General features: G+C 42.2%; 1 protein-coding gene across 2 annotated transcripts; it reads right to left on the bottom strand.

Annotated features, from left to right (window-relative positions):
• Positions 1–3259: 3259 nt before the first annotated feature.
• On the bottom strand, positions 3260–193965 carry LOC140187241 (inward rectifier potassium channel 16-like). Of its 2 annotated transcripts, XM_072242357.1 has the most exons (3): positions 193787–193965; positions 44008–44078; positions 3260–7094 (listed from the first exon to the last, which is right to left on the bottom strand). In XM_072242357.1, the coding sequence occupies exon 3, from the start codon at positions 6965–6967 to the stop codon at positions 5750–5752; it is 1218 nt and encodes a 405-aa protein (XP_072098458.1). In that variant the 5' UTR covers positions 6968–7094; positions 44008–44078; positions 193787–193965; the 3' UTR covers positions 3260–5749. The 2 variants fall into 2 exon arrangements, with proteins under 2 accessions (XP_072098458.1, XP_072098460.1); XM_072242359.1 differs by lacking the exon at positions 44008–44078.
• Between the last annotated feature and the right edge of the window lie 94393 nt (positions 193966–288358).

Below are 288358 nucleotides of genomic sequence, written 5' to 3' on the forward strand. Positions count from 1 at the left end.
CTTGACAACCCTATCAGCCTGTGCAACAACATATTGGAATAGTTAAAACACTGAATATTTTGGAGCCAAGAACGTGTGCTTTGTGTATAGTGGCCTTAGTTGGCTGACTGTCACCTCACTCTCCAAGAAACTCTGCTCATATTGGAAAAGTAAGAGCTGCCCCAGCCGACAGAGCGAATAATGTAATTGTCATTTGCTATATTTGCATCTCAAGTACTTATATTTTTCTGAACTGAGGTAAGAAAAGCACAGAACAAGCTACAGGCTGGGACTTTGATGTTGAGTCAAATTTCTACAGATGTATGGTGGAGTGCATTTTGAATGGTTGCATTGCCAGCTGGTGTAGAGTTTTCAGAGGATTGTAGACACGGCCAGTTCTATCAACGGCACAAGTCCCACCATCAAGGATAACTTCAAATGGTAACATCTCAAGAAGGTGGCATCCATCATGAAGGATGCTCACCATCCAGGATATGCCCTCTTCTTATTACTGCCATCGGAGAGCAGATAAAGGAGCCTTAAGACCCACACTCTATACTTTAGGAACAGCTTCTTCCCCTCTACCATCACTGCCAAGAAGGCTCAGCAGCACCTTTACTTCCTGAGAAAACTAAAGAAATTTGGCCTGTCCCTTAAAACCCTCACTAATTTTTATAGATGCACCGTAGAAAGCATTCTTCTAGGGTGCATCACAACCTGGTATGGAAGTTGTCATGTCCAAGACCGGAAGAAGCTACAGAAGATCGTGAACATGGCGCAGCACATCACACAAACCAATCTTCCATCCGTGGACTCACTTTACACAGCACGCTGTCGGAGCAGTGCTGCCAAGATAATCAAGGACACGACCCACCCAGCCAACACACTTTTCGTCCCTCTTCCCTCCGGGAGAAGTTTCAGGAGCTTGAAGACTCATACGGCCAGATTTGGGAACAGCTTCTTTCCAACTGTGATAAGACTGCTGAACGGATCCTGACCCGGATCTGCCTCTCGGTTTTTTTGCACTACCTTACTTCCCATTTTTCTATTTTCTATTTATGATTTATAATTTAGGTTTATAATATTTACTAATTTTAACTATTTTTAATATTTAATATTTGTAATCCAGGGAGTGTGAAGCACAGAATCAAATATCACTGTGATGATTGTACGTTCTAGTACCAATTGTTTAGCGACAATAAAGTATAAAGTACAAATTATAAAGTATAAATTTCTGAATGGTCCAATAACTCTTGAATACTACTTGACTATTCCTCTTTTGCATTATTTGTTTACTTTCTATCGTACCTAATAGTGAGTTGTTATGCCTGCACAGTCCAGCTGCCACAAGGCAACACATTTCTCCACTTATGTCAGCAACAATAAATATGATTCTGATCTGAAAACAAGAGTTTTTACAGAGGCTGGAAATACAGAGGCAACAACCACAAAATGCTGGAGGATCTCAGCAGGCCAGGCATAATCCATGGAAAGGAGGCTGAGACCCTTCATCAAGCTCTGAGCCTTAGCATAATCAGAATCAGGATGTCAGAGGGCGGGAACGCATGATGTTAGATGCAAATCGATAACAGAGTCTGAGTTGCTGACCGAATTGTTTGCAATGCAGCGACAGCAGACAAGGTAGCACTGTTGCAGCCTGTGCCAAATTAAAAGTAGATTTGCTCCAACTCATTTCCTAAGTGCCACAAGCAATATTAAAACAAGCAATACACTGAAAGTACGTGGGGAGGGGATGGAACTGTAATATAATGAACATGGTCATAGAGAAAAAAATAATTCTGACTATTAGACTATGTCAGATGCTGTCACAAGGGGAAATGCATTTTTGGTCAGAAGTGCTGGGATTAGCAATGATGGGCAAAAAAGAAGCCTCCATCATAAGGTACCCCCAGCATCCAGACTATGCTCTCTTCTTGCTGCTACCATCGGGAAGGAGGTAGAGGAAACTTAACTCCCACATCATGTCCAGAAACAGTTATTACCTTTCAACCAGCAAGCTCCTTAACGAGCATTGATAACTTCACTGACCTCAACAGTGAACTGATCATTGAACTCAACCAATGGACTCACTTTCAAGGACTCTACAATTCACGTTCTCAGTAATATTTATTTGTTGTTCTTATTTGTTTATCTTTATATTTGCACCATTTGTCTTTTGTATATTGGAGCTTGTCAGTTTTTGTGTGTAGTTTTTCATTGATTCTATTCTATTTCTTTGTTCTGCTGTGGATGCCTGCAAGAAGAGTCGGGCAGGCATGGCAGTGTAGTGGTTGGCACACTCGGGTTCAATTCCCGCCACTGCCTGTAAGGAGTTTGTACGTTCTCTCCGTGGCCTCTGTGTGCTCTGGTTTCCTTCCAGTGTCCAAAGACACACCGGTTGGTAGGTTAATTAGTCATTGTAAATTGCCCCATGATAACGCGAGGATTAAATCCCAATGGCACGAAGGGCGGGAAGGGCCAACTCTGGGCTGTATCTCAATAAATAAATAAACAAAATGAATCCCAGGGATGTATATGATGATGTATATGTACTTCGATAATAAATTTACTTTGAACCTTGAACAAAAACGTCAGTGTAACCAGACACTGTACAACTGAAAGGCTCCATATGTAGGAGTACCAACTTCCCCTGGAACTAAACACTAAACATTTGAGTTGTTGGCCTCAATGAACCAGATGTCATGGTGCTGAATATAATGGGCAGTGCAGATACTTGCTGGCGTTGAGTGCTGTTGACCAAAGATTTCCTGCCCCACTATGTCACACAACTTGGTAATCCATCAATATATTCTTGCTATTAATATATCCGATTACAAGTAAATCAGAATTTACAAGGTCATGTTGAACTAATAAGCTGCCCCTCTAGTCCTTTAAAATTATAATTTATTCATTACTGGTAAAATGTGGATTTCAATTGTAAGGCTTCCTGTTACTTAAAACTGAACTATCTCAAACCAGTTTTAAGTCCAGTGTATCACTCCCTGCATAGCTGCAGAGATTCACTTGCACAAAGCAGTGAGTATGGAAGGAGGATCATAAGCAAGAATTTATCCTCCTCCCACCTTCTTATTCTGTCTTGGTGTGAGACTTCGTCTTGTCATAAGGTTCAGTGAAGGAGTCAATAGCTTGAAGCTCTCACACACACACTATCCCCTGCACACTGTATCTCAAAGAACAAAAATGATTAATTTGGTTCTGGAGTAAAGGAGTGAAGATTAAACAGTTTCCCACTCATTCAATGGTTCAAAGGTTCAAAATGTTCAAACGTTCATTTTATTCTGGAAGTAAGCACGCAGAATACAAAGCTGAGATTTATCTTCTCCAGATAGCCATAAAATACAAGAAAGCCATGAACATCATCGATTAGCTTCATTACAGGAGGGACCTATTTGGTGGTGAAGTGCACTATTGCAAAGGGGAGGCTTGAGAAACCACTTGGTGCAATGACGTAACCTTGCTTGACCCTACTAGTTTAGATTTGTGGTGGATTAACTGATGAGGATTATGGTTTGTGTGACACATCAAGGAAGATGGAGGATGGTAAGAAATGTCTTGAGCCATCCAAATTTAAGATGGATCCTCCATACTCTTTAAATCACAGCCATGCCCAGCAGCTCATGGGAACCGAGGGGAAGACATCCAGGATATCCTGTTTGGGGGTAGGGGATTGGTAAAAGCAATTTAGAGGTTTGGCCAGAAACATCCTATCCAGGGTGAAGAGACTGTCTGTGCAAAACTGGACTTGCTTAAGCCTTTTGTGAAGTCAGGGATGGTTGTGTACAAAAGTTCATGTGGGTCTTACACTTTGAGTTGATGTACAGTGAAGATCATGTCTATTTTGATTCTTAATTTGAAGGATCTACATTGCAACTCTAAGAGGAGATCTGCAGGAAAAGAGTGGACCTGGCAAAGAGAATTTCCTTGCCCCAGTCAACAAGTATTGTAATTATCCCAATCAGATTTGTCACTCTTCTTGAAGACAGTCATAATTAACACATCACTTAGGTCTTCACACTAGTCTCCCTTTCTCACATGAAGAAGATGTTGCCATGAATTCACGCTGGAAATATTTTACCTGCAGAGATTAAGTCTGTTCTGAAGACTTTGTTGTTTTCTAGCTGATGGTTGGCATGTTGGGATAGAGGCCCGGTAGAGGAACATAACTTGCCAAGGAGTGGAGCTAAGAACACCCATGTCAGGGACAAAGTTTAGTTTGAGATCTTCCTTGTGGTGAAACTTACTGCCTCATTGTTCTCGAGCTTTCCTTCTTTCTTGGGTTTTAGTATGTAAGTGTCCAAGATGTTTGGGCCATAAGTTGCCATAACCATGCAGAGGAATCAATATATCCTGTGGCTGCCTGATTCCCTGTGTTCATTCTGACCATTACGCTTCAGATTACCTTTCTTTTGGACCTTGACTTCCAGATGCTTGTAGACCAATATATGTGTGATAATGGTGTTTCTTGTCTAGAATATGGTATTTTCCTTGTTTCTTAGCTCCTGTATCTCCTGGTCATTTTCATCAAACCATTCCTGATATTGTCAGCTGAAGAATTCCCAATTACATTCACAGGTGATATTAAGAGCAGTCTTCTGGGTAGAGGCCAGGTATTGTGCAGATTCTGCAGGTATGCCTGTTTGAGAATTGTCAATTTTTAATTGCAGCTAATTGTTTATCAAATATAGCTTTCCATGTGGTGTCTTTACTCCTTGAAGTGATCTTCCCATTTCTGATGCTATTTATATTTTGGGGCTACACATTTTATGTATTAATACGCCCAATGTAAATTTATGTATTTACACAAGAACTGTTAACCTGATTTAAGATTATGGGGGAGTGAGGGGTTTGGAATGCATTGGGTAGTTTGGAGCACAGAGAGCCACCTTAAATGAGTAGACACAAAGGATTGCAGATGTCAGAATCTACAGCAAGAAACAATCTTCTGGAGAAGGAACTCAGTGGGTTGAGCAGCATCTGTGGGAGGAAAGAAATTGGCAAAGTTTCGAAAGCTTGCTTGAGGACCTGAACTCTGTATCACTGTGAGAGGCGTCATGTTGATGGAACTGTTAGGTGTCACACAAACCTGAATGATCTAGGCCTTACACATTTTGAAAAGTCTTCTTAAGATATTTGACACTCCCAAAATGCTGGAGGAATTCAGCAGGTCAGGCGGCATCGATGGAGAGGAATGAACAGTCGATGTTTTGGGACAAGACCCTTCACCAGTCCTGAAACATCAACTGTTTATTCCTCTTCATCGATGCTGTTTGGCCTGCTGAGTTCCTCCAGCATTTTGCATGTGTTACTCTGGATTTCCAGCACTTGCAGAATCTCTCGTTATTAAAAAAATTGATTATTGCTTATACCTGACCTAAGTGCAGCTATAGAATGCGTTGAATTGTGCCTTAACTAAACTTATTTTGTACTTTGTGCAAAGAATAGATGTTCCCTCTCCAAGCAGAGGATATCTCTTGTGTGATGGACTATCATGGTGTTATTCTACTGAAGAGGGCAAATTATTGGAACTGGCATAGCACTGAAGACAGCTATACAAGGGTTCCCTATTCTGGTCATTATTTCTGATGGTACAGGGTGAGAAAGCTGCCTCACGCCTCTCACAATGTTAATCATAAATCAGTTACAGAAATGTAAGGAGCCTAAACAGTCTGCATTGAGTCTATTTCCTAAGTAAACAATGTTCTCATTAGTCCTATCATATGCCGAAGTGAATACAGAATTAGGACGGGTGTTAAATTTCTGACTCCATGGAGAGGGACCTGAACACGAGTTCAGGCCTTTGGCACATGTATCGTATGGCGCTGTGTTCCTCATCATCATTGGGAATGACCGCACTCTCGCACCTTGCATCTCCACTGTCTAATCCAGCCACTGTGAGCACATTGACCTCTTGTTCTGCTGCCGAATAGAGTTCCTTGGCACTGCAGTCAGGTGTGGCCACCTCATGGGTTTTGTGAAACTGGGAGTAATTAACTTTATAATGGCTTGCCTTGTCTTTCAGAATGTCATTGAAGCGGTGACCCCATAAGATCTCCAGAGGTGTGTAGGAGCTTCGAGACTGGTGGGTATTTCCAGTTGAATCCTCAGAGTAGACGAAGGTAACTATGATTTCAAAGTCATCTTCAGCCAAGTCTTTCTGGCTAAGGTTGTAGAGTGGGCTGTCTTCGTTAATTTCATGTACTATGGTGACAGGACTAATGAGGATGACATTACCTGTACCTATGTCCAAGTCCTGATGTTCCATGGACAATTTCTGGTCATCATGCTCCTTAAACCGGAGCAGTTGAGCTCGGACAGTGCCTTCAATGATGTGACTCTCCCGAAGGTCTCCAATGCGCCACATCATGCAGAGTTTCCTGTTCTGCAGCGATATTACCGCATTGTTGCTGAACCCAATGGTCTGGGCCCGCTTCCTGGCCTTGGACATCTTGGCCACCACCGTGCCAATGATGAAGGTGTTTATCAAACAGCTCATCACCGATTGAAAAGTGACCATAGAGACGGCAAAGGGACACTCCTCAGTCACACAGCGGGATCCGTAGCCGATGGTGGTTTGCGTTTCAATGGAAAAGAGGAAAGCAGCGGTGAAGCTGTGAACTTCGTCCACACAGGGCGTGTGGTCTTCCTCCTCCGTCAACATGTCTCCATGGACCACAGCCGTGATCCAGAAGATAAGACCAAAGAACAACCACGACAGGATGTAGGACAGGGAAAAAATCAGAAACATCTGCCTCCACTTGAGATCTATCAGTGTGGTGAAGATATCTGAAAAGTAACTCTCCCATTCACCAAACGCACGCTTGAAGTGGATGTTGCAGTTCCCATCCTTGCGAAGGAATCGTTTCCTATACTTCCTCTTGTTCACCTGCATGTAACAGCCATTTTTAAAAAGCTTCTTGCGGTCTTCCTCAGAACTCACTGTTTGGTAATTCAGATTGATGAAATTCATCTTAAATCCTGCAGTTAAGGATGTCTGTTGATGCAATCCCAGCTGACTGCAGGGATAACTCTTAATTTTAAACTCTTTTAGATCCACTTTTTCTACACGTTAATTGTCTTCCAGAAATGAGAGTGCCCTAGAGGAACAAGAAAATAAATGTCAGTTCAAAGTCAAACTCAAGAGTAGTCAAATACCAAAATTCGTATGGTACTGGGCAAAAGTCTTAGGCACCCTAGATTTTTATATGGTTTCAGATGGTATGGCCTCCACAAAGCCCTGATCTGGAAGTTCCCACCTGCCTCAAAAGGGCAACAATTATACTTGTGCCTAAGAAGAGTAGTGTGAGCTGTCTTAATGACTATCGTATACCAGCACTCACATCTATGGTGATGAAATGCTTTGAGAGGTTGGTCATTGGCTCCTGCCTCAGCAAGAACCTGGACCCACTTCAATCTGCCTATTTTTCACAATGGGTCTACAGTAGATGTTATCTCAATGTCTCTTCACAGATCCTTAGATCACCTGGGCAATATAAACACCTATGTCAGGGTGCTGTTCGTTGACTATAGCTCAGCATTTAACAGCATCATTCCCACAATCCTGATCGATAAGCTACAGAACCTGGGTCTCTGTACCTCCCTCTGCAATTGGATCTTTGACTTCCTGATTGGAAGACCACAATCTGTGCAAATAGGTGATAATGTCTCTTCCTTGCTGACGATCAACACTGGCGCACCTCAGGGGTGTGTGCTTAGCCCACTGCTGTACTCTGTATATACCCATGACTGTGTGGCTAGGCATAGCTCAAATACTATCTCTAAATTTGCTGATGATACAACCGCTGTTGGTAGAATGTCAGATGGAGATGAGGGGGTGTACAGGATCGCGAGATATCAGCTAGTTGAGAGGTGTCGCAGCAACAACATTGCATTCAATATCAGTAAGACAAAAGAGCTGATTGTGGACTTCAGTAGGGGTAAGTCAAGGGAACACGAACCAATCCTCATGGAAGGCTCAGAAGAGGAGAGAGTGAGCAATTTCAAGTTGCTGGGTGTCAAGATCTCTGAGGATACAACCTGGTCCCAACATATTGATGCAGATATAAAGAAGGCAAGACAATGGCCATATTTCAACAGAAGTTTGAAGAGATTTGGGTTTTCACCTAAAACACTCAAAAACTTCTATAGATGTACTGTGGACAGCATTCTGATAGGCTGCGTCACTGTCTGGTATGGGGTGGGGAGGGGGGGGAGATAATACACAGGACCAAAAGCAGCTGCAGAAAGTCTTAAAATTAGTCAGCTCCATCTTGAATACTAGCCTCTATAGTACCCAAGACATCTTCAAGGAGCGATGCCTCAGGAAGACAAAATCCATTATTAGGGACCCCCACTACCCAGGACATGCCCTGTTCTCATTGTTACCACTAGGCAGGATGTACAGAAGCCTGAAGGCACACTCTCAGTGATTCAGGAACAGCTTCTTCCCCTCTGTCATATGATTCCTAAATGGATATTTAACCCATGAACAATGAATGGATATTTAACTACCTCACTTTTTAATATATATAATTTGCATTTTGCACTATATTTAATCTGTTCAATATACACATATGTACTTACTGTAAATTGATTTACTTTTTTTTCTTTCGGTATTATCATCTATTGCATTGAACTGCTGCTGCTAAATTAACAAATGTCATGACACATGTTGGTGATTATAAACCTGATTCTGATCATCGAGGCTGTCTGCGATTACCTCGAATGCAACATATCGATGCAGTTATTAAGAAGGCAAGACAGCGACTGTACTTTATTAAGAGTTTGAAGAGATTTGATATGTCAACAAATACACTCAGAAACTTCTGTAGATGTACCATGGAGAGCATTCTGACAGGCTGTATCACTGACTGGTATGGGGGGGTGCACAGGACCGAAAGAAGCTGCAGAAGGTCATAAATTTAGTCGGCTCCATCTTGGTTACTAACCTACAAAGTACCCAGGACATCTTTGAAAGGCAGTGTCCATTATTAAGGACCTCCAACACCCAGGGCATGTACTGTTACCATCAGGTAGGAGGTACAGAAGCCTGAAGACACACAATTAGCGATTCAGGAACAGCTTCATCCCCTCTGCCATCTGGTTCCTAAATGGACATTGAACCTGTGAACACTATCTCACTTTTTAAATATATATTATTTCTGTTTTTTTGCATGATTTTTAATCTATTCAGTATACGTATACTTATATTTTATCTAGTGAAATATGCTTATCTGAAGCTGAGTGTCTGTGATGCTACAAATACGTTTTTCATTGCACCAGTGCAAAGATATACTTGTGTATATGACTATAAACTTAACTTTGAATTTTGTCTTTGATTGGATTGACAATGAATGAGTATTCAACCTTAATTCTCAGAATTAGCCCCTTTGTCCCTTCTCTTTTCCACCATTTGATCAATGCTAATTTATTATCCCCCCCAACCCCATTCTTCTGCCTTCTCCCTGTGACCTTTGACACACTTACTAAACAAGATCCTATCAACCTCCACAGCCATCTGCAGCAATGAATCTCATCAATTCACCACCCTTTGCCTGAAGAAATGACTCCTTATCTCTGTTCTAAAGACATGACCTTGTATTCTGAGGTTGTGGCCTCTGGTCCCAGACTCTCCCACTATTGGAAACATGTCACATCCACTTTATCTAGATGGTTTAATATGTGATAGGTTTCAATGAGATCTTCTAAACTCCAGCATAAAGGAATGTTGGATATTCATTTTCCAATATCAGAAAGCAAATGAACAGAATTAGTAGGGTTACTCCAAAGTGATCTGAGTGTTTTCACTTGGATTCTGAATGAGGCACAGTTTTGTTTTAGTTTGCAGCTTGATTTGAACTTAGCTCAGTTTCTCAGAGAAGTGAAATCTGAAGCTGCTCACATATGGACTGAGGAGTCTCTGCTACTGTGCAACGATGGCGTGCACTGTTGCAAGTAGGAATCCATCGACATGCAGGAATGCTGGTTCCTTCTAAAGACACTCCGTAATGCATCTCCAGTGGAATGTTTTACAGAATTAATGTACCTTCTAATTTACCCCCAGGCAGATTCTTTGATAAACATCATTTATCTCAATGAGAAGTTCTTCACAGAGCCAACTTCAGGCTCCATCTGATCCCACCACAAGTATACAATACCTCCATTTAAATGTGGATCATACCTTCTGTATTGCACACAATAACTAAAATCCCAAAACAGAAACTTGGCCAGTTCCCAATTAGAACCATGAAAATGGGCTGGAGCAAATTATTTCTAAGAAAGTAAACCTAAATTGAGGAGGTAAAACTTGTGGTCCAATTGTGAGATACTCAATACCTCAACTATATTAGCATGGTAAAATAAATTAAAATAGAACATTAAAATGGTCTGAAGCAGAGGAGAAAGGTTCATTGATGTTCAAGACACTGATCTTGCAAGTAACTATCTGAAGGTTTGGGACAAGGGATAGCATCATTGAAAATGATCTTTATCAGCTGAGATGTCTGCTTCAGAATGCACTTAAGCATTACAAAGGCGTCAGCACTTAATTAATCATTTGCCATCGGCAGATGACAGAAGCACAGATGTTCCTAAGGACAGGTTTTGCAGCATTCTTTAGTTTTAGTCTGAGTAGCACGCTCAAAGATGTTTTGTTTTAGTCATGAAAGTGGCTTTTGAGCACCATTTTATTTCATAAAAAGACCTTCCAATGAACCCCTTTGATGGTTGTGTTACACTTTTACATATCTGCCTGAAATAATAGAAAAGATGGCATCGTTCCAGTGCCTTTCGAACAGCCAGTGGAGCTGAAGACATTTAAGCAGACCTGAACATTTCAATAACTGCATATTACTGGGTTCTGTTTCAAAAGTGCACAAGTTATGATCGTGATGGACTCATTGACACTATTTGTGTCAATGAAGTTGTATAAGGTATTGCTGAGGCTTAATTTGGAGTATTCTGTGGCATTTTGGTCACCTACCTACAGGAAAGATGTCAATAGGTTGAAAGAGTACCAAGAAGGTTTACAAGGATGTTGCCAGGACTGGAGGACTTGAGTTATAAAGAAAGATTGAATAGGTTAGAACTTTATTCCCTAGAGCATAGAAGATTGAGAGTAGATTTGATAGAAAAATACAAAATTATCAGCAGTGTATATAGGGTAAACGCAGGCAGGCTTTTTCCACTGAGGTTGAGGGGGACTACAACTAGAGTTCATGGTTTAAGGGTGAAAGGTGAAATGTTTAAAGGAGAACAAAAGGGGAAACTTATTCACTCAGAGGGCCGTGAGATTGTGAAATGAGCTGCCAGCACAAGTGTTGGATGCAACTTCAATTTCAATGCTCAAGAGAAGTTTGGATAGGTACATGGAGGGCTATGAACCAGGTGCAGATCAATGGGACTAGGCAGTTTAAATGGTTGGGCAAGGACTGGAAGGGCCTGTTTCTGTGCTTTAGTTTTCCAATGGCTCTGAGTCTCACCCTCTCTCTTTCTTGGCAGTTCCTCAGGAGATGCAGATGCTGGGGTAACACACAATCTGCTCGAAAAACTCAATGCGCTAAGGAGCATGTGTTCGGGGAAAAGGAATGGTCGAGGTTTGAGTTTGAATCCGGGCATGAGGACTAAGGGACTTAAGTTCAAAGACTGAGGTGCAGTAACCTTGGTTCTGGAGTGGAAGTGAAGGACATTGATCATAAGTACAAGAGATTCTGCAAATGCTGGAAATCTAGGGTAACATACATGAAGTGCTGGAGGAACCCAGCAGGTCAGGCTGCACCTAAGGACAGGAATAAACAGACAACATTTTGGGCTGAGACTTTTCATTAGGATTTGGCTGATTGTTGACTACTTCTCCCTCTCTTTAGACGCTGCCCAACCTGTGGTGTTCTTCTAGCATTTTGTGTGCGAAACAGGTTCAACCTTTAGGCAGGCTCCACTCCCACTGGAAGCTCATTGAAGGGGAGGTGAAAAATAGTGTGGTGAACAAGACTGAGGAAAACCACTCCACATTGGGATTTAGTCTTCAATTGACCTGTTAATATGAACCAGCCTTTCCATACCACATTGGCATAGAGTTTTGTCCAGCTCTATTCTGGCTCTAGCAGTGCCTTATTTTAAAATTCTAACACTTTCTTCTGCTTTCCCTCTATCTGTGTTATCTACAATATTTCTATTTTCCCCAGTTCTTCACTTTGCCCATTTCCATCTCTAATAGTACTATCATTGGTGCCCAGGCCTTAACCTCCATCATTACTCTGCCCTTCATTTTTACTACCCCTTCAAGTAGATAGTCAGCTCTCAGCACTTTGGATAAGCCTTAAACCACCTGTCCCAATTCCAATAAAATCATGTTAATTGATTATCTATTGTCTATAAACACGAGATTCTGCAGCTGCTTGAACTCCAAAGTAACACTCACAAATTACTGGAGGAACTCAGCAGGCCAGGCAACATCTATAGAGAGGAACAGGCAGTTCTGAGCTGTGATGAAGGATCTCGGCCTGAAATGTCGACTGTTAATTCCACTCCGTAGATGCTGCCTGACCTGCTGCATTCCTCTAGCGTTTTGTGTGTGTCGGTCTGAGGTCAAATGTCAAACAAGAGAAAAATCTGTAGATTCTGAATATCCAAGGGTTTTGACCTGAAACGTTCGACTGTACTCTTTGCCTAGCTGCTGCCTGGCTTGCTGAGTTCCTCCAGTATTTTGTGTGCGTCAATGTCAGCTTAGTTTGACCATGTTACTTTACAATAACTTGTCCTATAAAATATTCCACATACTTTAAGATTATCATTGAGCAATACCTGTTCATACTAAAAGTCTCAAATGATTTCCTGAGTTACGTTCTGTGGATTTCATGTGAAAGTGCTGTGGTTCCAGCAGAGAGGTCTTTGGCAGAATGGTCTATTACGAAAGGTTACAATGGCCCCAGGCTTCAGGGAAAAGGAGTTGGCAAATCTGGTTCAACATTGCATCAAATAAAATGATAACTGCTCTCTTTTCCTAAAGATATGCTGACATCACCTTCAGAACATTTAATGCTTGCACTGAAGTGAATGTGCCACGGGATGCCAAGGAATGCAAGAGGAGCTTTATTGATCCGAAAAGGACTTTATGATTTATGTGGTCCACACCAACTGTTCAGAATCTAAGGGCAGTGATGGAATGTGAGCACTGGCATGAAGGGGCCCTTATCTTTAACATTCCTTGGTAGAAACAATCTTGTCTGACTCCTGAGATGCTGGCATATTTATTTCAAGTGCACGCAACCTGTTAGTAACGATAACTTGTCACGCTGGGGGAAATAATGCTGAAACATAGCGGGACCAGATGGAAAAACATCTTGATCTCAGAACAGAGCCATGATTGTAAATGAAGTACAGTCCAAGACAAAGTGCTCTGCCAGGTATCCAATTTGGACGCTTTAAATTGCTTGGGCTTCATGACGTTGATTTCAACGAATCGCCTTGGCAATTGAGTGGTGGAATTGCGAGAAGACCACGCTGTCTCTCTTTTAGGTTGGATGCTTCTCTTCCTTCTCAGTGTGGAGAGGAGTCAAAATGTTTTAAGTAGGCATCCCATTCCAGTCTGACCTACAGGGATGAGAACCCATTAGTTTCTACCGGACTACCTAGACATCTGGGTTATAAGCACCTGCATGCAGTCAACGAGAAAGAGGTCCACATCATGATTTTCCATAACACATAGCTGTGTCATCTGCACATGTGTTCATGCAAGAGCGGATCGTATTCTTTATCTCAAAGTTCTGGCTAGTGATTTGTAAATTTTGTAAGAGTGAGGTTGCACTGCCCAAACGGCTGTAACGGTGGAGGTTGCCTGTTCAAATTGCAGTGTAACTGGCTCATGCTGCTGTTTGTACTCCTGGGATACTGCTCTCGACCTCTTTACCTAACCAGCAGCTCCTGAGTTTTCTTTCTCCTTTCAGTTTCCTCTCAGAAGCAACAAAGCCATTTTCATCAACAAAACTTTTGTGGCAGGGAATTTTACACTCTAACCACTCTGGAAATTTCTAAGCTTTAAAGGAAAAGTCAATCCATTTCTTTTTACACTCCTTTAGGCATTTAATGCCTTGGAAACATTGATTATAAATATATTTTTCATTGAATTCCAACTGTAAGTTCACAACATTCTGTTTAAAATCCTGTCAGCACTGAACCTCTATTCAATCAGCCCTTCATCCATCAATATAACAAGAGGTCCTTCAAGTACATTTATTGGGAAAATACATAATACTGCAGAAGGAGGCTATTCAGCAATTCAAGCTTTTGATGGACCCCAGTAGATCAAGGATCAAGTTGATTTGCCATATTCATGAAATTTATTGGGAATTTGGTTAGGGTGCAGCATGCAACATGCAATAATGCTCAACAATTTTAAGGAGTGCAGAATTGTATAAAATATAAAGTTAGATGTTAAAGTACAGATACGGAATAAAATCTGCATAAATACCAGCATGTACTTACAATATAAACAGCTTTATAAAAAAGTGGTTTACAGTGCTTACAAGAGAAAATCGGCAGGTGCTGGAAATCCGAGCAATGCACACAAAATGCTGGAGGAACTCAGCAGGCCAGGCAGCACCTAGGAAAAGAGTATGTCGACGTTTCGGGTCAAAACCCTTCAGCGGGACTGGAGTAAAAAGGCTGAGGAGCAGATTTAAGAAGTGGGGGAGGGGAGAGAGAAACACAAGGTGAAAGGTGAAACCTGAAAGGGGAGGGGATGAAGTAAAGAGCTGGGAAGTAAGTTGGTGAAGGAACAGAAGGCCATGGAAGAAATAAAAGGCAGGAGGAGCACCATAGGGAGGCGATGGGCAGGAAAGGAGATAAGGTGAAAGGGGAAATAGGGGATGGGAAATGATGAAGGTGGGGGGGGGGGGGGGAGGAGGGTGATGGGGGGTATTACCAGAAGTTCGAGACATCGGTGTTCATGCCATTATGTTGGAGGCTACCCCAACGGAGAGTAAGGGATTGTTCCTCCAACCTAAGCGTGGCCTCATCACAACAGTGGAGGAGGCCATAAGTGGACATATGGGAATGGGAAGTGGAATTAAAATGGGTGGCTTTTTCTGGTGGATGGAGTGTAGGTGCTTGGCGAAGCAGTCTCCCAATCTACATCAGGTCTCACTGATATACAGGATGCCACACCAGGAGAACCGGACACAATAAGTGACCCCAACAGACTCACAGGTGGAGTGTCGCCTCACCTGGAAGGATTGCTTCAGGCTCTGAACAGCAGTGAGGGAGGAGGTGTAGGGGCAGGTGTAGCACTTGTTCCACTTGCAAGGATAAATGCCAGGAGGGAGATCAGTGGGGAGGGACGAATGGACAAGAGAGTCACGTAGGGAGTGATCTCTGTGGAAAGCGGAATGTGGGGGGGGGGAGGGAAAGTTATGCTTGGTGGTGCTTTGAAGAGGCGTGATAGACAGGGTTGGATGGGGGTAACTGGAGTGGTTGATCAGATTAGCTACCTGGGGGAAGAAACTTTTAAGATGGCATGTAGTTTTTGTTTTAATAGCCCTACAGCGCTTTCCAGTAGGGATCTTTTGGATAAGGCAATTTGCAGGGTGGGTAGTTTCTCACTGTTACCATCAGGTAGGAGGTACAGAAGCCTGAAGGCACACACTCAGCGATTCAGGAACAGCTTCTTCCCCTCTGCCATCCGATTCCTAAGTGGATATTGAACCCATGGACACGACCTCACTTTTTAAAAAATATATAGTATATCTGTTTTTTGTGCGATTTTTAATCTATTCAATGTATGTATACTGTATAAAGTATATCGAATAGGATGTATTTATTTATTATTACTATCATTATTTTATGTTTTCTTCTATATTACGTATTGCATTGAACTGCTGTTACTAAGTTAACAAATTTCATGTCACACGACAGTGAAAATAAATTTGATTCCGATCTGCAATGATCTTTCCTGCACACTTCTTTCTCCTGTGATGGGAGACTGCAACCAATGTTCTTTTCTGCTGACCTGTAGTTTTAGTATATTGTGAGAGGGTGCTGCACCAAACCAGACAGTAATGACTGATATGAGGATGCTCTCTGTGAAGGCAGTGTAGAATTGTGCCAGTATGTTCTGGAGAAGCTGGGATTTTACCAACAGCTGCACAAAGTGCCAATCAGTGCCATTCTCCCTAGTCCTCTTCTCCTGTGTCCCTGCCATTTATTCTCTCCCTTTTTCCCACCAAAATTTCTTACCCATTCTTCTGCCACCTGCCAACACAAATGAGGCAGTTAACCTAATCTTCTGGTTGGGGAAGGAAACTGGAGCAGCCGGTGGAAAGCCACACAGACATGGAAGCAACTTGCAGACTGCTCTCAGACAACGCCGGAGGACAGGACTAAACACAGGTCTCCGGAGCCATGAAGGAGCAGTGCCTCGCACATTTTACCATGCTGCAATACGAGGGACAAAGACTTAATGAAGCGGTAAGATCGTCTATGTTGAATATATACATTGGCCTGAAGCCATTGGGTTCTCTCTCCAGTTCCTGCATATAAGTTTTCCCAACATAAAAATGTCTGCATGTCAAAGTTCAAAGTTCAAAGTAATTATCATTATTTGTATATATCACCATATACTACCTCGAGGTTTGTTTTCTTGCAGGCATTCATAATAGAATAAATAAATGCTTGTTTGCTTCGTGTGGAGCTGAGTTACTCAGTTGAACTACTGAGCTACCCTGATGGAATCTGACCGTGTGTATCGGGTCCAAATTAGGTTTGCCTCAGGTTCAGGTTAGCTTGAATTGAATGACTGGGGACCATGTTAGAAGAGTCCAAGGTAAAGACAGGCTGAGTTGGGATTCTTGGCAAGGATCGTCTCTAGTGGGGTAAATGGCAAAAGAAAGAGTTAATCCAGGGATTAGGCTCTATCAGCACATAGGCCACCAGTGGGCTGGGTTTGGGTGGGGCTTTAATTTTGCTGCCAAGCAACATCGAATGAGGAGGCACTTCATAAATGAAAGTCTGTAATGACTTTGATTTGCAGTCATAATACAAGAAGGGAGTATTGATAGTCAAATCAATATTCAACTTAAAACAATTGGATGTTTTTGTTTGTTATACTCTACAACAAGGATTCCTAACCTGACATCCATGGAGCCCTCAGTTAATGGTAGAAGTTCCTGGCATAAAAAAGGTTGGGAAAACCTTGTTCTACAAGATGTTTCCTAATTACAAATCAATGTTCTAATTCTTGACATAATCCTCATAATATTATAATGATGGTGCCTTGAAAGCCAAAAGCCTGTGAACAAGTAATGTTTCCATAAAATCCCCAGGAATTCCCAGAACAGGAGCAAGGTTGAAAAGGAAAAGCATAGTAATTTGAATATGATTAGATACATTAACAAAATGGTGCGATATGACACTTTGTTTATCATGTCCCCTGTTGTCAGACTGATTTTGTGATGAGACACTGCAGACTGATCATAACGAAGCATAGCTGAGATTTGAACATATTTCAAAGCAACAGCTGTTCATGACATGTGCCAATATTTTTCTATTTAATTAGCCTGCCTCCTTTTTATATTTAGCTTTCTTTTCCTATTTTGCTTCCTTTTGAGTTCCGTCTGCTGTACTGGCCAGGAGGGGACAGGATGACCTTTGTACTCCATGCACAACAGTTCGAGGCATTCCGTGAGGTGAACTAAATGTGGAGCATAAGGCTGCCAACTTTAATTACGTCCCGAGAGATGGTCCAATCCACGGCTATGGATTGTGTAATCGATCCAGGGCAGTCAATCTAATGCAGGGGTTCCCAACCTTTGTTATGCCATGGATCAATACCATTAAGCAAGGGATCAATGGACCCCAGGTTGGGAACCCCTGCTCTAATAAAACTTATCAGAAGTTATCATGTGCAGGCAGGCAGAACCACAATTAAATTTCATGTGTTATGAGTGAGAGCATTAGACTATCAGCCGACAATGCAACACATTTCAACTGTACAGCTGGAGCAATGCCAGATGTTCCAAGGAACATCAGAGGAGCAGGAACAGGCAAATACTGATGCCAAGGCACAAGGGAAATTGGGAGGCAATGGATAAAAAAATGGTAAGTTCTGAAGTAGGAGAGGTAGAACCTAGAACATGAGCAATACAGCACAGAAACAGGTCCTTTAGTCCTCAATATCTATGCCAAACACAACGCCAAGTTAAACTAAATCTCTTCTCCATCGAGAATGGCTTATTTCCACTCCGGTTTTGCCGGTTCTATGGCAACTAATGAGGTCAATGTGGAAACTGCAGATGCTTAACATGAGGAGGCAGATGGTAGCTGATGGAGTTGGAAGGGGGTGACTGGTGAGACAGTACACCCCTTCCCATCATTTACGTTGGTCACCTTTTGCAGCCCAGTGCGTGGCTTTGAAGTTCTTCATACCGTCCTGAATGCTGCTGCCCTGTTTTGAATGGTTTAGAGATTCCCAGGAGTCAGTGAGGATATAACATTTCTTCAACGAGGCTCAGAGTTCTTCCATTCTCTATTCATCTGGAGGTCACTTCTCATGACAGCTCAGAAATGTTAATACATAATACATCCAAATGTGCTGCATTAAAAAAAAAGCAGATGAGGCAGTTGGATGAGTTGTCTTGCTTGCTAAACAGTCAGATCTTGTAATCTCATTCTAACCTTCACTGTTGGCATAAGACATTCTGCAGATGCTGCAAATCCTGAGCAACACACACAAGATGCTAGAGAAACTCACCAGGTCAGGCAGCATCTATGGAGGGGAAGATCAGCTGTTTATTCCCCTCCTTAGTTGCTACCTGACTTGCTGAGTCTTTGTATGTTTTGAATTTGACATTCCCTCCACTCCAGTTGTGCAGGTTCTTAGGAGGCTAATGTGATCCAAGTGAGAAATGCAGGCTCTTAACCTGAGGAAGTGAATGGTGGCTGAAGGAGTTGGAGGTGTGTGATCGGTGAGACAGCATGCCCCTTCCCATCACTTAGGCAGGGCAACGCTTACGGTCCAGTGCATGGCCTTGTGCTTTTCTGTCCCATCTGGAATGCAGTTTCCTTGCTTTGAATGGCCATGTCTCAGAGATTCCCAGGAGTTAATGAGGATGTTCCACTTCACTGATGAAGCTCAGAGCGCATCTGTCCTCTAGTCACACAGTTGTCACAACTCATAAAAGTGTCAGTCTCTGGAAATTGGTGTTCAGCATGAGAATAGCATGGACTGCCTAGTGTTGCGAACAGAGAATAGACTCATAATGGTCGTTTTTGACCTGGGAAAGGACATAGGAGTCACTTATCCTTCTAGTGAATTTGAGGATTCCAATACAGTCAGCCAGCATAATCAAAGACCTCACCCATCCTGGGTACTCTAACTTTTTCCCTTCTCCATCAGGGTAAAGATTCAGAAGCCTGAAAGCATGTACCAGCAAGCTCAAGGCCAGCTTCTACCCCACTGTTGTAAAACTGTTGAGTGGTTCCTTAGAACGATAAGATGACTTTTGACCGCAAAATTTACCACATTATAATCTTGCACCTTATTGTCGGCCTGCATTGCATTTACACTTTATTCTGTATTTATGTTATTGTTTTTCCTTTTACTACCATAATAAACTGTATAATGAATTGATCTTCATGAACAGTACATAAGACAAACTTTTCACTGCAGCTCGGTAAATGTGACAATAATAAAATAATTCCAATTCCATTCCAATCTCAAAGTCTATTATATTGCTTTATAAAGCTGTTAGTGCAGATAGGCTGAACAGCAAAGTAGTTGGGTTTTTACAACACTTTAATAACTTCATTACTAACTATTGAAGATATAGACGAACTATGTAATGCCAGGTAATTTATTTCACTAACAGAGATTAAATTTCTCTACTGTGGAGAAATTCCAGAAACTCAGCCAAAACTATTAGATTAACAGCCCAGTGTCCCATCATATCTCTGTTTGGAAACTGCCCAAGGTCTTAGTCAAAGCAAATAGGTTTTGAGTTTATTAAACAAAAACAGAGAAGTGGACAAATGCAGAAAGTTGTTCAGTAGGCTTGGTAACGATAAAAGATAAAGATTAGCTTTATATGTCACAGGTACATCGAATGATACAGAGGAACATCTCATTTGCATCAACAACCAACACAGCCTGAGGATGTTCGGGGGGCAGCCCAAAGTTGTCTGCATGTTTCCAGCACCAGTGTAGGATGCCCACAACTCACTCACTCTAACCTGTACATATTTGGAATGTTGGAGGAAACCAGAGCACCTACAGGAAACCCACACAATCACGGGGAGAATGTACAAACTCCTTAAAGACAATGGTGGGATTGAACCGCAATCGCAGATCATTGGCATGGTAAATTGCTGCACTATTCGCTATGCTACCATGCCACTGGGATACGTGGGGGCTTATAATGTAGTGCAAGTAATGTCAATTTCCCTAAGGTCAATGAAAAAGCCTGTTATGAACTTTGATCGCAAGAATGCAATAGGCTTAATTAGTTCTAAATTTGCACCAAACTAAATTTCTCTATTCACATTACAGCAAGGAATTCAGATGTTTCATACTAGAGGACTTACAATTAAAGCTTGGGGATAAAAGCTCAAAGATGTATGGGCAAGTGTTTTACACAGGGAGTGGTGGGTGCTTGGAATGTGCTCAGGGGTGGTGGCGGAGACAGATAAGAGAAAGATACTTCAAAAGCTTTTAGATAGCCACGAGGATAAGTAGAGAATGGAGGGATATGCACCATGTGCAGCCAGAAGGGTTTATTTTAATTTGGCATCATTCATTTAATTAGTGCCGCAGAGCATCGTGGGCCAAAAAAAAACTGTTTCTATGCTGTACTGTTCTACGTTCAATTTTCAAACTGTGCTCCTTTCACCAATCACCTTCTGCTTGGTTTGGTTTCTGAGAAATGACTGGTTCCCTTCCCAAGAAGACCAATCATAACTAAGAATCAGAGAGATTGGAATCATTCATTGATAAAATCGTGTTTGACTTGGCATGTTTGACTTTCCACAGATTGGGATTAATGATTATTTATCCCTTTCCCTGCTGAATCTGACAGTCACATTGCCAGATACCACTTGAACTTTCACGAAACCTACTGCTCCTGGATTCTAGCTATTGTAGCTGTATGATAATTGACTGTAAGACTTTAGTGCATTCAGCCCATTGGATCATGGCTAAACTATTTTCCCTCTCAACCCCATATTTATTATTATTTCTTTTTCCTTCTTTATTTGTACAGTTTGATGTCATTTCAAAATTCAAAGTTCAAAGTAAATTTATTATTCATGCATATATGTCACCATATACAACCCAGAGATTCATTTTTTGCAGAGATACTCAAAAATCCATGATAGAATAATAATTATAATAGAATCAATGAAAGACTGCACCAACTTGGGCTTTGAACCAGTGTGTAAAAGACAACAAACTGTGCAAATACAAAAAAAATAATAAATAAGCAATAAATATTGAGAACATGAGATGAGGAGTCCTTGAGTGTGAATCCATGGGATATGGGAACTGTGATTACACTTCATGTAGATGTGCTGAATGATGGGGAGGGCTTTACCCATGATGGTCTGGGTTGTATCCATTACTCTTTGTTGGATTTTCCATTCAAGTGTATTGGTGTTTCCATACCAGGCTGTGATGCAGCCAATCAATATACTCTCCACCGCACATCTATAGAAGTATGTCAAAGTTATAGATGTCATGCCAAATCTTTGCAAATTGCTAAGGAAGTAGAAGCATTGCTGTTGTTTCTTTGTAATGGCACATAGGTGCTGGGCCCAAGGCAAGTCCTCTGAATTGATAATACCGGGGAATTTAAAGATGCTGACCCTTTCCAACTCTGATCCCTCGATGAGAGATGCCCTCTGGTCTTAGATTTAAATAAATGGATGTAAGATTTAAATAAATTCTAAATTTAAATAAAAATTCTGAATGGATGGTAGGCTTGCTTGGTAGAACGGGCGAACAATCGTAGTGGCTCATCTGATCAGGGGTTACAAATATGAAGGGTTGTGTCCCGCTGAAGAAGGCGTGTGGAGGAGGCAAAGAGAAAACCAATGTGACCGTTGTGAGTGCAGAAGTAGGATTGGAGCTTTAAGATTAGACACCCTGAGCAACCACTGGGAGGTGGACAAACCAAAGAAGAACTGGAACAAAGAGGTGCAAGGGTATTTAGAACATAAAACATAGCACAGGAAAACCCCTTCTGCCCTCAATGTTGTGTCAAACTAATTAAATTAGTAGTCAAATGTCCAACTAAACTGACCTCTTCTGCTGACACAGTCTCCATGTCCTTCCATTTCCCATGGAGCCACGCGTCTATCTAAGAGCCTTTTGAACACTTTCGTTCTTTTTGCCTTGCCCCCACCCCAGGCAGCACATTTGATGCACCCGCGACTCTCTGTGTAAAAAATCTTGCCCGCACATCTCCTTTGAACATATCCTCTCTCTCCTTAAATGCATGCATTTTAACCCTGGAATAAAGATACCAGCTATCTACTCAGTCTATACCTCTCACAATCTTACAAACATTTATCAGCTCTTCCCTCAATCCCCACTGCTCCAGAGAAAATAACCCAAGTTTGTCCAACCTCTCATTATAGCACATGCTCTCTAAACTAGGCAGCATCCTGGTAAACCTCTTCTGCACCATCTTCAAAGTCTCCGCATTCTTCCTTTAATGGGGCAACCAGAAATTAATGCAATGCTCCTGATATAGGCTAACTAAAGTTTTATAAAGCTGCGACATAACTTCCCGGCTCGAGCTTAATACCTTAACAAATAAAGATAATTATGCCATATGTCATTTTTAAAACCCTAACAACCTATGTGGTCACTTTCAGGATGCTATGGAATTTGACTCCAATATTCCTCTGCATATCAACACTGTTTAAGGTCTTGTCATTAACTGTGTACACTGTCTTTTTACATTTGATCTCCCAAAAAGCAACACTTCACATTTGGCCAGTCAAACTCCATCTGCTATTTCTCCACCTATATCCACCACCGCTCACAAAACTCCAGTCAGAATAAATCCCATTGACCACTACCCTCTGCCTTCTATGGTCAAGCCTACTTTAATCCAAATGACCAATTATCTGTGGACTCTATGCATCTTAACCTTCTGACTGAACGTTCCATGAGGGACATTATCAAACATTTTAAGAAAATCCATGTGAACAACATCCACAGCGCTATCTTAATCAACCACCTTTGTTACCTCCTTGAAAAACTCAAAACAAGTTCATGAAGTGCGACTTGTCCCACACAAAGCCATACTGACCATCCCTAGTATGGGCATGGTTTTCTGAATACTCATAAATCCTAGACCTAAAATCCCTTACCAACAACTTCCTTATGAGAGACTCAACAGTCCATAGTTCCCAGGATTATCCCTGCTTCCCTCCTTAATTAAAAATTTTAAAAGGATGTTTAACTTAAATTGCCAGATTTGTGGCAATGGAACACGAGAATGTAATTTGTACCAGAGCTTCTACACAAGTAGCAGGTGGAAATGGACAGTGAAGAAATGACATTAAAACATGTCTTGGACACAATCCGACAGTCCCGCTGCTGTCTGTAAGGAGTTTGTACATTCTCCATTGTATCTGCATAGGTTTCCTTCCTCCCACAGTCCAAAGACATACCAGTGGATAAGTTAATTGGTCATTGTAAATTGTCCCACGATTAGTCTAGGATTAAATCAGGGGTGGCTGGGCGGGGCAGCCCAAAAGGCCTATTCCATGCTGTACCTCAATAAATAAACAGCACACGGAAGCCACAGAAGCTAAGAATCTATCCACGCAGTAAATTAACACAATTGGGTTTAAGTCATCTTTGTGCTGCTACGCAAACAATTTCTAGGTCCTTGGCTTTTGATTCCATTCATCCATTCATTGAAATTCTCCTTTATGAAAGCCTGTGACTGATGGTACACCGGCAGTCAACTGCCTCTATTTAAGTTACAAGTCATTGTAGGAATTGGCGTCAGTGGATCTCAGAAAAAGCAAACTGTAGGGACTAAATGTTGAACACGTGGCCAAGTGGTTAAGGCACTGGACTAGCAATCTGAAGGTCATGAGTTCGAGCCCCAGCTGAGGGAACGTGTTGTGTCCTTGAGCAAGGCACTTAACCACACATTGCTCTGTGATGACACTGGTGCCAAGCTGTATCAGCCTTGCCCTTCCCTTGGACAACATCGGTGTCGTGGAGAGGGGAGACTCGCAGCATGGGCAACTGCGGGTCTTCCATACAACCTTGCCCAGGCCTGCGCCCTGGAGAGTGAAGACTTTCCAGGCGCAGATCCATGGTCTTGCAAGACTAGCGGATGCCTTTATTTATTAGAGATTAATCTCAGAGATCATGAATAAGAAGGAGCATGCACAAAATGCTGGAGGAACTCTGCAAATCAGACAACATCTAAGGAGGGAAATAGACAGTTGATGTTTGGGACAAGACAACTCCCCCCTTCTTGATGAAGGGTTGTTGTGAAGGAAATGAGACAGATTCTTTGGGTCTCAAAGTCAAGGATTCTGGACACACAGTTTTAACAATAAGGAGTTTATTTACAAGGGGAGAAGAGCTTGGGGACAACGCAAGCGGCTACAATATTTGCAGAAACGCACTTAGAATAGACGAGCGTGGGTAAAGTCAGGTCGGCAGTACAACACACGGGAAAACGGTGTGGGGACAGAGTACAGGGACATATACAAGCAAGGGCAAAGTAACTACGATACCTGCCACCTCTTGACTATGGCCAGGCACAGCTCCCTGCTACAGAGACAACAATAAATGCTCCCAAAACCCTATTCAATACACAACTCACCAACAGCAGGGTGGTCCCTCGAGGATGGCAAAAAAGAAAGCGAGCTAAGCACATGTAGCACCCTTTATAGGTCAGGGGGCTGGGGGGTCCAGCCCAGGTTATTCACCGGGGGGGCCAACGGCTTGGTGTTAGATGGGTTAATCCAATTAAGCTGGCCAATGGTTAAGTGTGCTTTGATTAGTTGGGAGGGGTGAAATGTTGACTGGCATGTGGTGTGCCTTCCGACCAGGTAGAGGGCAGTACTGAGCCGTGACAGGCATGGCTCTCTGGATACAAGGGTCTCCACTTGAAACAGCAACTGTTTATTTCCCTCCTTAGATGTTGCCTGACCTGATTTAAAGCATCTGCAGAATCTCTTGTGATAATGAGAAAGGAGCAGGTTGTTATCAGGAATGCAATGTAGAGAAAGAGGAAGAACCCATGGAAGATTGAGTTACACATGTCATTCAAAGAGGCTGAACAAAAAACCCTTTCGTCATTTTCTTGGCCAATGGCCATCCATATCCTTCAAGACCCCTGAGGTTGGTGACTTTTCCACCAAAGAATTTTTTTGTGTCTACAAGAGTAGTTCAGTTTTCAATTTTGTTTATGTTGATTTACAGATTCTAACGTGTTAATGCTATTCATCATGCAGTGACAAAATGGTGAGGAAGATGTTATGCAATTAAAAGAATTATTTCCTTTTGTATAGTTCATTCCGTGAAATGATCCAGAGTCAGAACCAGGTTTATTATCACTGATATATGTCAAGAACCACTCATAACTCTGACAGTGGAGGGCAAGAAGCTGATCCTAAAACATTGAGTGTGAATTTTCAGGCTCCTGTACTTCTTTCCTAATAGTGGTAATGAGAAGAGGGCATGTCTGGATGGTGAGGGCCCTTAACAATGGATGCCACCTTCTCAAGGTACTTCCTTTAGAAGATGCCAACGATGAAGCCCTACCATCGAAGGCATCTTCTAAAGGAAGTTCTAAAGGAAGGATGTGGTGGAAGTGGGACACAGGGCCTGCAGGACGAATGGCAGTGCCATTACACTGGTGCAGAGACTGCACTGTTGCTGCTGTCTAAGCTTCTCATGTTAACCCCCTCCCAGACAATGAGATTTGCTCAAAGTTCAGAAGGTAACTCTGGACATCATAGATGGTTTGCACCCAAATTGAATGTATCAGAACAGCATTGAGAGAGCTCTATGCCAAATCAATGTTTGTTTCACCACAACATTTGGATGTACGGGTGGGGGGAGGGGGAGTGATATATAAAGAGTGGTTCACTCTGCTATGAGGAGAAAGAGAACAGATTATAAAACCAACAAACAGGAACAAGACTAATACTGAGAGACAAGTGAAACACAGTTGATTAAGAACATGAAAAGTCTATTTTCTACATCTTTTTATTTTCTTTTTTTTACCATACCAGAAGGCATCCATTAGTCTTGTGAGACCATGGATCTATGCCTGGAAAGTCTTCACTCTCCAGGACGCAGGCCTGGGCAAGGTTGTATGGAAGACCAATAGTTGCCCATACTGCAAGTCTCCCCTCTCCACGACACCGACGTTGTCCAAGGGAAGGGCATTAGGACCCATACAGCTTGACACCAGTGTCGTCGCAGAGCAATGTGTGATTAAGGGCCTTGCTCAAGGACACAACACGTTCCTTCAGCTGGGGCTCGAACTCACAACCTTCAGGTAGCTAGTCCAATGCCTTAACCACTTGGCCACGTGTTCACATGCCAGAAGATACAGCCCTCTTCCACAGCATAGTACAAACCCTACAGAGATTCCACCAGATTACAAAGACCCAACATCTTTACAGCCCATAGATATGAATAAACGATGAACAGACTGGCAGTATCACTTGCTACAGGCATTTCTGCTGTGTGGGAATTCGACTCATGGCCACATTTTTTTGACCTGCAAACTGTCCAGGGTATGAATATGTTATTGGAGCACAATCCTATTGTAACCTGGGGTGGACCTGCACGACAGCAAGGCACAGGCCTTTAACACCAGAGCATGAGTGAGCTCTGAGAACAGAGCAGTGTATGGAGACCAATAGCAGAGCGACATACAATACCCCAAAGCAGAGCACAATAAGGATGATACACAGCCACACATCAGAGCACAATACAGGTCCTTACACCAGTGCAAGGCAGGAGCAGTGCGGCAGGGAAAAGTAAGACCTCAACAGACAGTTCAGGTCCCTAAACCAGAGCATAATACAAACTCCTAAACCAACAGGAGCTGGGAAAGGTTTGAGTAAATTGGTTTAGGACAGGGGGCAAAACCAAGGGTCCACAAACATAAAGGGGTCCATAGCATAAAAACAGTTGGGAAATACTGGTTTAGAGTCATAGAGGGGTCGAACCCTACAGCATAGAAACAGGCCCTTCTGCCCATCTAGTCTGTACCAAACTGCTTAGTCCCATTGAGCTGCACCAGGACGATAGTGCTCCATACCTCTTCATCCACGTACTTACATAGATTTCTCATAAATGTCAAAATCAAACCCTCATCCACCACATCCTCTGGCAGCTCATTCCACACTTGTACCACCCTCTGAGTGAAGATGTTCCTCCTCTTGTTCCCCTTAAACATTTCACTTTTAATCATTACCCTATAACCTCTAGTTCTAGTCTCACCCAACTTCAGTGGAAAAAGCCTGCTTGCATTTACCCTATCTCTACCCTTCATAATTTTTTATTCCCCTATCAAATCTCCTATCATTCTCCTAAGATACAGAGAAGAACGTCTTAACATGTTCAACTTTTCCCTATAATTCAGGTCCTCAAGACCCAGCAACATTGTTGCAAATTTTCTCTGCACTATGACAACTTTATTGATGCCTTTCCTGTGTGTAGGTGACCAGAACTGCCCACAATCATCAAAATTAGGCCTCACCAGTATCTTACACAACTTCAACGTAACATCCCAGCTCTTGCACTCAATACTTTGAATTATATATTTAGTTTTGTCTTGGATAAAACTTCATGTAATTTCTGCAAATTGGAAAATGGGACAGAGAAAAATATTTAATTTCTGGAACAAAATATTAATGAGAAACATTGCTCTTCAAGCACTTAGGTGAAAGTAATCAGCTTGGCAAAATGCCAACGGAGGGTAAGACTCCATTCCAGTCATTCGATCTTCCTCAGGGATGCTCAGTAGCTTAGTAGTGAGCACAATGCTTACTGTATCAGTGACCCAGGTTCAATTCCTGCTGCTGTCCGTAAGGAGCTTGTACGTTCACACCATCACCGGGTGGGTTTCCTCTCGCTGTTCAGCTTTCCCCCCACAGTCCAAAGATATACCGGGGTGTTAGTAGGTTATTTGGTCATTGTAAATTGTCCCATGATGTAGTCAAGGTTAAACTGGGGGCTGCTGGGTGGCATAGCTTGAAGAGACGTAAGGACCTATTCCGAGCTGTGTCTCAATAAATAAATAAATAGACAAACAAGTAAATAAATAAATAAATAAATAAAACTGCCCTAGGTTATCATTTAAGCCCAACCTGAAAGACAAATCAGCCCCCACTGTGTGATTGAGAATTCCCTAAGACATCCACTGGATTGGAGTATCTGAATGTGCTGCGAATTATAAACCACAGCTTGCATTAAGCAAAGGTCTAAGTGTTTGTCTTCAATTAGAGGAGATAATAATATAAATACCATAAGTAGCTGAAAATTAAAATGTGATCTGATTTCCCAGGGGCTTACATCTCTGCTGTAAATCTACCAGCTTTCAGATTCATCCTCTGAGAGCAGTGCTCTCAGATTTACTACAACACAGTTCAAGTGTAGTCAATATTTATATAACAACAAATCTATGAACAAAGGATAATGGAGCAGGACGTTATCACATGGTGCAGTGTTTTTAAAACACTAAGTGGTGGCTTTGGAACAGAATATAATTGCTAGATAATAATGACACTAATATGCAGATACAGTTTAGCAGGGTGATTATATCTTGATCTTCCATGATAACTGCCTATCACCTCACAATGGCTTCCCTCCTACTTCCCTTTCTCCTATGGTCCACTCTCCTCTCGTATCAGATCCCTTCCTCTCCAGCTCTTTACCTTTCCCACCCACCTGGCCTCACCTATCACCATCAAGCTTTCCTCCTTCCCTTCCTCCCACCCTTATATTCTGGTGTCTTCCCACTTCCTTTCTAGACCGAAACATCGCCAGTTTTTTCATTTCCATCGATGCTGCCTGACCTGCTGAGTTACCGCAGCATTTTGTGTGTGTTGCTTTGGATCTCCAGCCTCTGCAGAATCTCTTGTGTTTATGATTTGCTCCTCCAAATACATGATGCTTTTTATGAAGGCTATGACATCAGTCAATTAATAACTCGTAATTCATGCTCTGCTGTACTGCCACCTTCTGTGGAAATGGCACAGGTCACAAATCCAGGTATAGACCTTGATCAGGTGTAGCTTGATTCCAAGATTAGTTAAAGCTCTTTCCCTCTCTCGCTGATTGTCAGGATGTCTGCCAGTGCTGTTAGATCTGGAACACATTGACAGTGCCAGTGCCTCAACCTCGTGAGTATGGTCTTCAGAGGCAGCCTCGTCCTGGGTGCTGACCTCCCAGAGCCCACGTGGGCTGCCCACTCCTCGGACCTATCTACTGCTCTGAAGCGAAACCGCCTCAACTTGTTCCATTATTTGACATAGCAGTCTCCATTGAGTTTAGCCGTGCCAGGAGCTCCAGCCATGTCTGACGATTTGCATTTAATGCCCGTGTTTCCTGGGGACTCTGCAATAAACTGTAATTGTGGCAAAAGCCCGATGATCTGTGCTACTTCCGTGCCTAGTGCATTTAGCTCATACAGGTAAAAAGTCAGCTATCATATTACTGTGACAGAATTGCATGAGAGGGCAAATAGCTTCCTCTTGCTTCAATTACTTCTTCTATTTCAAATAACTCATCATGCCACCACATTGAACTGTCCCGTACGCCCCAGTGCCCGTTTCAAGCATAGAAGGTTTCCAGGCATACACCTTTCCTGAAGTATTTTACCAAATACCAGGACTTAAACGATCTCCCTCCACGCCTTCAGAAATCGGTGAAGGTCGAGTCGGAGAACAGCATCTTCACTGAACTCAGCATTTCCCTTTGCGGGCGATGAGGATGTGCAGGAAAGGAAGCAGCCAAATTGGCGCACAGCAGGACTGACTGGCTTAATGGTTTGATGCATGTTGACTGATAGATATGTACTGGCCAGAACACTGGAGGTAACTCGTTGGACGACCCAGGAGGTCAGGAAGGGCAGAGTTTGCTTACGTGCATGGTTTGGCAAAGTTAAGAAAAAAGCGCTTTTGGGTATTAAGGACATGTAGACAGGCACCACCTACGTTTGTACATCAGGTTGTAAGATACTGCAGAATTGGGAGTACTTTTGCCAAGCACTTTTAGTGGCTAAATGCATGTGTGTGCTACTGTGCAATGCCTACTCATGCAATAGTGTTTGTACTTTGTGTGTTTTGTATATGTATAAGTGTGCGTGGGCACACATGTGCACACACTGTTGTTAGTGTTCAGTTCCCCAGCTAGAGGACTCTGCATTGTCTGTGGAGAGTACTTTTATTTTCCAAAGCCCGTAGCAATGTTGTAAGTTGCAGCAACAATGATGGGACAAGGGAGTGCCTGAACCAGCTGCTCTTGTTTCAGCTAATCAAGACAAAATAATGCGAGTGTTGCTAAGGTGAAGCAGCACAAAAGATAAAGACTGAGACTGGTGGGAGACGGATCTATATGCAAAGTTTGGAGCTTTCATCAACAACATTGTTTTGTGACTTTCGACCTCTTTTGTGAAGCAAATTATAAACAGTTTTCCTGTATCCCATGATCAAAAGGAATGGATTCATTGGTAAGCATCTGTCCCAGAGTGTTCTGTTTTTCACCATTGGTGTTGTGTTGGCAGGCTTTCTAAATTAAACCACAATGCTGAAAGTCAAAGGCCAATTGCTCTCAAAACAGTCTATGACTCAACATCAGGCTTTCCCAGAATGCCGAGCAGAATCATCCCATGAAGATGATGCTTCCTTGCCGGAATATTTTACGTGTTGTCTAGTTGAGCTGCCTTTATCAGGAGATGGCATCAGGTGGGAAAATGGAGAATTACTTTGAAAGCTGAGATGCAAATCGATACCCAACAGGGAAGCCAAATGCAAATAAGTGTCTGAGTTAATGCATAAACTGAAAGGGGTTTGGCGTGTTCATTTGTCAGTGCCACCTGTTTCCTAGTCTTCTAGTCATTATGATATTGTAACATGTTTTTTTTCCATCCTCTGTGTCCTCTGGGAGTCTTTGCATCTGTTTGTAGTTCCTGTAGCTCCTCAATCTCTGTCGACGTTGTTGCATGTTTGAGCAGGAAGGTGTGTGAAATATAGCAGGCAGCTTCCCTCTGGAATCCAGACTTGTTCTTACCTTAGCCAACTCCACTCAGGTTTCCAAAATTAAAACTGTATCCAATTAGAGCCCCAACTAGGTTAATTTACATAGCCACTTCAGGTATTGAAAACAGAATCAAATCTATTATAGTCATTGAAAAGTACAGCACAGAAACAGGCCCTTTGGCCCATTTAGTTCATGCCAAACCATTTAAGTTGTCTACTACGACTGACCTGCACCAACACCATAGCCCTCCATTCTCCTACCGTCCATTCCCCTATCCGAACCTGGATGTTGAAATCAAGTGGCCTGCACCACTTAACAATGGCAGCTTCTTCTACACGCTCACGACCCTCTGAGTGAAAATGTTTCCCCTCATGTTCCCCTTAAACTTTCCCCTTTCACCCTTAACCCATACCTCTAGTTCTAGTCTCACCCAACTTCAGTGAAAAAAGCCTGCTTGCATTTACCCTATTAAAACTGCTTATAATTTTGCATACCTCTATCAAATCTCCCCTCAATCTTCTACGTTGCAAGGAATAAAGTCATAACCTATTCAACCTTTCCTTATAATTCAGGTCCTCCAGTCCCAGCAACATCCTTGTAAATTTTCTTTGTAATCTCCAACCTGACTTACATATTTCCTGTAGGTATATGGCCAAAACTGCACACAATACTCCACATTAGGCCTCACTAGCGTTTTTTACAACTTCAACATAATATCCCATCTCCTGCACACATTACTTTGATTTATGAAGGCCAATGTGCCAAAAGCTTCTTTACAACCCTGTCTACCTGTGACACCACTTTCAATGAATTATGGACCTGTATTCCCAGACCCATTTGTTCTACCACACTCTTTAGTGCCCGACCACTCACTGTGTGAGACCTGTCCTGGTGGGTACTGCCGAAGTACAACACTTCATAACCGTCTGCACTAAATCCTATCTTCTATTTCTCAGCCTATTTTCCCAGCTGGTCCAAATTCTTCTGCAAGCTCTGAAAGTCTTTCTCGCTAGAGGCGGGAGGAGAAGATGGCAGCGCGACGCAGCGCACGCAGCTCTCCGATGAAATGTTATCGTATTTGTAAGTAGGATGCCGTGCACGATTCTGATGTGATGAAGACAGATGTGAGAAGCAGAGGAACATCTGGAGAAATTTCTGAAAAGCCCGGTTCGCTGCCACTGCTACTGTGCGATCGAGGATCTCCCGAGGGAAGGCCCCAAGATCCCCGGCTTTGCCTGCTGCTGGTGACCGAGGCTGAGGTCGAAGCGTTCAGCAGAGATGGTGCTGGGTACTCGGTGTCGGAGGGCTGATCAGAGCTCGAAGTTTTCAGACGACTCAGAGTCGGACTGTGGTTGGGCATGGCAGGGAGAGTTTTCTTCCTTCTCCCATCTGTGTGAGATGTGGGACCTTTGAGAGACTATGATTTTTTTTACTGTGCCATGGCCTGTTCTTCATCAAGTTATGGCATTGGTGTACTGTTGTAACTATATGTTATAATTATGTGTTTTTTGTTAGTTTTTCAGTCTTGGTCTGTCCTGTGTTTCTGTGATATCACACCGGAGGAATATTGTATCATTTCTTAATGCATGCATTACTAAATGACAATAAACAAGGACTGCGTGTCCTCATAATCTAATCTAAAAAAAAATCTAATCTATCCACTGCACCCCAATCTCAGTGTCATCTGCAAATTTGCTGACCTAGTTAACAACATTATCATCCAGATCACTGATATGGATGACAAACAACAAAGGACCCAGCACCGATCCCTGCGACACTCCACAAGCCTTTAGTCAGAGGGGCAACCATCTACTCCCACATTGTCTTATCATTAACTTTTGAGGTGAAATTTGTTGCTTTGCAGAGTTACACAATTACTATAAATTACAAAAATAAATAAATACAGCTAGAAAAAAGGAATAACGAGGCAGAGCACACAAAATACTGGAGTTACTCAACAAGTCAGTCAGCATCTATGGAAGTGAATAAGTAGGCAACCTTTCAGGTTGAGATTTTCATCAGGATTCAGCCCAAAATGTCGACTATGTATTTCCTTCCATAGATGCTGCCCGACCTGCTGAGTCCCACCAGTATTTTATGTGTGTTGCTCAAGATTTCCAACATCTGCACGATCTCTTGAATTTATAATGAGGCAGTGTTCATCTGTTCATGAAACATTCAGAAATCTGATGATGAGAGGGGACAAAGCTGTTTCTTAATCATTACTGGGGGTCTTCAGGCTTCTACTTCAAATGTTTTTATTGTGAAACAACATCAGCCTAACCACAATAGATAATGCTTCTGTTGTGGTTAACCACAACAGACAATGAAGTACAATGCTTCTTTTTTCTTTTCTTTCTTATAACAACATAATGAAAATCAAATGAATGACAATAGACAATAGACAATAGACAATAGGTGCAGAAGTAGACCATTCGGCCTTTCGAACCTGCAACGCCATTCTGAGATCATATACCTAACTGTATGTATAGTAAACGTGCAAAAAGCAAAGGAAATCCTACCACCCCATCTCCTCTCCCCTTACCAGCCCTACCCTCCCATCGCCCCTCCCGTATGTGCTGTTTAGGTCCTACCGCCGCCCCCCCCAACACTTAGTTCAGCTGTCGGTCTCTTCTAAATACAACAGTAATGGTTGCCAGGTTTTTTCAAATTCTTTGAGTCTGTCCTTGATAACATATCTTATCCTCTCTAAATGCAGCCAGTCATTGTCTGAGTGATGGAGTTTCATCCTTCTTCTAGAACATCAGTATGAGTTTCTTTCCATTAACTATGCCATAGGTCAGGAGTTGCTGCTGGGTAGCCTGGAATTTATTTGATCTTGCAGAAGTTCCAAAAATTATTAAAATGAACCTTTAGCACCTTCGATAGGACCTCAAATATTTGCTTCCAATACTCTTGTATCCTGGGACATAAAGCATAACTATGTAACAGATTTGCCTCTGAGGACTTGCATTTCTCACACATTGGAGACCTCTGGGAATATTTTATGAATCCTTACTTTTGAGTAATGTAGTCTATGTGGGATTTTAAATTGTATTAAACAATGCCTGGCATTGATGAAACAGGAGTTAACATACTCCAAAGACTCATTCCATATAACCTCCTCTATCTTTGTGCCCAACAACTTTTCCCACTCTTTTTTAATATTATCCATTGTTGTATGGCAATTATTTTGTATGGCATCATACAGATAGGCGATGATGTGTTCTGTCCCTAAACATGATCTTAAATGATTATCTAATTTATCAGGTTCTGCTGTCTCAAAACCAGAAAGATGTGATCTTATGCAGTGTCTTAGCTGGAGATACCTGAAAACAATTACTCTTCTGCAATCCAAATTTGTCCTGGAGCTGCCAAAACGACGCAAAAATCCCTTGTATGTATAAGTCTCCAACGCTGCGTATCCTTAATTCTCACCATGCATCAAAAGCCCCATCTATACATGAGGGGATAAAAGAGGGGTTCGCTGATATAGGTATAAGAAAAGATAGTGTTCTGAGAGGCTTCTGTATCTCCTCCTCCATGATAGTAACTAGAAAAGGCCATGTCTCACATGGTGATGACCATCAGTGAAGGATGCAAATTTCTGAGGCATTCATGAAGATGTCCTTGATGCTGCAGCATTTCAGAGGGGGAAAGAAACTTAATAAGCAAATTCCCACAAATAATAATGAACCTGTTTCTGATTCTGTTTTAACTCTGTGTCCCAACATTATTTTGATGCTTTTTGCCTTAGCTCCTGACCTGTTCTGATAAAACTCATTGTGAGCACAGGGAAGAGTAGTTCATTTTACAATGAAGTGCGTACTGGATAAAGTTCAAAATTTCAGATAGTCAGAATTCGCACCACTTTCATTTAATTTTTACTTCCGGTTACAATGCAGATTCAAAAATCAAAAAAAGAAACTACGAGTGTTAGAATGTAAAAAAAGCAGAAACTGTGGGAAATGCTCGGGCAGCATCTGTGAGAACAGAAACAGAGTTAACGCTTAGAGACAAAGATCTTTTTCCAGAACTGAGCAGAAGATAAAGAGAGAAAGCCTACGTCGAAACATCAAACCATACAGTGAAATGCATTGTTTATGTCAATGACCAACACAGCCCAAAGATGCTGAGGGCAGTCTACAAGTGTTACCATGCTTCTGACGCCAGCATAGTACGCCCACAGCTTACCAACCCTAACCTGTGCATCTTTTGGACAGTGGGAGGAAACCAGAGAATCTGGAGGAAACCCACACAGTCATGGGGAGAATGTACAAACTCTGTACAGACAGCAGCAGGAATTGATCCCCAATTTTTCAAGTGCTGGCCTATAAAGCATTACACTAACCACTACACTACCATGTCACTCTTGGTTTAAAGTTTAAACTAAAAAAAAATCAGCTTTAAGTTGCAGAGAAGGTGAGAGAAGGGAACGATAAGAAAAGTAGAATATCGGACAAAGCCCCCTCATCAGACAACGAGCTTTCCAATTTACATGTTCATAAAGTTCATATTTTCTTCCCTGTGTTTGTTCTATAACCATGCCTATATTACCTTGCACTGCATTCTTTGGGAACCATCTTCCAAAATTATTGAAAGGATTTGCAATGAAGTGAGATGACACAAAATCAAGTCTACAGACTTCCATACAGCGAGCCGTTCATGTCAGTCGCGCCAATGATGGCAGCTGCCAACTGGTAACTGTTCCCCACAGGCAGGAAACCTAAGCCAGAACAGGCTAATAGTTTGATTGGGTAGTCATTCTTAAATGTGGCCCATATATTTATTGTTTTTGGATTGGCGATAATCCATCCTCCTTCCCAATACTTCCTTAATTTCTTTTGATGTGCAGCCAGATAAAAATTCCATCTTGAGTAGAATATTCAGGCCAGCTATAAATGAGACACAGGGCTACATGGAGCAGGAATTCAACCTTGAACTTCAGACAGATGGACTGGAATCACTGTAAGATTTTCAGAGCTCTAAGGCTATCAAGATCTTTAGTCTTTCTTGCATTACTGAGCATACTCCCAGGTAGTTCAATTGCATATTATCCCGATGCTCCATTACACACATTCAAGCAAAAGCACTGTGAAAAGTTCATTGAGTAATATTTTAGAACTTAAAACTGGTGATTGGCTGGAAGACTGCAAGGTGGATTACGTTCTGTATTAGCAGAGTGTGATGTGTGTGTTATCTTCATGCCACCACCAGAATCAGGGAGCCTAGGGTACTATTCCATTACATTTTAAATAAAGTCCTTTATCAGCTACATTCTACAGATATATGTGCCCATTGTTGAGGGATACGGGTGGCCATGTCTCCAGTCCATATTGCCAATAACCCAGGAGTCAGAGACAGAGCCTTGTGAACTTTATGCGCCAGGTTTAATAAGCAAGCGGGGCCTGTCGGGACTTGTCTGACGAGCAGGAGACTGCAGAGTGAGTTGGAAGCAGTTCCTCGTGGACTTTACACACCAGGTTTAATAAGTGTGCAGGGCCTGTTGGGACTTGTCTGTGGAGATGGAGATCGCAGAGTGTATTTGAGATGGGTCCTTGTCAGGTTTACACGCCAGGTTAAAAAGCAAACTGGGCCTGTCAGGACCTATCTGCGGAGTGGGAGATTACTTGGCTTATTAGTAACTTAGCAAGGACCAATAAAAAGAAGCGAGATGTAGTCGGAGTGGCCATTGTGTGAGTGGGCCAGTGTTAGAGTGGCCAGGCTTTGGCTCAACAGGCTTTTGTGAGAACAGGTGGAGGCTAAGTGTGCTGAGTCATTTGGAATCAGTTATTTGATTGTAGAACTTAAGCTTAAGAAGTCAGAAGCAAAGGTATAACAAGTGTAGATAGGATGATAGTTAAAGCAGTGGAATGCTCCTCCTGTAGGATGTGGGATTGCTCGGTAGCTAGCCATGTCCTTGATGACTACACATGTAGGAAGTGTACCTAACTGCAGCTCCTGACTGACAAGGTGGATGTACTCAGGGCCATCTGGGAGGCTGAAAGCCTCATAGATGAGATTTTTACTGAGGTGGTCACACCCAGAATACAGACTTCAGTTAATAGATGGATGACCACCGGGAGAAGTAAGAGAAGTAAGCAGTTAGTGCAGAGTTCCGCTTTGGCCATTCCCGTCAGCAACAAGTATACCCCTTTGGATACTGCTGGGGGGAAATGACACATCAAAGGGGATAACTTCACTCAACTTCTCTTGCCCCATCACTGAAATCTTTCCACAACCCATGGACTCACTTTCAAGGACTCTTCATCTCATGTTCTTGATACTTATTGCTTATTTATTTATTATTATTATTAATTTCTTTTGGTATTTGCAAAGCTTGTTCTTTTTTGCACACTGGTTAAACGCCTTGTTATTGTGGTCTTTCATTAACTCTATTATGGCTATTATTCTGTTAGAGTGGGTTTTTTTGGGGTGGATGATTTGTTTACACTTAAATGACTTTGGCCATCAGCCTTCTATTTTAACTGTTTGACAAAGGACTGTGGATTGACTCCACCACAATGGGCTTCCTAAAAGGTGTGAATACCAGATGCTTCTGGCACCATAGTTTTGACCATATGCTGTAGTTTCGAAGACAGTATTATCTATACATTATAAATATTAATTGTCTTCTATGTTAGCATGTAAAATGCCAAATAAATGTATTGTGGATTGAACTAAAGGCTGTGGATACCAACCCAGATATGTTGGCGTCGGAAGGAAAGGATGAAGTCAGAAGGTGTGATGTTTTGTATGTAGCTTCAAAAGGAAGCATTGTCTATGCATTGTCTGTAACTTTTTAAGTAGCGATTGCCTTTGGTTTTAGCATATAAATATCGAGCCCACACTTAGCTAGCAGACCTTTCTACGGAAAGCGTCTTGGTACGTAGATGCCTGCTGTACCTTGTTGTGTCGAATAAAGAAGCTGCTTTGTATCTACCAGTGACTCTGTCTCTCCGTGATTTCATCCACGCTACAACAATTCAATAATGGATTTACTGAGTATCATCATCATCTTGTGCCATGTCATATGATGTAGACGAACATGTTCTCATCACCATGTTTGTTCTTGGCAAATTTCTCTACAGAAGTGGTTTGCCATTGCCTTCTTCTGGACATGTCTTTACAAGACAGGTGACCCCATCCATTATCGATGCACTTCAGAGATTGTCTGCCTGGCATCAGTGGTCGCATAACCAGGACTTGTGATGTGCTTCAGCTGCTCAAGTGACCATCCATCACCTGCTCCTAAGGCTTCACGTGACCCTGATCTGAGGGCTAAGCTGGTGCTACAGTTTGCCTAAGCATGACCTGCAGGCGAGTGGAGGGAAGGAGAGCCTTACACCTCCTTTGGTAGAGATACACATATCTCTACCCTGCCAACCAATTATTGAGTAAACCTGCAAGAAAATAAATCTCTGGTTTGTACATGTTGACATATATGTACTTCGAAAATAAATTTATTTTGAACTTCCGAATCAGAGGTAGCAAATTAGTTTCTCCTTTCATATACGTCACGGGTAAAGCCCTCCGAGCCATTGAGCACATCTACATGAAATGTTGCCGTAGAAAAGCAGCATCCATTATTAAAGATCCTCACCAGCCAGGCCATCCTCTTTTCTCGCTGCTGCCATCAGGTAGAAGGTACAAGAGCCTCAGGACTTGCACCACCAGGTTCAAGGACAGTTATTACTCCTCAACTATCAGGCTCTTGAGAAAAAGGGGATAACTATACTCACTGTATTTCAGGAGTTCCCACAACCACTGGTCTCAATTTAAGGGCTCTTTACCTTATTATTTCATGCTCTCATTATTTACTTATATTGCATCTGCACAGTTTGTTGTTCATTGATCCTAAGGATCAAGTTTCCCGTTCTATAGATTTGCTAAATATGCCCAGAGGAAAAAGAATGTCAAGGCTGTATGTGGTGACGTGCACGTACTCTGACAACACATTTTATTTTGAACTTTAATTTTGCTTTGTACTGCACTTCTAGGAAATGGACTGATTATGAGGTTAAGCAAATTTTGCGTCACTTCTGTTGCATAGTGGAACAAATCATTTCCAGTTTTCCATTGAAAAGTCTCATTATTCTTCAGATATAATTGTACTGTAATTAAGCTTAAATTGTTGGTGTCTGTATCAAGTATACTGTATTAACATAAGACCGATGAGGACATTGTCTGGTTCCCCAAAAATGACAAACCACAATGTAGTGGGTTTGTCAGCCAAAAAAATCTATATTTTCCAAAGTAGTACTAATTTACAGAGATGCTGGAATGCAGCAAGATTTATTTCCACCCAGGAAAAGTGCTATTGAAATGAGTTATGTTTTTAATTTTTAAAAATACCGTAAAGACTATGATGTAATTTCCAGTCACCACACACTTGGATGATCAAGTGAAGCTGTGGCAGCTTAAGTGGGACAACAGTGGAGCAGGACACAATGTTGCAGCTTCAACTTTCTTCATCCAATCCATTTCATCAGAAAAATATACCAACAAATTAGAGTCATAGAGAAGTACAGCACAGAAACAGGTCCTTTGGCCTATCTAGTCCATGCTGAAACCATTTAAATTACCAATTCCCATTGACCTGCACCGGGACCATAGCCCTCCATACCCCTGCCATCCGTGTACCTAACCAAACTTCTCTTAAATGTTGAAATCGAGCTTGCATGCACCACTTGTGCTGGCAGCTTATTCCACACTCTTACAACCTTCTGAGTAAAGAAGCTTCCCCTCAAACTTTTCATCTTTCATCCTTACCCATGACCTCTAGTTGTAGTCCCACCCAACCTCAGTGGAAAAAGCCTGCTTGCATTTACCCTATCTATACCCCTCATAATTTTGTATACCTCTATCAAATTGAATCTATCAAGATTCACTCATCTTTTTCAGCACCTCCTTAATACAGCAAAAAGAGCCACTGTACATTTTAATATCTGCTGAGGTCTGCTCATCTCAGCTCTTCATTTTACCAATAGGCTAACAATTCCAGAAGCTTCTTTCACACACACACTCCACAAGTGTGTGGAAGCTTCTATTTTATTGTGCATCACACCGTTGCTGAATATTTCCTGCTTGCATTGACTTCTTCCTCTTGAAAACCAAGTTGCTTTTAATGAACTTCTTCCTCTGAGTTCTCTCTCTCTCTCTCTCTCTCTCTCTCTCTGTCAAATTAAGACAAATAATGCAGGAACTATTTATTTGCACAACAGAATGTATCAGGACATCTCACTTTGCACAGTTACAGCAATACTGATGGTTACTGAAAAATAAAAACACTTACTTTGGTGAGCACTTTGAGAACAAGAAAGGCAGGTCATCTGTCAGGGACAGATAACACTCCTTATACAGACTCTTGTGACTCTCAGAGTGAAGAAGTTGCCCCTCATGTTCCCTGCAAACCTTTCACCTTTCATCCTTAACCCATGACCTCTGGTTGTAGACCTAACCATCCTCAGTACAAAGTGGAGCCCAGTCTGATCTTCTGCTGCTGTAGCCCATCCGTTTCAAAGTTTGTACGTTCAGAGATGCTCTTCTGCACACCACAGTTGTAACGCATATTTTTTTTGATTTACTGTCACCTTCCTGTCAGCTTCTGACCATTCTCTTCTGAGCTCTGTCAGTAACAAGGCAATTTCACCCACAGAATGCCACTTTTTTGTTTTTTGCACCATTCCCTGTAAACTCTAGAGAGTGTTGTGCATGGATATTCTAGGAAATTACCAGCTTCTGAGATACGCAAACCACTCTGACTTGCACCAACAATCATTCCATAGTCAATGTCACTTAGATCACATTTCTTCCCCATTCTGATGTTGACCATGAACCTCTTGACCACGTCTGCATGCTTTTATGCATTGGGTTGCTGTCACATGATTGGCTGATTAGATACTTGCATAAACAAGCAGATGCTGTAAACAGCAGTACCTATTAAAGTGGCCATTGAGTGCTGATCCAGAACTGATTATTGTGTTTTGTTCAAATCTTTCATGTTCAATGACTTAATTTTGCTGCAGTGGCCAACTAATTCAGCGAGTCTTTTCAACTTCTGTAATATATCAGCCTCACCACCATATAAAACGCTGCAAATATTATGATCAGCATGAAACTTCTATTAGCATTGGTGCATTTGCACTGCAGACGTACATTGCTCATAAAATACGCAGCTATAGTTCAAGTTCAAGTTTAAGTTTATTTGTCATCTGGCTGTACATATACACAACCAAATGAAGCAATGTTCCTCTGGACATGGTGCACCCACAAAATGCATATCACATACTGCATACAGAACAAAATATTATCACATTATTTTAAAGTGATACGTTAAAGTGACATTCCTTCCTAATGTTTCTAGTTAATGTACGCATAAGCCTTTTCAAAACAGTTACTTCTAAGCACACAGTGTTGAATTGCTCATAAGAAAAAGGAAGGTTATAATAACTTTTCCTTGTGCTAATTTAGTAGAAGCTGGGCAGAACCTTTGTTTCACCATTTGGGGAGACTTGCAGGAGTTTCTGCTTTTGGCGTTTCTGTGCAAGAGCTCATAATGAACGGTGTTTTGCTCTTACTGATTCATTTCCTTGTAGGCATGCTCAATAATGTACATTCTAGTCACCCACCTTCAAGAAAGATATCAATAAGATTGAAAGAGTACAGTGAAAATTTACAAGGATGTCGCTGGGACTTTAGGATCTGATTTATAGGGAAAGCTTGTGTAAGTTATGACTTTTTTTTCCCTGGGGTGCAGAGGAATGAGGGGAGATTTGATATAAGATATACAAAATTATGAGGACAATAGTTAGGGTAAATGCTGGCAGGTTTTCTTCCAGTGAGGTTGGCTGAGACCAGAGCCATAGGTCATGGGTAAGGGTAAAAGTTGAAATATTTAAGGAGGACCTGAGGAGGAACCTCTTCATTCAGAGGGTGGTGTGAGTGTGGAACAAGCAGCTAGCAGAAGTAGGTTTGATTACAACATTTAAGAGAGGTTTGCATAAGTACATGGATGGGAAGGGCATAAGGGACTATGGTCCAGGTGGGAGTTAATGGACTAGGTAGAATTACAGTTTGGCATGGACTGGATGAATCATGTCTATTATTTTGCTGTAGAGCCCTGTGACTGTTCCCTAGAGAGGTGGTTTACCATATAGAGTCATAGAGTACAGCACAGAAACAGGCCTTTCGGCCCATCTAGTTCATGCTGAAACCCTTTAAAATGCCTACTCCCAACTACCTGCACTGGGACCATAGCCCTCCATATCCCTACTATCCAGGTGCCTATCCAAACTTCTCTTAAAAGTTGAAATCAAGCTCACGTGGAACACGTGCTGGCAGCTCGTTCCACACTCTCATGACGTGAGGACAGATTGAGGCATTGTATTCTTTAGCTCAGAAGAATATGCAGCAATCTCGATGAAGCTTTTTTTTTGATTAGACGCATAGAGGATGTTCCCTGTGGCTGAGTAATCTGGAACCAGGGTCACTGTCTCAGCGAATACATTCAAATCAAAGACTCGTGGATTTCTGGATCTTAAAGGATTAGGGATATTGGGACAATGCAGTAAAATTACATTGAGGAAGATCAGCCATATCTTTGATGGATCGAGAAACAGGTTCAAAGGTTTACATGACCTAATTCTTCACACCTCACAGAGCATCACGGAGCATCCTCGAGGCCTCCATAGTGAAATTGGGGGCTGGAGCACAGATGGGGTGAAAAGCCAGAGGGCAGTTTGAAAATGAGTGAAGGTCACTGTGCTAGGTTTCTACATAGTGGAAGTAACAGTAAACGTAACAAGACTGCCAAAGACAGAGAGGGTGTAAGGGGTGTGAGCAGGGGTTTTCTGGGAACGTAGCTGAAGCTCAGAGAGCTGGGTGTGGGGGGATGGAGTGGGAAAAACGAACGGGTTCAGGGATAACAAGGCCTAAGAATCTGGGAAGAGAGATGGGGGGGCAGTGAGTAAGAGCACGTGTGCGCATCTGTGTGTGTGTGTGTGTGTGTGTGATGTGTTTGTATGTCTGAGAGAGAGAGAAACTGAGTGCATGCCAATGCCAACGACTAGCGACCGATGTGTTAACTTAGTGGTTAATATGGCTCTCACCAATGCCCTTGAATGGAAAATACTACAATAATTTGTGGATGCATTTAGATTACATTAGATTAGATTATTTATTCATTTATTCATCATGGGTAAAGACCTCCCCCACCACTGAGCACATCTACATGAAGCATTATTGAAGGAAAGCAACATCCATCATCAGGGACCCCCAGCACCCAGGTCATGCTGTCTTCTCACTGCTGCCATCAGGAAGAAGGTACAGGAGCCTCAGGACTCACACCAGAAGGTTCAGGAACAGTTATTACCCTTCAACCACCAGAGTCTTGAACCAAAACTCAGCTTTACTTGCCCCGTCACTGAACTGTTCTCATAACCTATGGACTCACTTTCAAGGGCTCTTCATCACATGTTCTCGATATTTATTGCTTATTTATTTATTATTATTATTTCTTTCTTTTTGTATTTGCACAGTTTATTGCCTTTTGCATACTGGTTGAACACCTAAGATAGTGCTATCTTTCATTGATTTTATTATGGTTATTATTCTATTATGGATTTCTTGAGGATGCATGCAAGAAAATAAATTCCAGGGTTATATATGGTAACATATACATTATGGTGAAAGTAATAAGAAACTTAGTAAGACTTTGCCAATAATAATCAGGAGAACCTCCCCTATGTAATATTGTAACTACGTACCACTAATATTGTAGTACCTGGTCCAGGGTTATCTTTGTTTGTATGAGCATTTACAGATGGTGCACGTTGACCTAGATAAATACAACAAAAGAACTTATGAGTTGGGAACAGGTATGACTGAACAGACCCTTGAACCTATTTCCCTATTCCATAGACCATGAGCAATCTAGACTTTTGTCCACTTTACCTGCATGTTTTAAAATCCTTCATCTCACTCCTGAATGTATCCATTCAAGACTTGCAAAAACATTTCAAAGATTTACAGTTCTCATTATCGCATTGGGAATCAGAATGAAGTTTAATATCACCAGCATATGTCATGAAATTTGTTGTTATCTATAATAATAAAAACCTGTGAATTAAATTATGGTAAGTATATATATTTAAAGAGTTATATTAAATCGACAGTGAAAAAGGAAAAAAGTAGTGAGGTAGTGTTCATGGGTTCAATGTCCATTCAGAAATCTGATGGCAGTGGGGAAGAGCTGTTCTTGAATCACTGAGTGTGAGCCTCCAGGCTCTGGTACCTCCTCTCCGATGGTGACAATGAGAAGAGGGCATGTCCTGGGTGATGGGGGTCCTTAATGATGCAAGCCACCTTTTTTGAGACATCGCTCCTTCAAGATGCCCTGGGTGCTGGGGAGGCTGGTGCCCACAATGGGGCTGACAGAGTTCACAACTTTTGATCTTCTATCGTGCACCCCACCCCCACCGCATACCATACAGTGATGCAGCTAGTTAGAATGCTCTCACAGTACATCTGTAGAAATTCATCCTTTCTTTATTAATCTTTCTATTGATTTTTTTAAAAAAGCATAGATACAGTCAAGAAGAGAATTAGTTCAAATATATATATCAGTAACAATATAAACCAAGATTAAGACAAACACTGTCAAAATCATAGATATTGTTAAGCTAGTATAAAATATACAATAATAAAAAAATGAAAATAACAACTCTCCTCTTACCAGTTTATGAAGAGAAAGGGAAAAACATTGGGTTTTGAATGAAAAGAAAGGGGAAAAAAAACACTACACTATAATAAAACAAAAAAAAAGGGCAGTTCATTTTGAGGATACGACCAAAAAAAGAACAAAAGAAAGACTTTCTGATCAAATCTAAAACTTTGGGGAAAAAAGCTTGAAAGAGTAATAAATCAAATTAAATGAAAATATTGGATAAAATTTCCTCCTATGGAGGATTTTACCTACCCATATCCGTATTTGCTCAAATTTAAAGGATGTATCAAATGTCCGACTTCTTATTTTCTCTAAACTTAAACAGGACATAATAGAGTAGAGCCAGTAAAAGACCGTAGGTGGATTAGAATTCTTCCACTTCAATAAAATGGCTCTCCTAGCCAGACAGGTCGAAAAGGTTATCATACGTTGAGTGGAAACAGGAATATTTCCTGCTTCCGATGAGATAATCCCAAAAATTGCCGTAAGCAAGTGAGGTTGTATATCCAGATCCAAAACTCTTGATAGAGTTTTAAAAACACCTGTAGAAATTTGCAAGTGCCTTTGGTGACATACCGAATCTCCTTAAGCTCCTAATGAAATATAGCCACTGCCGTGCCTTCTTTGTAATTGCATCAATTCACTGAGCCCAGGACAGATCCGTAGAAATGTTGACACCCAAGAACTAGAAATTGCTCACCCTTTCCATTACTGATCTTTCAAAAGAGACCGATTTGTGTGCCTTTATCTTACCCTTTCTGGAGTCCACAATCAATCCTTTGGTCTTATATTTCTAAGGGCGATGATTGTAATTAGTGTTGGCCACTGAGAAAGATCAAGGGTAGAAAGTAGGTTAAATCATGAATGAAATGTGATTTTATTAAGAAAAGGCCTTGATGCTTGCACTCTAGCAGTTGTAGAAAGCAAGTTGGGCAGCAAGGTAGAGTAGCAGTTAGCACAAACACGAAAAAATCTGCAGATGCTGGAAATCCAAGCGACACACACAAAATGCCGGAGGAACTCAGCAGGCCAGGCAGCTTCTATGGAAAAGAGTAAACAGTCGACGTTTCCGGATGAGCCCCTTCATCGGGACTGGAAAAAAAGATGAGAAGTCGGAGCAAGAAGATGAGGGAAGGGAGGAAGAGGTACAAGGTGGCTGCCGATAGGTGAGACTGGGAGAAGGGGAGGGGGTAAAGTAAAGAGCTGAGAAGCTGATTGGTGAAAGAGACAAAGGGCTGGAGAAGGGAGAATCTGATAGGAGAGGACAGAAGACCATGGAAGAAAGGGAAGGGGGAGAAGTACCAGAGGGAGGTGAAGGGCAGGTAAGAAGACAAGGTGAGAGAAGGAAATGAGAATGGGGAATGGTGAAGGGGAGGGTGAAGTTACCGGAAGTTCGAGAAATCGATGTTCATGCCATCAGGTTGGAGGTGACTCAGACAGAAGATAAGGTCCTCCAACCTGAACGTGGCCTCATTGCGGCAGCAGAGGAGGTCATGGACTGGCATGTCGGAATGGGAATGGGAAGTAGAATTGAAATGGGTGGCCACCAGGAGATCACGCCTTTTCTAGCGGATGGAGCATAGGTGCTCGGTGAAGCGGTCTCCCAATCTACGTCAGGTCTCACCAATATACAGGAGGCCACACCTGGAGCACCAGATACAGTGGATAACCCAAACAGACCTCACCTGGAAGGATCGTTTGGGGCCCTGAATGATAGTGAGGGAGGAAGTATAGGGGCAAGGTATGACACTTGTTCCACTTGCAAGCATAAATACCAGGATGGAGATGTGGTTAGCACAGTCACCTTACAGCATCAGCAATCACTGATTGATTGGGGTTTGATTCCCACCACTGTCTATAAGGAGAATGTTCTCCTTATGACCACAGGAGTTTTCTCTGGGTACTCCAGTTTAGTCCCACATTCCAAAGACAAACGGTTCGGGTTAGTAACTTGAGGGCAAGCTATATTACTGCCAGAAACATGCAGGGACACTTGTGTGTTGCTCCCAGCACATTGCAAATGATGATGCCAATGACACATTTCACTGTATGTTTCCATGTTTCAATGTACATGTGACAAATAAAGCAAATCTTTATCCTCTCTTTAATATGAGGCTATGTCCAGGCATATGTGGCTAAATATGTAATTTAATAAAGTGTGCACAGTGAACTCTCTTCTGAACTTTGCCGTTCAAGTTCCCTGTGGAAACAATTTCTGAAGCAAAGACATTGCAAGAACAATTGCTACAATATTATCAGACATTACAAAACTTCTTCCTAACATTTAGTCTTCAGAGACCAATAATGAAGGTTTCAGCCACAGATGTTTCAACATAAGCCAAGCCTCTGGTCCAGAAGAGACGGATTCTCACTGAGCAGATATTCTATTTGTTACCCATTGGGCTTTGAGTACAACTGATTTCTGTGTTTGCTGCTTCACTGTTTCAGGAGCAAACTACCTACACACACCCTGGCATACACTTGGTGGCCAATTTATTAGGTACCTCCTGTACATGGCCACCGAGTGTATGTTCATGAGCTTCTGCTGCTGTAGCCCTTCGGCTTCGAGGTGACACATGTCCAGAGATGCTCTTCTGTACACCACTGTTGTAACGCATGCTTACTTGAGTTGCTGTCACCTTCCTGTCAGCTTGAATCTGTCTGTCATTCTCCTCTGACCACTGTCATTAGCAAGGTGTTTACGCTCACAGAACTGCCACTTGGATATTTTTGTTTTGATTTTTTTTGTACCATTCTCTGTAAAGTTCAAGGACTGTTGTGCTTGAAAATCCCAGGAGATCAGTAGTTTCTGAGATACTCAAACCACCTTGTCTGGCACCAACTATCATTCTACAGTCAAAGTCACTTAGATCACATTTCTTCTCCATTCTGATGTTTGGTCTGATCAACAACTGAACCTCTTGGCCATGGCCTTCTGAGTTCCTCCAGATTTTGTGTGCGTTGTTGTTGTTCTTCTTCTATTTCCGGCTGTTTAGACGCATCTAGGCGTATTACAGCCCTCCGCAGGATGTATAATTAATTATAGAACTTCAAGGAACTCAAATTCTCGAATACAACCTAGTCTCATGTATAAACTGAATGATAGACTCTTCAATCAGATGTTGATTCTCTTGATGGCCAAACAAAGATTGAATAGAAAACCAAAATAAATTTAAGCCAGACAGCCTCTTGAACAACATGCTTCTTTTAATTTTATATTGATTACAGCTCAGCAAAACATGCTGGACCGTCTCTGGACTACCACAGTCACATAATCCAGTAGGATGTTTTCCTATTATCTTTAATGCCCCAACCTAAGTCTTGTAAATTTCACCATACCTCTACAACTTAAAAGGTAACAGTCTGAGACCTTTTTAACTAGTGGGTGACTAGAAAAATAATGCCTGCCCTTCCAATCTTCCTGCCACTTCTTCTCTATACCATTTTTAATCCTATTTCTCAATTCTGCTCTGCCTAGGGGAACTCTAATTTCTACTTGCCTGCTCTGTAAGGAAGACTTTACCATGCCATCCACAATGCGTTGCTCTTGGCCATGTCTCCATGCTTTTATGCATTGAGTTACTACAGCATGATTGGCTGATTAGATATTTAAGATAAAGAGCAGATGTACAGGTGTTTCTAATAAAGTGCTTATGGAGGATTTTACCTACCCATATCTGTCAATGTCTCACTTACTGGTATGTGTGGCTTTCACCGTCTTTTGTGAGGCCGGTCTTGCACTGCAATGCTGGCATGCGAGTGAACCAGTGTAAATCTCATCCAATAAAGGGAACAGCCAGCAAATCTGTTCCCCTAAGTTTTGCTGACAGCTAAAACTGTTGTGGAACATTCAGAAACTCAAAATGATCGAAGATAAATTAAGCAAGAAAATCATTTAAAACTTGTTTTAAGTTTGGAGAGATAGATCACTTAAAACATCTTAAAATAATTGAAAAGATCAAGGTGATGAAGTTGTTAATGCATCCAGCTTTGCGTGGAATTTGCTGACGCTTCCCAACAAGTTCTGATAAAATGTGTCACTGAGAAAGTCTGCCGAGGGACTGCAGTTTGCTGACTAATTCTGCAAAGGCCAAAAATCTCAACATAAACTTGGATGAGGAGCACCTCCAAGAGATGAAGAGCTGATGGAGAAGTTACATAGCAGAAGGCCAGTTTCCGTGAATGTTTGTTAAACACACTATTTGCTTCAAACAGGTAATTAGCCTTTGGTAATAATAATGCTTCATCTGCTTATTTGATCACCATCATTATCATTATGTGCCGTGTCATATGACATGTCGAAAATGGTCTAGTGACCACAATTGTGCTTGGCAAATTTTTCCACAGAAGTACAGTCAACGTTTTCGGCCGAGCCCTGCTGAAGGGTTTTGGCCCGAAACGTTGACTTTTCCATAGACGCTGTCTGACCTGCAGAGTTCCTCCAGCATTTTGTGTGTGTTACAACCCCACAGACACACTTTCAAGGACTCTTTACAACTCATATTCTCAGTATTGTTTTTTATTTGCACAGTTTGTCTTCTTTTGCACGTTATTTGTTTGTCTGCCTTTGTTTCTGTATAGATTTTTGTAAATTTTATTGTATTTCTTCCTTTTTCCTATAAATGCCTGCAAAAATGAATCTCAAAGTAGTATATGGTAATTCAAATCCAAATATTCAAAGATCTACAGTATATTTATTATCAAAGAATGTATAAATTATACACCTTGAGATTTGTCTGCTTACAGGCAGCCACAAAGCAAGAAACCCACCATGTCCAAGCTGATTGTCTTTTCGACCATCAATGCAGATCAAACTTCTTGCTTATTCAAGTGCCTATTCTAAGTGCCTCTTCAATACAGTGATGGTATCTGATTCCATCACTTCCTCTGCCAGCACGTTCCAGTACCAACCATTCTCTATATAAAGGCTCTCATCTCAAATCCCTTTTATAACTTCATTCTCTCACATTAAACCTATGCCCACTTCTTTTTGACACCTCCACCACAGAAAAGAATTATTCTGGCTATCTACCTTATTTGTGCCTCTTATAACTTTTTTTTAGATAATGAAGGCACATAGTCCCCTTTTATTGTCATTCAGTAATGCATGCATTCAGAAATGATACATTATTTCCTCCGGTGTGATATCACAAAACACAGGACAAACCAAGACTGAAAAAACTGACAAAACCACATAATTATACATATAGTTACAAACAGTGTAACAATACCATAACTTGATGAAGAAAGTCCGTGAGCACAGTTAAGTTCAAAGTTTCTCAAATGTCCCACATCTCATGCAGACAGGAGAAGGAAGAAAAACTTTCCCTGCCATGCCGACCACAATCCGACTCTGAGTCATCCGAAAACTTCGAGCTCTGATCAGCTCTCCGACACCGAGTACTGAGCACCATCTTGTCCGAACGATTCGACCTCCTTCTCGGTCGCCAAAAGCAGGCAAGGCCAGGGATTTTGAGGCCTATCCTCCGAAAGATTCCCGACCACACAGTAACGATGGCAGCGGACAGGCGTTTCAGAAATTTCTCCGGATGTTCCTCTGTGCTTTCACATCCACTCTCCATCAAATCAGAATTGTCCACAGCCCCTACTTAACAGATACGACATCATTTTTCATCGGAGAGCTGCGCACTCGTGGCACGCTGCCATCTTCTCCTCCCGTTGTCATATAACTTTATCAGATCACCCCTCACACCAGGATAAAAACAAGCCCAGCCAATCCAAACTCTCCTTGTAACTGAAACACTCCAACCCAAGCAGCGTTCTGGTAATCTCCTCCACACCCACTCTAGCACAATCACATCTTTATCTACTACTGTATCCGTCTACCCTACACTGATCCATTAACCTAATTGGGTTAGTAGCCTTCTATGCTATGGAAATTCAAATAGTTATCTAGACGTCTATTAAGTGACATGAGAATAAATGTACTGCTAGTTAGTCAGTTAATCCCATGGCCCCTATTGGGGCATAGGCCACTGATAGTAGCTCACTAGAGTTCGCTATCCTAGGCCTGTATTTTAAGATGTCCCCAGATAAAGCCCATCTTCTTGGTGACAGTATCGCCTGGTATTTTTTGGCCGGCCTCTCTTCTGCTTTCCCTTGGGATTACATGGCCTTTACATTTCATGTTCCAATCGTGGTAGTCATGGTGACAGAAGATTGATTGACCCTGTGGCTTCCACGGTCTTGTAGCTTTCACCACATGACTTCACAAGTCTTCTAGGAGAAGACCCTTCTTCTGTCAGAGATGAAATCGTTGGAGCTTCTGCTGGCATTTTTGTAGCTCTCAGTTTTTACAGGATGAGGTTGTTGGTTCCATGCCCAACCCTCCCCGTTCTCAGCGGTCCTTGGAACTGCCCGTGGCGGAGTTTAAATGTAGTGACCACGTTCTTATTTCATCATTGCTGGGTCAAGCCATTCCTGATCATAAATAATGACCTCTACACAAAGCACAAACATTTTGGTCCTTAAAGCATCTGCACAGACAGAAGTCCCTTATACTTGTCATTGCTGTCTCTCAAAGGCATTGTCTAGTGCCAGCAGAGGCTCAGTGAAGTTAACCCGCCAACAAACACTAAGCGCGAGAGAAGCTCAGCAGGTCAGGCAGCATCTCTGGAGAGGAATAAACAGTCGACGTTTTGAGCCAAGGCACTTCATTGGGACTAGAAAGGAAGGGGGAAGAAGCCAGAATAAGAAGGTGGGTGAAGGGGAAGGAGTGCAAATTGACAGGTGATTAGTGAAGCCAGGAGAGATCTCACTGAACGAGAGACAGGCCTCCTTCACTGTGTGCAATAGTCTGAAAGATCCTGATGATACAAAGAATGCCAAAAGAATGTAGTCTTTCTCTTGCACCACATTTACCATACACTGTAAAGAAAATGAATAGAATGCAGTGGTAAACTTTGGGCTTAACACTGCCACTGAGTTACATAAATCTGTGTCCATTCACATGCATGAATACATTGTTGTACTGTATGGTACAAATCATATAAAACAGGCAGTCTGCCCACACTTTCTTCAGTGATTCCTCACAATCAGAATCAGATTTATTATCACTGACATATGCTATGAAATTTGATGAATAAATTTCTCCTATCACCAAGATAGTCCTTGCTCCCACCAAGAGATTTGAAGTTATGAAAATGTTGTTTTGCATTATTGATTAGATTACTACAATAACGGATGCTTCTGCATTCAATCAATCATTTAACTTTTTAACATTATTATACCTTGGAGTAGGTGGGATCAATATGCCGGGCTTTTTGTTTGTATAATCCCATCAACTGTCAATTCCCCGTTAATTTGCAACAGACTTCTGGGAGAATTGGCGCTATGTGAAACTTCCAGACAAGCATTTCTAAACTGAGACAAAAATAATGCTGCAGATGTTAGAAGTCTGAAATAAATCTGAAAACGTTGGAAACAATCAACACATTAGGCAGCACCTGTGGAGAGAGGAACAAAGCCAAAGTTTCAGGTTGAAAACTGTTTGTCAGAACGTGGGAAGAGAGAAAAGTAGATTAGCAATTGCAGAATAACAGCACAAACACAAAGGAATTTAAAATATTGCAAAATACAGGCCTATTGGACATAACCAGCAAGTCTGTCTATGCTAATGGAGAAAGGTGACGCCAATGGTCAGTTTAGACAGATATGGCTAGTTCAAACAAAAGGAAAGAAACAGAGTTCTCTTCCAGGTGTTGGTAGAATCCAATATTGAAGCCGAAACACTTTCTATTTTAATTGCATTTCTAAATTATCCTGAATGCACCAAGCGTATATTCTTAGTTGAAACAATCTAATTGTTTTCTTACATAACTATGTTCTTTTTTTGTTCCTTTCTCACTATTTTGAATGCTTGAGTATGTTTTAGCACCTTGGCTGCTGAGGAACGCTGTCTCATTTGGTTGTATCTATGTATGGTTTGAATGACAATTAAACGTGATTTGATCTGATGTGCTGAAGAGACCTATTACAAGTGAATTGTGATTGCTTATTAAAATAGCTCTTCAAAACAGTTTTTTTTTTCCGTTCACTATCAACAAAGACAATGTTTATATTGTGAAAAGATAATAATCAGGAGCTTATTTCATCAGACAACAATCTTCTTTCTTTTCAGATCTTTTTATTATTATTATCCAGAATTAACAAGAGTACATCGAAGTAGACACTTACAATGTCTCAAAAAAAAATTCTTCTAAACAGCTTTACAGTCAATGAACTGCAATTCTGAAATGTCATTTTTTTTAACTAGGAAATGCAAAAGTTAATTTGAACACTGTAATTATAGTGCCACGTAATCAACAATTCCTCCTAGAAATTGACGGTGATACTGAAACTTTGATAAATATGTGGTGGAGATTATATCAACTGGTTGCATCACAGCCTAGTATGGATCACCAATGCCCTTGAATGGAAAATCATACAAAGAGTAATGGATACAGCCATTCCATTGCAGGTAAAACCCTCCACACCATTGAGCATATCTGCACAAAGCGTTGTGGAAGGAAACCAGAGTCCATCATTAGGGATCTGCACCACTCGCCCAGGTCATGCTCTCTTCTCATTGCTGCCATCAGGAAGAAGGTACAAGAATCTCAGGACTCACACCACCAGGTTCAGGAACATTCACCATCGGGCTCTTGAATCAAAGGGGATAACTTTACTCAACTTCACTTGCCCCACCATTGAACTGTTCCCTCAATCTACTTACTCATTTTCGACGACTCTTCATCTCATGTTCTCGACACTTATTGTTTATTTACATGTTGTTATTTTTTTCTCTTTTGTATTTGCATAATATGTTGTCTTTTGCACATCGGTTATTTGTCTGCCCGGTTGGGTGAGATCTTTCACTGGTTCTATTATGTATCTTGGACTTACTGAGTATGCCCAAGATTGTATATGGTGACATACATGTACTTGGATAATAAATTTATTTTGAACTTTGAACCTTGAACCATATATCAGAAGCAGAGTACAATGCACAGCTACTCACTATGTTCCCCACATAGACCAAACATCTGAGAATGGGCTCCTTGTCATTCTCATCATCAGAAAAAAGTACCTGTTCCTTTGAAGAAGGATCACAGGATACTAACTGTTTTGTTTTGTATCTTCAAAACATTAAACTAGTTCAAAGAAAGACACGAGAGTTTGAAATGTGAGTCTGACATCGTGCTTACTTTAAGCAAGCGGTGGATATATCACGTGGTAATGTGATGATGCACGCAATTCACGTATTTATACATATAACCTGTAATAAATTATTTCAACACACAAGAATGCTTAATCAAACGATACATATACTAGATCACTCAAATATTACTGAGATACTAAATACGCAACATGAACGTAGTACAGCACAACACAGTAGTAGGCCTTTTGGCCCGTGATGTCTGTGCTGAGCACGGTGCCAAATTAAACAAAATCACATCTGCTTGCACACGACCCATATCCCTCCAACCCCTGCACGCTAATGATTCTAAAAGCCACTTTACCACCAGTATTGTATCTGCTTCCCACCAATCCCCATCAGAACTTTCCAGGCACCTAACACTCTCTGCAGAAAAATCTTAGCCTGCACACCTCTTTTAAACTTTCCCCTCTTCACTTTGAATGTGTGTCGTCTAGTACTTGCCATTTCTATCTTGGGGAAAAGATCTATACCTTCCATAGCTTCATAACCACTATTTTACTTGAACAGGGGAGAACAACAAGGCCTCCATTTTACACTGCACCCAACAATTGCTCAAGATTGTGCTCTTAACCTTTGATTTTTATGCTCAGATCTCTGGAGTGGAATTTACATTCACACCTTTTTGGCTCAGAAGTGAGAATCAGAAGGCAAAGGAGCCTTGCGATCGGAGTCAATTACGTACGTTCTGATTTTATGGGCTGAACAACTCAAATTTTTGATACATGGTAGACACAGGTAAGGATTTGTGGAGCCTTATCTAACCGTCAGTTGCTAGCCTTCAAGAGGTAGTGGAGAAAGCTGAGAATTTAGGTACCAAGCTTAATGCATTGATATTTAATGGTAATGGCTGTATCTGCATGTGGAGGAGGGGCGTGTGTGTGTGAGAGAGAGAGAGAGAGCGAGAGAGTGTGATTCTCTGTATGTGTGTGTTATTATAAAGTACTATGCAAAAGTTGTAGATACATATATACGAGGGGTGATTGCTAAGTTCGTGGCCTAAGGTAGAAGGAGTCAATTTTAGAAAACCTAACACATTTATTTTTCAACATAGTCCCCTCCTACATTTACGCACTTAGTCCAGCGGTCGTGGACTTCTTCTTTGTAGAAGTCGGCATCTTGGACCTCCAGAAAATGGACCACAGCAGAGGTGATTGATAAGTTTGTGGCCTAAGGTAGAAGGAGATGAGTTATTAACTTCAAACCTTCTGCATAATCACTCAAAGAGCTGGACTGCATGTGCATGTAACGAGAGCTGTATAACCCATCTCCTTCCACCTTAGGCCATGAACGTATCAATCACCCCTGCTGTGGACCACTTTCTGGAGGTCCAAGACGCCAACTTCTACAAAGAAGGGATCTGTATGCTCCACGACCACTGGGCTAAGTGTGTAAATGTAGGAGGGGACTATGTTAAAAAATAAATGTGCTAGGTTTTCTAACATTGAATCCTTCTACCTTAGGCCACGAACTTATCAATGACCCCTCGTACACTGTTGCTAGGGTGCCTAAGGCTTTTGCACAGTACTGTAGTAATTTTATATATTGCACTGCACTGCAGCCACCCCCCCAAAAAAAACTCATGATATATGATAGACCTGATTCTGATATGGGTCTCTATTATGGACTGAGAGTGGGAACGGGGCAGGAAGATGAGAATCAGGTTGCGAAAGGGGAAGGGAGGGCGAAGGGAGTGGGAAGCACCTGAGACACATTCTGTAAAGATCAATAACCCAGTTGTTTGGAATCAAATGACCTTGCCTGGTGTCTCAGGGCTGGGTGTGTCAGTACCCGCGCCACCCCTCCTACAACCCTCCCGCGGTGTACCACCCTGGCTTGTCCCAGCATCCTTTGCACCTGCCAGATTTGCAAACTCGCTCTCCACTCCATATTGACAAATACAGCACTATGCGAAACCCTAACTGTATATACAGTATGTGGCTAAGATTTTTGCACAGTACTGTGTATATGTTGTGTATGTGTATGTGTGTGGTGCGTGTGTGTGTGTGCGCACACGTGTGCTCTCTTGCAACCTGTGTATGTGTGTAATGTTATCTGTGGGTTGCCTGTGTCCTTGTGTATCGCTGCTTGTGAACACATGCATTTATGCATGTCTGTATGAAAGTGACCGTGCTTGTGTGTCACTGTGAGAAGATTTACTGGTATACTTGACGTCAGCACAAATACAAACAAAAGCTGATGATGACCTTATGAAGTTGTATAATAATAATGTAGATTAGAATAGAGATGCTGAGCCAAGGATGTTTATACTGTGGGAACATAATTTCATCTGATCACAGATCTTGTACTGGCACTGCCCGATGTTAGGCAAGTTTTAGAATAGATCCTCAAATGGAGAATTTGCTGATATTATTTGGGCCCGCTCTGGCTTCAGCAAAATTTCCCTTGAGGCACGCGTCCTCTTACTGGTGAGTCCCTATAAATTGCTACAATCTGTCGCAGTAAGCAAGAACTAAAGAACCACTCCTAGACCAGATATGTACAAGTTCTTAACCCTTTAGCGCCTCCTATTCATTTTGTCATTAGGGCTGAGGTTAAACTGGAAGAACAATTGGGATTGCTAAATGCATGGTCAAGTGATTGAGCAAGATACTAAAGAGTAACATCATTTCTGTGGGAATGAAATTCAGTGTTGCAGTACTATGTTCATTGCACATTAACGTATGGAAGCAAATGATGGACGATATCAAAGCGAAATGAGGGAAAACTTGAAGCTGTAGGAATGTGGTTTTTGAGAAAAATGACGAAAATATCATGGAAGGACAGAGTAACATGTGAGGAAGTGTTGTGAAAATCCAGAAGAAGAAGGGAGTGGATATCATCAATCAGGAAACAGCAGCTGCAATTTCTGGGACATGTACTTAGAGGAAAGAGAAGCTCGAACATCTTGCAGTGAAGGGAAACAAGTTGCAGTCCACAGATGACCTTCTTGAGTTACATCAAGAAATGGACAGGCAAAAGTTTTGAAGAACTTAGTAGAACTTCTCAGATAAAAGATAGATGGAAGACCATGATCACCCAGAACATACGACATGGCACATGATGATGATGATGAGTTAATCTGTGTTCAAATGTTCAAACACTTACTACTTTATAACTCAAAGGCAGAGGTGCTAAGATAAAAGTAAAATAAAAATCCTTTAAAAATTATGCCTGGCTGTAATTATATTGCGGTTAGATGCCAGCAAAGTGTTGCTTCTCTCCAGCTCCACTTTATCAAGGTAAATTGTCCATTTTTATTCCAATTGTGTTCTTTCTTGCAAAAGATGTGTGTCACTTATGCTTCATTTATGTTTTTCTTGTGAATGCTCCTTATATGATGCAACTGCAAAAAAAGCATAATTTTACGGTGTTTGGAGGAAACTATGGGCGAGAGGCGGGGGCGGTGTCAGAGGTAAAGACTTGACACATAATGGTGGGTGTGTGGAACACCCTGTCAGGGTTGGTGGTAGAAACATACATCAGGGCCATTTAAGAATCTCTTAGATAGGAACATGGATGATAGAAAAATGCCAGGCTATGTAGGAGGGAAGTCTTAGAACTTCGAGTACGTTAAGAAGTTGACACAAGATCGTGGGCTGATGGCTCTGTACTGTGCTGTAATGTTCTATGTGCACATGATGCTGCTGCAGGTAAGTTTTTTTCATTGCTTCTGTGCATAGATGTACTTCTGCATATGTAAGAAACTTGACCTTGACTTTGACTTTGAACACCAGAGATTTTGCAAATGTTGGAAATCCAGAATTAGAGTCAGAGTCAGGTTCAATATAAGACCATAAGATCAATATTAACTTGCTGGTGGTATGGTGTAATCAGCACTGGACTTTCAGGCAAGTGTCCCAAGTTCAAATCCGGCTGGCTCCTTGCACTCTTTCCATCTGGGCTGGATTGAGCATCGAGCTAGCAACTTGGCCTTGTAAAAACTGCTATGGAAGCGACAAAAATGCTGCCCAATGCATCATAAGGTGTGAAAAGGAACAACAGTAAGATCATAAGATATAGGAGCAGTATTAGGCCATTTGGCCCATCGAGTCTGCTCTGCCATTCCATCATGGCTGATCCAATTTTCCTCCCAGCACCAATCTCCTGCTTTCTCTCTATGTACCTTCATGCCCTGACCTATCAACAATCTATCAATCTCTTCCTTAAATAGACACAAATACCTGGCCTCCACGGCTGCCTGTGGCAAAGAATTCCACAGATTCACCACTCCCTGGCTGAAGAAATTCCTCCTCACCTCCATTCTATAAGGATCCCCCTCTATTCTGAGTCTGTGTCCTCTGGTCTTAGACTCTCCCAAAATAGGAAACATCCTCTCCACCCCTACTCTATCAAGGCCTTTCACCATTTGATAGGTTTCAATCAGGTCACCCTTCGTTCTTCTGAATTCTAATGAAAACAGGCCCAGAGCCATCAAATGCTCTTTACATGACAAGCCATTCAATCCTGGAATCATTTTTGTGAGCCTTCTTTGAGCCCTCTCTGGTTTCAGCACATCCTTTCTAAGATAAGGTGCCCAAAACTGCTCACAATACTGCAAGTGGACCCTCACCAGTGCTTTTTAAAGTCCTAACATTACATCCTTGTTTTTATATTCTAGTCCTCTTGAAATGGATGCTAACATTGCATTTGCCTTCCTCATCACAGACTCAACCTGCAAATTAACTTTCAGAGAATCCTGCACAAGCACTCCCAAGTCCTTCTGTGCCTCATGTTTTTGTATTTTCTCTCCATTTAGAAAATAGCCAATACTTTCATTTCTTCTATCAAAGTGCATGACCATACACTTCCCAACACTGTATTGCACCTGCCACTTTTCGCCTGTTCTCCTAATTTGTCTAAGTCCTTCTGTAGCCTCTCTACTTCCTCAAAACTACCTGCCCCTCCACTTATCTTCTTATCATCTGTAAACTTTGCAACAAGCCATCAATTCCATCATCCAGATCACTGACATGTAATATAAAAAGAATCGGTCCCAACACACACCCCTGTGGAACACCACTAGTCACTGGCAGCCAATCAGAAAAGCCTCCCTTTATTCCCACTCTTTGCCTCCTGCCAATTAGCCACTGCTTTATCCATGCTAGGATCTTCCCTGTAGTATCATGGGCTCGTAGCTTGTTATGTGTGGCACTTGTCAAAGGCTTTCTGAAAATCAAAGTACACAGCATCAACCAATTCTCCTTTGTCTATCCTGCTTGTTATTTTATTAAAGAATTCCAACAAATTTGTCAAGCAAGATGTTCCCGTGAGGAAACCATGCTGACTACAGCCTATTTTATCATGTGCCTCCAACTACCCTGAGATCTCATACTTAGTAATCAACTCGAACATCTTCCCAACCACTGAGTTCTGACTAACCAGCCTATAGTTTCCTTTCCTCCACGTCTCTCCCATCTTGCAGAGTGGAGTAACATCTGCAATTTTCCAGTCTTCTGGAACCGTTCTAGAACCTAGTGATTCTTGAATGATCATTACTAATGCCTCCACAATATCTTCAGCCACCTCTTTCAGAATCCAGGAGTGTACACCAATCGGGTGATATATCTACCTGCAGATTTTCAGTTTCGCAAGAACCATCTCTCTAGTAAGCATAACTCCACACACCTCATGAGCTCTGACACCTGGAACTTCCACCATACCGCTAGTATCTTCCACAGTGAAGACTGACACAATATTTATTCAGCTCGTTGTGCTCCGTTACTACTTTTCCAGCATCGTTTTCCAGCGGTCCGATATCCACTCTTGCCTCTCTTTTACACTTTATGTATCTGAAGAAACTTGTGGTATCTTCTTTAGTATTATTGGCTCACTTACATTTGTATTCCATCTTTACCTTCTTAATGACTTTTTTAGTTACCCTCTGTTAGTTTTTAAAAGCTTCCCAATCCCCCAACCTCCCACTAATTTTTGCTCTATTATGTGCTCTCTCTTTGGCTTTTATATTGGTTTTGACTTCTCTTATAAGCCACGTTTGTGTCATCTTGCCTTTAGAATACCTCCTCCTCTTTGGAATCGATATATCCTATACCTTTCAAATTGTTTCCAGAAATTCCAGCTCTGCCATCATCTCTGTCAGTGTTCCTCCTCTCTCATTGTCAGTGTTCTTTTCCAATCAATTTTGGCCACCTCCTCTCTCATGCCTCTGTAATTCCCTTTACTCCACTGTAATACCAATACATCGAAATTTACCCTCTCCTTCTTGAATTTCAGGGTGAATTCAATCATATTATGATCACTTTCCCTTAAGGGTTCTTTTACCTGAAGCACTCTAATCAATTCTGGTTCATTGTACAATACCCAATCCAGAATAGCTAAACCCTAGTAGGCTCAACCATGAGCTGCTCTGAAAAGCACTAACCATACCTTTTCCTTGGAAATTGCCATTCCAGTCGAATCACCTGTCCGAGATATTGGCACTGGATCAACGTCAGCTTCTAAATCAACCACCTCCTTCTAGAAAGAGGAATATCTGTCTATCACTGTGTTTTTCTGCAAAATTTCCAATAAAGTCAGGTAAAAGCATCACTTAGTGTGGACCATGGATGCATGTTACAAACATTTGATCTCAGAGTGGTGGGGGTAAAGCTAAAGCTGAACTCTAGCAGGTCATTCACCCCATGTGGTCAGTTCCAAAAGGTATTAAGCTGATTGCATTTACCAAAGGAGATGTGTAGCCCCGCTATAGACCCTCTCCCACAAGCTGGTTTCCCCACCAAGGTATCAGTCCTATTCTGCTCACAGATACAGCCAGATTAGTGGCCACTGGCAAAGTAGGGAGGATGGGAGGGAGGAAAGGGGCTTGTTTGCAACTGCTTTGTTGCTTGTTGTGTTCTGTGTTATCCTGTTGAACATTGTGGGCTTGCTACGATGGCATGGGGGTTTGTAGCAACACTTGCAGGCTACCGCCAGCACATCCCTAGCTTGTGCTGGTTGTTAGCACAAACGACCCATTTCGCCATATGTTTTGGTGTCCATGCGATAAACAAATCTGAATCTGAATCTTCCGACAAAATAGAATGTCTTCAATTGGCACGGATCTGAACTCGGGAATTATCTCCTTTATGCTCTTCCTTTAAGTCACAGTGTCACATAATAATGCAAGCTTGGGAACAGACCCTTCGTCCCAACTCTCCCATGCGAACAATGGTGCCCACCAAGCTATTCCCATCTGCGATGTTTGCTCCACATCCCACTAAATCCCTCTTATCAGAATCACAATCAGTTTTATTATCACCAGCGCATCTTGTGAAATTTGGTGTTTTTGCTGCAGCAGTGCATAATAAAAACTGAATTACAGCAAGTATGTGTGTATATATACGCTCACTGTAATTCTTGATTGGTCAGGGCATAGAATATATTCATATATTATTATATAGAACATATATATATATTCTTGATTGGTCAGGGCATGAAAGGATGCATGGGGAAGGCAGGAGATTGGGTCAGAGAGGAAAAATGGATCAGCCATGATGAAATGGCAGAGCAGGTTTTGGTATTGGAAGGTTTACCATGTTGAGGGCATTGTGTAACTATAAGGTGTTGGTACCTAAAGTCTAAACTCTGAACTCATTGGTTGCAAAACTGGAACAGGAAGCTGTAAGTTGACAAAGAGTTATTGGATTCAACTCCTACAAGCATTTTAATTAACTGATCTAAACCATTCAATGAGAACTGCATGGTTTGTTGAGACTTTGTTCTTCATTTCATTTTGGATGGCCAGATATATTGTCCATCTGGGAATACAGATCCATAATTACTTGAAAGTGGTGTCACAGGTTGTTAGGGTAGTAAAGAGAGCTTTTGGAACTCTGGCCTTCATAAGTCAAAATACTGAGTACAGGAATAGGGATGTCATGTTGCAGTTGTATAAAACATTGGTGTGGCCTAATTTGGAGTTTTGCACGCAGTTTTGGCCATCTACCTAAGATTGAAAGAGTGCAGAGTAAATTTACAAGGACGTTGCCAGGACTTGAGGAACTGAGTTATAAGGAAAGGTTGAATAAGTTAGAACATTAGCCCCTAGAGCATAGGACAAGGAGGGGAGCTTTGACTGAGGTATACTAAATTATGAGAAGTGTAAATAGGGTAAATGAAAGCTGGCTTTTTCCACTGAGGTTGGATGGGACTAGAACTGGATGTCACGGATTAAGGGTGAAAGGTGAAAATTTTAAGGAGAACATGAGGAGGAATTTTTCGCTCTGAGGGTGGTGAGAGTGTGGAGCGAGCTGCTAGCGAAAGTGGTAGATGTGGGAAATTTGGATAGGTATATGGATGGGAGGGGTATGGACCATAGACCATAAGATATCGGAGCAGAAATGGGCCCTTTGGCCAATCGAATCTGTGCCACCATTTCATCATGGCTAATCCAATTCCCTCTCAACTCCAATCTGGTGCTTTCTCCCTGTATCCCTTCATGCCCTGATTAAGCAAGAACCTACCTACCTCAGCCTTAAATATACCCAATGATTTCGCCTCCACAGCAACCTGGGCTTACACGACTCTGGTCTATGCTCAAAGTGCAGGTTAATGGCACTAGGCAGATTAATAGTTCAGCATGGACTAGATGGGTCGAAGGGCCTGTTTCTGTGCTGCAGTGTTCTATGACTCTGACTTTATTTCTAATTGCCTTTGAGAAATTGGTAATTATTGGAATGACTTTTGTTCTGGTGAAGATACTGCCACAATGTTACACACACAAAATGCTGGAGGAACTCAGCAGGTCAGTCAGCATCTATGGAGAAGGAATAAACAGATGACATTTCAGGCTGAGACCTTTCATAAGAATTAAACAGTCGACATGAGTCTTCCTGAAGGTCTTGGCCCCAAATGTCAACTACTTATTCATTTCCAGCATCTGCAGATTTTCTCTTGTCCTTAAAGAATTGTCACAATGCTGGTAAATAGGTATTTAGCGTCAGGAGTTTAGGGAGAACAATAATGTGTTTCCAAGAAGTTGACTGTGCAACTTGGAACTGTTGATTAGCTCAGCAACAAAAAAAGGAAAAATCTACTGAAAATGCAATTATAAATGGGATATATTTAAACATCATTGAAATAAGAACATAAAAGGACACAAACAGAAGCTGAAATTATTGGAAGTCCATTGAATTATGACTGTTCCAAATGCGTCCAAACACAAGTGTGAGATTGATATCAGTTTGGAACAGATTTCAAACAACGGAACATGTAGGTTAGATGGCAAATTTAGAGAACTTTATATTACTGGCAGCACATAAGTTACAAAAGTAAGAACACTGAATTCTGATATTGAGAGTTCAGAGGCCAGCTGTCACTTTGTGATGTGTTATTACAGATAATCTCATTTAGTTTTGGAAAATATTTGAACGAAATGCCCTTGAAAAGGCATATATCCATGCTTTGGTGTATTTACAAATTCATTGTGTGCATACTGGATAAGAGCTAAATTAATTAGAGTTTATGAGGGACAAATTAAGCCATTTTCTGCCTGTACCACTGTAACTGCTCTTATCTTTTACTTCAAGTTCCTATCCTTTACCTTGTGTCAACCTCCTATATAATTGCAGATTTTTACATTAAAGCAAAAGTCAAACTCCATTTCTAACTTACACTCGACAAGTCATTAAAAATTGACAGAGGCTATACTGCAACTTTAGTGCTGCAATTGAAAAGGATCCAAATTTCATAGCATAACTCTGTCTATAAGGACCCTCTGCTCCATGGACTCTGTCTTCATTAATCACTGCCTCAGTGGAGCAGCCAACATAATCAAAGGCCCCATTAACCCCTAACTTTATCTCTTCTCTCCTCTCCCATTGTGCAGAAACTACAAAATCATGAAAGCACATCCCAGCAGGGACACCTTCTGTCCCACTGAACAGCTCCCTAGTATGAAAAGGTGGACTCGTGACCTCATAATCTACCTCATTATGATCTTGTTGACGTGCACTGCACTTTCCCTGTGGCTGTTGCACTTTATTCTGCATTGTGTTGTTGGTTTACCTTGTAACACCTCAATACACCATTGTAATGAATTAGTCTATATGAACAGTAGGTAAGACAAACTTTTCATTGTGGCTCAGTACAGGTGACAATAATAACCACCTCTAATTCCAAAAGAGAATTTAAAGCACCGAAGGCCCATCTAAAACTGTGTAAAATTTTTCACAGATCAGATCAGGCAATAAATTTCAAGAGTGTAGTATTTACAATTCCACCCTTTCAGAATGCTGTACATGGACCCTGCCCAATTCCATTTCCACGAGGAGCATTTTGGACTGTGACCGAAAGCGTTGAGAAAAATTAAAGGCGGGCGGAATGTGGGTGGGACTTGTGTGAGAGAGAAAAGGTGTGAAAGAAAATGTAGATACTGTGGCAGAAATAGCTGAAGTTTGAATAGACACTAACTATTTGTTTTGCTGATAGTGATTTCCTTGTCTGCGATGAAAGCATCTTGTGTTTGCATTAAGAAAAGGAACAACTGATTTTGAGCCAATCTGTCATCAGATCTGGAAAACAAAACAGTCAGAACCAAAAATAAAAACTGAAAAATTCAAGTCCACTTGATGGGATCTTTTGCCAATTTTTCAGCAATACTGATTCTTCTGTCAACTGTAGGTTCAAGTGCCGGCCTTCCCCACTGGGTGCAACTACACATCAAGTTAGTTTAGCAAACTTCTGGCCAGCCTTTTGGTTTGCGCACTTGGTAAATTTGATCTCAAATAAAGGCTGCTGTTTTTGTCTGAACTTGCATCATGTCTTGTTCACCCATTGCTGTGCTTGCTGGCATTTTGTCTGTCCGCTGGCAGTGTTTCAGCTTCAAAATTCTCATCAGTATTTTCATACCCTTTCATGCTTTCACCCTTATGTCTGTAACGTCTTCCAGTCGGGTAACCCTTTGAAATCTGTGCTTGATTCAACTCAACCCCTTGCAATTTCCCGATGCCAATCTCTCCACCACAGGCTATTGGCTGCCTGAAACCTAAACACCGAATTCCTTCCCTTAGTCTCTCTATCCCTGTATCTCCTTTAATACATTCTGCCTTTTGATTCAAATATTCAGCCGCTTGTATAATATCTTTACGATCAGGGCCTTATATAATTTTCTTTTAACCTTTAAGATGCTAAAACAAGTTTTGGAAAGGATTGCTATGGCTATTCAAGATTTTTTTAAGCATCTGAGTAGTTAAACTGTTGAGGAAGTATAGTTGCGCTGCCTGCATTCTCAAAATATTTAAATTGGAGATGTCAGGAACAAAAGCTTCCTACTGCCGGGATAACTTCTAACCGCAGCCAGGAAGTACAAAGTGCTGCCTGGCTGAAGCTTACATTGGTGGCTCCTGCTACCAGAGGAAAACACACACACACAGAGACTTAGATCTTCATCCCCAATCTGTGACTTCAAATATGCTCTACGACAGTGACTTGTCTCTGAAATTTGTTCTGCTAAAGAAGCGGCTTCCGCCATTTTTAATGCCATGGACCAAAACCTTTGGGCAAAGGTCTATTTCGGAGACAGTGCACAAGGTACTGATGTTACTAAGGAGTGCGGATTACTGGGCAATTGCCACGGTAGTGTAGCGGTAAGCCTGACACTCTTACAGCCCAGGGCATCGGAGTTGAAGGGTTCAGTCTCGGCGTCCTCTGTAAGAAGACTCTGTCCATCCTCCCCGTCGAATGTGAGGGGTTTCTCCGGTTTACTCCCACAGTCCAAAGACCTGCAGGGTGGGGTAACTGGTCATTGTAAATTGCCCCGTGATTAGGATAGGGTTAAATCAAGGTTGTCCGGGGTTTCTGGGTGGTGCAGCTCAAAGGGCTAGAAGGGCTTTTTCCTCACTGTGTCCCTAAATTTAAAACAATAATAAAACTGTCTACCTGTGAATGTTTCCCACTTACCTGTGTGAAATACGTACAGTATAACAGTAAAAATATGGACCACGGCATTACACGTGGATTTTGTGCTAGTAATTATACTTTACTTTATTGTCGCCAAATAATTGATACTAGAGCGTACGATCATCACAGCGATGTTTGATTCTGCACTTCACGCTCCCTGGATTACAAATCGATAGTAAATATTAAAAATTTAAATTATAGATCATAAATAGAAAATAGAAAAGGGAAAGTAAGGTAAAAAAAAGTAAGGTAAAGTAGTGCAAAGTAAAACCGAGAGGCAGGTCCAGATATTCGAAGGGTACGGCCCAGATTCGGGATCTTGATTGTGCATTATTTATATAATGCACAATCAAGCTAGTGTGTCACAGTTTAAAAAGTACTTAAAGAGTTAATGTAAAACTAAGGAAAGTAAAGTGGCATTAGTACATGCATTTTGAATTATATTTTATTAACGTATTTATATGGTATAATATTCTTCAGGACTGGAAAGGAAGGGGAAGACGCCAGAATAAAAAGGAGGGCTGAGGGGAAAGAGGATAGCGAGAAGGTGATTGATGAAGCCAGGTGGGTGGAAAAGTTTAAGGGCTGGAGAAGAAGGAATCTGATAGGAGAGGCCTGTGGACCATGGGTGAAAGAGAAAAAGGAAGGGTACCAGGGAGGTGGGAAGAGGTAAGAGGCTCGAGTAGGGAAGAGACAGGATCAGTATCTTTTCAGCTCATCTAATGTGCTGTTAACATAAAGAATATCAATGCTTCACAGTGTCATGAGATGACTACAAATAGCTCTCAAAGGATCAATCCATAATAAATTGATTTTTTTCTGGACGGTTTATCTTCACATCAATTGGATTCTTTTATTGTTTGTTTGAGAGCTATTGCCTTGGCGTTCAGTTTAACGACAAATGCCTCTGGAGAGCAATATATCTCTCACCTAAGCACATCAGAGATAGAGGTAATCATAGTTTATCTCTAAAAATCACTGCCTTCATGATGAATCTGAAGTGAGAAGTGGGAGATGGAACCACAGACTGCCTTGAAAATCACATGAAAAAGGTAAGGGTCTCCCACTTACCTTCAGTGTAAAAACACATAATCCTGCCTATGGTGGGATATTCAGATTGAGCTACCAGTGTTCATGAAAGGAAACCAACAAAAAACTGAGACCATAAGGTGGTAAAACATAGGAGCAGAATTAGGCCATTTGCCACATCAGGTCTGCTCCGCCAACCCATCATGGCTGATTTATTATCCCTCTCAACTTCATTTTCCTGCCTTCTTCCCATAACTTTTGACTCCCTAATTAATCAAGAGACTATCAACCTCCATCTTAAATACTCTATTCCCAATGACTTGGCCTGCACAGCTGTCTGTGTCTATAAGCTCCACAGATTCACACTCTGGCAAAAGAAATTCCTGCTCAAGTCTGTTCAAAATGGACGTCCCTCAGTTCTGAGGCTATGCCTTCTGGCTCTGGACTCCACCCACTACAGGGAACATCCTCTCCACATCCATTTTATCCAGATCTTTCAATATTCGATGGGTTCCAATGAGATCCCCCCACCCCATTCTTCGAAACTCCAGCAAGTACAAGGCAGAGCTATCAAATGCTCCCAATGTGTTAACCCTTTCATTCCTGGGATCATTCTTATGAACTTCCTCTGGACCCTTTCTACTGCCAGCACATCTTTTACTTATTTAGGGGGTCCAAAACTGCTCACAATACTCCAAACACAGCCTGACCAATGCCCGATAAAGCTCAGCATCACATCCTTGCTTTTGTATTCTAGTCCTCTCAAAATGAATGCTAACATTGCATTTGCCTTCCTTACCACTAACTCAACCTGCAAGTTAACCTTTAGGACATCTTACACTCAGATTCTTGAATTTTCTCTCTGTAAAAGACCACACCTTTACTCCTTTTCACACAATTCATGACCATGTACTTCCTTACACTATATTCCATCTCCCATTCCCTCAATCTGTTTAACTCCTTCTGCAGACACCCTGATTTCCCAACACTACCTGCCCCTCCACCTATCTTCATATCATTTGCAAACTTGGCCATAAAGCCATAAATTCCTTTATCCAAATCACTGGTAAATAACACAAAAAAAAAGGCAATCCCAACACTGATCATGGCAGCACACCACTTATCACTGGCAGCCAATCAGAAAAAGCACCCTTTATTCCCATACTTTGCCTCCTGCCTGTCAGCCAGTGTTCTATCTATGCCAGCTCCTTTCCTATAGTACTAATCTTGATAGGCAGTCTCATATGCGGCACCTTCTCAAAGGCCATCTGAAAATCCAAACAAACAACCTCCACTGATTCTCCTCTGTTTATCCTGTCTGAGACCTCAAGAAACTGTAGCCCAGTTGCACATTGGTAGGTATGATATTGCAGACATCACAATCATGGCTGAAGAAACATTATAGCTGGGAGCATAGTGTTCAAGAATACACACTGTATTGAAAGGATAGGCAGGAAGGCAGAGGGGGTGGCATGGTTCTGTTGGTAAGCAATGAAATCAAATCTTTAGAAAGAGGAGACATAGAGTCAGAAGGTGTTACAGATAGAGCTAAGGAGCTGCTAAGGAACTCCCTGATGAGAGTAACATACAGTTCCCCAAACAGTAGTAAGGATGTGGCCTACAAGTTACAATGGGAGATGGAAAATGCATGCCAAAAAGACAATGTTACAATAGTCATGGGGGATTTCAATATGCAGGTAGATTGGGAAAATCAGGTTGGTGTAGGATTCTAAAAAGGGTAATTTCTAGAATGCCTACAAGATGGATTTTCTGAGTAGTTCATGGTTGACCCCACTAGGGGCTTAGCTATTCGGGATTCGGTGTTGTGCAATGAACCGTAATTGATTAGAGAGCTTAAGGTAAAATAAACCTTAGGGACAGTGATCATAATATGATCGAATTCACCCTGAAATTTGAGAAGGAGAAACTAAAGTCAGATATATCAGTATTACAGTGGTGTAAAGGGAATTACAGAGGCATGAGAGAGGATTTGCCAGAATTGATTGGAGAAGAACACAGGCAGGGTTGACGGCAGAGCAGCAATGACTGGAATTTCTGGGATGACGGCAGAGCAGCAATGACTGGAATTTCTGGAAGCAATTTGGAAGGCACAGGATAAATACCAAAGAGGAAGAAGTATTCTAAAGGCAAGACGACACTAACACAGGAAATCAAATCCAACTTTAAAGCCAAAGAGAGGGTGTATAATCGAGCAAAAATTAGTGGTAAGTCAGAGGATTGAGAAGTTTTCAAATATCAACAGAAGGCAACTAAGACAGTTATTAAGAAGGGAAAAATGGAATATGAAAGTAAGCTAGGCTATAATATTAAAGAGGATACCAGAAGTTTCTTCGGATGCGTAAAGTGCAAAAGAAAGGCAAGAGTGGACAGCTGGAAAACGATGCTGGAGAGGTAGTAATGGGGGACAAGGAAATGGTGAATGAACTGAATAATTATTTTGCATCAATCTTCACTGTGGAAGACACTAGCAGTATGGTGAAAGTTCCAGGTGTCAGAGGTCATGAAGTGTGTGAAGTTACCATTATAAGGGAGAAAGTTCCTGGGAAATGGAAAGGTCTGAAGGTAGATAAGTCACCTGGCCCAGATGGTGGAGACCCCAGGGCTCTGAAAGAGGTGGCTGAATTGATTATGGAGGCATTAATAATGATCTTTCAAGAATCACTAGTTTCTGGACTGGATCCAGAAGACTGGAAATTTTCAAATGTCACTTCACTCTTCAAGAAGGGAGAGAGGCAGAAGAAAGAAAATTATAGGCCAGTTAGTCTGACCTCAGTGGTTGGGAAGATGTTGGAGTCAATTGTAAGGGACGTGGTTTCAGTTCACTTGGAGGCACATGATAAAATAAGCTATGGCCAGCATGGTTTCCCCAAGGGAAAATCTTGCCTGACAAATCTGTTGGAATTCTTCGAAGAAATAACAAGCAGGATAGACAAAGGAGATTTGGTTAATGTTGTGTACTTGGAGTTTCAGGAGACCTTTGACGAGGTGCCACACATGAGGCTGGTTAACAACCTGCGGGCACATGATATTGCAGGAAAAGTACTAGCGTAGATAAAGCAGGAACTGAGTGACAGGAGGCAAAGAGTGGGAATGAAAGGAGCCTTTTCTGGTTGGCAACCCATGACGTGGTGTTCGACAGAGGTCTGTGTTGGGACCGATTCTTTTTACATTATATGTCAATGATTTAGATGATGGAATTAATGGCTTTGTTGCAAATTTCAAGATGATATGAGGTGGAGGGGCAGATAGCTTTGAGGAAATAGAGAGGCTACAGAAGGACTTAGACAGACTAGGAGAATGGGCAAAGAAGTGGTAGATGGAATATAATGTCAGGAAGCAAATGGTCATGCACTTTGGTGGAAGAAATGAAAATGATGACTGTTTTCTAAAAGGAAAGAAATTACAAAAATCTGAGGCACAAAAGGATTTAGGAGTCCCTATGCAGGATTCCCTAAAGGTTAGTTTGTAGGTTGAGTCTGAGGTGAGGAAAGCAAATGCAATGTTAATATTCATTTCAAGAGGACTACAATATAAAAGCAAGGATGTAGCATTGAAACTTTATAAAGCTCTGGTGAGGCCTCAGTTGGAGTATTGTGAGCAGATTTGGGCCCCTTATCTCAGAAGGGATGTGCTGAAACTGGAGAGTGTTCAAAGGAGGTTCACGAAATTGATTCCAGGATTAAACGGCTTGTCATATGAAGACTATTTGAAGCCTCTGGGCCTGTATTCACAGAATTCAGAAGAATGAGAGGTGTACCTTAATTGGAGCCTATTGAATGCAGAAAGGCCCTGATAGAGTCAATGTGGAGAGGATGTTTCCTGTGGTGGGAGTGTCCAAGACCAGAGGATCCAGCTCAGAATAGAGGAGCATCCTTTTTAGGATGGAGGTGAGGAGGAATTTCTTTAACCAGGGAGTAGTTAATCTGTGGAATTTAATGTCACAGACAGCAGTGGAGGCCAAGTCCTTACATATATTTAAGGCAGAGGTTGATAGATTCTTGATTGGTCAGGGCATGGAGGGGTAAAGGGAAGACAGCAGATTGGGGCTAAAAGGACAAATGGATCAGCTGTGATGAAATGGCGGAGCACACTCGATGGGCCACATGGCCTAATTCTGCTACTATATGTTATGAATGTCTTATAAATACATATTTACCCTCTCAAAGGTTGGGTATTCTTAGCATTCCTTTTACTTCAGTTTCCCAGCAACTGGACTCCATGTCATGCAGAGAACTGTGGAAACAGCTCAGCACATCATAAGTAACCAACCTCCCCCTTTATGGACTCTGTCGATATTTCTCACTGCCTTGATAAAGCAGCCAACATAATCAAAGGGTCTCAGACTGAAACATTGGTTCTCTATTCCTATCCATAGATGTCTGTCCTGCTGAATTGCTCTAGCATTTTGTGTGTGTTACTTTGGATTTCCTGCATCTGCAGAATCCCTTGTTTTTATATAAACCTTTATGCAAGACCAGAGCAGCCTTACATCCAACATTCTCTCTTCTCCACCACCCCCTGCAGACAGAAAATACAAAATCCCAAAATCTTGTACTATCAGGTTCAAAGACAGCTTCTATCCCCGTTAAGACTGCTGAACAGAAGTATTGTACGATAAAAAGACTCTTGACTTCACAAACTACCTCGTTTTGGCCCTGCATCTTATAATCTGCCCTCACTGCACTTTCTCTGTGGCTGTAACCCTTTATTCTCCATTCTGTTCGTGTTTTCCCTTGTGCTACCTCAATGCAATCTTGTCATGAAATGATCTGTATGGATGGCATGTAAAACGAAGTTTTCACTCTACCTCAGTAGGAGACAGTAATAAGCTAATTATAAACCAGTAAAATATTTGCAAACATATAGTGCCTATAGAAATTCTTAAAGTGATTCAAACTTATTTGCAAAATTTGTAGAGTACCCTCGGCAGTAACTTTGTTAGGTATCTACTGCCATGCATTCAGAGATGGTCTGCTGTGCACAACTGTTATAGCATGTGGTTATATGAGTTATGTTGCCTTCCTGTCAGCTTGAACCAGTCTGGCCATTCTCCTCTGACCTCTCTCATTAACAAGGAATTCTCACCCACAGAACTGCCACTCATTGGATGTTTATTTTTGATGTTTCACACCATTCTCTGTAAACCCCGGAGATCGTTGTGAGTGAAAATCCCAGGAGATCAGAAGAGTCTGAGATACTCAAACCACCCCCTCTGGCACCACCAATCATTCCACAGTCAAAGTCACTTCAATCACATTTCTTCCCCATTCTGATATTTGCTCGGAACAACAAGTGAACCTCTTGACCATGTCTGCGTGCTTTTATACATTGAGTTGCTGTCACATGATTGGTTGATTAGGTATTTGCGTTAAAGATCTGATATACAGGTATAATTAATAAAGTGGTTGCTGAATGCATATTTTCAGCAACCCATCCCATTCAGCAACATAGGAAATACATTGAAAATATGGAACAAATAGTTGCTTATGCACTAGTAATCTTCCATTCACTTATTTCACAGAGAAAGGGAAGTACAATTAAACACTACAATCTTAGCATGTCCGAAAATTTTTATAGCCACAATCATATGTAAGAAATGGAGAAGGAGGTTATGTTTGCATCTGCAGTTCCCCAAAGCAATTATGCACATTATCTGATGAAGGTGGTTGAAAAATGTTCTTCTAAGCATTACCTGCCCCATCTGTGGCAAAAACTGCAGGTCCCACATCGGCCTCAGCAGCCTTCTTGGAACTCACAGAAGTGGAATGGAACCACTGATCCTGAGGGACGTAGTAAGACGGGGAGAAATATCAACCACTCTCATTTCCAGGTGTTCTTCTTCAAAACAGTGCCACATGGTCTTTCACGTCCGCCCGAGAGAACTCTACTTACTGTCTCACCAACGACAGGCATGTGGGCGACACAATGGCATTGTTGTTAGTGCCATTGCTTCACAGCACCAGCAATCACCAATCCCGCCACTCTCTGTAAGGAGTTTATATGTTCTCATCGTGACGGCAGAGGTTGCTATTGATTCCTCCCACATTCCAAATATATATGGTTAGGGCTAGTGATTAGTGACTTGCAAATATTCAGTCGTGTTTGTGGAGAGAAATGCGGAGTTAACGCTTCCGTTCAATGAATTCCATCGGACGCAGAGGAGTACAATCTGTTCAGACCTATCTGTTCTAGTGGAGTGCAAATGCAGTACTCAAAATTACTGTTTGCGTGGGTTGAACTGATCCTCAATGATCACTAGATGAGGCCAATAAAAATGCTTTCTTTTTAACCCCAAAACTTACCTTCACATACTGCGGCAGTGTCTGCCATACTAACGACACGCCTCAACCTCCTCTCTCAAATTCCCCTGGTTTTAGCTGAACATGACTTGCCTGACTTTGTTTCAGGAGGGTAGTGTCCAGCAACCTGTACGGGTGACCGTCCTCCAGAAACAAAGTCAAACCCACCATTAACGTGACCAGAAGACCAACTCTGGATGAGCCCTAACCACCTGGCTTTGGACTGGCAGCATGAAGGCCCCTGGTTACATTACTGGTGAGGTGAGAGTCAGCGTTCTCAACTAGCCCTGCACTGTGCCTGATGCCTGTTTCAGATGGATGATGAGGACATTCAGGAAGCTGTCAGTGTGATAATACCTAGTTGAAGCTCCCTGAAATTGATTAACTGCAGTGTGGAACTAGGTTGTAGCTAACTCCTAAAATTTACAGCTTCCTGAACATAATGTAAGGAGATCACGGTGGAGAAAAGGTACAGTTTTATTTCATTGGAAGAGCTGAACAACAGATGGCCAATCCAACATCACTCAGTTCACTCAATTGTTGCTAGTCAAAATAAAATCCTCTCAGCTTTTACCCGGCAGTAAAAGTCTGATATAAGTACAGTATATCCTCAGTGTTCCTTTAAAAGCAATTAAACTTTATAGACTTAAAAAGCCACACACTTATATTTTACGAACTACAATGTTCTTGACCTTATAAATCGTTGCCTGGTGTGACTTACTGAGAGCAGCATTGTTAGGGATTTACTCATGCACTGAATGGGTTACAAAGTCTCTTGCTGAAGTTTAGGAGATGTCCTCCTTCTTCAAAGAAAGGGGCTTTTCTTCCTCCACTGTCAATGCTGCCCTCAACAGTATTTCTTCCACTTCGCGCCCTCCTATCCACCCACCACCCCACCAGGGATAGGGTTCTCCTTGCCTTCAAATACCACCCTAGTAGCCTCCATGTCTCACACATAATTCTCCATTACTTCAGCCATCTTCAACTGGATTTTTCTCAAGCTCATCTTTCACCAAGCACATCTTTCTCTCCCCTCACTTTCCGCTTTCTGCAAGGATCACTCCCTATGTGACTCCATTGACCATTCATCCCTCCCCAGTGATCTGCCTTCTGGTACTTATCCTTGGAAGCGGAACAAGTGCCACACCTGCCCCTACACCTCCTCCCTCACTACCATTCAGAGCCCCAAACAGCCCATTCAGGTGAGGCGACATTTCACCTGTCAGTCTGTTGGTGTCACCTGGTGCACCTGGTGTGGCCTCCTGCATATTGGTGAGACCCAACGGAGATTGAAAGACCACTTAACCGAGCAGCTACGCTCCGTCCGCCAGAAAAAGTAGGATCCCCCGGTGGCAACACATTTCAATTTTACAATCCTGGTAAACTGCATAACTAGCGCTGTGGATAGGGCTTTAAACTAAATAGTAGAGGGTTTCTTTAAGTAGACTGATAAAGTAAAGATAAAGTAAAAGGGAAGAGCACAGGAAGACTTCAGAACATTAAAAAAAGACAGAAAGCTTTAGAAAGGGTTAAGAATTTAACTTCAGGCAATATGGCGATCAATTTGAAAAGTGGGTGGTGAATACAGGGCCGAAGGTGTTATATTTGAATGCACACAGTATATGAAACAAGGTAAATGATCTTACAGAGAAGCTAGAATTGGCTGGTACAACTTCGTAGGTACCACAAGGTTGTGGTTGAAAGAAGATCACGGCAGGGAGCTAAACATCCTAGCAGAAAGACAGGCAGGTGGGCACAGGTGTTGGAGTGGATGTGATTAAATCCTTAGCAAGAGGTGACATAGGATCAGAAGATGTAGAGCCCCTATGGGTAGAGTTAAGGAACTGCAAGGGTAAAAATACCCTGGTGGGAGTTATGTACAGGCCTCTGAATAGAAGTCAGGATGTGTGGTACAAGGCATCTAAGAAAGACAATGTAGCAGTTGTCATGGAACACTTCAATATGCAGGTAGACTGGGAAAATTAGGTTGGCACTGGATTCCAAGAGAAGGAATTTTCCTGCAATGTGGCTTTTTAGAGCAGCTTGTGGTCAAGCCCACTAGGAAAAAGGCAATTCTGGATTTGATGTCATGCAATGAAACAGATTTGATCAGGGAACTTAAGGTAAAGGAATCCTCAGGAAGCAGTAATAATAATATGATAGAATTCAGCCCGCAGTTTGAGAGGGAGAAGCTAAAATTGTATATTGCAGTACAGTAGAGGTAACTTCAAGGGCATGAGAGAGGAGTTGGCCAAAGTTGATTGGAAAGGATGATGGTAGGGCACCACTGGCAGAACTTATTCCACCTCAAAGAAGAAGAAGCATTTTAAAGTGAGGATGATACAGCCATGGTTGACAAGGGAAGTTCAAGCAAAAGAGAGGGCATCCAAACAAAAATTAGCTTAGAAGCTAGGGTGGGTGATGGTATGGAGATACATCTCTACCAAAGGAGGTGTAAGGTGCTCCTTCCCTCTGCTAACTTGCAAGTTAACCTTGCACAAGGTGTAGCACTAGCTTAGCCCCCAATCAGGGTCACATAAAGCCATAGGAACAGGTGGTGGATGGACTTATGAAGAGCTAGGGCATATCACAAGTGCTAGTTATGTGACCACAGACAGACAATCTCTAAAGAGTATAGATAATGGCTGAGGTCATCCATCTTGTAAAGACACTACCCAGAAGAAGGCAATGGCAAACCACTTCTGTAGCAAAATTTGCCAAGAACAATCATGGTTATGGAGAGACCGCAAATGCATACATCATATGACACAGCACTTGACGAACGAACAAGAGGATAAAGGATAAAATACGAAGGTAACAGACACAAAATGTTGGAGTAACTGCTGTTACTCTTGGATTTCCAGCACCTGCAGGATCTCTTACATTGCAACAGAAAATGACTTCAGTTACATACAAACCTAAGCTATATAAAGGTTCATTGTGACTTCCTCATTCCTGTACTTCTTGTGGCAATTTATAGTCCAAAGTTCTGTATGCATTTTTGATCATTTTCTCATTTGGTCTGCTCACCGATGCTGCCTCACCTGCAGAGCATTTCCAGAATTTTCTGTTTTTATTTCAAATTTCTGGTATCTGCAGTCCTTTGATTTTCAATTACATCTGAATAGCTCATTGCATTTAAAATAAAAACGCTGGTAATTGGGATAAATTTAGTACTTCCTAATGAACCTAAATCAAAAGATTCTGTGTCTGAAAATTGCTCAATTTTATGCATGTGAATTACAAAATACTGTAACTATTACCATTAGTTAATGCTAACCAACTAACAATGGTAAAATTAGAGATACAGTATGAAATCATTTTATCGTCATGATCGGTCTCGAAACTCCCTTCCCGACAGAACTGGTTGAAAGTGACTCAACACTAATTTCTCAGGGTAGTTAGCATTGCATAATCCCTAATGGCCAAGTCATTGTGCATGTTTAGAGTGTCAGAGGGTGACAGGTAATTGAGTAGTAAGCCATCAAAAGTTATGGGGAGGAGGCAGAAGAATGGCGTTGAGAGGGACAAAAAATCAGCACTGATGGAATGGTGAAGTAGTCACTGGGCTGAGTGGCCCAATTCTTCTTAGGGTCTTATGGCAATAAAGTTCACAATATATATAAACCCTAAAAATTAATTTAAGCAGTTATCTAAAATAGTGGTTCTTTTATTCTGTCAGTACACTTATATAATTAAACTGTAATCTATTTTAATAATAACGCAGCTAGCATATGCTATCCTTCTTTAGGATGATCTAACTATTCTAATTCCATTATAGAACTTGAGTGGTTGTCCAGTTTTGATGGTTCTTCATTGTAACTCTGCCTCATGTCTGCCCTGCTTCCCTGGTCAATTACAACAGCTTCACGTTGGGAAAATTCTTCCCTTTGACTGACTTGGAATTGCGCAAGGACAGGCTCTGAGTGCTTTCTGCTGAGCCACAAGATGGTGCTGTGCTGTGGTGCAATCGCTGAGCAATTAAAGAACTGCATTTACATGGAACCTAGCATATCCCTTTCAAGGCCAAACTCCTCTACAGCCAGTGGAGTTTTAACACAGGACACGCAGCAGCTGACTTGTGCATAGTAATCTTTCACCAATAACAATGGCCAGATAACCTGCTTCATTAATACCTGATGTTGGGGAAATATTGGTCAAGACACCTGACTCTTCTTTGAGATAATATTATGTATATTTTATGCTCACATGAGGTTAAGGCTTTGTTCAATGTAGAGGACGACTCCAACTGTTCAGTTTCTCCTCGACTTTGCTCTCGAACATCATCCGAGATCTTTCATGTTCAAGTGATGGGACAGCTGAAGCAATGGGAGATTGTTGCTTTATGCTGCAGTTCACGGATAAGTGCAAAGCACCAAATGTGATAGATTATTTCCTGTCTGTACACACCAGTGAAGCACCTTGCATTGTCCTACTATATGAAAGTAATCATGTAACTGCAGTCGACTAATGTTTGTTGTTACATCGCAATGTAAGGCAGCCACAGCCCTTTAAATCCAGGAAGATATTAGTCGTTCAGAACTCATGGTCATTGGTCATTGGGAAGGAACTTTGAAGATGCTCTTGTCTTGCATATCAGCCTCTATAAATAAAAGAGATTCTGCCGATGCTGGAAATCCCAGAGTAACAAGCACAAAATGCTGGAGCAACTCAGTACATCAGGCAGCATCTATGGACAGTTAAAGTCCATTGATATAAACCCATCCATAAACAGTTAATGTTTCACTCAGGCGATGAGACTATTCATCGGGATGTTTTGTGTCTTGGCCTGAAATGTTAGCTGTTTATTCCTCTCTATAGATGAGGCCCGACCTGCTGAGTTCCTCTAGTATTTTCTGGATATCAACCTCAATTCTTATGTGGGTGAGAGGATAATAATTTGTAACCCAGTCCCATGCTGTGAAATAGATGACCCTGGTTAACAGTGAAAGGAGATGCATGATGCCTTTGGGGAAGCAATTCAACTCTCCTTACCTTATCTGGTTTCTGTGCACTCCTGACTCACCACCGCTGTTGACTCTCAACAGTTCAGAGGTAATTAGGAAGAGACAGTAAATGATGGCATTTCTAGCAACGTGCACAAGTAAATGTTTGAAACATCATGAAAAACAGAAAGGAGGAATGTAAAACATTGTTTACTCATAGGACCTATTGAAGGCAAAATAGCACCAGAATGGAATGGAACCTGTACCCTGCCTTGTTATACTCCTTCAAGAATCTAAACTCTTTGACATAGTCCGAAAGAAACAAAGGAGGAAATTAGCACTGGGTCTGCACTTTAGAGTGATGTAGGTGATTAATCTTGCCCATTCCACTGACTTGCACATTTCCTAAAGTCCTAATGTTTGCCTAATAGCTTTGTCCTGTGAAAACCTGCACCCAGCTGCCTCTTTCAAGTTAATTGGGTTAAGTTTTGCTTAAGTAGTAAAAACCCCCACTAACAATTTGAAAGGAGCAGAATCCTGCACGGATTTCCAGAATTAGGAATCCATGCTGTGAGGAATTTATGAGGAAACTTCAAGGTGTAACTTATTTATTATTTATTTAGGGATACGGCATGAAACAGATCCGCCCACCCCAGCGAGCCTTGCTGCCCAGTAACCCACCTATTTATCACTAGCCCAATCAAAGTTCAAAGTAAATTTATTATCAAAGTACATATATGTCACCATATACAACCCTCAGATTCATTTTCTTGCGGGCATACTCAATAATTCCATAATAGAATAATAACCATAACAGAATCAACGGAAGACCTCACCAACTTGCGGGGTCAGCCAGTGTGCAAAATACAACAAACTGTGCAAATACGAAAAAGAAAGAAAGAGTAATAATAAATAAATATGAAATAAGTATCAAGATCATGAGATGAAGACATGGAACAATTTACAATGATTAATTAACCAACTAACTAGTACGGCTTTGGACTGTGGAAGGAAACCAGGGCACCCAGAGGAAGTTCATGCCTTTGTGGGGAGGTGTTGCAAACTCCTTACAAATGGCACTGGAATTGAACTCTGAACTCTGATGCCCTGAGCTGGAATAGCATCACGCAAACCGCCATGCTACCATGAAATGATTTAAGTGAAGGATATAGAGCGACGAAAATGATCCACGGTGATGAATGCGTTTTGTGGAGTCATGCAACATGGACGCAGTCTCTTCAGCCCATCTAGACAGTGCTGTCCATCAAGCACCCACTTATATCAATTCCCCACTAATCCTATTGTAGTTTCCCCACGTTCCCATCAGTCTATCCCAGTTTCTACTGTTCATCTGCACACTAATCAAAGCTGACAGTGGCTGATTAACCAAGCAGCCTGTGCACCTTTGGAAAGTGGAAACTGCAGCACCCGAAGTCACAGGGTGAACGTGTAAAGTGCACACAAGCTCAGGGTTGAATGCTGTTCCATTCCCTGGGGAATAAAGCGGGAATACAGGAGTTAGGAAGGATGCCAAGTGGAATTTCAAAGATATTAATCATTATGCAAAACCTTTCCATCAGGGACCACTGAAATATATGAATTTTAGAACTGATCTGAAGAGGGGACGGGTTGAAGGATATGGTACAAAGGCAGTGCCACTATTAACCCCAGCTTTCATTTCTATCATGCTTCTAAAATAATAAAATATCACTCCAGCTTTATTAGACAAAACCCTGTGCTGAAATACGTAAGACAATTTTGAAACAAAGGACCAAAAGATTCAGTCAATGAGAACATAAGAGATTGGGGATGCTGGAATCTGGATTGAAAAACAGAATGCTTGTCATGATGTGCACTGGCAATATCAGAACCCAGGTGCAGAGGAAAGACAGACTCCAATGTAGAAATGGTATTCACAGTTTATACATAAGAATTGCAACAGAGCGTCAGCCGAGTGACAATGCAAGATGTAACATTCTCAAAACTAGTATCCCACGATTAGCGCTAATTGGGCATCCATTTAAATAATGCAAGTAACACAGAACCCCTGAGCCTATCAAAATAAATTTAACAAGTTCATACGGAAAGCACCAGGAGACCATATTACAAAGAGCGAGTCGCTCAAGAAAAACACAAGGATATCTGAACAATTAACGACTCTCGTTAAACAACAATTAGTCAATTCAGGTGCTCTGAAGACCTTGAAGCCCAACACTCTCCAGCTGTGCACACAGGCCCGAACAGCTTGTTACAATGCTGGAAGAACTCAATGGGTCAAGTAATACCTGTACCATCACAGATGCAGCCTGACCTGCTGAGCTTTTCCAGCACTCTGATTTCTACTTCATCAAAGATGAGAATGCACTTAAAGGAGGAAGGAGGGCTGAAGAGGTTTATAAAGGGAGTTCCATAGCTTATACCTTAGCAATTGAAGGGAGATTCATCAACCATATAAGCAAAGGAAGTAATCCATGCAGCTATATTTCATTAAGGGTTTGAGGAGATTTGCTGTGTCAAATTTCTACAGATGTACTGTTGAGAACATTCTGACTGGTTGCAACAGAGCCTGCTATGGAGGATCCAATGAAAGAGGCTGCAGAGAGCTGTAGACTAAGCCAGATTCACCACGAGCACTTTGAGAAGCCAGCATTCATAATTAAAGACCCTCACCATCCAGGACATGCCCTCTTCTTATTACTCCCATTAGGGAGGAAGTACAGAAACCTGAACACTTACAATCATATTTTTAAAATAACTTCTTCCCCTCTGCTATCATATTTCAGAATGACCTATGAACTCCACCTCGTATTCCTCTTTCGCACAATTTAATTTTTTTAATGAAACACGGTAATTTTTATGTTTTGTACTGTACTGCTACCACAAAGTAACAATTTTCACATCTTTCAGTGATAATAAACCTGATTCTGATTCTGGTTCTAAGTCAGAAAAGTGCAGTTGGAATGATCAACAGAGCCGAACCAAACAAGCAAAGAAATCAGGAAACGTTGCAGTCTGGTGGAGATGATGGAGATAGGGAAGAGTGAGCCATGGAAAATGATCTTAATAACTTGGATGATAAAGAAAACTAATTTTATAAAAACTTCCTGATCTTCATTGCATCATTTTAGACACTTGCTCAATATGTTAATGGTTGAGGAAACATTACAGTATTTCCAACTGCTCTTTAACTACTTGGGACTATGCTGGGTTGAAAAGTGTTGCCAAAATTGTGTGAAAGCAGACATTGGTTTGCACATGGGAAACCAGGTTTGAAACTGAAAAATGTCTGAAAAATGCTCACAAAAGTAATTCGTTCTATTTCTCAGGCATCTTGGCAATTAACAAAGCTCAACTTTGCCTGTTGAATATTGTCTCTGTCGAGAGACTTAAGACTTTTTCCATGGCAACTCCACTCATTGGCCACTTTATTCAGTACCCCCATTTCAAGGTTCAATGTGTTGTGCATTCAGGGATGCTCTTCTGCACATCACTATTGTAACACAATGTTATTTCAATTAATGTTGCCTTCCTGTCACTTAAACCAGGCTAGCCATTCTCCTCTGACCTTGCTGGATGTTTTTTTTGTTTCTCATGCCACTCTCTGTAAACTCTAGAGACTGTTGTGTGTGAAAATCCCAGGAGATCAGCAGTTTCTGAGATATTCATCCACCCGTCTGGCACCAACAAATATTTCACGGTCAAAGTCACTTAGAATACATTTCTTCCACATTCTGTTTTGGCTGAACAGCAACTGAACCTGTTCTGTCTGTCTGTCTGTCTGTATCTTGTTTTACGGCAGTCGGCATCCAGCTTAATGGTGCATTACCGCCACCCTCTGCTCCGGAATGTGCACTAGACATATATTCTAAATCCCTTCGCCCAATCGCGCACGTGTGCGCGCACACACACAAACCTACACTTTACCCTCCCATCTTTGACCATCCTAGTACCCTATTCCTGTTTATCTGTCATATCCTATGAAAACCCCTGTACCCCTTAAAAACGCTAAAAATACCCGGACTTGTGCTCTCTCACCCATGCCCAGCAACCCTTTTAATGTGAATTCCTGCACCCCAACTCCCTTAATTTACTTCTCATCATCTCTCTCTGTCTCCCATACTTCCTGCAACACAAAACTACATGTTCTACTGACTCCTCTTCCTGACATTCCTCACACAATCCTGTCTGGTGTTTCCCTATCATTTTCAATGTTTTGTTTAATGCACAATGCCCCAGCCTTAACCTAGTCCACACAGTTTCCTCTCTTCTGTTTAATTGAACCTGTTGACCATGTCTGCTTGCTTTTATGCATAGAGTTGCCGCCACATGATTGACTGATTAAATATTTGCATTAACACGCAGGTGTACAGGAGGTACCCAATAAAGTGGCCACTGAGTGTATTTAGGGTATTTGCTAGCTTTACTTCGCAATGAGAGACATTATTCGGCTGTTATTTCATCATTGTTTCTGGGAGCTTCCAGTGTGGAGATTGGCTGCTCTGTGAAATCACGACAATGGTTGTACTTTGCTGTTGAATGGTACAAAATTCCTCAGGATGTATTGTGAAACAGAGCATAGAAGTGAAAGGCTCCCTTTGGAATTCAACCACAGCGTATTTGAGTCTTCGATTATATCTTCCTGTCTATGTCCATGTGTTTCTCTACTCCCCCACTGTGTTTCTCCTCAATGTCTCTGCTACAATAAATGTTCCCATAGGATGTCCATGAAGTTTTAGGCCATGTGATGTGTATCTGTGACAAGACTATATGTATTATATTTGTGCATTTCTGACCCCTATTTTTCTTTCCAATGTATTCCATCTGCTTCCATCCGGGATCATTCGCTTTTTACCAACTCTCCATGCACTCAATCTCTTAAATATGGGCTCTATCTCTGTAACACACACACACACACACACACACACACACACACACACACACACACACACACACACACACACACACACACACACACACACACACCCATCCCTGTTTGTGTTTGTGCACCCTTCCATGTGGTTCCATGGTCTATTCCATCCTTTTTGATGTTGCATCCATGTGCCTTGGCTCTCCATGTGGTTTTGTATCCTGTCCATGCTCCTCCGAGTCCTTATGCAAAGAGCATATCAGTCTAAGGCTCCTTTTGTCATCTTTTTGTTCCTGAGCTCTATCCCCACAATTCTGCATCCTTTCCCAGTGTCTCAGAGTGTTGCCTCTGTGTTTCTCCTTCCTCTGCGTCCTGCTTGGCCACTGTTATTCTATGCCTCTCTATGTGTATGCGTGCACCTTATTTTCTGTGTTGTGTCTCTGTCTATCAGCCCTTTACCTGTTCTCTCCTGTTTTACCTCCCCTGTGTTTTCCCGTTTCCTTTGTGCTTTTGCAATCAGCCATGTGTTTTCCCTTTTCTCCCTGTGTTTCTCTGTCTTGTTCTCTATTGCTGCGATCTATTCCTTTGCACCTGTGCCCTGTTTCTACGTGTCCTGTGGTCTCGATCTTCTCCTTGTTTTTTTCCTGTCCCAAATCCATCTGTTTCTGTCTTTGTCTGTGCCTTTAGGATCTGACACAGTCAGGATGAATCAGATGTAACATTCCCTCCTCATTGACAATATATTCAGGCACAACTCAAGGAGATATGCTCTACACTCAAGACTTTGTGGCTAGGCAGAGCTTAAATGCCATCTATAAATTCACTGAATTCTGTTAGCAGAATTTCAGATGGTGAAGAGGAGGCATACAGAAACAAGATAGATCAGCTGGTTAAGTGGTGTGGCAACAAGAATCTTGCACAGAATGTCACCATCCAGGCCTTGCTCTCTTCTTGCTGCTGCTATCAGAAAGGTGGTACAGGAACCTTAGATCCCAAAGCACCAGATTCAAGAACAGTTATAACCCTTCAACCATCAGTCTCCAAAACCACTATCGATTACTTCAATCACCTCAACACTGAAAGGATTCCACAACTTATAAACTCATTTTCAAGGACTTTACAACTCATGTTTTCGATATTATTTATTCCTTATTTATTACTACTATTAGTTTTGTTTTATTTTTGTATTTGCACAGTTTGTAATCTTTTGTATTTGTAGTGTTTTTACTGCTACTGTAAATACCCACAAGAAAATGATTCTCAGGTTAGTATATGATGACATATACATACTTTGATAATAAATTTGCTTTGAACTGTGAACTTTGTCTATAAAGGCACCATTAAAAAAGATTTCACTTTGTGTCTTGAGCATTTTCAAGACATTCTATTTCTTGGTTTCTCAACAGTACATCAGTAATAATTTTCCATCCACACACTCTTGTCAACTGCAGCTGTGCTTATACTGCACCATTAAGCATTTACTTGGGTATTACTGAACCTAATTTGGCCACCATTTGAATTCTTAGAACAAGATGTTATTACACTGTAACTCTGTTAAAGTCTGCTTTAGGAACCCACACTTTCCTCGTGGAGGGGTTAACAGTGGAAAGGGTGAGCAGTTTCAAGTTCCTAGGTGTCAGCATCTCTGAAGATCTATCCTGGGCCCAACATACTGATGCAATTATGAAGAAGGCTGGACAGTGGCTGTATTTCATTAGGAGTTTGAGGAGATATGGTATGTCACCAAAGACTTGTAAATTTCTACAAATGTTCAGTGGAGAGCGTTCTGACTGGTATGGTATGCCTGGTATGGAGGCCCCAATGCACGGGATTGAAAGAGGAAGCAGAGGGCTATACACTCAGCCATTTCTAGCATGGACGCCAGCCTCCCACTACTGAGGACATCTTCAAAAAGTGGTGCTCAAGAATGTGGCATCCATCATTAAGGATCCTCACCACCCATGTGCTGGTTGGTGGTACAAGAGCCTAAAGACACACACTCAACATTTTAGGAACACTTTGTTCACCCAGCTCATAATTTCTCCTAAGAACTCCTCTCCTCTCCTACCAGATTCTTTCTTCTCCAGCCCATGTCCTTTCCCACCCACCTGGTTTAACCTATCACCTTCCAGCTAGCCTCCTTTCTCTCCCCCTACCTTGTGTTCTGGCATCTTTCCCTTTCTTTCTCAGTCCTGAAGAAGGGTCTCGGCCTGAAACGTCAGCAGTTTATTCATTTCCATAGATGTTTTCTGACTTGCTGAGTTCCTCCAGCATTTTGTGGGTGTGTGTTACCTCATTACTTTGCCCTCTTTTTGTATTATTTATTTACATTTCTTATCATAACTTACAACATTTTTATGTATTGCACTGTACAGCTGCTGCAAAACAAATTTCATAACATATTTTTGTCTGTGATAATAAATGCAGTTCTGATTCTGATTCTGATTGTGAATTTCTGTTCTTCCACCCATCTTCCAAGTGCCTTTGGAGCCTGAAACTGTGATTTTGTGCAGACCCATGTGTTTCTCTGCAGCCATACTTATTCTCCGCCCTGTGCCTGTGTATATCTGTTCACTATCATGGTGTCTCTGTGCTACGTCACTCTTTGTGTATACCCTGTCAGTCAGCTTCTCTCCTCTGTTCATGCGCTTCTGGCACAGTTTCAGTAAATCTGTAGTCTATCACCATGTTTCTGTTCCACGTCTCTGTATTTCTGTGCTCTGTCTGTGTTTTTGTATCCATTCCTTCACTCGACTTCTGTGCTCCTCTGCTTCTGGACTTTGTCTGTGTGATTCTGTACACTGACCACATGTTTCCATGCAGAGCTTTGTTTTGTTTCGTAACTTCAAACATTAAACTAATTCAAAGGAAGACGCGGGAGTCCAAAATGTGAGTCTAACTTCGTGTTTACTTCAACTGAGGCATGCATATCTCATGAGGTAGTGTGATGACGTATGCAATTCATGTATTTATACATATAACCCATAATGAATTATTTAAATGAACAAGGATGCTTAATCAAACAGTATACTTAAAGTATTACACAAATACCATTGAAATATTAACTACACAACACTCCTCCCTGATTAGCTATAAACTCCAATTTAACAGAGAATGCTTCTCAACCATATACACAGTTTACTATACAAGGCAACAACTATATACAGACATCCACAGCACAGTAAACTTTAAATTGTCCCATTTGGGACAAACAATGTAATTGCGGTGGATGTTTTCTTACTCTTGTGGGATGACGTCTTTCCTGACAAGGGGAATCACTCTGTTTGGCAGGTGAGACTTATGGCTGTGAAACAATCTCCCTGGTGATCACAGGAGTTGATTCTGAGACTGCAGGAAGTGGTTCTGCCAGCAGTAGCCACCTTTCTTCTCTAACATTGAGGTTGCTCTCCTCAAATGATCGATGCAACATCTCCAGATGATATGAGACGCAATCTCCAGTGGTCCAGCTCTGTCCTTAATCTTTCCAAGTACCCACTTTTGATCGCCCTTGCAGTCCCTCACCAGGACTGCTTGTCCAGGAGTGAAACATTGAAACTCCTTGCCTGAGGAGCCTTCAAATTGTCTCAGCTGCTTGTCCTGCATACTCCTCTGAGGCTGGGTTTGAGAAGATCCAAGCATGAATGCAAGAGATGGCCCAGGAACAGCATAGTCGTCATTGAGTGTGAAACGTTCTGCATTAGGACATGGAAGGAGGAAACTGGGGAGTTTCTGATTGAGCTTTAGTGCAGTGTGTTCTGCTGACATTGCTGGCTGTGTGTTCTTTGACTATGGACAAACCTTTCCACCAAGCTATTTGTAGTTGAGTGCCACAGTGCAGATGTAAAATGTTTTATTCCATTCATTTTCAGGAATGACTGAGATGGTTCCACAACGAACTGTAGTCTGTTGTAACTGACTTGGTGTTCTGGAACACCAGTCCTCGAGAAGAGGCTTCTCAACACATCAACAATATGTGAGGCTATTCGGAACATTTCTGACCACTTTGTAAGTGCATCCACTACCACCAAGAAATTTGTGCCCCTGAATGGTCCGGCAAAATCTACATCAACCCTCTGCCAGGGAAATGCAGGGCATTGCCAGGGATGGAGAGGCATTGCCCTTGCAATCTTCTGGACGTGTTGGCATCCCACACAGAGCAAGAACAAGCTGATGACCTGCTGATCTATCACAGGCTACCAGACAAAGCTTTGAGCCAACACATTCATTTTTACCAGGCTTAGGTGACTGGCATGCAGCTCCTCCAACACTTCAGCTCTCAGCTATGATGGTACAACTCTCACTCCCCACATTAGAAAACCTCTGTCAAGGGCAAGTTACTCTCAGCGCTGGCAAAAATGGGGGAACTGGAGTTTCATCTGTACATTCCAGCCATTTTGGGTGGCCACGTAGACCTGAGGCAGTGTGGGGTCTTTTCTGCTTCCCTTTTGGATCATTTCTGCCCTATTAGGGAGATTTTTGATTTATTTTAGGTGAGAATACACCAAGAAGAATGTCTTTTTTGTTTCTAAATGGTTCCACTTTTTCCTTTTCCAAGAGTAAACAGGACAATCCATCAGCATTTCCATGACTAGTCATCCTGTGGAATTCGATCTTGTGATTGTGTCCTCCCAGAAGTCGGGCCCATCTTTGCATTCGTTCTGCTGCTGTTAGTGGAATACCCTTCAAAATTGACACTAATGGTTGATGACCAGCAACAAGGAGAGACTCTTTCCCATACACGCACCAGTTAAAACATTTTACACCCCAAATCAGGTTTAAGTCCTCTCTGCCTATCTGCTTAATTCTTCTCTGCAACGGTAAGGCAACATGATGCGAAGGGTAAGGGTTATTCATTTCCATGTTTATGACTTGTAACATGTTAAATGACTGCACCTATACCATAAGGTGAGGCTTCACAGGCAAGCTTTACTGGATAATGTGGATAACAATGTGTGAGTACAGTGCCTGACATCACCATTTCCTTCACCTTTTTGAAAGCCACTGCTTTGTCCATTGCCAGTTCTTCTCGATCTGTAGTAATAAGTTCAAGGGGTGGAGGGCAGTAGCCGGGTTTCACAGGAATCTGTTATAGCAGGTAACAGATCCCAAAAAGGACCACAACTGCGACAAATCCTTTGGCCTCGGGGCATCCACCACTGCTTGAATTTTCTCGGCACACCTGTGTAATGTTTGTGCGTCAATGGTGTGACCACAGTAAGTGATGCTTCGTTTAAAAGATTCATATTTGTCACATAATGGTCTGAGTCCAAAATCTTCTAATCTTGTTCACACTGTCTTGAGGCTTTAGAGATGTTCTTTGTCATCCTTACCGGTGTAACCCTCAGGATCGACCAGCACGTGTTCGTCTAGGGGAAGACAACTTCTGGCCCCGCCAAACTGGGAGATCTCATTTGTGTGGATGCTGCATGATGTGTTGCCTGGTTACAAATCCACGCAGCATAATATCAAACAGTACACCATATGCAATTAAATGATTGAACTTTATAAGTCTTAATCTGAATATAGGGTTAGTAAAGAAAATAAAAAGACAAAGGGCCCACTTTAAGGAAAAAGTCAAAAGTGCACATTGGAGCTCACTGATAAGGCCATTCATCAACCATCGCCCTCCTCCAAGCATCACTGACCTTCGAACCTTCGCTCCCAGTCCACTCCATCCTGTGGTCTACCAGCTCTCTCCACATGCATCTTCCTTCTTCTTCTCTCCCCATCAAAAGACCATGAAAATCTCTCTTTCAGACTCACAGGAAGAAACAACATTTCTCTCATTGGATAGTCCCCACATTCCAAAGCCCCGTTATCTCTAGTCATAACCCAAACATTGCTGCTACAGAGAAACCATTACATTAGCAGTGAAACCTTACGGCGTGTTACACCGATAACAATGAAGTCAACCAGGTAACACTAATTGCCTGAGCATCCATTCAGCACCTAGTCCATAGCTTTCTGCCAGTGCGCAGGTGCTGAAACCACCTCAAAAATAAGCCTCTTATAGTGATTAAGCCCTTTGTGAGTGATTATGGTAAGAAATACTTCAAACTCTTCTTCTCTTTCTGTCTGTAAACATCTCTCAGCTAAGCCCACATTGCTGAAGTGTTTCCCTCCAGAAATATTTGTAAAGATATCCTCTATCCTGGACAAATGGTATTGATCTACTTTCAGTACTGGGTTGATGGTGACCTTAAAATCACCACAGATCCTGACAGGCCCATTCATCTTGGTTATTAAGACCACTGGCATTGCCCATGAGTTCCAATCAACTTTAGGAAGAATTCCTTCAGCCTCCATGTGATCTAACTCACTGGCTACTTTATGACAAAAGATTTAAGAAACCAGATATCCTTCGCAAACCTTGGTGCAGAGTTTTTATTTAACACTATTTTGCCCGTGATATGTTTAAGTTTTACAATGCTATCCTTGAACACTGCTGTGGCATCATCCAGTATCTTTCTTAATTTGCTATCAGTTAGCTTCATTACTGGGGATGTGATATGCAAATGGTGGATGGATCTCCAATCAAGTAGCAGTTGTCTCAGTTAATCACACCTCCAGAATAAGTTGCGACCTTGTTCATGTTCTCTTTCATTCCTGACTGCAACTCAATCGCATCACAGTCTGTCATTTCCATTGATACAGCAATTTCAACTGCTCTTTTAAATGTGAGTTGTGCTTCAGTTAGGAGCTGTTTTTGAATGCTTTCTTGTAAGATTCCACAAACTAAACAATCTCTCAGTGCATCGTTAAGCCCATTACGAAACTGAAAATGCTCAGACAATCTCTTCAATGCAGCCACTTACACTGAAATGGACTCTCCTTCCCTTTGATTCCACTTATGAAACCAAACGTGTCCTGCAATCAACAATGGCTTCAGTTCTAAGTGTTGCTATGTTACTTTCACAATAGCTGCAAAGCTCATTTCTGCTGGTTTGGTGGAAGCAGTTGAACTTCGAAGCAAACTGTATGCCTTTAAACCCAAATGCACTCAGTAAAATTGGTACTTGGTTCTCATTGGCTATTTCATTTGCTTCAAAATACTGTTCAATTAGATCAGGATACATGAACCAGTTACTCATTGAGCCACTGAACACTTCAATCTTACCAATGTATCCAGCCATTTCTGCTATTTATTTATGATTATTATCACCCAGTATTCACTCTTTATGAACCCCCGTGTTTTTCCCTTTACTGCCCTTTTTTACTCGACAGTCTCTGCATGTGCTGGGCTGCATTTTTTCCTCACCATTCCTCACTGCACATTCTTTTTTCAGTCCTAACGTCTCACTGTACTTCAACAGGGTCGGTAGCAATCTCGGTTTCATTTTAAAACCACCTTGTCACTGTTATGTTTGATTGAATCAAGATATTAAACTAATTTAAAGGAAGATACAGGAGTCTGAAATGTGAGTCTAACTTTGTGCATACTTTAAGTGAGGCACACACATCTCACGTGTAGTCTGATGGCGTATACAGTTCATGTATTTATACATATAACCCATAATGAATTATTTAAACAAACAAGAATGCTTAATCAAACAATATATTTGCAATATTACTCAAATCCCACTGAAATATTAAACACACAAGTTTCTAAACTTTTTCTGTCCTGCCGGTGTCTTATCCAAGTGTTTCTGAATCCTGTCCCTGTGTTCCTCTGCACCTTTCTGTCTCTACTCCTTGTGTTTCAGTGCCCCTTCTCTGGTTTACTTTCTCCAAGTCTGTTTATCTTTGTCCCCTATCTGATTCTGCCCAGACCCTCAAATATATGGACCTTGTCTGTATAATTCTGTGTCCTAATGCATTCTGTGTGTTTCTTCACCCTGCCCGTCATTAAATGGTAAGCGACCAAATATTCTGCGACTTTCTCAAGATAATCAGGCTCCTGGCAAGTTTGATCAAAGCAGCAGATAAAGAATGTAAGCAGCATTTTTGTTGGAAACAGCTAGCAGAGATCTGCAGAAAGGGAAAAATCTCCAGTGAAGCAAGTCGATGACTTTGCAAACTGCATGGGATGATTTGCTGCCTATTCAGATTTTTCACAAGATGTGCATCAAAACTTGAAGACTGAAGAGTTACCTACTTCTTAATTCCAGCTAGAAGAACACATCAAATCAAAGTTTGGATTCCTCAGGAATATGACTATAATTAAAAGCACATCCTTAGGTGCTTTGGTTGTTAATGCAAATGATGCATTCACCGCATGTTTCAAATACATGTGATAAATAAATCTGAATCTGAAACCAAGGACAGAGTAGAGTCGTGTGAATCTAACTAATGTCATGTGCTCTAACAGAGATAAACTACAGTATTAAAGACTGGAGCAGGGGAGATGTGGGAAACCTTGGCACCGGGGGAACTCTGGAAGTCAGAAAGATTGAGGAAGACCCAAGGATCAGAGAAGACTCAGCATTGAAATGGTTAGACCACTACCTTGCAACTGTGCAAATGCTTATTTACCTGGAGAATTGGTTAAGAGTATCTCACGTCCTGTTTTTCAGGCTGAAATTTGAGAATTTATTTGGAAGGGCCTGTACTGTATTACTGCACAGTACAGGCCCTTCAGCCCATAATGTCATGCCGACCTTTTAACCTACTTAAGATCAATCTAACTTTTGCCTCCCACATAGCCCTCCATTTTTCTATCACCCACATGAAACCATGAGAGGTGAATTGAGTGTACATGGATTAACTTATAAAGATACTGTGGCTTTACTGACAAGGCACTTTAAGGTGATTAATATATTTGAAAGATAGAAGCACAGCACGTTTTGCAAATCTGGGACATACCAAATGTTCAACACATAAAGGAGAGTTGCCATGACAATTACTGAACAACGATAAGCATCCAAGAGCAAACTGGGCTTCAATTTAATGATACATCCAAAAGATAGCAGCCTGGAAAATCATCAGTACTCACAGAGACACATTAGTCATCATTGTGTGGTGTACTCTATGTTGTTTTGGTCACCCAAGCAACAGTTGCCAAGGCCATCGAGGGTGAGGTTTGCAGTGTGGTCTTCTTTTCTGCTCCCTTCCATGACTGTGGTTCAGTCAGTCAGGAGATTCTGACTGGGGGGTTCAGGGAAGGATTATGACCCAAGGACAGAGGAGCGGAATACTGGACCGGGATAAGGGGTCACATGAGTTCATAATAATTAAATAAATAAGATGGAATGGATGTGGAGACGAATCTAGGATGAAGAGGAATAGCCTCAGAACAGAGGGATGTCCATTTCAAACAGAGTTAAGGAAAAATTTCTTTAGCCAGAGGATGGTAAAGTTGTGGAATTCATTGCATAGATTACTATGAAGGCCAAGTCATTGAGCATATTTAAGGCAGAGGTTGAAAGGGGAGGGAGGGAACGTCGACTCAGACCATGAGAGGCCTACGTCGGGCATTTTCATGCCTTACAAGGCGCAGATTGGAAGTCTGTGTGGGGCGCCATTCCTTGCACAGACTAGAGCAATGTGTGATTAAGTGCCTTGCTCAAGGACACAAACACGCTGCCACAGCTGAGGCTCGAACTAGCGATCTTGAGATCACTAGACGAACGCCTTAACTACTTGGTCACGTGCCCAACCCAAGGTTGAAAGGCTTTTGATTAACCAAAGCATCAAAGGTTATGGGAGAATGCAGAAGAATGGGGTTGAGAGGGATAATAAATCAGCCATGATTGAAAGGTGGAGCAGACTCTATGGGCCAAATGGCCTAATTCTGTTCCTATCGTATGTCTTATGGTCTTAAGTCTCAGTAATAGTGACTATGGTTCAAAGGGATCAGGCCCGAAACGTCGACTGTACACTTTTTCATAGCTACTGCTTGGCCTGCTGAGTTCCTCCAGCGTTTTTTGTGTGTTGCTTGGATTTCCACCATCTGCGGATTTTCTCGTTTGTTTTAAAAATCTCTCCATTTCCCAAATTCACTCAAGAGAAGTTTGGATGGGAAGGGTTTGGTGAGATATTGTTTGGGTGCAGGTAGACGGGACTCAGCAGAAGATCAGGTCGACATGGACTAGAGAAGCCGAGGGCCCTGTATCTGTGCTGAAGTACTCCATGACTCAGAGGCTCAGAGAAATCTAGTAGAGAATGGCTTACCAATAGACTCACCAATGTGATGGACTCTTAACTGCTTCAATTTAGGGGCAATTAGGGGAGAACAATTAACACTTGCAATGCCAGAAATGTCCACATTCTGTGAATGAAGAATATCAGAAGCTATGCTTGGATAATAAAAGTAAGGGGTTTAAATCTGTTGATGGGGTAGTTGAGGATGGATGGCTAGAATGGCCTCTTCATGCAAAATTTATGATGGTCTTTTATGCAGGGACAAGTATGGACTCTCAGGTGAAAAGATGGACTCTTGATCTCATAGTCTACCTTATTGTGATCTTGCATTTATTTTTACCTGCACTGCACTTTTTCTGTAGTTTTTATGCTTTAATCTGCATTGATTTGTTTTGTCTTGTTCCTCCTTAACGCACTGTGCAATGATTTGATCTGTAACAGTGTGCAAGATAAGCTTTCCACTCTTGGTACACAAGACCAAGTTCGACCTGTATTTATTTAATCTGGCCCTGCACTTGTCCCTGAGAGTTGCTAGTATCTGAATGCACAATCAGAGGTAGTGGTAGGTGGGGCCAGATTCAATTATGCTACTCAACAGGGTGCTGGGTAAATACTGTGCATGAGAAGAAAGAATTTGCAGGGCTTCGTGGAGAGGATTGGGGAAGAGCACTGACCTTGACTATGGGCCAGATGAAATGGACACCATCATTCTGAACTCTTTCCCTTTCTGCGTTTCTCTCACTTACTCAGAAATAAAATTGGCCTTCACTATACAAGAATAAAGCTGTAGATGTCTGCTTGCACCTCCTCCTCCTATGTAGCGATTATGCTGCATTTTGTCACAACTCCACAAATTTATGACTAATAAATTACATACACTCCCACATATACCTGCCATTACCCCATTTCTGAATGCCCACCTTGACTGACAAGCACCATAGAGATCTTAGGTCTTTGTTTACCAAGCAACTTAGCATCCGTGATCCTGAGTGATATTTTGCTAAGCAACTCAATATCTTAGCATCAAAATATAGAACAGCCATTTCCGATTTGACTGCTCTCTCACAGTGACTCCTCCCAATGAAATCTACCGACACTTGACACAAAGTATAGAGTGGAATGCTTAATAAGGTGCTGTTGGAAAAGGTTACACTTCACAAAATGGAAATTCTGCGTGGTTTTATGTTCAATATTATTGCCCAGCCAGAAAATCCCACATTTCTACTTCTTTGTTTTACTTTTTGGAGGTGGTTCTCTTGTTGTTAGATTTTTTTTTTGATATTTGACAGTGTCCTCTGTGTCACCCACTAACCAGCCTGGTTGTACATCACCAGCTCCCTCAGACTGGATATCTTTGATTAAATAGATTCTAGTGTAACTGATCACAGGAAATCAATGTGTTCCTCATGCTAATGCCAAATCTGCTAAAAATCACACAACTATTGTTGGCAGAATTTCAGATGGTGACAAGGCAATGTACAGGAGTGAAATCGATCAGCTGGTTGAGCAGTGTTGTAACTCGCACTTAACATCGGTAAGACTAAAGAACTGATTGTGGACTTCAGGAAGGGTAAGTCAACAGCACACACTCCAGTCCTCATTGAGAGAAGAGCAGTGGAAAGTGAGAACAGCTTCAAGTTCCTAGGTGGCAACATCTCTGAAGATCTATTCTAGGCCCAACATATTGATGCACCAAAGATCCTCTCAGATTTCTACAGATATACCATGGAGAGCATTCTAACTGGTTGCATCATTGTCTACTATGGTGGGCCCACTGTGCAGGATCAGAGAAAGCTGCAGTAAGTTGTAAACTCAGCCAGCTCCATTATGGGCACTAGCTCCCTAGCATCGAGGACATCTTCAAAAGGCGAAACCCCGAAAAGTCAGCCTCCATCATTAAGGACCCCCAGCATCCAGGACATGCCCTATTCTCATTGCTACCATCAAGGAAGAGGTACAGGAGCCTGAAGACACGCACTCAGTATTTCAGGAACAGCTTCTTCCCCTCCACCATCAGATTTCTGAATAGACTATGAACTATTTCAGTACATTTTTTGCTCTTTTTTGCACTGTTTTTTAATTTAATTTTTTAAATATATTTCTTATTGTAATTTATAGTTTTAAAATTATTATGTATTGCAATGTACTACTGCCACAAAACAACAAATATGCCAATGATATTAAACCTGATTCTGAAAACCATACTATCAACCCAGACAGGTTACTGTGCTCCATAAATATTATTTTCCTGGTGTCAGACTGATGTTCAGGGCGATCTATAAGTCAGTTCACAAATGAGTAACATTTTTAATTTTCTGCCTGTGGACTGAAATAATTTCAGGAAAAATGAGCTGTCTTGATACACTGCAAGATTCTCATATTAGCAGATATTGATTAACGTGATTGCCAGCCTAAGCAAGAGCTTCAAGCTATGGTAAGTCATCAAACTCATAATAGTGGATTGCTCAGTGTGTCATTAAACCTTTATTTTAACTTAAAGATTTACACTTTGGACACGGCAAACTAGCTGAACTGATTTGATGTCCTCATTTTCAGTTGTATAGACTCAGGCTTGCTTCTGACCCAGAAATATTTTATCTGAGTCCAAAGCCCTCAAGTAAAAACTGAAAATGCTGGAAATGTTCAATCGGCCAGGCAGCGTCTACGGGAAGAGAAACAAAATAATGTTTCAGGTTGTCAGAGCTGGGATGGAGAGAAAAGCTGCAGGGAGGGTGTGGGAGAGGGGATGTCAATACCCTCAAGGTCAGGATAGATATGCTGGTTCACAAACTGGATAAAGCCCAACCTTGTTTATCATCCCTGTACTAAATTATCAACCTGTACATCTGACAGGTCAATGAGTTGGAGAAGTACAGAATTAGAATTTTACCCAGACATGAATACACTAATGAAAACAGAAAGAGGGCAGAAGGGATTAGTTTATTTGGTCATTTGATTACTAATTTAATTGGTTCAATACATTGTGGGCTGAAGAGCCTGTTCCTGTGCTGTATTGTTCTGTGTTCTATGTTCTATGAGCATTCACCAGAAACATAAACTCTGAGCTCCTCAAAACTTCCATCCGCACACAAATCCCCAATGTTTCTTTTCTAGTTTGCTTGCACTTAAGTTAAAGGCATCCGTTCGTCTTGTGAGACCATGGATCTGCACCTGGAAAGTCTTCACTCTCCAGGGCGCAGGCCTGGGCAAGGTTGTATGGAAGACCAGCAGTTTCCCATGCTGCAAGTCTCCCCTCTCCACGACACTGATGTTGTCCAAGGGAAGGGCATTAGGACCCATACAGCTTGGCACCAGGGTCATCGCAGAGCAATGTGTGATTAAGTGCCTTGCTCAAGGACACAACACATTCCCTCGGCTGGGGCTCGAACTCACGACCTTCAGGTAGCTAGTCCAATGCCTTAACCACTTGGCCACGTGCCCACACAATTCCTATCTACTGTAAAAATCATAGTATAAGTTGTTCATTCCCACACAATCCCGCCACCAACAAGCTCCTCCCACCCACACCTCCCTCCCTCCAATGCTGGGGCGGCAGGGCTGAAGCTGTTATTGGCAAGTCCTCAAGAAAGGCTTATTCAGTCTTCCTGACAGCAATCATTGATGTTCTGGGCCGCGAGACCTTTGTAATTCAGAAGGAAATGCTGAGGCAGATGCAGGAAATCTGAAATTAAAGCAAAAATGGTAAGAATTCCAGAAGTATGTACAGAGGGAAGAATGGGGGTCAATGTCTCAGGTGGGTGACTTTCCTCCAAACATACAGTAGGTAATGATAACACTCTTCCCCTCCTCTATTGTGGCCTGATCTGCTGAATTGCCAGAGTGATGCAGTGGACGGTCGTACGTGCCTGAGGGTGCACTCTGTGACACGGGAGAAATTCCACAGAGTTCTGACTAAAGCAGGCTGACTACTGATGACCAGAAATGATGCCAATACTGAGGATGAGTGCAGAATGACATTTATGCATGGTGAGAAATCATGCATGTTCACCAGTTCTTTGAATTGGGACCCTGAAAAAGCATGCCTCTTCATTCTTTTATTCTGTCTCATGTCAACACAAGATGTGCACTCAGAGGCCTAACCTGTTGGGCTACACCAGAGAACATAATCCAGCTTCATGATGTAAGAGTAATCAGCACGTAGCTTCGGTTGACTCTCTTAAGAACTTCCCTCCCCTCCCTAATACGTCATGTCAGCAGGATTGTGTTGTCTGCATAGTTAAGGGAGGATATGTGGTCTCCAAAATAGCAGGGCTGGCATGCTGTCAATTCCATATGGGACTGAGCAGTTAATGCCTTTAAAACACTCTCACTATTCCTTCTTCCCCATCATAACAGCAGTGCTTTCATCTTCACAATTGTTAATTCACTCAGAATCCACATCTGCTCACCATTTTTCAGAAGCCAGCTTTACTTTGCTGAACCCAATATAAACAAGCGGGACATTTATATGGAGCAAAGAACCTTACAGCACAGAACAGGCCCTTTGGCCCACAATATCGTACCTACTCTAAAATCAATTTAGCCCTTCCCTCCCACATAGCCCTCTATTCTTCTATCATCCATGTGCCTATCTTAGAGTCTCTTAAGTGGCCCTAATGTATCTGCCTCTACCACCACCCCTGGTAGGGCACTCTACATAACTTACTTCTGCCATCCCTCCTATACTTTCCTCCAATCACCTTAAAATTATGCCCCCTTGTATTAATCATTTCTGCCCTTGGAAAAGTCTTCGGCTCTCCACTCTAACTATGCTTCTTATCATCGTGTACATATAGCTGCAACCTAAAGTTCAAAGAAAATTTGTTATCTAAGTACATTATATGTCACCATATACAACCCTGAGATTCATTTTCTTGCGGGCGTACCCAGTAAATCCAAGAACCGTTATAGAATCAATGAAAGACCCATACCCAACAGGGTGGTCAAACAACCAATGCACAAAAGGCATCAAACTGTGCAAACATAAAATGAAAAATGAAATAATAATAATAATAAATATTGTACTGTGTAAATATCTGAGGCATATGTAAAGTTATTCTGCCTTCAAAATCATAAAATGGAAAGTTTCTAAATATCAAAAAAATACTATAAAGAGCAGTAACCAGTAAAAATCTAAATCAAATCAATATTTAGTGTAACACTCTTTGCTTTTAAAACTGCATCAATTCTCTTAGGTACACTAAGAAAATCGGCTGGTAGGTTGTTCCAAGCATCTTGGAGAACTTGCCACAGTCCTCCAGCAGATTTTTGCTGTCTCATTCACTTCCGTCTCTCCAGGTACTCCCAGACGGCCTCGATAATGTTGTGTTCAGGGCTCTGTGGAAGCCGTACAAAAAAAAATCTAGAGTCGCTAAGACTTTTGCATGGTACTGTAAGTAAGCAAAAGATATCGAGAACATGGGATGAAGAGTCCTTGAAAGTGAGCCAATAGCTTGTAGGAACAGTTCAGTGATGGGGCAAGTGAAGTTGAGGAAAGTTATCACCACTGGTTCAAGAGACTGATGGTTGAGGGATAATAACTGTTCCTGAATCTGATGTTTCAGGCTGTCCTGTGCTCCCAGTTGAGCACAGCTACACACTAGACATTGATCTCCACAGGAATGGAGCAGATTTGTCCATGAGCAACAAGTCAACAGCCTTGTAGAGTAACAGAAGCCATGGTAAACTGAATATATGGTTCGGTGCCAAGTTTCCATTTCACCGCTGAAAGAGAGAAGTTTAAAAAAAAGAGAACTGAGCTCAGGCCAGACCTCACAGATCTTTTGGCTCACTACTTCCAAACTTGCCTGAGATTTGGAAAATGCTGGATTTCAGGCTATTTGCCTTTGTGTCTTTTTATAGGTCCCAACTGACCCAATCGTCCTGGCCATGGAAGCCCAAAGTTCGTGCCAGTGAAGATAACCAATAAGAAGGTGGCGAGGTGGACGGGGAGCAGAAGTGTTCTTGGGAGGGTGTGTAGTGGGTGCTGCTGGAGGAGGGGGTGAGGGAAGGAAATGCTAAGAACTGGAATGTAAACAGAAATTCTTGACAATACACAGGGGAATCCATGGCATCTAACGATGCACTCTGTAAGCGAGGGGGCAATCCTTTCCAGGAGCGATCTCCAGTGACAGCAAAGCAAAGAAGGAGAGAGAATAGAAAGGATGATGGAATATTCCACCATTGGGTGGCTTACTGTCTCGGTCCATTACAGAACAATCCTTTTCTACTGATCTGCAATATTGACTCAGTTTTTCTCTCTTCATTAGCCTCTCACCCTGACTTCATGAGTATTTCTCACTATTCTACAATTAATAATATATTGTGCTCACACAAACACAAGAGATTCTGCAGAAGCCACAAATTCAAGCTGGAAGTCTTGATGAAGGGTTTCGGCCCAAAATGTTAACTGCTTATTCCACTCCATAGATGCTGCTTGATCTGCGGATTTCCTCCACTATATTATGTTTCTTTGTCTAAGGCAAGGGTTCCAATCTTCCTTTATGCCATGGAGACTTACCATTAACAGGTGGGTCTGTGGACCCCAGTTAGGAAACCCTGGTCTAAATTATCACACTCTAACTGTACCCATTGAACCATTTGACAAGATGACTCCTACAACCCTGGCCTCATCCTACCATAGATATTCCCTTTGTCCTATTCATCTCTCCTCCAATCTTCTCTACAACCTTTTTGCCTTTTCTTTCACTCTCTTCCACATTTCTGAGAAAGAGTCTACAAAGTTAACCCTGTTTCTGTTTTCACAGTTGCTGCCCAGCTTAGATTTTTTGAAAACTATTTCAGTTCTTACTGAAAATGATAGAAAGCTTAACTTCTGAAGAAATAAAAGACTTCAACCTGAAACATCAATTGTCCATTTCAATTGACATAGGACATAGAATATTACAGCACAATACAGGCCTTTCAGCCCACAATGTTGTGCTGACCTTTTAACCTACTCTAAGAGCAATCGAACCCTTTCCTTCTACATTAGAAATGTGTGCAATAAAGGAACAGCAGTTATAATGGGTGACTTCAATCTACATATAGATTGGGTGAACCAAATTGGTAAGGGTGCTGAGGAAGAGGATTTCTTGGAATGTATGCGGGATGGTTTTTTGAACCAACATGTCGAGGAACCAGCTAGAGAGCAGGCTATTCTAGACTGGGTATTGAGCAATGAGGAAGGGTTAATTAGCAATCTTGTCGTGAGAGGCCCCTTGGGTAAGAGCGACCATAATATGGTGGAATTCTTCATTAAGATGGAGAGTGACATAGTTAATTCAGAAACAAAGGTTCTGAACTTAAAGAAGTGTAACTTTGGAAGTATGAGATGTGAATTAGCTAAGATAGACTGGCAAATGACACTTAAAGGGTTGATGGCGGATATGCAATGGCAAGCATTTAAAGATCGCATGGATGAACTACAATAATTGTTCATCCCAGTTTGGCAAAAGAATAAATCAAAGAAGGTAGTGCACCCGTGGCTGACAAGGGAAATTAGGGATAGTATCAATTCCAAAGAAGAAGCAGACAAATTAGCCAGAAAAAGTGGCTCACCTGAGGACTGGGAGAAATTCAGAGGAGGACAAAGGGCTTAATTAGGAAGGGGAAAAAAGATTATGAGAGAAAACTAGCAGGGAACATAATAACTGACTGTAAAAACTTTTATAGATATGCGAAAAGAAAAAGATTGGTTAAGACAAATGTAGGTCCCCTACAGACAGCAACAGGTGAATTGATTATGGGGAGCAAGGACATGGCAGACCAATTGAATAATTACTTTGGTTCTGTCTTCACTAAGGAGGACATAAATAATCTTCCAGAAATAGTAGGGGACAGAGGGTCCAGTGAGATGGAGGAACTGAGGGAAATACATGTTAGTAGGGAAATGGTGTTAGGTAAATTGAAGGGATTAAGGGCAGATAAACCCCCAGGGCCAGATGGTCTGCATCTCAGATTGCTTAAGGAAGTAGCCCAAGAAATAGTGGATGCATTAGTGATAATTTTTCAAAACTCTTTAGATTCTGGACTACTTCCTGAGGATTGGAGGGTGGCTAATGTAACCCCACTTTTTAAAAAAGGAGGGAGTGAGAAACCGGGGAATTATAGACCAGTTAGCATGACATCGGTGGTGGGGAAAATGCTAGAGTCAGTTATCAAAGATGTGATAACAGCACATTTGGAAAGCGGTGAAATCATCGGACAAAGTCAGCATGGATTTGTGAAAGGAAAATCATGTCTGACGAATCTCATAGAATTTTTTGAGGATGTAACTAGTAGAGTGGATAGGGGAGAACCAGTGGATGTGGTATATTTGGATTTTCAAAAGGCTTTTGACAAGGTTCCACACAGGTGTGCAAACATTAGTGTGCAAACTTAAAGCACACGGTATTGGGGGTAAGGTATTGATGTGGATAGAGAATTGGTTAGCAGACAGGAAGCAAAGAGTGGGAATAAATGGGACCTTTTCAGAATGGCAGGCAGTGACTAGTGGGGTACCGCAAGGCTCAGTGCTGGGACCCCAGTTGTTTACAATATATATTAATGACTTGGATGAGAGAATTAAATGCAGCATCTCCAAGTTTGCGGATGACACGAAGCTGGGCGGCAGTGTTAGCTGTGAGGAGGGTGCTAAGAGGATGCAGGGTGACTCGGATAGGTTAGGTGAGTGGGCAAATTCATGGCAGATTCAGTTTAATGTGGATAAATGTGAGGTTATCCACTTTGGTGGCAAAAACAGGAAAACAGATTATTATCTGAATGGTGGCCAATTAGGAAAAGGGGAGGTGCAATGAGACCTGGGTGTCATTATACACCAGTCATTGAAAGTGGACATGCAGGTACAGCAGACGGTGAAAAAGGTGAATGGTATGCTGGCATTCATAGCAAGAGGATTCGAGTACAGGAGCAGGGAGGTACCACTGCAGTTGTACAAGGCCTTGGTGTGACCACACCTGGAGTTTTGGTCCCCTAATCTGAGGAAAGACATTCTTGCCATAGAGGGAGTACAAAGAAGGTTCACCAGATTGATTCCTGGGATGGCAGGACTTTCATATGATGAAAGGTCAGATCGACTAGGCTTATACTCATTGGAATTTAGAAGATTGAGGGGGGATCTTATTGAAACGTATAAAATCCTAAAGGGATTGGGCAGGCCAGATGCAGGAAGATTGTTCCCGATGTTGGGGAAGTCCAGAATGAGGGGTCATAGTTTGAGGATAAAGGGGAAGCCTTTTAGGACCGAGATGAGGAAAAACTTCTTCACACAGAGAGTGGTGAACCTGTGGAATTCTCTGCCACAGGAAACAGTTGAGGCCAGTTCATTGGCTATATTTAAGAGGGAGTTAGATATGGCCCTTGTGGCTAAAGGGATCAGGGGGTATGGAGGGAAGGCAGGTACAGGGTTCTGAGTTGGATGATCAGCCATGATCATACTGAATGGCGGTGCGGGCTCGAAGGACCGAATGGCCTACTCCTGCACCTATTTTCTATTTTTTTCTATTTTTCTATTGCTGCTCATTTTTTTATCTTCCGTGTTTCTTAAATGTTCTTAATATATCTACCTCTACCACCACCCCTGGCAGGCTGTTCTATGCACCCACAACTCTGTTTGAAAATCTTACCTCTGACATCCCTCTTATACTTCCCTCCAATTGCCTTAAAATTATGCCCCCTTATATTGGCTATTTCCAGCCTGGGAAAAAGTCTCAGGTTATCCACTCTATCTATGCCTCTTGTCATTTTGTACACCTCTATCCAGTCTTCTCTGATCCTCTTTCACTCTAAAAAGAAGAGAAAAGAATGGATTTCTTTCCACAGATATTGCCAGACCTCCTGCATGTTGTGTGTTGTTCCAGGTTCCAGCACCTGCCATCTCTTGTGCCTCCACTCTACTGTTCCACTACAAGATCTCTTCAAAGTATGCACATATTGAAGAAATATTCCTCTTTTCTTTTTCAACAGGAGCTGTAAGATCTCCTTTCACTGCTCCCCCTCTGTGATTTCTGCTGCTTTCCTGCCCTTTGACCACACTCTTACCCAGACAGTCCTGATGTCCCATAACATTGGCTGTCCTTTTTTTATAGGCATTCGTTAGTCTTGTGAGACCATGGATTTGCGCCTTGGAAGGTTTCCAGGGTGCAGGCCTGGGCAAGGTTGTATGGAAGACTGGCAGTTGCCCATGCTGCAAGTCTTCTCTCTCCACGCCACCGATGTTGTCCAAGGGAAGGGCACTAGGGCCGATACAACTTGGCACAGGAGTCATCACAGTTAAGTGCCTTGCTCAAGGACACAACACGCTGCCTCAGCTGAGGCTCGAACTAGCGACCTTCAGATCACTAGACCGACACCTTAACCACTTGGCCACGCGCCAACATCCAATGACTGTCCATTCCCCTGCGTACGTACAGCCTGGCCTTCTAACTTTCTCTACCATCTCGTGTGTCCTCCTAAACAAGTTGAAACCAATATGTAGTTCTGCTGCTTCCCACATGTAGGAAGAAGACCCTTTTTTTTTAAGTAGTTTAATTCCTACATTAAAATTAGTAGATGGAATCCTGGTAAATGTATTAGTATTGCATAGTCATAGAGAGTCAGTGTTAGTCAACTGAATGCAAAATGAAAATTGTGAGAGACAGCTTGGAATCAATATTTCCTTTTGTACGTTGTTGAGTTCAGTGACACAGTAGTTCAATTAATAAGCTGGTATTCAAAGACCAGAACTATTGATCTGGAGCTGTGATTATATCTCACAAAGGCAACTGCAGAACTTAAGTCCAAGCAATTAAATAAATGTGCATTTTTGAAAGCTAATTATCATAAAACTGTCAGACTGCTGTTAAAATCTCTTCTGGATCATTAATAACCTTCTGGAAAGCAGATCTGCCATTTTTCTAGCAACACTTACAGGTGTAGCACCATACACTCCATCTTGGTCACCCCGACCTAATGGCATGAGCATCGATTTCTCGAACTTTTAGCAATTGCACCCCACCGCTCCTTCACCATTCATCATTCTTGTTTCTCCCACACACCTTTTCTTCTTACCTGCCCATCACCTCCCTCTCGTGCCCTCCTCCCCTTTCTTCCATGGTCTTCTGTCCTCTCCTATCAGATTCCCCCCTTCTCCAGTCCTTCAACTCTTTCATCAATGCACTTCACAACTCACTTACCACATATCACCTGTCACCTTGTATTTCTTCCTCCCCTCTCCCCACCTTCTCAGTCTGACTCCTTCCCCCTACCCTTCCGGTGCTGAGGAAAGGTTCAGCCCAAAACATTGACTGCTTACTCTTTTCCTAAGATGCTGCCAGGCCAGCGGAGGTCCTCCAGTATTTTGTGTGTGTTGCTTTGGGTTTCCATATCTGCTGGTTTTCTTGTGCCTGCCGTTCTTATTGACTTTGGGCCCACATGCACACCTCCTACTCCTGATCCGATATTTGTGGATAATGCCCTCTCTAAAATGGTCTCTCAAGCCACTTCGTTCCGTGTCAATAAGGGAAGGATAATAAACACAGGTCCTATTGGCAGCTGCCACAAACAATTCATGAATAAATTAATAAAAGCTATTTGAATCACCTGATCTCTCATCTCAATCTACATACCTTTGGAATCAGGGCAACAAACTATCTTCATACTTGATCTACCATTAGCAACAAAAATATAGCAACAACTTGGAAAAAGAAAAGATGTTGAATCTTCAGTGTGTGGCAAGAAAGAAGATGTTCACATCACCACAACAATATTCTTAATGGAAAAGAAGTGCTGCATTTATATGGTGCCGGGGTACATAGCAGTTAGAGCATTCCATTCCAGTGCCAGCAACCACTGATCAGGTATTGAATCCCGCCGCTGCTGATAAGAAGTCTATACAACAGGAATTCTGCAGATGCTGGAAATTCAAGCAACACACATCAAAGTTGCTGGTGAACGCAGCAGGCCAGGCAGCATCTGTAGGAAGAGGTGCAGTCGACGTTTCAGGCCGAGACCCTTCGTTCTATACGTTCTCTTTGTGACTCTACCAGTTTCTTACTGCCACGATGGTCTCCTCCCACATTCTAAAGATGTAAGGATAGAATTAATGAGTTATGGGCATACTATATTGGCACGGGAAGCCTGGCAACACTTTCAACTGCCCCTACCATAGTCCTCACCGATTTCACACAAAGAAATACCACATTTCATTGTATGCTTTGATGTATGTGTGACACATTAAGTTCATTTTAATCTTTATTTTTGTCTTTGAAATTTCCTTCAGGATGTTCAATATTCTCTAGTCAATGAAAGAGTTCTGAATTCAAGTGATTTTTATAATGTACAGTATGGGACAATCTGACCCCGGTTACCTCTCTGTTGCCCCATAAAAGGGGTAGCGGGTCAAGGGTCACATGCGGTAAATGGGTGTTGTAGTATCAGACAACAGTTGACATCACGTCGTCGGTTTCAACAACTTTAGTGAAGTGCAACATCAGGATGCAAATGGCTGACTGAAGGCCTACTATCCATTAAGCAAGCTGAACAATAAGAAATTTTCTACCTCATTCAGTTTAAGCAGCACCAGAATCCTTTATTGGAGTCTCAATACTTGATATTCGGCGTGAAGACCCGATTTGCACTGGAATAGTCTGCAGTCCCTTTGTTCTTGCTGATGTCACTCCAGAAAAGCTCAGATCTTCCATCATCTAGACACACAGAACTAGACCTCTAACTCCTGCCAGTAAAATTCTACCCTGGACAGAGCCTAATGGAGATGGAACTGCACTGTTTTGTTTCACACTGCAATATAGGAAGATACGAATTAGGAGAAGTACGTAGGTCAGCTGGATGTTTAAGAGTGCTCCCCTAGAAACCAAGGTCTTCTACATCAACAAACACCAGGAAATCTGCAGATGCTGGAAATTCAGGCAACACACACAAAATGCTGGTGGAACGCAGCAGGCCAGGCAGCATCTATAGGAAGAGGTACAGTCGACGTTTCAGGCCGAGAGCCTTCGTCTCAGCCCGAAACGTCGACTGTACCTCTTCCTATAGATGCTGCCTGGCCTGCTGTGTTCCACCAGCATTTTGTGTGTGTCTTCTACATCAGCTCTGGTTTTCTGCATTAACCCCTTCACAATTTATTGCCTTAATATAGAGGAATGTTAAGGGAATTTCCAGAAATTTACTGATCTCTGTTTTGAATTACTTCTGTGTCTGAGCCAATCACCTGCAAATTCTATCCTGGCAAGTTATAAGACCCAGGAGCAGAATGAGGCCATTCAGCCCATCGAGTCTGCTCCACCATTCCGTCATGGCTGATTTATTATCCCTCTCAGCTTCTTTCTTCTGTCTTCTTCCCATAACCTTTGACACCCCGGTAATTAAGAACCTATCAACCTCCGCCCTAAATATACCCAATGATTTGGCCTGCACAGCCATCTGTGGCAAAGAATTGTACAGACTCACCACCATTTGGTTAAAGAAATTTTTCTCATCTCTGTTCTAAATGGATGACCCTCAATTCTGAGGTTATGCCCTCTGATTCTAGAACCCCCGCCCCACTCCAACATTCTCTCCATGTCCAGTCCATCCAAACCATTCAATATTCAATAGGTTTCAATGAGATGCCCCCTCATTCTTCTAAACTCCAGTGAATACAGGCCCAGTGCCATCAAACATTTCTCATATGTTAATCCTTTCATTCCTGGGATTGTTTTCGTGAACCTCCTCTCCAATGCCATCACATCCTTTTTTAGATAAGGGGCCCAAAACTGCTCACAATAAAAGAGCGGTCAGATCAATGCCTTATAAAGCCTCAGCACTGAGTTGATTGGCATGATGTGTTTGTATGTCACAAGGTTGTTTTGCCATTTGTTTTAATACTATAGAATTCCCTATAACCGTGGCTGCATAGCAATCAACTTAATAATCAGCTGACAAAATTCCAAATATGGTGGGCAAGGACAGAAGGGGTTTCCATTTTCAATGTTGGGCGATCCTCTTGCCAAGACAATGAAAGAGATAAGGTTGGTATCTGGGGTGCTAAGCTGAAACCCTGCCCTCAACCTTCACCTATGTTTATCAACGCACCACACAAACAGCCTATTGGATGCATAATTGCTTGGTGAAGCAACTGTACTGCACGTGACCTCAAGAAAGTGCAGAGAGTTGTGACGCAGCTCAACACATCACAGAAACCAGCCTCCCCTCTCTTGACTCTGTCAATACTTCTCACTGCCTCAGTGAAGCAGCCAGCATAATCAAAGACCCCACCAAACCTTTCTTCTTCTCTCTTCCATTTGGTAAAAGATAAAGAAGCCTGAAAACATGCACCAGCTCAAGTGGGCTGTAATAAGACTATTAAATGGTTCCTAGTTCAATGACATGCCGTCTTGACCTAATATCTACTTTGGTATGATCTTGCACTTTATTGTTTACCTACACTGCACTTTCTCTGGAGCTGTTACACTTTATTCTGCATTGTTATTGTTTCACTTCTTTTTATCTAAATGAACTGTGTAACTATGTGATCTGTATAAACAGAATACAAGACAAATTTTCCACTGTATCTCAGTACATGTGACAATAGTAATTGAATGCCAATACCATACCTCCAGTTTCCAGGTTCAGACTCCAATTTACAACCCTCACCTCATCAATCCCTTCCACCATTCTCCCTCTGAATGACATCCTATCTCCTGACCCCTGCTTTCGTCTGTTCCACTGCTAGCAGAGGCCCAACTTTGGTGGCATATGTCAGGCTAGTTCCCTTTCAGAGAGATCCAAGTCAAATGGTGGATCACCACAGTGGATATCATTTGGTATTTGGAATGACCCTCATCACTCTTCATTACCATGTCCTCAAGAACAGGAGCACCCAGGAAGTATGTAACTAGTCACAGCACAGTACATCACAAGGGAGATCGAAACTGTATAAAACATCATTTTGGTCAGTGTCGAGGTACTGTGTACAACTAGGGTTGCCAACTTTCTCACTCCCAAATAAGGGACAAAAGTAGCAGTCAAATACGGGACACTTGTGCTTACCCCGAAAAAGACTACCATGACCATGAAGCCTTGCGCGGGCACCTGTGTGTGCATGCGTGTGCGTACGCATGCGTGTGCGTGCCGATTTTCTTCTACAAATCAGTTTTGGCTTAATTTTCCCAATTCTGTTAAGCGAAACTATGCTGTACATATATTATTTCTACTTTATGTAGGCTGTGTATTTATCATATCATTCTTGCTTTTACTATATGTTAGTGTTATTTTAGGTTTTATGTGTTATTTGGTATGATTTGGTAGGTTATTTTTTGGGTCTGGGAACACTCAAAAATTTTTCCCATATAAATTAATGGTAATTGCTTCTTCGCTTCACGCCATTTCGGCTTACGAACGGTTTCATAGGAACGCTCTACCTTAGCGGGGGAAATACGGGACAAGGGCGATCCCGTATGGGACAAACCAATTCAGCCCAATATACATGATGTCCTGGCTAATACGGGACAGTTGGCAACCCTGTGTACAACTCTGTTCACTACATTGCAAGATGGATGTGATAACATTAGACATAGCACACAGAAGATTGACAAGGATATTGCCAATGACTTGAGAATTGTAGTAATGAGGAGAGACCTTGCTAGTAAGGAAAACAAATGCAATGTTAACACTCACTTCGAAGTGATGAGAGGATAAAAGCAGGGATGTCATGTTGAGGCTTCGTAAAGCATTGGTCTGACCACTTTTGGAATTTGTGGGCAGTTTTTGCGACATGTCTAAGAAAGGATGTGTGGGCATCTGAGAGGGTCCAGAGGAGGTTTACAAGAATGATCCTGGGAATGAAAGTTCATTTTCTCCGGAAAAGTGGAAATTAATGGAAGTGGATAAAATTATGTGAGTCTTAATCTGGGTGAACAGAAAGATTAATTTCCCTTAGCAGAGAGATTAATCACTGCAGCATTGGTTTGAGTTTGTTGGTAAATGGATCAGATTAGATTAGATTAGTTCATTGTCATGTACACCAGATTGCAATGAAATTCCCTGCTACATGGTAATAATAAGTACAAACAGAACAATAAATACAATGATGAGCGCAAAAGAACAGAATGGTGCAAAGAAAGAATGAAGACGAGAGTTTAACTGGCTGCCTCTCCATCTGGTGTGGTGAGGAGTGGGCGGGGGTGTCACTGCGCAGGGTTGAATGGAGCTGCAGGAAGTCATGAACTCAGTCAGCTTGATCATGGGCACTAACGTCCCCAGCATCCAGGACATCTTCAAAGAGCGATGCCTCAAAAAGGCGGTGTTCATCCTTAAGGACGACCATCACCCATGATGTGCCCTCTTCTCATTGCTACCATCAGGGAAGAGGTACAGAAGCCTGAAGGTACACACTCAATGATTCAGGCATAGCTTCTTCTCCTATACCATATATATATATATACTCACCATAACTTACAATTTTTGCTACTATATATAGCAATATACTGCTGCCACAAAAACAACAAATTTCACAACAAACGCTGGTGATATTAAACCGGATTCTGATTCACTGTCTAGGTGGATGGTGAAGACAGATACCCTCACAATATGGAAAATATACCACGAACATTTGAAGCCATAATATACAGGACAAAGGACCAAGAGCTTGGACTTGGACTTGGAAGCAACCTAAGTCCATGTTTAGCCAGAATGAACAAAAAAGGCACATGAATGGATGATCTTCCTCTGCTGCTCTAAGTCTCACCTGCTGGCCTTAGATTTCTGACGGTTTGGTCCAGTATTCAGTGAGTAACCCTCAAATTTGCTTAGTTCGCACCATTTGCTTAATTCGCATTAATGACTTCATCAGCATTGATATTATCAGGATTTAAAATGAGATGGGTTGTTTTCATAGCACCATAAGATCATAAGTCATATGAATAAAATCAGGCCACTCAGCCCATTGCCTGCTCCACCATCCACTTATGACTGATTTATTTTCCCTCTCAACCTTATTTTCCTACCTTCTCTCTTTAACCTTTGATGCCCTTACTAATCAATAACTTCTCAACTTTTGCTTTAATCTTTGCTGGTGGGGAGGAGAAGATAGCAATGCGATGCAGCGTGCGCGGCCGCTCCAAAATGATATTGCATTTGTTAAGTAGGTACCGTGCACAATCCTGCTTTGATGGAGACAGACGTGAGAAGCACGGAGGAACATCTGGAGAAACTTCTGAAATGCCGGCTTGGCTGCCGTTGCTACTGTGCGATAAAGAATCTCCGGAGGGGAAGGCCCCAAATCCTCAGCTTTGCCTATTGCCTGTTGCCGGGGCTGGGGATGAAGCGCTCGGCAAAGATGGTGCTTGGTGCTTGGTGTCAGAGGGCTGGTCGGAGGCTCGAAGTTTTCGAACAGACTCAAGAGTTGGCTTTGGTCGGGTGTTTCTAGGATGCTGCATTGGCAAGTTTGCGGCGCTGGAAGCTCATGACAGGAAGAGAGTTTCTCTTCCTTCTACCGTCTGCGTGAGATGATGGGACTTTCGAGAGACTTTGAGACTTTTTTTTCCGTGCCCATGGTCTGTTCTTTATCAAATTACGGTATTGCTTTGCACTGTTGTAAATATATGTTATGATTACATGGTTTTTGTCAGTTTCTTTTAGTCTTGGTTTGTCTTGTGTTTCTGTGATATCATTCTGTAGGAACATTGTATCATTTCTTAACGCATGCATTACTAAATGACAATAAAAGAGAACTGCATGTTTTCATAATCTAATCTAAAATTTACGCAATAACTTGGCCTCCCACAGCAATCTGGGGCAATGAATTTCACAGATTCACTGCTCTCTGGCTAAATAAATCCCACCTTGTGGTAACTTCTACCTTGAAAAAGGCACACTCGACAACTTCATGCCCAAAGAAACAACTTTATCTTGAACGTCAAAACCGTTATGTAAGTACAGAGGCTTTCACAACCCATATGGTATGGCAGGCACACTATATACAAAGCTCACCGGAAGTAAAAAAGAACTTACTTTTAATAATGCTCACATTACAACACTCCTCCCCCTTTAAAATCCAACATTCCCCAAATGTAAAAAAACTAGGAAATAAAAACAGTGGTGTTATTAACTTGTGTACCCCTGAAAACTTATACTAGTATCTCAGCAACAGTTTATCAATACAAAACATCTGGAAAACATGACAGATTCAACATTCAATCTAACAACACAAAATAAAATGTCCCGTCAAAGATTCAGTCTGTCAGGAGGTTTACGAGTGCGCTGTGATCTGCTCACTACCCCCAGTGACTCAGAAGGCACTGCTGGTGATGGTGTTTTGGGAGGGTCTGGTGTTGGGGGCATGAGAGGGGTCTGTGTGTCTGCTTGAGAAGGTCCATCCTCCTCAGGGGACCCCAACCCCTCTGCCAGCATCTCGCCCTCTGGCAAAGTCACTGGTGGACCTGCTTCCACCATAGTCTGTCCCACAAATGGGAACTCCATGGAACTGTCTGCTTCTGAGCCGGTACCATGACACAGGCGCACATGGTCCTGATGTCTGCAGAAAACACGTCCATGAGTCAGCTTAACAACATAGGAGACGGCACCACTCTGCTTAAGAATAACCCCAGGCAGCCATTGCTGATTGTTTCTCACATAAACATAGTCATCTGGTTTTAACTGCCTCTCTCGCGCATGTTGATCATGTCCCTCCTTCTGCTTTTCCTGTTTTCTCTCCACTTTAGCTTTCATGTCCGGGTGCAGCAAGTCCAATCTTGACTTGGGCCTATGCCCCATCAGCATCTCTGCTGGAGTGCAGGCAGTCGTAGTCTATGGCGTGAGGCGGTATTTAAACAGGAAACGTGAAAGCCGAATTCTATTTTCTATTTTCTATTTATGATTTATAATTTAAATTTTTAATATTTACTAATTTTAACTATTTTTAATATCTTTAATATTTGTAATCCAGGGAGTGTGAAGCGCAGAATCAAATATCGCTGTGATGATTGTATGTTCTAGTACCAATTGTTTGGCGACAATAAAGTATAAAGTAAAAGTAAGAGAGTCCCCTGTCATCCGTTTCAGGCCTTCCTTCACTGTCTGAACAGCCCGCTCAGCCAAACAATTTGAGGCTGGGTGGAAAGGGGCCGTCCGAACATGACAAATGCCATTCTGCTGCATGAACTCACTGAACATCTCACTGGTGAACATTGGGCCATTATCAGTGACCAGAGTGTCAGGCAACCCGTGGACTGCAAACACTTGCCTGAGTTTGTCTATGGTTGAGGAGGCTGTGATGTTGCTCATAATGTGAGCTTCGATCCATTTAGATTGCACATCTACCATTACAAGAAACATCTGCCCCATAAAAGGGCCAGGAAAATCCAAATGTAGCCTAGACCAGGGATGGTCTGGCCACTCCCATGGATGCAAAGGAGCTGGTGGTGGCATATTCTGATTAGTCTGACATTGCATGCATGATTTTACCTTGTTCTCCAGATCCTAACCCATTCTTGGCCACCAAACATAGGATCTTGCAAGGCTTTTCATTTGAGACACCCCTGGATGAGTCTCATGAATTTCCTCCACAATCTGTGAACGGCCAGGGGGAGGCACGATGACCCTCGCCACCCCCCCCCCCAGAAAATGCAGCCATCTTGCAGACTGAGTTCTGTCTTGCATTTGGCATAAGGCCTCAGTTCCTCTCCTTCCACGACTCTGGGCCAACCTTGTAAAAGAAAAGTCTTGATTTGGGACAGGACTGGGTCCCTCTCTGTCCACTGTTTGGTCTGGGTCACCTTTACAGGTGTCTCTGACAGCCTCTCCAATGAAAACACAGTCTCTGGAGGCACATATGTAGCAACAGGTGTCTCAGGTAAAGGTAGCCGACTCAGTGCATCGGCATTTGCATTATCCTCACTGGCTCTGTGCACTATAGTGTACTGGTAGGCTGACAATGTAAGAGCCCAACGCTGTATCCTGGCTGAGGCTAGCGGTGGGATGCATCTAGTCTCACTGAACAGGCTCATCAGTGGTTTATGGTCCATATAAATTGTGAATGTACATCCGTAGAGGTACTGATGAAGGCGTTTGACTGCAAAAACAATGGCCGGACCCTCTTTGTCTAGCTGTGAATATCCCTTCTCAGCAGCTGTCAGGGTACGTGAAGGAAAACCAATAGGCTTCTCTGAACGGTCCTCCATTACATGTGAGAGAACTGCCCAACTCCATAGGGTGAGGCATCGCATGCAAGGGTCATCTCTTTGTCTGGGTCATAGTGAACAAGCAGCTTCGCTGAGTGGAGGAGTTCTTTCACTTCCTTGAAAGCTTTCTTCTGCTCTTCACCCCTCTGCCACTTAGTGTCATTGTGAAGCAGCTTATACAGTGGGGTCAAGACCCTTGAGAGGTCAGGAGGAAACTTGCCATAATAATTCACTCTGCCCAAAAATGATCTGAGTTCTGTGACGGTCTTGAGGCTTGGGGCCTCCTTAATAGCTCTCACTTTGTTCTCCACAGGGCAAAGTCCCTCAGCTGTGATCTTGTGTCCCAGGTAAGTCACACTCGATGCCAGGAACACACATTTTCCGCGTTTCAACCGCTGCCCTGCGTCTGAGAGCCCCTGCAGCACCCGTTCTAAATTAGCCAGATGCTCCACCTCCATAGCCCCCGTGATCAAAATATCATCAAGGTACACCGTGACGTGTGGATCCCCTGCAGCAAAGTGTCCATTGTCCTTTGGAAAATGGCAGGGCTGGACGCCATTCCAAACACCAGGCGACTGTACTTGAATAATCCCTTGTGCATATTAATTGTGACGTACTCCTTTGAATCCTCATCGAGCAGCAGCTGTTGGTAGGCGTGGCTCATGTCCAGCCTTGTGAACAGCTTACCCCCCTGACAGGGTCGCAAACAGGTCATCCACCCTTGGCAAAGGGGACTCCTCCAGCCTAGAGACCTGATTCACCGTAAGTTTATAATCCCCACATATCCTCACCATTTTGTCTGCCTTCAAAACTGGAATAATGGGAGCCACCCACTTTGAAAACTGGACGGGCTCAATAATGCCCAGCCTCTGTAAACATTCCAGCTCCTCCTCGACTTTGCCTTTCATGGCATAGGGCACCGACCTGGGCTTAAAAAAACGTGGTGTAGCCCCAGGGTCGACATGGAGTTTCACTGTTACGCCCTTCAGTGATCCTAGCTCGTCGCTGAAAACGTCACTGTACCGCTGCAGAATGTCCTCCGTCGTGTGTGCATACTTAATTTCATGCCAGTTTAGCCAGATTCTGCGAAGCCAATCACGACCCAAAAGACTGGGCACCCTGCCCTTAGCTACCACTAGCCTGGCTTCAGCTTTCTGACCCCCGGCTGAAATGTCCACATATAACACCCCTAAATGAGGTATGGGCTGCCCCGTATAGGTCCTGAGTTTGAGCTTTGACGGTCTAATGGGAGGCAGGTTGGACCCCCACGTCCTCCTGTAGGTCTCCTCACTAATGACCGATGCAGTAGTCCCTGAATCAATCTCAGACTTAATGTCCTTTCCCCTGACAGTGACTGTGGCATAATATGGTTCAGGTGGTTCCTCATCTGTTTCCACTGCAAACATGTTGTAGGCACACGCTGCCTCTTCATCTGCTTCTTCTAGATGGTGTGTGGCTGCCTGAGCCTGTTGAGTTTCCCCCTGCCCAGGCTTAATCTTACCCTTTGAACTTCTGCACTTTTTAGCTAAATGTCCCTTTTTGCTACATGCATGGCAGACAGTGTCTTTGAATTTGCAATCATTTGCATAGTGCATCCCTCCACACAGGAAACATTCCACCCACTTTGCCTGTTTACCAGTCTCCCTCCTGACTTGGCGCACTGCCGCCGACTGCAACCTCCCATGTCCTTTCTGGATATCCTTGACATTATTAGCAGGCATCTCCATGCCTTGGGCAATCTCTAAGGCTTTCTTGAAAGTCAACTGTAGGGTTTCCCCTAACAGGCGGCGTTGTATGCCATCATTATTAATGCCGCATACCAATCTATCACGGATCATGTCATCCAACACTGCTCCGAAATCACAATGCTCCGACAGCTGCCGAAGCTTGGCCACAAAATTGGCCACAGACTGACCTGGCTTCCTGAAACGGCTGTGAAACTTACACCGTTAAACTATCACAGAAGGTTTTGGATTGTAGTGGTTCCCCACAAGCTTGACCAGTTCGTCATATGGAATGTCCCCCAGTTTCCGTAGTGTGGTTAAATTCCTTATTAGCTTGTAAGTCTTTGCCCCACACATACTCAGGAGAATAGACCGCTTCTTAGTCTCCTCATTAATTCCATTAGCACAGAAAAAGTGTCCCAACCTTTCGTCATACTCCGGCCAGTCCTCCGTTACGTCCACAAATTCAACGATAGTCCCAAACGTAGCCATGTGAACGTGAGGCCCCTTATCAGCACTGCTGTTCCCGTTCGAAATGTGTCGACACGTCCACAAAACCAGTTTACCTCATCGCCGAAAATATGTGGTAACTTCTACCTTGAAAAAGGCACACTCGACAACTTCACGCCCAAAGAAACAACTTTATCTTGAACGTCAAAACCGTTATATATATACAGAGGCTTTCACAACCCATACGGTATGGCAGGAACACTATATACAGAGCCCACCAGAAGTAAAAAGAACGGAAGTAAACCCCCCATTATCCTAATTAGTGTTAACTTACTTTTAATAATGCTCACATTACAACACACCTCATCTCCATTCTAAAGGGACGTTTTCTATTCTGAGGCTGTGCTCTCTGGTCTTAGAATGCCCCATTATTGGGAGCATCCTCTCCACATCCAATCTATTCAGGCCTTTCAATATTCCATATGTTTCAATGAGATCCCTTCATGTTCTTCTAATCTCCAGCAACTATAGCCCCAGAGCCATCAAACTCTCCTCATACATGAACGTTTTCATTTCCAAGATGATTCCCGTAAACCGGCTCTGGACCCTCTCCAATGCTAGCATATCCTTTCTGAGATATGAGGGCCCAAAACTTCTCACAATACTCCAAATGTGGTCTGGCCAACGCCTTGTAAAGCCCCAGCATTACATATTTGTTTTTATACTCCAGTCCTCTTGAAATGAAAGCTAACATTTCATTTGCCTTCCTCACCACCAACTCAACCTGCAAGTTAACTTTCCTTTTGTCATGGTTAGCAGAATGGCTGACAGGCAGGAGTGGAAATAAAAGGGACCTTTTCTGGTTGGCTGCTGGTGACTAGTGGTGTTCCTCGGGGGTCAGTATTGGGACCGATACTTTTCACATTGTTTGTCAATGATTTGGATAATGGAATTGATGGCTTTGTGGCAAAGTTTGTGGATGATTCAAAGGTAGGTCAAGGGTAGGTAGTGCTGAGGAAGTAATGTAATTGCAGCAGGACGTAGACAAATTGGAAGATTGGTCAAAAAAGTGGTAGATGGAATACTGTGTTGAGAAACGTATGATAATGCAATTTGGTAAAAGGAACAATAGAGTGGACTGTTATCTAAATGGGGAGAAGATTCAAACATCAGAGGTGCAGAGGGACTTAAGAGTCCTCATGCAAGGCTCCCAGAAAGTTAAGTTACAGGTTGAGTCTGTGGTAAAGAAGACAAATGAAATGTTGGCATTTATTTCGGGGGAATAGAATATAAAAGCAAGGAGATAATGTTGAGCCTTTATAAGACACTAGTCGGGCTAATTTGGAGTATTGTCAACAGCTTTGGGCCCCATATCTCAGAAAGGATGTGTTGTCATTGGAGAGAGTCCAGAGGAGGTTCACAAGGATGATTCTGGGGATGAAGGAGTTAACATATGAGGAGCGTTTGGCAGCTTTGGGCCAGTACTCACTGAAATTTAGGATAATGCAAGGGGATCTCATTGAAACCTACCAAATGTTGAAAAGACTCGATAGGGTGGATGTGGAGAGGATATTTCTTCTGGAGGGGGTATCCAGAACCAGAGGGCACAGCCTCAAAATGAAGGGGTGACCCTTTAGAACAGAGGTAAGGAGGAATTTTTTTAGCCAGAGAATAGTAAATCTGTGGAATGCTCTGCCACAGACTGCGGTGGAGGCCAAGTCAGTGTGTATGTTTAAGGTGGGAATCGATTGTTTCCTGATCAGTCAGGGCATCAAAGGATATGGCGAGAAGGCAGGTGTATGGGGTTGTGTGGGATCCAGGATCGGCCATGATGGAATGGCAGAGCAGACTTGATGGGCTGAATGGCCTACTTGTGCTCCTATGTCTTATGGTCTTATGGTCTTCTTCCTTTTGCTCTGCACTGCTCCCAAAAAATAACAAATTTTGTGTCACAAGGCAGTGATACTAAACCCGATTCTGATTTGATAGGCCAGAATGATTGGATGAATGGCACTAACATTCGTACTTTTTCCCTCCCTTGTTCAGGCAATCATTCAACAAGTAGGGTGTAAATGAGCGGATGTTTTCCTTGTGAAGCCCAGATCCCTTCCCATAGCTTGAAACATCAAGGCACTCTGGGTCCTGAGATAATCTGTTGCAGACTCCCTGCCTCACACTGGCTTTATCTCAACTGCCGTCTTAATGGAATTGCTCTGTGTTTAATACCTGCCATTCTTCTCATTGGGAAACTACTAACCAGAGATAGCAACAGGAAGTTGCCATCTTTTTGTTAAACACTTTCCAGCCTCGTTAGTTTGCATTGTAAAAGTAGAGGGGATATTGATTGGGACCAGCAGCCTCTGGTTAAAAGATCAGTATATGTTGACAAAGCAATTATCATAACTCTACTCCACAATCTTATCTCTTGTTGTGTAGGGAGCTTAGCTATGTAATGCATAGTCACTCTTCAAACAAGGATCAAGCTGAGCAGCTCTTTACTCAGCCACCCATCACTGTCACTGACACTTTCACCATCTGGCACCTCTAGCTTGTCAGAAAGGAGTTCTCTCTCTGAAGAGCTGAGGAGACCATTTCAGTTTAAAGCCAGCACTGCAAAATGAGCTGACAGGCTGCTTTGCTCCAGCTGAAACTGAAAACTTGGACTGCGCAGTTCACCTCACCCCCTTCTGTTGCAACCCAGCATTCCCCATTTCTGGTCATCTCTCTTGATCTCATTCCAGAAGCTCTTCCTTATGATGCGCCCCCGGATCGCTCTTCCGTCCCTGTTGCACGCAGACCTCTTTCCCGATCGGCCTCTGGAGCTCTGTGCTCTCGACCTTGTTCTGAGACCATGTCCCTCTTAATCAGCTCAAAACTTTAAACACAAGAGATTATGCAGATGGTGGAAGTCTAGAGTAACTCACACAGAAACGATGAAGGAACACAGCAGGTCAGGCAGCATGCATGGTGAGGAGTAAAGAGTTGACATTTCGGGCCGAGGCTCTTCATCTTTCCTCTCCATAGATTCTGCCTGACCTGCTGAGTTCCTCCAGCATTTTGTGTATGAATCAGCCCAAGTTATTCCTCTCCAGAAGTTCACTAATATTAACACGCATTCTCTGCTTTACAGATGCTGAGAGCAGAATACTCCCTTACATTCCCTCTTTCCCTTTAATCTTCGGTCTCTTTTAAATGCCTTTAAAAATGCATTCACTTTTCAGTTTTGGGAGCTCCAGAGCAGAACATTTATTGTCCATTCTAACTTCTTAAGCAGTTGCAGTCCTTCTGGTGAACTTATCCACATGGTGCCACTGGCGATTTATTGGTTTGTACAGGGAGAAATGCTGCAACCCAGAGGTTATTCTGTCCCATTCAAAAAGGGCATGTGAAATGGGTCAGATCAGATAATGACAGCAGATTTTTTCCCATGCAGGACAGTACTGAGATTAACCAGATGACTTTGAACAGAAATCCCGTAGCTTGTCCAACAAGTATTATTAACAACTAGCTGCTGTTGTTTACTTTTTCCATATTTCAGATTATTAAATGAATTTAGGGTGGAGGTGTGGAAGTATGTCCCTACCAAAGGAAGTGTAAGGTGCTCCTTCTCTCCGCCAACCTGCAGGTCACCTTTGAGCCCCCTGATCAGGGTCACGTGAAGCCCAGGGAGCAGGTGGCAGATGGTTATACAAGCAGCTAGTGCATATCACAAGTCCCGGTTATGTGACCACTGATGCCAGGCAGACAATCTCTGCAGTGTACTGGTAACGACTGGGGTCACCCATCTTGTAAAGACACTGCCCAGAAGAAGGCAATGGCAAACCAGTTCTGTAGGAAAATTTGCAAAGAACAATCATGGTCATGAAAGGACTATAATCATCCACATCATATGACATGGCACATAACGAACGAACAAACTGAATTTTAATTCCACAACTACTGAGGTGAGACTTGAACTCAGGCCTCTGGACTACCTGATTTGCAATTTAACCACCATGTCAGCACCATACACTTGTCCCAGTAACTCTGCCCTACTCTCTGCTCCCCAGTTTTCCTCTCTCAAACCTGGCTCTTGATATGGAACAAGGAAACCCATACTCTTTCCAGTCCCGATGAAAGATCTCAGCCCAAAATTTTGACTGTTTATTCCCCTCTATAGTTGCTGTCTAACATGTTGAGTTCCTCCACCATTTTGTGTGTGCTACTATGGTTTTCATTTCCTTCCTTGACCTTAACAAGTTATCAACCATAACTAATTTCCACAGACACATCTCTTTCCTCACTTAAACAATTCAGGTAACAGGGCAGTTCCTCTCACTTTCAGTTTGAGTTACTTCACCTCAGCAGCCATTTCTCCTGTGACCACTTCAGTCCTCAGACATGCACAGGCATTTTCTCTGCTCTCTTTGTCCCCTCCCCATGTGCAACTTAAAATAAGCTTGTTTTCCCACTTTTCTAGTTGCGATGGGGTTCTCAAATGGAAATGTTGACTCCGTTTGTCATTTTCAGATTTTCTTTCTGCTTAGCTTAGATATTTGATTATACCTGCTGTCAAAGTGAAGATCGGGGACTGTGAGGTAACAACCTCCATACTTGAAAGTAGTGCATTTTATTTATATTATTTTTTATTCAGAGATATAGCGTGGAACATGTCCTTCTGGCCTAATAATCCTAGCCTAATCACAGGAAAGTTTACATTGCATTATTAACCTATTAACCAGTACATATTTGGACTGCGGGAGGAAGTCAGACCACCTGAAGGAACCTCATATGCTCATGTGAAGAATGTATATACTTTCTTACAGAGAAGGCCAGAACTGAACTCCAAACTCTGACACCCCAAGCTGTAATAGTGTCACACCAACCACTACGCTACTGAGATGCCCTGACAGTGAAGTGCACCATGGACTTCACTGTTAGGGCGCTCTGGTGGTGTAATGGTTAGCAGGACACTATCTCAGCTCGGGGTGCCCTAATGGTGTGCGTTGCATCCCTACGTGAAGTAAGGATGCAATGCTGAAGCTTTATAAGGCATTAGTCTGACCACACTTGGAGTATTGTGAGCAGTTTTGGGCCCATTATCAAAAACAGGATGAGCTGGCACAGGAGAGGGTCCAGACGAGGTTCACAAGAATGACCCTGGGAATGGAAGGGTTAATGTGTGAGAAGTGTTCGGTGGCTCTAATCTTGTACTCACTGGATAAGAATGAGGGATGATCTCAATGAAACCTTTCGAATATTGAAAGGCTTAGATAGAGTGGATATGGAGAGGATGTTTTCTATTATGGGAGAGTCTAGGACCAGAGGGGACAACCTTAGAATCGAAGGATGTCTCTTTACAATAGATATGAGGAGAAATTTCTTTAGTGAGACAGTGGTGAATCTGTGGGATCTATTGCCACAGATGGCGATGGAGGCTAAATCATTGGGTATATTTAAAGCAGAATTTGAAAGGTTCTTGATTAGTAAAGGTGTCAAAGGAGAATGGGGTTGAGAGAGTTAATAAATAAGCCATGATGGAATGGCGGAGCAGACTTGATGGGCTGAATGACTTAATTTTGCTTTGATGTCTTATGATCTTATGAACAGTGAAAATTCCCAAAACTGGGTCAAACTGAAAGTTATTTTCCATTCTGTAAAGTACTTTTCCCAGTTCTCTGACTGGAATCATCCTATCATCTCCCTATTATTTTTCTGTCTCTCCTTTCCCTTCGACGGCAGTCCCTCGGATCAGTTCTGTGCGTTCTCAGGGAACAAATCATCAATAGGATTCACAAATGGGGCAGAAGGTACCTCACAGGGCGGGGTGGCTTGTGAGGTGATGCACTCTTTCCATCACTTTACGCTGGGCTGTCGTCTTCTCTGGCTGCCTGCTCCGGGAGTTCTCAGATGCCGTAGCAAGCGCTCCATTTCCACAGGAAGTGGCCACACAGTGGGATTCATATTAACTTTTCCTAATCTCAGACCAATCAGGATACTCTCCACAGTGCATCTATAGAAGGTTGTCAAAGTTTTAAATTTAGCATGTCATCTAAGACTTCAACAAACTTCTATAGATACATAGTGGGGAGTATGATATAGAATTGGTGTGGAAACACCAATGCCTAAGAATGGAATTATCTTCAGAAAGTAGTAGACTACAGCCCAGTCCATCACAAGCAAAGCTCTCCCCACAACTGAGCACATCTCCAAGGAGAGCAGCATTCATCATCAACGGCCCCCACCATCCAGGTTGCAGTAATCAAGAAGGAGATACAGGAGCCTTAGGGCCCACACCACCAGGTTCAGGAATAATTATTACCCTTCAACCAAAAGGCTCCTGAGCCAGTGTGGATAACTTCACTCACCTCAATACTGAAATGATTTCACAACCTATTGGCTCACTTTCAAGGATTCTCCAACTTGTTCTCAAAATTATTTATTTGTTTGTTTGTTTATTTATATTTGCAGTTTGTTGACTTTTGCGCATTGGTCACCAGTCTTTGTGTGTGGCTGTTTTATTGATCCTATTGTATTTCTCTGTTCTACTGTGAATGCCTGAAAGAAATGAGTCTGATGGTACTATATGGTGACATACATGGTACTTCAAAAATAAATTTACTTTGAAATTTAGTTTGTACTTTCACATCAGTGAGAGTGATGCATGTTTTCTAGGTGGCTAGGAATCATCCTGAGTTGTCCTACTGGTAATCCTTTCTGCTAAGAATACTCTTCCCATATCTTTGGGCAGCTTGGTGTAAAGCACATAATTTTCCAGTGATCTTTAAGTCCCATTAAGTGTTTGCATATAAAAGTTGCCTGGAATCAGGAAAATCTCTAGGAGATAAAATTAAGTAAAAAAATGAAATAATTCTTTTAATGCTAAGAAAAACTCCTTGCTGACCTGCTCTATGGTGACTTCAGCAAATGCTCTAACACTTTGAAACAACGCACAATGCTTCGTACTAAAATGGTTAAGTAATGCAGGCTTTGATAAATGCACTCACAGCAAAGACAGAAGGCTTCATTTTGGGCTAAGACCATTGACTGTAGCTAAGGAGAACCAAGTGTAAAAGATTATGCTGAAGGTATAATATCTGATGGTCCTTATTCAAACTGTGTTACATGAGTAGGAATTAGTTCTGACCTCTTCAACCCATGTCAACAATTCGAACATACAGTATATGTGTACTGCTCCCACTGTACATGCAAAGTCTCCTTGCTTCTGTGAACATCTTGCATCAACTACCATTTCTGATTGACCTAAGATATACAGCTAAACAGAACATCATTCCCCTGGGGCCAAGGTGAAAAGCACAGTCCATTCAGTCACACACAGCACATATAGTTACAATAGTGCACACTGTAACACAATAATATTAGTATAATCCCTGAGTGGCATGCTTGAAGATTGACAGTGCCTGGGATCTTATTAATTTAATTTCTCCCTCCCTACTGCTTGTTCTGGTGAGTATTTCCATCATTTTCTGGTTCAAATTTAGATTTTAAGCAGCTGCAATATTTTGCATTCATAGCATATTTTAAAAAGCTCTCCTATTTAAAAATGCCCTTTGATACCAAGCAATAGTAGAGTAGTATTCAGAGGAAAATTCTTTTAGTTCATTCTCACCTGCCTTCATTCATAGATACTGACATCTTCTATTTTTCCGATTCACACAAGACATTCAGGCCAACTTAGGGCACACCCTTGGCCATTATTTCACTAGTAAAGTTTCCAGAGGATTGAAATTGAACAGTAATTGGCATTGAAGTTGGCAAGCGCACTTGGAGAGGCCACAGTGTAGGTGTTGTGGAAAATACATTCCAGTCACTGTAGGGGGTGCTTGTTGGAAACTGCAGCTGGGGCACGTTGTCGGGACAAAGCTGAGAGAGCTTGCCTTGGCAGCTGACCATGACTTGCAGGTTTTGCTACTGAAATCAGGAAAGTATTTTAATTTCCCCAGCGTTCAGCACAGAATCTATGGAATCAATGGTTATGGAGTCTGGAGGTTATTCCTAATTGTCTGACTTGATGGCTTTGGAAAAGTGTTAGTGAAGACAAGTTCTTGGTGTCCTAAGACAACCAACTTCAAGTAGTGGTTAAGATGAAGCCATAAGGCCATAAGACCATAAGACATAATAGCATGAATTAGGCATTTTGAAGATTCCCACTCTTCCTATCATTCCTGCTATTCTGAATTCTCCCTGGCTTGTAGGATATTCATCTCTAAGGAACCATGCCTTAGGTCATTCTAAGCCTCCCTAATGCTTTTTAGTGACACTATCTTCCTTTCAAGCTAGGGCATTTTGAGCTTGCACAGTTGGATGTACTTGCTGCACCCAAGTCCACCATGGACATGTGAAATTATTATTATGATTATGAGGACACGCAGTTCCCTTTTATTGTCATTTAGCAATGCATGCATTAAGAAATGATAAAAATGTTTTTCCAGAATGATATCACGAAAGCACATGACATACTGACTTAAAAACTAACAAAAACCACATAATTATAACATATAGTTACAACAGTGCAAAGCAATACCGTAATTTGATAAGAACAGACCATGGCACAGTAAAAGTCTCAGAGTCTCTCAAAGTCCCATCATTTCACGCAGACGGTAAACATCCAGAGCCGCCAACTTGCCGATGCAGCATCCCGGAAGCATCTGACTACAGTCCGATTCCGAGTCCGTCCGAAAAACTCTGAGCCTCCAACCACCTATTCGACACCGAGCACTGAGCACCATCTCTGCCGAGCGTTTCGATCCCGGACCCGGCAACAGGCGATACGCAAAGCCGAGGATCTGGGGCCTACGTCTCCGGAGATTCTCAATCGCACAGTAGCAGCAGCAGCGAAGAAGGCATTTCAGAAGTTGCTCCAGATGTTCCTCTGTGCTTTCACAGCTGTCCCCATCAAATCCGGATTGATGCACGGCCACCTAGTTACACATATCTTAAAGTGTCCATATGGCACAGTATTGTTTCTCTATTCTCATTTTAGAAACACTTACAAGTAAATTGTGACACAGACAGAATGGATCCAGAGGAGGTTCACAAGAATCATTCCAGTAGTGAAGAAATTAACATTTGAGGAACGTTTGATAGCTCTAGACCTGTATTTGCTGGAGTTTAGAAAAATGTGAGTGGATTTCATTGAAGCCTATCAAATATTGAAAGGCCGAGAACAAGAGGAATTGGAGAGGATGTTTCCTATATTGGGGAGTTGGGGACCAGCCATTACAGCCTCAGAATACATGGACATCCCTTTAAGATAGAGATGAGGAAGAATTTCTTTAGTCAGAAGGTAGAATTCATTACCACAAACAGCTATGGAGGCCAAGTCATTGGGTATACAGTATTTAAAATGGAGATTGATAGTTTCTTAATTAGTAAGAGCATCAAAGGTTATGGGGAACCAGTAGATAACTTGTGTACATTAAGTTTTACTTGAAGCATGCACATATCACGTGGTTGTGTCATGATGAATGCAATTCACATATTTTTACATATAACTCATAATTAATTATTTTAACACATAAAGAATGCTTTCTCAGACAATATATATACAATATTACTCAAATATTACTGAAATATAAAAACAAAACTCTCTTCCCTGCCTAGATATAAACTCCAACTCAACAGAGGATACATCCCAACTATATACACAGTATACTATATAATACAACTACTATATGCAAACATCCACAGCACAATAAATTTTAAATTGTCCCATTCAGGCCTAAGTGTTAAATCGCTATGGAGGATTTCTTACTCTTGGAGGATAAAATCTTTCCTGATGAGGAGGTGGGGTGAGGAAGTGGTGGGGGGGTGGATGTCACTCTTGGCAGAAGAGACATGACTATGAAACAATCTCAAACTCTGGGGACTCTCCCATGGTGGTTGTAGGAGTTGGCTCTGGGACTACAGGTAATGGTTCTACAGCTCTGGACATCTTCCTTCTAGAAGTGTTGGCTGAACAGAGGAACACTTTAACTGTGCTGTTCCAAAAAGCGCTATATGAGGACATTTTTACCCTCGGCCGGGGAAGTGATGATCCCCTCCTGTTAGACTGTTTGAAGTAACTTATTTTTTATTTTTTCTTACTTTTCTTTTAATTGCATATCTGTGCTGCTGTGACACTGTAATTTCCTTTGGGATCAATCTGGAATCTATCTATCTATCCTGAACAGGGCATGGCAAACTTTACTGGACAACATGGATCAGAATGTATGAGTACAGTGTCCGATGTCACCCATTTCCTTTACCTTTTGGAAAGCCACCTCACACTTGTCTACCGCCATTTCCTCAGTAACCAGGTTTAGTAGGAACCTGTTATAGCAGTTAAGGATTCCTAAGAAGGACTGCAACTGTGACACATCCTATGGCCTTGGGGCATCCAACACTGCTTGAATTTTCTTGGTGCACTTGTGCATCAATAGTGTGATCACAGTCGGTGATTGCTGATTTAAAGAGCTTAGACTTGTTGCATCGTGCTCTGAGCTCATAATCTTTTAACCTTTTTAACACTGTCTTGAGACTTTGGAGATGTTCCTTGCCAGTAACAATGATATCGGCCAGGTAGAACTGAGTGCTTGGGCAGCCTTGCAGTGTCTGGTCCATAGTTTTCTGCCAGAGTACAGCTGCAGATGCCATTCAAAAATTATAGCTAGCAATAAAGCATTTTGTGAGTGTTCATGGTGAGAAACACTTCGGATTCTTCTTCCATCTCCATCTGTAGATAGGCCTCAGTTAATTCCACCTTGCTGAGGTGCTTCCATCCAGAAAGGTTTGCAAAGATATCCTCTATCCTGGGCAGTAGGTATTGTTCTACTTTCAGTACTGGATTAGTGGTGACCTTAAAATCACCACAAATCCTGACAGTCTCATTCATTCTGGCTACTAGGATGACAGACAATGAGCATTGGCTTGACTCAACCTTGGAAAGAATTCCTTCAGCATCCATGCAATCTAGCTCACTGGTTATCTTATCACAGATGGTAAAACTTGGGTATTTTCATTTAACACCATTATACTCTTGATATGTTTGAGTTTTCCAGTGTCATCCTTGAATGCTGCTGTGGCGTTATTTGGTGCCTTTCTATTCTTGCTTTCAGTTGACTCTGTTGCAGGGGATATGGCATGCAAAAGGCGGATGGATGTCCAATCAAGTTGTAGTTATCTCAGCTAATCATGCCCCCACAAGGATGGCCACCCTGTTTTGACACATTCAAGCAAAGTCTGGCTTGTAGGTTGTTATATTTCACTGTTACGAATGTCATTCCCACAGGAGTTATCTTTTCTCCAGTGTAAGTTCTTGGTTAGATATCTATAAGCTACAGTTCCGTATTTTTGAAATGCACCTAACTTAATTTATGGAATGACTGAAACACCTGAGCCAGTGTCCAGTTCCATTTTAATTAATTTGCCTTTCACTTCTGGTGTAAGTCTTATTGTTTGTCTCATGTTAATATTCAGATTGTAAATCTCAAGGCTACTCAGTCCTGTATCACTCTCATCATTATCAGATTTTTCATCAAAACTTTCATATTAGTGCTCTTTTTGAAACTGTGACTCGACTTTTTATCTTTGTCTCTTCCCTGTGTCTGCCCAACATGCTCTTTGTATGAGTCCTATTTTCTTGCATTTTCTGCAAGTTTTGCATTTAAACTTGCATTGGTCTGGTGTATGTGAGCCCCTGCCACAACTGTAAAACAATTTGTTCAGCCAGGACAGTTTCTGTTTGGATGTTTCAATTTTGTTCATAATCACTTCCGTTCCTGACTTGTAACTTAATTGTGTTTCTGCCTGTTGTTTCCATTGATACAGCAATTTCAACTGCACTTTTTAATGTACTTTGTGCATCGGTTAAGAGCCATTTTTTAAATGCTTTCTTGTAAGTTTTCACAAACTGAACAATCTCCTAGTGCATCATTAAGCTCATCACCGAACCTGACAATGCCCAGATAATCTCTTCAATTCAGCCATGTATGTAGAAATGGACTCCCTTTCTTTTTGATTCTGCGTATGAAACCGAAAGTGTTCTGCAATCAACAATGGTTTTGATTCTAAATGTTCCTGCATTGCTTTCACAATATCAGCAATATCTTGTTGGTTTGGTTGGAGCTGTCAAACATCTGAGCAAACTGTATGCCTTTAAACCCAATGCACTCAGCAAAACTGGCATTTGCTTCTCATTGACTATTCCGTTTACTTTAAAATACTGCTCAATTCACTAAATATATGCATTCCAGTTGTTTCTTGTGCAATCGAGCGTGACTTTCTTTCTGGTGTAGCCAGCCACTTCTGCTCCTTTAACTTATGATTATTATCACTCGGTACTCATTGTTTATGAACCCTTGAATACAAACATATTCTGCCTTTTTTAAACGCGATGGTCTCTGCCTCCCTTTCTGAAGAGACATGTGCTGCTCCGCAGGGGAAAAAAAAACACGTTGCACCTTTTTTTTAACTGGAACGTCTCGCTGCACTTCAATATGCAGGTAGCCATCTCGGGTTCATTTTAAAACTTACTGATTGTCACTGTTGTATTTTACAGCTTGAAAACATAAAACTAATTGAAAGCAAGATATGGGAGTCTGGCGATAAAGTTTCTAGTTTCATTTTTCCTTTAAGCGAGGCATGTAGGTATCACATGGTAGCATCATGACGTATGCAATTCACATATTTTACATATAGTCCATAGTGAATTATTTAACCAATAAAGAATACTTACTCAGACAACATATTTACAATATTACTCAAATATTACTGAAATATTAAATACATAACAGCCACAAAAAAAAGAAACACAGTAGAACCCATTAAAAAACCCATACAAAGACTACCAGGCATCCAATGTTTGAAAGTTAGAGAAAATCATGCAAACAATAAAAAATAAACAAAGAACACACAGAACATGAACCTCAGAGTCCCCAGATTTGTGTCCACAGCCGCAGAGCCAGTTCAGAGCCGCAGCCGGTCCAGGAGCCTGATGGGTGCAGGCCAATTCAGCACTGAGGCGAGTGCTGATGGTTGTCGGCCACAGTTGCACAGTCAGTTTGGTGCTGAAGTGAGTAAAGCCTCATAATGTAGTGAGTAGGCTTCAAAGCCTCGATCTTTTTAATTGCAGTGGTCAGAGTATCGCAGTCCAAAAAAAAAGTCCGCAATAGGATAGTTAGTATGGTTTGATGCTCGCAAAGCATCACCATAAAGAAAGTACAGCAGTGGTCTAAACGTCCATCCTTGAGGTAGGTTTATGTTGATTGTCAGTGGGAGAGAGACGTGATCACCCATCTGCATTGAATGCTGTCATCTACTAAGGAACTCTATTGACTCTGTCTACAATTCTCTCGACCTCAGAAAAGAAGCTAACATAATCAAAGACCTCTCCCACCCCAGACGTTCTCTCTCTTCCCCCTTCCCACTGGGCAGAAGATACCACCAGGCTCCAGGATAGCTTCTACCCTGCAATTATAAGACTATTGAACAGGTCTCTTATACAAAAAGACAAATCTTGTCCTCACCATCCACCTCATCATTGCTCTTGCTCTGTGACATTATATTCTGTGTTCTGCTTTTGGCTTCCACACACACTCGCTCAATGTGCTGATGTGATGGAGCATATTGTATACTTCAGTGAGCAAGCAAGACGAAGTTTTTCACTTGGTCCCTTGGTGACAATAATAAACTAATTTAACTATGTAAACCTTACCAGCTGGATTCATGAGATATAGGTTCATCATATAATTAAAGATTAAGCTTGCTAGGCCTGTACTCTGAATTTAGAAGTACAAGAGATAATCTCACTGAAGCATATCCAATCTGCTTAAAGGCCTTGACAGAGTAGATGTTTTGCCTGGACTGAGGTTCCTATCCAAAAATAAGGTCTTGGCTACCCAGGCCAGTGATGAGAAGACATTTCTTCACCCATTCTGTAATAAATATTTGCAATTCACTCCAGCGCACACTGTCCTCTAGCTTGGTTTCATCAACAGTGAGAGCGCAGAGTATATTTGAGAAGGAGATCCACAAAACTTTAGACTTTAAACGAACTAAGAGAGATACAATCAGTGCAGAAAAATGGTGCTGAGGTAAAAGATGATGTTATTGACTGGTGGAGATGGAATAATAATGGTTGCCTCCCATCCTCCTTCTTGTGATCATTCCGCCTACACTGCAATTAAGAAATTCTTCCAGCAGAACTTTTTGAATGAAGTAACATATTTACTAATTCCTTTGCTCATCAAATGCCAATACCCTACTTTCAGTGATTCTGTATCAAAAACCCACTACATTTAATAACTTGGACCTCAATTCTACAACAGTAAAGCCTAATATATTGATATATGCAAAAAAGGAATATAAATCATGAGGAAGTGATAATTGAATGTCTGCATTCAATTCAAGCCAGAAAGTGGAATATTTATTAAATTTCCTTCAATAGGAAAAAACTCTGCAGTACCTAGGCTTAAAGCCATGCAGCAGAGTGGGAGGAGATCCTGTCATCTGAGAGCTCAACAGTTTTCTTTTTAGTAGCAAACTGTCAGGATCTTGGTCCTCATTATTGAGCGGCAGTGATGTAAGTGCTTTTGATTGTCAAGGTGACTACTTAAGCAGGGAAATTGGTCTTACAATTTAATGAATGCAGATAAGTGCAGTTGTTTTAAGCCTGACTAGGGAATCGTGAGACTCTCTGTGCTGTGTTTCATTACTAATATTGTTTCAATATTCAAAGACTTTACTGTAAAAAGTCAGGTTATTAACATGCCTATACTCAAAGCTGAAGACTAGTTCACACTGAAGCAATCTCATTTAACTATGAGTTGGTGACAGGATCTAACTGTGGAAGGAATAAAACCGTCACTGAAATTTCTGAGGTACTGTGATCATGACATTCTAAAAGCTTTGTCTCATTTGACTATCAGATCATTCTTGATGCCAGTACTGATTTTAAACTACCTTGCATTACCTAAATAAAGTCTTTAATAGATCTGGGATTTGTTTACGTAAACACTAGTCGATAACAATTTCTGGTTTTATTTCAGACTTCTAACATCTGCAATATTTTAGGATGATCAGTTAATATAGTAAATAATTCTCCTGTCCCAGAAATACCAAGTGGCATGTTAGTGCGACGCTTTACAGTGCTGGCTGTAAGGTTTGACTCCAGCCACTGCCTGTGAGGAGTTTGTATGTTCTCCCCATGACTGCATGGGTTTCCTCCAGTTTCCTCTCACTTCCCAAAGAGGTACAGTCAGGTTTAGTGAGTTGTGAGCCCGCTACGAAAGCATGGCAACATTGGTGGGCTGCCCGGCACAACCTTCGCTGATTGGATTTGAGGCAAAGGATTGCATTTCACTGGACTCTTCGAGGTACACATGAGAAGTAAAGCTCGTCTTTAAATGATGCTTTCCACACCCTAGAACACAGATTCTTCTTCAACATTCATTCAAGAGCTGTGGACTTCGCTGGTTGAGCCAGCACTTCATTGCCCATCCCTAGCCGCTCCTTGGGAAGGTAGTGGTGAACTGTCGTGTTTGAGGTGTGGCTATAACAACAATGTTACTTGAGATAGTGTTTCCAATTTTGTCCCAACAACGGTGAAGGAATGATGATTATACTCCCAAGTCTGGATGGCGTGTGGCTTGGAGGACAGCTTGCAGATGCTGGGGTCTCCATGCTGTTCTACCTCAGGGGTTCCAAACCTTTTCTATGCCATCGACCCCTACCTTTAATTGAGGGGTCCATAGTCTCCAAGTTGGTAACCCCTGTTCTAGCTGGTAGAGGTTCCAGGGCAGAAAGTCTTCTTGTGTTGTTGCAGTCTATCATTATATACATAGTTTAATTAATGACACTGAATCATACAGTCAGTCAATGGGTGCCGTCCTGAATCTGGGGTTGGCAGCTATGCACCTCCATTTTTTTCGATCTTGTGACAGCACCGAATACAGCCTCTCCTCCAGTTTGTTCTCACTGGTCACCTTGGCACCGCCCGCCACCAATCTCGAGCCCGAGGCCGTGTCGGCCTCCAGCCACGGCCACTTCTTCGAGCTCGGCCCTTCCTTAGGCGGAGGCCTTGGGCAGGTCCAGGCACATGGTGCAGCGCCCAAATTCATCATGTCTCTTCTAACTACGTGCATAGCATACGATTCATAGATACGTGGTGAGGCTTTAATCTCTTCCACGGAAGATGGCCGTTGGCTCACAAGGAGCTCATCCACCCTTTGTCAGGTCTTGTTTTTTTTCGTCCTGCTGGGTGTCCTCACACCCTCCTCACCAGACTAAGTCTGGTGGGGGAGCCAGCCCAAGTCGCCGACCACTCGACCACGGCCCCCGGCCGAGTGCCGGGCGCTCGTCCCCCCAACAAATCTCTCCGAGCATCCAGCGCCCGACCAAAAAACCATGGTTGAGCGGCCATTATGTAGCCCATTATATATACCGCATCATTAAAAGAGCATAAAGTTGCCATATCATCTTCAGCACCATTAAGACCAGAAATGACTTTGTTATTTAATCTTATTTCAGAGAGGTAGATATCATAACTAATTGGAAGGGGCATATTTCTGCCACAGACAGAAGTTTTCTTCGATTTAAGGAGATGAACAATGACTGGGCAGGAACTTATCATTCATTCCTAACCTACCGGTTTATCAGGCCATTTCAGAAGCGAGTTCGGGTTTAACTACATGAACAGGTCTGGAGTCACATTTCTTCAAGAATTATCATCATCATTCTGTGCCAGTGTCGTGTGCCTTGGGCGATCATGTTCTCCATGACCATGATTCTCTTTGCAAGTGTTCTACAGAAGTGGTTTGCCATTGACTTCTTCCGAGCAGTGTCTTTACAAGACGGGTGACCCCATGCATTATCAATGGCTGGCCAGCTATGTAAAGCGCTACAGCCTCGAGAACTTAAAGATCACGGGAGAATCGGCATTGGCTGATGCCGCGGCAGCGTCAGCGTTCCCAGAAGAGCTACGATGGTTGCGTCTGTACCGAACATGTACAGGCTTTTTCTCATAATTATTCCCTAAACAATACAGTATAACTACTATTTACATAGCATTTACACTGTATCTAGAAATGATTTAAAGTATATGGGAGGATGAATGTAGGTCATATGCAAATACTACGCTATTTTATATAAGGGACTTGAGCATCCACAGATTTTGGTATCCGCGGAGGGTCCTGGAACCAATCCCCTGTGGATACCAAGGGACGACTGTACTCCTCGGAGATTGTCTACCTGGCGTCAGTGGCTGCGCAACCAGGACTTGTGATATGCACCAGCTGCTCATATGACCATCCACCACCTGCTAAGCAGGTGCTATACCTTGCCTAAGGGAAACTTCAGGCTAGTGGAGGAAAGGGGTGCTTTACCTCTCGTACGGTAGAGACATATCTCCACCTCGCCACTCAAAGATTACCTTCCGTAATAGACAACATTGAAAAAATGAAATATTTTACTGACAGCATTGTTGTTATTTGATTCTGAATTCCAGATATTTTACTTAAATTATATGCATTTAAATTCTCCAGCTGCCATGGCAGGGTTTGAAAAGTCCCCTTCACTAGTACAGTCTATTGATTAAGAGTGGCAGTAATTTCCCCAGTAAATAGCAGCAATATTTTTTCAGCCCAAATGTGTATATTGCAAAGTTGAATTTTGGCCAAAATGCCCATTATTTTATTGCTATTCCATTACAGAAGTTGGCTTTTCAGTTGGAAAATTACATATACAATTCCTGACTCAACTATATTCATAACTGCATAATTGCATCACCTGCATGTCCCAAGCTGATTTTGTAAGATAGAACTTCTATTAACATGATTACCATAAGATTACACCACAGCAAAGTTAGCACATGTCCTAACAGGTGGTGTGAATTGCAAAATTATACGAGATGATTGCAATGTTTCCCTGAAATAATAAAAACACATCCTGAAATATGAGCTTGAAATTACACCACTGGAAATGAAGGACTGAAGCTCTGATCTGAAACTTCTGTCTTCTCTATTTAAATTCTAAGCATAAATGCTTCAACAGCTTAACAAAGTAACTGGGAGAAGAATTTCTGTCAAATCCGTCAGCGTTGTTCATACACTAATTTCCATCTCAAGATTTATTAGTCTGCTCTTGGTGCTTCAATTTTTTTCAGGAAGATAAATGTCATAATGAATGATTTAAAACAAAATCTTTCAAGGATTCACCAATTGCAATTCGATCTTATATTAAAGAAACTGTCTCTTTACTTCTTTAAATTGATGAAAAATCAATTGAAGGAGAGCATGCTCACTTCTCGTCGCTGCCAACAGGAAGGATGGTGCAGAAGCCTAGATCCTGTTCCACCATGTTCAGGAACAGTTATTACCCTGCAACCATCAGGCTTCTGAATTAATGTGGCAAACTTCACTCACCTCAACTCTGAGCTTATTCCAACTCACTTTCAAAGACTATGCAGCTCATACTCTCAGTGTTAATTAATTAATTATTCTTTGTCTGTTTGTTTGTTTATTTATTTATGTATGTATTTATTTGGACAGTTTGTCTCCTTTCGCACATTGGTTGTTTAGTTAGTTCCTGAGGAGTGGAGGGTGGCTAATGTAATTCCGCTTTTTAAAAAAGGAGGGAGAGAGAAACCGGGGAATTATAGACCGGTGAGCCTGACATCGGTGGTGGGGAAAATGCTGGAGTCAGTTATCAAAGATGTGATAACAGCACATTTGGAAAGCAGTGAAATCATCGGACAAAGTCAGCATGAATTTGTGAAAGGAAAATCATGACTGACGAATCTCATAGAATTTTTTGAGGATGTAACTAGTAGAGTGGATAGGGGAGAACCAGTGGATGTGGTATATTTGGATTTTCAAAAGGCTTTTGACAAGGTCCCACGCAGGAGATTAGTGTGCAAACTTAAAGCACATGGTATTAGGGGTAGGGTATTGATGTGGATAGAGAATTGGTTGGCAGACAGGAAGCAGAAGGTGGGAATAAACGGGACCTTTTCAGAATGGCAGTGACTAGTGGGGTACCACAAGGCTCAGTGCTGGGACCCCAGTTGTTTACAATGTATATTAATGATTTAGACGAGGGAATCAAATGCAGCATCTCCAAGTTTGCGGATGACACGAAACTGGGCGGCAGTGTCAGCTGTGAGGAGGATGCTAAGAGGATGCAGGGTAAGTTGGATAGGTTAGGTGAGTGGGCAAATTCATGGCAGATGCAATTTAATGTGGATAAATGTGAGGCTATCCACTTTGGTGGCAAGAACAGGAAAACAGATTATTATCTGAATGGTGGCCGATTAGGAAAAGGGGAGGTGCAACGAGACCTGGGTGTCATTATACACCAGTCATTGAAAGTGGGCATGCAGGTACAGCAGACGGTGAAAAAGGCGAATGGTATGCTGGCATTCATAGCAAGAGGATTTGAGTACAGGAGCAGGGAGGTACTACTGCAGTTGTACAAGGCCTTGGTGAGACCACACCTGGAGTATTGTGTGCAGTTTTGGTCCCCTGATCTGAGGAAAGACATTCTTCCCATAGAGGGAGTACAAAGAAGGTTCACCAGATTGATTCCTGGGATGGCAGGACTTTCATATGAAGAAAGACTGGATCGACTAGGCTTATACTTGTTGGAATTTAGAAGATTGAGGGGGGATCTTATTGAAACATATAAAATCTTAAAGGGATTGGACAGGCTAGATGCAGGAAGATTGTTCCTGATGTTGGGGAAGTCCAGAACGAGGGATAAAGGGGAAGCCTTTTAGGACTGAGATGAGGAAAAACTTCTTCACACAGAGAGTGGTGAATCTGTGGAATTCTCTACCACAGGAAACAGTTGAGGCCAGTTCATTAGCTATATTTAAGAGGGAATTAGATATGGTCCTTGTGACTAAAGGGATAAGGGGGTATGAAGAGAAAGCAGGTATAGGGTTCTGAGATGGATGATCAGCCATGATCATACTGAATGGCGGTGCAGGCTCGAAGGGCCGAATGGCCTACTCCTGCACCTATTTTCTATGTTTCTATGTTTCTATGTTTTCCATTCTTTGTTTCTGTGTAGTTTTTTCATTGATTCTATTGTATTTCTTTGTAGTACTGTGAATGCCTGCAAGCAAACGAGTCTCGGGGTAGCATATGATGACATTAACTTGGAACGGCATGGTAGCATAACAGTTAGCACAATGCTTTAAAATGCCAGTGACCCGGGTTCAATTCCCATTGCTGCCTTTAAGGTGTTTGTACGTTCTCCCCGTGACCACGTAGGTTTCCTCCAGGTGCTCTGGTTTCCTCCTGCAGTCCAAAGATGTACTGGGGGTTGGTAGATTAATTGGTCATTGTAAATTATCCCATGATTAGGCTAGGATTAAACTGGGGAATTGCTGGGTGGCATGAGGGAAGCAGGTTAGTGGAGATAACTGAAGTAAATGCTTCACATAATGAAATAATTTGAAAATGTTGCAAACTCTGAGCAAAATTTTGTTACGAGTTCAGTTCCAACTCTGTAGAGTTCAGGGTGGTTGTGGAGTGTGGAGTATTGGGAAAGATGTGGGTGAGGGAAGGGATGAGTGTTAGTGTCAGTGGAGAAAATTAATACTTTTCCTGAGTCCTTACGGCCTCTTTAATTTTTCCCTTGTCAAATATTCTTCTCTTTCCTTTTTAAATAATATCATGTTCTTCACCTCAATGTACACATGCAGTATTAAGTTTCAGTGCTGAGAATTTTCCACTATGCTGAGCTAATGGGAAAATCTATCATCTGCCTCCACTTCTATATCAAAGGTTGGATACAGGTACTGTGATTCTCCATTTCTATAAGACCATAAGACAGGAGCAGAATGAGGGCATTTGGTATATCAAGTGTAGCCCCCCCTGGCCACCCTCAGGGTCGCTCTCCTGCCTTCTGCCCCAAAACCCCGCGCATACAGTATCTTCAAATACACCAAAACCATGACAACTATCCCAATTGGTTAATAGCACTCTCTTATCACACTCTAAAGCAAAAACAAGCTGCTAGCGCAAACTTTCTCAGCGTTTAACACAACAAAGCCGCATTCCCAAGATTAACATAACAAAGATGCCATTTTAATTAGCCTCCGCAGTAACATAAAAGTCGAAACCCCCTTACACAAGTCTTCTCCATCATTCCATCATGGCTGATTTATTATCCCTTTCAATCCCATTCTCCCCATAAACCTTTGGTGCCTTTATGAATCAAGAGCCTATGAACCTCCACTTTAAATGTACCCAATGACTTGGCCTGCTCAGCTATCCACAGCAATGAATTCCACAGATTCACCACACTCTGGCAAAAGGAATTCCTCCTCATCTCTGTTCTAAAGGGGCATTCCTGTATTCTGAGGCTGTGCCCTTTAAAGTTCAACAGATAATGGAAGTAGCAGCAAGACTACAAGGTTGGAATAGAACCCTTTCTATGTCCACTTCGCTCACAATGCATTTTCAAGCTTTCTAAAGGATATAAATGTAGTAGATACCCAATGTTTGCATAATATTTGGCTTCTAATCCCAAACTGAATGACAAAACTTTCAACGGCGAGTTGCTTGACATTTATTCTTTATTCGATTATTGTGATTAAGCAAGCTTTTTATGATTTGAAATTTTTATTCAAAGTTTGAAAGTAAGACATAATTCATTGGAAGGAAGCTTTAACTATCATAGGATTTATTTGCTTAAGTATTGTTCCACCTTCTCTCACACATGGATTCCATCATTTCACACCATAATCGACTGGAGACTAGCTTCTCCAATGAAGCATGCACAAAGCAAACAGGTGGATCCTAGGGGGAGGATGTAAGTCATCTCTTGGTGTAGCAATATACTTGGAGAACAAGGAGCTCAAGGTAACTGTGTACATGCCTGCTGACTGGCAGAGTTTATAACGAGGGATCAGAATCAGGCTTAACATCACTGTGTATGTCATGAAATTTGTTGTTTTGCAGCAGCGTTACTATGCAGTATATAAAAATTCTATAAGTTACAATGAGAAATACACTGTATATAAAAATAAAATTAAATAAGTGGTGCAAAAAGAACACAAAAATTGTGAGCACAAGAAATTCTGCAGATGCTGGAAGTCCAAAGCAACACTCACAAAGTGCTGGAGAAACTCAGCAGGCCAGCGTCATGGAGTGAACAAACCATCGCCATTTCAGGCCTAGACCCTTCTTAGTGAGATCGTAGTCATCGGTTGGCTTACTGTCCATTTAGAAATCTGATAGCGAAGGGTAGAAGCTGTTCATAAAATGCTGAGTGTGTGTTCTCGGACTCCTGTAGCTCCTGTCTGAGGGTCGTGATAAGAAGAGAGCATGTCTTGAGTGATGGGGGTACTTACTGATGGATCCTCCCTTTTGGGGGGAATCACCCATTGAAGATGTCTTCGATACTGGGGAGGGTAATGCCCTTGATGGAGCCGACTGAGTTGCAATCTCTGAAGCTTTTTTCCCGATCCTTATTGTGGTTTGAAGGTTGTGATGACCTGAATGCAATGAAATATGGCACTGAAGTGGTTCCAAATGGAAGAGATAAACCAAGGAGAGCAAAGGAAGTTGAGAAAAGGTGAAAGGTTAGAGTGGGGAATAGAGGAGGGGGTGTGGGAATTTCTTTACTGGAAGGAGAAATCGATATTCCTGCCATGAGGTTGGAAGGTATCCAGGCATATAAGGTATGCTCCTCTACTCTGAGGGTGGCCTTATAATGGCACGAGAGGAGGCCATGCATTACACATTGGAATGGGAATAGGAATCAGAATTAAAATTAGAACTGAGATCGTGTTGGCATCAGTGCTGAGCCTAAGGTCGCTGATAACTTTGGTAAGGGTCACCTCAGTGCTGTAGTTTGTTCTAAAACCCCAACTGAAATTTTCCTAGAATATTGTTCACATTCCAAAAGTTGTTGAGTTGGCTGAAAATTACTTTCTCAATAGCTTTGCCCAGGAAGGGAAGATTTGATATAGGCCTGTAGTTAGCTAGGTTTGGCTTTTTAAATAGGGGTTTGACAGTCGCAATTTTGAAGGCATCTGAAAAAACTCCAGCCTCATGAGATGGGTTAGTAATTCAAGAGATCTAACAGTACTGAAAACACTCTTAAAATATTCCTTAAAAAAAATATGGTAGGGACAGGGTTAGATGACAAGAAGGTGGTTTACTCTTTGTTATGCAGTAACCTGATAGAGTTCTGCATTGGAAATGTTTGTAAATTTTGGCACGGTAAATGTCAAAATGTCAATTTTGACATAAATAGCAGCTTCTATCCTTCTGTTAACAAACTCTTGAATGGGCCTCGTGTGTCGTATGATGGACCATTGCCCTCTCCCATCTCACTGTGATCTTGTGTTTTGTCATTTACCTGCATTGTGCTTATATTTTGTTCAGAATAGCTATTGTTTTCCATTTTCTAGCTCAATGCATCATGTAATGATTTGATCAATAAAACACTATGCAAGATTAGCTTTTCACTGTATCTTGGCACACGTGACAATAATAAACCAATACCAAAACCAATACAATCCAGGAAAAGATGAGAATGTCAAAAAACAGGGACATTTCAGAAATGCATCTCTCTTGAATATTCTGCTCTGTCGGTTCGAAATACCAATAAGGAATTTGGATATGGAACTGTCAGGCACAGCAAAAGATTATTGAAATTGTGTGTTAATAGGTGAATTAGATTCCAAAGCCTTCTGTCTGCAATGCCACTGTGTAAAATCTACTTCAGAATGATTACTGCTGATTCTCTGCGTCTTAAAATTTGGTTCCTTTCCATATATCTTCATTTCAGACTGACATCTACTGTTGAGGTTGTTATTCTGTGGCCTGAAGTTACCTTGCTGCCCTTCTTCCTGTTTTGAGATTAAGGAAGTTGGAGCTCATTGTCAGTCACACATTCAAGATGTGTTCGGGCATCACCAATCATCTCTATCCACCTCTCGACATTCATTTCCACTGAGGTCACTCAGAGTGGCTCACTTCCTTATTTTTGTAAATTCGGGAGGTGTTTGTCAACACCAACTAAGTCAGGGGAAGTTCAATTTCTGCTTTGTTATCAATAAGAAGTTTCTGCCTATGAGAAGTACATTTTTGGAGGATAACAAGATTGCCTATAGAAATGTTTGATGTCCTACTCAAGTCAGCTCATGACGAAAGAGAAAGACAGAGTGAAACAGGTGTGAGAAATACTGAACAGTAAATTATTTTTTTTTTTTTAATTTAGCGAAAAGTGCGGAGTAGGCCCTCCTGACCCTTCGAGCCATGGCGCCCCAGTACTCCCCAACAAAACCAATTAACCCTAAATTAATCGTGGGAGAATTTATGATGACCAATTAACCTACCTGGTACGTCTTTGGACTGTGGGAGGAAACCAGAGAAAACTCATGCATTCCATGGAGAGGACATACAGAGTTTCCTTACAGAACGCTGCTGGAGTTTAGACTCTGGACTCTAGAATGCACCGAGCTGTAATAGTGTTGCACTAACCATTATGTCACGCTACAGAGGGGCTAAATGTAGGACCTCTGTTAATTAGCCTATCTGTGGAGACCAGGATGATATCCAACTTGCATTGTGCCACATTAGTTAGTATTGCAGAGAAACAGGTTGCTTACACTAGACTCTATGTCCTTCAGCCTAGAAGGGAAAAAGTTTTGCCATTACTCTGCTGGAAACAAGCAGATTTGGATGGCAGGTTGTGCCTCTGTGGTTGAATAGCCATAGCCAGCCTGAGTTTATTGTTCAGGAATAATATTTTGTGTTGAGTCCTGAATACAGCATCCATCCAATAAAAAAAACAAGAGAGAATGAGAGACGGAGTGGTGGGGGGGGGGAGAGAGAGAGAGAGAGAGGCAGAGAGACAGAGAGAGAAAGAGTGAGACAGAAAGAGTGAGAGACAGACAGGCAGAGAGACAGAAATTTGGACAGCATTGAAATAGGTCTTTCAACCAACCAAGTCCAACCAATCATCACGTATCTATCAGTACTGAACACATTTAACACATTTGGCTCATAGCCTTCCATGCCATGACCGTTCTTCATGTCTTGATATCCTTAAATGTGGAAAGAACTCTTGCCTTTACCACCCATTCTGTCAGTGCGTTCCAGATTCTAAATTGGTGAAAATATTCTTCCTCTGATCCCCTCTCAGCCATCCATTCCTTACCTTAAACCTGCTTCCAGCTTTAGGCATTTCTGTTATAGGGAAATTTTTTCTTACTTTGCTTATCGAAGAAGCTGCAGGGATGAATAAACAATACACCACAGGTATATTCCCCCCCCCCCTCCGCCACAGGATTTCTTCCAGATGCTCCAGTTCCTCTCACATTCCAAAGAAGAATGGACAAGTAAGGGTTAGTGAAGTTGCAGGCATCCTCTGTTGGCACCATAAGCATGACGACACTCGCTTTTGCCCCCAGCTCATATTTGGACTGTGGGCTCCTGATGAAGTGTCTTAGCCTGAAATGTCGACTCTTTTCCATAGATGCTGCCTGGCCTGCTGAGTTCCTCCAGCATTTTGTATGTGTGTGTGTGTGTTGCTTTGTTTACCAGCATCTGCAGATTTTCTCTTGCTTTTGCATTTCATTGCATGTTTGGTTGATCTGATATACATGTAACAAATAAAGTTAATCTTTAATCTTTCTCTTTACTGAAGGTGCTGCTCTGAGAAGGTGAACTTCATCACCAAAGGTCTCCACCACTTGTCAACGTCAGCTTCTCACAACTACCATTTCACAGGGAGACCAGAAGCCTGAAGTCTCCCACCGCCAAATTCAGGAACAGCTGCAGTTCCTCAACTGTTCAGGAACAGTTGCTGAACTTCCTGAACCAACCTCTTGCACAGCCCGAACCACTGGCTGGGTATAGAACACTGTGATCATATTGATCACTTTGCGCTAGAATGGACTTCAGTTATTTTGTTCTAATTGAGTTCTTTCTTGTAAAACTGGTGTCGAGTTTATGTTTTTGTTTTATTTCTTGTGAATGCTGCTTGTATGATGTTGCTACAAGGAGGTTTTTATTACACCTACAAATACGACGTTAAAATCATCTTTGATGTTGACTTTGCCCCTCAAAACTTTGTATACCTGCCAGGTTACCCCTCAGTTTCTTCTGCTACAAGGAAAATAACCCTAGCCTCTCATTTCTTTCCTCATAATTGAAATGGTTCATCTCAGGTAAGACTGCTGTATCCATGACCTCCTCTTGTTCCACAATGAGGCCATCGTCAGGGTGGAGGAGTGGCAACTTATATTGTGGGTAGCCTCCAACCTAATAGCATGAATATCGATTTCTCCTTGTAGTAAAAACATTTCCCTCTCCATCCCCTCTTATTTTATTCCCCGCTGTGGCCTCTTACCTCTTCTCACCTGCCTATCAACTCGCCTTGGATCCCCTCCTCCTTCCCTTTCTCCTATCATCCACTCCCCTCTCCTATCAGATTCCTTTCTCTCCAGCCCTTCATTTTTCCTACCAACCTGGCTTCATCTATCACCTTCTAGCTTTCCTCCTTCCCCTCCCCCCACCTTTTTTTTATTCTGGCGTCTTCCATCTTCCTTTCCAATCCTCAAGAGGGACCTCAGCCTGAAACGTTGACTGTTTATTTGCATTGATGCCACTGAGTTCTGCCAGCATGTTGTGTGTGTTGCTTTGGACTTCTAGCATCTGCAGGATCTCTTGTGTTTATCATTGTTGTATCTGCTCTGTATGTTGATGTTGGAGTAGATGTTTTGATAGTTGTTCATTTTACAGACGCTTACTGCCCATTACACCACTGGCATTTAGGGCAGCAATAAAGGTCCACCTTCTCTGTCTGTATAAAATGATTTTTCACTGCTGTTTCCAACACAATTTTGTTTTACCAGTTAGGGTTGTTAGCCCTGAGCTGAACCCCTGAACCTGGAGGACCAGTGGACCACTCTTAGTCTGGCTTCTACCCTTTGACCTGTCTGGCATGGGTGATCCTACCAAGAGCCAAAGCACAAACCCCTGACTCCAGCCAATATACACCAGCTCTCCGAGTCATTGAGGCACACAAGCCTCTAAACCCTACTACGAGGATATGGCCCTCTTGGAGGAGTTTACAAACATTGTACAACAAACGTCTTGGCTGTATTGTGGCCGAGCATTACTCCGCATGTAGTCACAGCAAGTGCAGCTACTTGCATTCACGCAGTGCCTTTAACGTAAAATGTCACAAGATCATTTATAAGCAGAGGGTTAGCTGGAAAGTGCAAGAGGGGGAGAGGTGGATATCTAGCGTTCATTGTTTATGCAGCTGAATGCGTGCTTAGAAACAACAAAGTGAGATGTTTGAAGGACCAAAGCAGTGGAAGGGCAGAGGCCACAGAGCTGAATGAAGTTGAAGAGAGAGACTTAGAAAAATTGGGCACTGATATACTGGGAAGCAAAGCATAGCAAAGAGCCTAGAGGAGACGAGAGAACAGAACTCGGTGTAAATTAGATTTGGGGTAGTGGAATTTTGAATGAGTCAAAGAATCTAGGTGGAGATAGTGCTAAGTATTGGACAGGCGGAATCCCAGTCAATCTGCTCCTCCCTAGCCCTGGAGATATTGCTGAGTATTGGAGAGGCGGAATCCCGGTCAATCTACTCCTCCCCCGCCCTGGGCACAATGACCGCTGATTACACCTCCGTCTTCATTTAGGGTAAAGTTCAGTGAGTCAGCTGAGACTAGACAGAACTGCTTCTTCAATGAGTTATGTAATTAAACAGAGGCAGTGAAACCTGCTGATTATGCAAAAAGGCTCCATTTGACAGTCAGAAAAAATAGCTGCATATGTCAAGTCTTGTAACAGTCCATTCGTTCAAGAGGCTTTATGCATAACTTGAAGAAGGAATCTGATAGGAAAGGAGAGTGGCTCATAGGGGAAAGGGAAGGAGGAGGCGCACAAGAGGAAGGTGATGGACAAGTGAGAAGGGGGTGAGAAGGAAGACAGAAAAGGGAATGGAAAAGGAGAGGGGGGGAGGGGGAGAAATTACCCGCTGAGAGAAATTGATGTTCGTGCCATGAGGTTTAGAAGCTACTCAGATGGAATATGAGGTGTTGCTCCTCTAGCGTGGAGGTGGCCTCATCAAGGGCGTAGAGGAGGCCATGGACCAACATGTTGAAATAGGTACAGGAGGCAGAATTGAAATACGTAGCCACTGGGAAATCCAGCCTTTTGTAGTAAAAGGAGGAAGAGGTGCGTGAAAGTCTCACTCAGCCTGCTCATTGCTTAAGTTCCTTTTTACTCAACTAAATGAACTACAGAAAGAAAATGAAACAAGAAAATGTCTGGCAAGTAAATGTGGCAAATAAACGAAAGCAGTCAAGAATCAACTTTGTTTACGTTATTCACTGAAATCACCACCAGCCTCATGCTGGGAAGCTCGTAAGGGTCGCCACACTTCCGGCGCCAGCACTGCATGCCCACAACTGACTAAACTTAACCGTACAGTGCGAGGAAACCGGAGCACCCAGAGGAAACCCGCATGGTCACAGGGAGAACATGCAAACTCCTGACAGACAGCAGTGATATCGGTGATTGCCAGCGCTGTATTGGCATTACGCTAACTGCTTCGCTACTGTATTCTAGGATCAAGGGCTTGGCTTCAGAATATAGAGACAATACTTTAGAATAGATGAGGAGGAATTTCTTCAGCCAGAAGATGATGAATCTGTGGAACTCATTGCCACACAGGGCTGTGGAGGCCAAATAATTCGGTGCATTTAAGGCAGAGGTTGATAAATTCTTGAAGGGGGTTAAGGATTATACGGAGAAGGCAGGAGAATGGAGTTGAGCAAATAAGCAGCAAGTTTGAATGGCGGGGCAGATTTGATGGACTGATATATTATGGTCTCCTGCTCCTGTATCTTATGGTCTTATGCCTGACAGGTCCTGACGAACGGTCTCGGCCCGAAAGGTTGACTGTACCTCTTCCTAGAGATGCTGCCTGGCCTGCTGCGTTCACCAGCAAATTTGACATTTATTGATAGCAGTGTCACTAACATTACAACACTCTTTACAATTCAACAATACTTCATTGACTGCGAAGTGCTTCGAGTGAAACTGAAATAATGATGTTCACTTATATAAATGCTGGTCTTGTTTATTTTTTGTCTTTTGTACGAAATGCTTGATATGGCATTGATATCCTTTGACCTTACTGATGAACTGATTTTGTACAAAGGAGTCCATACTTGGCGGAATTAAGCCTCATAACTCAGGCCACAACATACCAGTCCTGCATCATTCCAAAGTATTCAAAAATTGGTTTATCTCAAAAACAAGAAATACTTTGTTGATGGAGTTTGAGTAGGTTTAAAGACACGCCCTTCAGTAACTGGAGGAACTGCAGAGAGAAGACTTATTTCTGAAATATTCCTTCACCACATGTAATTATAAGTAAACACAGCCCACTCCATCACCCACTCCCCACTTTCTTCTTTAAACCAAGTCCCTCTTCACAGTGCATGGCTTCAGGAAAGTGAGTGGTGTCATCAGGGATGCCTGACTCACTGGCCATTCCCTGTTCTCTCTTTTATCTTCAGGAGAGGTTAAGGGAGATTGAAGCATATACAAATTGATGGAGGAACTCAGGAGGTCAGGGTGGAATAAACAGTCGATGATTTGGGCTGAGACACTTCGTCAGGAGTTGAATGAGGAGCTTGAAAACCTAGATGAGCAGATCCAAGTACAGTTTCTTCCCCACTGCTCTCAGAGTCTTGAAGTAATCATCTCTTCCACCATCTCCAATGGGATCCTACCACCCAAGCGCATCTTTCCCTCACTCGACCCCCACTTCCTGCTTTCCACAAGGATCCTACACAACTCCCTTGTCCATTCTTCCCTCCCCACTGATCTCCCTCCCTCCTTATCCTTGCAAGTGGAACAAGTGCTATGCCTCCTCCCTCACTATCGTTCAAGGCCCCAAACAGTCCTTCATCTGGTGCACCTCCCCCTTTTCATTCTTCCATGGCCTTCTGTCCTCATTTATCAGACTCCCCCTTCTCCAGCCCTGTATCCCTTTCACCAATCAACTTCCCCTCTCTTTACTTCATCCCTCCCCCTTCAGGTTTCACCTATCACCTTGCGTTTTTCTCTCCCCACCCCCCACCTTTTAAATCCACTCTTCAGCTTTTTTTTCCCTCCAGTCTTGCTGAAGGGTCTTGTCCCAAAACATCGACTATACCTTTTTTTTCATAGCTGCTGCCTGGCCTGCTGAGTTCTTCCAGCATTTTGTGTGTGTTGCTTGGATTTCCAGCATCTGAAGATTTTCTCTTGCTTGTGATCTTTTTCACAACCTCATCCAGTGGTGCCCCCATGTTCTCGGCTCTCAATTCTACCTCTCTAAGTTAATCTTGCAATCGTGACCTTAGCATCTTATTTTCAGACTGCCCCAAAATCTTTGCAACATCATGCTGTTTTGTGCTTGTTACTGTATTTATTATTGCCATGGATACTGTTTACTTCATGACCCTCATTCAAACAAAGCTATTTAATGCACCCTGGTGTATACAACAATAAAGTAATCTTATCTAATCTAGTGAGAACCCTTACAGTGTAGAACTGCGGGCTATAGAGCAATTGCCTTCTGCACTGAGGATTCCCACAAGATTCAATGGTGTAATGGTGACCATCGAATTTTTCTCCGTTGTTGACTGAAGGATAAATATTAGTCAGGAAGGAGATAGCAAACGCCCTTGAAGTTCTTCATCCGGGTGCTAAAGAACTGCCATCTATATGAGAAGTAAGCAGAACAATATAATGTAGGGTAGCAGTTAGTGAATCACTTTATAGCGCCAGCTCTAAGATCAGGGGTTTGATTCCCTCCATGTTCCGTAAGGAGTTTGTACGTTCTCCCCGTAACTGTGTGTCTTTCCTCCTGGTTCTCCAGCTTCCCCCACACTCCAGTGATGGACGGTTAGTATTACAGAATTGTGGGCATGCTCTGTTGGCGCCAGACGCATGACGACACTTGCAGGCTGCCCAGTACAATCCTCACTGATTTGATTTGACACAAATGACGCACTTCATTGTATGTTTCAATGTACACGTGACAAATAAAGCTAATTTTTAAATCTCACTTCAAATATCCCATCTGAAAAATGACTTCTGACAGAATAGTACCTCTTCTGTACCACACTGGAGAAGAAACCAGACATTTAATCTAAGCCCCTGGTGGATCTTGATCCTGAAACTTTGCCATCAAGGATAGGAGGTCTACTAAGCTCTGGGTTGCACTATCTAGTTCCCCAGGACAAGTCTGAAGGGACTTACCCTTATAAATTGGGTTTAGACAATAGACAATAGACAATAGGTGCAGGTGTAGGCCATTCGGCCCTTCGAGCCAGCACCGCCATTCACTGTGATCATGGCTGATCATTCACAATCCTGTTCCTGCCTTCTCCCCATATCCCTTGACTCTGCTATCTTTAAGAGCTCTATCTAACTCTTTCTTGAAAGAATCCAGAGGATTGGCCTCCACTGCCTTCTGAGGCAGATCATTCCACAGATCCACAACCCTCTGTGTGAAAAAGCTTTTCCTCAACTCCGTTCTCAATGGCCTACCCCTTATTCTTAAACTGTGGCCTCTGGTTCTGGACTCCCCCAACATCGGGAACATGCTTCCTGCCTCCAGCGTGTCCAATCCCTTAATAATCTTATATGTTTCAATCTGATCCCCTCTCATCCTTCTAAATTCCAGTGCATACAAGCCCAGTCACTCCAATCTTTCAACATATGACATTCCCGCCATACAGAAGCCCTTGGGTTCTAATGGGTTTTGGGCATCAATGATCAGGTTTGGTCTGGCTGTTTTTTAAATTTTATACCCAGAAAACCCTCTAATCACAATATCTACAGAGCAAGGGAAAATACTGCATATTTATCAATGAGCTTAGAGGTCAGCAATGTTTAACCTGCAGAATTTCCGTTGGAGTTTTCTCTTGATCATATAACAGCAAAAGAATTACCAGTGTTAGTTTAATGATTAGGTTAGCTTCATTTAAACCTGGAGAAGGATGGGCTCCGCCAGGTTTCAGATGCCCAAGACACGCCATACGATGAGCTTACGAAAAAAAAGCTTGTCATGACGCGCCCCAACAACTTCACCAGGAGTTCAGGGCGCACAAACACACACACAGACACACACACGCGCACACACACACAAACACACACACAGCTTCATTTGTCACAGGTACATTGAAACACAGAGTGAAAGGCATCATTTGCGTCAAATCAAAGCAGTGAGGATTATGCTGAGCAGCCGATATGTGTTGCTATGCTTCTGGTGCCATCGCAGCATGCCAACAACTCACTACTCCAACCGTACAACTTTAGAATGTTGGGTATCACCGGGAGAATATACAAACTCCTTACAGGAATTCCTTACCACTCCTTACAGTGGCAGGAATTGAGCGCCAGTCTTACAGTTGGCAATGCAATAGAGTTATGCTATGTGTCAGTTGTACAGTACATCCTGATCTCAGACAATGTTTAACACTCAAAAATAAACTTTATCTCTCACCATCAGCTCTTGGGTCCTCAGAGACTCAACCTTCCTCTCACCCCACCTTCCCTGAACAACCCAACCCTTCCCTCTCCTCTGACACTACAAACACCCACTCCCTTTCTGATCCCAGCTCTCATCCATGCCAGGTCATCACAATGGCCTCTGACCTTCCCCTCTTTGAGGGAGAATGTTCTGTTCTCAGAAACAGCCTCACCTTTGTCCCTATGCGCCCACACCTCAGTGAGCTCTGTGCCCGCCATGTCTGAGCTTTTCTTCCGCCGCAAATGTCTCTGAGCCTACTTCTTTGGCAAGGACTCTCCACCCCTTCTCCCATCTTCAACCCTCCTCCCCTTCCTGGACACCTCAACTCTGGTCTTCTACCTGCTCTGAATCTTTTCACCCTTAACTACCGATGAGACATCAACCATCTCGACTTCACCACTTCTCACTCCAACTCCAACCCCACTCCTTCCGAACGCACTGCTCTCCACTCTCTCTGCACTAATCCTAACCTCACCATCAAACCTGCAGATAAGGGGGTACTGTAGTAGTCTGATTGACTGGCCTCTACCTGGTCCATTTTGAACACCTCCCTCCCCTTTCTTGGTCTCTATCTCTAGAGACAGCTTATCTACTGATGTCTATTATAGGCCCACTGACTCACAGCAACCTGGACTATACCTCTTCCCGCCCTGTTACTTGCAAAATCACCATCTCCTTCTCTCAATTCCACTGCCTCTGCCGCATCTGCTCTCAGGATGAGGCTTTGCACTCCAGACCTAAGGAAATGTCCTCCTTTTTCAAAGAAAGGGGCTTCCTTTCCTCCACCATCAATGCTGCCCTCAGCTGCATCTCTTCCATTTCACACACATCTGCTCTCATCCCATCCTCCCGCTAACCTACCAGGGATAGGTTTTCCCTTGTCCTCACCTACCATCCCATTAGCTTCCGTGTCCAGCACATAATTCTCCAGAACTTCCACCATCTTGAGCGAGATCCCACCTCCAAGCACATCTTTCCCTCCCCCCCTTCACTTTCTGTTTTCTGCAGGGATCGCTCCCTATGCGACTCCTGTGTCCATTTATCCCTCTCCACTGATCTCCCTCCTGGCAGTTATCCTTGCAAGCAGAGCAAGTCCAAATCTGCCCCTACACCTCCTCCCTCACTACCATTCAGGGCCCAGGCAGTCCTTCCAGGTGAGGCGACACTTCACTTGTGAGTCTGTTGGGGTCACCTGCTGTATCTGGTGCTCCCAGTGTGGCTTCCCATATATCGGTGAGACCCGACGTAGATTGAGAGACCACTTCGCCGAGCCCCTACGCTCCATCGACCAGAAAAAGCAGGATCTCCCAGTGGCCACCCATTTTAATTCCACTTCCCATTCCCATTCTGGTATGTTAATCGATGGCTTCCCCTACTGTTGCGATGAGGCCACACTCAGGTTGGCGGAACAACACCTTATATTCCGTCTGGGTAGCCTCCAATCTGAAGGCATGAACATCAATTTCTTGAACATCCAGGAAAGGTCTCCTCTCCCTCCATCACCATTCCCCATCCCATTTTCCTCTCTCACCTTATCTCCTTACCCTCCCTCTGATGCTCCTCCCATTTTCCTATCAGATTCCCCCTTCTCCAGCCCTTTTATCTATTTTACCAATCAGCTTCCCAGCTCTTTCCTTCTCCACTCCCCCACTCCCAGATTCACCTATCACCGATTTCTTTGATTTCTTCCTCTCCTCTCGTCACCTTCTTACTCTGACTTCTCATCTTTTTTTCCTTCAGTCCTGATGAAGGGTCTCGGCCCAAAATGTCGACTGAACACTTTTCCATAGATGCTGCCTGGCCAGCTGAGTTTGTCTTGTATTTTGAATGCATTGTTCATATATATTTTATTTCGCCCTATTTTGAATTCCTGCTTAACCGTGGTCTTGCTGTACACAGTGACTAGGTTTGACTGGTCATTACCAGTTGGAATCCAGTTTTCATCAGTTGTTGAATATCTTGTCAACTGCAGCTGAGAATTTACAATTTGAAATATTTTCATGCACACTGCAATGTACTTCTAAGGTTACAGCCTTCCGAAAACATTATGTTCCTGTCAGAACTGGTTGACATGATATTGGCTCATAAGTGTCTCCACAATTAATTACAACATGAGATCACATCAGAAAAATTGTTCAGACATTTTTGCGAACAGTTTTGTCTCATTCTGTTGAGTTTTTGACTTAGTACTAGAAATCACAAAATGTGTTTTATATTTCTAAGAAAAAAATTAGGTTGAAACTTCATATTAAAGTATCTGTGCTCCCCATTGGTCAAGGGATGAATGAATCAGCAACGGTTATGTGTTATTAAACATAAAATGTGGGATGTTTTCTTAAAGCTTCACCATACTTAATGTTTACTGGTACACTATCAGCATTCAAATCAATGTAGTGTCATAAAATTGATTTAACTATCTTTAAATTATCCAATAGATATGTCAGATTAAATTAGAGTTGATGCATTTACACTTGAATAGTGTTATAAACTTGAACTAGTGCTATGCCTGCTTCGCTGCTGCTGCTACTGTGCGATCGAGAATCTCCGGAGGGGAAGGCCCCAAATCCTTGGCTTTGCCTATTGCCTGTTGTCGGGGCCGGGGTTGAAGCGCTCAGCAGAGATGGTGTTCGGTGCTTGGTGTCGGAGGGTCAAAGTTTTCGGACGGACTCAGAGTTGGACTGTGGTCGGGTACTTCCAGGATGCTGCATCAGCAAGTTTGCGGCGCTGGAAGCTCATGGTAGGGAGAGTTTCTCCCTTCAACCGTCTGCGTGAGATGATGGGACTTTCGAGAGACTTTGAGATTTTTTGTTACCGTGCCCATGGTCTGTTCTTCATCAAATTACAGTATTGTTTTGCATTATTGTAACTATATGTTATAATTATGTGGTTTTTGTCAGGTATTTTTAGTCTTGGTTTGTCTTGTGCTTCTGTGATATCATTCTGGAGGAACAAATTGTATCATTTCTTAATGCATGCATTACTAAATTACAATAAAAGAGGACTGCGTGTCCTCATAATCTAATCTAATCTAAACTCTAATTCCTCCCTCTTTTTAAGGGTCTTATGGTTAAAATGATTTTGCTGATTTTGAAGATGTAACTTTACAAGCGTAAAGTTCCTTCAGAATGCATTGCTGAGTGATAACTGGAAATGTGAAAGATACACTGTAGGTCAGACAGCATCTGTGGAGGGAGAAACAGCATTAATTGTTAACTGTTCTTCAGGTCTATTGATCTGAAATGCAATTCCCGCCACTGCCTGTAAGGAGTTTGTACGTTCTCTCCAGGATTGTGTGGGTTTCCTCCGGGTACTCTGGTTTCCTCCCACAGTCCAAAGACATACCAGTTGATAGGTTAATTGGTCATTGTAAATATTGCAAATTATACAGTGATTAGGCTCAGATTACATCAGGGAATTGCTGGGCAACGAGGCTCAAGACCTATTCCGAGCTGTATTCCAATAAATAAATAAACTATTACTCTCTCCACAAATGTCGATTACTTCGTTGAGTATCCCTGGCAGCTTTTGTTTTTTATTTAAGTTTTCCATCAGCATGATTTTTTTTGCTTTGTACTTGCTAAATATATTGTTGTATATTTAAGAAAAGTACAGACTTGTTTGCCCATTCTCTTTGTTTCTATAAATCCCACTTAATCACGATGTCATTTTTCCCTCACTTTATTTTATTTTCTGAAGTAATTTAACAATGAATGCGCTGGTGTGTATCGTGTCAGCTATGCTTAGCAGGGCATTTATCGAAAGACAGAGGGATGCTGCATGGAAAGCAGTCCTTCAGCCCGCATCTGCACCAAGTGTCAACCACCCATTTGCACTAATCCTACCTTAATACTCTTTTCTTATTGTCTGTCTGGGCTCACCAGGGGCGGCACGGCAACACTTTATGGTACACCTGACCCCGGTTCAGTTCCCGACACTGCCTGTAAGGAGTTTGTACGTTCTCCTCGTGACCGCATGGGTTTCAATCAGGGGCTCTGGTTTCCTCTCACAGTTCAAATATGTACTGGTTAGTAGGTTAATTGGTCATTGTAAATTGACCCGTGGTTAGGTTCGGATTAAGTTCGGGGGGTTGCTGGGTGAAGTGGCTCAAACAGTAGGAAGGGCTTACTCAGTGCTGTGTCTCAATAAATAAATAAATCGGCTTCCCCGAATCTGACCACCAGCCCATACAGTCCTGTACTTAAATTTCTGGTTGCATTGCCATTGAGCCATGAGGCTCACAGGGAAATCTGCCTCTAGACTCCTCTACAAACTCGCTGCAGCAAAAGCTTTAGATGCAGAGAAGTTAATGTACCACAACAGACGCAAAATGCTGGAGGAACTCAGCAAGTCAGGCAGCCTCTACGGAGGTACAGTCGATGAATCGGGCCAAGACCCTTCATTAGCACTTGTAGTGAAGGGGGGAGAAGATGGGAGGAATGGCAAGTGTACAGGCTGGAAGGTGTCACGTGAGATCAGTCAAGGGGAAAGGTGGGTCGGTTGGGGAGTGAGCATGAAGTGAGAAGCTAGGAGGTGATAAATGGAAGAGGTAAAGGGCTGAAGAAGATGAAAAAATTAATATGCTTTTTGCGCTCCACTTGAGTATAGCACATTAAGAAAGTATGTAGTGAGTTTCAACATGGAAACAGAACATTTGGAATGTCAATTTACTGACAATCTCCACCCTATTTATGCTAATACTAGATCTTTTAAATTCCTACCACACCCTCACCAAATCTCAGCAATTTTTACCAGTCACCTGCATATGAGGATCAATTTACAATTGTCAGTTAGCCTACTAACCTACATGTCTCTGAGATGTGGGAGAAAAGCTGAGCACCTGAAGAAAACCCACAAGGAGATCAGGATTGAATGCAGGCGGATTGAATGCAGGCCTATTGAATGCAGGCCTATGATAACACAGGACATGCTGTCTTTTCACTGCTGCAATCAGGAGGGAGGTACAGGAGCATCAAGACTTACACCACCAAGTTTAGGAAGAGTTATTACCCCTCAACAGTTTTAAAGTGCTTGGAAGTTGGTACAGAGGGATGTCAGGGGTAAGTTTTTTTATGCAGAGGGTAGTGAGTGCGTGGAATGGGCTGTCGGCGATGGTGGTGGAGACGGATGTGATAGGGTCCTTTTAAGAGACTCCTGGATAGGTACATGGAGCTTAGAAAAATAGAGGGCTATGGGTAAGCCTAGGTAATTTCTAAAGTAAGCACATGTTCAGCACAGCATTGTGGGCCGAAGGGCCTGTGTTGTGCTGTAGATTTTCTATGTTTCTATTGTATATTGCAAAGTCTGGATAGATTTTTCTATGTCTCTAACCATCAGGCTCTTGAACCAAATGGGATAACTTCACTTGCCCTATCATTGAAATATTCCCACAGCCTATGTTATCATATTTATTGTATAGTTATTTATTGTTGTTATTTCTTTGTTTTGTATTTGCACAGTTTGTTGTCATTTTCACACTGGTTGAAAGCCCGAGTTGGTTCAGGCTCCCATTGATTCTGTTATGGTTATTATTCTATGGATTTGCTGAGCATGCCTGCAAGAAAATTAATCTCAGGGTTGTATATGGTGACGTATATGTACTTTGATAATAAATTTACTTTGAACTTTTCGAAGTTGGAACTTAACTAGCTGTGCCTCTGTGCTGCCACCAAGAGAAGACTTCGGCTGATTGATTGAGTTGCTTCACTTAGATTCTTTACATGACATCTCATTGGAACACAAGCCTAATAACAAGATTTCTGCTGAAAAACCCATGAAAATTCCCAGTGCAGCAGTAAGAAGAAAGAAGATTAAGCACCGCTGATCGCAAAACCTATGTTACTTGAATAATATCTAATGACAAATATGATTGGTTATTACAGGAGTATTGAAATTAATTGGACTGATAGAGCACAGACCTAAGTTAGCAACGTCCGGTTCACCTCTGTGCATATTGTCTTGTTTATTATTTATTGTAATGCCTGCACTGTTCTGTGCACTTTATACAGTCCTGAGTAGGTCTGTAGTCTAGTGTAGTTTTGTGTTGTTTTTTATGTAGTTCAGTGTAGTTTTTGTATTGTTCATGTAGCACCATGGTCCTGAAAAACGTTGTCTTGTTTTTGCTGTGTACTGTACCAGCAGTTATGGTCGAAATGACAATAAGAAGTGACTTGCCTTGACTTGACTTGACTCAATTATTTTCTTATTTAAGTTGTCTCAATGTATTCTTTAAAACAAATATAAAATCAAAATAGTAGAAATAGGAGTTAATTCTTGCAAATGCCAGAAAGTTAAATCCTTCTGGACTATTTGGAAGCCCTTGCTGATTCAGTTCTCCAGGCACATCACATTTCAAGGAGCAACATTATTTGTCATATTCGCACAGTGGCCACTTTATTAGATATCTCCTGTGCTTAACAAAGTGGCCCCCAAATGTATGTTCATGGTCTTCATCTGCTGTAGCCCATTCACTTCAAGGTTTGACGTGTCGCATATTCAGAATTGTTCTTCTGCACATCACCGATGTAACGTGGAGTTATTCGAGATACTGCCGCCTTCCTGTCGGCTTGAACCAATCTGACCATTCTCCTCCGACTTCTCTCATTAACAAGGCTTTTTCACCCAGAGAACTTCCACTCACTGGATTGTTTTTTCCTTGCCACACCATTCTCTATAAACCCTAGAGACTGTCATGTGAAAATCCCAGGAGATCATCAGTTTCTGAGATACTCAAACCACCCGGTCTGGCACCAACAATCATTCCAGGGTCAAGATCACATTTCTTCCCCATTCTGATGTTTGGTCTGAACAACAACTGAATCTTTTGATCATATCTGCATGTTTTTAGGTGTTGAATGCCTGCAACATGATTGGTAAATTAGATAATTGCATTAATGAGCAGGTGTACAGTTGTACCTAATAAAGTGACAGCTGAGTATTAATTTACTGTACATGTATTAGAAATTTGCTGTGGTGTATTGGTCAGGGTGTGACATGCAACAAAAAATAGCAACATACAACAATTATAAGAATAAAGAATTGTATAAAAATAATGAATTATACAGTATAAATAAGGGAATAAATTGAGAGGTGAAAATACAGATTTGGAATAAAAATTGCATAAATAAATAAATACCAGCATGTATTTACAATGTAAACAGCATTATAAAATATAATGTGCTAATGTGTTTACAGTGTAGTGCAGTGCTGGGCCAACAGACAGAGAGGGCAGAGACCTGACTAGAAAGGTGACCAGACTAACTGGCTGGGGGAAGAAGCTTTTAGAAGAGAGTAAAACAGAATAGAACTTTAGTGTCATTGTACAAGACAATGAGATTGTGCAAAAATCAGTCTGCGCAAAAACAGATATTTACAATGCATGCAGTACGGCTTACTTAAAAAAAACATGGCAAGATGGCATGAATTTTTCCCTCACCCGTCAAGTGATCAAGTTTATGCCACCCACGTCAAATAAGATATGGCATTCCTGTTTTTTGTAGTGCTTGCAGATTGCAGATTACAGTAATGCAGAGAACTGAGAAACTGCCTGTTACTTTAGGTTGTTTTGGACACCAGTGAAAGCAAAGCAGTGGATTCAAGGGAGATGTTGCATGAGGAACAAGTGAGTGACGGTGACAGTGAACATCCCTGTTCATCTGTATCATTTCTGGGATCAGGAATCAAGGGTCAACTTTAATCGAATTTTACATTTACAATGTATTAGGGATTTGCTGCCGTGTGTTGACATGACATGCAACCAAAAACAACATTCAACAACTGTACAGAATAAAGAATTATATAAAATAAAGTTAGAAGTGCAGATATGGAATTCAATCTGCATAACATGTACTATGTACTGGGTGTGGAGGGTGGAGATACGTCGCTACTAAAGGAGGTGTGAGGCACCCCCTCGCTCTGCTAGCCTGCAGGTCACCTTTAGATAAGGTATAGTATCTGCTTAGCAACCCCACCCCCCCAACTCCCGATCAAGGTCAGGTGAAGCCAGAGGAGCAGGTGGTAGATGGTCTTATGATCAGTCATAGGCATAGTCATACTTTATTGATCCCGGGGGAAATCGGTTTTCGTTACAGTTGCACCATAAATAATTAAGTAGTAATTAAACCTTAAATAGTTAAATAGTAATATGTGAGTATGTAAATTATGCCAGGAAATAAGTCCATGATCAGCCTATTGGCTCAGGGTGTCTGACCCTCCAAGGGAGGAGTTGTAAAGTTCGATGGCCACAGGCAGGAATGACTTCCTATGACACTCTGTGTTGCATCTTGGTGGAATGAGTCTCTGGCTGAATGTACTCCTGTGCCCAACCAGTACATTATATGGTGGATGGGAGACATTGTCCAAAATGGCATGCAACTTGGACAACATCCTCTTTTCAGACACCACTGTCAGAGAGTCCAGTTCCATCCCCACAACATCACTGGCCTTACGAATGAGTTTGTTGATTCTGTTGGTGTCTGCTACCCTCAGCCTGCTGCCCCAGCACACAACAGCAAACATGATCGCACTGGCCACCACAGACTCGTAGGACATCCTCAGCATCGTCCGGCAGATGTTAAAGGACCTCAGTGTCCTCAGGAAATAGAGATGGCTCTGACCCTTCTTGTAGACAGCCTCAGTGTTCTTTGACCAGTCCAGTTTATTGTCAATTCGTATCCCCAGGTATTTGTAATCCTCTACCATGTCCACACTGACCCCCTGGATGGAAACAGGGGTCACCGGTGCCTTAGCTCTCCTCAGGTCTACCACCAGCTCCTTAGTCTTTTTCACATTAAGCTGCAGATAATTCTGCTCACACCATGTGACAAAGTTTCTTACCATAGCCCTGTACTCAGCCTCATCTCCCTTGCTGATGCATCCAACTATGACAGAGTCATCAGAAAACTTCTGAAGATGACAAGACTCTGTGCAGTAGTTGAAGTCCGAGTTGTAAATGGTGAAGAGAAGGGGAGACAAGACAGTCCCCTGTGGAGCCCCGGTGCTGCTGATCACTCTGTCGGACACACAGTGTTGCAAGCACACGTACTGTGGTCTGCCAGTCAGGTAATCAAGAATCCATGACACCAGGAAAGCATCCACCTGCGTCGCTGTCAGCTTCTCCCCCAGCAGAGCAGGGCGGATGGTGTTGAACACACTGGAGAAGTCAAAAAACATGACCCTCACAGTGCTCGCTGGCTTGTCCAGGTGGGCGTAGACACGGTTCAGCAGGTAGACGATGGCATCCTCAACTCCTAGTTGGGGCTGGTAGGCGAACTGGAGGGGATTTAAGTGTGGCCTAACCATAGGCCGGAGCAGCTCCAGAACAAGTCTCACCAGGGTCTTCCAGCTGGTGCATATCACAAGTCCTGGTCACACGATCACTGACGCCAGGTGGACAATCTCTGAAGAGCATTGATAGTGGCTGGGGTCACTCATCTTGTAAAGACACTGCCCAGAAGAAGGCAATGGTAACCCACTTCTGTAGAAAAATTTGCCATGAGCAGTCATGGTCATCAGAAGTCCATGATCGACTATGTCGTACAACACAGCACATAACGAACGAACGAACAAACAACATACATTATTAAAAAACCGTTTAAATTGTACACAATACAGTGCAGTGACTGAGGTAATAGATAGAGGGGGTGTGGGGGAGTTAACTAGAATGGGTGATCAGATTAACTGCCTGGGGGAAGAAGGTTTTAAGATGGTTTGAAGCTTTTGCTTTAAATGCCCAATAGCACTTACCAGAAGGGAGCTTTTATATCATTGCTGCCTCACAATGTCCTTGGATAACAAATAGCTCCTGAAAACCAGAATTAGAGACTGCTCTTCTTGTTCAGTGGGCCTCATTTTGATGTTATGCTAAATGCTAGTAATAAATATACCTGTGTACAGCAAGCAGCAACCGCGCTGGATATAGGGTGGGTACAAAGGAAAGGAGACAATATTGCAGATGTCTAGCATAAGGCCATAAGACCATTCAGCCCATTGAGTCTGTTCCATCATTGTATCACGGCTGATTTAGTATCCCCCTCAACCTCATTCTCTTGCCTTCTCCCTGTAACATTTGACCCTCTTACTAAACAGAGACTATCAACCTCTTCTTTAAATATACCCAACAACTTGGCCTCCACAGCCCTCTGTGGCAATGAATTTGAATGATTCGCCACTCTCTGTCTGAAGATATTCCTCCTCATCTCTGCTCTGAAGGGGCATCATTGTGTTGTGAGGCTGTGCTCTCTGGTTCTCAACTGTCCCACGATAGGGAACATCCTTTCCCTGCCCAATCTATCCATGCCTAGCAATATACGATAGAAACATAGAAAACCTACAGCACAATACAGGCCCTTCAGCCCACAAAGCTGTGCCGAACATGTACTTACTTTAGAAATTACATAGGGTTATCCATAGCCCTCTATTTTTCTAAGCTCCATGTACCTATCCAGGAGTCTCTTAAAAGACCCTATTGTATCCGCCTCCACCACCATCGCCAGCAGCCCATTCCACACACTCACTACTCTGCATAAAAAACTTACCCCTGACATCTCCTCTGTACCTACTTCCAAGCACCTTAAAACTGTGCCCTCTCGTGTTAGACATTTCAGCCCTGGGAAAAAGCCTCTGACTATCCACATGGCCAATGCCTCTCATCATCTTACACGTCTCTATCAGGTCACCTGTCATCCTCCAAGGAGAAAAGGCCAAGTTCACTCTACTTATTCTCGTAAGGAATGCTCCCAAATCCAGGCAACATCCTTGTAAATCTCCTCTGCACCTTTTCTATTGTTTCCACATCCTTCCTGTAGTGAGATGACCAGAACTGAGCACAATACTCCAAGCGGGGTCTGACCAGGTTTCTATACAGCTGTAACATTACCTCTCGGCTCTTGAACTGGTTTCGATGAAATCTACCACCCCTCCCAATCCTCCTAAACTCCAATGAGTACAGGTCTAAAGCCATCAAATGCCTGTCTTAAATTAACCCTTTCATTCCGGGCAACATTTTTGTAAACCTTCTCAGGACCCTATCCAATGCCAACACATCCCTTCTTAGATAAGGGGTCCAAAACTGTTTATTATATTTCAAGTGAGCTCAGACCAATGCATTTTTAAAGCATAACCTCTATGTCTGATAGGAAAGATACAATTCTGGAAATTGACCTGCAACTGAAATTGGCATGGGAAAAAGAAAGAATGGCCAGTTATTGGCAGAAGCTCAGATACTCCACTGGTGGATACCATCTTATCACTAGAGTGCTAGTAAGATCTCTAGATGCACGAGTAAGAGAATTTGGGGCAGTTAGCCATGCAGATCAATGCCAGGAGAGTAGCCCCAGGGCTTAATATAGTCTTGGAAAATGTTCATAGCCAAACCTGAATAGGCAAGCTCAGTGAATGCTCTTTCAAATGTCATGCAACAGCAACTACTCTCAGTTGCCACTTTATTAGCTACACCAGGACACCAGATTGTTAATGCAAAGATCTAATCAGCCGATCATGTGACAGCAACTCAGTGCATAAAAGCATGCAGACATGGTCAAGAGGTTCCATTGTTGTTCAGACCAAACATCAGAATGGGGAAGAAATGTGATCAAAGTGACTTTGACTATGCAATGGTTGTTAGTTCCAGGCGGGGTTGTGTGTGTATCTCAGAAACTGCTGATTTCTTGGGATGTTCACATACTACACCCTTTAGAAATAACAGAGAACGGCATGAAAAACAAGAAAAAGAAGCACACAGGGAATGATAATTTAGTGGGTTAAAATGCCTTGTTAACGAGAGAGGTCAGAGAAGAATGGCCAGTGGCAGGAAGGCAACTGTAACTCAAGTAACCATGCCTTACACGAGTAGTGTGCAAGTAGAGTCTGAACTTTACCTTAGCAATACCACAGTACCTGGATTCCTTCTTTCAGGAGGCAGTCGCAATCCTTAAAATAGGGCAATAGACAGGAACAGAAGGATGTGACTATAAGTAGGACAGGTATGAGGATCCAGAAGGAAACAATGAAGGAGCATCAGGCCTTGCGTTTGTTAAACAGATATGGAGTTATTTTTAGCCCGGATAAGAGCAGATTTAGCAAGAGGATTAGCAGCAGTCTGGCAGAGGAATCCATTCATGCTGGAGAAATGAAAAGATATGTGGTGGTGATAGTGGACACTAGAGATAAGTGAAAGATACTGTCCTCTGTAGCTGGGAGCATGGATTCCAGTGTCTGTACAGTCTGCTCATTATCTGGGTTAAAGTCATGCACTAAATGGCTAGAAGGCACCTAGAGTAGGAGAGCAAAGATCCAGTTGCTACACACTACTACATAAGCAATTTACTGTAGGCAAGATCAATAAGAATGTTTTATTAAAGGGATGTCAGTAGTTGGACACTAAGTTAAAAGACACAGCCTGAAAGGTGATAACCTCTGGATTGCTGCCTTAACCACATGCAAAATACTTCTGAATCAATGGGATCAAATGTGGCAGCTGAGTTCACAGCCGAAATATTGATCTTCATTACATGGTTGCTGGGTAGCAGTACTGGAGAAAGAGGAGCTGTTCCATTGGGATAGGGATGTACAGAGTTCTAAGTAACAAGAGGAGGACTCTGGTGAGGGGAAATTTGGAAAGCTAAAGTAAAAGAAAAAAATCGTGATAATATTGCAGGATAGCATTGTAAATAATGATGACCAGAGGAGAACAGGAAGATACAAAGATTGCTAATATAACAGTGTGATCATAAATAGACTAAGCACACAAAAATGCCAAGAAGTCAAAATTAACGGTCTCTTATCTGAGTGAACACAATGTTCATAACAACCTGGGTGATTGATACACAAATAGAAATGGAGGTATGATTTCAAAACAATTATTGGGAAAGTTGCTTAAGATAGCCAAGAGTTTGGAATCTAATATTCCAAGGCCCTGGGATTCAGGATAACAGGCAAAGAATAAAAAAAAGAGGAGAAGAAGATCTATTGATAAAGAATGAGATTAGTACCACGGTGAGGTATGAGCTAAGATAGGAAAACTAAGATGTAAAATCTTAGTAGTTATAGGGATTAAAGTTTTGTATTATTTGGACAAATCAAAGTGGAAATTTGTAATGAGTGTTTAAAATAATAATGAGGGAAAAATTAAACTAGTGAAATACCAGATGGTGCTCCTTTGATTTCTGAAACTGCTGACAGCATAATCATTTATAGAATTAGAGGAACAGATAGAAATCATGAAGCGAAAAATGTGAGTGATAATCCTTTCATATAGAGGCGGGAGGGACAGGGAAGGAGTGTGAGGAGGTGGGGTTCCATCTTAATTACCATCGTTTCAACAGCACGAAGTGGAGGGATGACAACATGCACTGCCAGAAAATTGGCATCACGCACGAAGTGACATTATAATCCGTCTAGTTCGCATACCATGAGCAAGTGTCATGTGCAGGCATGCAAATGACTACAGCAATATAGCGATAGCTCCAGGCCAACTCTGAGGCATGTGCACATGGTGGGCACTATGAAGTCTTTCAGTGCCAAAAGAAACTGGAGTATTGAAGCCATTTCAACCAAAACAAACCAAAGCAAACAATTTGCATTTGGCGCACACTTACAGTCAATTTTAGGATTATTTTTATTTTTCTTTAGTTTGCTTTTTATATTTTTGGGAGATAAATGAAATGCCACCTGTCCTCTTCTTTCATGTATCAAAGTTCTTTTATATTTACTTTTAAATAATCCCATTATTTTGCACACTATTTGTATGAGTTTTAAGTCAAGTTAATCTGATATTTAAAATTTACATGGAAAAGCACATCTTTTCGCTGGACAAGGTGACAGTAACTCAGCACCTAGACCATAATAGAAATCATTGAGTTCCAATGAAGGGTCTCAGCCCGAAACATCAATTGTTTATTCATTTCCGTAGATGCTGCCTGGCCTGCTGAGTTCCTCCAGCATTTTCTGTGTGTTGCTTTGGATTTCCAGAATCTGCAGACTTTCTCGTGTTTGTAGCAATCGTTGATTGGCATTTGGGACAACTTTCACTATATCACTGTGTACTGAGAATATATTTGTCTGAAAAGGAGGTAGTCGGAATTTTATACCAGCATATATTAGAAAACTTCACCCTCAGTAACTGCTTATTTTCTGAGCCTGATATTTGACCTGGAGCGTTAGTAGCTAGGCTACCGAGAAAAGAGGACTGGGGAAATAATGGAACTTCAGGCAGAGGGCTTTCTGCATCAGAATTAAATGCAGAGTTAAAACCAAAGGGTTGCCAAAAAGGATTGTGTATTTTTTTAAACATGCAGATTTCTCTACTTTTTAAATAAGTGCTCATAGAACTCAAACATCTAAAGCTTGCATTATCATCATGAAATGTTGTTCATGCAGCCAGCGTGAGGAAAATGGCTTTAAATTAGTAAGAAGGGAAGAGAAAACCTTTGCTTTGCCATCACAAGTTTCCAACATCCTCATTATATGTACTCCAGATATTCAAACCACCCCCTCTGTTGCCCTTACCATCAAAAGTAGATGAGCTGGATATCTATCTCATTGGTGTTCATCAGATCTTGTGATATATAAGCAGACAACAATGTTTGTCTATGAAAGGGCAGTGGCTGTGGTTAGAAAATAATTAATTGGATGTGAAGCATATTAGTCCACGAAGAGCATTTTGTAACTGGAAATTCATTCCTCGTTACTGCCTCCTTATGTAGAGGCTGTAATTCAGAGGCTATGCTCGCAGACATTATAGAGATCTATTAAATCATGAAAGGATGAATATGCACACTCTTTTTCCATGGGAAAGGGTATCGAAAATAAGAGGGCATAGGTCTGAAGTGAGAGGGAGAAGATTTAGAAGTGATCTGGGAGGCAAGTTCTTCACAGTGAGGGTGGTACGGGCATGAACTGAGTTACCAGAGGGAGTGGGTGGAGCAGGTAACAGATCAAAAATTTAAAGACATTTGGGCAGGTGTTGGGATAGGAAAGGTTTAAAGGGATGTGGGCCAAACCTGGGCAAATGGGACACGTTTAGACAGACATGTTGAGCATCATGGATGAATTGGGCTGAAAGCTGTTAATGTCTCTGTTATGAAGTTAGTGACTTTCACAACCTGAATGGTTTGAGTAGCTCTACTTTCAAGACTTCTGTTTAACTAGGATCATTTGGGAGAAATAACTTCCAAAAAAAACAGTTTTCCACCCATTAACAGTATTTGCCTCTCACACATACTCCACTGTTTGAGAAGTTTAATAAATCCACAACTATACACTCCAACGCCAAACTGCACAAAGCTCTTTACCCTAAAATATCTATTTCTCATATTTATTTATCTATCTACTAATCTATCCATTTATTTATTCTTTTCTCAGCTCATACTGGTAAATCCTGAGGTACTATTCGAGTGCTGTTTAGTGTGGTCGCTTTCTGAAGATTTACATAAATATTGCTGTATAGCCTTAATTGCTTAATGCTATTGTGTGGTGACTTTGGGATGATACCAGTTGTAGATATTACTATTGGGACAGTGTACAACATGTTCATGTTCCATAGTTTTTCAATTCAGCATATTTCTGGTGTTTTTCACTTACTGATTTCCGTATGTTGTATGTGTTTGGAATGACAATATCTATTAGACAAATTGTTCTTGCTTGTTTATCCCGCAATATTCTATCTGAATGGTTATTATAGATTGTCTCATCTGTAATAACGGATTGGTCTTCATTTAATTTGCAGTTACAGACTCTGACTCTAAAACTAGATCAGGCTTGTATTTATAGTAAAGTATAGCGTCTTTCATGAGTTTGTATTTTAAAGCAAGATTTTAGTGAGTGATGTTTGCCACTTGATTGTGCCTGTGTAAGGAATCAGATTGTGTTAAACAGCCGCAGGGTCCTGTAATTTGTTGGATTGTTTCTGGTTTCTCTTGGCATTTTCTACATTTATCGTCTTGAATTTATTGGTCTTTTAAAGGTGTATTTTTGATAAACCACCTGGTCCTGTATTTGCCACAAGGAGCCCCTCTGTTTCTGGGAGGAGGTCTCCAACTCTATTATGATGATTATAATTATTACGTTTTTATTTTTTTCACATCTCAAGCTGGTAAAATCTGAGGTACAGACATAGCTAAGCATACTCATTTCTCAATTGCTAGGAACTTTTGGACTATCCTGGTGAAGTTTAGTATTGTGGCTTTCTGAGGATTTACATAAATATTGCTGTGTAGGCCTAAATGTTTATTAGGATGATACCAGAGGTAGGTATTAGTATTGGGACAATATATAAACTGTTCATGTTCCATAGTCTTTCAATTTCCTCTTTTAATTCAGCATATTTCTGGCGTTTTTCACTTCTTGATTTCCGTTAAGTTATGTGTGTTTGGAATGGCTACATCTATTAATAAGTTGTTCTTTCTTGTTTACCCTGTAATATTACAGTTATGGATTGTCCTATCTGCAATAATAGGTTGAAATAATGTAATGATAATATTATTATTATTTTATTTGTAATTGGTCTACTTTTGCACCTTGTTTGCTTGTCAACCTTTGTGTGTAGTTTTTACATTCATTTTATTGTCTTTCTTTGTTCCACTTTGAATGCCTGCAATGAAATGAAGAGGGTTGATTAGTATTCTTAGATATTTTATGGGCAGTTTTTTTTTATCTTTTTAAATCTTACATATCTTTATTGTAAGTTCCTCCTGGTGTATAGGTAAGTGTTGGAAGCTGGGGAGTGTAGGAAGAATAAATGGTATTAATAGGGGTTTAGTATAAATGGACACTTGATGATTGCCTTGAACTCATTGGGCCAAAGGGTATGTTTCTGTAATGTATGTCTCCTTGGGATCAATGATTAGATTAGATAATGAGGACACTCAGTCCTCGTTTATTGTCATTTAGAAATGCATGCATTAAACAAATGATACAATGTTCCTCCGGTATGATATCACAGAAACACAAGAAAGACCAAGACTAAAACTGACAAAAACCACATAATTATAACATATAGTTACAACAGTGCAAAGCAATACTGTAATTTGATAAGAGCAGACCATGGGCACGGTAAAAAAAAGTTTCAAAGTCCCGATAGCCCCAACATCTCATGCAGACGGCAGAAGGAAGAAACTCTCCCTGTCATGAGATTCCAGCACCGCAAACTTGCCGATGCAGCATCCTGGAAGCACCCAACCACAGTTCGACTCTGAGTCCGTCCGAAAACTTCAAGCCTCTGACCAGCCCTCCAACACCGAGCACCGAGCACCATCTCTGCTGAGCTCTTTGACCGCGACCCCGGCCGCCAAGCCACAGGCAAAGCCAAGGATTCGGGGCCTTTCCCTCCAGAGATTTTGGATCACACAGTAGCAGTGGCAGCGAAGCAGGCATTTCAGAAGTTTCACCAGATGTTCCTCCATGCTCTCACGTCTGCCTCCATCAAATCAGAATTGTGCACGGCCTCCTACTTGACAGTTTACAGATATTCATCGCCAGAGAGGCCACGCACACTGCGCCGCGCTGCCATCTTCTCCTCCTCCTGATATACAATATACAATAATGTATTTTGGTGCTGACAGGTCAGGTCTTTAAAGACTGGTACCCTTCGGTAAATGTTGCACAAGTGAACGCCTGTGCATTCAGCCAGGTCTGATCTCATCGTGAGTCACACAGCTCTCATTTTCACACTTGATTCTAGATAGAAGACATCTCAAAATCAGAATCAGAGTCGGTATCAGGTTTAATATCATGGGCATATGTTGTGAAATTTGTTGACTTGCACCAAGAACTAAATACTGCCCACACAAGGGATTCCCTACAAGGAATTTGTTTTGGGAGTAAATCCTCGACAACAGAATCTCCAAGAATACAGTACTTTTCCAGTAGGTGAAAACTAGAGCTAGGAGAGTGAATGTAAGCATTAGTTAAAACATCTTTTGGTGCATAAGTTTCGCATGGGGAAGTTTGAAATTTGGCAGCAACTACCTTTAGGCACCTGCTCTCACCCTGTACGAGAAGGTTTATTTCACAGTGAGGATCTAGAGATGGTGGGGGCTGACTGATCAGAGGATAAACAACACTTGCGACTGGAGGGAGGTGAAAATTGACTCAGGGAGGGTCATGAACCCTGAAGGTCAGGGTCAGATCTCAGTTTCAAGAGGGCAAAGATCTGAGTTTGCAGCGGGCCAGAGGAGTGGAATTAAGATTATACTTCCTGCCATCACAGGGTCTTCTACAAACAATGAAGCCCCAGGAATGAAAACAGGTGAATTATTGACCCTGGCACTGATGATGTTATAAACCAGTTGCATTTTGTCCCTAATCAGATGCATGCTAGTTAATGTTAAATTACTAATTTTAGATTTAAATAGTTTGAACCTCTGTTTCCTATTTCCTTTTTTTCCCTTCTTTCTATCTCTTTAACCAGGTTTTTTTGCTTGTTTATCCTTGCACTTTATGAGGTCCAGTGAAAAATGTTTTCTTTTAATGACACCTCTGTGAAGTACATTGTGGTTGTTCTTGCATCAGACGTACAATGGAAGCGGTTGCTGTTGTTAAAAGGATACATCATATCATATCTGCTTGGATGCTTTTAACCAGGAAGATCATAGATAATTTTTTTGATTAAATGCCGCAAAAAATTCTCAAGAAGGCCTTTGAGAGGTAGATTTTCTGAGCAAGTGCAGATTGGGTGACCACTTTACAAAGCATCTTCATATAGTTCTCAACGGTAATCCTGGACTTCCAAGTGATAGTCAATTTAATTTTCCATTCACTTCCATTCTTCCTTCTACACTGTTCCAACATGAAGCCATGTTAGCTTGAGGAACAGCACCTCATCACCCATCTGGGAATCGTGCAGCTTGCAGACTCAATGTTGAGCTCAACAATACCAATTAAGTTGCTCTCTCTGCATTTGCAGCTGAGGTCAAAGTTCCGTTCTCGACACAGACAGTTGGTTCTGGTAGACATTTTTAGTATTCTTGCAGTTTTAGGTTTTAACAGTAGCCCTGACTATCAGATTCCTGAACCAATCACCACTTTCACATCCCCATCCTGCCGTTGCTGCCACATTACCCAGATTCTTAAATTTTGGGGGCGTAATACCATTATGCATAAAGAGTAGCATAATGTTGCTACAGTGCCAATATCCTGGGTTCAATTCCCACTGCTGTCTATAAGGAATTTATACGTTCTTCCTGAGACTGCATGGGGTTCCTCTGGGTGCTCCAGTTCCCTCCCACGTTCCAAAATCTGACTCGTTAGTAGATTAATTGGTCAATGAGTGTAGTTGGGTATCGTGGGTTTGTTGGGCTGAAAGGGCCTGTTACTATGCTGTACCTCTGACTAAAAAAATGGATAATTTTAACTCCAATATGAATCATTTTATTGTCACTTCAGCATTTTTCACTACTTCATCTTGCACTACAGTCTGTGCTGTTTTTCATTATAATTATTGTATTATTACCACATATACTGCTTTACTCTGAGCTTCACATGAGCAATTAATTTCATTGCACCCTGATGTATATGACGATAAATTAATATGTATGTGACTTACAGTGTACCTCACAGCAAGACGTCCCTTTGTTTCCTTGCTTTCTTACTGCATTCACCATTTTGTCAGGTGACTGCATAAATATTGGGATCAACTTGCCCCGTCCCATGGAAGAAGTTCCCTTTGTCTTATCTATCTCTCACCAGTCCTTTCAGCAATTTCTTCTCTCATTTTCCGAGACCAGGTGAAGAATCTGTGATCTGAGAGATTAACAACAGGAATTCTGCAGATGCTGGAAATTCAAGCAACACACATCAAAGTTGCTGGTGAACGCAGCAGGCCAGGCAGCATCTCTAGGAAGAGGTACAGTCAACATTTCAGGCCGAGACCCTTCGTCAGGACTAACTGAAAGAAGAGATAGTAAGAGATTTGAAAGTGGGAGGGGGAGGGGGAGATCCAAAATGATAGGAGAAGACAGGAGGGGGAGGGATGGAGCCAAGAGCTGGACAGGTGATTGGCAAAGGGGATATGAGAGGATCATGGGACAGGAGGCCTGGGGAGAAAGAAAAGGTGGGGGGGAACCCAGAGGATGGGCAAGGGGTATAGTCAGAGGGACAGGGGGAGAAAAAGGAGAATGAGAGAAAGAATGTGTGTATAAAAATAAATAACGGATGGGGTACGAGGGGGAGGTGGGGCATTAGCGGAAGTTAGAGAAGTCGATGTTCGTGCCATCAGGTTGGAGGCTACCCAAGATGGAATATAAGGTATTGTTCCTCCAACCTGAGTGTGGCTTCATCCTTACAGTAGAGGAGGCCGTGGATAGACATGTCAGAATGGGAATGGGATGTGGAATTAAAATTTGTGGCCACTGGGAGATCCTGTTTTCTCTGGCGGACAGAGCGTAGGGGTTCAGCAAAGCGGTCTCCCAGTCTGCGTCGGGTCTCGCCAATATATAGAAGGCTACATTGGGAGCACCGGACGCAGTATATCACCCCAGCCGACTCACAGGTGAAGTGTCGCCTCACCCGGAAGGACTGTCTGGGACCCTGAATGGTGGTAAGGGAGGAAGTGTATGGACATGTGTAGCACTTGTTCCGCTTACAAGGATAAGTGCCAGGAGGGAGATCAGTGGGGAGGGATGGGGGGGACGAATGGACAAGGGAGTCGCATAGGGGGCGATCCCTGCAGAAAGCGGGGGGGGGGGGGAGCAAAAGATGTGCTTAGTGGTGGGATCCCCTTGGAGGTGGTGGAAGTTACGGAGAATAATATGTTGGACCCGGAGGCTAGTGGGGTGGTAGGTGAGGACCAGGGGAACCCTATTCCTAGTGGGGTGGCAGGAGGATTGAGTGAGAGCAGATGTGCGTGAAATGGGGGAGATGCGTTTGAGAGCAGAGTTGATAGTGGAGGAAGGGAAGCCCCTTTCTTTAAAAAAGGAAGCATGCTGAGCTCGTTGACTTTGTTAACTTTGCCTCCAATTTTCACCCTGCCCTCAAGTTTACCTGGTCCATTTCCAACACGGCCTTCCCCTTTCTAGATCTTTCTGTCTCTGTCTCTGGAGACAGCTTATCCACTGATGTCTACTATAAGCCTACTGACTCTCACAGATATCTGGACTATTCCTCTTCTCACCCTGTCTCTTGCAAAAATGCCATCCCCTTCTCGCAATTCCTCCGTCTCCGCCACATCTGCTATCAGGATGAGGCTTTTCATTCCAGGACGAGGGAGATGTCCTCCTTTTTTAAAGAAAGGGGCTTCCCTTCCTCCACTATCAACTCTGCTCTCAAACGCATCTCCCCCATTTCACGCACATCTGCTCTCACTCAATCCTCCTGCCACCCCACTAGGAATAGGGTTCCCCTGGTCCTCACCTACCACCCCACTAGCCTCCGGGTCCAACATATTATTCTCCGTAACTTCCACCACCTCCAAGGGGATCCCACCACTAAGCACATCTTTTGCTCCCCCCCCCCCCCCCCGCTTTCTGCAGGGATCGCCCCCTATGCGACTCCCTTGTCCATTCGTCCCCCCCATCCCTCCCCACTGATCTCCCTCCTGGCACTTATCCGTGTAAGCGGAACAAGTGCTACACATGCCCTTACACTTCCTCCCTCACCACCATTCAGGGCCCCAAACAGTCCTTCCAGGTGAGACAACACTTCACCTGTGAGTCGACTGGGGTGATATACTGCGTCCGGTGCTCCCGATGTGGCCTTTTATATATTGGCGAGACCCGACACAGACTGGGAGGCCGCTTTGCTGAACACCTACGGTCTGTCTGCCAGAGAAAGCAGGATCTTCCAGTGGCCACACATTTTAATTCCACATCCCATTCCCATTCTGACATGTCTATCCATGGCCTCCTCTACTGTAAAGATGAAGCCACACTCAGGTTGGAGGAACAACACCTTATATTCCGTCTAGGTACCCTCCAACCTGATGGCATGAACATTGACTTCTCTAACTTCTGCTAATGCCCCACCTCCCCCTTGTACCCCATCCATTATTTATTTTTATGCACACATTCTTTCTCTCACTCTCCTTTTTCTCCCTCTGTCCCTCTGACTATACCCCTTGCCCATCCTCTGGTTAACCCCCCCCCCGTCTTTCTCCCCGGACCTCCTGTCCCATGATCCTCTCATATCCCCTTTGCCAATCACCTGTCCTGCTTCTGGCTCCATCCCTCCCCCTTCTGTCTTCTCCTATCATTTTGGATCTCCCCCTCCCCCTCCAACTTTCAAATCTCTTACTATCTCTTCCTTCAGTTAGTCCTGACGAAGGGTCTCGGCCTGAAACGTCGACTGTACCTCTTCCTAGAGATGCTGCCTGGCCTGCTGCGTTCACCAGCAACTTTGATGTTGTGTTATCTGAGAGATTAACTCAGTTTCCCTCTTCGCAGATGCTGCCTGACCTGCTGAGTTTTTCCAATATTTTTTTGTTTTATTTCAAATTCCCTGACCTGAAGAGAGACTTTGCTTCCCTCATAATCCACTAATTCACCTGGAGAGCTATGTTGGCTGGAGTCAGGACTTTATGCTTTGGCTCGCACGGTTTCTCTGCTGCAATAATTGGAAATATAAATGTTTTATGTTTTGAATTTTGGAACAAGAACGTTTAAAAGAAAATGATTAATGTCCTTAAGGCTATAAGACCATAAACATAGGAAGACAATTAGGCCATTCGGCACATCGAGACTGCTCCATCATAGATGATTTATTATCCCTGTCAACCCCCATTCTCCTGCCTTCTCCACGTAACCTTTGATGCTCTTAGTAATGAAGAACTTCCATTATAAATATACCCAATGAGTTGTCCTCCACAGCTGTCAGTGGCAATGAAGATTTACAATGCTCTGGCTAAAGAAATTCGTCCTCATCTCTGTTCTAAAGAGACATCTTTTATTCTGAGACTGTGTCCTCTAGCCCACTCTGTCTAGACCTTTCAATATTCGATAGGTTTCAATGAGATCTCCCTTCATTCTTCTAAACTCCAGCGAGTACAGGCCCAGAGCCATCAAATGCTCCTCATAAATTAACTCTTCCATCTCTGGGATCATTCATGTTAACTTCCTCTCCAACACCAGCACCTCTTTTCTCAGATAAGGTGCCCAAAACAGCTTACAATACTGAAAATATCATCTGACCAATGCCTTATATAGCTTCAGCATTTAATCCTTGCTTTTATATTCTCGTCCTTTCAAGATGAATGCTAACACTAAAATTACCTTCTTCACCACCAACTCAACCTGCAAGTTAAACTTTGGGGAATCTTCCACAAGGATTCCTAAGTCCCTTTGCAGCTCTGATTTCTGAATTTGCTCTCTATTTAGAAAACAGTCCACCTTTATTTTTCTGTCAAAGAGCATGACAGCATACCTCCCTAGACTGTATGTCTTGACATTCTAAAAGTAAATTCAAAAGAAAATAATTAAACAGAAAACTCAATCTTTGTGGATGACAAAGGTATTTTTCAAAGTCTGGCTTGACCCATTGAAGAAAACATGTCAATTGTGTCACGTGTTTAAATGTGATACATCACTATTTTTGCATGCAGCGTGGAAAGAAAGCACGTATCCCATGGTACACAGCCTCGGTTTTGGCCATTAGTTTAGTTTAGGCCTCTTGGGAAAATGAAAATCAAAGAAATGTCTCTGCTTGATATTTTCCTTTCCCCTCACGTGCTCCCACTCTAGGAACACAGGGTTCACTCCCAGGAAAATACAAAGAATAATTGATTTTGGGCCAATGTAGGAGTATCCTATTTGATGGGACCTTTCAGTTGACTGAAACTTTCCCTTGGGTCCCACTGATTGATGCCAGCCACAATATTATGGAAGGACTGTGCTTTTGGGTTAAACCAAAGTCAAAAAACAATTTGGATCAGGCAGATGTCTGTCATGTAGTAAATTTGCAAATACAGAATGCTCCCTTTACTGGAATGGTTCCAGGGTTGGATACATGGAATAGGAAAAGATGGTATTGTTCTCCTTAAATAAGAATTGAATTGACCTTATTTCTTACATCCTTCATATACGTGAGGAGTAAAGATCTTTACGTACGTCTCCGTCTGAATTGGGCATTTGCTTATTATCGAGGCGAGTGCAACAGGATGCCGGTCATTCAGACATATTACCTTGGTCTTTTTAGGTACAGGGACAATGGTGGGTGTTTTGAAGTAGAAGGGCACTCTACATTGGGAGAGGGAGAGATTGAAAATGTCTACAAACACACCAGCTAGTTGTGCTGCGCACACTCTGAGTACCTGCCCTGGGACGCCGGCCAGTCCCGCAGCCTCGCGGCTGTCCTCCCGTTGGAAACACCTGCATACTTCGGCCTCAAAGATGGGAACTAATAGTGGTATTTCAAATCTTGAAGGGTCCAGACAGAGTTTATAGAAGCTTTTCTCTTTGGTGGAAAGGTCAAGAATCAGAGGACAGAGAGTGAAAGTGGAGGCAGGAGAGAATGCTGATGCTGGTGCCTGGAGCAGCAGACACAAAATGCTGGAGGAACGCAACGGGTCAGGCAGCAACTATGGAGGGAAACGAACAGTCAACGATTCAAGTCAAAACTCTTAATCTGGATTGAAAGATAAAAAGGAGGTAACAGGTATAAAGAAAGGTGAAGGGAAGGAGTGGAGCAAATGCTGGTAGGCTCACCTTGAGGCAGATGGAGAAGGGAAGAATGGGAATAGTACCAGAAGCTGGGAGGTGATGGATGGAAGTGACAAAGGTCTGAAGATGATGGAATGTGATAGGAGAGGAAGGTAGAGTGTGGAACCAAGTCAGCAAGGTGGGATGGGCAGAGGGGAGTAGTGGAGGAATGGAACCAATGAGAAGAATGTTTTGGTGTGGGGAAGACCTCGGGGGTGTGGGAGGGGAAGTGACATGTGTTGAGGTCTAAGTGGATCAGGAATGCAGAGAAAGGGGACAGAGCTTTGGAGCTGTTTACAAGAAGCTGGAAAGAGTAAAATGAAGACCACAGGAAAGTGAACCAAAACTAATGAAGAAAAACTACCTTTGTGGAGGAGGTACAGAAGCTTGAAGTTCCATACCCAACATTCCAGGAACAGCTTCTTCCCTCAGCCGTCTGATTCTCTGAACAGTCTATGATCTCATGAATGCTACGTTGTTATTGATCTTGTGCACTACTTATTTATTTAATGCAAATAAATAATTTGCATGCCTTACTCTGAACTGCTGCCAATAATTTGCATGCCTTACTCTGAACTGCTGCCACAAAGCAGCAAACTTCAAGACGTATGTGATAATGAACTTGATTCCGATTCAGATTTGTCAAAGTTCAAAGTAAGTTTATTATCAAAGTACATATACATCACCATATACAACCCTGAGATTCATTTTCTTGCAGGCATACTTAATAAATCCAATGGCCTTAATAGAGTCAATGAAAGACCACACCCAACAGGGCAGGAACTAGTCAGGAAAAGACAACAAACTCTGCAAGTACAAAAAAAGAAGAAAATAATAATAATTAATAAATAAATGATATTATCAAGATCATGAGATGAAGAATCTTTGAAATCGAGTCCATAGGTTGTGGGAACAGTTCAGTGATGGAATAAGTGAAAATGAATGAAGTTATCTGCTCTGGTTTAAGAGCCTGACTGTTGAGTGATAATAACTCTTCCTGGACCTGGCGGTGTGAGTCCCGAGGCTTCCTTACCTTCTTTCTGATGGCGGTAGGCAAGAAGAGAGCATGAGCTGGGTGGTGTGGGTTCCTGAAGATGGTCCCTGCTTTCCTGTGATAATGCTCCATGTAGATGTGCTCAATGGTGGGGAGGGTTTTACCCGTGATGGACTGGGCTGTATCGATTACTTTTTGTTGAGTTTTTAATTTATGGATCAACTGGAAAGGTACAAGCAATTCTGCAGATGCTGGAAATCCAAAGCAAAACACGCAAAATGCCGGAGGAACTCAGCAGGTCAGGCAGCATCTATGGAGGAAAATGAATTTCAAACCGAGATCCTTCATCAGGACTGGAAAGGAAGGGAACAGGAGCCGGAATTTTCTATTGCAGCATTCAAAAAGGAATTAGGTTAAATACTTAAGATCAAGAAATTCTTCAGATGCTGAAAAACCAAAGCAAAACACACAAGATGCCAGAGAAACTCAGCAGATCAGACAGTGTCCATGGAAATGCATAAACAGTCAACATTTTAAGTTGTTCCTCCAGCATTTTGTGTATTATGACAAAGTAAATACTTGAAAGGAAGGAGTTTACCATTGTGCAGGAAAGAAGTGGGAAATAGGACCCATGGGACTACTTTTGCACTGACCCACCACAGAATATTTGGTCCAACTGACCTTCTTCCTCACTACAACCATATTCTGATTCTGTGAACAGTAACTCAGGTTGCAGAAACACAGGTTAGCAAGAGGCAAGAGAAAGGGCCTGTGACACCACTGGAAAACATCTGAACTTATCATAGTGGGACTCCCTCACTTCTACTACAGTCGATCCTTCCTTCTACAGCTTTGGATTAGACCCTGAGAGAAAGATTCCAAACTCAGTAGTGAGTCCTGATACCCAGATACCATGAAGTTGACTGATTAACCAGTACAGCCACATGAGAATGTTATGGATGTCCTAGGATCTGCAGGGATCTAGGATCAGTTTGTGTAGTCAGATCCTATTTTCCTCCTGAGACGCGTCACCTTGAAGCAAACCTACCTGTTCCTTGCCCTTCATTGATAGCAGTCATTACAAAATATGCATCAGATGATTAATAAATAACTTAATGGGAGAGTTACCAGCACATTAAGCTTCTTTGACTGTGTAATGCATTGTAAATGGTGGGGCTGTGGGGCATGTACAGTGGACTAGAACAACATGGTTAGAATATTAGAAATCTGAGCCAATATGATGACAGCAGAAATAACCACAGCCTCATCATTTACAGACAAGGAAACTGAATGGGATAGTATGTACTCTCATTAAGCTATTTGGATTTTCTCAGACATAATCCTTTTGTCCTATCTATGCTTCCCCAAATTTAATGCCTACTTAAAACCAACTTGTACCTGTATCTTTTTCATTTCTGATGAAAGCTCCCAGACACTTTTTGCTTGTCATGCTGACGTAGTTTTTCCTATTCTACTTGTGTAGAGTGGTCTGCTGAGCGCAACCCACAGCCACACAATTTATAATATATTACACAGACGAAGAAGCTGCTGACTCGATACGTCGACAATTCCTTTCACTCCTGGCTGCTCGACCTGCTGAGCTCCCCCAGCAGTTTGTTTTCTTTTGCTCCAGATTCCAGCGGCTGCCATCTCGCGTCTTCTAATGTGCCGATAATTTATTAACCTTCTCATTCAACTTTCCATAAATGCTGCCTGACCTGCTGAAGGCTTCCAGCAATTTCTGCTTTTGAATCACAGTCGTATGTTCCACATAGGGTACAGAACAGGAATGACGATAATAGGCTGCAATTATCTACACCCTTTAAAGTAATAAACCTTCAAAAGTTACTTCAGGAGAGTCACCCAAATTTTAAAAAAAACACATTGAATATTTAAAGAGAATATTTAGCTTGATGTTTATAACATTTTGAGCTTCACTGACATTACCCAAGAATTTTGTTTTTCCAATCTATAATATTTATTTCAATGCAACATTTTTTTGGCTGAACATTAGTCAGCAGTCATGGGACTAGGTAGGATGATTTGAAGTGTTAATGAGGTACCACAAAGGGACAGTCATAAACCTGCATGTTGCCATAGCTCCCAAACACTGGTGGGGAAAAAAAATCAGAGCAAAAGTTTGCTTAGAAAGCTTGCATCATGAGAAAGCATCTGAGGCCATCAAATGGTCTATACTCGCACAACACGGGTGAATTACCCAGTGTACTTTAATTAAATAAGGCAAACATTTGTTAGGCGAGGTCTTTTATGAAACACAGTTTCCAGATTAGAGGAACAATGCTAGAAAATAAATTGAATGTGAGCTGAAACTTAGCATTGATGATAAAGTTTCAAATACGATGTACATTTATTTTTGGAATGAAATATATCATTAGAAATAATACATCTTATGAGAAAAGTTGAATGAAACTAAAATAGTTAGTTTATTTATTTATTTAGTGATATAGTAAAGAGTAGGCCCTTCTGGCCCTTCAAGCTATGCCAGCCCAGCAACCACCTAACAAACCCGATTAACCCTAGTCCAATCACAGGACAATTTACAACGATCAATTAACCGACCCAATACACCTTTGTGGGAGGAAACTGGAGGAAATTCCTGCATTCCACAGGTTTACAAATGATGTTTCACACTGGCATTTTTCAGTGTCCACCTCCTTTGTATCTCCTCATTATGCATCATCTTCATCCTTATCCGTGCAGTTCCTCTGCTCTTTGCCTCAGTCTTGTTTCCCTCCGCCTACACTGGACATGGCAGTAAGCAGCTTCCATCCTGCAAATTCTAACTCTACATTGATATCACTCGGAGCTAATTCCAGAAAGGATTAATAGATTTCTGTGCAATGCTGCTCCCTTGGCAGATATGTTTACCCATAGCGTACATGACTGGGAAAGCAGAACGGCCAGCCCAAATGACTGAATGGAATTTATTGTGGAACAAGTTCATCTTGTAGCTTGAAAAATTGTAAATGTCACGCCAGAAAGACTGATAAGCTCGTTAGCAAGGCTGGTTCTGTTCTGGGGATGGAACCGGATTCCCTGGTGGTTGTGTCTGAGAGGAGGATGCGGCAGAAGCTACAGAGCATTATGGACAATCCCTCTCACCCCTCCATGTCATACTGGACAAACAGAGGAGCACCTTTAGTAACAAACTGATTCCACCAAGGTGCACCACTGAACGCCACAGGAGATCCTTTCTCTCTGTGGCTATAAGACTCTGCAACTCCTCCTCCTTAAGTACACGGGTATATGGTTTTGTTGCACATCTGTATTTTGCACTGTTACTTTTTAATGCACATTTTGTATTTTTTGTACCTCAATGCTTACGTTTAGTATTTTACAGTATATATTTCTGACTGAGCAACCCTGCAAGAATAATTTCCTTTGAGATAAAGTTTTACCTTAGCTTATTTTATCTTACATTTGTACAACTATCCGGAATAGAAAGTTAGCCAGTAGCTATATTTCCCTTTAGTTAAAAGGTGAGCATTAACCAGATAATTTCAAGATCCCAGCAGCAAGAAAAATGTCACCGGATTAAAAATGGCTTAAAATATAAAGCCAACCATTTCAAAAGTTTGGTTGTGAATTTTCATAGTGTTTGTTGAAGGGACGATAATGACTTTCAGAACACATCGGTGACTAACTTGAACCAGAGTCCTTGGATGTCACACTTGTTGAGTTATGTACTGACTTGAAAGTATTCCCGAAATGATGTCTTTTTGACCAAAAATATACTGAGTCCTGATGAAACCCAACTTGAACAAAGCTGAGCAGGTGAGGAGATCATCGTCAGGGCGTCAGCCCAAGGAACTTCTGACTCCAGTAAGAAGCGCTCTGGGGAGATGATCGAAGTCGGAATGCAGCAGGTAAAACGACAAGGATAGAATTTCATCACATGTTGTGAGGAGTGAAAAGGATCCACAGTCACCGGCTGTCATTGGAACCAAACCACAAAACAATGGGCTGTTCAGTCGATTAGGAATCTCCCTCAAGGAAAGCAGAAAAGATACAGGTAGAGTGCTTGAAGAGCAGAGACATGGATCAACACTGGAAATCCACCACCTTTCCAACTTGCAAAACGAGACTTGCAGAAATGAGAATTAGCAGCGGAAACATTTGGCACAAGAAAAACTGCTGTGACCACAATTTGAAGATTGATGACATAAACTGAAACAAAAATTGTGCATTAATGCCCTCTGTAGGACATAGCGCATGACAGCATAAAGTTTGTGAAATAAAGTGGCCCCATACCAAAGTTAAACAACCAACAGAATCTCTAAGGAAACACAAAGGTTTCTCAACTAACGCATATAACACGAGGAAATCTGTAGATGCTGGAAATTCAAGCGACACACACAAAAAATGCTGCTGAACGCAGCAGGCCGGGCAGCATCTCTAGGAAGAGGTACAGTCGACATTTCGGGCCGAGACCCTTCGTCAGGACTAAGTGAAAGAAGAGATAGTAAGAGATTTGAAAGTGGGAGGGGGAGGGGGAGATCCGAAATGGTAGGAGAAGACAGGAGGCGGAGGGATGGAGCTCAGAGCTGGAAAAGGTGGATTGGCAAAAGGGATACAAGGCTGGAGAAGGGAGAGGATCATGGGATGGGAAGCTTAGGGAGAAAGAAAGGGGAAGGGGAGACCAGAGGATGGAGAGCAGGCAAGGAGTTATAGTGAGAGGGACAGAGGGAGAAAAAAGAGAGAGAGAAAAAGGGGGGATAAATAAATAAATAAAGAATTGGGTACGAAGGGGAGGAGGGGCATTAACAGAAGTTAGAGGAATCAGTGTTTATGCCATCAGGTTGGAGGCTACCCAGACAGAATATAAGGTGTTGTTCCTCCAACCTGAGTGTGGCTTCACGTTGACAGTAGAGGAGGTCGTGGATAGACATATCAGAATGGGAATGGTACATGGAATTAAAATGTGTGGCCACTGGGAGATCCTGCTTTCTCTGACGGACAGAGTATAGGTGTTCAGCGAAATGGTCTCCCAGCCTGTGTCAGGTCTCACCAATATATAGAAGGCCATACCTGGAGCACCGGACGTAGTATATCACCCCAGCCGACTCACAGGTGAAGTGTCGCCTCACCTGGAAGGACTGTCTGGGGCCCTGAATAGTGGTGACGGAGGAAGTGTAAGGGCAGGTGTACACATAACACACATAACATGTGGGAGGAGCTCGGCAGGTCAGGCAGCCTCTATGGAGAGGAATAAGGGTTCAAAATTTCAGGCTGTGACCCTGCGTCAGGACTGGAAAGGAAGGAGGAAGGGGGAAGAAGCCAGAATGAGAAGGTGGGGGGAGGGGAGGAGTACGAGCTGACAGGTGATAGGTGAAGCCAGGTGAGGGGGAAGGTGGGTGGGCGGGGGAGTGGGGAATGAAGTGGGAAGCTGGGAGACGAAAGATGGAAAAGCCAAAGGGCTGAAGAGGAAGGGATCTGATATGAGAGGAGGGTGGACCAGGGGAGAAAGGGAAAGAGGAGGGGCAGTTGAGGTGAAGAGAAGGATTAAGGGGGTAGCCAGCATGTTGAATGGAAAAAGAGAGAAGAGGCAGGGGGGACGGTGGGGTAGAAGTTTCCCGACATATCTTCAAAGTTCCGGGTCACGTTAACAGAAATACACTCAGGTTTCCCTTTCCCTGTGGATGTGCACCTACAGATGCTCCATCAAATTAGATCAAAGCACCGAACAGTAACACTCAAAAATGAGGCAATCCTCTCGTCAAGCTGTTCCAAGAAAGTGACAACATTGTCACCCACTCAACAATCTGGAAGATTGTCCACACATACTTGGTTCACTAAAAAAAAGGACCTATCCTATTCACTTAATGAGCACTCAAGTCCAGACACAGCCATCAGCAAACTGATGGAAGCTGTTGTTCACAATGTTATGAAGCAGTGCTTCCTCAGTTCTTACCTGCTCACCTTTGTTCAAGTTTGATTTCATCAGGAATACTCCGGATGAAGGTGGCTGTAACCATTGGAGTTCAGTCATCCCAAACCCAAGGCATCACTGCAGTTCTTCAAGACGGTGGCTTAGGCCCAAACATCTTAAGGTGGTTAATCAATGACTTTCCTTTTTATTTATTTATTGAGATACAGCGTGGAATAGACTCTTCTAACCCTACTAGCCAAGCTGCCCAGCAATCCCCCAATTTAATCCCCCAGCCTAATCACAGGACAATTTACAATGGCCAGTTAACCTATCAACCGGCACGACTTTGGACTGTGGGAGAAAACCAGAGCACCTGGAGGAAACCATGCGCGTCACCAGGAGAATGTACAAACTCCTTACAGGCAGCTGCGGGAATTGAACCTGGGTCGCTGGTATCGTAAGCCATTGTGCTAACCACTATGCTACTGTGCTGCCATTCTATCTTTGGGTCAAGCGAGGGATTGGGAAAATGGAAGTGACCTGTTCCACAATGATCAATTTGCTCTGCAGCACTTCAGAAAATGAAGCATGTTGCAAGACCACAATGATATTTACGCAAGGGATGAAAATATGCAAGTAATATTTAGAATCAGGTTTAATATTGTTGGCAAATGTCATGAAATTAGTTGTTTTGTGGCAGCAGTACAATGCTATACATAATAATAAAAATCATTATAAATTACAATAACAAATATATTTTTCAAAAATTATATTAAATAAGTAGTGCTAAGAGAGAACAAAAAGAAGGATGAGTTATTGTAGATGGATTCATTGTTCATTCAGAAATATGAGGGGAGAGGGGAAGAAGCTGTTCCTTCCTAAAATGTTGAATGTGTGTTTTCAGGCTCCTGTACCTCCTCCTTGATGGCAACAATCAGAAGAGGGCATGTCCAGGATGGTGAAGTTCCTTCATGATGACTGTCGTCTTTTTGAGGCATCGCCTGTTGAAGATGTTCTGAATGCTGGGGAGGCTAGTGCCCAAGCTGACTGAGTTCACAACCTCCTGCAGCTTTTTCCAACCCTGTGCAATGGCCTCTCCATAACAGATGGTGATACAACCAGTTAGATTACTCTCCACGGCACATCTGTACAAATTTGCGAGAGCCTTTGTTGACAAATTTATGCCACCTTTTTCAACAAACAAATAAAACTACATATAATATCCTCTATTATCTTCACTAAGGGTGTCTTTGACATTGCGATCAACGCCAAGATTTATTGACCATCCTTAATTGCTCTTGATTCAGGTCGAAGTGAGTTGGTCACTTGAACACATTTCAATTATTCTGGTGAAGATACCTCCGGTGCGTTGTTGGATAAGGAATTCCAGGATTTAGACCCAGTGACAATAATAGAATATATTTCAAATTTAGAATGATATGTGACTTTGAAGAGAATCTATGGGTATTAGTATCCCTGTGCATCTGTTGCTCTTGCTAAACAGCGACTCCTTCGCTTGCATCTTTGGAAACAGTTCTATTTCCATCTTTAATATCTTTATTTTTCCCTTTTAGGGTTCTTTTGAAGACCATGACCTGGAGTTACACGCTGACTTCGGTTTGTTGCGAGAATGGGACCCATTCTCAGGGTTTCAGGACTGGCCGTTGTTCGGCACGCCAAAGGTTCAGCCTGTGAGTCCGGGTTGAATTCGGAAGCCTAAGATCTCTGGGCTCTGGAGACGAGGGGATCGAGGGTCAGTGTCGCGACAGGAGACCCATGTGTCGTCGGGGGAATCAGAAAATCTACTGCTGTGGGCCCAAAGACCCAGGATCTTTGCGATCTTCAGGCACAGAGCTCAATAAAAGCAACGTAACAGAATTTTAACATCGTAAACCTGGAGTTGTTTGCTATGTCTCCCCGATGGAGACACCTCTTTCTCCCTTATTAGGGAGAGAGAGAATCTGCGGTATGACGAATGCCGGGTGAAATCCAAAGTCTTTGGGGTAACTGCAAGTCTATGTCCTTGGTACTGCTTTGCTCACACTTGAGTGCTCGGTGGTGGTGCCAAAGATTGCTTTTTTATTGCCGGTGGGGGGAGGGGGGATTGTTGCTCACTGTCGTTTACGCGTGAGGGAGGGAAGCTGGGGGGGGTGACTTTGGGTTCTTACGTTTAACCTCATCCATTCTTTGGAGCACTTCTCTGTTTTTGTGGATGCTTGTGAAGAAAAAGCATTTCCGGATGTATATTGTATATATTTCTCTGACATTAAATTGCACCTTTGAACCTTTGGTGGCAGAAACCAGAGGTAATTGCATTAATGAACGCAACAATTGCAAGATGATTCTATTTGTGGCCAGGTCCATGGTTGGGACTTTGAAACTTGGCCCGAGTTTAAACAGTTGTGAACTCTAACTCCACAGACAGTTTCTTCCAGGTTTCTACCTCAGTGCAGAAGATTGGGGGAGAGCTGAAATATCGGACCTGTCACCTCCTGCCCTTCAGTCTGGCAGTACATCGAGATGTCCGTGGAGAAATGTTGCCGAGTGGCACATGAAAGGCTTCAGGAGTACATTTGGAGGAACGCCCTGAAGCTTGGTGCAGCCACTGCAGTGGCTTGGTGGAGAAGGACCACAGTACAGCGTTCTACCGTCACTGGAGAGGGAGCGGACAGGCTGAGTGAAGAAGCCCTTCAATTATTATCGTAGCGAACCACCCAAGGTGGTCACATGTGTGGCAACAGTGCTTTTGTGTATAGGAATGTAACAGAACACTACTTAAAGCATTGACTATGAATGGAAGAATGAGAAAGCATTGCACGGTTTACTTCTGTAAATATTTTTTATTATGAGTAAAGTTTATTTTGATATACTATAAAAATCTGTTACCTCTGGATTCAGGTGATAAACCATGGCCCTTTCCACACTTCTGGCCTTTGTAAAGAAGTCTACAGGATCAGGAGCAGAAGGACATTTAGCCCTCATTTCAACACACCATTCCAAGATTTTTCCAGCATTTTTTCATGATTTATTTCTTATTTTCACCATCCAGTGTATCTGAAATATTAATTCACTTTGAAGGAAATGTGATAGCACAGTGCAAGATCAAAACAAACGAGGGTACCCATGGACTCTTTAAGAGGTAAAGCTCAAGAAACATTTGGAAAGGGACAAGAGGAGAGGAAGTCTAAAGAAATTTAACATATTCCTGCTGACCCTCTCCAATTTTTATTTATGCACCACAGGAAGAAAATCCGATTCAGATGCATCTCAGCTTGGATACGACAAGAGCTCTTGCCAGGAGTGCAAGAAATTGCAGAGAGTTGAGCACACAACCCAATCCGTCACAGAAACCACCCGCCCCTCCCTGGACTCTGTCAACACTTCCTGCTGCCTTGGAGGGAAGCAGCCCGCATAACCAAAGACCCCTCTCACTCCAGACATGCTCTCTCCTCCTCCCCTTCCATCGGGCAGAAAATACTAAAACTTGAAAACATGTACACCAGGCTCAAGAACAGATCCCAACCCACTTTTATACAGCCATTGAGCGGACCTCTTGCACATTGAGAATGAATTCTTAATCTCACAATCTTCCTCATCACAGCCCCTACACATTTTTGTCTACTGGCCCTGCACTTCTTTGTAACTGAAAATGTAACCCTATATTCTGCATTCTGTTTATTGCTTTCCCTTGTGCTACTTCAGTGAACTGATATGATGGAATGATGCATATGGAAGGCAAGCAGGTCTTTCACTGTACTTCTCAGCAGACTCGACCATAATAGATCAATTCCAATTCCAATTGATATAGGTCACTATACAAAGAACAGTGGACTAGAATCAAGATTGTTTAATGTTATTTCCAGTACACAAGTGTAGTTAAAGGAGAATAACATAATTGTTACTCTAGATTTGACGCAGCACAGAAAACACAATAAGGTAAAGAACACGATAATTAAAAATCAGGATAAACATAAATAAATAAGATAGTTTATATGCATAAATTGCGGCGTGTGGCCAAGTGGCTAGGGCGTTGGACTAGCAATCTAAAGGTCGTGAGTTCGAGCCCCAGCCGAGGCGACGTGCTGCGTCCTTGAGCAAGGCAGTTAACCACACAATGCTCCAGTCCACCCAGCTGAAAATGGGTGCTGGCAAAATGCTGGGGGTTAACCTCGTAATAGACTGGTGTCCTACCCGGCGGGGGGGGACTCGTGACGCTAGGCACAGGAGTCTCTGTACGGAGGTAACTCTAACAGGAAATGATAAGGTAAGTTTTGGTGAGTGGTGAGGAGGGGTGAGTTAGTGGGTGCAGGTGTTGATCAGCCCTACTGTTTGGGGAAAGTAACTCCTTTTGAGTCTGGTGCTCCTGGTATGGGTGCTACATAGCCTCTTCCCTGATGTAGTGGGACAAGCAATCCATGAGCAGGGTGGGTGATATCCTTCATGAATTTACAGGTTCTTTTCGAGCACCTTGCTGTATATATGTGCTTGACGGTGGGTAGACTGGTACCAGAGATGCATTGGCAGTTTTGGTAACCCGTTGTAGAGCCTCCCTGTCCACTGCAGCCAGCGCGGTTTCCAAACTGTGCAATGATGCAGCAGGTGAGGATGCTCTCCTCTGTGCGCCTGTGGAAGGATGTGAGTATAGATATGCATAGTCCAGCTTTCTTCAGCTTCCTTAGAAAGAAGAAGTGTTGGCGAACTTTCCTGATTGTGTAGTGTGTGTTCTGGTGCATGAGGGTCTCTGCAGGATGTGCACTTTCAGGAGTATGAAACTGCTTGTAGTTTCCACTGCTGTGCTGCTGAGAATAGAGATTTACTTCCCCTGACATCACTGGCCTATAGTGATCTGATTGGGGTCTACACAGTAAAATTATTATCATGATTGGTAGACATTAGTCACAAAATCAGTGTGGGAAAGCCAGGTTCCAGTTTTGGAACCATAGTTTAACAATTCTGTCGCAGGATCCTGTATTCACACTAAGAGCATTCTCTATGCTTACATGTGCTGTTATCTCAATATTCAAAACTGGGTATCCATGGGACATTGTGGGCCATTGGCAGCAGCAGATCCAACCCTGACACATATACTCCACAGTAATACCATGCTCTTTCACACTACGTGGTCTACCCCTGTTCCCCTCCCTCAAGTAGGCATTTTCTGCCATCAGAAGGCATGTTCTGGCAATGGCGTGCCTCGTCTAAAAGCCAGAGCACTATTATAGTGCACGGTGACATGCACTCTAGCATGTCTATCCACGGCCTCCTCTACTGTAAAGATGAAGCCACACTCAGGTTGGAGGAACAACACCTTATATTCCATCTGGGTAGCTTCCAACCTGATGGCATGAACACTGACTTCTCTAACTTCCGCTAATGCCCCACCTCCCCCTTGTACCCCATCCGTTATTTATTTATATACACACATTTTTTCTCTCTCTCTCCTTTTTCTCCCTCTGTCCCTCTGACTCTACCCCTTGCCCATCCTCTGGGTTCCCCCCCACCTTTTCTTTCTCCCTGGGCCTCCAGTCCCATGATCCTCTCATATCCCTTTTGCCAATCAACCGTCCAGCTCTTGGCTCCATCCCTCCCCCTCCTGTCTTCTCCTATCATTTTGGATCTCCCCCTCCCCCTCCCACTTTCAAATCTCTTACTACCACTTCCTTCAGTTAGTCCTGACAAAGGGTCTCGGCCCGAAACGTTGACTGTACCTCTTCCTAGAGATGCTGCCTGGCCTGCTGCGTTCACCAGCAACTTTGATGTGTTTTACCTTTAAGGCCAGGTTGCCTTGAGTCTAACCATGTTCCACAAAATCTATTTCTTCCTCCCTTGACTCAACTCCTTATCCTCTTTGTCATTTTCCATCTCATAACAAAAATGCATCACTGACTGTCAGATAAGCAAGTACGGAAATGTCAGACACACAACATGCACAGATGGTCACTGTGCGATACCACACACAGTCAGATACAGAGCTGAACAGGCAGTCCAATATACACTTAGATTAGGCAGTGTGGTGCACTGGCAGCATGTGAAGTCTGACACACATCCAGCACAGACAGTTAATCGAAAACATGCCACAGTCAGACACAAACATCGCACAGCGAGTCTGGCACAGAACAGTTAGCAGTCTGTGAATTCTTTCCACTTAGCAGCAGACTTGAGAGTTTTGTCATGGAGTAGAAGCAGTTAAGAAAGAAGAGAAAAAAAATTGGAAAATATCAAGGGGCAAAATAATCACAATGTGATATGTACATTTAACAGAAGAATCATCTGGAGAATACTCTTTTATGTGATACTGCAGCACATGCATGGAAAATTACTGACATTTAATACATGCAATCAACCAGGTCACAGATTTATTCCTGGAATGATTTACTATAGTGGATCAAACCTTTGTTCATTAAATTCATTAGCATTATAATTACATATAGTATGCTAATATTAAAACTCTCTCAGTAATGCTTACTGGTTTAACTTAGTGCCAATTTTACTAAGTTATTTTAATAGGTCATATGGAAAAGAAAGATGGACTCATTACATATTTAAAACAAGTCTCGCTAAATACTACCAGCACTGCTCATGTAAAACTAGATGTTTAGTGGTTAATATTTTACACAACTCACAGTTGCTGTTCTTTTAATCTCTGCCCTTCTGAAGGTTATTTTTAATGCCACGAGTTGCATATAGCCACTTTGTCATGGGATTAGATTTGCTTATTTGGGTTTGGAAGAATTAATGTTACAACTAGTCTGAGCCCTGAATACCACTGCCTTGGAGTCATGACCACTTGCTTCAAAAAGTTGTGATGATTTATTGTAAATGGATATTTACTTCAGGAAATGGGCCATGATATTCCAGCTACTTATTTCACTGTGAAATATGAGCTGTTTCCAAAAATATTCAATTAACACGCAACATGTACATTACGCCAGTGTCGTGCGCAGTTTCTCACTTTCCATTTGCCGGTGATCTATTACGAAAGTGTTTGTTAGGGAAAATGTGTGCTGTATGGGTCAGAAACAGCCAGAAATAGTCTAAATAATAAAAGTCATTTGATTATAAAGAATATTCTTTCAGGATACTTCACAGTGAGTTTTCAAGACATCTGTTCTCCAGAATCAGAGTATAATCCAAAAAAATACAGTCTTAGAGCTAACAATTCACTTTCCAATAGAAATTTAAGAAAGTAAACAATACCAGCACAAACATTCTGGTCAACAATTTCCAACTGCTAAACCATATTCATGTTTAATACTACAAATAATTATAAATGTCTGAACTTTAATTGGTACCTACACTCAGTGGCCATTTTAATAGGTCCACCTGTACACCTGCTCATTAGCGCAAGTATCTATTCAGCCAATCATGTGGCAACAACTCAATTCATAAAAGCATGCAGACAAGGTCAAGAGGTTCAGTAGTCGTTCAGACCAAATAGCAGAAGGAAGTGTGACCTTGACAATGATATGATTGTTAGTGTCTGATGGGCGGGGGGGGGGGGGTGCGTTGAGTGTCTCAGAAACTGCTGATGTCCTGGGATTTTCAGGCACTACAGTCTCTCGAGTTTATGGGGAACGGTGTGAGGAACAAGAAAAAACATCTAGTGAGCAGCAGTTCTGTGGGTGAAATCACCTTGTTAATGAGAGCGGTCAGAGGAGAATGGCCAGACTGGTTCAAGCTGACAGTTAGGCAACGGTAACTGAAATAACCACACGTTACAACATTGGTTGCAGAAGAGCATCTCTGAATACATAATACACTGAACCGTAAAGCTGTAGAAGGCTTTTAACATAGGCTCAATGAACACTTGATTAGGTATAGGAAGTACCTAATAAAGTGGCCACTGAATGTATATTTTATTGTGAATTAGATACTCACCTATTCTCTATAAAATGCATATTTCTTCCCACTGATCACTAAATAAAACAGGAAAAGCAACACAGATGGGAATGATCAATGTGGCTATTTGGTGTTGGAACTCTAATGACTACACCGATTTCAATTCGTCACTCAGTGAATTTAATGCGCAGGAGGTAAGGAGTGAACTACTTTCATATGGCACCTTGACTCATTCAAATTGTGATAGGTTGTTTTACATCAGCCTTCTTTTGTACTCCTCGTCCAACGTACAATTCCATCTACACCTAATTTCTGCCCAAAGACTTTGGCTAAATCTCACTTAATCATGTGTGTTTAAATTGGAACTTTGTGTGGAGCTGGGAGAAGATGTTGGATTCGATCCAGGGCTTAGGGGGAGGGGATCAGATCCCCACCACGTAGGGAGCAGCATCTATCAACAAGGATCCCCACCATCTGGGTCATGAAATTTTCTCTCTGCTACTGTCAGGTAGGAGGTACAGAGTCCTGAAATCCCATACCGCCAGGGTCCCAAAGAGTTACTTTCCTACCGCTATCAGTTTCAGGAACTGATCTACAAAAACCTTAATCCTAGTTCAAAAGATTAAAAGAAACTTATTATCAAAGTAAGCATATGTCACCTGAGATTCATTTTCTTGCCGGTATTCACAGTAGGTACAAAGAAAGACAGCCGGTTCAACGAAGAATTACACACAAACAGAGACAGTCAAATAACCAATGTTGATAAGAAGACAAACTGAGCAATTCCAAAAAAAAAAAAAAATTAATAAATATTCAAACTGTTCAAATTGTTCAATTTAATCTCGGAGAATGTATACAGTATACAACCTGAAATTCTTACTCTTCACAGAGACAAATAAAAAAAATCAAAGAATGAATGTTAGCAACATCAAGACCTCAAAGCTCCTCCTCCCCCTCCCATGCACAAACAGTAACAGAGGCATCGACCCTCCCCCTCCCCCCCCATTTACACTAACAGGAGCACAGAGCCCCATCACCCTCTCACCCCATCATGCAAGCAATAGCAAAAGCCCCTAGAGACCATCAAAATTACAGTCCATAACCCAGCACTTCGTTATCTCAGACAGGCCCCCTCTCACCAGCGAGGGAGAGAGAGACCGTTTCTGCCAAAAGCAAAAGCAGAGACCAGCAACTCGCTGTTCTGATGTGACAATCATCCGCGTAGCTTCTCCAAGCCCTCAGACTCAGGGGCGGACCAGCTCTCACTCCGTTGAGAACATGAGCTGGAAGGTCTTTGAAAGTGAGTCTACAGGTTGTGGAATCAGTCCAGGGCTGAGGTGAGTGAAGTTATCCACACTGGTTCAGGAGGTTGAAGGGTAATAGCTGGTGGCAAAGGACCCAAGGCTGCTTCATAGAATCCTTAGTCAGAAATACTGAGAAATGGAGGGGATTTCTGTGTTCAAGTCCAAGGATTCATGAAGGTTGCAAAACAAGCAGACAAGGCAGAGAAAACGACATACAGGATACTTGCCTACATTAGCCAGGGCAAAGACTTCTACGAGCAAAAATGTTATGATAGAACTTAATAAAGCTTTGGCTAAGCCACAACTGCAGCACAGAATCTTCCGGCTAAAATAAACCTGTTATCAGTAATAAATTCATTTCTACAGATCTGCAGGCAACCCCAGATTAATTATACCCATTTTATGGACACCTTTACATATGAACAAGGTTTTGTAATATTATTAAATTCAGAAATCCAATACTTGCAAAGACTTTCGATCCTAGGAATAGCAGAAGGAGTTTCATTTCTCATTTCACATTTAATAATCGTTCTTTCTTATCAGTCCTATGTGTTTTTGATGCCACACCTTACAATGTCATGGAGGTGCATTGAGTGATTTTTGTGTATTTGCCAATTTATAGACAAAATGAACTTAAGGGCGTCTATAAAAATGGAACCCATTCGTTACCTAGGGACGGCCTGAATTAAGGACAGTCCTTCATTAACATTGCAGAATTATGCAGATTTCTATTGAAAATTTGACCTTCTGATCAGTTGTAAAGAGAAAAAAGTTGTTTATATCCAAACTATTGGTTAATAAAAGTAAAACAGTGTTGACCTACTAGAGCTAACTTTCATAATTTCAACATATACATAGAACATAGAAATTTACAGCACATTACAGGCCATTCGGCCCACAATGTCATGCCGACCATGTACCCTACTGTAGAGACTGCCTAGAATTTCCCTAGCGCATAGCCCTCTATTCTTCTAAGCTCCATGTACCTATCTAAGAGGCTCTTAAAAACCTTATTGTAACCACTTGCACCATTGCCACTGGCAGTGCATTCCACGCACACACCACTCCCCGTGTGAAAACTTACCCCTGCATCCCCTCAGTACCTATTTCAAAGCACCTTAAAACTATGCCCCCTCATGTAAGCCATTTCAGCCCTGGGAAAAAGCCTCTGGCTATCCACATGATCAATGCCCCTCATCATCCAGAATTTGCCCCGCATCATCCAGAATTTGACCCACATCATCCAGGATTTGCTGTCTGGATAATTGATAAAGCTGAGAGAGCACCAAGTACTTAACTTATTTTTTAAAATCTTATTCAATTAGTTAAGTGTGACAAAAAAGGAACCTAGATAACAACTCCACTGATTGCGAACAAAGCAAATCAGAATCAGGTTTAATATCACCGGCATATGACGCGAAAGTTGTTAACTTTATTGCAACAGTATAATGTAATACATGATGAATAGAGAAAAAACTGAGTTACATTAAGTATATATATGTCTGTTAAGTAGTTAGGTTGAGATAAGTAGTGCAAAAGAAAACAGAAATATAAAGTAGTGAGGTAGTGTTCATGGGTTCAATGTACATTTAGAAATTGGATGGCAGAAGGGAAGAAGCTGTTTTCAATGGTCATTTAGAAATCAGACAGCTTTCCCAGGCATTATGCTCTACAAGTGAAGCTTTTGCATTCATTAGCACAATTCTTAACCTCTGATTTAAGATGGCTGTGAAGTGTGGCACATTGAATGTCAAGCCAAAGTGAGTAAACCCAGATGGATTCAGGCTTGTCCGTCACAGGCAAAGCCCTCCCCCCACCATTGAGCATATTTTCAAGGAGCACTGCCGCAAGAAAGCAACACTGCACTATCCAGGACATACTCTCTTGTTCAAACATCCAGCAGGAGGTACAAAGACCACCGGGTTCAAGAACACTTATACCCTACTACCATTAGAATCCTGAACCAGCATGGATAACTTTACTCACCACCACTCTAACTGATTCCACAATCTACAGAGTAATTTTCAAGGACTCTTTACAACTCATTATAGGAAAGATGTCAATAAAATTGAGAGAGTACAGAGGAGGTTTACTAAAATGTTGCCTGGGTTTCATGTCCTAATTTACAGAGAAGGGTTGAACAAGTTAGGTCTTTATTCTTTGGAGCGTAGAAGGTTGAGGGGGGACCTGATAGAGGTGTTTAAAATTATGAGGGGAATTGATAGAGTTGACGTGGATAGGCTTTTTCCATTGAGAGTGGGGAAGATCCAAACAAGAGGACATAAGTTGAGAGTTAAAGGACAAAAGTTTAGGGGTAACATGAGGGGGGAACTTCTTTATTCAGAGAATGGTCAGAGAGTGGTAGCTGTGTGGAATGAGCTTCCAGCAGAGGTGGTTGAGGCAGGTTCGATGTTGTCGTTCAAAGTTAAATTGGATTGATATATGGACAGGAAAGGAATGGAGGGGTATGGGCTGAGTGCAGGTTGGTGGGACTAGGTGAGAATAAGAGTTCAGCATGGACTGGAAGGGCCGAGATGGCCTGTTTCTGTGCTGTAATTGTTATATGGTTATATGTTATATAACTCATGTTCTCAGTAATTTTTTCTTTGCATAGTTTGTCTTCATTTGCACATTTGTTGCTTGTTAGTCTTTGGTTATGTATAGTTTTCATAAATTCTATCGTTTTTTTAATTTTGTAAATGCCTGCAAGGAAATAAACCTCAAGGTAATATATGATAAGATACAAAGTTTTACTTTGACTTTGATGAACCTTTGAAAGGTGAAGTCTGAACTTGAAAAGGGCACTTGGAAGAATTAAGATTAGAAGTGCCGGAACGTCAGCCCAACCTTTTGCCAGTAATACATTTGCACAGTCAATTCTTTTGGCAAAAACCTTTGTAAGTTTGTCACAATTGTTGCAAAATACAAATGGGAAGATGAGGCTGTAGAGACATGGTTTGACTTCACTTGAAACTCTATGGGACATTTACTAGTGGTGCTTTCCAAAGGCTGCATATCATATCACACAAACCAAAACCCTTTCACTGTAAAGAGGATTTTTGAAGGAGCTAATGAAAGAAGACAAAAGAATGTTGGTGAATTTCCCCTTCAACAATATTTAGGGTTAATTCAGCAGTAGATGTTGAATATATTGTTTATTTTTAATAAAGATACATTCTCAAATAAATGTCACATTTTATGAAGGGCATAAATCATGGAACAGACCTGTGGTTAAAAGAGAAATACAGAGACAATCCGATATTTATAGACATGAGGCAGGATTATGCTATAAACCCGCTCCGACATTGAAGCATGGCTGATCATATCTCTGCTCCCCTTGACTGCGATTGTTCTTTGAATGTTAATATCTTCATCTAATCAAGCTTCTACTGATCACAATCTGGAAAGATCAAGCAACACACACAAAACAATGGAGAAACTCAGCTGGCCAGGCTGAAAATAAACTGTCAACGTTTCGGGCTGAGACCTTTCATCAGAACTGGAGAGTGCAAGCTGTACTCAAATCCACAGCATTTCAGAGGAGAGATTTCCAAATTTCTAACATGCTTGTGTGGAAAATGTGTTAACTGACCTTTACCCCATACAGAATATGTTAGATTTAATTTTGAAAGTACATTTCCTCATTCCTGCTCCTTTACTATGGCACCGTCCCCATATAGTTAATTCATTCAAGATAACCGAGAGAAGTGAGAGAAGTGTCAACTGATCAAGTGATCAAGTGCTCCTCTTTTTACTACTCAGAACAAAGTGGGTAGATAGGCAACCGGTGTATTTCTGCATAACCTCAAAAAGTTAAAGGCATGCCATCAGCAGCAAACTTCGAGATCCTAGCCTACAGCAAGTCCTTTCACTGTATTTCTTCGTCCAGACCTGCACCACGTCCTAGGTCAGCAAAGTCATAATCCCATTCCCCATGACCTCACCTCTTCCTTCATCTAAACCTACATGTCTCCATCTCTCTTTTGTTTATTAAAATCACACACCAGTACCTATTTTTTAAGATCATTTGCCCAAACATTTCCTCATACAACTTGTAATTTGATTTTTACTCTGCCATATAAATGCAAGTTGATGTTGTAGTATTTGCCAATTAATTCAACAGCAACCTTCCTGATGACTGATTCCTAATAAAATGCATTGATAAGAAGTTTCAAAATCATCAATGACTGTTTACTTATTTATAGATCTTTAATTTTTCTAGAATTTCTCCTGTTGCTTTTCTTCTGTCCAGAAGTTATCCAGTTTCTGAAGAATTTAGTTAAAAGTAGGTGCTAATAATTAAATAGGTGCAAGCAGACAATCAGAAGATCTTAACATTTATCTTGTTTAGAAGCCACCTACTCTTTTAGTACTGAAGACACTTTCCAGATTAGTTTCGGTTATGAATATGAATGCAATAACTCAATCAACAAACATGTGACTTTTTGCTCTACTTGAACTATTTTTCAGTCTCTTTCCATTTGACGTTGCCACATTATGGAAGGACAATTTATCCATAAGTTTCACTTCCGTTTTCAGGATTTAAGTTATGCATCAAATTTATGTGAAAGTCATCAAGAGTTTGTATTTCATGTAATCTATAGTTACAGGGGATAACACTCAGACTCTGTTTTAAAAAAAAAGTTACAATGAAGTTGATATTTATAAAGGAAGGTATCTTGTTGATATCAGTCCTAGAAAATACCTCAATTATGCAGTTATCTGAAGACGACCTTTATCACTACATCATGGGTAGTTTATATAAAACTGGCATGTGAATCCCACTTAATAATACATTTCAAGTTCAAGGTCATGAACGCAGCTCCTTTTCACAGAAGGTCCGGTTATAATTTAGCCCCAGTTCACAAAGTTTAACTACTGCTCATCGCCAAACTTTTTTAACAATGCTGTCCAAGAAAGCAAAAAAGTCCAGTCCTACCTTTCACGCAACTTCCCGTCTCACCTCCGGATTAACTGTGAGGGGCTGGGGAAATGGTGCAGCGTAAGTGGAGAACGCCTTGGTGCCCCAGTACACCTGGTGAGTGGCTGGCAGATTCTTAGTGGGCTGTAAGGATTGGAACCTTTTGTTTGCTTATTATAAGTAAAGAGTTCGGAACAGCATTTAGGTTAAACATTGACGCCTCCCTGAGGAGGCTGTCTCTCAGATCCTTGCTTGAGGGTTTGGGTTGATAAATTATTGCAAGCTTGCATTATATAATTGGATAAGGTAGGGCTATTTGCTCATTCGGAGGGGGGGGTGAAATGGGTGGGGAAGGGGGTCGGAAATGGGGGAGGGCTCAGGTAATAATCTATTTTACTGTATTTAAAACAAGGTCAGCATGCAACACTTGTTCACTATAGTAATTTGGGTACTTGTAATGTTTAGCCTTTTGTAGCACTGCCACTTATCAATGCATACAAATTACATAAATATTTGCTGATAATAATCTGATGCAGTCAACTGGAGATAAACATCTAGCCAGGACACTGTTTTGGAGAACAAAGATGTATTTAAACATTTACCTGTTTATCCCTGTAGACTTGGCACAGGCAGTGTCAATCCGTTTCATGTTTAGATGAATTGGGCGATTAAACGTATTATAGCAGTAATGACATGCAATCTGAATCCTATCAAAAGCTATTGAGCATTCTTTTTGGAAATGTACAATTTATCGCTGAGAACAGATTACAGGTTTTCTGCAGCTAAACCCTGGGAAAATCTAGTTTGCTTTCATTCCCGATGAAAGGAAAGTAATCTTATTACATCAAGCAGAACAACCACAAAGATGCCTGTGAAACGGTAGGTGCCCTTGTAAGCAAAGATACAAAAATTTTTGAGTTTCCAGCAACAATGAAGCAGTTGAACTAAGAAACAACAGAGGCAAGGAACTTTTCCAATAATCTTAGATACGGGTGCATATAGATACAAGTCTGAAAGTGAAGAAGACCGAGGAAATGATTGTGGACTTTAGGAAGATGCAGATGAACCATTCCCACTCCATGCATATATGGCTCTTCCATAGAGAGGAAGTACCCCAAGTTCCTGTGTGTTCACCTCATGGCTGACCTCACCTGGTTCCTCAATATCACCTCCCTGAACAAGAAAGCACAGCAGTGCCTCCACTTCTGAGGCGATTGAGACATGCGAGGCTCCACCCCCATCTTCACTGAACTTTATAGGAGCACCATTGAGAGCATGCTGACAATCAGCTTTTCAGTCTGGTATGGGACCAGCAGAGTATCAGATTGGAAGTCCCTACAAAGGACTGCAAGAACAGCTGAGAAGATCATAAGGGGTCTCCCTACCGTCCATCAGGGACACTTATCAGGAGCGCTGCATATGCACGGCCCTTAGTATTATCAAGGATCCCACCTATCTATCCAGCATCCTCTTTAACTTTTTACTATCAGGCAGGAGACTCTGATGCATAAAGACAAGAATGGTCAGGATGGGAAACAGCTTCCTCTCCCAGACCATTAGGCTTCTGCACTGGATAATTCGTACTGTACCCTGCAATATATAATTTATGCACTTGACTTTGCTAACCTATGTGTAATTCATTTGTAGATTTAATTCCTACGTTCCTCAGCTATTGTGTGTTATGTGTACTACTGCACTTCACACCCTGGTCTGGAGAAACATTATCTTGTTTAGCAGTATACGTGTACATAGTTAAATGACAATAAACTTGACTTGACTTGACTTGATGGTCTCAGATCGCAAGGCTTACTGAGCTCCACTGCTATTTATTTGAGGGAATGTTTCTTAGGATCATCCATGAACATTTGCCTCTTTGTTTGAGTTCGTTCGCTCATGTACTGGACTGTCCCACCACAGAAAATATATTTTTTGTGTGAATATAATTGCTTCAAGACTAAGAGAGTCAAGAGTCTAGAGTCAAATATTCAGTTGTATGGTCACCCAGGTTCCCAATGCTGTAGAATCAGGTCATATTTACAATTTATTAGATTCATTTCTACCTCTAGCCACATCCCAGTGGGTAATGTGTTTGTCTCCAAAGCAGAACGATGTGGATTTGGCTCCAGCAGTGTCTGACTCTAGTCAATAAGAGATAATCAAAGTAAGCATTATTAAAGTACATATACGTCACTATATAGTACCTTGAGATTTATTTTCTTGCAGGCATTCACAGGAAAATAAAAGTACACAATAAAATTTATTTAAAAGTTTAATAAAGACTGACAAACAACCAATGTGTAAAAGAAGAGAAATTGTGCAAATATATATAGGTAACATTGAGAACATTGAGTTGTAGAGCCCTTGAAATTGAGTCTGTGGGGTATGGATTCAGCTTAGAGTTGTAGTGAGTGAAATTATCCACGTTGATTCAGGAGCCTGATGGTAGTAGTGTAATGATTATTCCTGAAACCGGTGGTGTGTAAGGTTCCTCTAGCTCCTGCCTGATGGTAGTAGTGAGAAGAGAGCATAAACCAGAATCAGGTTTAATGTCACTGGCATATATCGTGTTGTTAAGTGGCAGCAGAACATTGCAATATATAATAATAAAAAAACTGTAAATTACAGCAAGTATATATATTTAAAAAGTTACGTTAAATAAATAGTGGGCAATAGTTTTTCTGTAAACTCCTTAAAACAGTGTTGCTAACTATATTGTCCATGGATTTAGCTGTGGATTTCAGCTGCAGCAATCTAAAATGGGAATATGTGAAGATTTCCATTGGAGCTGCTTGCACAATTCACCTTCTTAAAGGTACCACTGGAAGTGGAAGACCTGGATGGTGGGGCTCCTTGATGATGGATGCTGCTTTCTTGTGGCAGCGCCCCTTGTAAATGTGCTCAGTGACGGGAAGGGAGCGCACTGTAGTGAAAGGTGTCACTTTTGCAATGCACCTGATGAGGTGTTTCCTGGTGCTGCATTGGCAAGTTTGTGGCGCTGGAGGTTCATGGCAGGGAGAGTTTCTCCCTTCTACCGTCTGCGTGAGATGATGGGCTATCGGGACTTTGAGACTTTTTTCTACCATGCCCATGGTCTGCTCTTTATCAAATTACAGTATTGCTTTGCACTGTTGTAACTATATGTTATAATTATGTGGTTTTTGTCAGTTTTAGTCTTGGTCTGTCCTGTGTTTCTGTGATATCATACTGGAGGAACATTGTATCATTTCTTAATGCATGCATTTCTAAATGACAATAAATGAGGACTGAGTGTCCTCATAATCTAATAATAATCTAATAATCCAAAATGCATTTGTAGATAGATTGTATCCACCACTTTTTGAAGGCTTGTCCATTCTTGAGCATTGGTGATTCCATACCAGGCCATGATGAGGATCAGGATACTCTCCAGCGTGCAGGTAGAGAAGTTTACCGCCGTTTTAGATCACATGCTGAATCTGTGCAAACTTTGAACAAATCACTGTCATACCTTCTTTGAAATGGCACTTACATGCTTACCTCAGGACAAATCCTTTGATTGCTAACACCAGGAAGTGTGATGTTACTGACCCTCTCCACCTCTGGTTTACTGATGAGGACAGGTTCATGGGCCCCTGTTTTTATCCTGTTGTAGTCAATATCAACTCCTTGGTTTTGCTGACATTGAATGAGAGGCTGTTGTGGTGGTACCATTCATCTAGATTCTCAATTCATGTCCATCTTGAATTCATATTGAGATGAAGATTGCCAGAATGTGGAAATTATGTCCTTTGTGGAAATTATACTCCTTTGTCTAGGAGTAAAAGAGGTTTGAAGAGGAAAAGGAGGAGATGGGGGACCCCTCCATCTTTGATGATTGAAATTGATCAATCTTTGATGAGATTGGTTAGCTCTCTTGTGCAAGCACAGATTTCAAAATAAATGGGATGGCAGTGTGATGTTCTCTTTCCAGCACCATGGACTCCAGGGGATGGAATGGGTGGATTTTCCTCATTTCTCACTGAATACAATGCTAGCAACCCAATATGTATACACACTACAGGATTCCTTAAATCAATCAGAGGTTTGGGATGGAGGAAATTTTATTTCCCCTTCCCACTTGACAGAATTTAGCAACAGGAAACAGTTGAAGCAGAATGGGTCCTTAATCATCAGCTTTCAGAGCTGCCTTTGCAAGCTTCGGGTTGAAAATATTCAAAAGATTCAAAGTACATTCATTATCGAAGTATATGCAGTATACATCCCTGAGATCCATTTTCTACACAGACAGCCATGAAGCAAAGAAAATCATGGATTCAATTTAAAGAAAAACATCAATCCCTCCTCTCCGCATACGTAAAAAACAAATCCGCTAATGGCAACAGGAAAAAACGAGCAAAAACACAGACTATAAAAAGAACACAAAATCAAAAGAGTCCATATTCAGTTCAGCTCAGTGATCATTATCTGCAGGCCGCCCCGATTCAAAGTCGCCCAAAATAACAACAGGAAAAGGAGCAACCAGGAACTACAGTCCAATCTGTGGGTTTTCAAAGATTTCGTAGAGACATAAACAGACGTTGAAAGGAAATTAATCCTTCAGCCTGCTGTACCAAATACCTACCATCCTTTTATATTAACGCTACATTAATTGCTATTCTTTATCTCAGCCCCACCCTCATATTCTACTGTACATTGTAGGGGCATTGAGAGTGATCAATTAAACTACCAATCTGCACATTTTTGGGGGTGTAGGAAACCAGAAGGGCCGGTGGCCACAGAAAGAACTTGCAAACCCCACACGGACAGCACCTGAGGTCAGTATTGTACCTGGTCCTTCGGTGCTGTGAGGCAGAGGCTCCCCTGACGGCACCCATTTGTGCCCTCAAAGGATAATTGGTGACTGGATGGAATTTCCAGCATTATACAGAGCTCAGTCTGAAAATCGGAAACAAACCTTTTAGGATGAAATCAGGAAACACTTCTAAACATAAAGGCCAGAGTAAATTGGAACTGCCATCTGCAAATGACGATCTTCCTTTTATTATGGTTTGACATACATGAAATGTGCTGCTATTAGTTTTACCTATGTTTTGCAGTATTTATCTTAAACCTCAAAAGTCAAGTAACAGCTACTTGTTAAATAAAGTTCTTGAGAGAATTAAGGCAGATATATACACCCATTGGCCACTTTATTAGATACCTGCTGTATCTAATAAAATGGCCACTAAGTGTATGTTCATGGTCTTCTGCTGCTGTAGCCCATCCTCTTCAAGGTTCGATATGTCGTGTGTTCAGAGGTGCTCTTCTGCACACCACTGCATGGTAATGCATGGTTATTTGAGTTGCTGTCACCTTCCTGTCAGCTTGAACCAGTCTGGCCATTCTCCTCCGATTTTTCCATTAACAAGGCATTTTTCTGCCCACAGAACTGCTGTTCACTGGATGCTTTTTGTTTCTCGCATCATTCTCTGTAAACTAGGAACTAGAATCTGGAGACTGCTGCGCGTGAAAATCCCAGGAGATCAACAGTATGTGAGATATTCAAACGACTCCGCCTGGCACCAAAAATCATCCCAAGGTCAAAATCACCAGATCGCATTTCTTCTCCATTCTGATGTTTGGTCTAGCACCAACTGAAGCACTTGGTTCATGGCTGCATGCTTTTATGTATTGAGTTACTGCCACACGACTTGCTGATTAAATATCTGCACTAACAAGCAGGTGTATGATGTACCTAATAAAGTGGTTTATATGTATGCTTATGTGGGCTACTTGGGAAGTTAAACCAGAGAAGGATGTTCCCAGTAAGACCATAGGAAGTTAAATCAGGGCAGGATGTTCACTTTAAGATCATGGAAAGTGTCGTAGAACAGAAGCGTACAAGTGCCTTGTTTCCTAAGAGGGGTGGGCCAGGTAGACTGAGTGCTAAAGAAAACATTTGGCCTGCTAGCCTTCATCAGTCAGGGCCTTGACTATAGGGGTTGTGACATTATGTTGCAGGTGTACAAGGCATTGATGAGGCCACACCTGGAGAATTGTGTACAGATTAAGTTACCTTGTTACAAAAAAGACATTATTTATTTGAAAAGACTGCAAACATTTATGAGAAGATTGCCAGGATTCAAGGTCCTGAATTAAAAGGAGAGTTTGGGCTGGCTGGGGCTTCATTGTTTGAAACGTGGATTACTGAGGAGTGAATTTACAGAGTTATTTTTAGATTATGAGGACGCGCAGTCCTCTTTTATTGTCATTTAGTACTGCATGCATTAAGAAATGATACAATGTTCCTCCAGTATGCCATCACAGAAACACAAAACAGACCAAGACTGAAAAACTGACAAAAACCACGTAATTATAACATACAGTTACAACAGTGCAAAGCAATACCGTAATTTGATAAAGAACAGACCATGGGCATGGTAAAAAAAACAGTCTCAAAGTCTCTCGAAAGTCCCATCATCTCACACAGACGGTAGAAGGAAGAAAACTCTCCCTGCCATGAACCTCCAGCGCTGCAAACTTGCCAATGCAGCACCCTGGAAGCACCCGACCACAGCTGACTGCTGAGTCTGTCCAAAAACTTTGAGCCTCTGAACAGCCCTCCGACACCGAGCACCATCTCTGCTGAGCGCTTCAACCCCGGCCCCGGCAACAGGCGATAGGCAAAGCCGAGGATTTGGGGCCTTCCCCTCCGGAGATTCTCGATCGCACAGTAGCAACAGCAGCGAAGTGAGCATTTCAGAAGTTTCTCCAGATGTTCCTCTGTGTTTCTCACGTCTGTCTCCATCAAATCAGGATTGTGCACGGTACCCTACTTAACAAATACAGATATCATTCCGGAGCGGCTGCGCGCGCTGGGTCGCGCTGCCACCTTCTCCTCCCGCCAGATGATTTTATTATCTGGAATACTGTCTTGCACAAACTTCAAACTGATATGGCTAGACTGAAAATAAAATGTTAATATCATTTCGCCCTTAATTGATAGATGATTCTTTTAGCTAAAACACTGCCCCTACATTCTATCCCATCCCCATGACAAACAGCACACTTATTAAGAACAGGACCATAATATTTCAAGGGAGAGCTTGCTTCATTGGAAGGAAGAATTGTTCAGAGCAACAAACACAAAATGTTGGAAAAATTCAGCAGGCCATGCAGCATCTTCGGAGAAGAATAAATAGTTGATGTTTCGGGCTAAGACCCTTCATCAGTACCTGTTCGTATTGATAGGTTCTGCCTCTGAATAAACTGATTTTCTTGTATTTTGTCTGTTTTCGAATGGATGCCATATTTTCAAATGAAACAAAATATCCCACACTGGGTGAATAGATGGAACCATTCCAAACATGAACTACATCCCTGAATGAGGCTCAGTAAAGTAACACAAGGAGAGAAAAAGGACAAGTCAGCTGAAACTATTTCTGATGCAAAACCAATTGACCTACAAGGTGCATTAACTCCGTCAGGAGCTGATGGCCCATTCTGAACTTTCAGCGTTTTGTCCTCTGGTTAAGCATAATTTCATGTTTGGCTTCGAGCCTGTTAATATTTATTTGTAACTGCTGTGAAGTGCAAGGAAGATTGCAGGGCAAATGTATGAGATATCTGTTGGACGTCCAAAGGAGTATAGCATGCTTTAATTATTTTTCCTTCCACTGGTTTGTAAAATTCATGCAGTAAAGGTAAAAGACCATGTAAACAGAAAATGAGACATGGAGTTTGATAAACCTGAAATTAAATGAGCTGTCGTTAATGTGGGGGGGTGTGACCTGTTCACATAAACTGTGTGGGATGGTTGCAAAGGTGAAAGCGCGTAAAGTTATTTCCACCTTTGGAACGTGAAATAGCTGTGAGTTACAAGATCTGCATCAGACTGCACATATCACATGATTCCCACAAAATAATCATCGACACAAGCTTTGAATTATAGTGAAAACAGAAAATGCTTTGCAGGTCAAGGACCATCAGTGTAAAAAGTGACAGTATTAAAGTTACAGATAGGTGACTTTTCATTCAGAACTAGGTAGAGTCAAAAAAGCATGTTTTAAATTGCAGAGAAGGGGAGGGGTAAAATAAACAAGGGGATATCTGAGATAGGGCGGACACCACAAGTGACACAAACATATTACCAGATGAAAAAGGGTGGTGATAGCTTGCTGAGCATAACTAATCAGTTTGGAAGAAATACAAATAGAAAGAAATGATTGAGACTTAGTAGGAAAGAAAATACTTGAATTGTGAGTTACAAAATATTTCAGCTGTTGGACACATGACTGAAAAGAAATCTCTGAGAAAAAACTCTGCCAATCGGGCAATATACTGTGCGGAGAAAAACCTAAGTTGATGTCTTCATCAGAAATGAACAGTTCTGACATAAACTGGAAAGGCTAGTTAGCTGAAAATGTTGAATTCGACGTTGAGTCCTGAGGGCTGTAATGCACTGAATTTTAAAAAAATAAGAAATGCTCTGCCTTAAGATGACATTATGTTTTGTTGGCATAATGTAAGAGACCACAAACTGGCAGGCAAGAGTGGGACTGAGAATTAAAATGAAGGTAACTAGAAACTCAGGCTAACTGACTGACTAGAGGTGTTTCCAACAATGAATATACAATCTCTATATGGTTGTTGAATGTTGCTGAGTTGTTGCTATCACCATGAGCGACTGACTGGCGTTAATCTAAAATTCAAGGTTCAGGATTCAAATTTATTTATCAAGTATATATCGCAACATAGATTGAAACGGGTCATTTGTCTTGATAATCAGCACAACCGAGGGTGTGCTGGGTACAGCCCACAAGTGTCGCCACATATTCCGGTGCCAACATAGCATGCTGATAATGATCTGCAGAACATAACAAACCAGAATATAAGTGCCAAAGCAACAGCAACGAAACAAGCCTTGCTCCTTCCTTCCGCCCACACACTCATGTACACCAGGACCAACCCCAGGAGAGGAATAAATCTTGTGGGAATGTTTTAATAGAAGTGGAATTGGTATGGTGGAAATCTAAGAGTGAACAAGGAATCATGGATGGAACTGTCCATTGGGAATACTGGGAAGGATAAAAATGATGACATTACATGGAAAGTGACAGGAATCAGAGGATGATCAGTTGACTATGGAGACTTGTGGAGTGGAATTGAAAATAAGGAGAACTGCTTGTTCTGTATTGGAAGAGAAATGGTGAAAACAAACGTCCAGGTAATGGGACACAGCTAGTGAAGAACTATGAAGAAGAAAAAAGGCTATGGTGAAGGAGTAAACGTAAAATGACATTTTGGAAAAATGGATGTGCAAGCTATTATCATCAGAAAAGATGTGGAGGAGCCAGATAAACTGAGAGAATGGAATGGAATTCTCATGGGAAGCAGTGAGATCAAGGAGGGTTATGGGAGTTTCTGGACCAGTAATGGTTACTTTTGATTAACCTGTTCCCTATGTTAAGATAAAGAAGTAAGGAACAGGAAAGGAAAAGATGGACTTGAAGCCTGTTGCAGCCGTTGAGGGGAAGAGATGTGAGAAGTGGTGTGGGAGAGAGCAGAGGCGCTGGGGGCCGCACTGGAGTCCGTGCTGGGTTGGGGGCTGGTCCCTCCCATCAGTGCTGCCCTCCAGTGTTTGCTCGGTGGAAGACAAGCTGGATTGCGTTTGTCAGTGGCTGCACTCACACGTGATGGCGAACTGTCATGCGTTTATTCTTTCAGAAATTTGGCTCCAGGACAATGTCCCATGCACCCTAAATTGACAGTCCACGACGGTCCAGAAGCTGGGCCATATTTTCTTTTGTGTGACTGTATGTTTTTTCTGTCATAATTATACCTGCAATATGTGCCTTGTGCTGTGTGTGACTGTTGTTACTGTATTTTGAATCTGGAGGAACTTTGTTTTGGTTTGCTGTATTCATGTGCATGGTTGAATGACAATTAAATTTGAAGTTGAGCTTGATCTGGAACATGAAAGTGACAACAGGGTGGAATTTGACAACAAAGGTGTTGAAACATTCAACTCCCATATGAGAGCAAGAAGATACATCAATACCATCATCAGTACATTTGTTTATTTGGAGATACAGCACAGTAGCAGGTCCTTCTGGCCCAGTGAAGCCACGGCACCCTATCACACCCATGCAACCCATTAACCTGCTCTCCCATACTGTATGTCTTTTGGATGATGGGAGGAATTCGAAGCACCTGGAGGAAACCCATATGGTCCCAAGGAAATCATACAAACAGCGGCAGAATTCAATTCACGTCACTTGCTGTAGTGTTACACTAGCCGCGATTCCACCATGATGTTCATAATATTGCAAATGTACTGTTATAAATGTATTATAATATTATCAATATACCGGAGCAGGGGTCCGGATAAAACTGAAACAAGAGCTATTCCACATATCCCACAAGGGAAGCCGAATGTGGAGTATTGTGTGAAGTTCTAGTCGCCTACCTACCAGAAAGTTATCAATAAGATTGAAAAATTGTAGAGAAAATTTATAATAATCTTGTCAGGACTTAGGGACCTGATTTATGTGGAAACGTTGAATAGGTTAGGACTTAACTGCTTGGAGCGCAGAGAAACAAGGAGAGATCTTATAGAGATATGTTTGTCCATTGTCGACGTCGATGAGGACCTTGACACCATTATGATGGTGTCGAGACTAGCGCGTGATTTGGATTTAAGTGAGGGAGAGTTGCACAGCATCAGCCTCACTCTCTTTTCCCAATTCTCATCTGGATCCAGTGGCAAGATGGAGTCGAGATGGCTGGAGATGGGACTAGACGCAGTGGATGACCAGGACATCTTCTGTGTCCTGTCCTGCTCTACGCGTTCCACGATGCTTGCAGAGACCGCCTTCTTGACCGTTGGACCTTCCATTGGTCTCGTCCGTTCAATCCGCCAGAGTCTGTCTTCACATGCTGGGATAGACAACTCCCTATCTCACCGAGGGTTTGAGACCCGTCAGCAACCCTCACCTGGTTTAGCTGGCTTGTCGAAGCTGTTGCCCGGGGTGTGGCCACTGTCGCAAGCAAACAGATATGGGGAGCCACAGGTGAGAGCTGAGTGCCAGGTGGGGACCAAAGGTGGACTAACGGCCTTGAAAAGGACGTGACATGTTCCCCCACCAGAGGTGCTACCCCTCCCTGACACCCCATACACCCCAATAGAGATATGCAGTATTATCGGGGGTATAAATAAAGTGAATACATGCAGTCTTTTACTAGAACTAGAGTTTATAAGTTAAGGGTGAAATATTTAAGGGAAATTTGAGGGAAGAACTTCTTCTCTCAGAGTGTAGTGTGAGTATGGAACCAGCTGCCAGAGGATATAATTGGTGCAGTTTTTATTGTAACATTTAAGAGAAGTTTGGATAGGTACATGGACGGCAGGGGTTTGGAGAGATCTGGTCCAAGTGCAGGTAGTTGGTGATAGGCCGAAAATCAGGCCAACATGTACTAGAGGGGCCGAAGAGTCTGTTTCTGTGCTGTCGTTTTCTATGACTCCAGTACTCTATGACAAAGAGAATGGGCTTAGCACAAACTGCAGGTGCTGGAAATCTGAGCAACACACACAAAATGCTGAAGAAACTCAGCAGGCCAGGCAGCATCCATGGGAAAAAGTACAGTCGAGAAAAAAAGCTGAGGAGTAGATTTGAAAACTGGGGGAGGGGAGAGAGAAACACCAGGCGATAGGTGAAGCCTGGAGGGAGAGGGATGAAGCAAAGAACTAGGAAGTTGATTGGTGAAACAGACAAAAGGCCATGGAAGAAAGAAGAAAGGGGGAGGGGGAATGAGGAGCACCAGAAGGAGGCAATGGGTAGGAAAGGGCATAACATGAGAGAGGAACAAGGGGATGAGAAATTGTGAAGGGGAGGGAGGGTGGAGGCATTACTGGAAGCTTGAGAAATTGATGTTCATGCCATCAGGTGGGGGGAGGGAAGGATGTGCTTGGTGGTGGGACCTGTTGGAGGTGGTGGAAGTTTCGGAGAATTATGCGCTGGACGCGGAGGCTAGTGAGGTGGTAGGTGGAGACAAGAGGAACCCTATCCCTGGTAGGGTGGCAGGAGGATGGGGTAAGAGCAGACATGTTTGAAATGGAAGAGATGCGGTTGAGGGCAGTGTCGATGGTGGAGGAAGGGAAGCCCCATTTTTTGGAAAATGAAGATATCTCTTTCATTCTGGAATGAAAAGTCTCATCCTGAGAGCAGATGCGGTGGAGACGGAGGAACTGAGATAAGGGGATGGGGATTTTACAAGTAGTAGGGTGGGAAGAGCTGTAGTCCAAGTAGCTGTGAGAGTCCGTTGGTTTATAGTAGACATCAGTGGATAATCTGTCTCCAGAGATAGAGACAGTGAGATTGAGAAAGGGAAGGGAAGTGTTGGAAATGGACCAGGTGAATATGAGGGCTGGATGGAAGTTGAAGACAAAGTGGATGAAATCGACACGTTCAGCACGGGTGCAGGAAGCAGCACCAGTGCAGTCATCAATGTAGCATAGGAAAAGTGCAGGATGGTCACCAGTGTAGGCTTGCAACATAGACTGTTCCACATAGCCAACAAACAGGCAGGCATAGCTGGGACCCATGCGAGTGCCCATGGCTACCCCTTTTGTTTGAAGGAAGTGGGAGGACCCAAAGGAGAAATTACTTAGAGTGAGGACAAATTCCGCTATGTGGAGGCGTACTCATTGGGTCTGGTGTCCAGGAAGAAATGGAGAGCTTTGAGGCCTTCCTGGTGGGGGATGGAGGTGTACAGGGACTGGACATCCATAGTGAAAATAAGATGATAGAGGCCAGGGAACCTGAAATCCTTGAAAAGATCAAGAGCGTGTGAGGTGTCACGGATGTAGGTAGGAAGGGGCTGAACTAGGGGGAATAAAGCAGAGTCAGGGTAGGCCAATATGAGTTCAGTGGGGCATTAACAAGCTGAAACAATGGGTCTACCTGGACAAGCAGGTTTATGGATTTTGGGTAGGAGGTAGAAACAGGAGGTGCAGGGTATAGGAACTATGAGGATGGTGGCAGTGGATGGGAGATTCCCAAAGTCAATAACGTTGGTGATGGCGTGGGAGACAATGGCCTGTTGTTTCTTAGGAGGGTCCTGTTCGGAGTAAGAGGAGGTGTCTGAGAGTTGGTGCTGGGCCTCAGCAAAGTAGATGTCAGTTCATCAGACTACTACAGCACCTCTCTTATCTGCGGGTTTGGTAGGCTTAGCTTCAGGATAGAGTGTTCAAATCAAAACAACTCTGATTTGGAGAAAATATGGCAGCTAAAAGAAAAGTTGTTTAATGTGAGAACAAGTTAAGCCAGGTGAAAGGAGATGATGGTGGAGAGAGAGTCTTTTTGCCTCATTTCAAAGAATAAGAGACCATAGAACATCTTGAAGTGAGGCAGAGATAAAGAGGAATTGGAAAGCACTCATTTTTGGACCAGAAAAGAGGAAACTCTCAAAGTATCAGAGAGCATTGTATGTGTCAGATGTAAATCAGAAGGAACTGGATAAGGTGAGAAAGAACGAAAGTTTGAGGTAGGAAAATGAAGACAGGCTGAATGGGTTTGCCAGTACAGCTCCGTTTGTGGACATTAAGGAGGAGGTGGAACTTGGTTGCACATTGTTAGCATCTTTGAGGCTATGGCTGTGCGGAGAACATCTCCAGAGAAAAAGTCATCAGCAGATGAGGCTGCATCTCAGCTTGAGGGATCAACTGTGATCAATAGGTTTCCCCAGCCAGCACCAAACTATTTACTTCAGTCTGTCTTGGTCTCAAGCCTATTCCAGACGCAAGCTTCCCCCTTATTCTTGTTACTTCTCTCCCTTCTCTGCATCTTAGAACATATTTATGTTCTTGTACACACACACACAAAATGCTGGAGGAATTCAACAGCTCTGGCAGCAATAATGGAGGGGAATAAACAAGTCAATATTTCAGCCCAAACCCTTTCATCAGGCAAGCTTTGATCTTTCCCATTCCATGGAGGGGCATTAACTAAAAATGCTAACTGTTTTCTACCCTCTACAGTAGCTGCCTGACCTGCTGAGTGTTTTGTTTTTTTTTTTGGCATTTTCTGCATCAATTCGAGAACTTTGGCATTTTAATTTGCTTTTCCAGAACTGGATTGGCTCTGGGGACAGGTTATTGCCAGGGCCTTTCTGTCACCCGTGGTTTAGTGGTCTGCAATCTGCTCTGCTTCACATAATGGCTGCAATAGGAAACTCCAAAGAATATAGGGAACTGTGCTAGTGCAGGAGCCAGGTAACGACACAGGTGCCCCGCAGACGCAAGGCTGGGGACAGAAGTTCTCTGAACATCTCCAGTTATGCTCACTGAGTATTGTGTTTCACAGCAGAAGATGAGCCTGGCTATCCTTGGGTGACAATGTCCATATGAGAAATCAGAAAGAAGGAAGAACATGAGGATCAAGGACTTATAACGTGAACAGGGTAGCACAGTGGTGTAGCCTCGCAGTGCCAGAGAACCAGGCTCAAACCTGACTTCAGCTGCTATCTGCATGGCATTTTGAAGTACTCCCTGTAATCGTGAGGAATTCTCTGGTTTCCTCATGTGTCTCTAAGCTGTGCTGGTTGGGAGCTTAATTGTTCTCTGTTAGTAGACCCGCTGGGTCAGAGCATCAGAGATCCAGGTTCACACCTGACTTTGGAAGCTGTCTGCACGGCACCTGTACATACCCCTGAAATCACGTGCGTTTCTCTGGTTTCCTCCTGCGTCCCTAAACTGTGCAGGTTGGTAGGTTAATTGCCCATTGTGCGTAAGCGAGTGCTGGAATCTGGGTGGAGTTGATAGGAAGGTGGGAAGAATGAAAAATATGGGCCTGATGTAGGATTATGTGAAGGGAAGGCTGATGATCAATGCAGACTCGGTCAGCCATTTTCTATGCTCTCTGTTTCCACAAAATATTCCAAATCTTTGAATTCAGAGTTAGGAGATTGCTATCAATACTGTTATATAATGTCATTTTTAATATTTTGAGGGAAATTTGCTTTTGCTGTCTCATATGCAACATAGTGATTGAGCAGGGCCTACTGCTTCAGAAATTTCATTCCAATGACTCATCTGTGGTCATTACTTTATTGGGCATTTAGTTCAAGGACCCAAGACAGAGTTCTTTTTAAATACATTTGAAGCATTCTTATTCAGAATGTCATTCAATTTGACTCCACTATGTTTGATTATCTTAAAAATAGCATTATAGCCTTCAGTACCAAGAAATGGCCCATCAGGAGTTTGTTTCCTATGTTACTCCCCCATCCACTGGCTCATCTGTAGCAACCGAGACAAGTAAATTGACATTTACCAATTTGGGTCTCAACATATTTCATGGCAGAATGAAGCCATTTAGTCCATCGTATTTATGCTGGAATTAAATTTCATAACTTACCTTAAGCCTGCACTTACATAGATACTGGAGATTCTGCAGATGCTGGAAATCATGAGCAACAAACACAAAGACAGGGTACAGAGAAGATTTACTAGAATGTTACCTGGGTTTCATCACCTACGTTACAGAGAAAGGTTGAACAAGTTGGGTCTTTATTCTTTGGAGTGTAGAAGGTTGAGGGGGGACTTGACAGAGGTGTTTAAAATTATGAGAGGGATAGATAGAGTTAACGTGGATAGGCTTTTTCCATTGAGAGTAGGGGAGATTCAAACAAGAGGACATGAGTTGAGAGTTAAAGGGCAAAAGTTTAGGGGTAACATGAGGGAGAACTTGTTTACTCAGAGAGTGGTAGCTGTGTGGAATGAGCTTCCAGCAGAAGTGGTTGAGGCAGGTTCGATGTTGTTGTTTAAAGTTAAATTGGACAGCTATATGGACAGGAAAGGAATGGAGGGTTATGGGCTGAGTGCAGGTCGGTGGGACTAGGTGAGAGTAAGAGTTTGGCACGGACTAGAAGGGCCGAGATGGCCTGTCTTTTGTGCTGTAATTGTTATATAGTTATATGGTTATATGGTTATAAACGCTGAATGAACTTGGCAAGTCAGGTCAGGAGAGGAATAAACAGTTCAAAGTTCAAAGTAAATTTTTTTATCGAAGTATGTATATGTCACCATATGTGTCACTCAGGGATTCATTTTTTGCAGGCATTCATGGTAGAACAAATAAATAAGATAGAATCAATGAAAAACTAGGCACAAATAAAGACCAACAAACAACCATTGTGTAAAAGAATATTAATGAAGGGTCTCGACCTGAAACGTCGACTGTTTATTCCCCTCCATGGATGCTGCCCAACCTGCTGAGTCCTTCCAGCATTTTGTGTGGAGCTACAGTTGCTTATTGTATAGGAGGGAACACGGTAGCGTAGTGGTTAGCACTACAGGCGACCCTGGTTCACTTCCTGTCGCTACCTGTAACGGGTTTGTACGTTCTCCCCGTGACCGCCTGGGTTTCATCCGGGCGCTACGGTTTCCTCCCACAGCCTAAAGACACACTAGTTGGTAGGTTAGTTGGTCTTTGTAAATTGCCCTGTGATTAGGCTAGGATTGCTGTGCAGCATGATTCGAAGGACCTATTCCAAGGCCTATTTCTCTAAATAAGTGAAAAATATATATATTTTAAAAAAAGTAACAGTGTGGGTTACTCAGTGAGGTGGCAAGCAGCTAAGAAAGCAAGAATGACATTCTACCTACTTTGTAGCAGTGAGCACCACTGGCAAGGTCTAGACGTGACTGAGAAGGGAAGAGCCACGGTGTTTTGATCAGGGACACTGAGGAACAGTGTTACATTTCCATGTGCAGTCTCAGGTGAAATCTGCATGTGGTGGGCCTTCCACCATATTGGCCACACAGCACCTCTTTAACAACTGTCTGCATGCATTGAAGCATTATTAGGCTTGCCCTTTCTCCTATTTTATTTCGTACTGAGTCCCTGTTGAAATTAGCATGCATTTCTCATCGTTAAAACGGCAATTAAATTTTTGTTAAGATGAAGCATGAATCACTCCTTGGCAGGTGAGACTCCATTGGGATACTTTTGCAAGCGTGTCTGAGAAAAGCCAACCAAATCCACGTTGAATCTGGATTAAACTTCAGCAGGTGCTTGCAGAAAACAACAAATCGTGCAAAAATAAAAGTAAGCGAATAATATTCAGTGCAACACACACAAAATGCTGGAGGAACCCGGCAGGCCAGACATCTATGGAAAAAAAGTACAGTTGACATTTTGGGCCAAAGCCCATCGGCAGGACTTTTTCTATAGATGCTGCCTGGCCTGCTAAGTTCCTCCAGTGTTTTGTGTGTGTTACTTGGATTTCCAATATCTGCAGATTTTCTCTTGTTTGTGAAATAACATTTACTGAAGTTCACAAAAGTGAATTCACAGTCACACGAAGCTAGTCACAGCTGATCCAGGAGCAGGCCACAGCCCCAGTTCAATGCAGAGGTGACTGGAGACTTCTTCCTCTGTGCTATCAGACTTCTGAACCAATATCCTCTTTCACATCCCCTCTTGTCCTCAGACCCTTAATTCTATACCTGTGTTATTAATTCCACAATAGCACACAAAATGCTGGGGGAACTCAGCAGGTCAGGCAAAATCTATGGAAATGAATAAACAGTCAATGTTTCAGACTGAGACCCTTCATCTTGTGTTTAATATTAATTCCTTAGCACTCTTTTGCATGACTTCAGATTGCATTAATAATCTTACCTGTTTTGAACATTATATAGTTAATGTTGTATTTATTATTATACAGTAAACTGTTTACTCCATGAATTTAAAAATGAGTAAGGAATTTCACTGCACCATAGTATATACAATAAACTAATCTGAATCTAAACAGATGCTAATATCTGTCAAACGGAAAACCTTAGTAATTAGGAATCTACACCTGATAACACATACTTCTCCTCTAAAGTATAACATTTACGTTACTAGGCTAGCACTTTAGAAGCTAGAACTAATGACCTGTGGCACGAATTTAAATCACAAGAGCTAGGAATGTTAAATATGAATAATTCAATAAATTTGAATTAAATTAATTGGGTGACCATGAAACCACCTCATCCTCATAATAGTCCATTTTGTTCAATAGTCTGTGTAAACACTCCTATTAACTCTCTCCACAACCTTTTTGGCCAAGTAAACTACACAAGGGTCACATGGTTTAGGATCCAAAATCCAGGTTTAGCATTGGAAAGCCAGGAACCCTGGTGCCTCAGTAATGCACTCAAACAAGAGCCAGGATTGTCTCTTCAAGTTTCTGTAGTGAGACTTGAACCCATCACTCTATAGCTGACACTTCAGTCCACTACTGAAGCTGCGCTATGTTATCATAGATGCTTTCATTGTAACTGAAGCCCTGCCAGTGAATGTAAAAGATCCCATGGCATTGTCCCAAAGAAAGGCAGGGTAATTATCCCAGGAGTCAAATTAATCCCCTAACCTGGCCTACACTGAACTCCTCTCCTCTCAATTTCTTGAATTTTTTTGCCTAATGACCCTTTAACTTCCTAATTTATAGTGAATTTATCTGTAATTAGTGCAATAATTCATGACTTGTGCCTTGGATCATTCTTTCCACCAGCAGCCCCCTTCCCACAAACCCCCCCCCCACACACACACACACGCGCCATATACGCACAGTAGCACATTAGGACACACACAGACTCTCACATACCAGTTATATATACACACAGACATATTTATACACAAACACAAACACAGACAAACACTCACACACCTGCACAATCACAGAGAAAATTTGCAATGAGAAAAGCCAAACAAATCCATATCAAATCTGTATCTAGAGGTCTGGAGTGAAACCAGGAAACCAGCAGTGAATCAGCAGGCTAACTGCCCTGCCACCCCACTGCTTCTTATTGAAATTATGAAAAGAAGTGGAAGAATGTCTTTTCCAATATGATGGTGATCAGCAAACTGGGAAATACCAGTTGCCTCAGCCGAGAAGGAGCAGGTTGCTTTGATCGTGTCAGCCACTTTCAGAGCTCTTCGTACTACAGTCCGTTCCAATCTCCATTTGGAACCTGATAGTTCTCCTTTGTCAGTTTCAGAGAGCCTGAGAAGGTTGAAGTAACTCCTTGAATTACTGCAGCAGTACACTCCAATTTTTAAAAAATCCTCTTTTGAAATAAGGAGTTGGAAACCCTACATAGAACAGTTACATTTCGTAAATTATTTTTCCAACGTCTTTCCAATGGTAATATTCCATATTTTATTCTATTAACTATTTATGGATGTTTCCAAGTGCGGGACAATCTAGGACCAGGGAGCAGAGCCTCAGAAATCAAGGACGTCCCTTGAGAGCAGAAATGAGGAGAAATTTCTTTAGCCAGAGGGTGGGTGACACTATGGAATTTATTAACACAGACAGCTGTGGAGGCCAAGTCATTGTGTATATTTGAAGCGGAGGTTATGGGGAGAAGGCAGGAGAATGGGGTTGAGAGGGAAAATAAATCAAGATTGAATGGCAGAGCAGACTCAATGGGCTGAACAGCCTAATTCTGCTCCTATGTGTTATGGTCTCACTTAACGCAAACGTTTATGTACATGGAAGTACCTATTTTCATGGCAGGTGCTTTCAATGATCTTCCAAATAACAATTTTCTGCAGCTCCTTGGCAGTTTCGTACGTTACCCCAGAATGAATTTGCACCAGCTTCGAAGGCAATAACTGGAACAGTTACAAGCAATCAAATAGTTGGAGAGTTTTGACACCCAGTTTGTCCTTGGACTCTGGTTCACCAGCTGGCAAGTCATTCCTATGGGCTGAGACACAGCATGCCATATACAACACAAAGGCTGTGCACTATAACCGAGGTAGCTCCATGGAGGAAGCAACATTCACAAAGTGTCGGAGGAACTCGGTAGGTCCGGCAGCATCTATGGAGGGGAATAAAGACGACCAGACCATAAGACATAGCAGCATAATTAGGCCATTTGACCCATCAAGTCTGCTCCGCCACTCAATGATGGCTGGTTTATTATTCCCCTCAACCCCATTCCCCTGCCTTCTCCTCATAACCCTTGACACCTGACTAATCAAGAACCCATAAACCTCTACTTTAAATATACTCAATGACTTGGCCTCAGCCATCCATTGCAATGAATTTCACAGATTCACTGCCATCTGGAGAAAGAAATTCCCCTGTCGACTTTTGAAGCTGAGGCCCTTCATCTGGACTGGAAACATCAACTGTTTATTCTCCTCCATAGATGCTGCCAGTCTTGTTGAGCTCCACCAGCATTTTGTGCCCAGCTCAAGATAACCAACATGTGCAGAATCTCCTGTGTTTCTGGAGGAAGCCGCTGCCTGAAGATCTGTTTAAAGTTAGTGTAGACTTTGCTCTTCATTGTCAGGAAATTATGGGCCATAGTTTCAGGGTCAATGAGAGATCACCTGTTCAAGTTGTCAGGTGAGGTGGGCCTGAGCAAAAGTCTTAAATTAACATAGCTCCAAAGTCTCATGTTTCCATGTAATAAGGAAAAACACTCGGAACGTTGACAGTATAATATTTCACCTTGGTGGAAATGGCTGATTTAATTAAGAAGTAAATTTAATCAAGCGACAATGCTAGAGCTTAAGCCTGTAGGTCATGTACACCTCCAGACAGGTTACGCCCAGGTCGGTTTGAATGTCACATACATGCAGGTAACTTCTGCTGGCTTTGATGTGAACCTCTGCAGCCATTATGACACAGAGAAGTTTTTTGGAACAGCAAAGCCTTTATACAGTAACCTTGTCAAAGATCACTCAGGTTATTCATATCCAGGCTGCTGATTGAAGAACTGCTCAGTAAAAGATTAACAGCGACTAACACACACAGTCAACATAGAGACTTTTTGTTGCATTACAACCATTTTTGAAAGATCAAAGTCTAAAACTCTTTGAAATTAAGGAAGAATGAATAAGAGGATTTTTTTACAGCAGGATTTAGCCCTGAAAAGCCAATTGTCTGCTTAGACTGATTCTTGAGAGTATTAGCCTAATTACAGTTTGAGTTATAAAACGGAACAATATTAAATTCAACATCTAAAACATGCAATGTGACCTAATAATATATTTATCACGATATATAATCATCACATATACTGTGTATATTTATATACTTCATTCTTGAAGTGTTTATATTGGTAAAGATCCCACAATCAGATTTATTTTCCCCTTTTTAGTTTTGGCAAGTTATATAAATTTCATTAGATACCACAACTTGCTAAATTGCACAATCAAACTTGGCACAAAATATATTTCAAATGTATTGTTATTATTGAAACCCAATCAGGATGACAGCTACAAGTGCCACAAGAAAGCAGCATTCATCATCATCATCCCCCACCATCAAGACCATGCTCTGATCTTTCTGCTACCATCAGGCGTGAGGTACAGGAACCCCAGAACCCACACCACCAAGTTCAGGAAAAGCTATTACCCCTCAATCATCAGGCCCTTCAACCAGCGTGGATAACTTCACTCACTTCAACTCTGAACTCATTCTATAACCTATGGACTCACTTTCAAGGAATTCATTACTCATGTTCTCAGTATTATTTATTTACTTTTTTTTATACTTGAACAATTGTCATCTTTTGCACATTGGTTGTTTTTCAGTCTTTGTGTGTAGCTTTTCTTTGTTTCTATTGTATCTCTGTGAATGCCTGCAAGAAAATGAATTTTAAGTATATGAAATTTGATAATAAATTTACTGTGAACTTTTCTTATTTTACTGTGAACGCCTGATATATACAACGTTTGTAATTTCAGGATAGTATATGGGGGAATATATGTACTTCGACCATAAATTTACTTTGAACTTTGAACTAGCTGCTGTTCTATTAAACTTAACCTAGAAACATATAAACATAGAAAATCTACAGCACAATACAGGCCCTTCGGTCCACAAAGCTGTGCCAAACATGTCCTTACCTTAGAAATCACCTAGCTTACCCATAGCCCTCTATTTTTCTAAGCTCCATGTACCCATCCAGGAGTCTCTTAAAAGACCCCATCATTTCTGCCTGTACCACCGCCCATTCCACGCACTCACCATTCTCTACGTAAAAAACTTACCCCTCACATCTCCTCTGTACCTACCTCCAAGCACCTATGCCCTCTCGTGCTTGCCATTTCAGCCCTGGGAAAAAGTCTCTGACCATCCACACGACCAATGCCTCTCATCACTTTGTACTCCTCTATCAGGTCACCACTCCATCGCACCAAGGAGAAAAGGCCGAGTTCGCTCAACCTATTCTCATAAGACATGCTCCCCAATCCAGGCAACATCCTTGTAAATCTCCTCTGCACTCTTTCTATGGTTTCCATGTCCTTCCTCTAGTGAGGCAACCAGAATTGAGTACAGTACTCCAAGTGGGGTCTGACTAGGGTTCTATATAGCTGCAACATTACCTTCAGTTTTAAACTCAATCCCACGATTGATGAAGGTCAATGCACCGTATGCGTTCTTAACCACAGAGTCAACCTCCACAGCAGCTTCGAGTATCCTATGGACTCAGACCCCAAGATCCCTCTGATCCTCCACACTGCAAAAAGTCTTACCATTAATACTATATTCTGCCATCATATTTGACCTACCAAAATGAACCACCTCACACCTATCAGGGTTGAACTCCATCTGCCACTTATCAGTCCAGTTTTGCATCCTATCAGTGACCCGCTGTAACCTCTGACAGCCCTCCACACTATCCACAACCTTTGTGTCATCAGCAAATTTACTAACTCGTCCCCCAACTTCCTCATCCAGGTCATTTATGAAAATCACGAAGAGTAGGGGTCCCAGAACAGATCCCTGAGGCACACCACTGGTCTCCGACCTCCATGCAGAATATGACCCATCTACAACCACGCTTTGCCTTCTGTGGGCAAGCCAGTTCTGGATCCACAAAGCAATGTCCCCTTGGATCCCATGCCTCCTTACTTTCTCAATAAGCCTTGCATGGGGTACCTTATCAAATGCCTTGCTGAAATCCATATACACTACAGCTATGGCTCTACCTTCATCAATGTCTTTAGTCACATCCTCAAAAAATTCAATCGGGCTCGTAAGGCATGACCCGCCTTTGACAAAACTATGCTGACTATTCCGAATCATATTATGCCTCTCCAAATGTTCAAAAATCCTGTCTCTCAAGATCTTCTCCATCAACTTACCAACCACTGAAGTAAGACTCACAGGTCTATAATTTCCTGGGCTCTCCCTACTTACTTTCTTGAATAAGGGAACAACATCCGCAACCCTCCAATCCTCCAGAACCTCTCCCATCCTCATTGACGATGCAAAGATCATCGCTAGAGGCTCAGCAATCTCTTCCCTTGCTTCCCACAGTAGCCTGGGGTACATCCCATCCAGTCCCAGTGACTTATCCAACTTGATGCTTTCCAAAAGCTCCAGCACATCGTCTTCCTTAATATCTACATGCTGAAGCTTTTCCGTCCAAAGCAAGTCATCCCTACAATCGCCAAGATTGTTTTCTGTAGTGAAAACTGAAATAAAGTAGTCATTAAGTACCTCTGCTATCTCTTCCGGTTCCATACACACTTTTCCACTGTCACACTTGATTGGTCCTATTCTTTCACATCTTATCCTTTTGCTCTTCACATACTTGTAAAATGCTTTGGGGTTTTCCTTAATCCTGTCCACCAAGGCCTTCTCATGACCCCTTCTGGCTCTCCTAATTTCATTCTTAAACTCCTTATTGCTAGCCTTATAATCTTCTGGATCTCTATCGTTACCTAGTTTTTTTTGAACCTTTCATAAGCTCTTCTTTTCTTCTTGACAAGATTTACAACAGCCTTTGTACACCACGGTTCTTGTACCCTACCATCCTTTCCCTCTCTCATTGGAACGTACCTACGCAGACCCCCACGCAAATATCCCCTGAACATTTGCCACATTTCTTCTGTATATATCCCTGAGAACATCTGTTTCCAATTTATGCTTCCAAGTTCCTGCTTGATAGACTCATATTTTCCCTTACTCCAATTAAATGTTTCCCAAACTTGTCTGTTTCTATCCCTCTCCAATGCTATGGTAAAGGAGGTAGAATTGTGATCACTGTCTCCAAAATGCTCTCCCACTGAGAGACCTGACACCTGACCAGGTTCATTTCCCAATACCAGATCAAGTACAGGCTCTCCTCTTGTAGGCTTATCTACATATTGTGTCAAGAAACCTCCCTGAACACACCTAACAAACTCCACCACATCTAAACCCCTCACTCTAGGGAGATGCCAATCAATATTTCGGAAATTTAAATCTCCCACCACAACAACCCTGTTATTATTACTCCTTTCCAGAATCTGTCTCTCTATCTGCTCCTCGATGTCCCTGTTACTATTGGGTGGTCTATAAAAAACACCCAGTAGAGTTATTGACCCCTTCTTATTCCTAACTTCCACCCACAGGGATATGTAGACAATTCCTCCATGACTTCCTCCTTTTCTGCAGCCGTGACACTATCTCTGATGAACAGTGTCACACCCCCACCTCTTTTACCTCCCTCCCTGTCTTTTCTGAAACATCTAAAGCCTAGCACTTGAAGTAGCCATTTCTGCCCCTGTACCATCCGAGTCTCTGCAATGGCCACGACATCATAGCTCTAAATGCTGATCCACGCTCTAAGCTCATCTGCTTTATTCATAATACTCTTTGCATTAAAATAGACAAATCTCAAACCATTGGTCTGAGTGCATCATTTCTCTATCATCTGCCTATCCTCCCTCTCGCACTGTCTCCAAGCTTTCTCTATTTGTGAGCCAACCGTCCCTTCCTCCATCACTTCAGTTCAGTTCCCACACCCCAGCAATTCTAGCTTAACCTCTCCCCAAAAGCCTTTGCAAGCCTCCCTGCCAGGATATTGGTCTCCCTGGGATTCAAGTGCAGCCTGTCCTTTTTATACAGGTCACACCTGCCCCAAAAGAGGTCCCAATGATCCAGAAATCTGAATCCCTGCCCCTGCTCCAATCCCTCAGCCATGCATTTATCCTCCACCTCATTCTATTCTTATACTCACTGTCACATGGCGCAGGCAGTAATCCCGAGATTACTACCTTTGAGGTCCTGCTTCTCAACTTCCTTCTTAACTCCCTGTAGTCTGTTTTCAGGACCTCCTCCCTTTTCCTACTTATGTCATTGGTACCAATATGTACCATGACCCCTGGCTGTTCTCCTTCCTGCTTCATGATATTGTGCACCCGTTTGCGCAGTTGTGCCCTGACAGTCGTTATCCTCACTGCTGATTAGTTGATCTGCTCAATGATTTACTCCAGTTTGCATTTTGATTGAGGTGAAATCAATCAGTGAACCTTTCTCTTTCACATTTTAACTTCTGATTAGTTACAAAATTTGTTGTTGAAATCCTTCTCTTTTCACACAAAGCACTAGATTTTCTTAGCTGGGACAAGAAGCAGCAACGAAGTTAGTTATTTATTACCAGGTCTGTTTTTTATAAAAAGGAATTCCATGTAGATTAGGTAGAAAAAAGTAGTGAGTGAAAAAGGAAAATTCATCCGAGGTTGGTAAAAAATGTGAAGAATCAGAAGTGAAACTCATGGATATAGTCCTTTCTGCCCAACTCATTCATGCTAACCAAGTTGCCTACCTGGGTTCACTTAGACTATTTCTTTGACATTTCCTGGTGTCCCACCATGCTTCACAACAGCCTTCCTCCTAGTGGTGCTGGAAAGATGTTCTTAACGAGATAGTTAACACCTCAGCCTCTCAACGTTAGTTCTGTGTGAAGACGAGCCATTGCTCAGAATCGGAAAAAGCTGAAGACTCAGAGCCAACTCTATCAAGGGCACCAGCTTCCCCAGCATAAAGAACATCTTCAAAAGGTGACGCCACAAAAAGGCAACATCCATCATGTATGGCCCCATTCATTTAGGAGATGCTATCTTCTTATTACTGCCATCAGAGAGAGCTACAGAAGCCTGAAGACACATATGCAATATTTTAGAAACAGCTTCTTCCACTCTGCCATCAGATTTCTGAACAAACAATGAACCCATGAATACTACCTCACTATTTTTTGTTCTCACTTACAGGCCTTATTTAATTTAAAATATTTTGTATGTATTTCTTACGGCAATTTATAGTATTTGTAAAATATTGCTGTATACTGCTGCTGAAAAACAACAAATTTCAGGACGTATGCCAGTGATATTAAACTGTTTCTCATTCTGAAATGGTGACATACAGAACTGTGCAAAAGTCTTAGGCACATCTATATAGCTAGAGTGCCGAAGACTTTTGCACAGTACTGTACTTGGAAAAGTGGATTGCAGTAGGAGTTTGTAAATCTGGCAGGGGCAAAGGATATTGGGAATAGTGGGAGTGGAGCGCTGTGGGAGAGGTGTGGGACTGGTGGCAGAGAAGGAGTGCCACAAGTGCCAGCCCTGAAGCACCAGGCAAGGTCATTTGATTCCAAACAATTGGTTTATTGATCATTACAGGATGTCCCTCTGGTGCTTCCTGCTCCCTTCCCCTTTTCCCAACTATGATTCCCCTCTCCCTGCCCCCTGCCCACTCTCAGTCCACAATAGAGGCCCATATCAGAGTCAAGTTTATCATCATTCACACATGTCATGACTTTCTTTGTGGCTGCAATACAGTGCAGTACATAAAATTACTACAGCACTGTGCAAAAGGGCTTAAGCACCCTAGTGATATATACTGTATATGTGACTAAGACTTTTGAACCTGTGCTATAGGATTGACTGCTGTGGAAGAACCATCAGCAACCCTGACCCAACACACATATTAGTAGTCAGTGGAAGGAATCCTGACCTATTCTCATCCCAATTCAGGAGCTGTCATATCAGCTACACTCCTTGTTTCACCTTCTACCCTCCCCTTCCCCCACTACCCAATCACTCCCACCAAATTACATTCAGAAATCTCAGAACTACTGTCTAAGAAAAGATACCCAACTTTGATCACTGACAGTAGCAAACACCTTGCACTTATATTTCAAACCTACGGTAACTTTGAAGTGTCCCTGAACCTCTTTCATGAAAAGATGACCAGGATACCAAAGCACCCTTGCACTCCCTTTGAGGAAGTGTCAGCAATTTCTTCTTATTATTCAATCAATATTGATCCATCAGTACTGAGGGACATGTCGGGTCATCTGGCCAAGTGGGACTTGCTTGGATAGGAACCTTAGTCTACATGGAGCATTTGGGCAAAGGACCTGTTTCCATGTTGAACGACCACATGACTGTATCTGGGCATTAACACATTGCCGATGCAAGGATCTTGCTGTGTACAACTTGCCTGTTTTGATTGTTCAATTATAACAGATTAATACAACAAAATAAAAATTTTCCCCTACTCTCTCTCACCATTCCCCATTCTAGCTTCCCTCTTACTCCTTCTCTTCCTCTCACCTGCCTACCACCTCCCTCTCATGTCCCTCCTCCTTCCTTTTCCCCCATGGTCCACTCTCTTCTCCTATCAGATTCTTCTTCCTCAGCCCTTTACCGCTACCATTTTTCTCATCCCAGCCTCCCTCTTCATCCCTCCCACCACCTGCACACCTTCCCCATCACTTGGCTTCACCTATCACCTGATCACCTGTCAGTATGTTGTGGGTGTGTGTTACTCAAAATAAAAAAGTAAGTTTGCCATTGATTGTAAATTACCTTAAGACTTCCTGAGGACATAGCATTCACACAATTTGAAAATGTCTCCTCACATATTCGGTACAATCTACTGAAGTTCCAGTTACCTGTTGAGGATTATTAATGTTCTAATCTGTACCGTATAACCTACATTATAATAAGGGACTACTTTATGTTTTAGTAACATGTAGGTGCATGTGTTATTAGGCGCGTATTGATCTGTACGTGTGTGCTGAGTTCGGATTCTGCCAGTAAAGGACCATGAAACTTAGCTCCCATCTCCAGCGTTTTTATTAGTAGCATTGTTGTGTAACTGGGTAATAGCATAATAGCATTGGTGGGTAACTGGGGGCTGTAAACCTCCCCCCAGTGGAGGGGGTAGGAAGGAGAATCAGAGGAGTGGGAAGGAGCACATGTAAGAGAAAGGGTGGAGGGAAAGAAGCAGATTACACTCAATGGACACTTTTTCAAGGACCTCTACACCTGCTGATTAATATAAATCATGTGGCAGCAACTCAGTGCATAAAAGCATGCAGACATGGTCATGAGGTTCAGTTGTTGTTCAGACAAAACATCAGAATGGAGAAAAAATGTGATCTAAGTGATTTTGAACGTGGAGTGGTTTGAATATCTCAGAATCTGCTGGCCTCCTGGTATTTTCATGCATGATAGTCTCTAGAATTTTCAGAGAATTGCACAAAAAACAACAAAACATCCAGTCAAAGGCAACTCTTTATGAGAAAATGCCTTGTTAAAGGAAGAGGTCAGAGGAGAATGGCCAGACTGGTTCAAGCTGACAAGAAGGTGACAGTAACTCAAATAACAACACATTACAACAGTGGTGTGCAGAAGAGCATTTCTGAATACGCAGTATGTCACGGTCCCTGCCTACCAGTTGGTGATGCATCCAGTTAGAATGTTCTCCATGCTACATCTGCATAAATTTGCTAGAATCTTTGGTGATACACAAAATCTCCTTAAACTCCTAATGAAATATAGCAACTGACATTTCTTCTTTGTCACCCAGGAACTTAAAAATACAAACCCTTTCCGCTGCTGATCCCTCAATGAGAACTGGTGTGTGTACCCTTGACTCCCCCTTCCTGAAGTCCACAATCAATTCCTTGGTTTTACTGACGTTGAACGCAAAGTTGTTGCGACAGCAGTCAACTAGCTGATCTGTCTCACTCCTGTACACCGCCTCATCACTATCTGAGATACTGCCAACAACAGTTGTGTCACCGGCAAATTTATAGAAGTAAGCAGAACTGTTGAATTATGTGGGCTATCTCTGGACTGTAAACTTGATTAAGTCCACATATAGGCACTATGGTAGATTTTTTATCTGCATTGTTCTGCTGACAAGCTGCTCCCTGAAACTTGATTACTTCCAGCCTCATGAAATCAACACAATGGAAATTAACAAATTCAATAAAGAATATTTCCAGCTTCAGCAATTATTGTCTGTGAGGATAATTTGTAACTCATTTTTTTCTTGAACAAGAGTCTAAGAGTTGAGTAGGGCAATTATGCAGCAAGACTGAAGAGACAAATTGAAATTGTCATTGTGCTGTCGGAATCTTCCAGTAATTCATGCAGAGTTATAAACTAATTGAACAGACAACTTCGGAACAGTACACAAGAAATAAGCAATCGATTTCTTTAAAAGTCTCTTCAGAAAAGGGCACAGAAGTAGAGTAGTGGTTAGTACGATGCCAGTACAACTCAGGACATCAGAGTTCAGAGTTCAATTCTGAAGCCATCTGTATGGAGCTTGTATGTATGTTTGTATGTTTGTTTGTATGTTCTTCCTGTGACCGCGAGGGTTTTCTCCCGATGTTGCGGTTTCCTCCCACAGTCTAAAGATGTATCAGTTGATAGTTTAATTGGTCGTTATAAATTGCCCTGTGATTAGGCTAGTGTGAAGTAGCTGGGTTGCTCAGTGGTGAGGCTTTTTGAGCCAGAAGGGCCCATTCCGCTCTATAAATCTAAATTTAAAAAATTAAATAAAAATCGCACCGACATTTTAGCAATTCCATTACTCAAACCCATCGTCTCTACCACCAAGAAGGACACGAGCAAATGAAAATGCATTCACCCCTCCAGTCACACACCACCCTAACTTGATAACATGCTTTATTGTTACTGGCTCTTAATCCCTGAACTCCACATCATTATGAAAGTACCTTCGCCTGCATTCCCAGAAGGCATGTTACCACTACCTCCTAAAGTTCACTTAAAGATGAGTCAATAAATATTTGTCTTACCAGTGAAACCAAGAGCCTGAAAGAAAGAATGAGTAGAAATATATGCTATGCCCATGAGAGAAATTGCTCCTAACACTTTATTAGTTAGAGAAAAATTGACCACAATAGGAAGGGTAAAAACGTGCTCAACAATACAGCCCTGACGACTTCAGTGAGTTTATCCAGTAAGTAATGAACCATTCAGTTTAAGAAGGACTGATCTACATTCTATGCTGTTAGTTGATGATCCAGATGGTGACAGAGGCATTTGAATTGGCCTCAAAATATTTGGGTTAGGAAAGAACAAATTGGCAAGCATTCTCACTCTGATCACTGTCCAGCAAAGTGCGTGTGGCCAGAAAGAGGGAAAATACGCAGCACTAACTTACCTTAAAAATGTCTACAAGGCCTGAGCTGTGAAAGTAATCCATGCACAATAGCTATATAGGTTCCAGATGTCTTTTGGTGACACATTCTTGGACGGAAGGGGAGGTAGTTACTCCAAGACAAGATGTTCATTAAGCCTTGTGCAGACTTCTCTTTTTAAAATAAAATAACTAAGGTGGGTGGGGATAAAATAGAAAGAATAGGTGCTAATAGACATCTCAATATTGCACTTCACAGGATGAGAGATTGAATGGCTGGACGGAACCGGAGGTTATCTACTTGAGACAGATGCTATTTTAATGCATGACCAGTGACAGGCCAAACATTAAAATTGCCTCTGTTCACCAACCTTAAGCACAAAGAGCCAAAAACATGCCCCAAGTGACACGGTTGCATAGTGGTTAGCAAAACACTTTACAATACAGGCAACCCAGGTTCACTCCCTCTAAGGAGTTTGTACATCCTCCCCGTGACCGCGTGGGTTTCCACCACGTGCTCCAGTTTCCTCCCACATTCCCGCTGCTTTTTATAAGTTTGTACATTCTCCCTATGACCTCATGGGTTTCCTCTGGGTGATCCGGTTTCCTCCCACAGTCTAAAGACATTCTGGTTGGTAGGTTAATTGGCCTTTGTAACTTAATTGGTTGTTGTAAATTGTCAGTGATTAGGCCAGGATTGAATTAGGGGATTACTGGGCAGCAAGGCCCAAAGGGCCAGATGGGCCTACTCCATGCTGTTTTTTTTAAATAAAGAAAGAAAACACAAAAACACAGAAATGTAGAACACTGAATTCACAGTACAGGCCCTTCAGCCCCCAATGTTTTGCCTACCTTTTAATCAGTTCCAAGGTCACTCGAACTGTTCCCTCCTACACAATCCATAAGCCTCCTTTTTTTTCTTTCATCCAAGTGCCTATCCAAGAGTTTCTTAACTGTCCCTGATATATCAGCCTCTACCACCACCTTCAGCAATGGATGCCAGGCACCTACCACTCTGTGCTGAAAAAAAACTACTTCTGACATCTCCCCAGGCAGCATAGTAGCTTTACAAAACAGACAACCAGAGTTCAATTCCCGCTGCTTTCTATAAGTTTGTACATTCTCCCCGTGACCTCGTGGGTTTCCTCCGGGTGCTCCGGTTTCCTCCCACAGTCTAAAGACATACTGGTTCGTAGGTTAATTGGCCTTTGTAAATTGTCCCATGATTAGGCTAGGATTAAACATTGGGGGATTGCTGGACGGTGTGGTTTGGAGGGATGGGAGGACCTATTCCATGCTGTATCTCAATAAATAAATAAATAAATAAATAAACAAACAAACAAATAAATATCTCTTCCCCAATGTCAGCTTGTGGAGAAGACCTAATGGGCCAAATAGCCTAATTCTTCTCCTATATCACATAGTTTAGATCTTCCTCCATTTACCTTAAAAAGATGTCCTCTACTATTAGCCTTTGCTGCCCTGGTAAAAGATGCTCATTGTCCTCTAAATCTATGCTTCATCTTATACACCTCTTCACTCCAAAGAGAAAAAGCCTAGTTCTCTCAACCTTTCCTCATAAGACATGTTCCCTAATCCAGGTTTCATCCTGGTAAACCTCCTCTGCACCCTCTCTAAATCTTCCATATCCTTCCTGTAATGAGGCAACCAGAACTGAACACAATATTCCAAGTGTAATATAACAGTTTTTTTTAGAATAGCAACATGAAAGACAATACGTGATAACATGATGTATTGCATCTCTCAGAAGAGGCTCAAAGTACATATTTTGTGCAATATCTAATATTTCTGTCAGTAGGCCTGGCAGTCATCTTGTTAATGGGCAGAGCAGCCATTTTCTAGAATAAGTTACAATGAATGACAGTTTTATCATTAGACAAGGCAGACATTTTGCGCAAAGATTGAGTTTGGTCGTATGGCAAGGACAGGACTGAGCAATTAAATCTGTTGTTCCTGTTGTGCCATTCAAAGAAATTTTGACCAATTGTTTATATAGTTCAATGTTTTGCCTTAGCAACAAATCAAAGAACAAAGAACAGAAGAGCAATAGGTCTTTCGGCTCACAATGTCTGCACCAAACAATGCTGAAATACATTAAAATTATTTTACTTGCTCATGATCAGATCTTCCCATTTCCATCCTATCCATGGTGTTTTAAACCCTGTATTTACATCTGTTCCAGGCATCTACCAGTCTCTGTTGAAAATCTTTTCCACCTCTCAATTTAAGTACATCTCCTTTTGTTCTGTGCAAAAACAAAATACTGGGGGAACTCAGCAGGTCGGACAGCATCTGTGGAGCCAAAAGTACAGCAGACATTAAGTTGAGACCCTTCATCAGGATTCATCGCAGAGTCCTAATGACCTGATGCAGGGTCTCGGCCTGGAATCTCAGTCATCTTTCTTCCTTCACAGTGTTGTCTGGCCTGTTGACCTCCTACAACATTTGCTGCACGTTCCAGCATCTGCATTCTCTTGCGTCTCCTTTTTATTTCAATTTTAATTTAATTCAGAGGCTGACAGGAGTCCAGACATAATGTTATAAAATTACGATGAGCTTAGATAGGGAAGACGATCAGAATATTTTTCCCAGGTAGAAATATCAGCCACTAGAAAACAGGCACTTGAAATGAGAGGGGGATAGTTCAAGGAAGACGTGCGGAGCAGTTTACTTCCAGAGAGTGGTAGGCACCTGAATGGGCTACCAGGGATGGTAGTGGAGGTGGATGCAATAGTTGAACTTAAGAGGCTTTTAGATAGACATATCAATTAGCAGGGAGTAGAGGGATATGCATCATGTAAAGGCAGAAGCGATCTAGTTTGATTCAGCACTGTTTTCGGCGCAGAGCTCATGATCAAAGGGTTTGTTCCAGTTTTGTACTATTCTATTCTTTCATGTTCTAAGGCCTGATTAGAAAATCTCAGGAAAAGACATAAAATTAATTCTTTTTATCCTCTGATGACATATTTGTCCTTGGGGGAATAACTTCACCTCAGGCTGAGAGAGTAAAATGACTTTAATTTAACCAATGGCAACAAAATACACCCTCTTTCTCTCCACCCTATGCTATGAGCTGAACTCTCAGCCAACAATCTACTGAGGCTTGAGCAGGTCATCTTTCCGCTGCCAGGTCCTTCTCATGTCTGACAGACCTTTTAAGATCGAACCTGCTTGCCATAAGGAGCATTAATTGCATCTGTACACTCCCACTCCCACCACTCTTCTGATCTAAGTTTCATATTCTCTCTACCCCCAATACTTCCCATCGTGATCTGAGCAAACAGGCAGGCTTCACCCCTTTTCCTGTCTTATCTGGCAGTTGTTTGATTTTTAACATCACAATTCTGAATTATACTTCAGGTGGTTAAACACAGTTTTAATAATTTCAAGATGGTGAGACCTTCCACTTGAACAGGGTTACAGGTGGGAAAACGCTTTACTTCTAGTTCCAACTTCACAAAGGAGTTACTTGTTAAGTGGGAAATTTCAAACTTTCCAGCAGTGACTAAAATGCTCCCACACACATAGCCTTTGTTGCCGCACAGCTGGAATTGGATGCAGCTGGAAAAAAGTTTATGAAATATGGAAGATTGTCTTTGTTATACTGTATTTCATTTCCCATTCAATTAATAAATAAAATCAAAACTATAAATATTCATAGTACGCATATTACCAGAACAAAATTTGAAGTCCCGCGCGGTTTTCAGGCCATGTAAAGATTCCCTGCTCAGAGCAATGGCTGGACCATACAACGGTAAAACAAAATTAGAAGGAACATTGCTTTCGAGCAGCTGGTCTCTGCTCCAATTAAGCGAACCACATATTGAATGCAATGCCATGTCCAACAAAGTCTTTTTCTAAAGGGTTTTAAGTGACTCAATAATTTTTGACTGTGAAATTTCTAAAAGTTCTAGGGCAGAGCTCCAGATGTGGAAGCTTTACTTTATGACGACATTGCGACTATCATAATTCTTTGGGAAGTCATACATCGAGCGGATCAGATAGATATCCCCTCCACCTCCCCCACCCCACCCCTCTGTGTTCGCACATGCTGGGTGGACTACAAACTATTTCTTCAATGGAACCATCTGCCCAAACCTGTTACTGCAGGTACAATTAACTGCCCTACCTGCAGTAACTGCTACAGCCTACAGATTAAATCCTCTTTCGAAATCTTCATGCTGACATTTTTACAGACTTCTCTGTTTTCATCAAATGGCCTGATGATCACATGGTCAGCTTTACCTGAATCTGAGATTTTGCTGATGTTCCAGTTTCTTCCCTTCAGGCATTAAAACAAACTCCATCTGGGATGGGATGAGCTGAGAGCTTGCTAGAAGTTCTGTAGGGAACTGCTGGCCAACTATGATGAGTGTATCTTGGCACATCTGAACTCTTGATCTACTCATGTATTCATTCCTTTCAGTCCAGAGATATTATGGAGTCACAGATTACTACAGCACAGAAACAAGCCTTTTGTTCATCCATGCCAATCCAGTCACCCACCTCGCTCCATCTATCTGCATCTGGACCATATCCCTCCAAACCCTTTCCATCCGCCTATCTATCCAAGTTTCTCTTAACCGTTACAATTGAACCCACATCCACTGGCAATGCATTCCACACCAGCACCACTCTCTGAGTGAAGATATTCACCCTCAGTTTCCCTTTAAACATTTCACCTTTCCCTCTCGACCTGTGACCTCTCGTCCTAGTCTCTCCCAGATTCTGAGCTGAGGGTTCAATAAATTGGAATCCTGTCACTAAGTTTTACATCGGTCATGCCCTGCATGTTTAATGTGGCCCCAAACATTTGCTCCAATAAAAGGGTAAAATTTTAATATCAATGTTTTCAGCTAATTTATGTAGGTTTATTGCAATTTTCAGTGCATTTTCTTTTTACTTTTTTAACTATTAAATTATGTTTCATGCATTTCTAAGAATTTCTGATCATCAACGATGCTTTGTTTTCTATGGAATAACAGATTTGTTTTTAATTATAGTCTATTATTTCCATGGTCACCACGACTGACAGAATTCTTTTAAGACCTTAGACTAACCTAACGTCTTGAAATAAAACTCTTCAGTTGAAACAGTGGGATTTAACCTTGCATCTTTGGATCACTAGACCTTTCCTTTGAGTTCTAGCCAATTAAGGTAACAAATATGCTAACAAATTGTCAATTGTTACTGCAATTTACATCAGTTTTCATCCACAATTTAAAGTTAGCAATTTTCTACAGTGAAGTGTTTAAGTTCATCCACAATTTAACGTTAACAGTAACAGATGGTAGAATCATTTTTTTTGGAAGACTAAACCAAATTTGGACCCAAATGGCCCAACTTCAAACTGGCTGAACCTTTCACACTGTATGTTGGGGTGGATGATTGACATGTGATGACAAACATGATATACATCATGTATATGTGGCCGGCTTTTATCAAGGAACTTGGTTTTAAAACAGGATGCTAGAACTAGCCCAGGAAATTGCTTTCTGCCACAAGTGCCTTATTTGGGAATAGGATCAAAATGAAGTATTTTACCTTCAGTGGACCATTGAGGGTTTAACAATGGGGAATTTCCTTGCTAATTAATAATTGTTATTGTTGTTTCAAAATGAGTCAGCAGTTGTAATGTAAAATAAGAGAACAGCATAAGATGGATAGCATGGGACTTTTGTGCCAGTAGCAAGCATTTGGAGCCTTTGCCACAGCATTTGTCACTACCCACAGTGAGTCTATATTTTAAACCGGCAACATCTGTGCTCATTCATTTTAAAAATCAAAATAATGAGTAAACCATTTATCCAGCATGAATGAAGCATGCAACTGTGAAAAGAATGAAATTCAATTTCCGTATATTATTCTAAAGCTATTCTGTTTCATATACTGCTAGCTTAAAAGCAAACTTTCGAACGTGTTCACAATAAAATCTGCAGATGCTGGAAATCTAAAGCAACACACACAAAATGCTGGAGGAACTCAACAGGCCAAGCAACATCTATGGAAAAGAGTAAACAGAGACACTTTATTTAGACGGAAAAGGAAGAGGGGGAAGGAGTCAGACTAAGAATGTGGGGGAAGGGGAGGAAGAAGTGGAAGGTGACAGATGAAAGGTGAAACCAACAGAGAGGGAGTGGGTGATTCAAGGTGTTGGAAAGCTGATTGGTGAAAGAGATAAAGGGCTGGAGAAGGGGAGGACAGAAGACCATGAAAGAAAGGGAAGAGGAGAACCAGAGAGAGGTGAAGGGCAGGTAAGACGAGAAGGTGTGAGGGGGAAACAGGAATGGTGAATGGTGAGGGAGGGGTAATTACTAGAAATAAGTTTCTAATAAGTTGTGATTCAGGTGTGCAAATACAACTCCATGTCCTGCTTCCCAACTAAGTGAAAGCAGAAGACGCAGTTAGACTGCATCGATACAGTGATTCTGAGAGTTACAGAACAGGAGTAGGTATTGTTTTTGGTCTTTTTTTAAAACTGGGTTATTCGAGTTTCCTATAAGTGGACAAATTTCAAAGTGTGTAATTTATATAATATTTAATAATAAATGTGCTTTGAATCTTTGATCGTCGAGGTGGAGTGTGGTACAATTTACGGAATACTTCATAGTCAAAATCTTCTACAGTATTTGTGTTCCGTACCTGGCAGCCAACCCTCACTGACAGGCTTGAACTGACCTGGGGGTGGGGGGGGGGGGATGCAGGAAAGCCGGGAATTGCTTGGTAACACTGAGTTGAGGTATATGAAGAGTAAAAGAGATGCAGGAGCGGATATCAGAGCACTGGAAAATGATGCTGGAGAAATTGTACTGGGGGAGCAAAGAAATGGCAGGTGATCTCAGTAAGCATTTTGCATCAGTCTTCATTGTGAAAGACACCTATAGTATGCCAGCAATTACAGAGTGTTGGGGGCAGAAGCGAGTGTGTTGCTATTATTAAGGAGAAGGTGATTGGGAAGATGAAAGATCTGAAGGTAAATAAGTCACCTGGACAAGATGGCCTACACCCCAAGGCTCTAACAGATGTAGCTGAAGAAGTTGTGGAAGCAAGAGGTGGTGAATCAATAGAACTGGTTGCCACAGGCGACAGTAGAGGCCAAGTCATTGGATGCATTTAAACCAAAGATTGATAGTTTCTTGATTAGTAAGCATGTCAAAGGTTATGTAGAGAATGGAGTTGAGAAGTATTATATATAAATCAGCCATGAAGAATGGATAGCCTTTTGACCCAATTCTGCTCCTATATTTTACAGTCTTATGGTCTTATTCAATAGACTAGTGATGGAGCAGGGTATCAGGGAATTTGGGCTTGTAGAGTCGATGGGAAGCAGAGAGATTATGGGGCAATACAAGGACCAAGGAAACAGGAAGAGATTGTCAAGGAAGCCAAGAATCAGGGGAAGTAAGAGCTGATACCATGATACACTCCCTTTCTCAATGGAAGGGGCACCTTCTCATTAATAATAGCAACCACACTCCAACAACTCCATGTTTCCAGCTGAATCCTGCACAAACTCACAACTGGTTCTGGGAACAATCTGCCAACAGTCCCCATGACTGCTGCCAACTGTGGTCAGTCTCCATTGATCACAGTTTCTTTGTGTCTGCTAGTTCTTATTTTTAAGACTAAATCCCCACTTGCTGTAAAGAGTCATAATTGCACTCGGCACCTTGATCTAAATCTTGTTCATGAAATCCCCATAACCACCCCTCCCGGTCTAAGTGCTTTCCCCCACTACACTATTTTCCTCTCCTGCTTTGGATCTGTATCATCGTTTATTTATGTTGTATCTATTATCTTAGGCCAGATTTTTTTTGGGGGGAGCGATGTGGGGAACATAAATAGTTGGAGGAGAACAGTAAAGGGGGGGGTGTCAGAGATAGGTTTTTACAAAGAGTGGCAGAGACTATTAATAGACACATGAGTGACAGAAAAATGGAGGGCTATGTAGGAGGGACAGATTAGATTGATCTTAGAGTAGGTTAAAGGGTAGGCACAATATTGTGGGTCGAAAGGTGCGTGCTGTGCTCTACTGTGTGGTGTTGTATGTTCTATAAAAGTTGAGGGCAGAGATGGGAGAAGGAGAAGCAAATGGAGAGACTGGGAAAGATTAATAATAATAATACAGTGAGGTGTGTGGAGGTACCAGGGGATAATAGAGAGAAGTTGAGGACTAGGGGGTGCAAAGTAATTGGAAAGGAAATACAAAAGTGCATAGAGAAAAAACCAGACTGGAAAGCTGGAGAGATTGGTAGGAGGGAGGCAATTGGTTGGACAGGAAAGGCTATGTTAGTGGAGAGATCATGAAAATGGGGGTGTACAAGGTCATGGAGAGATCAGGGAGAAACAAAATGACAGAATGGTGAAGTGGAAGACTGACATAGTCAGTAGACAAAGGTAACAATGATTGTGAGATCATTTGCAGCAAATATACACTCAGTGACCACTTTATTAGGTACACCTGTGCACATTAATGAAAATATCTAATCAGCCAATCATGTGGCAGCAACTCAATGCATAAAAGCATGCAGACACAGTCAAGAGGTGTAGCTGTTGTTCAGACCAAACATCAGAATGGGGAAGAAATGTGATCTAAGTGACTTTGATTGTGGAATGTTTGTTGGTGCCAGATTGGGTAGTTTGAGTATCTTGGAAAATGCTGATCTCCTGGGATTTTCCCGCACAACGGTCTCTAGAGTTTACAAATCCAGTGTGTGGCAGTTGTGTGGGATAAAATGGCTTGTTAATGAGAGAGGTTAGAGAAGAATGGCCAGAGTGTTTCAAGCAGCAGTTGTGGGCAGAAGAGCATCTCTGAACGCACAAAACATCAGACCTTGAAGTGGATGGGCTACAGCAACAGAAGACCATGATCATAAACTCAGTGGCCATAGTTTTTGGTACAGGAGGCACTATCAAAGTGGCCTCTGGGTGTACTTTGAATACTTTAAATAATCATTGAGAAAATTAATTCCTTCATTGATCATTGAGAAAGAATAGATCTTTTCAATGGTTTATAGTGGACCTGTGCCACCCCTGCCCCTGGCACTCCTTCTCTTCCACACCCCTCCAATGACACTCCTCCCTCACCTTTCCCAACTTCCTTTGCTCCTGCCAGATCTACAACACCATTCTCCACTCCACCGTGACAAGTACAGCACTGTGCAAATATGTGTGCCTCAGACTTCTGCCCAGTACTCTAAATATAATATGTAATTATCATTGGAAATATGTAATTGGTCTCAGTATCTGTGAGGATAATGAATTCCAGCTGAGAATGCAATTTCCTGCAGATACCACTTATTAAGTAATAATTATTACTTCTAAATTGAGCATTCTCTTGTATTCCAGTCTGGGAGTAAAGCCCTCAATGTTTATATTAATTTCCTGTCACAATGTTGTTTCCTAAGAGTTTTTGTTTAGATGTTTACCTTTCTTGATATTTAGTAAAATTAAAAATATTGAAATCTATAAAAAGTTAAGCATGGTTGCTGAAGAGATCATTTGAAACTGAAAGCCACATCTTGTTGACTGGAACCTTTTCAAAAGTTTGACAAGGTCATGTAAACAAGACATGGTTGTCCAGATTGATTCCAGTCTATTAAGATTGGGTTTTAATGTCCTCCAAAGCATACAAAATCACTAATCCTTTGAATTTTCCTCGGTTATTTGAGGTTTTAGCATGAATCATCAGACCATTCAGATTATCTTCATATTTCATGACATTTGGTGAGATTAAGATCAGAAAAATCATAAATGAGTTTTGACCACCTGCCCTATTATTCTTTTCCTGGCTTTTAGCTGATAGCAACCTTATGGACCCCACGGGTCTTGTGCCATTTTACAACACTGGAGACACTACAATGTCAAACTTGTTGATGATAGCAGAGAGAAAATTTGCTCCTTCTTACCAATGGAGAAATGAATCTGTCTTTTCTGGTCACTGCGTCAAAACTCTGGTAACCTCTTCAATACAGCGCAATAGAAGTACTTTCAACAGAAGGACAACTTTCTCAAGGGCAATTAGCAATGTCCCTGACAAATACTGAAATTACTACCGCAAATGAAAATAATTTTAAAATAGTCCAAATGCAGATGAAGGGTCTTGAACTGAAAAATCGGCTGTCCATTCCCATCTACAGATGCCTTCTGATCAGTAAGTTCCTCCAGAAGTTTGGTTTTCAGCAACTGTAGCCTTTTATGTTTCCAGTAAAGAAAAGATTTTAGTTTGCAAGCTTATTATTGTAAATATTCTAAATCATATAGAACACCATTTCAAAATCAGAAATGTAATTAAAGAGTAAGAGAAATAGTGCTCAATTGCTGTTCCCAGATCATTGTCTCATATTAATTGAATAAAATTGAATTGAATAATTAATTAGAAAGATGCAGGCTTTCTTTTCTGGATGTAGAGTCAGGGTCTGCAGTGAAAGCAAACTCCATAAATCCAGAATTCTCAGTATGCTGCAAGGGTGGCTGCTGGGCATAACCGTGCATCCTTACATGTCATTATTGCCAGCACAAAAATGGGGCCCATGACTTGGATCTTCACATGACCTTAGACATAGCAAACATTCTCAAGATCAAACAAGTGACTTGTCATTGAGGTACATGAGAAAGCACTATGCTTAGTCTAAGGGCAAGAGTTAAATGAATCGTAAGCTTTTGTTCAGACTGATTTCACAATTAAGCATTACAATACCAATTCAAAGAGGATTGCATAAAGGCGTGCCGAGAGAAACTCAAGACATACCAGCAAATGAGGTGCTGGCGTACTGATACTGTAACACAAGACAATACGTTCAGTGACAACACTATTAGGTATACCTATACGCCTGCTCATTAATGCAAATATCAAATCAGCCAATCACATGGCAGCAACTTAATGCATAAAAGTATACAGACAAGGTCCAGGGGTTCAGTTGTTGTTCGGACCAAACACCAGAATGGGGAAGGAACGTGATCTAAGTGATCTTAAATGTGCAATGTTTGTTGGTGCCAGATGAGGTGACTTGAGTATCTCAGAAGCTACTGATCTCCAGGGATTTTCACACACAACAGTGTCCAGAGTTTATAGAGAAAGGTGCAACGAACAAAAAAAAATCTGGTGAGTGGCAGTTCGGTGGGACAAAATGCCTTGTTAATGAGAGGTCAAATGAGAATGGTCAGACTGATTCAAGCTGAAAGGAAGGCAACAGTAACTCCAATAACTTCAGGTTACAGCAGTAGTGTACAGAAGAGCATTTGTGAATGCACAACACATCGAATGGGCTACAACAGTAAAAGACCACACCGGGTGCCACTCTTGTAGCTAATAAAGTGGGTACTGAGTGTATGTGTGCTAGTTGGATCTGTCAGGACACTGGAGCAGGGGTCCAATCGCAGAGCCAGTACTGTGCACACAACGATATTAATTGAGTAACAAATCGCAAGGTGCAAACAAAGTTCAGGCAGAGATCAAAGCATCCAGGAAAATCCAAAATCCAGAATCGAGAAACAGGCAGAGTCGATTTTCAGACAGACAGAGTACAGATACAAATGCTGGAAAGGTTCAGGAATACTCACTGGCATAATGTGACAACAAATAGGTGAAAACACAGGACTGAAACACATGGAGCAATGAACAGAGAGGCAGATGATAGGTAGACACAATGAGACACAGTAATAATGAGAAATAGATGAGAAATGGAGTACTCAGTAATACAGGGGCCGGAGTAGAGTAGAAGTGGGAACAGGAGCACACGGTAATACAAAACCACAGCTAGGGGGAAACACATACAAAGACAGCGTTCAACTGGAGGAACTGACAAGATCGGCTTCACCTATTAATGGTTATGGGCAAATAAACACAAATGGGCAAGGGATGCTCCAAGAATTTCCTCTTCCTCGATTCTGGTGGGCCTAGTACATGAGGAGTAAAAACAAGACTGCGATACTTGTAAATGTACTCATCCAGAGATGACAAGGAAAGGATTTAACTTTTGTGTGTATAAAGCACTCAGACAATTTACTATTGAGGATTTAACTTGTCTTCCTCCTGAATAAATTGCCTGAGTGCTTTATACACACAAAAGGATTAAGGAGAAAACAACACATCTGTAGAACTGAAGAGCCAGCAGAACTTCTGGCAACTTTTAACATATAATATTATCGTTGTGTGTTGTGCTGCTGAGTATTCTGTTGCTGCCAGAGTGTGTGGCAACACCTGTGGGCTGCCCCCATCGCCTCCTCGAGTGTGTTGGTTGTTAATGCAAGTGACACATGCCACTGTATGCTTTGATGTACATGTGATAAATAAATCTGAATCTACCCAACAGCATTGAAATTTTCCCAGGAAGATATGCTCAACAATTTTACGAGGCATTTCACCTCAGTACCCTGCTCGCAAATATTCAGCTTGAGTTTTGCCAGGCACATTCAGCTCCAATCTTCATCGTAGCCCTGAAATCCAATATCTTTAGTCTTCACTTCAAGTCAGCACTTGAATGAATGTGGCACCAAGCTTGTCCTGCTAATGCCAACACCAATCAAAGTAAAAATACTTCAGTAGTAACTTGCACAAAGAAAGGTAGTTGTGACTGCCAGATCAACCATCCAGTCCCAGAACATCACTGCAGGAGTTCCCCAGGACAGTGTCCCCGAGCCAACCATCATCAGCAGCCGCATTGAAAACCTTCCTTCTACAACAGGAAACACGAGGAATTCTGCAGATGCTGGAAATTCAAGCAACACACATCAAAGTTGCTGGTGAACGCAACAGGACAGGCAGCATCTCTAGGAAGGGTCTCGGCCCAAAATGTCGACTGTACCTCTTCCTAGAGATGCTGCCTGGCCTGCTGCATTCACCAGCAACTTTGATGTGTGTTTCTACAACAGGAGCAGGCTTTTTCCACTGAGGCAGGGTGAGACTAGAACTAGAGGTCATGGGCTAAGGGTGAAAGGTGAAATACTTAGGGGCAACATCAGGGGAATCTTCTTCTCGCAGAGGGTGGTGAGAGTGTGGAATGAGTGGATGAGGGTTCAATTTCAACATTTAAGAGAAATTTGGATACGTACATTGATGGGGGGGCATGGAGGGCTATGGTCTGGGTGCATGTCAATGGGACTAGGCAGAGTAATAGTTCAACATGGACACAATGGGCCTGTTTCTGTTCTGTGGTGTTCTATGACTCTATGACTAATAACGTTAATGCTGGGGATGTTGTCTGATGATTACACAAAGCTTAATTCCAACCATTGCTCTCCAGAAATAGAGCAGTCCATGCCTCCTTTCAGCTTGCAGTCATGGGTTAATAAGGGCAAAATAACATTTGTACCACACAGTTACCAGGCAAAGAGAATCCTCAAAAAGGGATAGTCACGTGTGGTGCAGCACGGTAGTGTAGCAGTTAGTGTAAGATCAGGCTTCAACGCCCACCACTGTCTGTAAGCAGGTCTGCACATTCTCCCTGTGACCATGAGGATTACCTCTGGGTGCTCCAGTTTCCTCCTCTTATGTTCTGTAACATAAAACTACTTGAAAGAGAAACATGGAGACGGGAGATGCGTGTCTTTGTTTTGTTTTTTCCTTAACGAGGCACCTACACATGATGTGGTAGCGTGATGGCATTTATCATTCACATACTTTTATATTTAACTCATCATGAATTATTTAACCAAACAAAGAATGGTTAACCAAACAATATTATTCAAATATTACTGAAATATTAGATACACAACACTTTACACATTCCAAAGACATACGAGTTTGAGATAGTAAGCTCTGGGCATGTTACGTTGGTGCTGGAAGCACAGGAGAACACCTGCAGGCTGCACCCCAAACAGCTCAGACTGCATTGATTGTTGACAACTCATCTCACAGGATCTTTCGACGTTTCAAAGCACACGTGAGAAATAAAGCTAATCTTTATCTTTACCTTTGTCTACCCAATGACATTTGGAATTGCCATTGCCTAATCTATAGGCATTAATATCCAAGGAGCAACAAATGTCAAACCCTCAAAGGAACTAGCCAAATAAATTCTGTGACCACAATAGCAGGTTAAAGGCTGAGTATCCAGTGGTGAGAGATTCATCTGCTGACACCAACTGCCTTCCCATCATTTACACAAGTGTGATGGAATGCTCTCCTATTGCATGGAAGAAACTAGTTCCAACAACAGTTAAGATCCTCATAGTCATATCAGCTGCTGAACTAACCTCTTGATTATCATCCTGCCCCTACTCGCCACAATGACTCCAGTGTGCTTTATCAAAACATCATTTATACAGTACTTGGAGAAAAATAGCACCATACCGTCACAGCTGCTGGCTCCTGGACAAGGCAGTAAAGAGGAAGAACCCTGTCTAGAAGCAATGCCAACCTCTCAAGAACAAATAATGATGAGCAGTAAATGCCACTGGCACCCATATCCTGTAAATTAAAGCATTTAAAATGTTTTATGTTTTTTACCGATGATATGGTACAATCTGGTGCATGTACTAAACCTGTCAGTTTAGCCCGTAACAATGGTAAGTGCACAATAAAATTTATGTTTCTTGTTCACAGAATGGAAGCAGATTCACTAGTAAGCTTCCATGTGTTTTTTTATTAATTCCAAGTATAATGTGTCATGAAATGTTTTTGAATATTTCAAAATGTTTGCAGCATTTATTAAGTGTTTTATATCTTCCTTTTATTTCCTCACTACTTTATATAACAGCTAAAATTCAGTTTTAGGAACTGTATATATTTCAATAACCAAAAATTCTCTGTTGTTCATACAGTTCTCAAAGTTCAAAGTAATTTTATTTCCAAAGTAGGTATATGTCACCATAAACCACATTGAAATTGATTTTCTTCCAGGTGCTACAGGAAAATAGAGAAATACAATAAAATATATGAAACACTGTACATAACAAAGACTGAAAAACAGCCCATGTGCGAAAGAAGACAAATGGAACAAATAATAAAAAGTAAATAAATGATACTGAGAACATGAGTTGTAGAGTCCTTGAAAGTGACACCATAGGTTGTGAAGTCTCTTCATTGGTCAGGCAAATAAAGTTATCCACACTGGTTCAGGAGCCAAATGGTTGTTGGGTACACTTTACACTTTGCATAACGAAATACTGAAGTTTGAACCACACACAACAAGCCTGGTAACTCCAAACTTTCTCCAAGAGCCTTTATTCACAGACACATATATGAACTAGCCCCATTTAGTTGACCATGTTCTGTTGCCTTCTGTACCTCGGTGATCCCAGTGCTTCTTAAATATACCTGCATCCATCAGCCTTTCAAGAAATCTATTCCAGATTCTATCCACTGGTCAGGTCGACCATGGATGAGGGGTCACTCCCTCCAACAAGCAATCAAGTCCTTGTCAAATGCAGCAGAAGAAAGCAGCAATTGGATTTGGATTTAAAAGAAAGACAACAACTGGGCTGCAAGATGAAGACAGGAGGGTATGGAACTGAGGGGGATGTATCTGGGACGCCAGGTAGCACCGTTGAGCCCTCTGGAGACGTTGTGGGCTTATCAATGGAATGTCAAAGAAGGAGGGCGCCCACCTGATGACCCAGATGATGTATCTACCCTCCCTCCTTGTCACCACTGCAAGCCCACTGCCAGCATCAAGAGTGCCAACTTACCATAGGGATTGAAACATCCTAGTAGCTCTAAGGAAAGCTCCCTTTAGGTTTCCCAGTAATACTGCTCACCATCTTATTAGCCATTTATCCTTCACCTTTAAGAACAAAACATGATGGGCACACCACAGCCCATCACAGGTAAAGCCCTCGTCACCACTGAATGCATCTGCAAAGAGCGCTGCCACAAGAAAGCAGCATCCATCATCAAGGACCCCACCATCCAGGCCATGCTCTCTTCTCATTGCTGCCATCAGGACAGAGCTGCAAGGGCCTTAGAAATATAAGGTGTTGTTCCTCCAACCTAAAGGTGGCCTCATCATGACAGTGGAGGAGGCCATGGATGGACATATCGGAATGGGAATGGAAGTGGAATTAAAATGGGTGGCCACTGGGGGATCCCGCTTGTTCTAGCGGACGGAGCATAGGTGCTTGGTGAAGTGGTCACCCAATCAACGTCGGGCCTCACCGATATACAGGAGGCCACACCTGGGCCACCAAACACAGTAAGTGACCCCAACAGACTCACAGGTGAAGTGTCGCCTCATCTGGAAGGACTGTTTAATGCCCTGAATGGTAGTGAGAGAGGATGTGTAGGGACAGATGTAGCACTTGTTCCACTTGCAAGGATAAGTGCCAGGAGGGAGATCAGTGGGGAGGGACGAATGGACAAGGAAGTCACGTAAGGAGCGATCCCTATGGAAAGCAGAAAGTGGGAGGGAGGGAAAGATGTGCTTGGTGACGAGAGGTGGCAGAAGTTTTGGAGAATTATGTGCTGAACGCGGAGGCTGGTGGGTGGTAGGTGAAGACACTTATCCACTTATCCCTGCAAGCGGAACAAATGCTAAGCCTGCCCATACACCTCCTCCCTCACTATGGAGTGTAGGTGCTTGGCAAAGCGGTCTCCAAATCTACGTCGGGTTTCACCGATGTACAGGAGGCCACAGCACAGGAACACTGAACACAGTATGTGACCTCAAGAGACTCACAAGTGAAGTGTCGCCTCACCTGGAAGGACTGTTTTCAGCCCTGAATGGTAGTGAGGGAGGAGGTGTAAGTGCTCCATCTGCCAGAAAATGTGGGATCTCCCAGTGTCCACCCATTTTAATTCCACTTTCCATTCTCATTCCGATATGTCCATCCATGGCCTCCTCCACTGTCGTGATGAGGCCACACTTAGGTTGGAGGAAAAGCACCTTATAATGCCCCCCAACTCCCCACCTTCACCATTCCCCATCCCCTTTTCCCTCTCTCACCTTATCTCCTTGCCCACCCATCGCCTCCCTCTGATGCTCCTCCCCCCTTTTCTTTCTTCCATGGCCCTCTGTCTCTTTTACCAATTAGATTCCCAGTTTTTTACTTCATCCTTCCCCCTCCAGGCTTCACCTATCATCTTGTGTTTCTCTCTCTCCTCCCCCCACTTTTTACTCGTACTCCTACCCTTCAGCTTTTTTCTCCAGTCCTGCTAAAGGGTCTCAGCCTGAAATGTCAACTGTACTTTTTCCCATAAATGCTGCCTGACCTGCCAAGTTCCTCTAGCATTTTGTGTGTGTGCTGCCCACAATCTACGGACTCACTTTCAAGAACTCTACAACTCAACTTCTCTATCCCTCTCACTATACCCCTTGCCCATCCTCTGGGTTTTTCCCCCCTCCCCCTTTTCTTTCTCCTTAGGCCTCCTGTCCCATGAACTTCTCATATCCCTTTTGCCAATCACCTGTCCAGCTCTTGGCTCCATCCCTCCCCCTCCTGCCTTCTCCTATCATTTCGGATCTCCCCCTCCCCCCCCCACTTTCAAATCTCTTACTAGCTCTTCTTTCAGTTAGTCCAGACAAAGGGTCTCGGCCTGAAACGTCGACTGTACTTCTTCCTAGAGATGCTGCCTGGCCTGCTGCGTTCACCAGCAACTTTGATGTGTGTTATTTATTTATTTGTGTTTGCACAATCTGTCATCTTTTACAGTTGATTGTTTATCAGTCTTGGTAGTCTTTCATTGATTCTGTTTTATTTATTTGTTCTACTGTGAATTCCTGCAAGAAGGTGAATCTCTGGGTAGTAAATGATGACATAAACATTCGTACATTGATAATAAATTTACTTTGATCCTTTGAACTTTATATCCAAACAGAAGCATAGGTGACCATGCAAACATGACAGAATTCCTCATGCTTCAAGTCTCTGAAGAGCTGTGAGGGTGTACTCTAGAGTTAGGGTACATAGCAAATATGAATTTCATCAGCAACCAATTGTCAAATTTGAATGTGGATTACAGATTGAATTTAAAACATAGCTCAAAACGACGATCTTGCTAGAGCTGCAAACTGAGGTTAATTGCAAACCAGGAAATACCCATTCACCTGAGACACCTGCATATGCATGATGCAGCGAGGGAGACAGAGGAGATTAACATTCATCTTGGGTGTGTTGGTGTGAAGATTTCGATGTGCAGCTCAAAGGAATCATTATGAATGCACTGTAACTATAGAAATTGTCCTGTTGATCCCTTTCTTCTTTAGCATGTAAAATGTGGGGTACTATTGGGCCAGGAGGCCTCTTCTTCAAAGAGTGACTCCAGTATGATGACTTCTTGTGTGCTGAATAAAAGCTTCTACATCACCAGCTTCAGAGTCACCCTGTGACTTTGTTCACAGTCACAACAGAACAGAATTGCAAAGAGAAACCTCATCTCCTTCTTCTTTGTCACCCTCCTTAAAACCATATCTTTGACAAGACTACTGGTCATCTGTCCTTAAATCTCCATAGGGGGCTTAGAGTCAAGTATTTTTTACATATTGCCTGTGAAAAGCATTTTGGTATGTTTCTCTGCCCTGCTTAAGTAGAAGCCGTGATGGACACTACTTCATTTTTTCATGTTAATTGGTTTTGCATTTTGTTCACTGTCTATCTCTTCTCACAGGACAACTCTCACATCCTGGGAAACAGTGCCGTGAATTTTCTCTGCATCAACTCCAAGTCAAGTTTATCTTTTGTGACAGAGACCAAACAAGTCCTCGCCAAAGATAAGCTCAGCAAAACTTCCTCTCCTTTGCACTTTTAACCCCCTTCCAGTGAATGCCAATTTACTATTTGTCTTGCTGTTTGCTTGGTTGCTGAGTGTGTTTACTTTCTGCTGCCCTAGAACAAGCACACCAAGATTCTGCTATGCACCCTTTAAAAACACTGCATTCTCCTTCTTTATCCTCCCTACACTAAATTGCATAGCTTCACATTAGATTTTTTTCTGTCTTCTTCACAATTAACTTTCCCTTAGAATCATAGAAAAGTACAGCTCCCAAAAAGGCCCTTCAGCCCATCTAGTCCATGCTGAACCATTTAAACTGCCTAATCCCATCAACCTACACCTGGATGATGGCCCTCCATTCCCCTACCGTCCATGTACCTATCCTAAACTTTGAAATTGAGCTCACATGCACCACATGCACTGGGAGTTTGTTCCACACTCTCAGGGCCGTTTGAGTGAAGACATTTCCCTTCATGTTCCCCTTAAACTCGTCACCTTTCGCCCTTAACACATGACCTCTAGTTGGAGTCCCAACCAAACTCAGTGGAAAAAGGCTGCTTGCATTTACGCTATCTACACCACTCTTCTGGCTTTAATACGTCAATAACTTGGATCCAATAAACTTTTCCTTTCCATCAGTGTCATGAATATAAACTGTGCATAGCTGAAGGAACAGTACTGATCACTGCAGCACTGTGCTAACAATAGCCAGCCAAATTAAAAGAGACTCATTTATTTCATCCACTGTGTCAGTGAGTTGACAGACATAATCGAAAATTTAAGATTCAAGATTCAAGATTGTCCATTGTCAGTCTACAGTGCATGAGTGGAAAGGTGAAAAAAATGATTGCTACTCCAGAACCAAAGCAACATTAAAAAAACACAATAGGCACAAAGAACACAATAAAAACACAATTAATATTTCCTATTCTACCTCCTACCCAAGATCCACAAACCCACTTGTCCAGGTAGACCCATTGTTTCAGCTTGTTCCTGCTCCACTGAACTCATATCAGCCTACCTCGACTCTGCTTTATCCCCCCCTAGTTCAGCCCCTTCCTACCTACATACGTGACACCTCACACGCTCTTGATCTTTTCAAGAATTTCAGGTTCCCTGGCCCCCATCATTTTAGTTTTACTATGGATGTCCAGTCCCTATACACCTCCATCCCCCACCAGGAAGGCCTGGTTTTCTGGACACCAGGCCCAACCAGTTCTCCTCCACCACCATTTCTCCTTTGGCTCCTCCCACTTACTTCAAACAAAAGGGGTAGCCATGGGCACTCGCATGGGTCCCAGCTATGCCTGCCTGTTTGTTGGCTATGTGGAACAGTCTATGTTGCAAGCCTACACTGGTGACCATCCTGCACTTTTCCTACGCTACATTGATGACTGCACTGGTGCTGCTTCCTGCACCCGTGCTGAACTCATCGACTTCATCCACTTTGCATCCAACTTCCACCCTGCCCTCAAATTTACCTAGTCCACTTACGACAGCTCCCCTCACTTTCCTGATTTCATTGTTTCTATCTCTAGAGACAACTTATCCACTGAGGTCTATTACAAACCCATGGACTCATACAGCTACCTGGATTACACCTCGTCCCACCCTGCTATTTGTAAAAATGCCATCCGTTTTTCTCAGTTCCTCTGTCTCTGCTGTATCTGCTCTCAGGATGAGGCTTTTCATTCTAGAGCAAAGGAGATGTCCTCCTTTTTCAAAGGAAGGGGCTTCCCTTCCTCCACCATCAATGGTGCACTGAACTCAACCGCATCTCTTCCATTTCATACCCGTCTGCTCTTACCCCATTCTCTCAACACTCTACCAGGGATAGGGTTCCTCTTGTCCTCACCTACCACCCCACCAGCCTCCGTGTCCAGCACATAATTCTCTGAAACTTCCGCCACCTCTAACAGGATCTGACCACCAAGCACATCTTTCCCTCCTCCCCCCACTTTCTGCTTTCTGCAGGGATTGGTCCCTATGCGACTCCCTTGTCCATTCGTCCCTCCCTACTGATCTCCCTCCCAGCACTTATTCTTGCAAGTGGAACAAGTGCTTCACCTGTCCCTACACGTCCTCACTCACTACCATTCAGAGCCCCAAACGGTCTTTCCAGGTGAGGCGACACTTCACCTGTGAGTCTGTTGGGGGTCATATCTGTTCTCAACGGTCCCAGTATAACCTCCTATATATCGGTGAAACCCGATGTAGATCAGAAAACCACTTCGCCGAACATCTACGCTCCGTCCACCAGAAAATGTGGGATCTCCCAGTGGCCACCTATTTTAATTCCACTTCCTATTCCCATTCTGATATGTTCATCCATGGCCTCCTCCACTGTTGTGATGAGGCCACACTTAGGTTGGAGGAACAATACTTTATATTCCATTTGGGTAGCCTCCATCTTGATGGCATGAACATCAATTTCTCAAACTTCCGGTAATGCCCCCCTCTTCACCATTCCCCATCCCCTTTTCCCTCTCTCACCTTATCTCCTTGCCCAACCATCGCCTCCCTCTGGTGCTCCTTCCCCTTTTTCTTTCTTCCACAGCCTACTGTCCCTTTCACCAATCATCTTCCCAGCTCTTTACTTCATCCCCCCACCTCCACGTTTCACCCATCACCTGGTGTTTCTCTCTCCCCTCCCTCCATTTCTTAATCTACTCCCAGCCTTTTTTCTCCGGTCCTGCAGAAGTGTTTTGGCCCGAAACGTCAACTGTTCTTTTTTCCATAGATGCTGCCTGGCCTGCTGGGTTCCTCTAGCATTTTGTGTGTGTTTTTTGCATTTCCAGCAACTGCAGATGCTCTCTTGTTTGTAATATAAGTGCATATGATTAGTTTATATACTAATTTATAGACTGATTTACAGTATATGTACATAGAGTGACACTATGTACTAGAGTATCTACACATAAGGTAACCAACAGGAAATGATAAAATAGTGGCAATAGTTAATATGAATGATTAATAATAGTAATAATAGTTAGTCAGGATTATTTATAATAATAATAGTTAACAGGAATTATTAATAATATCAAAATATGCTGTAACAGCCTTTATTCTCTATTGTAAAATATACTGGACTGTCCTCATTGTAAAGCACAGTATTGTTATTCTGAGTAAGAAACAACAAAACCATTATTGATTAGGCTGGCTGCTGTGCCTGAAATGGATCACGTTGACTCTGGCCATTGACCTGATTAGCTATTGAAATAAACTATACAATGTGAAAGTGTAATCTTTATGTGTCTGTATCTGTTCAATAATATGACAAACAGCAAATGTGACATGTCCTGATGTGTCTGTTGCATCTTTGGCCAAGGATCAAATGATCATTAACTCATTGGTTAAATATACAGTAGATACATCAGGCCAGACCTGAGACAGATAACACAGAGAGCAGTAATGGACATTACTACCTTTAAAAAGTTATGTATATTGAATCTTTGAGATAGAAACAAAACCTGTGCAGTTCACCAGATGTTTGAAAACAACTACTAAGAGGAACAAACACTTGTGAATGAATCACTTTACAATACATGATGATTTCAAAAAAAATGTCACTGGAGATTCTGTATTTAAAATTTTCACATGGAACAAAGAGGCATGCCAGGTAGATAAGAAGCAAATTCAACAAAATTAGTCATGGGGACTTAATGTATGTACTTTGATAATAAAGTATCCTTGAACTTTGTATTTTCATTCTGAGATTTTATTTGGACTCTTGTTGTATGTTCATATTGATAGGAAACAAAGGCTATTTTTATTGTATTGATATCTCTTGACTCATGTGGCTTTTATCTATTGCAACTGTTTCCTGTCACTTAACCAATTCTTTATTTATACTAATATGTCAATCATAAACCCTGGATGTAACATTTTTGGTGTGGTTTCTATTGAAAATACAGATATACTATATCCACTGGCTCCCCTTTTTCCATTCTACCATTTACATCTTCAACAACAATATATTATGACTCATCGCAAATTGACGGACTGCTTCTTCCAGCAACTGTCAAAAGCGGAACTTCCCAGTGGCCAAACCTTTTAATTCCAATTCCCATTCCAGTTCCAACATGTTGGCCCATGGCCTCCACGTGCCATAATGAGGCAACCCTCAGGGTGGAGGAGCAATACCTTATATTCCATATGGGTAGCCATCAACCTGATGGCATGAATATTGATTTCCTTTTCCAGTAAAAAAATGTCCTTCCCCATCCCCTCTTCTTCAATTCCCCACTCTGGCCTCTTACCTGTTTTCACCTGCCCATCACATCTCCCGGGGTCCCCTCCTCCTTCCTTTCTCCTATGGTCTACTATTACATTCCTTCCTTCCCAGCTCTTTTATCTTTCCTAGCTACCTGGCCTCACCCACCTATCTAGCTATCCTTCTTCCCCTTCCCCCACCTATTTATTCTGGCATCTTCCCCCTTCCTTTCCAGCCCTGATGAAGGGTCTTGGCCCAAAACATCGACTGTTTATTTATTTCCATAGATGCAGCCCAACCTGTTGAGTTCCTCTGGCATTTTGTCTGTGTTGCTCAAAATTTCTTGCATCTGCAAAGTTTCTCGTGTTTAAAATTTCAAGTTTTCCCTTCTATTTATCTTAATTGTGACCTTACATCTACTTCCAAGGTTCAAAATAAGTTTATTATTAGAGTACCACATTGGTCACTATATACAACCCTGAGATTCATTTTCTTGCAGGCATTCACAGTAAATCAAAGAAATGGAATTGAATCAATGAAAAACTACACAAATTCAAAGACTGACAAACAACCAATGTGAAAAAGAAGACAAAGTAGAAGTTAAAAGAAATAACTAATATTGAGACCTTGAGTTGTACAGTCCTTGCGAGTCCATAGGTTGTGGAATCTGTTCAGTGTTAGGATGAGTGAAGTTATCCACTCTGGTTCAGGGGCCTAATAGTTGAAGGGTAGTAACTGTTCATGAACCTCGTGGTGTCGGACCTAAGGCTCCTATGTCTCCTTCCCATTGGCAGCAGTGAGAAAAGAGCCCTGCCTGGATGTTGGGGTTTCTTGAAGATGGTTGTTGCTTTCTTGTGGCAGCACTCCTCGTAGAGCTGAACTTTAGTTGAAATGGTACCTGTTCCATTTCCTGCATGTGTACTCCCATTGCTCATTTCAGATTGAGCAAGGAAACTGTTCCCCTTGTCCTTCACCTTTCCTCTGCCCCACCCCAACTCCCTCCATATTTGATAACAAAATATACTATTAACCAACTTCTGTACTTTAACAAGAAGTCAAAGATTATGAAAATAACTTAAAAACAGCCCCCACAAATTTTGAAAATCTTGGTTAGATTCAGAAATTGAACAACGAATCTTTTCTAAATTTAGGCATGCCATTACATCCCGTAACCACTGAACAAGATTAGGCGGAACAGCATCCTTCCAATTAAACAAAAGCGCCCTTCTAGCCATAAGAGAGATAAAAGCCAAAATGTGCAGATTAGATGTCTTCAAAAAGATATCTTTCCTTCTAACAATACCAAATAGGGCAGTCAAAGGATTAGGCTTAAAATTACTTTAAAGAGTACAGGAAAAGTTTGGAATACTTCCTTCCAATATTTTTCAAGACTTGGGCACGTCCAAAACATATGAATAAGTGAAACTTCTCCATTGTTGTACCTATCACAGTAGGGAGATATATCCCTATAAAAATGAGATAACTTATGCTTGGTCATATAAGCCCTATGAACCACTTTAAATTGTAGGAGAGAATGACAAGCACATAATGATGAGGTATTAACCAATTTAAAACTCTCATTCCAAGTTTCTTCAGAAATTGACGTCTGTAAATCTTGTTCCCAAAGATTTTTAATTTTGTCTAAAGAATCATTTCTCATTCCCAACAACATATCATAAATATTGGATATTGAAGCATTATAGAATGATTTCATATTAAGAATTTCATCTAATACGTTATTATCAGGACTATTAGGAAATGTATATAATTGAGATCGCAGAAAACCTCTAATTTGTAAGTACCGAAAAAAATGGGTTTTTAGTAAACTATATTTAGTTGACAACTATATTTAAACAGTAGGAAAGATTGGGCATTACATGCTTTCGGGATCTGTTTGTGGGAGGAAGTCTTTCTTCATTTGAACTATTGGATTTAATTTTAAAGTACAGAACTGTGCAAAAGTCTTTGATATATATAGTATACAGCTAAGGTGCACGTGGCCAAGTGGTTAAGGCATTGGACTAGCGACCTGAAGGTCGTGAGTTCGAGCCCCAGCCGAGGCAATGTGTTGTATCTTTGAGCAAGGCACTTAATCACACAATGCTCTGCGACAACACTGGTGCCAAGCTGTATGGGTCCTAATGCCCTTCCCTTGGACAACATTGGTGTTGTGGAGAGGGGAGACTTGCAGCATGGGCAACTGCTGGTCTTCCATACAACCTTGCCCAGGCCTGCCCAGGAGAGTGAAGACTTTCCAGGTGCAGATCAATGGTCTCGCAAGACTAACGGATGCCTTTACTTAAGATGCCTAAGACGAGCACTGTACTATAGTAATTGCACAGTTCTGTATTTGTCAATGTGGAAATGAGAGGAAGTTTGTAAATCTGGCGGGAGCAAAGGATGTTGGGAGTGCCAAGGACGGAGCACCACGGCAGGGGTGTGGGATTGGTGGTAGAGAAGGACTGTCAGGGTTTGGGTGCAGGGTGGATGTTAGTTCAGGCAAAGCCAGACCTGAGACGTCGGGCAATGTCATTTGATTTCAAATAACTGGTTTATTGATCATTACAGAATGTCTGTTTGGTGCTTCCTGCACCCCCCCTTCCTCTTTTCCCTACTGTGATTCCCTTCTTCCTACCCCCTTCCCACTCTCAGTCCACAATAGAGACTCATATCAGAATCAGGTTTATCATCACTCACATATGTTATGAAATTTTGCAGCAGTACAGTGCAATTATGTGCCGAAGACTTTTGTACAGTACTGTATAAATAAAGGGGATGAGTATGCATTTAATATCCTAGAATGAACTTTTCAAGTATCCTTGGATGTCTCATACTGCTTTACAGTCTGTTAAGTACTCATAAATTGCAGCCACTATTGTGAAAGGGAACTAATTTGCGCAGACTTGGAATATTCTGGAAAGGACAGCATGACATCCATGATAAATCCTGAAAATTTCCTTATGAAATATGATCTGCTTGTTGCATTCTGCAAATATGGATAAAAATGCAGTAAGGCAGTGAAAATGGAACCAAAACAAATCCTGTGGCCTAATGATATTCTTAACTCAAACCAGCGAGTGTGATAAAAGTACCCATTGAACCAGACCAATATTCCTGGAAAACAAATTCCACTTTGATTGCTTTCTAATATAAGCAGATCAGAAAGACATAAAAGCTTTAGGAAGAAATGGTGAAAACATATTTCTGGTTAATCTGCCAAAATCCTGCTTCGGGAAATATCTCTGTTTCTTTTTGTCGGAGATCAAAGTATTTATATTACATTCAAATAGATGAGATTTATGAAAGCAGGTAATCACATGTCCAGCTAGCTCCACATATCCACTCCATTTTTATGGGATACAGTGACGCAGATGACTGGGCTGTGTTTCAGAGTGCATGTGACTCAGTTCAGTCCTGGCCTCCGGTACTCTCTGAATGGAGTCGGTACATTCCCCTTGTGATTCTGCCGGTTTTCTCCTACATCGCAAAGACATGGAGATGGGTGGGGGGGGGGGCGTGTAAAAAAGGGGTCAGTGAGTAAATGGGCCCCGGTATTCCAATGAATAGTTGCATCTAAGGGGAGTTACTGGGAATATACAGTACAGAGAATAAAATGGGATTAGTGTAGGTTTAGTGTAACTGTATGGTGTTTGATGACATAGACCTCAAAAACTCAAGGTAAAATTTATTATCAGATTATGCATATGTCACCATCATTCATTCTTCTTGCAGGCATTCACAGGAAAACAAAGAAATGCAATAGAATCAATGAAAAAACCTCCTGAAAATCCAAGTAAACAACATCCACTGACTCTCCTTTGTCTATCCTGACTGTAATTTCCTCAAAAAACTCCATGAAACTTCATCCTTAATAACGGACTCCAACATTTTCCCAACCACTGAAATCAGGATAACTGGCCTATAATTTCCTTTCTTCTGCCCCCCTCTTTTCTTATAGAATAGAGCGATATTTGCAATTTTTCGGTCCTCCAGAACCATTCCAGAATTTAGTGAGTCGTACATAGAAGATAGAACAGTACAGCACAGGAACAATCCCTTCAGCCCACAGTGTTGTGACAAACTAGCCAAAAAGTAAATAAAACAACCCCAAAAACAAATCCATCCTACCTACACAATGTCCATATCCCTCCATCTTCCTCAGATTCATGTGCCTCTTAAAAGCCTCTAATGTATTTGCCTTTAAGCCTGATTTCTACTTCTGCGGTAAATCTACGCCGTAGGTACCATGTACCCTATGCCGTACCCTACACCGTAGGGTGATGTGCACCTCCCCAAAAAAGTAACTCACGCATTGCAACGACTCAGACCGCAACAACTGTGATTGGTCCGCTTGGCAGCATCGTATTTCCTCCTCCGCATTTCCGGTTGCTTTTCGCCGCCATGTCTGTACACTGATGCAAAATAAATGGTTGGAGACGATGAACCAATCATCAAATCTACCTGCCGACATCTGAAAATATTTGAAATGCATTTCCTCATCCATGTCTCTCACAAAGAAACTCAGCACAGTGGCATAGAAACTCCTCCGCCAACTAGCACTTTGGCGGTGAATTGCAGAGTGACACAGACACAGCAACGCATGCTCACTACGGCGTAGAGCTACGCAGAAGTGTAAATCAGGCCTATGGCGTAGGCTATGGTGTAGCCTGTACGCAGAAGTATAAATCAGGCTTTACCACCATACCAGGCAGTGCATTCCAGGCATCCACGACTTGCTGAGTAAAAAACTCACTCCTCACATCTCTTTTGAACCCACCCTCTGCCACCTTCAATGCCTGCCCTCTAGTATTAGATATTTCTTCCCTGGGAAAAAGATACACACTATCTACTCGATCAATGCATCTCATAATCTTACAAATCTCTATCAGATCACCCCTCAGCCTCGGGCGCTCCAGAGAAAACAATCCAAGATTGTCTAGTCTCTCATGATAGTACGTGCACCCTAAACCAGGCAGCATCCTGGTAAGCCCCTTCTGCACCTTCTCCAAAGCCTCAACATCCTTCCTATAGTGAGGCGACCAGAACTGCATGTAATACTCCTGATGTGGCCTAACCTGAGTTCTATAATGTTGCAACACAACCTCTTGACTTTTGAACTCAATGCCTCAATTAATAAAAGCATGCATTCCATAAGTCTTCTTAACCACCCTGTCAACCTGTGCAGCCACATTCAAGGAACTTGGAGCTTGGGCCCCAAAATCTCTCTGCTCAGCAACACTGTTCAGGGTTTCGAAAGATCATTACTAATGCTTCCACAGTCTCTTCATCTACCCCTTTCAGATCCCTGGGATGTAGTCCAAATGACTTATGGACCTTCAGACCTTTCAGCTTCCCAAGCAACTTCTCCTTACTAATAGCAATTACACTCACTTCTGCCCCCTGACACTCTTGAATTTTTGGCGTCTTCCACAGTGAAGATGGACACACAGATGTACTGTGATAACCAAAAACCTTGCATCTGCTGTGAGGCCATAAGTGCCTTTTAGAGCAACGAGGAAGATTCAGATAGGAGGCCGAGAAGCCTTCAGTCCCACCAGCCCATCCAGGTTCAGAAATATCTATTACCATACAACTATCAGGCTGCTGAACCAGAATGGATAACTTCATTAGCACAACTCGTGATTTCACAACCTACAGATTCATTTTCAAGGACTTTACAGTTCTCATTATTTATCTTATTTGCACAGTTTGTCATCTTTTGCATATTGGTTGTTTGTGAGTCTTTATGTACAGTTTTTCATGAAGTCTTTTGTATTTATTTCATAGCCAGGGTCATAGTCATACCGTATTGATCCCGGGGGAAATTGGTTTTCGTTGCAGTTGCACCATAAATAATTAAATAGTAATAAAACCATAAATAGTTAAATAGTAATATGTAAATTATGCCAGGAAATAAGTCCAGAACCAGCCTATTGGCTCAGGGTGTCTGACCCTCCAAAGGAGGAGTTGTAAAGTTTGATGGCCACAGGCAGGAATGACTTCCTATGACGCTCTGTGCTGCATCTCGGTAGAATGAGTCTCTGGCTGAATGTACTCCTGTGCCCACCCAGTACATTATGTAGTGGATGGGAGACATTGTCCAAGATGGCATGCAACTTGGACAGCATCCTCTTTCCAGGCACCACCGTGAGAGAGTCCAGCTCCACCCCCACAACATCACTGGCCTTACGAATGAGTTCGTTGATTCTGTTGGTGTCTGCTACCCTCTGCTATTTTATGGAAATGAATCTCATGGGAGGTTATGGTAACGTATGCGTACTTTGGTACAGTAATAAGTTTACTTTGAACTTTGGAGATTGCGCAATTATACCAGTAAAGATGCATTGGGGTATTCAGGATGATATTTCATTGAAAGTGGAGTCGGTAAATGCAGCAGCAGAGGTCTGGATTTTGAACAACCAGTCATGGATTTTGCAGGCATTTCCCTGCAGTTCTGATCACAGCGATTTAATTTCACTGCGAAATCATGTGGGATCAAAAAGTGTGCAGAAGCTCAGAGTTTAGTGTGGTAGCTCCTTGGCAAATCTCTGATGGATTATGTTTGTCAGATCCAAACTTTAATGGAAATCCTGGAAGCAGTAGTACTTTTAGGAAGCACTTAGACAGATACTTAAATAGGCGAGGCAAAGAGGGTATGATTCTCATGCAAATATTAGTAAAATAGGTATGCAATGCATGTAGTGGGATGAAGGACCCATTTCTGTGTAACACAACATTATGACTCAGCAGGTCAAGCAGCAGTTGTGGGAAATGAAATTGGGTGAATGCTTCAGCTGGAAAAATCTTGGCCATATAAAGGTCTTTCCAAGGATAGTGCTTGATCTGCTGAGAGGTTCCAGCATTTTTCAGACTGTCACCATCTGCTGTTCTTGGGCTTTCTTGAGGGGAGGCACGGTAAGTGCCATGCTTTACAGTGTCAGTGACCCAGATTCATTTCCTGCCACTGTCTCTAAGGAGTTTGTACTGTAAGTTCTCCCTGTGACTGGGTAGGTTTCCTCCAGGTGCTCTGCTTTCCTCCCGCACCCCAAAGACATACAGGTTATTAGGTTAATTGGTCACTTGGAATGACCTGTTACTGTGCCGTATCTCTAAGTAAATACATAAACTTACATATGATTTTTGACTGATCTGTTTTTTTTTACCACGGACGAAAAAAAAAGTGAACATTTGAACTAAAACTGGAAGATACTGGCACTGAACAACATCTGGAAGAAAATATGATGTTAGCGTTTGAGCTATGATCCTTGCTGAGGACCTTTTCCTTCTCTGCTGATTGATATCCTTTCATTAAGTAGGTTTTCATGTTCCTTTCCAGAATGTTGCATGTAAAAGCCCATCTGCTATTTCTTGGCCTTCCACTTAATTGATCCGGTCCCCTCTGAGTCTAAGAGATTCCTTTACAATCAACACCTGGTTGCACAACAATTTGTGGCTGCTGATAGCTAAATGGCTCCACTGAGGCAAATTTCATGACCTGATAGAGGTTTTAAAACATATGGAAATAGTCTAGACTCAAAACACTATCATGTTATCCATTTACAAGTGAACACATTTGCTCTGTTCATATACTTATGAGAAATTGTCTTTGTTTTAGTGAAATATTTATTTCTCACGACAGCTGCAGAAGTTTCAAATGATCACTTTATCAATTCCACCATGCAACTAAATTGGCTTGCTCTTCTGCACATTTTATCACAAAATTAAGGGGGCAAAGAACATTTAAAAAGAAACTAAACTAGTTTATTTTCCTCTGACCCAAATACCTGAAGAACCGCAAACAGTGTATTATGCTTCACATGTTGTAGTTCAGATCCAATGTTAGCAAAGATTACTGTGATTAAAGAGAATCTGGATTAACCGCAAAATCCAAAGGGAATGACTTCCTAGAAATCATTTGTTCAATTTAACCTGGGTGTAGAGAGACACTGAGGCATGTACAATAATGCTTAGCTGCAGGTAGTCAGACAACAAAGCGGGTTGTTCCAAAGGAAATGAAATGTTTGAACTGAGGTTACATTATATGTGACTTATTGGCAATATTATCATGCCAAAGTGGAATGCCTGGGCAGACTGATGCAAGGAGCCTTAGAACAATAGCTTTTTAAGAGCAGAAATAATAATCATGGCTTGAGATCTGGAGAATATTTCAATTTCATCTGCCCAGTCGATCACAAAACCCAGTGTCCCCTCCATTGACTGCGTCAAGATCAAGGACCCTTCTTACCCCGGTCATTTTCTCCTCACCCTCCTTCCATCAGGCAGAAGATACAAAAGCCTGAAAGTACATACCACCAAACTCAAGGGAGGTTTCTATCCTACTGCTATAAAATTCTTGAATGGACCTCTTTTATGATGAAGATGAACTCACAATCTCTCAGTCTCCTTCATCATGACCTTTATACCTTATTTGCTTACCTACACTACACTTTCCTTTTAACCCTAAAACTATATTTTGCATTCTGTTACTATTTTCCTTTCTCACTCCCTCACTAATGTATAGAATGATCTATCTGGATGGCATGCAAACAAAAGCTTTTCACTAAATCATGGTACGTGTGACAATGATAAACCTATAACCAGTTACAAGCAGGAGAAAATCTGCAGATGCTGGAAATCCAAAGCAACCCACACAGGTTGCTGGAGGAACTCAGCAGGTCAGATAGCGTCTATGGGCAAGAGTAAAAAGCTGACGTTTCAGGGCCCGAAACATCAATGATCATGTTCTTGTCCATGGATGCTGCCTAACCTACTGAGCTTCACCAATATTATGCATGTGTTGCTCCAAAACCAGTTTGTCACCTTGTGTTATCCGCTAAACTTGAAATGCTCTATTCTTCATGTGGTAGGTAATGACCCAAAATTTTTGCCGTAAAATTAATGGCACCCACCCCGTTTAAAGTACATACCATCCTAAAGTCGGAGTGTGAAAGGGATAACCACCTCATTGTGAACCACCACATGTTGGTTGATGAATCAAACTAATCAAGTCCAAAAACATTGGCTGCTTGCCTGCAAATTCTCAGCATCTCTGAAGAAATCTTCATACTTTTGGCCAATAGTTCTCAAGGTTATTTTTCTGAAGGTTAGATATTTTTGTCACATGTATGTCAAAATATCGAACCGTACAGTGAAATGAATTGTCTGCGTCAAATCAAATAACCAAGGACTGTGCAGGAGCAGCCCACGAGTGTCACCAAGCCACCAGTGCCAATGTAACAGGTCCACAACGTACCAACCCTAACCCATATGTCTTTGGAATGTGGGGGGGGGGGGTGTGCAACCTAAGCAGCCAAAGGGATCCCACGTGCTCACAGAACATATAAACTCCTTACGGGCGCTGGTAACTCCTTACCGACCTTCAGGCAATTAAAACCATTTGGAAAAAGTTAGGCTAGTGGTTCTTAGTTATCTTAACAAAGAAGAGCTTTAAGCTCCAGCCACTAGAACACAAAAAAAAAGTAGGAGAAAGGTTTGGCCATCTGACCCCTCAAGCCTGCCCTGCCATTCAATATGATGATGCCCCAGGCCTCAGCTCCACAACTGTGCCAGATCCCCACCACCCTCAGTCTCTCAGTCTTTCAATAAAGTGCCCACCTCCACTTTAAATACCGCTAGTGAGCCGCCTTCTACAAGTATGATATAGGGAACTTCAGAGGTTCAAAAGGTTCACTGGAGAAACTCAGCAGGTTGAACAGCTTCTGCAGGGAGAAAGGGACTGTCGATGTTTCAGGTTGAAACCCCTGCATCAGTTCTGGCGCAAGGTGTCGACCTGAAATGCTGACGATTCCTTTGCCCTCCACGGATGCTGCTTGCCCTGCAGAGCTCATCCAGCAGATTGCCTGTCGCTCTGGATTCCAGCATCTTGTGTCTGCTCTTTGTGAGAAGAAGTATCTGAATAGGTTTCAACATTTGAAACCTATCGAATATTGAAAGGCCCTGATAGACTGGATGTGGAGATGTTTCCTGTGGTGGGAGAGTCTATGACCAGAGGATATAATCTCAAAACAGAAGGATGTCCATTTAGAACTGAGTTGAGCAGGAATTTCTTTAGCCAGAGAGTGATGAATCTCTGGAATTCATTTCTGCTGGCACCTGTGGAGGCCAAGTCATTGGATATTTGAGGCAAAGGTTGATAGTTCCTAGATTAGTCAGAGCATGAAGGGTTACGGGTGGAAGGCAGGAGATTGTGTCTGATAGGGAAACGGATCAGCCATGATGAAATGGTGGAGCAGACTTGATTGGCCAAATGACCTATTTATGATCTTATACCTAATGGGTCTTCTGGTGTTCAATCACCAGCTGCTATCTTAAGATAATGTCTGCTCATTCAAGATTCTCCTACTTGAGGAAAATCTTGACATCTACCCTGCCATACCTCCCTTAGGGTTTTAATTGTTTCAATAAGATCACTGCCCATTCTGCTAAATTCCTAAGTTCCGAACAGGACAAAATTCCTGACACAGCAATCTTCTTGTCCCACAAGTTAGCCCTTTGAATCTTTCTTGAATTGCCTCCAATGCGTCCCGATTTTTTTTATTTCATTTGTTTTACTTAGGGATACAGTGCGGAACAGGCCCTTCTGGCCCTTCGAGCTACATTGAGCAATCCCCTCCAACCCTGATTTTAACCCTAACGTAATAGTAGGACAATTTACAATGACCATTTAACCTACCTGGTACGTCTGTGGACTGTGGGAGGAAACCAGGGCACCTGAGGAAAACCCACGTATTTCACAGGGAGGATGTACAGACTCCTTGCCGGTGACGTCGAATTGAACTCCATAACTCCAATGGCCCAAGCTATAATCGTGTCGCACTAACTGCTACACTACTGTGGCGCCCTTCTTAGATAAGCAGACAAAAACTGTGTGCAGTATTCCAGGTGTGGCCTCGCTATCACCCTGTACAATTGCAGCAATCTTCCCCTTCATTTAAATTCCTTGTATTACGTGATTGTGACCTTGTGTGTGGCTTACTGTGTATGACTGCTGGTAATGTGTCTTTGCACCTTGACCCCATAGTAATGATATCTCGTTTGGCTGTATTCATGGGTATTAAATTTGAATTAAATCTGAATTTGCATTAAAGATCATTATGCCAGCAATTGCTACATCTGCTTGCTAACATTTTTTTTCAGATTCCAGCACCAGAACAGCGAGATTCCAATATATTTCACTGGTATGTTGTCTCCCTCCATTTAGGTAACTGTCTTTTCAGTCTCCTTGCTGAAGTACATCGTCAAGTCATGGCAAAGTAAATTTATTGACTTAGTGACCACTTTATTAGGTACATTTGTACACCTGCTCATTAATGCAAATATATAATCAGCCAATCATGTGGCAACTACTCAATGCATAAAAGCATGCAGACATGGTCAAGAGGTCCAGTTGTTGTTCACACCAAACATCAGAATAGAGGCAAAATGCAACCTAAGTGACTTTGACCTTGGAATAATTGTCAGTGCCATACGAGGTGGTTTTAGTATCTCGGAATCTGAGGTTCTCCTGGGATTTTCAGACACAACAGTCTCTAGACTTTACACGGAATGGTGCGGAAACAAAACAAAAGCATCCAGTAAGCGGCTGTCCCGTGGGAAAAGAAAGCCTTGTTAACGACAGAGGCCAGAGGAGAAAGGCAAGACGGGTACAAGCTAACAGTAGGGTGACAGTGACTCAAATAACCACGTGTTACATCAGTGCTGTGCAGAAGGACATCTCTGACGCAAAGCATGTTGAACCTTGATGTAGATGGAACCAGTAGAAGACCACGAACATACATTCAGTGGCCACTTTATTAGATGCAGGAGGTACCTAATAAAAGAGCCACTGAGTGTATATATAAATAATACCGAGAACATGGATTATGGAATCTTTGAAAGGAAGTCTGCTGATTGTGGAATCAGTTCAGAGTCGATGTGAGGTAAGTTGTCCACATCAGTTCAGGAGCCTGATGCTTGAGGGGTAATAAATGTCCCTGAAGCTGGTGGTTGGGGCCGAAGACTTCTGTACCTCCTTCCTGATGGCAGAAGTGAGAAGGGAGCACCTGGATGGAGGGGTCCTTGATGATGGAAGCTGCTTTCCTGTGGCAGTGTGGCGGGTCCTGACGAAGGTACCTCTTCCTAGAGATGCTGCCTGGCCTGTTGCGTTCACCAGCAACTTTGATGTGTGTTCCTGTGGCAGCGCTCCTTGTAGGTGTGCTCAGTGTTGGGGAGGGCATGTCCTTACATTTACCCACATGAAAATCCATTTGCCTACTTTTCACCGACTCAGCCAGTTTTTTTTATAACCCGTAACTGTGACAATATTGTCATCACAATTTGCCCTTCCACCTATTTTGAGTCTTCAGTGAACTAGGATGCTACCCTTTCCTGCAGATGATTAAAATGAGTAGTGAATAACTGAGGGTAAAGAACTGACCTCTGCAGAACTCCACTAGTGACACCTTTCCAAACTGAAAATTGCCAACTATTCCAATTATTCCACCATGGCTGCTTAACTTGCGCATCAGTCTTCCATGGGGAACTTTACCAAATACCAGTCAGAAAAGAAGATGTTTAAGCCATGAAATCTTATTCCAGATGATTGAAAAATTCCTTTCCAAGTTTCAATTCCTTTTTATCCCCTTTTACAATTCTCTTTTGAATCTCTCCCACAATCTATCTTTTACTCCCCTTATTTCGCTTTCAGAATATAACTTGACTCAGCCCTCTCTTGTTTTATGGGTACACTATAGAACTCGTCCTATCTGGGTGGATAATGTCTTGGTACGGCAACTGCTCTCCATGCGACTGCAAGAGACCGCCAAGAATTGTGGACGCAGCACAGCCCTTTACAGAAATGAGCCTCTCCTCTATGGACTTGGACTACATTTGGCTCTGTCCATTAAAGCAACCAGCATAATCAAAGTCCTAACATACCCCAGATATTTTCTCTTCTTCCCTCTTCTATCAGGTAGACGATGAAGAAGCCTGAAAGCACAGACCACCAGGCTCAAGGACAGCTTCTACCCCACTGTTACAAGACTTTGCAATGGTTCCTTAGTATGATAAGATGGATTCTTGACCTCACAGTCTACTTCATATGATCTTAAACTTTATTGTTTATCTGCACTGGACTTTCTCTATAGTAGTTACACTTTATTCTGCATTGTGTTATTGTTTTGCTTTGTTCTACCTCAGAGCACTGTGTAATCATCTGATCATAAGACCATAAGACAAAGGAGCAGAAGTCAGCCATTCGGCCCATCAAGTCTGCTCCGCCATTTTATCATGAGCTGGTCCATTCTCCCATTTAGTCCCACTCCCCCACCTTCTCACCATAACCTTTGATGCCCAGGTTGATCAGTATGAACTGTATGCTGGACAAACTTTTCACTGTACCTCCGTACATGTGACAAAAATAAACCAATTCCAATGAACCCCTTAAAACTAATTGGCCTATGACCCCAGAGGTCATCAACCCACCTTTTGCCCGTGCAATCTCTGAGAAATCTGAGATGAAGAAGAGGACAGGTCACTTTAACTGGTCATGACATAAGTGCTTCTCTCCCATATTTCTGAGTATGAAGTTTCTTCCATTATGTATTTTCTCTTCTTAAAATATAATTTATTTTATCCTTTTCATTTAGGTCCCACACATAAAATAAATCTAAAACTATTACCTATTACTGATACGATTTTTGCCCTAGGCACTAGGCAAAGGAACAGCAGGGAACTGGGAGCATTCGTGTTAAAACGTATTAAACTTGCTGTTACTAAACTCTGTCTCACTATAAAAGAAAGGACCACACTCTTTGGCAGCTCTTGCACAGTAATGTTGTCATCTTTTTGTGCCAATCTAAAGTCATCCAAAAACAAAGGCTACGTTCCATTTTGTATTTTAGTTTTGGCGGACTCAGTCAACAATTATAACACATGTCTATACACAGACACATTAGATAAGAATTAAAAGCAGGAGGAGGCTTTTTGCCCTGTTCTTGCTCTCTGATGTCTCCATCACTCACTTCCACCTTTTATAAAGCCTGTGTCTGAAAAATCAATTTTCGCTTGCTTCTGTGACAACACCCACACTCCAACCATTATAATTGCCCTTGCATTTCCTAATCCATTAATTGTCCACTAAGTGCCTCAGTTTAATATTCACTAACTGCTATATAGCTGCCAGTGGAAAAATCCTTTAAGCAAAAATATTGCAGATGCTGGCAATCTGAAATAATAACAGAAAATGCTGGAATACTCTCAACAACATCTGTGAAGACAGAAAACCACAGAGAAAATAAAAATCCTTTAATTGCTTTTATTTCACTCTTGTGACTAAACCAATCTCTATTCACCCTGGCTAACCAGAAAGATTTAACCCCTTCCCTCTGCTTTCTCAGGTGAGTGAGTCAGATGGGGCCACTTCATACTATGCTGATTCACTGTATCAGTGCTAGATGATGGCTCAGGTTCATTTTATATGTGGGTTTCAAATGTAAAAGGGAAAATAAGAGGAACAGCACCATCAGAAACGTGGGAGAGAAGCATTTCATGTCATGTCTAGTTAAAAGGCTCAGAGAGTCTTAGACCAGAGGGCACAGACTCAGAACAGGACATCTCTTTAGATCAGCAAAGAGGGGAAGTTTCTTTAGCCAGATGGTGGTGAAGCTGTGGAATTCATTGAACAGATGACTCTGGAGGCTAAGTCATTGGATATGTTTAAATCAGAGGTGGATAGGTTCTTGATCAGTAAGGATGTCACAGATTACGGGAGGAAGGCAGGAGATTGGGGTTGAGAGGGAGATGATCGAATGGTCTTATTGGTCTCACACAAACCAGAGGACCTGGGCATGACATTTAATCTGTGTTTCTGCCTTTATTTTAATTTGAAGATACTTCTATCAGCTTCAGCAACTAAGGGTCTTAAAAGCAGACAGGTCAGCCTCTTATAGGCCATTCATTCCATCTGCCAGTCAGCCACATATTCTTCCCTCTACGTTTCCAATCTGCCCACCCAACCTCCCTTATTACATTCTACACCGTTCTTTCCTATCAGATTCCATCATCTGCAGCCCAGTGTTGCCTCCCCCATCCCCTCCCAACATCCTGTCACCATTACCACCCTTCCTTCCTCCATCTGCCTATCAGCCCTCCTTGCCTGGATCCACCTATCATTTGTCAGCTCCTGTTCCACCCCTTCCCTTCATCTCTTTACACTGCTGATCTCACCTCTATTTTTCATTCCACATAAAGTGAGTCAACCACAAAACTGTTGACTGTTGATTTCCCCTCACAGATGCTGCCTGAGCTCCTGACTTCCTCCAGCAACTTGTTTGTTGCTCTTATGGGAACCAATTGTTATTCTACATTCCCTTCTACTTTCCTATGTGGTGGGCAAGAATGACAGGTAAGACTACAAGTTAATAAGGACTGGATTCTGAGGCAACTGTTAGACCACAGGTAGATCACTCATTACAGTTCTGGTTGGATGTGACAGCAATGGAGAGAATGAAGGGAAGACTTGTGAGAATATTGCCAAGGCTGAAGCATTTTGAAATGATTAATAGCACGGTAGTGTAGCGGTTAGCGAAACACTTTTCAGCTCCAGCTGTAAGATTGGGCCTTGATTTCCACCGCTATTTGTTTGTACATTCTCCCCCCGTGACCATGTGGGTTTCCGCTGGGTGCTCCGGTTTCCTCCCACAGTCCAAAAATGGCACAGCGTGGTGTCGCATCTGGAAGCATGGCAATACTTGCAGTCTGCTCCGCGCAATCCTCGCTTGCCAGGAAGATTTATGTCAGACCAAGCTGAACGCCTGGTTGTACACTGCTTTCCATCCATTCTTCTCTCCTCATCTCTCTCATCAAAGCACCCACTTCCCATAAATAAGAGTCCTGGCACAGGATGAATTATGGAGACAAAAATGATGCTGGAATCTGAAGGAAGAGATGTCCGAATTCAATGGTTCAGGAGGTATCCGGAAGGTTTTGTTGACATTTTGAGCTGAAGTTCTGCTTCAGGACTGGATGAAACATTCCTATTCATTGGCAAGCTCTTACCTTTCTGTCCTATATCCTAGTCCTTGTCACTCTCTCTCTTTCTGTCTCCTTGATTTAAGCTAAGGTCACTGGATCCCTGAAAATCAGATGGCCTTATTACTCAAACCTGCACTGTCACAATCACCTTAAGGTATAATGTCTGCTGGTGAGACCAAGCACTACGAATAATGAGAAACTGATTTGGATTTTAAAGGAAATGTAGTGGGAACCTTAAGCCATGTTTACAATAAGCAACATGTTTAAACATCTGAGTGATTAAAGTAGGTGAATAAATGGAAGATTCCAACACCTTAAGGAAATAACAGCATCTGATTCACGGTGAATTCTCAAGCACCAAGTGTGTAATAGTGTGCGCTGATAGACAAGTGAACGCAGGTCCAGAGGAACAACAAGCTCCCACGTTGAGACAGAAGCAAGAGTTTATACATCGGAACTGAACTTTGGTGGCTTGGTGGATCAATACCATGAATGAATCACTCTCGAGAGAAGGACCCCGTGATCAACGCGAATTGAGAGTTCGCTTTAAATAATCACAGAATGCAGAAAACCCGTGCCAGTCACAACTTAATTGACAAGGTTAAACAGAAAGCACAAGGGCTTAACGGCTCTGGTGAAGACAACAATGAGTAAATGCAGGTGCTTGAGAAACTTAGAAGCCCAATGCTCTACAGCAAGCCAGAGAGACCCATAGGTTTCATGACGAACTCAAATGGTCAGATCTAACAGCGTCACAAAGAATACATAGTTTTCAAAAGAAATCTGCTCATAAAGAACTAAAGAGCTCTGCACTTTGAGCTTCTTTTCCGACGTTGTTTGCTAATGAGGATCGGCTCCAGAGATCACTGGCACCCAGCATCGGTGATGTTATTAATCTGACAGAGCATCCAGTCACACTGATGAATTTGTACAGATAGCAAGGAAAGAAAACCCATAAATTTCAAATAAATACTTAAGCTTTTTGGAACATACACATTAGATTGTAGTAGAAGTTAAACAAGCATTTTACAGAGAAAATTGTATACTTTATATTGACATGTTAAGATTTTTAGTTGGAATGTTAAAAGCCACATTCATAAAATCACATTTTTTAAAACCAAATTGCCTGCTAAGCAGTAACCAAGCTCAATATTCATTTAAATATCAAGCAAAATAGGCCAATACATCAAAAATATTGCTTTGTGAGACCAGTCCATTTATATTTGAATTGTTATCAAGTCTCTGATTTCCTTGTTTACAGAGAGGAGAAGGCCACACAAGTATGGTCTCACAGATAGCCCATTAATTAAACTATAGGCTTGAAAATCCTGAATATCAAGTCAGATTATCATAGTAATGGCAATTACCAGAAACTGGAAAGTCATGAGTCAAGGCATTGAGTTCAGAAGTCATCAAGTTATGTTGCAGCTTTATAAAACTCCATTTAAGCCATAAATGGAGTATTGCATTCATTTCTGGACACCCTATTATCTAGTACTGTGCAAAAGTCTTAGGCACATATATATTGTTAGGGAGCCTAAGACTTTTGCACAGTACTGTAGTAATTTTATATATTGCACTGTACTGCTGTCGCAAAATCAAAAACAGATTTCATGACATATGTGAGTGATGATAAACCTGATTCTGATATGGGTCTCTTTTGTGGATTGAGAATGGGGAGAGTGATATCATGGTTGGGAAAATGAGAAGGGAGAAGGGATGAGCAGAGAGATATTCTGTAGTGATCAATAAACTGATCATTTGGAATCAAATGATCTTGCCTGGTGCCTCAAGGATGCGCCAACCCCCACCCCTGGCACCCTTTCTCTGCCATCTGTCCCACGCCCCTCCCACGATGCTCCACTCTCACCATTCTGAATATCCTTTGCTCCACCAGATTTACAAACTCACTCTTTGCTCCATGTTGGCAAATATATATAGACAATAGACAATAGACAATAGGTGCAGGAGTAGGCCATTCGGCCCTTCGAGCCAGCACCTCCATTCACTGTGATCGTGGCTGATCATCCACAATCAGTACCCTTTTCCTGCCTTCTCCCCATATCCCTTGACTCCGCTATCTTTAAGAGCTCTATCTAACTCTTTCTTGAAAGAATCCAGAGAATTGGCCTCCACTGCCTTCTGAGGCAGAGCATTCCACAGATCCACAACCCTCTGTGTGAAAAAGTTTTTCCTCAACTCCGTTCTAAATGGTCTATCCCTTATTCTTAAACTGTGGCCTCTGGTTCTGGACTCCCCCAACATTGGGAACATGTTTCCTGCCTCTAGCGTGTCCAATCCCTTAGTAATCTTATATGTTTCAATCAGATCCCCTCTCATCCTTCTAAATTCCAGTGTATACAAGCCCAGTCGCTCCAATCTTTCAACATATGACAGTCCCGCCTTCCCGGGAATTAACCTTGTGAACCTACACTGCATTCCCTCAATAACTAGAATGTCCTTCATTCAAAATTGGAGACCAAAACTGCACACAATACTCCAGGTGTGGTCTCACCAGGGCCCTGTGCAACTGCAGAAGGACCTCTTTGCTCCTATACTCAACTCCCCTTGTTATGAAGGCCAACATGCCACTAGCCTTCTTCACCGCCTGCCGTACCTGCATGCTTACTTTCAGTGACTGATGAACAAGGACACCTAGCTCTTGTCAGAATTTTGTCAGTTTTACACAGTCGTAACAATTTTGCCATCCTCATTCTCATAAATTTAAGAGCATTGCATTTTTGAACCAGTTGTTTACCAGTCTATCATGCCTCTACCAACATTTTACTAAAAACAATCTAAAGAAAGCAGTTCACACAAAATGGTGGGAGATCTCAGCAGGTCAGGCAACATCTATGGAATGGAATAAACAGTCAACAAATCAGGCCAGGATGAAGGGTTTCAGCCCGAAACATCAGCTGCTTATTCCCTTCCATATATGCTGCCTGACTTGCTGAGTTCCACCAGCATTTTGTATGCGTCCCTCAAGATTTCCAGCATCTGCAGAATCTCCAGTGGCCCCCAACCTCCGGGCCGCAGACCGATACCGGGCCGTGAAGCATGCAGGGGTGCAATGGTAGCTGAGGCGCACCTAGCACATCTTTAAGAAAAAAGCCGAAATAAACAAGCTAATTAATTAGGTGCCGCCTGGCACGTAAATGTCGGCCCAGATCAGAGACAATTGCCAATTTCACTTGCTCTACACAATGTTCCCTCCTCTTTCCAGGGTGCTGGAGCCTTTAGCCCGTTCCACTGTTTGGTCAATTTAAATGCCAGACCCAGACAGGCTGAAAAGACAGGGCTGTCAAGATCGAGGTGACATGTTGAATCTACACAAACTTCTAATAGAATATAGGCGCTGCCGTGCTTTCTTTGTAATGACAGTTACATGCTGGTCCCGGAACAGATCCTCTGACACTTTTCAGAGAGAGAAACGTCGATCCTTAATGCCGAAGAATTTAAAGTTATTGACTCTCTCCACCTCAGTTCCTCTAATGAAGACTGGCTTCTGGGCGGCACCTAATTAATTAGCTTGTTTATTTTGGCTTTTTTCTCAAAGATGCGCTGGGTGCGCTCCGACTACCACTGCACCCTCTGCATGCTTCGTGGCCCGGTATCGGTCTGTGGCCCAGAGGTTAGGGACCACTGATGTATTCTACTTCCATTTCTAAGGAGTCAAGGCCTAATTTCTAGCACAAAGGCCTTGTTACTAGAGTCACCGCCTGAATGCAAATGGACTTTCAATAAAACAGAAGTATTTTAACTGGTAACTTGACTCTTTTATTGCCATCAATGTGCCTGAAGGTTACCCATATAATGACTGGAGGAATGAATTTGCTAGGTTAAAAGAATCCTTTTCTTGAGAAGTATTTACTTTAGAACCAGCAAATAGTCAATTAAACCAAAATAGAGCTCCAGGGAGCCAGAATTTCAAGGGCTCTATTGCACTTTGTTGAATTTTATAATAAATCTGTACTTCTTAAGCTTTTAATATTCTACCAAGGTACGAATAAATCAAAGGCACCTAATTTCTCGGAAAGATAGACTGCCATTGTCAGAAAACTCTACTGTATCTACGTTATTCACCCCTATCCTTTCTTACAATATTCTGAGGGGCAAAGGGTCGCAAACTCAGTACTAGACATGTGGAATATGTCCAAAGGAAAAAATAGCTGGAGTCACTTTGCACTTTAGTTCAAGGGTGTTTATTAGGTACGTCAAAAAAACAAACTTACAAAAATTAGTGAAAATAGCAAAAAGAAAACTGCTAACATTTACAAAAAGATATCTGCCAGAAAACTCAATAATCGCTCCATTCTGTTTTTGTCCAGTGTGATCTCCTGGCAGCTCCAATCTCTCTCTCTCTCCTACTGAGGAATGATCCCCATTTTCTAGGCACCAGGACATCATCTTCAATTACATGCAAAGTTAACTTAAGACAACACATGAATTAGAATATGTTGCACCCCACAATGTAATTACAATCATGTTACAAAATAAACATTAAATACAGTATACTAACAACATACACACATTCACATATCTCCATTGCTAAAGAAATGGAATCTTTCACGGCATATGACAGGAAAGACACCATAAAGCTAACATTAAAAGCGTGTACCCAGCTGAAAATGGGTACCAGCAAAATGACGGGGGCTAACCTCACGATAGACTGGCGTCCTATGTGGGTGGGGGGGGGGGTAGTCTCGTACACTCAGTCGCTTCACGCCACAGAAACCGGCATAAGCACCGGCCTGATGGGCCACAAGGCTCGGGACAGACTTTAACTTTAACTTTAACTCAGCACAATGACAGCAGAATGTTTGTGTGTGTGTGTGTGTGTGTGTAAGGAGCATGTTCACCACGTGCTCTCTGTCACACTCAACCAGCTCCTTAGTGGGCACTAGTATCCCAAGCATTGAGGACATCTTTAAAATGCAATGCCTCAAAAAAGTGCCATCTATCATTAAGGGCCCTCACCTCATAGGACACGCCTTCTTATTACTAGCATCAGAGAGTCATAGTCATAGTTATAGTCATACTGTATTGATCCCGAGGGAAATTTGGTTTCATTACAGTTGCACCAACCAAGAACAGAGTATAAATATAGCCATATAAGACCATAAATAATTAAATAATAATATGTAAATTATGCCAGGAGGTAAGTCCAGGACTAGCCTATTGGCTCAGGGTGTCTGACCCTCCAAGGGAGGAGTTGTAAAGTTTGATAGCCACAGGCAGGAATGACTTCCTATGACGCTCTGTGTTGCATCTCGGTGGAATGAGTCTCTGGCTGAATGTACTCCTGTGCCCAACCAGTCCATTATGTAGTGGATGGGAGACATTGACCAAGATGGCATGCAACTTGGACAGCATCCTCTTTTCAGACACCACCGTCAGAGAGTCCAGTTCCATCTGCACAACATCACTGGCCTTCCGAATGAGTTTGTTGATTCTGTTGGTGTCTGCTACCCTCAGCCTGCTGCCCCAGCACACAACAGCAAACATGATAGCACTGGCCACCACCGACTCATAGAACATCCTCAGCATCGTCTGACAGATGTGAAAGGACCTCAGTCTCCTCAGGAAATAGAGATGGCTCTGACCCTCCTTGTAGACAGCCTCAGTGTTCTTTGACCAGTCCAGTTTATTGTCAATTCATATCCCCAGGTATCTGTAATCCTCCACCATGTCCACACTGACCTCCTGGATGGAAACAGGGGTCACCAGTGCCTTAGCTCTCCTCAGGTCCGCCACCGGCTCCTTAGTCTTTTTCACATTAAGCTGCAGATAATTCTGCTCATACAAAGGAACAAGGAACAAAGGAACAAAGTTTCCTACCACAGCCCTGTACACTCAACATTTTAGGAACTGCTTCTTCCTGTCCACCATCAGATTTCTGAACAGACAACGAGCATTTCAACACTATTGCTCCACTCATTTTGCTCTACGTATTTATTTAATTTGGGGTGCCACGGTAACGTAGTAGATAGCACAATGCTATTACAGCTCAAGGAGTCAGAGTTCAGAGTTCAACTCTAAGGAGTTTATATGTTCTTTCCGTGACTATGTGGGTTTCCTCCAGGTGCTCTGGTTTTCTCCCACAGTCCAAAGACACACCGGTCAGTAGGTTAATTGGTCAGTGTAAATTTTCCTGTGATTAGGCTAGGGTGAGATAGGTGGGTTGCTGGGCAGTGCCGCTTGTTGAGCTGGAAAGGTCTGTTACACACTGTGTCACTATATATTAAAATAATCGACAAATCATTTCAATGTAAGCATATTTCTCATTGTAACTTAAAGTATTTTTATGTATTGCACTTTGCCGCTCAGTGATATTAAACCTGATTCTGATATTCACCTTTGTTCAATAAACATTGTGTGTCTGATCTCTATCTCCACACAAAAGAGATTACTTACCTGAAAGGTTCGAAGTCTTTGTTGTTAATTTACATACTGTAGTTTACGAGTGGGTGAAATGGACTCAACAGAAGTTCCTGGTTGAAAGGTCTATTGAAACCTTGCCTGAGGCATATACAAGTGAACCAAGATTACTTTAAAGATGAGATCTTTAAAGATATCAGGTGTTTTTCCTCCACACTCAGGTTGAGGAACAACACCTTATATTCCGTCTGGGTAGCCTCCAACCTGATGGCATGAACATTGACTTCTCAAACTTCCGCTAATGCCCCACCTCCCCCTCGTACCCCATCTGTTATTTATTTATATACACACATTCTTTTTCTCCCTCTCCTTTTTCTCCCTCTGTCCCTCTCACTATACCCCTTGTTCATCCTCTGGGCTTTCTCCCCTCCCCCTTCTCTTTCTCCCTGGGCCTCCTGTCCCATGATCCTCTCATATCCCTTTTGCTAATCACCTGTCCGGCTCTTGGCTCCATCCCTCCCCCTCCTGTTTTCTCCTATCATTTCGGATCTCCCCCTCCCTCTCCCACTTTCAAATCTCTTACTAGCTCTTCCTTCAGTTAGTCCTGACGAAGGGTCTCGGCCGAAACGTCGACTGTACCTCTTCCTAGAGATGCTGCCTGGCCTGCTGCGTTCACCAGCAATTTTTATGTGTGTTGTTTGAAATTCCAGCATCTGCAGATTTCCTCGTGTTTGCATCTTTAAAGATTGGTGTTATTTGTCACACATACATTGTAACATGCAGTGAAATGCATCATCTGGCATCAGCAACCAGCACAGAACGAGGATTGTGCTGGAGTAGACCACAAATGTCGCCATGTTTCTGGTGCCACACCTCACTAACCCTTACTCTAATATTAGAATATTATATTTATTAGAATAATATTTCTAATATTAGAAATGTGGGAGGAAACCAGAGCACCCAGAGGAAACTCACACACTCATGATGGAATTCACTTCTTCCCTGCTTGGCCACAGATGTTTCACTTGATGCTCTAAGTTCCTCACACATTCCAAAAACATGCTGATTATTAGATTAATTTCCCTCTGTAAATTGCCCCTGCTGTAACTAGTCGGCAGGGGGAATGCTATCAAAAGATATGATTAGAGGCTAAAATGTGCGAACAGGATTGCTCTAACTACCAGCATAGTGTAGATGGGCTGAATAGCAATCTTCTATGTGTAAGGACATCTTTAAAATACAAAATATATACAGTACTTTTATACTAATTATGTACTAGACCATAATATATAGGAGCAGAATTTGGTCATCTGGCCCACCAAGTCCGCTCCGCCATTCTATCATGGCTGATCCTTTATTTTCTATCTCCTCCTCAACCCCAGATCCCGGCCTTCTCCCCGTAACATCTGATGCCATGCCCAATCAAGAACTTAACAATCTCTGCCTTAAATACACCCAACAACCTGGCCTCCTCAGCTGCATGTGGCAACAAATTCCACAAGTTCTCCACCCTTTGGCGAAAGAGATTTCTCCGCATCTCTGTTTTGAAAGGGTGCCCCTCTATTGTGAGGCTGTGCCCTCTTGTCCTAGGTGCTCTCACCATGGGAAACAAAGTGCTTGAGGAACTCAGCAGATCATGTAGCATCTACATAGGAAAATAAACAATTGACATTTTGGATCGAGACCCTTCATCGGGACTAGTAAGGAAGGAGGAAGAAGCCAGAATAAGAAGCTCCTAAATTTTGGAACTCAATACCTAAAACAGTTGGAGGTGGGTGAAGAGGTCATTAGTGGAGGGTGGGGAACCCTTGCCAAGTAAGTTGGCTCAGACACGGAAACAGTGGAAGAAGACCTCAGCATTATGGTGGGCGCAGACCTCACTGAGGTGTGGGTTCAGGGGGAGAAAGGTAAAGCCCAGGCTGAGGACGGAACATTCTGCCTCAGAGAGGGGAAGGTCAGAAGGGATGGTGAAGGCATACACGAGTTGGGGCTGAGGTCACAGGAAGGTACAAAACTGCAGAGTTGGACATTATTAATGAACAGTAATGTTAGTATAGCAATCCCAAAGATATTGAGAGAAGCACTGGAGAGAGAATCAAAATATAGGAAACTCCTGCTACAACAGCACAGGACATTAGTTAGACTAATTAAAACAGCATTGACCCCAACAGTGTCTCAGTTCTAATTCTCCTGGATCTAAGTGCTGCCTTCGACACAATTGACCCCAACATTTTCCCAGATTACCTTGAGAACTGGCTTGGCCTCTCTGACGGTACCCTTGATAGGTTCCACCCATATACTGTATCTTAGAGAGAAAAAAATTTGTCTACCTTGGAGACCAATTTTCTAAGAGACTCGATGTACATTTTGCTCAGGAAAGCAGTCTTGGACCCTGCTCTTCTCCATATACATACTCATCAATCATTCAAGGGCCTAAACTTGATTTCCTCAGTTATGTAGATGAAGCACAATTGCACAAGGGCTGATTGATAAGTTTGTGGCCTAAGGTAGAAGGAGTCGAGTTATACAGCTCTTGTTACTTGCACGTGCAGATCAACTCGTTGAGCGATTATGTAGGAAGTTTGAAGTTAACAACTCATCTGCTTCTACCATAGGCCACAAACTTATCAATCACCCCTGCTGTGAGCAACTTTCTGGAAGTCCAAGACACCGACTTCTACAAAGAAGGGATCCGTGTGCTCCACGACCGCTGGACTAAGTGTGTAAATGTAAAAGGGGACGATGTTGCAAAATAAATGTTCTAGGTTTTCTGAAATTGACTCCTTCTACCTTAGGCCACGAACTTATCAATCACCCCTTGTATATCTCAGTTGAGCCTGATAATGATAACACCCTATCTTATTTGACCCCTGGTATGGCTGCAGTAAACAAATAGATGAGCAATAATTTCTTAAAACTAAATGAAAATAGAACAGAAATATTTTGGGTTGGTCCCAAAGCCAAAATAAATACATTACTTGATAAACCTGGGAACTTGGCTCCTCTTATAAAATCAGAAGTCACGGGCCTGGGTGTTATCCTTGATTCAGATTTGAATTTTAAATCCCATATAAAGGAAGTGACCAGAGCAGCATTTCTACACTTAAGAAACATTGCAGAGGTACGCCCGTTTCTGTCTCCTAATGATGCTGAAAACTAATTCGCGTCTTTATACCAAATAGACCAGGTTACTGCAAAGCACTTAATTATTGGCCTTCCAAAGCAATCGATTGACAAACTTCAACTCATTCAGAACACAGCTGCTTGAATTTTAACTAAAACCAGGATGAGGGAACATTATCAGTCCCATCCTAACTACTCTGCATTGGCTTCCTGTATCTTTTAAAATTGATTTTAAAGTTCTCTAGCTTGTTTTTAAAGCTCTGGACAGTCTGGGACCGGAGTTCATCACAGAACCGTTTTTGTTTTATAATCCTCCTTGAGCTCTCAGATCTTCTCCTGCCGGTCTCTTAAATTTAAACAACCTCCCTCAAAAAATAACTGGCAGGTCAGTGTTTTTGAGCTATGCTCCTAAATTTTGGAACTCAATACCTAAAATTATAAGGGATGCAGATTCAGTTGACACTTTTAAATGCCAGCTCAAAACTTATTTATTTAACCTTGCCTTTAATGAACATTGTTTTGTCTTTTATTTTCATGTTTGCCTTTAAAGCACTTTGAATTGAAATGCGCTATAAGTAAGTAATGATGATTTCTATTATTATAACAGAGGATCCGAGGTGGAGGGGGTGAGTAATTTTAAATTCCTGGGTGTCACTATCTCAGTCCTGGACCCATCATATAAACATAATTGCAAAGAAAGCACAACAGCGCCTCTATTTCCTCAGGAGTCTGCAGAGATTTGGCATGTCATCAAAAAACTTTTATAGATGCATGGTGGAAAGTGTGCTGACTGGCTGCATTTTAGCCTGGTATGGGAACATACCTTTGAGTAGGAAATCATACAAAAGGTACTGGATTTGGCTCAGTATATCACAGGTGAAACCCTCCCAACCATTGAACGCATCTACGTGAAACATTGCCGTAGGCGAGCAGCATCCATTATCAAAGATCCTCACCACTCAGACCATGCCCTTTTCTCACAGCTGCCATTGGGTAGAAGGTACAGGAGCCTCAGGACTAGCACCACCAGGTCCAAGAACAGTTACTACCCCAGAGCCATCAGGCTCTTGAACAAAAAGAGATAGCTACACTCATTTAAGGACGCTTTTATCGTATTATTTCATCCTCATTATTTATTGCTATTTATAGATACCTGCATTTGCATAGTTTGTTATCCATTGATCCTGTTTACAGTTACCGTTCTATAGATTTGCTAAGTATACCCGCAGCAAAAGACTCTGAGTATTGTATGTGGTGACGTGTATGGACTTTGATAATAAATTTTACTTTGAACTTTGAACTTGAAGCACTGCATACAGTTTGGGTCCTCGTATTTAAAGAGGAATGTACTTGTGCTGCAGACAGAAGCCTCACTTGCTTGATTCCTGGGATCAAAGGGATTGCTTCATAAGAGATTTAGCAGGTGATAATTACTGGAGTTTAGATAAATAGCAGGTGATCTATTGGATCTTGATGCTTTTCAGATCCAAGGGTTTTTCAGTAGTCAAGAATGAGGCATTAAACTTGTTGTTACAATCATTTTATTAAATGTTACAAGAAGAAAAATCAGGAGTATTAAAAAAAATCAGACTTAAAAGTAGTTGTGGTCTTCTCATACCAGACCAGCAGTATCAGATTTTCCATTGATAACAATAATACACACCAATCCAACAGACCTTAGTAAAACCAGTTTGAATCTGAGAGGACGTGACAGATTTGATGCTGACAACGTTTTACATCATAGGGAAATCTCAATCCAAAGGCGCCTGTTTCAGAATTACATGTTATACATTTGTGGCAGAGATAAGAGGAATTACTTCTGTCAGATGGCCCAGAATGTTTAGAACTTTCACTGAGAGCTGTGGGAACAGACCCAGTGAATCTAATCATGCTTGAATAGATATTGTTGAACTATATGGAAATCAAGGGTTATGGGGAACTGAGGCCAAGATCAGATCAATGATCTTATTGAATATTGAGCTAACCTAAGGAGCAGATTGCTCCTATTCATATTGTTCCTGAATAGGAAAAGCTTGAATGGACTTTCCGAAATGCATGGAAGAATGACATCTCAGATCCCAGGCAATGACAGCTTTGAACATGTGCTCTTGCCACATTCCCTAATTTTACCCAATTTTCAGAAACTTATTAGTTGGTGTTGGTGGCCGGATCACCTGGGCTCTGAGGTCTACATCCCTGAATGACATGGGGAAGGGATTTATTTCCCCATGGAACAGGGCCTTTCAGACCTTTGAGCCACACCACATATCAATCCGTCGATTTAACCCTGGCCTAATCACAGAACAATTTACAATGGCCAACTTACCTACCAACAGGTATGTCTTTGGACTGTGGGAGGAAACCGGAGCACCCGGAGGAAACCCACACGATCATGGGGAGAATTTACAAACTCCTTACAGGCATTGAACTCAGGTCACCTATACTGGAAAGCTCTGTGCTAACTTTTAAGCTACCATGTTGCCCCATAGTTACAGTGTAAAATGAAGTCACTCTATGAGGCACAAGGTACACATGAAAATAGTGAACACCGATCTCTGACAAAGCTGGCAGACACACACGTTATGCCAAAAGAGATATGTATATCTTCCAAACATAAGACCACTTGTACAAAGAACATCTAATCGTTATATATACACCATTCTTACTCAGAGCTATATCTCTGTTCCTTGATTGTTTCCAGCTGGTATCTCCAACTCAACACTTGGGAGCACCTTCATCAAACATAAAATATTATTAAGCAGTATTGAAATCAAGCTCATATTTGGGATAGTTCCTTAAAATAATGCATTGAAGAGCCAATGTTGACGCTATCTTAGGTAAAATATTGTGTAATGTCCCTAATAAGTCTATCCTCTCATAGTGAAAGGCCACAGAGCGAAGTGTAACCATAGCCTGGTTGAATTTCAAATTCAGATTGGGGCTGAGGAACTTAGCTCTAAAATTGACGTCTGAAATTTAAATAAAGATAATTGCAATGGGAAGAGGATGTACTTGGTCAAAGTGGGCTGGGAAAACCTGGTAAAGGCTAGGACAGAGATCAGTAGCAGCAATTAAAAATGAAAGAGACATATAATTGTAAAATTAATGAGAAAGAAAGAAAATGGAAGAGGTTTTTGGATTAGTATTCAGAATAGAATGCATTAAAAGCATCCCAACAGTATTAGAAAATTAAGAGACTTCAGGAAGGAGGGAGGAAAACTATCTCTATCATTAACATATCAGGTTTGAAAAGATGTTTGAAGTTCTATGAGGGTGTAAAAGACAGGGTAGATACAGAAAATCCACTAGATGTAGAGTATTTGGACTTCCAGAAGGCATCTGAGAAGGTGTCAGTCAAAAGGTTACAGCACAAGGTAACTGCACACAAGGGTAACGCATTGACATGGAAAGAGGAATCGATAGCATAAAATAGCAGGATTATATGGGTTAGTCTCAGATTGGATATCAGGTGGTAGTGTTGGGGGCACAACTCGTTATCATCATATTAATAACACAGATGAAGGGATTTAGTATCCTGGAGCCAAATTTGCTGAGGGACAAAGAGATGTGACTGAGCAAGTTGTGAAGAGGTCTGGAAGGCATATAGGAAGGTTAAATGAGAGAGCAAGGAGGTGGTAGATGAAGAAAACTATGAACGACCCCCACCACCCAGGACATGCCCACTTCACGTTGTTATCATCAGGAAGGAGATACAGAAGCCTGAAGGCCCACACTTAGCAATTCAGGAACAGCTTCCTCCCCTCTGCTATCCAATTTCTAAATGGACTTTAAACCCATGAACACTACCTCACTACTTTTTATTTCTGTTTTATCGCACTACTTGTTTTAAGTTAACTACTGAATAGACCTGCAGCATATATTCCTAGTGTAACTCAGTTTTTTTCTATATGTTTATCATGTATTTTATTGTACTGCTGCCATGAAGATAACAAATTTCACAACATATGCCAATGATATTAAATATGATTCTGATTCTGACAATATAGGAATATAGAAGGTATTCATTTTGGAAGAAAAAATGAAAAAAAAACAATATTATCATTTAAATTGAGTGAAACAAAAAAGAAAGTGTCACAAAATGATCTGTGCTTCCTAGCACATAAAGCATAAATGCAGGTACAACAAGTAACTGAGAAAACAGACAGAATATCAACCGTATTGTAAGGGACAAGGTGAACAAAATTAAGGAAGGGTTTTTACAGCTTTACGGAGTGTGAGTGAGGCTGCATCTGGGGTACCGAATATAGTTCCTGTCTCCATACTTAAGAAAGGATATGCTTGCTTTGAGGCGACGCAGAGAAGATTCCCGGGACAATCACGGCACCAGTACTCAGCCTGAAACCTGACTTGAGGCCAAATGTGATACTGTGTCTGCAGAGTTTGGTTCAATTTCAGACCAAATAGTTGCTGTCTAGGAAATGAAGTTTCTTACAGACTTCATAGACAATGTCTTCCATCTGCCCAATAAGAAGAAAAAAAATGTTCATTCAGTACAGGATGTCACGCCAGTAGGCTGGACAATTAGTGACAATAGTGATATCAAGAGAGGTGTTATCAAAAGCAGCAATATTGAACAACGTCATGAAAAACCAATATCAACAGAATGTAATATTATTATTGGACAGTAATATTTATTGCTGGCAATAAAACTACTAGAGGAGAGTAATCTCGTCCATGTGGTTACAATACATCTGATCGTCTAAATCCATGCAGCTGGCACAGGGAGATAGTTTCTCTTGGAATTAATCTGGATTAGATTCCTCGTGACGTACTGCAAATGTATCATTTTAAACCACAGTGACGTCAGATGGCAGTTCACACTTGAAATTCAATCAAGTAAATACTGAATTCTAAGATTACATTGAAAGTCACATTTTATTTTATTGAAGCAAAAGTTGTTGCTAGAAACAGAGGCACTTTACCATTTAAAATCATACAACCATGTTATGTTATGTGTGAAGTCCTCTTATCCTGTGAGAGTCTTTTCCTTGATTATCTGCACATTCACACCCAACATTCAACAGTTCATTATTATTATGCCTGTTTATAAAAATAGTGTTAGTGCATTTTAGCAAGATTTTAATGTGGAAAATGTAGTGTTTGTTTCTTGGGAGTGTGAAAATCTTTACAACATTACATGCATGGACTGATTTTATTGGAACAGTTAATGTAGTGCAGATGTTCATACTGATTTGGGTTCCAAATATCATGGTGCAAGTCTTAGTTTCATAGTTTGGGAGAATTAGTGGACAGCAACCTCTTTGGGAAAGGAACCTTGGTACTGAGTTCAGTCGTGAATTAAAGAGGTTCCTCAAGCAAAGCAAGTAGGTTCAAAAAAGCTGATCCTCAGGAGATGCTGGAGAAGATTTCAGCTGAAGAGACTGCATATTAGATTAGATTAGATTATGAGGACACGCAGTTCTCTTTTATTGTCATTTAGTAATGCATGCATTAAAAAATGATACAATGTTTTTCCAAAATGATATCACAGAAACACATGACAAACCGACTCAAAAACTGACAAAAACCACATAATTATACCATATAGTTACAACAGTGCAAAGCAATACCGTGATTTGATAAGAACAGACCATGGGCATGGTAAAAAATCTCAAAGTCTCTAGAAAGTCCCATCATCTCACGCAGACGGTGAACCTCCAGCGCCGCAAACTTGCCAATGCAGCATCTCGGAAGCATCCAACCACAGTCTGACTCCGAGTCCGTCCGAAAACTCCGAGCCTCTGACCAGCCCTCCAACACCGAGCACCGAGCACCATCTCTGCCGAGCGCTTCGACCCCGGCCCCGGCAACAGGCAATAGGCAAAGCCGAGGATTTGGGGCCTTCCCCTCCAGAGATTCTCGATCGCACAGTAGCAGCGGCAGCAAAGCAGGCATTTCAGAAGTTTCTCCAGGTGTTCCTCCGTGCTTCTCACGGCTGTCTCCATCAAATCAGGATTGTGCACGGCCCCCTAGTTAACACATACAATATCATTCGGAACAGCCGCGCATGTTGCGTCGCACCGCCATCTTCTCCTCCCTCCTATATGAGACAATTTGCCAACAACGTGGTGCTGGAAGAGCAAGGCAGAGCATTGTAATGGGAAGTTAAACCCAATTCCCCACTGTCGGTTAAGTTACAGGCAAAGGCAGAAAGGCACACCATTACTCCTGAGTGTCATAGATTTCTAGGTGGAAAAAAAAATGGAAGAGTGACTCTGATAAATGACTGAGCCAAAAGAAAGCTGTGACAAGAACATGAGGGCCATTTGGGAAAGGAAACAGAAAGGGAGGTGGAGATCACAAGTAATACACATGACCAGCAGAAATCCAGCCGGGAGAGGTGGTGAAGGAGAAGAGCACACCTACCTGGAGCACTGTAGTAGGAAAGCAGCGTCCATCTTCAGGGACCCCCACTACTCAGGACATGCTCTATTCTCGTTGCTGCCATCAAGAAGAAGGTACAGGAACCTCAGGACTCACACCGCCAAGTTCAAGGACGGTTATTACTCCTTAAACATCAGGTTCTTGAACCAGTGGGCATAGCTTTATTCAAGTTCACTCACCCAATCACTAAACTGTTCCCACAACCTATTGTCATGCTTTCAAGGACTCTTAGTTTCATGTTCTGGATATTTTTTTAATATTTTTATATTGATGTCCTGTGCACACAGGTTGTTTGTCTGCCCTGTTGGTTGTGGCCTTTCATTGATTCTATTATGGTTCTTGCATTTACTGAAGATGCCTGCAAGAAAATGAATCTCAGGGTTGTATATGGTGATGTAGATGTATTTTGATAATAAATTCACTTTGAACCTTGAATTTGGAATTTTTGATCTAAAATTTCTGAGAGTTGTGCTTATGAACACTGAAGATGAGCCTGGATTATCTGTGTATGAACTGAGCAAGGATGTAGAAATGCAGAGATGGTCCATCATTGATGCTGCCCGTATCCATATCTCCTCCATTTCCCGGACCACCATTGATGCTGCTCTCACCCGCATCTCCTCTATTTCACAGACATCCATGCTCATCCCATCTTTCTGCTGCCTTAACAGTGATAGAGCCTCTCTTGAATTTACCTACTGTCCCATGAGCCTCAGCATCTAACACATTATTCGCCACAATTTCTACCATCTTCCACAGGATCCTTCTACTAAGCATCTCTTGACTTCCCCCTGCCCACTCTCCACTTTCCATTAGGATCGCTTCCTCTGCGATCCCCTTGTCCATGTGTCGCTCTCCACTAATCTCCTACCGACACTTATCCCTGCACGCGGCCAAAGTGCTACTCCTGCCCATTCACCTCCTCCCTCACCTCCATTCAGGGCCCCAAACAGTCCTTCCAAGTGAGGCAACACTTCATCTGTGAATCTGATGGAGTCGTCTATTGTATCCAGTGCTCTTGATGCGGCCTCCTTTACATTGCTGAGATGCATTGTAAAGGGAGGAGAAGATGGCGACGTGACGCAGCACGCGCAGTCTCTCCAGTGAAATGATATCGTATTTGTTAAATAGGGTACCGTGCACAGTTCTGATTTGATGGAGACAACCGTGAGAAGCACGGAGGAACATCTGGAGAAATTTCTGAAATGCCCGGTTCGCTGCCGCTGCTACTGCGCAATCGAGAATCCCCGGAGGTATGGCCCCAAAATCCTCAGCTTTGCCGGGGCTGTGGTCGAAGCGCTCGGCAGAGATGGTGCTCTGTGCTCAGTGTCGGAGGGCTGGTCGGAGGCTCGAAACTTTCGGACGACTCAGAGTCGAACTGTGGTCAGGCATGGCAGGGAGAATTTTCTTCCTTCTCCCATCTGCGTGAGATGTGGGACTTTCAAGAGACTTTGAACTTTTTTTTACCGTGCCCATGGCCTGTTCTTCATCAAGTTATGGTATTGCTTGCACTGTTGTAACTATATGTTATAATTATGGGCTTTTGTCAGTTTTTCAGTCTTGGTCTGTCCTGTGTTTCTGTGATATCACAGTGGAGGAATATTGTATCATTTCTTAATGCATGCATTACTAAATGACAATAAAAGAGGACTGCATGTCCTCATAATCTAATCTAATGAAGCTAAACATGTTAATGCAGCAAGGATGCCAAATTAAGACTAACTGTGCATGAGACCTTCGCAAGGGTTTACCAGAATCAGTAACACCTGAAATAGACAACTTGGAGATGCTGAGTACTACTTTTCATAAATGAGAAGAAGTAAACAAATAAGCAAATATAACTTGGCTTCACCTATCACCTACCAGCTAAGTTCTTTCCCCTCCACCCCACCTTTTAATTCAGGCATCTCCCCCCCCCACCCCACCCTTTCTTCTCAGTCCTGAAGAATGTCAACTGCTTACTCTTTTCCATAGATGCTGCCTGACTTGCTGAGTTCCTTGAGCATTTAGTGTGTGTTGCTTCAAATAACTTAACTTGATCAAATTTAATATGCATTGTATTTGTTAATAATGTTGCCTGTTTTTCTTGTGCTACAGTTGAATTAACATAGCAGTTGCTGTTTAGTACAGGTTTATCTTTTTTTTTTGAAGTGGAAGTGCCTTCAGTAAAAGATATTCTGTTTTTAGCTCTGTCTAGCCTGGGTGATACTACTTGGAGCAACATCAAAGAAACCCACATACACTATATGCAATGACCGAGTTCCTCCTATCTATGACAACAAACCCACAACTCAAATCTTAACTGCCCTCTGGAGAGTCAATAACATCCTAACACAGTGATTCTCACAGAACTCTACCTTTGTGGCTCTCCTGTCAGTCTCTGATGCATCCTGTCCCACCACCTTGCCAGACCCAGAAATAGTGGCCATACAAGGACACACAGGTAAGAGAAGGTGGGCCTGAGACATGCTGATATTGACAATGGTGTCCCTGAAGACAACTCAAAAACAGGCAATGAAGCCTCACACCCATTACCACCTCCTTTCTTGCCTTAGCAAATTGGCCTGCAGTTGAAGAAACACTGCCAGTGCACAGTGAAACCTGGCTGGAGGATGTTTACGCCCCCTGACAAAACCTGGAAACACTAATGCTAGGCAGGGAGAGCGGCAAGTAGTCACAGAATGGACATAAGCATATACCTCGTCCATACCTGTCTACCTGTTACAGGTGCACTGCCCAAGGCAAGTTTATGTAAATAAACCTGGACGGCACATTAGCGTAGTGGTTAGCACAATGCTTTACAGTACCAGCGACCCGGGTTCAATTCCCGCCACTGTCTGTAAGGAGTTTGTATGCTTTCTCTGTGACCACATGGGTTCCCTCTGCGCACTCCTGTTCCCTCCCACAGTCCAAAGACGTACATTAATTGGTCATTGTAAATTGTGGTGTTCTTGAACTAAGATTAATTTGAGGGATTGCTGCAGGGTGTGACTCAAAGGGCTGGAAGAGCCTATTCTGCACTGAATCTCAAAAAAACAAACAAATAAGTAAATAAATAAATGTGTGATCTAAATGCACCAGTGAAGAACATTGAGAAAGAAAGTGGAATAAATAAGATGCATGCACTTTTAGCAGTTCTCCTTACTGATTAATTTTATTTGCGATACCACATACTGGTAAAAGAACCCACATATACTGTATGTGACAAATATGGAACCAAGATGAAAGTAATGGATTTTCTGTGAAGAAAAGGAATCTTGAGCCAGTCAGGAAGGTACTTCTCTGAGCTGGTAGTATTGACATATTGGGTGTACTACTGAGCACAGCTATGGTCAATCTCCAGTGAGGTTGCAGCAGATGTACCCAGAGGATCAAGCACTGGCCAAAGCTGTGTAGGAAGAGGGAAAATAATGCAACGTGAGAGTAATTCTACAAGATAACACTTGCAGAGCAGACTAAGGTGCGGAGCAATGATCAGACTTTGAGTGTGGGTGTGTATACTCTGATTAGGGCAGTTTGCTGTACTGAACAGGACATGATAACAATGGTAAATCAAAGCACAACTAGTCCTCTTGGCCCCTAAGGCCTGCCCTGGTATTCAATACAGGGATTAGGGAGTAGTTGATGTACATAATAGAACATAAGAACAAGGGTAAATCAAAGCTCAAGAAGGCCTCTCAGCCCCTAAAGCCTGCTCCAGCATTCAATATGCTCATGGTAATCCTGGGCATTATCCTCTCTACTGTGACATTTCCCCATAGCCAGCAAATCCAGGATCTTTCAAAAATGTAACTTTAAATACCTACAATGATCTGGCCTCCATAATCCCTCAAGGCAGAGAATTCCAGAGACTCATCACACTCTGCAAGATGAAGTTTCTCAGTTTTAAACGATCTTGTAAAAAATTTCCGTTATTAGAAATATTCCTATCAGTGGAAACATCTGCACGTACATCCTGTCATGTCTTTTATAATCTCATATTTTTCAATAAGATCAGTCCTCTTTTTTCAAAACTCCAGAGAAAATGAAATCTACCTTTCGTCCAGGTATTAACTTACTTAATATAGAGAGGGTTTGCAGTTAGCTTAATGTGTAATAATTGAAGCCATTGAACTAAAGAAACTCCATTGTAACAGGAAATTTGGTGCATTTTATCAGAGCAGAATCTGGTTTGTTAAGACTGACATACCAGTATGTCATGAAATTTGTTGTAGTGTGGCACCAGTACAGGCAAGGCATAAAAAAAAGTAACTATAAGCTAAAATTTAAAAAAAGCAAATAGTGCAAAAGAGGAAGAGCGAGATATGAGTTCATGAACCATTCAGGAATCTGATGGCAGAGGAAAAGAAGCTGCTTCTGAATCATTTTCTTCAGATTTCTCTTCAGGTCTTGTACCTCCTCACTGGAAGCGGAAATTGACAATAAAGGTAGGAGTCCACCTGTATGAATCAATCTTTACGGGAATCCTTTCTTAAAATTTATTCATTTATGGGATGTGGGAGTCGCCAGCTAAGCCAGCATTTACTGCCCATCCCTAGTTGCCCTTGAGAAGGTGGTGATGAACTGACTTCTTGAACAGTTGCAGTCCCTGAGGTGCAGGTACACCCACAGTGCTGTTAGGGAGGGTATTCCATGAGTTTGACCCAGCGACAGTGAAGGAACGGCAATATGCTTCCAAATCAGGATGGTGAGTGACTTGCAGGGGACTTCCAAGTGGTGGTGTTCCCAGGTGTTCTCACTCTTCTAGATGGTAGTGGTCATGTATCTGGAGGGTGCTGCCTTATAAGCGACTTTAGAACTGAAGTGGGTTCAGAAACAAATGTTACAAGGATGCTTAAAGCTCAAATTTATCAATGAGACAACAGTTGCAGTGTTTTAATAAACTGCAACACAGTTTGAGATTCTACAACAAATTACATTCCGACTAGACTATGAATGTGCAGAAGCCTCAGAACAATACTGAATGTAGCTACATTCTGAGAGATGAGTGCGGGAAAGTTGAGATAAAAGTGAAATTTTAATTCAAGCTGCATGGACAGATATTTGATGATGTAAGTGATGCGTTAAGATCGCCTATCTGACGTTGGGATACAGGATGTTGGTGGGAAAGCTGAAGTATGTGAAAATAGGATCCAGAATTAGAAGAGCGGACGTAAAGCATAATTCCTGTGAGAGACAATCAAGCAAATATCAAAGAGTTATGTGATCATGAGCTGATTCAGTGGGAGACTGTGGGAGAAAGGACGCAGAATTCTACTGACTAAAATTAAAATGTAATGCATTCCTCAAGTCAAGAAGTGGACACAATGACAAGGAAACAAGGTCTGAAAGATCAAAGAGACTCAGGAAACTCTCAAAATCTGGAAATAATGTAGATTTGTCTATCTTTTCAAGAAGAGGAAGGCAGTGCAGTGAACATGAAATGTGACATGTACGTACGGTTTGTTGAAGAGAGCGAAAGAAAGAAGGTGTACTGCTTTTTTTAAAAATAAACTTCATTCATAAAAGAGAAACAGAACAGTACATGACTTTTCTCACATTAATAGTGATTTCCAGTCTATACATTCAGTGTTGCCAAGTCTATACATTTGGAGTAAATACATTGTAGGCACAAATCACAAATCATAAGTGCCACTGCGGTCACATTTTTGGAAAATGAGTCCTTCACATGTTTATGGGGCTATTACAAAGGACCCAGCCTTTCAGTGTCCAGTGGCCACAGGACTTTAGACTATCATCCTTTCCTATAGAGCCTTTGTGCTGTGTGCACAGAGCTCCAAACCATCCCATAGCTCATACCCCTGCAGCTTGGAATGTGTCAAGCAGCAACATATGCTCATGGACATCCCAATGTGCTGGACGATTTACAAGTTTCGGCCAGACCACAGTGTGCCTTTCACTGAACTGATAAGCTTCCAGTCATTCTTGGAGCTTGTCTTCCTGTGCACGTCTGGGAACGGGCCATAGATCAGAGAGATCTCTGCTGTGCAACTGCTCAGGATGAATCACAGCAAGGATCCTTTTCAGGACCTTTGTTGGAAATGCACCGTCCACAAAGAGATGGGTAGTTATCTCATTCTCATCCCAGCTCGCCCAAAGGTGGCATGTGTTCAGAGTGAGACTCTGACCATGAAGGAGAGGGAAGACTCCTCCCGCTCCCCACCAAGCGTGGTTTTGGTGCCTCTTAGTGATGATTCTGCCAAATAGTTTTAACAGTCTACTTAGGAAGTCATTCCACAGGACCTTTCTATCACGGAAATAAGGAAATGCATATATGTTAGCAGATTCCCCAGGTCTCTCACTGACTTGTTACTCTTAGAATAAGAACTCACACTGACTCGACAAAAGAACTGACCATACACAGGTTCCTACAGAGGCGAAGTCCTGGCCTGCATCAGATTGTGTAACAAGACATGTCCAATGAAATATATTCATAGCGGACTGTGGATCACTGAGGTATTGTGGGGGCTCAGGAGCAACAGAGGTGTACCTGGAAACAAGGTGGAAGATGGTGAAAATGCACCTCAGGACTACACACACGCTGAACAGCAAGGACAACCCACAGTGGACAGAGCTGTCATGCACAACAACGTGCCACAGTTATATTACATGGTGCGCTCAGTTGTTAAAGGTATCCTGCACACAAAAAATATTTATACACAACATACACACTACAGTGATTCATTTTAAAACAAATCATATAATCAAACTGCACATTCACTACTTGTTAACTCTCTTAAGAAAGTTAAGAAGGCGTACAGTGTATTGGCCTGTAGGACTATAGGACCCTGGTCAGACCCCACTTGGAGTACTGTGCTCAGTTCTGGTCGCCTCACTACAGGAAGGATGTGGAAGCCATAGAAAGGGTGCAGAGGAGATTTACAAGGATGATGCCTGGATTGGGGAGCATGCCTTATGAGAATAGGTTGAGTGAACTCGGCCTTTTCACCTTGGAGCAACGGAGAATGAGAGGTGACCTGATAGAGGTGTACAAGATGATGAGAGGCGTTGATCATGTGGATAGTCAGAGGCTTTTTCCCAGGGCTGAAATGGCTAACATGAGAGGGCACAGTTTTAAGGTGCTTGGAGACAGGTACTGAGGGGCTTTTAGGGATAAGTTTTTCACAGAGAGTGGTGGGTGCATGGAATGCACTGCCGGCGGTGGTGGTGGAAGCGGGTACAATAGGATCTTTTAAGAGCCTCTTAGATAGGTACATGGAGCTTAGAAAAATAGAGGGCTATACGGAAGGGAAATTCTAGGCAGTTTCTAGAGTAGGTTACATGGTTGGCACAACACTGTGGGCTGAAGGGTCTGTAATGTGCTGTAGATTTCTATGTTCTATGTTATAGTAATTACATTTATAATAAATTCATCCCATTATAAGGTCAACTGATCTGTGATTCTCCTTCATAAACTGTTCATTATACTCTGCAGTGACTTCGTTTAAGAGCCAAGGGGTAATGTTGCTGCTATATAGGACCCTGGTCAGACCCCACTTGGAGTATTATGCTCAATTCTGGTCGCATCACTACGGGAAGGACATGGAAACCATAGAAAGGGTGCAAAGGATATTTACAAGGATGTTGCCTGGTTTGGGGGGCATGCCTTATGAGAATAGGTTGAGTGAACTCGGCCTTTTCTCCTTGGTGCGATGGAGGATGAGAGGTGACCTGATAGAGGTGTTCAAGATAATGAGAGGCATAGATCGTGTGGATAGTCAGAGGCTTTCCCCCAGGGCTGAAATGGCTAGCACAAGAGGGCATAGTTTTAAGGTGCTTGGAAGCAGGTACAGAGGAGATGTCAGGGGTAAGTTTTTTACGCAGAGAGTGTTGAGTACGTGGAATGGGCTGCCGGCGACGGTGGTGGAGGCGGAAACAATAGGGTCTTTTAAGAGACTCCTGGATGGCTACATGGAGCTTAGAAAAATAGAGGGCTATGAGTAAAGCCTAGGTAGTTCTAAGGTAGGGACATGTTTGGCACAGCTTTGTGGGCCAAAGGGCCTGTATTGTGCTGTATGTTTTCTGTGTTTCTGTGTTTCCACTTCCCCACAGAGGATTCCAAAGCATCCACCCTACGTCCCATTTTGTAGCTTTTTGACTGAGCATAATTAAGTGCATGACATTGAATGTAATGTAGTAAGTAGCCTGAACCAACATGTTCTTGAGTGTGCTTGTGTATATCAATTCATCCACATAAAACTAAAATAACAATAGCAATATTGTAATTTCTTTAACTTTGGTTATTTCCGTACAATTTTTCAATTTTATACCATTAGTTTTATGCAGCCATGTATCCCAATTCCCACTCTGACTCATAGCTGATAGCATAATTTCCCTATTCCCTACTTTCACCTTTTATGTCAAAAGCTCTCCTCCGAGTTTCATTTTATGGACCATTGGCTGTGCTTTTAACCCTCACATAATTGTTTTCAGTCTACCATATAGATAAGAGCTTCTGCAGATGCTCAAAATATTGAACAACACACAAACAAAGTGCTGGAGGAATTCAGCTGGTTAGGCAGCGTCTGGAGGCAGGGAATAAACAGTCAAAGTTTTGGGCTGAGAGCTTTCATCAGGACTGGAAAGGAAAGGGGAAGAAGCCAGAATAACAAGGTGGGGGAAGGAGATGGAGAACCATTTGGCAGGTGATAGGTGAAACCAGGTAGATGTCTGGGGAAAGGGGGTAATGAAATAAGAAGCTGGGAGGAGATAGGCAGAAGGGGTGAATGGTTGAAGAAGAAAGAATCTAATAGAGGATAGTGAAGAAAGGAAAGGACTTCCTGCCGTCTGTCCTATTGACAATAGACAATAAACAATAGGTGCAGGAGTAGGTCATTTGGCCCTTCGAGCCAGCGCCGCCATTCACTGCAATCATGGCTGATCATCCTCAATCGGTATCCTGTTCCTGCCTTCTCCCCATATTCCTTGACTCCGCTATCATTAAGAGCTCTATCTAACTCTTCCTTGAAAGCATCCAGAGAATTGGCCTCCACTGCCTTCTGAGGCAGAGCATTCCACAGATCCATAACTCTCTAGGTGAAAAAGTTTCTCCTCAACTCCGTTCTAAACAACCTACCCCTTATTCTCAAATTGTGGCCTCTGGTTCTGGACTCTTCCAATATTGGGAACATGTTCCTTGCCTCTAGCGTGTCCAATCCCTTAATAATCTTATTTCACTGAGATTGCATTTCACTCAGGGCTAGCTATGAAACGTTATGGTTACTATGCAACTGACTGACAACAATGCAGAGATAGAAGATAGTTAATCCAGAAAGAAAAAAAACATCGCTGGTGTACTGAGCTGATATTAATGTCCAAGCCTGTTATACTATCTTTATGAGATCTTCATACATTGATCCTGCTTCCACAATGCAGTGCTGTCATCACTTAAAGCAGCCAGCTCAGACTATGCTTGGTTCGGTTCATTCAATGCCAGTCTGACGTTTTTGCCAACACTCCTGCAGCCTCTGCTCCCTATCTCCTTGGACTTTTCTAGTGCCAATCAACGCTACCTCGCTCAATCAACTCACATGGAGCCCGTTGCTCCTCAGTTCTCTGTTGACTC

This window comes from Mobula birostris, chromosome 24 (assembly GCF_030028105.1).
Source record: "Mobula birostris isolate sMobBir1 chromosome 24, sMobBir1.hap1, whole genome shotgun sequence".
NCBI lineage: Eukaryota > Metazoa > Chordata > Chondrichthyes > Myliobatiformes > Myliobatidae > Mobula > Mobula birostris.

Bases quoted from the DNA above. Each gene is read 5' to 3' on its own strand.
- LOC140187241 (XM_072242359.1), bottom strand. From the start codon at position 6,967: ATGAATTTCATCAATCTGAATTACCAAACAGTGAGTTCTGAGGAAGAC.